Genomic DNA, 288358 nt, shown 5'->3' on the forward strand with positions numbered 1-288358 from the left:
CCAAAATTTTACTCAGACTTTTACTTTACTCAAAATTTTACTCACGAGCCACAAGTAGCTCTTTAATGTGTCTCCTGTGACTCTTTGCAGCACATGATATTAAAACACTGTGTGATTTAATTATTAACCAATCAGAATGCTTTAGCTATGTTATTAATCACTTGTAGTTGATAAAATAATAATACTTGGTAAGTCATTTTGCTGTGAGAATTTTTATTTCCCCTGCCATACTGTTTAAACATGAATATATAGTACTATAATAAATGAAACGGTGAATTCACACTACCGTGGCTCTTTTGGATAATGTTGATTGTAGCCTTGTTAATAGTTAGTAGACTATGATGGCCTTGCAATTCTGTCTTGAAGCCACCAGGTGTCCGTTGTGCTGCTGTAACTAAAGATTTCCTAATGGTCAGACTTCAAGGGAGTTGAAGAGTTCAAACAATAAACAAAATTACAATTGATTTTTGTGTTTTTAGCTGAACCGTGCGTATCTAAAAATCTGTGTTGCTATTTTTTACCAACTCAACGTTTTGTACTTTTTTTTCCAAAACAAATATCTTAATTTGATGTATTAAGGTTTGGTTTTGTTTAAAAAAACAAACAAACACAGCTGTTGCATTTATGTAAAGGAGTACAACTCAGTATTCTTAATCTATTTCTCCCTATAGCTGGAATATACTAAATATGGGCCAATATAGACAAAGAGAGGTCAGGAATGAGATTTTGGTTAACACACAGGAATAGGACACCCAAAAATGATTGATTCCTGGCTCTGGAACAGACTTTTTGCAAGACACTTGCCCTGTCCAGTCATTTTTTTTTTTTTGAGTGTGTGCCTGATAGGAAAAGTAGATACCCTGAGTCTCAGGAGTACACAGAGACTAAATTAGTGTTTTTGAAGCATATTGAAATCCTTAAAGGTCTAAAATAATTGTACCACCCTCACTCCCCACCCCTTCTCTGCACTGGACACAGGTGCCGGTAGATGTCGTAAGGTACCTGCACCTATTTCTCTTCCAGTCAGGCATAGAACCCTTTTGTTTATGTGTGTGATAAATGAAGTGTGGGGGGAGAGAGGGTAGCTCCCTTTGATGGACACCCAACCAGCCAGTTAGCTGTAAAATCCCTCTTGGTAGCTGTTCTCTGCTTGCTTTACCAGTAAAGAGTTAAAAGTCTCCCAGGTAAAGAAAAGGAAGTGGGCACCTGAACAAAAGAGCCAATGGGAAGGTAGAACTTTTTAAAATTGGGAAAGAACTTTTCCCTTTGTCTGTTGTTCTCTGGAGAAGGAGACACAGAGCAGCAATGTTATAAGTAGGAATGCTGTGTAAAGTTTGAACCAGATATGAAAACCATCAGATCATATCTAGAACTACTTTTAACAACCCAAATATATAAGTAAATTAGGAATGTTTAGGAAGATGCGATTAGGTTTATTTCTGTTTAATTTTTAAGGCTTGTGGACTCCTCTATGCTAACCCCAGATGCTTTTGTTTGCTTGTAACCTTTAAGCTAACCCCGAAGAAAGCTATGTTGCGTGCTTAATTTTTGGAATTGCTCTTTTAAAATCTAGCAAAAGCCTAAATTCCAGATGTATTTTTTTCCTTTTTGTTTTTAATAAAATTTACCTTTTTTAAGAACAGGATTGGATTTTTGGTGTCCTAAGCGGTGTGTGAATATGCTGTTTGATTAGCTGGTGGAACAGCTAATTTCCTTTGTTTTCTCTCTCAGCTCTTCCCCGGAGGGTGGGGTAAAAGGGCTTGAGGGTACCTCACAGGGAGGAATTCCCAAGTGCTCCTTCCTGGGTCCAAGGTTGGTTTGTTTTTTTTTGCGTTTTGGTGGTGTCAGCATTTACCAAGCCAAGGTCAGAGAAAAGCTGTAACTTTGGGAGTTTAATACAAGCCTGGAGTGGCAAGTATTAATTTTTAGAATCCTTGTGGGCCCCCATCTTCTGCACTCGGAGTGACAGACTGGAGATTCAGCCTTGACAATGTGGATCCCAAAGTCCCAGACAAAAAACCCCAGTTGCATACAGAGGAGTTCAGAGGCCATTCATAAAGGAATATTAGGCAAGAGAAGGGGTACAGACCAATCATAGAATCATAGAATATCAGGGTTGGAAGGGACCCCAGAAGGTCATCTAGTCCAACCCCCTGCTCGAAGCAGGACCAATTCCCAGTTAAATCATCCCAGCCAGGGCTTTGTCAAGCCTGACCTTAAAAACCTCTAAGGAAGGAGATTCTACCACCTCCCTAGGTAACGCATTCCAGTGTTTCACCACCCTCCTAGTGAAAAAGTTTTTCCTAATATCCAATCTAAACCTCCCCCACTGCAGCTTGAGACCATTACTCCTCGTTCTGTCATCTGATACCATTGAGAACAGTCTAGAGCCATCCTCTTTGGAACCCCCTTTCAGGTAGTTGAAAGCAGCTATCAAATCCCCCCTCATTCTTCTCTTCTGCAGGCTAAACAATCCCAGCTCCCTCAGCCTCTCCTCATAACTCATGTGTTCCAGACCCCTAATCATTTTTGTTGCCCTTCGCTGGACTCTCTCCAATTTATCCACATCCTTCTTGAAGTGTGGGGCCCAAAACTGGACACAGTACTCCAGATGAGGCCTCACCAATGTCGAATAGAGGGGAATGATCACGTCCCTCGATCTGCTCGCTATGCCCCTACTTATACATCCCAAAATGCCATTGGCCTTCTTGGCAACAAGGGCACACTGCTGACTCATATCCAGCTTCTCGTCCACTGTCACCCCTAGGTCCTTTTCCGCAGAACTGCTGCCTAGCCATTCGGTCCCTAGTCTGTAGCTGTGCATTGGGTTCTTCCGTCCTAAGTGCAGGACCCTGCACTTATCCTTATTGAACCTCATCAGATTTCTTTTGTCCCAATCCTCCAATTTGTCTAGGTCCTTCTGTATCCTATCCCTCCCCTCCAGCGTATCTACCACTCCTCCCAGTTTAGTATCATCCGCAAATTTGCTGAGAGTGCAATCCACACCATCCTCCAGATCATTTATGAAGATATTGAACAAAACCGGCCCCAGGACCGACCCTTGGGGCACTCCACTTGATACCGGCTGCCAACTAGACATGGAGCCATTGATAACTACCCATTGAGCCCGACAATCTAGCCAGCTTTCTACCCACCTTGTAGTGCATTCATCCAGCCCATACTTCCTTAACTTGCTGACAAGAATACTGTGGGAGACCGTGTCAAAAGCTTTGCTAAAGTCAAGAAACAATACATCCACTGCTTTCCCTTCATCCACAGAACCAGTAATCTCATCATAGAAGGCGGTCTCATCTTTGAGGACCTGCTCCATGATTTTTCCAGGGACTGAAGTGAGGCTGACTGGCCTGTAGTTCCCAGGATCCTCCTTCTTCCCTTTTTTAAAGATTGGCACTACATTAGCCTTTTTCCAGTCATCCGGGACTTCCCTGGTTCGCCACGAGTTTTCAAAGATAATGGCCAATGGCTCTGCAATCACAGCCGCCAGTTCCTTCAGCACTCTCGGATGCAACTCGTCCGGCCCCATGGACTTGTGCACGTCCAGCTTTATAGTAAATAGACTAAATAGTCCCTAACCACCTCTATCTCCACAGAGGGCTGTCCATCTCTTCCCCATTTTGTGATGCCCAGCGTAGCAGTCTGGGAGCTGACCTTGTTAGTGAAAACAGAGGCAAAAAAAGCATTGAGTACATTAGCTTTTTCCACATCCTCTGTCACTAGTTTGCCTCCCTCATTCAGTAAGGGGCCCACACATTCCTTGGCTTTCTTCTTGTTGCCAACATACCTGAAGAAACCCTTCTTGTTACTCTTGACATCTCTGGCTAACTGCAGCTCCAGGTGCGATTTGGCCCTCCTGATAACATTCCTACGTGCCTGAGCAATATTTTTATACTCTTCCCTGGTCATATGTCCAACCTTCCACTTCTTGTAAGCTTCTTTTTTATGTTTAAGATCCGCTAAGATTTCACCATTAAGCCAAGCTGGTCGCCTGCCATATTTACTATTCTTTCGACTCATCGGGATGGTTTGTCCCTGTAACCTCAAGAGGGATTCCTTGAAATACAGCCAGCTCTCCTGGACTCCTTTCCCCTTCAAGTTAGTCCCCCAGGGGATCCTGGCCATCCGTTCCCTGAGGGAGTCGAAGTCTGCTTTCCTGAAGTCCAGGGTCCGTATCGTGCTGCTTACCTTTCTTCCCTAAAGGGCTGAGGGACTTAAGGGAATTCAACTGCAAAACTGTTAAAAACAAAAAAATCCCTTCCCCTCAACCTTCAGAGGTGTCCAAAACCTTTCCCCTTTCCCCACCATCACCACCCAAGGCCTCTAATCCCACTAGTGGTACACATAAAGATGAGATGCACTAGCCTGGTGGGGTGCGCAGATAGTGGCTGCTCAGTCTGCACTCCCAGCCTGGTGGAATATGCTGCTTCTCAGCCTTCACCTTCCCTCAGGCCTCAATACTCCCATACTCAAGCCTAAATCTAAAGAGTTCATTACCAGTGGGTGCGGAAGGAGTGGGGTCTCAGGCAGAAGAGTTGGGGCCAGGTGCTAGTCACGTATTGCCCATTGTGGGCAGGGAACTCTGGGTTAGGCAGTCTACAGCTGTTCCCTTCCCTGAAGACTCTTAAGAAGTATGCTGATACTCGGTGAGTTCCCCAAATTCCAAATGTTTGAGTCAGGTTCTAAAATAATCCAGGGAAGAATTCCAAAAACTTCACAGCTAGACATTAGAGTTCCCTGACTGATTGTTCTGGAAGTGAGCCACAATGAGGAATGGCGATACAGGAGTGTTGTAGGCATATTTCCACTAAACTGGAATGTCCAGTGGGGCCTCCTCCCATCCAATTTCTGATTTCCTTGAGTGGGAGGAAACAGTATTTGAAGGGAGAAAAGGGTCCCCACTGGACAATCCCATTTTGTGGGATTATGCCAAACAGAACAGAACCATGACATCACCCTTAGGTTATTATCTCTGTTTTACAGAATGGGAAACTGAAACTGAGAGGTGAAGTGATTTACCTAAGGTTACACAGGTTCATTACAGAGCCAGATTTAGAATTCAAGAATTCCTGACTAGGCCCTGTGAGAGGAACGAGCGAATGGACATGGAGACTGAAGAACCCTCTCACCCCTAATACCTCCAAGTCCAGGCTGAAGCAAAATGGTAGGATTTATACCATGGCTGGCTAGACTGTGCCTTTTCCGTGGATTAATAGTGGAGTGCAGTGTCTAGAACAATCAATCCGGCACCTTTGCAGATAGTTGATTCACTAAAAAAATATAAAATATGTAAAGAGTGAAATATGGACAGGGCAATTTGAGAAAAAATAATAGTACTTGGTCAAAAGGAAAACTGTATGTACAAAGAATTTCAAATTGCTTTACCAATATTAATGCTTTAAGCTTCACAACATTCCTCTGAGGTAAATAAGTTAATGATCTGATCTAATTAAGACCAATTACAGGATGCTGGAGATAGCCATAACAACTTAGCTGGCACAGTTGGAATTCAGTTGTGAAGCCTATAAGCCTGATAGTTCTGAACAGAACCCTACTTGGTGCAAAGCTCCTGATAGTTTTTCGTTGAGTCAGCTCATGTGTAATAAAACCACACACAAAAAGAGACTGCAATAGCATGAAGGATTGCTATGTGGATATCTGAATTAACATTTTTATTACATTTTGACTGAAAGTCACAGTGCATCTGTAGCCTAATTAGCAAAGAGTCCTAGTTACCATCTTTTATTTTAATCTTATAACATCTGTCCAATTGGACCCAGCCATAAAAGGCTTTCAGTGTGAGAATAAAACAGTTAAAGCTATCTTTATATTCTAATAGCCTCATTTTTTTTCTGTCAGACTGAGAAGCAAGTTTAAGCATGATCTTTTCCCTCATGTAAACCTTTTAACAGCAGGCTGTTCTGTTGAATGGAACAAGTCTGTAGTACATTGCCTAAATACATGTTCTGTTTATGCTGTTACAGGATGACTGGTTCTTTTAAAAGGGAGTGGGATCCAATGCACCTGGACTGATTACTGTCTGCCCAATAGGGCTTAAAGGAAGACACCTGGGCCTTATAAAAGGGGGAGACAACTGCAGCTAATTGTTGGCAGGTGCTTGTAGACAGTAAAAAGGCTTCTGCTGGGTCCTGAGTTAACAGAGGGAAGGCCAATGAAGTAGGTTAAACTCTAGGTAAGACATGCTGGGAGAGTAGGATGATACCTTCTCAGGGAGGTGAGGTTGTATGCAGCTTGGGTCTGGGGTAAAATAACAAATCCAGACCAACTTCCTGCTGGGGAGGGGCTGGGCCTAGGCCTAGCTAAAAGGGGGATGGAAACTTTGTAAGTTTGAAAACTTTCTGTGGGATTTAAACTGGACTGTAGATGGGGGGGATGTTTTGAATACCTGGCCTGTGTAGACTTCTTAAGGGGCTTTGAGTGAAAGGGAAACTGAGGTAGGGCTCAGCAGAGCTATGCTTAACCAGAGGGGAGTGCTACAGGACAGGTATGCTGTTTTGATGTTTGCACATTTTGAAAAGCATGTTCAGGAATGGTATTCACAGAGAATCAACTGCCTTAGTGTGTACTTTTTACTTTGATCTCAATAATATTTATTCTTTTTGTTTTGTATTATAAAAATGAACCTCCCAATAGCTCTAGGACCCCAATCTAGAGAAGCACTTAAACACATGCTTAATTTTACTCAGATACTTGAAGATAAGCATGTGCTTATATGCTTTGCTAACTTGCGACAAGTACTCAGTATATTGCAGAATTGAGCTTCTAATGTACACACCATGGGTTCAATGCTGCTGTATCTGTGCATGTGGGCTCAGTGGGATTATGAGTAAAGTTACATATGTAAATGTTTGGTAGCGGCAACATACTAATTGCCTCCTTTTTTTCTGATGCAATTTTATTAAAATTAATCTCTCCATTAGTTTTTAAAGATATCAAATTAACTCAGATAAGCAACAAAAAGGATTTTTAAATAAGCATATGGGTGGCATGAGCTTCCCTAGTACGTAAGTAAGCATTTTGAGCCAGTAAATTCATTGGCTGAAGAAAGGATTTGATGGGGAAACAAATAATTTTATTCTATAAACAGTATAAAATGCATTTAATCCTAATCACTCTATCGGGGCTAAAAGACATCCAGACCTTCATCTCACATTGAAGGTTTATGAAAAACTGGCCAACTCATTTAAGATTCAGTCATGCTTGCATTGAACTTAAGGGGGTTTTGCCAATTTACTTCATTGAGAACAAGACCAAACCTTAACTCCTTATAACTTTGTGCATTCAGTGGATTCTTTATGGTACAGCCTACATATTAAGAGGAAAATTTTGGCAGGGTAAAGCTTTCAATTACCTCAGTGAGGGAGCTAAACATGGACATTCTGTGATGGCAGCTGGATTCTTGTGAGTTTAGAGGATCTCTTCTATCTTTTGCTATTGATTCAGCAACATAAAATTCAGAAAATATAACAAGTCAAACAATTAAATCAACAAAATGGCAGGAAACAACTCCAGGGAAAATTAAAAGATTAATTAATTGTGATTTGACAGCCTGTCTCCAGTAAAAATTGATCAGACAATCTGAGCTTCCCACTATGGAGTCCACCAAAATAACACCTTCCCTTAGTACTAAAATAAAATGGAAAATACCAAAGCAGCATCTGTGGCACAAATAAAAGCTATAAATATGATAATTCTAAAATGGAAGAGATGCACACAAAGAAATGAAGCTGAAGTTGGAGACAATAGTTTACATGAGCAGCAAAAAAAAGAAAAAAAATGCAAGCAAACTCCTTGTAAGAAAAATTTACCAATGTTATAGTATGTTGTTCGTTCTTAGTAATCCTGAAGTGAAGGAGACTTGACTTTTTTTAAGTGCATTATAGCAGACTTTCAGGTTGGGTATAGTTAAGGTTAAAATTTATGCAAAAGCTAAGGGTTCAGTGCTGCTTCCATTAATCACTGGCAAAATTGCTATTATTTTAATGGAAGCAGGACTGAGTCCATAGCATCAATACATGTTTGATATAATTGAAAATAGGATATTGTTTAATTTTTTCTAGGCTGAAATTCCTCCTTGCCATATTAGGCAATGTAAAGGAATGTAGGACAGAAGTAGTATTGACTCCTCCATGATTAGGAACAAGAAGAGTAAGATGGTTCTGCACTGCTTGTCCGCTAAAGCCTCATACATCAGGCATGTGGTTTTAATACAGTTAAATGTAAAAGTATACATCTCAGAATAAAGAATGTAGGCCATACTTACAGGATGGAGGAGTATCCTGGGAAAGGAATAACTCTGAGAAAGATTTGAGGGTTGTGGTGGATAATCAGCTGAACATGAGCTCGCAGTGTGATGCTGTGACCAAAACAGCTGATGAAATTCTAAGATGCATAAACAGGAGACTCATGAGTAGGAATAAAATAACCTATCTCTGTTGGGCACTGGTGTGACCACAGCTGGAATACTGTGTCCAGTTCTGGTGCCCCAACTCAAGAAGGATGGTGATAAATTGGAGAGGTTCAGAGAAGAGCCCCCAAAATGACAGGGCTTAGAAAACATAGCTTATAGGGTATGCATAAGCTACAACAGTGGATCTCAAACTTTTTTTTTTGCGGACCACTTGAAAATTGCTGAGGGTTTCAGCAGACGATTTAATGATCTTCCCAAATGTAAAGCATTTGGATAAAAGCACCATATTAAAAAACCAATGTTTTTTGTTAAAATATGAGCTGTGTGCTCTTAGTCTTAGCTTAGAAAGTATGTGATTTCTAATGTGTGAGCTGTGTGCTTAGAAAGTCTTTGCTTTCTAATGTGATGGATGTGCTTTCTCTTCCCTGCCACAGCAGTCCGAAGGGTCTGGGAAGGAGGACCGTCTCTCCCTGGCAGCCGCAGCCCTGGAGCTGGGGAAAGTCACCTCTTTCTCTGGCCGCTGCAACCCTGGACGTCACAAATTCCCACTGCTCCCTTCCACCTACCCCCTAATCACCACCAAGGCCACCACCTCACCTTATATGTGCGTCTTCTCCAGAGTCCAGGCACCTACGCAGCTCCACTAATTAGGTGGGTGGCCCTTCATTCTCTTGTGTGTGGCTGGTCAGGTGTGCACCATAGAGAGATCACAAACCACCTGAAGGGAGCTCGTGGACCACAGTTTGAGAACATCTGAGCTACAACATAAATTCAAGCTTCAGCCCAAACCCCACTTCTGTTTACGCACATCTCTCAGACTCTGGCTCAGACCTAGGGTTCTAGGATTCCACAGTGTAGCTCATAGAGTAAGCTTTAGCATTTAGACTCCGATCAGGCCATAGTGGAATGGAGGGTTCGATCCCAAGTCAAGCAGTGACCCCAGGGTTTGAGCCCTATTGCTTTGCAGTGTAGATGCAGCTCCACTTGACTGGGTTCTGGGAGTCGGCCAAAAGTTTCTCAAGGCCAACTTCCTTTGTCCTCTCTATCCCCAGAATCTCCAGTCAACTCCAGTGAAAAGGGAAGTAACCCTTCCCTTAGCATACAGCAGCAGCTCAGTGAGTCAGCATTAACCCTTCCATTGTCCTCTGACCACTGAACTGCAAACACACTGCCAGAGAGCCTGTGATGGTTGACAGTTGTTGGAAAGGTCACCAAGTGATTAGGGGGTCTTAATATGGAGGGGAAAGGGAGCTTGTGTCCTCCCACTCTACTGGGCTCTGGCCTAAGGCCACCAAAAGTTACTAACTGCACCTTCAGTCTGTCTGGGCCCAGCAAGTAGACTTTCCTTTTTCCACAGGGGCTGCTGCAGCAGCCTTTCTTAGGAGTTCCCAGGGCAGGTCCTTCTCCCTGCCCTATCAGCCCTTATGGAGGTGGATTAATTAATGGTCTATGAAGGTACATTGAGCCAAGTTTACACTGCATAGTGGGCGAGCTGTGAAGGTACTGCCGCCAGTAGGGGTGGAAGGGCCTGCAACAAGACACACAGGGCTCAGTGCAGGAGCACAGAATTCATTCTTGTAGAATTTTGAGGATATAAAATGTTACTTTCAAAACTGAACTTCAATATATTGTGAAAGGGATGCTTCTGTCCACAGAAGCTCCCTGCAGGCAGCCTAGTTAATTGCAGTAAAAAGTGCTGAGACAATGGTAAATTAAAAATTCAAAGCTGTGTTTTCTAAGTGGCAGAATTACTTGGATTGTGGGGTGGCAGGGCGGGATGGGACATAGTCAGTGGTTTTGCTAAAAAGAACTTCTATTGCTTCAGGCCTTTCCTATTTTGTTCTGGTGGTGCCCTATTGACAAAGGGAGATGAGATTCCAAGCTGCTGGTGGGAAACCTTCAGTTGGCACATTGAAATGCCCAGATGTTTTTGTCTTTCAATTCCATTTCTTTTAAGACTTCCAGGAAAACAAAATAGTTTTAATCATCTATTTCTCTGATGATTCTTCCGGATCATTTATCAGTGGATGTTATATCTTCAGGCGTGATGTAATCATCAAACGTTTGTTGATTTAAGCCTTGGGTTTTTTACAGGATTAGAAAATATTACTTCTGATTTAAATAGGGTTTAGAGGACAGAAATCAAATGCCAAGCAGTAGTTACACAGTCACAACTTAAGACTAGCCTTTTGTGCGAAGCTGAGGCCATGCCCCTCCCCCACAGGAGCTCAGGCCACCCCCAGGGCTTGGGTGGCCTGCACTGGGCAGGCAGCACAGTGCAGCCCAGCACCAGCTATCCTGGCAGCCCTGAGTCCCTTCAGGAGGTACACTGTCCTGGGGGCAGGGCAACGATAGGCTGTTTGGGGAGGCACAGCCTCCCCTTGCCTACGATATCCACGGCCCATGGAATAGCCCAATGGAATGGCTGGAAAACAAGAGCCATTCCTGGATTTTCTGGAGTAAAACTTCTTCCCAAGAGAAGCCAATAAAGGACCTCTCAGTATCTATCCAGACATTGGTTTCTAGCTGTTCACTGAAGCAACTGTTCTGTATAGTGAGCATAATTAACTGTTGGAACAATTTACCAAGAGCTGTGGTAAATTCTCCATCACTGACACTTAGAAAAAATCCAATCTTGATTTTAAAAAAGAAAAATGCACTAGGAATTATTTTATGACCTGTGTTACTAGTGTGAAATATGCCCAAAATAGTTAGTTTGAAGGGTTTCTGTTCAAGAATACCACTTCTGCTGTCCATTGCCTATCTTTGTATCCAACTCCCCAGGGGTGTGTAGCTCAAGAAGTTATTGAAAGTAAAAAGAAACTATCCTCTGCTGAAGAAAGGACTTTACAGCTGCACACAAAAACACAGATAACCATTTCCAGTATCACCAGTGTGCAGAGCAGATTGGAGCCGCTTCATGCTAAATATATAGGACAGCTATTTACTAGAAAACTTTTTTCCTTGATAGCAAATATTTTCTTTCTTAAATAAGATATGCAAGCTACAGAGGTGATGTATGGATCACAATTCAACAACCTAACAATTAATTTCATATAGTATCTATCTCTATGCATATTTCATTTCTGAAGACTCTGGCTACTGGGCTATTGCCCAGTTACTCTGGGATCTTTTCTTTGGAGATTGCCTAATAAGGAAGGGTTTGTTGTAATAGTAAAAGATTGAAATATATCCCCAGCTAGTCAGTAATGGATATGGCTCATAGCACCCATGAAGTAAACGTGTGCAGATGGAGGAGAAGGGGAAAAAGCTTTGTAGGGAGGGAATGTGGTCAGATAGGCACCGTGGTCTGTCTCTTGTCTTCTGTGTGGAAATGCAATCAAAAGGACAGCTGATTTAATATTTTTAAAATGTTGAAAAACAAGTGCATTTTTTTACTAATTCAACATAAAATGTTTGCAAATTTTCCTGTGAATTTGCATTTTTCAACCTGCTCTTGTGACCACTCATTCTAGTGAGAATATTTTTGTAAATATGGCATTGCACTTCCCAAATGTATCCAGAAAATTGGGTCCAACCTATTTGGTCTAAAAATAAATTTAATAGACCCACAAGAACTCTAAAGTATCCTGTTAAAAATAATATAACAATGTAGGTAGCTGGAAGAGAAGAAGAAAAATCTCTCCCTCCCCTGGAAAAATCCAGTAAGTAGGGGAAATCCTGAAGACCTAACAGTGGGAAATTTGTGGTGTGATTTGGCAGCAGTTACAGAATTTGAGCTCAGTCTAACAGATGCAAATGGAAGATTACTTCACTTGGCAAATACGGTATGTATTAATTTTATTCTCTTGCTACTGTAAAAGATTACTTAGGTTTTTCAACTAAATTGTACAGGCACACCTGAGCCCCCTCCTAAGATATCAACACTGTTTCTTTCATTTAACTCCTTCACCTACAAAGATATACTTAGCAAGGCCAACAAATATATTCTGGTGAAATAATATAGTGTGGTGAAATAAGACTATAGCAACAGATAAATTTATACACGTAAAATTGTCCAATCATAGTAAGGAGTAGAATGCTACTTAATCTAGTATTCTTTCATCACCAGATTCAGTGGAGATTTGCTATATGTTTATCTTCAGGACTGGGCTTAACCTTCAGGATAAATCATGCTTTTCTGTGTTTAAAAAAAGGCTGCAAGATGGTTCAAGATGAACAAAAACTGCAGAGTTTCTGTTGAATGATGCGGATGGAAGGGCTGGGTTTGACTACCTATCTAATGTCATGGACTTTCAGGCCTGCAGATATTGAAGTATCTGCAGAGGCCACAGCTACTGTGCTTTGTGGCAGCCACTCACTTCACAGACTCTCCAGTCGTGTCTGGACCAGGCTTCCAATGCCCCACATAGAATTTGACATGCCCCACAAAGTATAGGATATCTGACCAAGGCAGATGGTAAAATAGAAACCCGTCCGTATGACCTCTACATGTTTGAGGCGCTTTGCTTTTGAAGGACCTGTCAGTATTACCCAGCCACTCCCCTTCGGTAGTGTTTCCTGGGGAGGATTTGGTCACGGGTATTTGTGCTGGGGTAACAGAGATATTAGACTTCTGTATCAATACTCAGCCCTTCACACATGCTGTGAGATTAGTAGACATTCCCTCTGGACCTTGGGGCATCTTTGGGTTTAGAAGTCAGTATTCCCCACTCACAAAGCAAGAAAGCAAATCTCTTCTCCAACAGGGGTTAAAGCAGTGGCTTTCTGCCTAACTTTGCCCTCCTGTGGCATTTTTCTCAGTAAGATATGATTTAACCACCTTTGTATGGCAAGAGAGATGATTAGCAACATTTTCTTAACAAATTTTGCATTACTAATCATACCAGGAGACAGAAAAATGGATGTCTGGTATCCTTTTGACAACATTTGTGGTGTTAATCGCTAACCCATAACAGGAGCACTCCATGGAAGTTGTTGTCTTGCCCCCAGTTTAAACAATAAGCTACATCTATATCTGACTTTCTCAAAGTGGGGGCCCAAAAGGGGATTGCAAGGCTATTGTGGCGTGGGGTGTGTGGCGATCACCTTTTTTTTTTTCCCTTGCATTCAGAGCAAGGGAGCATATGCAGTTTTTTAATCTTAGTAATATCAACCACTACCATAAAGAATTCAAAACCACTGCAAATAATGTCATAGGATGGATTTGGCAGAATAGGTGCAATACAAAGGAATTGGCTCCCTGGTGTATATTACCACTTTTCAAGTGGCTATTTTGTCCCACATTCCTCATTTTCCCAGCAGGATAGATTTATAGCCAATCTAGAGTGGAAGGGAGGGAACTCCTAGAACAAAACAAAAATATTTGTAATGCCAAAGAACCTCAGGCAGTATAGCACTCCCCAATTTGGAACCATATTATCAGACAGCATTACAATGAGTCATCTTTTGTCAGCCAAATCTGAGTACCTGACAGTGGCTGCATATAAAATGGGGAGAAGCTTTAAACTAGCTCATAATTACTTGACAAAGTCTAACAAATAAAACAGACTTATTTCTGTCCTTTTTTTACATTGTTAGGTCAGAGCATGCCCTTGTGTGAAGTCAGTGGAGATGAATGATTGTAAATGAGGCCAAAATTTGGTCCCTAGAGGCTTACCAAATATATATTAATTGCATTTTTTTCTTTGTTTTCACGTTAATGTTTCCATTGATTCATTTTGCATTTAATGTAACTTTGATAAATATAACATTAGTTTTTTAAAAGTACAAAGTATTGGTCAGATTGGTGTGCATGGAAAACCCATGAAAGGAGAACAGGTTACTCTTATAATGACCTAGTTCCCCTCAATTAGGAAGAAATTCTGACAGTGTTGAAGTCAATGGCAAAACTCACATTGAAATCCTAGTCCAAAAATCACTCTCCCCCAGATTGTTTTATTGGGAGCTGAGGGCTTTTCCACAGAAAGTGTGAAAAGATTTGGTTGCTAGAATCTGTGGACACCCTGAGATCCATATTAATCCTTACAAATTATTTCCCCAACTGTTCTCTGGACAATGTCAGACCACATTCTGGTCTTTTCTTGTGAGAAGAGATATAAAAGTGGATTGTAGATAACCTTAATATCCCTCCTTTAATATGCTTTCTGGGTTTTGAGAAGATGCAGCAGTGGATGATCAAATAAAAGCCATAGTTCTACTATTATATGCTGCTAAATACACCATTGTGATCAGGACAGGTAGGTGAATAGGGACAGACACAGGGACAGATTTAAGAGGTAAATTGCAACTTAAGGCAGGGGTGGGGGACGTATTTGTCCCATCTTCCCTAAGTCTTATGTACCAGGCATTTAAATGGATCCAGTGTGGGTGTTACAGGGCTCCCACCATGTAACCTATAAGTCAGGGTAGGCTCTCCTCAGCTGATCCCTAGGATTCAGCTCACCAGACCTGTGCCAGCTTAGCCCTAATGGGAAAATTTCTTACCTGACCCCCAAAACAGACAATTGCTCAGAGCTGCAGCAACCTAAAGCTATAGTTCCTATACTACAAAAGACAAGAAGGAAGGGTGGGACAGCTAAAATGGAGTAAGAGGCTCCAAAAGACTTGGGCAAAGGTTTAAATTAAAGTGGCTCCTCATCCTCCCCCTCCCCCGCCCATCAGCTCCCATCTCTCTCTGATTGCCCAATGGGAGGCAGAGAAGTCTTTTTAGGAGGAAGGGCCATCCCTGCTTTTCTCCCTGGTGGGATCCTGGAGCTGTCCCCACCATGTCTAGTCCTATGAAATTTCCCGCTTGCTGGGCTGGGTGGTAGCATTCTGCTCACAAGCATTATAATGGAAAAAACAAAAGTATTTTCAGTAATTACATGGAAATATTGATCCCACTAGTAGCCAGATAACTATATCTTTATCTAGACAGCTATGACACATGGCATTTTTTCAGCTGTAATTTCAATTTATGCTTACCTTGTTTCTGTACTTAAGGAAGGATTGTTCATACCAGGATAACTTTGCCCTGTCACATAATTACTTATGCTTTTGTAATCTATTGATACTAATATAATTTTGTATAACAGATATGTGTAAATTTAGAGATCCGTTAAGCTATTTTAAACTTGTTCTTGTCTAAATATCTGAAGTACGCTCAAAGCCCATGTGGCTTAACTTAATAGTTAACTCTCCTTTACTTATTTTTATTCTAATTTAAAATATATTTCATGAATTATTTCATTTTAAATAGGGATATAAAAATTATCACAATTTCTCTTCCTCCCCCTCCTCCCACCCTTCTATTATATTTCAAATTATAAGAGTAATCCTTTTGGTGCTAAAACAGGCTTCTGGGCATCAGAAGCTGTTGGTTTCTTTTTCTGGCTCCTGTCACTCATTGTGGGACCTTGAGTAAGATGCAACTCAAAAATGTCTGTGTCCACTAATGTTTGGGTGCCCAACTTCACACAGTTAAGGCTTAATGTTTGGAGGACACTGAATTCTAAAATATGTCTGCAGGGATCTTATTGACTTGCATATCAGAGAGTAAAAATATTTCTCATTTAATGTACTATTTATTATGATTTGTATAGTACCCAGAACTGGATTTACAGTGGTTTTCAGGGATGCAGCCAGTGGCCTTGCATTTGAGGATATCACATTCTGCAGTGCAATCTAGACTAGTAAGGGACTGTGTCACTGTCTGCCCTGTAATGCTGGGGGGCCTCACAATGCTTTGCTTCAGCTTCCAACATGGGCCCCTCACAAAGAGCCCAACAGCATGCAGATCACACCCTGAGTATTTGTGTATGACTGCAGCCTGCCAGCAACACTCCAGTCAACGCTCTGACTTCCAACAGCCCCAATTACCATTTGCAGGTTGACTCCAACACACTCCCAATCACAGATTTTCCCCACAACTCTGTGTGTTCTGCACTGTCCAGTCCTCTCATGGACAATTCAGATATTGGAGGGCTGTTAATCCTCTGAGGTCGATGTACAACAGTTTGCTACTTTAATTGGACAATTCAGTTTAAACATGTCCCAGGATTAGTTTTGATTACAAAATAGTTTATTTAATACAAAAATAGATTTGAAGTGAGTACAAATATAAGGCATTAAAGTCAGAATAGTGTCTAGGATGTGAATACAGGGGTGCATTCAGTCACAGAGGGCCTCCCTAAAATATACATTTTCTACATTATTCTTCAACTGGTGGCCTGTAGATCAGATTTGGCTCACAGGGGCCCTCTGTTTGGCCCACCACCTGGTGTCAGCTGCTCCTCAATGCTTTCTGGAAATCAGCAGCCCATCAGAGCTGCTCAGGAAGCAGCAGACCTCTCTCCCCCTTCCCTCCCTAGCCTAGCCTATTCACACACGGTGGGAGGGGGACAGAAGGAGTAGAAAGAGCCCTGCAACTCAGGTTGGCTCCACTCCATTAAAATGTATTTGTATAATTGTTTGCAAGATTTCATTGGAATATTGTCTACCAGCACACTTAACCTTTTATATTAAGATTAATAAATGCAATCCAGCACACAACTCTGGAAAGGTTAATCTCTGGCTGATGGCAGACTTACTAGAGAGCAAACAACTGAAAAAACCTTTTGTCCTGCCAAGATTGGGACAGTGGCTTATCTAGCCTACCAGAAAATGGAATTGAATACCACTGATATAAGTAACTGAAGTCATAGCATCCCTATGTGTATTACTACAGTTATGTGCCGAAATTAACATGGTCTTGTTCATTTTAATTTTCATTCAGCTTTACAATTGGTATATCACATTGTAAAACTCTACCTGAAATAATCAAGGTAACTTCACAATAAAGTGTTCGGTCTCAGAGCTGGGTGGTGGTAAAGCAGTAAAGAGAAGGAATGGAGTATGCAAACAGGGGACCCCAAAATTATAAACTGCCCCAAGTCCCCATCAAACATAATCCAACCCTGATAGTACCAACAGTCTGCTATTAAATTTAGGCCAAATTTTTCCACTGTTCCTCATGCTATCTTACGCTGAGAAGTAGCCCCTTTTATCTCAGTAGAGCTACTTGCAAAATAAGATACTACTCAGTGTGAGTAAGGGTGGCAGAGTCTGGCCCTTTTATATAGGCAAGATGATGCTTTAATAATCTAGCTATTCTACCAGAGGCACTAATCGCTGATTAAAAAACAGGACAAAATCACTTAGAATTCGTTATTTATAAACAAATTACATCTATTAGGCTCAACTATTATGAAAACTACAAAACTTTTGGGAGGTAGACCATCTCCTACAGCAGAACAAGATCTAGGGTCAAGTTAAGAGTAGCCTCCACTAGCTAATCCTCAATTCTGTTTGTTCACAAGCCAATATGGACACTTATAAAAATTAACCATGCTGAAAATCTGGGTTGTGATGTGTAATTGTTACATACAAGGGCACAGAGCAAACTTATAAAGATAAGCTTTTTAAATGTTCATCTATATGCTTCTTGTGAGCACCTTAACAACATCCACAGTGGAAATTGTTAGTCAGGAATGGAAGAACTTCTCTCACATGTGGTTCATTAGATTAATTCCATTCTTATGATTTGTAATTTGAGATGCTGTACATCATCCAAAATAATAGGATGGACTCCTCCCTAACTACCTGGAACCCTGTGAACAACTTTCTTAATTAGAATGAATAAGGAAGAGCTTAATTTAAAGGTATTATCCAATACCACTAATATTGTACGAGGGAGTTGAGACTTGCTGGAAGTGAAGTTCCCCAAAGTTCTAGTGTGTTGAAGCAGATAATAAATACAGACTTTAAATATTATGTGGAAGTTTTAATAAACTAGAGGGAGCACTTTAGGGCTTTCAAGGGCCCATTGTTAAATTTTACCACCAAACTGAAGGGAAGGTGGGGCTGATTTCATTGTCTCTGATACAGTTCATCCCCTCTCTGGAAACTAGCCAGTCATCCCTGCCAGAGGAAACTTTTCCCTTATGCCAGAAATATAAAAATACTTTAAAAGACCTTATTTGTTTTTGTTTTGGTTTAGGACTGGGCCAGGTTGCATCAGATAGTGAAATTTCCTGAAAATACTGGCTATGGTCTAAGACCATGGCCTCATCCTTCTTTTGGAATTACATGTTGGATACCGTAATATACTATGAATGTACTACACTGTGGCGTGTTCTGGAACCAAGTATAAATATTTCCAGCAACTGCACGTATTGTTTTAAGTGTAGCTATTTTAATAATCTTAATATGTTTCTTTACCAAGCACCAGTCTCTTATCTCTCTTGTTGGCAAGCCAACATACCCTTGGCACTACACACATGGGTTTATCAAATGATAAAGGTGACATTTTTGTGGCAACTTCTTTTAAAATATTGGCAGCGCATCACTGAGATAAAAATTAAATCACTGGTTTAATATAACATTATTTGGGAATAATGTAATAATTATTAAAATACTTTCAATTAGACACTAACTAGACAAAAGTCTAAGATCAGCAGTTCTCAAACTGTAGTAAATTTATGTAGAATGCAGGCTGTGAACTGGTGGTATGTAGTTTTTCTTTAAAAATAAAAAATTGCATGCTCTCAAATAAAAATCCATTATAGCTATATTGATTACAATTACAAAGTTGGTAGTATAAATACTTTTGTACAGTAGAGCTTAATGTTTCAGAACTGTTCATTTAGACAGTGTAGCAAAAAGCAGCTGAATGCATTCTCTGTCTTGAAACAAACTGAAAGAGACATGATGCAGCCATCAAGGCCCCACTCCTGAAACAAGCTCCATGCAGATGCAAGGGTCTGACTGCATGGAGTAGTTTTGCATGATTTGGATTGATACTGTATGGTTTGAAGTACTGATTTAAGGTGACCAGTTGCCTAGATAGATAGATCAGAATTTTCCTGTCTTTGAGGGGCAGTTCCTATGTCCTGGCACTAGGATTTTGACCTGGTTTACATAAATCCTTGCATGTCTTATCATCCCATGAACATCTTGCTTGTGTTCTCCATTCTCTGTATGAATATGCCTAGAATGTATGAAAAATGATTTTATGAATTTAAAGGAAAATAAATAAAATATTTAATACTTAGTACTGATATCGCACTGTAAAGAATTGTAGATATTAATTGTGGGTGTGTAAATATTATCCCTATTTTATAGATGAAGAAAACTAAAGAAGTCATGAAAAAGAGTCTTTGTTAAATCACTCCGGGGCGGGGGGGAAGACATTAAAAACATACAGACATAATCTACTCACAGATAATTCAGTTCATATATTTTATATGAAACGTATGCACATCTGACTTAAGGTTATCACATTAATATATCTGGAAATAATAGTATCGGGGTAGCCGTGTTAGTCTGTATCTACAAAAACAGGGAGCCCCTGAGCAACAAGGAGTCCCTGTTTTTTCTGGAAATAATAATACTTCGATTTTTACTGGTACATATTTCTTTAAATTTTGTAAAATACTCATTAGAAAAACCTCAAAATAATTTTGAGATAGGTAAGTAAGCATTATTATCGCCATTTTTCAGATGGAAAAACTGAGGCAGAGAGGTTAAGTGACATTCCCAATACCATATAACATTAAAACTCATTTAGGTTCTGATCCCAATCCTGTGTTTTGTCCGTAAGTCCTGGCTATGTCTTTCTATTATTTGTAGTTCCAATATCAGCATTGTCACAGTGCTGAGTCTGAAAATACCAAGGAAAAAAAATCAAACATAATGGAATAATACACATTAATCTTATTTTAAGAAGTAGCTGAATAAGTTTTCAGTTTTTAGTGCTTTTGATCTTTTTGGAAACCTCATACTGATGTCAGTGGAACATCAGCATGTAAAACAAAGGTAATATTTAGCCATAGGTGCAGTATAACATTGAGCTTCTTTCACTTCATCTAGTAACTTAAAGTTCCCAGCACTGAAACAAAGAATTAACTTCTATCTACAAGTAGTTATTCTATACTACAGTTAAACGATTACTTACTGTGTATCGGTTTAAAGCCTTTTGATAAAACTTTAATTCCTTTTCTTTGTTGTATTGCATAACTCTAAGCATCTACATTTTGACCTGTCATCCCAGTGATTCATCACAGCCTCCTCTGTTGGCTAATTTACTGTAGCTGTACTGGGGTTTGACATGGCATTGGAATAAAGTGCAAAGATAATAAAGTGATGGGCATAGCATAAGAACCTTGGTAGATAGAAATATCTTGTGCAAATCATGATGGCTCCATTTAAGTCAACAGAGCTATGCCATTTTACATCAATGGAGATTCCTTCCCATTATTTATGTATTTATCACATCTGATAGTAACTGCTTGGAGCAGACAGTTCTCAGCTTTTTGTTAAAAAGAATGCACTGAACTGAAAAACATCTGATTCATAGTTGACTATCATTACAGATCAAATTCATCTGAGGTATGACTCTACTAGCATTAATGGATTTAACAAGGGATGAATTTGTCTCACTGACTAGTCATTTCTTTTGCTTTATAGTCTTATAGCCTCAATAATGCAGTTCAGAATTAAAAAGACTGTTGCACTGCTTAGTCTAATTATACTTTTGAGTAGAAGTCTCCTTATTAAGGAGGACTGTAAGACTATTTATCTGAAAAATCTACATGAAATTCAAATCCTCAGGTTGTTATATTTCTTCTTTGTTATACTTACACAACTCATTTTATGAGTTACAGCAAAATCGTTAAAACTTCAATTGTATTTGTGAGTAAAAAGATGAGTGTACAGTGCACGTAAAATAGGAGGGTGAAGGATTACTGAATATAATCTTTCTGCTGTTTTTTCCCCATAATCCTTTTGAGCTGCCAAAAGGAGAGTAAGCGTGCATGAAAAGTGTGTATGTGTGTGTTAGGGGAGGAGTGTGTGTGGATTATAGTATGTTTAAAATAACAAAACAGACTGCAGTTTGTACATGAGGGCACTGGCAGCTATATTAGGGGGCAGATATTTATTTTTAGATTTAATAAACTGAATGCACCACTATGATCTCCAGATTTTCTGTTATTCCATTGATTTCAGTTGTATAACACTGATGTAAAACTGGAGTAATACAAAGTGAATCAGGCCCAATGTTTTTAAACTCTGTCCTGAACCTGATAACCAACATACCTGGTAAAATAATACAAAAGTCAAAAGAAGTGGAAATACGGCATCACTCTGACCTCGTAAACAGTGCAGCAGAGAAACTGGGCACAAGGACTCCACAGCCCTATTTCTGCCACAAATGTAGCACATAGCAAAATCCACATGGATAAGCAGAAGGGAAAGAGTGAGTCCGTCAGGCAGCAACGGAGATACTGCTAGTGGGGACATACATAGCATTAATTTGAGTGCAGCAAAGCCCTCACCGGAGCAGAGCAATGAACAGGTCATATTTACTATTCATCCCCACATTCAACAATAACCAGCCAGCTGTTTGTTGCATGATCACCCTGGCCTAGAATATCACACTGGGGCTAAGGAGTCCTCAAATATTTTCTTACAGTCACAAATTTTTAATTCAGGCTTTGTATTTTGGCCCTCCACATAAAAATTTGTAATCAGTTTATTTGCTCTATATACCATATAATAAAGAATGGTGCTGCTTTTACAACAAAATATCTTTACCTTAAAGTTGATCCTCACTAAGAAAAATGTCATGTCCAAGACCATGTAGTAACAAACAAACTAAAAAAATCTTAAATATACAAATATTTGACAATTGTCATTTAAGGCTGGAATTTACAATTAATAACTCAGTTATTTTGGTGGTATTAGATTTATAAATTAACACTTAAAATGGAACCTTAGCTGTACCCATTTATTGCAGCTCTATGAACAGTATGGTCTTCTGTAGTTTCATGCTATGATCTTTCTTTTTCCAGAGTAGTTACATTAATTTAGATGCCATAGTGTATACAAATAGCTCAAATTATTTCTTGCAATGCGTATCTCTTAGTATTTGTCAACAATGAATTTCATCTGACATTGTAAGACATTCAACATGACATTCATCTGACATTGTAAGAATATAAAAATGGCCATACGGAGTCAGACCAAAGGTCCATCTAGCCCAGTATCCTGTCTTCCGACAGTAGCCAATGCCAAGTGCCCCAGAGGGAATGAACAGAATAGGTAATCATCAAGTGATCCAGCCTCTGTCGCTCATTCCCAGCTTCTGGCAAACAGAGCCTGGGACACCATCCCTGCCCATCCTGGCTCATAGCCATTCATGGACCTATCCATGAATTTTTTGAACCTTGTTATAGTCTTGGCCTTCACAACATCCTCTGGCAAGGAGTTCCATAGGTTGACTGTGTGTTGTGTGGAAAAAATACTTCCTTTAGTTTGTTTTAAATCTGCCTATTAATTTCATCTGGTGCCCCCTAGTTCTTGTGTTATGAGAAGTAGTAAACAACACTTCCTTATCTACTTTCTCTACACCAGCCATGATTTTATAGACTTTAATCATATCTCCTTGGGCTCTTACACCCCCTCTCCTTCTGCACTCCCTGGTGCAAGCAGGGAGGACAATGAAAACACCAGAGGGAACCTCCCTAATCTTAGTCCCTGTGCCTAGTGCCACAGCAGCACCTGGCAGCCAGGAAGAGCAATTGTAAAGAAAGTCCTGCTCAGTCCCTATAACTCTGGCTAGAGCAAGCTCAGTGCTGATGGAATCTCCAGGGAAATTAGCTGCCAAACTCTAAGAAGTGCCTTTACTGAGCATGTGTCAGCTGTGATTTTTTTGTTCAGTGGCTCATCAGGTGCGTAGACAACGTTTTTTTATGTGGAGGGCTGAAGTAAATAAAATAACATAATAGCTGTTGAATATCACTTCATTGAGCAGTTCTGTACCATGATTAAATTTGTCCACTTTTATTAAAGTGAGAGAAACTTCATTATTTCCTTTATTTATTAATGTAATCCCTAAGTTTTTGGGGGGCCTAATGCTCTCCTGAAGCCCTCAGTTGTCTATACTCATGCTCATAATTTAAGTAAATTTGAACAAATATTCACAAGGATGGTAAAATTCTTTCACCCCTACCATCACCCCATTCCAATTGCAAGTCCCTGTTTGCAAAGCCTGGGGGCTCTAGAAATTGTTAAAGAAACAGCAGCAATAATTTTTTCAACATGGGCAAACCAGCATATTTTCCCCTAACATTCTTGAAAATGGTTATACCGTTACTCTTAAATATCAGCCTGATGCAGACATCTGGCATGGAAATGTTCAGACTAAATGGTTACATTTTGGCAAAATTATAAGAAACTTAAGGGGATAAGTCTAATAACGGAAAGAGTCTTGCAACCTTATATGGGCTGTGTTACCAGCTCTACCTAATGTGTCTGACTGTTCAGAACTTTAGCTGTCATGAGGCTGGAGCATATATTACATGTTTTACATTTGAGATAAGTTGTCTTTTACAAGGAAAAAAACAAGCCGAAAACAGTTTGTCAGTAGGCATAACATCAGAGCCCAGAAACATTTTATGCTTATTCTGTTCTTACCGAGCAACCGTTAACATGCTCTTTTAATCCAAATGTTCTTCAGCTAAGATAGACTGTTACCTGAATAAGCAGGCTCCTTTTCTGTTTCATGTTTGAGAACTATGGCTCTGTACAAGAATATATTGAATGTTCTTACAGTTTTTCTTGCAATCTATGGTTTTGGCAAACGTGTGTGTGTGTGTGAACTTTCTGATTTTAAAATAATAATTTGTTGCTTCTTTTTTATGCAATGTTCCAAATAGGCTATTTGGTAAGTAGGATGAAAATACTTTGCTCTGAATTGGTGACTTGGATTAGAGTCCAACTCCCTTCATCTGCACATATTACTTGATGATAAAGGAGAAAGCACACAAGTTATACTAATGTTACACAGAGGAAACTACATTGAAAGAACATTAAGTGTTGCAAAGTCTAGCACCTCAGAAGGTAGGAAATACCAGATTTAAGGTTCCTGGGCAACCTTAATGTGGCCCCCTGGTAAATTGTAATTAAAGACTGTATCCTAGTATTTAATTACAATTCACCCAACCAAGTGTGGGGGTCTCAGCAGGGAGGTCTGGGTGCTGGAGGAATGGGGCTTGATGGGGTCTGGGTGCAGCTAGTTGGGGGTCAGTGGCGTGGTCTGGATGTGGGGGCTCAAGTTGATGCAGGGAGTTCGAAGCTCATCAGGGTGGGGGTTTGAGTGCAAGGAGCTCAGTGGGGGTGGTCTGGTGCAGAGTGGGGGTCTGAAGGCAGGGGTCTGGGTGCAGGGGGGCTCTAGATGCAGGGGTTGAGGTTCAGTGGGGTGGGGTGGGGTTCAGGTATGGAGGTCTTGGGGGGGTTCTGGGTTTACAGTGTGAGGCTTGGCAGGGGTGCCTGGGTGCCTCTCCAGCCCAGCCAGGACTAGCAGCTGATCCCAGCTCAGGGTAGGAATCATAGAATATCAGGGTTGGAAGAGACCTCAGGAGGTCATCTAGTCCAACCCCCTGCTCAAAGCAGGACCAATCCCCAACTAAATCATCCCAGCCAGGGCTTTGTCAAGCCTGACCTTAAAAATATCTAAGGAAGGAGATTCCACCACCTCCCTAGGTAACGCATTCCAGTGTTTCACCACCCTCCTAGTGAAAAAGTTTTTCCTAATAGCCAACCTAAACCTCCTGCACTGCAACTTGAGACCATTCCTCCTTGTTCTGTCAACAGCTACCACTGAACAGTCTAGAGCCATCCTCTTTGGAACCCTCTTTCAGGTAGTTGAAAGCAGCTATCAAATCCCCCCTCATTCTTCTCTTCCGCAGACTAAACAATCCCAGTTCCCTCAGCCTCTCCTCATAAGTCATGTGTTCCAGTCCCCTAATCATTTTTGTTGCCCTTCGCTGGACTCTCTCCAATTTCTCCACATCCTCCTTGTAGTGTGTGGCCCAAAACTGGACACTGTACTCCAGATAAGGCCTCACCAATGTCGAATAGAGGGGAACGATCACGTCTCTCCATCTGCTGGCAATGCCCCTCCGTATACATCCCAAAATGCCATTGGCCTTCTTGGCAACAAGGGCACACTGTTGACTCATATCCAGCTTCTTGTCCACTGTAACCCCTAGGTCCTTTTCTGCAGAACTGCTGCCGAGCCATTCGGTCCCTAGTCTGTAGCGGTGCATGGGATTCTTCCGTCCTAAGTGCAGGACTCTGCACTTGTCCTTGTTGAACCTCATCAGATTTCTTTTGGCCCAATCCTCTAATTTGTCTAGACCCCTCTGTATCTTATCCCTACCCTCCAGGGTATCTACCTCTCCTCCCAGTTTAGCGTCGTCTGCAAACTTGCTGAGGGTGCAATCCACACCATCTTCCAGATCATTTATGAAGATATTGAACAAAACTGGCCCACTGGAGCCACTGTCTGGGGTGTCTCCAGCCCTGCTGTGATTTACCTCTCCATCAGCTGCTCCAGGTGCTTGAAACGATGTACCTGCACAGCTAGGGAGTAGTGTGTGACTGCTCTTGCAGCTTCCCTTTGATTCCCTGTCAAAGTCATTTTTCTGCAGGGAAAAATAACACTATCATTTCTGAGGGGAGTTGGTTGTGGGGGGGGGACTCCGGGCTGAGGCAGGGGGTCGGGGTGCAGGAGGGGGTGAGTTATTTGGTTGAGGGCCCGGGCTCTGGGCTGGGGTTTGGGCTCTGGGTGTGTGGCTGGGGATGAGGGGTTTGGGGTGTAGGAGGGGGCTCCAGGCTGGGGGGGGTTGGGGTGTGGGCTCCAGGAGGGGGGTTGGGTGTGGGAAGGGGCTCTGGGCTGAGGCAGGAAGTTGGGGTGTGAGGGGGTACAGGCTCAGGTGCCAGTTCTGTGGTGGGGCCAGGAATGAGGGATTCAGGGTGTAGGAGGGGGCTCTGGGCTGGGGCAGGAGGTTGGGGTGCTTGGGATGTGGGCTCTGGGAGGGAGTTTGGGTATGGGAGGGGGCTCCAGGCTGGGGCAGGGGGTTGGGTACAGGAGGGGGTGTGGGCTCCAGGCGGCACTTACTTCGGGGGGCTCCCCAGCAGCAGTGACGTCCTCAGCTCTGAGGCGGAGGCGTGGCCAGGTGGCTCTGTGCAGTGTGCGCTGCATCCACCCACAGGTGCCAGCCCCACAGCTCCTATTGGCTGTGGTTCCCAGCCAATGGGAGCTGAAGAGCGTGAAGCCCCCCTGGCTACCCATATGACTTGGAGTCAGAGGAACATGTCGCTGCTTCTGGGAGCCTCGTGGAGCCAGGTAGGGAATCTGCCAGCCCCACCAACTGGACTTTTAACAGCCTGGTCAGCTGTGCTGATCGGAGCCGCCAGGGTCCCTTTTCAACTGGATGTTCTGGTCGAAAACTGGTCACCTGGCAACCCTAACTATGTAGTTAGAGGCATAAGGTTCAAAGAGGCATAAGGTTCAAAACTTCTTGAAGGAATTGTGAGTTTTAAAATGCACAATTTATCCTGATGCAGAGGGCCAGCATAAGGGTTATGTACCACTTAAGTCCTTAAAATAGGGCTGAAGTGGGACTTGGCTAGCACAAGGCTCATGCAATAGTCCTCTGCACTGGGGTGAATTTCACTGAGAGGTAGGAGAAGAGTGACTTGGCTAATGACAAAGTGAAAAAAGAACTGAATATGCAACATGGGAGGAGGCTGCACAGGATTTTTCTTGGTGGGACTCTCTTGCTATGAACTGATTGGGTGAAGAGAGAAGAAGTAAAATCAGATTTGCGTGCTTTGCAAACTAGCAAAAAATCATATACAGACTAATATAGTATCCCTGGAACTCCGAAACATTGCCTGACTGAAATCTGTTTTTACACTCTGCCTGGACTCTGAGAGCTGAACCTAATTTGCATGAAATTGAGCAAATTACTCCCACTGCAAGGATCAAGATGGAGCATGGCCTGTTGGTAACTGTAGTCTGTGTGGGTTGCATTTCTATTAAGAAGAAGGGTGGCTGTGAGCTACGCTGTAGAACTCCATGGTATATATATGGCCTGCAAGCCACACTTTGGCCTCTCCCAAAGGAGGGAACTGCTTTTTGTAAGCACTATAGTTCTGCAGTTCCAACTCAAAGCATATTTTCTCGTGAGGTGGTGGGGATACCAGTGCAAGAACTTCCTGTACACACCATGGTTTATATCAGATTTGAGGGGCTCCAGCCTATGTGGCTATCTGTGGAGTATTTATCTCCTATAAATACTTTACAATTATTTCACAACACCAGAAGGGAATAAGAAACCATTTTTATAAGCTCGGTTTTGTTTTACAAATTCTATTTAGTCCTCTCCACAATCAGCCACATCATTTAAAGGACTAGTGCTAGCTAAATTCCTTACTCAGACAAAATTCCCAGTGGCTTCTAAGGACTGCAGGATCAGGCCCTATGTCAAAAATTTTCACAAGAGTTATTAGTATATAAATGGATGAAATCCTGGCCCCACTGAAGTCAATGGGAGTTGTTGCTTACTTCAGTGGCATGAGATTTCACACAATGATTTTTGAGAGTTTCTTGGTGGACTCTGAATGTGCGTAACTAGAATTTAAAAAGTAAATGGTAGTCTTCATATGCAGATTCTTGGAAAAGGTTTTTCATATCACCATAATGTTGGAAGAAAAGCTAAAACAGGAAACTCACTGGTAATGTGTGAGTATTAATAATTATTTACACAGTGCCATAGCTGTATACAGTATTTTACAGACAAATAAACCTATGTTTTTTTCCATAAAGGGTTTATAATTTTTTTCAGTGGAATTTCGTAAGTTATTGCATAAAATTAGTTTCTGGAAGACAGAACAGTGTTGTTGATCTGGAATAATAGTATGGAAGGTGCAATAATTTAATGAGTAATTTATTCTTTCTCACATCTAAATTATTTAATTCCTGCCACAGTTCTGGAGCATTTTAATGTTTGTCTGATGATGCCCACTTTAATCCCAAAATATTTATTTGTGTAAATCTTATGTTTTAGTGTAGACAAGCTAACAATGCTTTCCAGCCATTCAGAATTGCTGAGTATATGATATTATTAGGGCCAGTTCTAGTCTGAAAACTTGGGGAGGAAAGAGGGATATCTACTTGATCTTTTTCACCATGTTAAATGTGAAAGGTGAGAGATAGAAAACTGTTAGCCAAGGAATCCTGATCTACTGATCTCTGATCCAGCAGTTCTCAAACTGTGGGGCCTGACCCCATTTTAATGGGGTTACCAGGGCTGGCATTAAACTTGCTGGGGCCTGATCACTATCACCCAGGGCCGGGGCCCAAAGGCTCCAGCCCTGGGTGGCAGGGTTCAGGTTACAAGCCACCTGCCCAGGGCTGAAGCCCTTGGGTTTTGGCTTCCTCTTCACCCCACCCACCCGGGGTAGTGGGGCTTGGTGCAATGAGGTTTGAGAATGGGATCTATTTGTTGCATGCTCTTTCTTTGAAATTAATTAAATATAAATATTCCAAAACTAAATTGGTTTAGATAAAATCTAGACTGACTTTGTTCATGAATATAAATGTCAAGACTGTCAATATGCGACCTGAACATAATTTTAATGTTAATAAATAACTAACATCTGTGCTTTCCCTAGTCAGCATGGTATCTAATGATATTAATTTTTTTCTAAAAGAGAATGACCAAAATTTTCCAACTAAAATTAGGGCCCTAACTCCATATTTAGGCACCAGAATATAAGTAGTTTCATTTTCAAAAGTGCTGAGTACCCACAAATCAGAACTTGAAAATCAGGCCACTTAACATTTGGGTGCAGACAGTTATATTTAGGCCTGGTGACTTCAAAAATTTTGGCCAATGTTAAAAAATAGCTATGCTATTAGACAGTATAGTTCCCCATCAGGCTGAAGCATTGTCTAATGTATTAGATCATAAATGAATCTCAAAGGAGACAAATGATGTGGAAGTCTTATTTGCTATCTTCAATACTTTCCTCCTACTGTAGAGCCAAATCTCTTTTTCTTGGGTGGAAGAAATGCACCGCGTGCCTGCAATGGAGGAGCACGTTGACTGAGCAAGCATTGCATAAGCGAGTGACACAGGGCCCTGGGCAAACGGGCTCAGCAGAAAACAACATGATGATGTATAATTTGCACCCTGGACATGGGTAATGCAAACCTCTCCCTTCCTGTGCAATAGACGGTGGCCCTACTCCTGTGCTGCTTTCTCGGTGGGGAGGGGTTGTCGGTGATGGTTTGAGATGAGGGAAGAGGGAACAAACAATTAAAAAAACAACTCGGGAAATCGTTGCAGCTCGCTCCGCGGGAAAGTTGGGAACCCCCGTGACTGGGAGAAGAGGGAGGGGTTTGCAGCATCAGCTGCTGCTAGGTGAAGGTAGGAGGTCCTGGGGCAGCCCACGGCTGGTCCCCAGGAGGTGCTGCGGCTCCCGCTGTCTACGTTAAGGCACCGGGCTCTGGCTACAGCCCCCTCATTCGCTGGCGAGTTCTCTGCTCGCCCACCCGCCGCTCCGGCTCCGGCAGCGCTCGGCATGGAGAAGGGGGGGCGCAAGCGGTTCGGGAAGCTCTTCCACTGCAGCGAGTCTGAGGACTCGGAGCCGGAGATGGGCGCGGAGACGCCGTCCACGAGGCGGGACCGGCGGCAGGTCGGGAGCAGCAGCAGCCGCAGCCCCCCGGAGCGGGAACCCAAGAAGTGCTCGGCGTTCAGCCACTGGCGCCCGAAGAAGAGGCAGCACCTGGGAGAAGGGGGCGGCATGGCCTCGTCTCCCCCTTCAGCCCTCTGCGCCACCCCGGATCCCGGGACCTCCACAACCAGGTAATAACCCCGCTCACCTCGCGTCCCGCTCTGCCTCCCTCACCTGCCGCCCCCTCCCGGCAGCGGCTCCCCTCTCCGAAACCTGCCGGGCTCCTCCCTGGGCAGCCGCCCCCTTCCCCGGAGCGCAGCCAGTCCCCCTGTCCACCAGCGACCCCAAATCAGATACGGTGCCTCCTCCAGCCCAGAGACTGGCACGGGGAGAGAGGCTGGCGTTGGAGCCCCCCCTTACCTCTCCATCCGTCCGGTCCCACGGATGGAAGTGATTCGCCGCATACAGGCTTCATATCCTTGAACCTTTGAGGGAATTAGAGATGAGCGAAAACAGGACCCATTTACCATTCTCAGCCAGGACCAGGTATGAACGACTGCTAGTTTGGTCAAGCAAAACTCTACCGTTGTGAAGTTCAGTCCAGTTTTGGTCCCCCTCCTGATTGATTGGAGTGTGTGCATGTGTACCTGAAACGCACATGTCTGAGATGTTCATGTGCTTACTTTGACCTGGGAATCGATGTAGTTCCCACAGCAAATGGACTAGACACATTTCAGCCAAATTATTGGGGAATTACTTAAGTGGGTGTTGTAGTCTCAAAAGGCTGTTTACAGGTGAGGGTAGAGCATTTAGTTGCACAGTATTCACATTTACAAATACAGCTGGCTTTCCTTGGAGCTGATTCGTGTTGTTGAAACCCAGAACACAATTCATCAAGTCACATACAATTTTAAGCTTTTTGTTTCTAGAAGAGAATGTTTAGCTGAAATATAGTTGCTTACTTTCAATAATCCTTTGAATAGAAGCAAGGACTGATAGTGTCAACATGTTTTGTGTGTAAATCAATAAATGTATTAATGCGCAGAAGTAGCAGTCACCCTATGCCTGAGGCAGGAAGAAACTTCCTGGGTAAAAAGGAGTTCATAAAATGCACATGATGTATTTTCAGGAGCTGCCCTAATCTTCATTGACTTGGTCCATGTTCTTTCTCCACTCCTAGGCTCAGCACAGAAATGGGGAAGGAAGAAAACAGGGCTTTAAAACTTTTTTCCATGGCATTTCCCCATATTTTCAGCCCCCAGTATAAGTTGGAGCAAACCTCAGGGCTCCAAAAGCTCTCAGAGGGCTGCCCTCCTAGTCAGAGTGCAGTATATTCCAACCATGCTCTCCCTTCGTTTCCTGGCACACCTCTTTTATAATGGAGATCTTCCTTGGCATCACTTGCAGCCCCTTTATGCTGCTGGAGCTGTAGGGTAATTGAAAAACAGGCCCTTTATATATTTAATGAATTCATGGTTGGTTACAGCAAATTTGCGTGAGTGTTCCAGACAATACATTTCAGACCAGGACTCATATGAACAGCAAAGTCTAGGCAGTTGGGAATCAGTAGTGTTAGTGTTATGTGGATTCAAAAGTGTCCAAAGTAAAATATACATTTCTCAATTATCTATATTTAACACCTGAGAAATGTTCATATATGGGAGGAATATGTCTTTGGGTGTATATAATATTTTTACAAAATTAAGGGTAGTCAAGTGTACCCATTAAAAATGTTGACTACTGCTGTTTGCATTTGAATGTGTATATGGAACAACTTTAAATATTTTTCATATATTTTTGTACAAATAGTAAAAAGCCTCTTGTAGAATGATTGATTGAAATAGAAAATGTGTTTCATAATACTGTTTGACAGCCAAATTCAACTTGAAGTTCATTGATGAGGACACTTACAACAACACATAATCTACTTCCTTCCTGCCCCCAAAAGGCAGAATCCCAAATACAGCTTTTTATAACCTTGGTAAGAAGAGTCAAAGACTCAGTGAAGTACTGAAGGTCCCTTGCTATGGAGGTGTTCAGGTAACAGGTTCATGGGTACTAATACAAAGCCCAAAGAAAATAAATAGATGAGATTAAAAAGTAGAAACATTGTAACAGGTCCCAATTTCATACACCTGACAATGTCAGTGGGAGTTTTGCGTGCATAATGTGTATGATACTTGGTAATGACAAAGTATGAACAAACCCCACTAATTACTAGACCTTGAAAATGACAGGTTTATAAACATCACACAAAAGCACAGCTTTTTGTTTTCTGTTCCTAGGGCAAGTCATTTTTCTATTGACTGCATTGTGGGACAGATTAAGCCCCTAGTTATAGCAAAGCTACTAGGAAGAATATTTGAAAACATCTTTTAAGACAAATGTACATGTTTATGTCTGCATCACTTCCTGAATAAAACTGGCCTTCTTAGAAGAATCTAAATATTTGTCCCATTAACCTGTAGTTTTGTATCATCACCAAAAAAAAAGTGTGTGTGTGTGTGGGGGGGGTGTGTGTGTGTGTGGAAATGGAGCTAGGAAATTGTTGTAAATTTTAGGCTATGCCACTCAAAATTATGTTTTCTCAAAGGAGTTTTGTATTGTACAATCTGTTTCAGTTTGAACATTGCTTTTCAATATATTTTGTGCAAGCACCTGATTCTTATTAAATTCATTGGCTAGCCATGAAAAGTGTATCCACAGTAGGCCAAAAGAAGACTTTATAACCTAAATTAATGTATATGTTAAATAGAGCTCATTTTTAAAATTTGAAGTGCATAACAAACAGTCACATTTTGTTATGGGACAGATGTTCACTCAATTAATTACAAATGTGAAGGCTTGATGTTCAAAGGTACCTATTCAAAATGAGCATGGGAAGTTTGCATTTAAATTTAGTTTTAAAAAATAAGTAGTTGAGTGGCAGTTGTGGGGCATGTTATAGTTGCGCACAGTCAGGATATGGAAAAATAGTTTTGTTTTTTGATTATTTTTGGTTAGTTGTCATTTTTTCTTACTAAGAGATTGTCTATCCTGTGTAGCAGCTGCCAAACTGGACTAAAAGATTTTTAAAAATCTGGATTTCTTTAAAATTGAGGCTGCTACAGCAGAATATTGTGCCTCAGCATTGTCTTGGCCTCGTACTTCCTTTACTATTGGACTTTTAAGATTAACTTAGAAAAGCCTGATCAGTTCTTCCCTGGACTATCTTCACAACAGTGACTCTTGTTATCTCTGGTAAGGAGACGACAGCTATAGAAGTGGATACGTAACACAGCTGGGTCAGAGAGTACCAGTTCAGAAGAAACTGGAATGGAAAAAATGCTAGAGAACAATAAATTCTTATGTGTATGAAGAAGAATGGAAATGTTAGCAAACCAGGCTATACTAAGATCTACTAGTTGGGATTACCGCAAGTGTGAAGGATACGTACCCAAGGAAGGATGATAGGGTTGCCAACTCTTGAACATTGGATGGCAAAAATAAGCATATTTTTAGAGAGGTGATTATAGAATTCCATCTCTGAAACTGATTGGTGCAGAGGATAACAGAAATATCTATACTGTGACAGACAGTTATATCTAGAAATAATGACAAAAATGAATTTTCCTTAATCTATATTAACTATAATTGAAAACGCAACTAATCAATCTCGACTGATAATACAGGCTAGTATAACAATTGGTCTAATGATTCACAGTTCATGAGGCAGATGCTAATTCGAAAATACATTCTCAATGTGCATTACTTCTGTCATGCTTCAAGCTTCCGCAATTTAAAAGAAACTTTATTTGGAATAATTAACACTTATGTATTTTGTGTTTATCTTTGCTGAACGATGATATGGGGAGGCAGATAGAATTGTCTGCAAAAGTTTGCATTTGCATATCTGAAGGATATGATCATAAAAAAAGCTTTGCGCGGGTAGCTGCAAGGCATCCATCTTTTTAGCATCCAGGTGCTGGAATATAGAAATTTATAGTAGCATAACACTGAATTCCTAAGGTACCCTCCATTTCTCTCTTTGAGTTTGGCTGCCTGAACCCTCTTTCTCTTCTCTGATGTTCTTTAGTTTCTGTTACTGAAGAAGTGACAGCGCAAAAAGGTGAGTTTTGCAATCAAATCTGAAGATGGTTGGGCGTGGGCTAAATCAGCTCTCACTGTGTAGGGAGTTCCACAGAGAGGGCCCCTTTACTGAGAACATCTGCTCTCCACCTCTCAAAAAATGCTACGCATTTCCCACTCTGTTTAGCAGTCCCTCTGGGTCTCAATTGAAGGAGTGGTTTCTAGGGAAGACTGATCCCAACACACTGAAGACTTTAATAATCAGGACCAGGACCTTAATATGGACTCAAAAGTAGACAGGGAGCCAATGGAAATCCTGTAGCCTTGGTGTTGTGATTGTTTGATAACGCTGATAAATGGGCCTATAGACACTGTACTTTCTGAAGTTTTTTGTCTGGTCCTGATTGTCAGCAGTAGATAAGAACATAAGAATGGCCCTACTGGGTCAGACCAAAGGTCCATCAATGGGATGTTAGATGGGGTGAGATCTGAGTTACTACAGAGAATTCTTTCCTGGGTATCCGGCTGGTGAATCTTGCCCATATACTCAGGGTTCAGCTGATTGCCATATTTAGGGTCGGAAAGGAATTTTCCTCCAGGGCAGATTGGAAGAGGCCCTGGAGGTTTTTCGCCTTCCTCTGTAGCATGGGGTATGGGTCGCTTGCTGGAGGATTTTCTGCTCCTTGAAGTCTTAAACCATGATTTGAGGACTTCAATAGCTCAGAGATAGGTGAGAGGTTTATCGCAGGAGTGGGTGGGTGAGATTCTGTGGCCTGCATTGTGCAGGAGGTCAGACTAGATGATCATAATGGTCCCTTCTGACCTGAATATCTATGAATCTATAAGCCCAGTATCCTGTCTTCTGACAGTGGCCAGTACCAGGTGCCCCAGAGGGAATGAACAGAACAGGTAATCATCAAGTGATCCATCCCCTGTCACTCATTCCCAGCTTCTGGCAAACAGAGGCTAGGGACACCATGCTTGTCCATCCTAGCTAATAGCCATTGATGGACCTATCCTCCATGAATTTATCTAGTTCTTTTTTAAACTCTGTTATAGTCTTGGCCTTCACAACATCCTCTGGCAAGGAGTTCCATAGGTTGACTGTGTGTTGTGTGAAAAAATACTTCCTTTTAGTTTGTTTTAAACCTGCTGCCTATTAATAGCGTTTGGTGCCCCCTAGTTCTTGTGTTATGAGAAGTAGTAAACAACACTTCCTTATCTACTTTCTCTACACCAGTCATGTTTTATAGACCTTAATCATATCTCCCCTTAGCCGTCTCTTTTCCAAGCTGAAAAATCCCAGTTTTATTAATCTCTCCTCATGCAGAAGCCGTTCCGTACCCCTAATAATTTTTGTTGTCCTTTTCTGAACCTTTTGCAGTTCCAATATATCTTTTTTGAGATGTGGCGACCACATCTGCACACAGTATTCAAGATGTGGGAGTACCAGAGATTTATATAGAGGCAACATGATATTTTCTGTCTTATTATCTATCCCTTTCTTAATTATTCCCAGCATTCTGGTCACTTTTTTGACTGCCGCAGCACATTGAGTGGATGTTTTCAGAGAACTATCCACAATGACTCCAAGATCTCTTTCTTGAATGGTAACAACTAATTTAGTCCCCATCATTTTATCTGTATAGTTGGGATTATGCTTTCCAATGTGCATTACTTTGCATTTATCAACATTAAATTTCATCTGAAGAGTTATAATAGTACAGTTATGAGCCAGCAAATGCCCAGATTATAGCAGCAAGGGTCTTGGCCAAATGGAATGGATGTAATCATCTGCCAAATTGGAGTTGTTACTACTGTTACATCCCTAGTTTCAAGGAACAATAACTTATAATAATAATCAGAGATTTAAGTGTCATGACAATTTCAGGGCAGATATCTGAGCAGCCTCTGATTGTTTGCCCTTCTGGTCAACTACTTCCATTTTTATCTAAATTAAGCTTGATCCAGCTGGTCTTCATCTAGATGGTGAATTCTTGCAGGCAGAGTGGCATCTGTCCATAGCTATGAAGAGGTCATCCCACAGTGGCTTGACAGAGAGAAAAGCAGTTAATTAAGGTATATAGTGGCATGAAATTTAGTAAAGGAAAACTTAGGTCAAATATCAGGAAACTTTTAGATTATGGAATATACTTTACCCCAGACAGGAACAACTCAGCAATATATTGTATGGAGATATAATAGTTCTTCTCCATATCTAATTTCTTTGACTTCTTTTTTTCTATTCTTTGCTTTAACTTCTGTGTGAGGAGAACTGTGGGAACCATACTTCAAGGTCTGTATATTATATAGCATTTTGTTGATAGATTAATTGAGGCTTGTTACTAGCTGACTTTTACCCTTATCTTAAACAAGAATTTTTAATAATATGAGACTTTGGCAATTTTACTAAGAACAATTTTACTGAACTGTAATGCTCTTAACTGCATTAAGCTAACTATAGCAAAATATGACCCCAATTCTGCAAACACTTAACTGTGTGTGCAACTTTACATTGTGAGTTATCCAGTTGCAGTCAATGGAACTACTCACATGCACAAAGTTATGCATGTGCTTTGTTTGCAAGATCAGGCTGAAACGTCTAAAGGTGTTACTAGTTACATTCACTTTGCAAAATTATACTTGGGAATAAAAAATACATAATAAACTATCCTGAATCATGCCATAAATAAGCAAAGTGCTTTAGGAATAAAAATATACTACTAGTATTGCTCTATAAAGAAAAACAAATTCTGATAAAATGTCAAGTTATACTCAAGAATCAAATACTGTACTTAGGGTTTTTTCTCAAGTATAGTGTGACATGGTCACTTTGTGAATGAAGCATGAATGCTTTTTAAACGTATGTCTCCGTAGAAAGATACGAAGGTAAGTGGCAAGCAGGAACAAGTCCTCAGTGCTGTTCATAGAGTAATAATTGCACTGAATTCATAGAGGGTGAAATGTACCCTCTTATGAAAGACTTATGTAAGAATGTCTGTGCCCTGAAAGCCTGTAGTAACCTTTCACAGGTTGAGGGTGACATGGGCAGAGTTGCCTTGTATAGAGGCTTCTATGCCTCATTTGTACTAGGGTTAGGTTATGCAGTGGCTCCAACTAGACCAGTGTGAAGTAGAGCATGATACTTTTCACTTATATTATTTAACTAAAATTGGCATTTATATTTGGTATTTATTTTTGAACTTTACCAAATAGTACTTCTAATAATTAATGATCTGCTGCCTTTAAAATCAATGGAAGTTTTGCCTTTTGTTTTAGTAAAGTGGGAACAGGATCTCACTCCCAAATTCTGTATCTTCAGAATTCTTTAGTTCAAAAATATCAAATTATGGTATATACACTGTTTTTTCTAAAATACATGTAAATTATCACTTAAAACCGTGCTCTTGATGTCAAAAAATGAAACCTAGTGAATGGACTTTGCCATTCACATACATAGGAATTGTCCATATCTCTTTGAATATGACTTAGAGAGAATCTGTAGAATTAAGATTGCCCGTACAACCTTAATTTGGCCCCCTTGTGCATGTGCATTATGATACAGCCTTGAATTACATGATCCCATACTATTTTTTTTCCACTGGATCCATGCTTCATTCAGTGCAGAGGATGGGACTGTGCTCCAGGAATGAATCATGGTTGTGTATTGAAAGAGGCTGTTGTCTATTGGACCTCTGCTTCATTTGTTGGAGAAGCTGGAAGCTGTGTGATGAATGAGGAAAAGAACTGCAGGCAGAGAAATGATGGTCTTGTAATTGACTGCAATCCTGGAGAATTGGACTCTACCCTGGTCTCTGCCACAGAGTTCCTGTATGATGCTGGACATATCATATAAACCATAGTTTTTATTGGTGGCCCCTGTGTGTTCCTCATTTTCTTGGCACCCAAACTGAGGCACACATGGTCTGATTTGCCAAATACTAAGAACTCACGAATATAACTCAGGTTAATGGGAGCTCAGTTCTCAGCATATAAAGTGCTATAAAATACTGAGTACTCTGTAAAATCTGGTCCTTGGATTCTCAGATTGGGCACCCAAAATTAGTGGACAATTAACAATTTTGGCTTTAAACTCTGTGATTTGGTTCCCCATCTGTAAAATGGGGATAGTAATATCGCCTCAACTCACCAGCGTGTGGTGAAGATTAATTAATTAATGTCTGTAAAGAACTAAAATACTGTGGTGAAAGCACCATAAAAAAAGCCCACAAAGAAATTAATAAGTCTATATTCAGTGCAGGGTGTGGATGGTTTATTTTAGAGCCACACATTGAACGCTAAAGTTAAAAATAAATATTGAATATCTACCCATTCCGTGATCACTGTCCAGCCAATGCCCTCCCTTCCCTTCTGCTCCTCTGTCTCTTATCTTCCTCTCCCCTTTTCTGCTCCTATCTCCCTCCCCACTGCTCCCATTCTTGGGTTCTTACACCCCCTCTCCCTCTGCACTCCTTGGTGCAAGCAGGGAGGACAATGAAAACACCAGAGAGAACCTCCCTGATCTTAATCCCTGTGCCTAGTGCCACAGCAGCACCTGGCAGCCAGGAAGAGCAATTGTAAAGAAAGTCCTGCTCAGTCCTTATAACTCTGGCTAGAGCAAGCTTAGTGCTGATGGAATCTCCAGGGAAATTAGCTGCCAAACTCTAAGAAGTGCCTTTACTGAGCATGTGTCAGCTGTGATTTTTTTTCAGTGGCTCATCAGGTGTGTAGATAACTTTTTTTTATGTGGAGGGCTGAAGTAAATAAAATAACATAATAGCTGTTGAATATCACTTCACTGAGTAGTTTTGTACCGTGATTAAATTTGTCTACTTTTAATAAAGTGCGATAAACTTCTGTTCCAAACTCATTATTTCCTTTATTTATTAATGTAATCCCTAAGTTTTTGGGGGCCTAATGCTCTCCTGAAGCCCTCAGTTGTCTATACTCATGCTCATAATTTAAGTAAATTTGAACAAATATTCACAAGGATGATAAAATCCTTTCACCCCTACCATCACCCCATTCCAATTGCAAGTCCCTGTTTGCAAAGCCTGGGGGCTCTAGAAATTGTTAAAGAAACAGGAGCAATAATTTTTTCAACATGGGCAAACCAGCATATTTTCCCCTAACATTCTTGAAAATGGTTATACCGTTACTCTTAAATATCAGCCTGATGCAGACATCTGGCATGGAAATGTTCAGACTAAATGGTTACATTTTGGCAAAATTATAAGAAATTTAAGAGGATAAGTTTAATAACGGAAAGAGTCTTGCAACCTTATATGGGCTTTGTTACCAGCTCTACCTAATGTGTCTGACTGTTCAGAACTTTAGCTGTCATGAGGCTGGAGCATATATTACATGTTTTACATTTGAGATAAGTTGTCTTTTACAAGGAAAAAAACAAGCAGAAAACAGTTTGTCAGTAGGCATAACATCAGAGCCCAGAAACATTTTATGCTTATTCTGTTCTTACCGAGCAACAGTTAACATTCTCTTTTAATCCAAATGTTCTTCAGCTAAGATAGACTGTTACCTGAATAAGCAGGCTCCTTTTCTGTTTCATGTTTGAGAACTATGGCTCTGTACAAGAATATATTGAATATTCTTACAGGTTTTCTTGCAATCTATGGTTTTGGCAAACGTGTGTGTGTGTGTGAACTTTCTGATTTTAAAGTAATAATTTGTTGCTTCTTTTTTATGCACTGTTCCAAAGGGCCCATTTGGTAAGTAGGATGAAAATACTTTGCTCTGAATTGGTGACTTGGATTAGAGTCCAACTCCCTTCCTCTGCACATATTACTTGATAAAGGAGAAAGCACACAAGTTATACTAATGTTACACAGAGGAAACTACATTAGCAACATTAATAATGTTCTTTTAAAGTCAAGCACTCAGAAGGTAAGGATTACCAGATTTAAGGTTGCCTGGGCAACCTTAATTTGGCCCCCTGGTAAATTGTAATTAAAGACTGTATCGTAGCATTTAATTACAATTCACACAACCAAGTGCCACCTTCACACACATAGCCTTTAGTCACTCCCACACTCACATTTCCTTCCTTCCTGCCAGACTCCAGAACCAGTCTCCCTCTACCCTTCTCAAAGACTGGATTTAGGGGCAAGTGACCCGGGCAACTGCCTGGGTTCCTGGACTTGGAGAGTGCTGGGCTCAGGATGCTGTTTTTGTTAGCGACAAAAGGGAAAATAGAATGTTTGAAGTAAAATGTTTTAGGTATTCTGTATGTAGATTCATTTTTCACTAAGCTCCTAGAGTGTTCTGGACCTTTGTAGAATCTCATGGAACCTTCCAGACTTTCTGAGAACTACATTTTCTTGAACCTCCTGGAATGTTGTCAGTCATGTCCTCGTGGGTAAATAAGGGGCGGGGCATCACCAGTCAGTCAGTGAGATATAAGAATGAAGTGAAGTGAGAGCCCAGCTGTGATACTGTGAACCTTATTTTATTGTGTAATTATGAAAGTGGACTTATATTTTAAGACTTGAAGATTGTAAGTAATGAATAATAGAGGACATATTGGAAAACATAATCCTAACTATACATATACAATGATGGGGTCTAAATTACCTGTTACCACTCAAGAAAGAGATCTTGGAGTCATTGTGGATAGTTCTCTGAAATCATCCACTCAATGTGCAGCGGCTGTCAGAAAAGTGAACAGAATGTTGGGAATCATCAAGATGTGGTCTCCCCATCTCAAAAAAGATATATTGGAATTGGAAAAAGTTCAGAAAAGGGCAACAAATTATTAGGGGTATAGAATGGCTTCCATATGAGGAAAGATTAATAAGACTGGGACTTTTCAGTTTGGCAAAGAGGCGACTAAGAGGGGGATATGACAGAGGTCTAAAAAATCCATGAGTGGTATAGAAAAAGTAAATAAGGAAGTGTTTACTCCTTCTCATAATACAAGAACAAGGGGCCAACAAATGAAATTAATAGGTGGCAGGTTTAAAACAAACACAAGAAAGTATTTTTTCATGCAATGCACTGTCAACCTCTGAAACTTCTTGCCAGAGGGTGTTGTGAAGCCAATACTATAACAGGGTTCAAAAGGGAGCTAGATAGATTCATGGAAGATAGCTCCATCGATGGCTATTAGCCAGGATGGGCAGGAATAGTATCCCTAGCCTCTGTTTGCCAGAAGCTGGGATTGGGTGACAGGGCATGGATCACTTGATGATAACCTGTCTGTTCATTCCCTTTATGGCACCTGCCACTGGCCACTGTCAGAGGACAGAAAACTGGGCCTGATGGACCTTTGGTCTGACCCAGTATGGCCATTCTTATGTTCTTATACATAATGAGATGCCAGAGATATCTATCAAACCCCTGTCAATACAACAATATAAAAGAAATACTGTTACTTTTGCCATGCTTAAGACATTATGATTGATGACTTTCTCAGACTGCAGAACATAGTATTATGGAGAGCAAAAGTCTGTCTGTTTTCCCCTATAGAAAATAAAAGATGCCCCTGAAGAAACCTTCAGGAGCTCAGTATAGGAAGTGAGAAGCTCAGTTGCAATCTAGTTTGCAGCCACGGGCAAATTTGATGGAAAAATATCTGAAACAGAACAACATAGACCAGGTTTTAGGCAGTAGTGATCATCCCTGTGCAGAAGAAATTAAGGAGTGAAGTGTAAATGGTGGAAGTTCTATTACTAAGGAATTAGCAGATTTACCTGAAGATAAGGAATGGAAATGTGAGGAAAGTGATGGAGAATAGTCCAGTTTTCCTGGTGGCATAAAGGAGAGTGATGATAAACAAGAATGTGGCTCACATGAAAAGGAGAGAAACAATAAAGAAGATTCAGCCTCGCATAATGACGGAACCAGCAATGAGAAAAATTGCACACCACAAATCGATATGTCAGAGCCTGCTTTATGGCTGGCAATCCTAAACTCTACTGATATCAATTGTACAATTTTGAACTGTCTGGGCAAAACTGAGGATATAACGTTTCCAGTAAATGAACAGAAGTGACACTTCTCAAAGTCATACTGCAAAAGAGTGCTCAAGAATGGTGAGAAACTGAATCAGCATTGGCTAGTTTACTCAAAATCAACAGACAAAGTGCTCTGTTTTTGTTGCAAAATATTTGACAAGTATGCCATATCGTTGCTTGCGCTTTCCATGTACAATTACTGGCATAACTTAGCTAATGCTCTAAAGCAACATGAAAAGTCACCCGGCCATTTTACAGTCAACTCCAAATGGATGGAGGTCGAGTCTAGACTCCAGCTGACTAAATGCATAGACTCAGAAAAAACAAAACATTATTAATGTAGAAACCCAGCATTGGAGGAATGTGCTTGAGCATCTGTTCTCAATTACCCTGTTCCTTGCAAAGAATAATTGGGCTTTCTTGGGCTCATTGGATAAATTGTTGCCTGAACATAACGATAATTTCCTCAGTTTGGTGGAGCTCCTTGGGAAATACGACGATGTCATGTGTGAGCACCTACATTGAGTGCTTCATAAAGAAGCTATGGACCATCACTGTAGCAAAACAATTCAAAATGAATTGATTGACCTTTCTGGTAAATGTCATAACCATACAGCTAAGAGTAGCCTAGAATTCCTCCTTACCTGTAAGGGGTTAAGAAGCTCAAATAACCTGGTTGGCACCTGACCAAAAGGACCAATGGGGAAAGAAGATACTTTCGAATCTTGGGGGGAAGGCTTTGTTGCGTGTGTTCTTGGGAGCAGATAAGCATCAGGTCAGAAAACTCCTTCTCCTATAAACCATCCTAAAAGTCTCTCATATTACAAAAATTGTAAGTAAAAGCCAGGCAAGGCATGTTAGATTATCTTTTGTTCTGCTTGTGAATTTTTCCTTTGCTGGAGGGAGCTTTCTTCTTGTGTTGTGGCTGCCATTCCCTCAACCTGGTTGTGTCAGATGCAGCATCATTATCTTTAGACTCAGTATCTCTCTTTGGAGTACTGCAAAGTCTTGTTTTCAGCATCAACTGAGGTGGAAAACCTGCCAGGGCTGGGGGACAGGCACCCCTGGACCTGCCGGACCACAGGCACCCCTCCCCAACCTTCCCCAGCCCCAAATCTGCCACGGCGGGAGAACAGGCACCTTCCCCTGGCCCCAGCCCAGCCTTGCCACTGCCAGGGGAGAGGCGCCTCTTCCCCCACCAACCCCAGGTGCTTCTGTGGGGAGAGTGACCTGGGGGGGGGAGTCCTCTCTCCCCACCATAGCCCTGGGGAGCCCCACTGCACCCCAAAACCCTCATCTCTGACCCCACCCCAGAGCCCTCACTCCCTTGCACCCCAACCCTCTGCCCCAGCCCTGAGACCTCTCCAACACGCTGAACCTCTCAGCCCTGGGGCTTCAGTCACACATCACCTCCATATTGGTGCACATAACAAAATTCATTCCGCACATGGGTGGGAAGAATTAGAGTGAACACTGGTGGACTCATCATCACTTGGAGTCTGAGACAAAATTAGATATCTTTCCGAAAGGTATGCTTTAATTCAGTTTCTGGGAAAAACTTTATGGCCTTTGTATACAAGAGGTTATACATGATCTTAGTGGCTTCTTCTAGCCTTGGGGGTCTATGAATTTGTAGTCAGAATCAAGAAGGACAATATGAGTTCTGTAATGCTTGTCATCGAGCCATTTTTGCCCATCATCTGAAGCGTTTGGTGTCTCTAAGGATGGTCTAACTTTCTCTATTCTAGCTTCCCTGCAGGGTGTATTTTCCTATGGAGCAGCCTTTGGTGGCATAGTATTGGTTTTCCACTGTTTTAATGTCCTTGCTGCTGCTATTTGGGATTTCATAGTGGGCATCCCACTGATGCTAAAGAGAAACACAGTAATCACCAGTGCTGAGGGGTTATTTTACACCTTCCCTGAGTCATTTAATGAATAACCTGTAATACACGAAACAGCACATATGCATGGAATGTTGGAACAGTATAGTATGTATTTCATGAGCCCAAATAGAATGATCTTTAGTACACAGGAAGTATAATTAAAATATTATCAGTGCATACGTTATATGGCCACCTCTATTTTAGAAGTGGAGGCCTTGTTTTTATGGTCCACCCTAAATCACTGGTTGTGTTCCAGCAAATTGTTAAGGATTTTTTTTTTATGACATAATTATTTGTTTTAGGCTGCCTTTGACAAAATGGCTACTATGTATCTTGTTTGTGACCCTTCCATAGTTAAGTGCAGAAGCTCAAACAAAAAAATTGGAAGGCAAATGGAAATTCTCTGCTTGAAAGTCAATATCCACTCAAAGAATATTTGTGAGCTCTACTCGAGACCAAGAGCTTGTTTATATTTATTACATAGCAGAGGTGAGAATTGTACAGTGAAACTGTTAAAACTAGACAGCCTTATTGTTACTTTCCATGGAAGTTCAACATGCCCAGCTATCCAGTTACTGTCATGGGATCCCCAAGATTTGGGCATGGATCCAGTAGCTTATTCTATGGAAAACAATTTTCTCTGTCCTCTGTTAATTGTGGGTAATAATACTTCCTTCCTGCAACCTTTTGTCTGTCTGGTCTATTTAACCTGTAAGCTCCTCAGGCCGGGGACTGTCTTTTACTCTGTGTATGCAGAATGTGTACCACAATGGAGCCCCAGTTTTGACTGAGGCCTCTACATACTATTGTAATACAAGTAATATTTAATAACAATGATTTTGGTCTTCAGGGCTGTTAATCTAGCATCTTTCACAAGCCAAGCTCTAAGTAAGCACAACATTTTAGTTAAAACGGTGGCTAATTAAAAACAAAACATTTATCAGGTTTTGTCATCTTTGTATAATTTAAAAAGATATGTATGATACTAGGTGGGGGGGGGGAGAGTCAGGAGGAAGGCAAGAGGTTCAAAGCTATATTAAACTCCCAAAAGCAGAAATACTTTTATAGACAATGCAGTTGATAAGCCAGTTACTTACTGATGACAAATCTGTTCATGTGAAATAAGCCATGTAGTTCCTGCTTATTGGCCTAATACTCTAACGTGGTGAATGTTACAGTTCCTGTTTCATGCATGGGGGATTGGGAATGCTCAGCACCTTCAATGAGACACTCAACATATCCCATATTTGGGCCCATGTCTAGTAATGTTTTAAGAAAATGAAAGCTACCACCAAAAATCTGATTAAAAAACACAACAACAAAATCCCTATAGATTATCAGGTGGATTTAATTATTATTTATAGTGTGGATCAGAGGTATATAGAAAATAATCCTATTGTATGCCTCATGTTTTGGTTTTTATGGATTTTTACTTTCCTAGGAAAAATAATAGGGCATTGTAATATTCAAATTACTCCCTCAGTGTGTCAGTCTCATTGTTTGGCCTGTCTTGTGCCTTGTGTTTATGACTTTGAGAAAAGTGGAATGCAAACTGACCTGCTTGAAAGTCAACATTGCACTCTGTCCACTTGAGAAATATGTATGCTTTGCTGGAAACCAGGAGAGAAGGTTAATGTGTATATGATTTCACAGCAGGGGTGAGAACTGTGCAGAGGAACTGTTAAAAATTGGTCAGCCTTATTGTTATTTCCAATTGATGTTCAATGTGCTGACTCAGCAATTAAGCAAACAAGTTATAAATAAGAAATGTATGGTATCTTCCTTTTGGAACAACCAGAAAGCAGCACTATGGATCCTGAGCAGGAGTGGTTTTCTTCAATGAGAGTGCGAGAAGGGCAGCTTTTCATGCAGGCTCTTGTGGATTTTAAATTAGCTAAACTTCCTATTGTACCAAACTCTGTGGGACAGAGGTGCTGTTTTTACTTCAGTCCATTAGGAATGGAATAGACGAAAGGGGGTAGGGAGATTCCTAGCTGCCTCTGTACGATTAATGTAATTTAAAATAGAAATTTAATTTGGAACCTAGATGTCAGTTTTTTGTTTAGTCATTTGGCTGCTCCTTGTTAAAACCTTGTTACCTTAAATAAGTATTTGTTAGTGCCAGAGACTCCAGTTTGTTCATTATTTAGTATAGGAAGTGTTTAGTATGAGTCAAAACAAATAAGAGTTCTCACCCTGAATGTGTGTGTGTGTATACACGCGCGCGCTAAGGCTGCATGACAAATGTATAGCCCTTAAGAATTATTCCACTGCTAGTAACAAGAAACTTCCTCTCCTATGAAAAATAGGAAGGGTGCTGTATTTACTTTACAGTACAGCTATCCTTGTTGGGATAAAGTCTACTCAGATACCACATCTTTATCCTATAAAAATAGAGCATTCTCCTATATATCACTTAAGGAATAGTAAACATCGTGACATAACTAGGCTTTATCTTTATAAACAAAACAATAAAGTAACTCCAACTGTAGTATACTGCCTTTATCAATGTGAAATGAAATTATTAATACAGTATGACAAGGGCGCAACATCAGGCTTGAATACATTATAAGTGAATTTTGTCATAATCACATTTTTAAAGTGAATTTATATTTTTGAGTATGCTTTTGTGCTCAGATACTATGTTACACTGTATCAGAACCTAGATGGGTTATTGGAGTTTCAAAGTTGTCTGCACTAGAGAAATATACCATTAGTAATTGAACCAATGGGATTATACTGGCGATAACAGCACTGGCACAGTGCTCAAACTGTAGTATTTTACTGATGACTAAAGCAGGTTTTGTGATTATTTTAGTTAAAGGAAACATAGTGCTGCTGCTGCTGTGATGTAGTCTGGCTGTATTCTCTGCCTTAGTTTCTGCAGTTGGTGCCTGACTCTGTGTGAGAGAGTCTGAATGAACAGGAAGCACCCTACAGGATGTGTGGCAACTTTAAATTCCCTGACAATGCTTAACCTTTTGTGGCACACCTCGCTTTAATTCCCCCCCCCCCCCCCCAAATTCTAGCAAGTTCTAGCAAATACAGTGATTGAACATAGCAGCATTTTTATAATAATATAAGCTATAAGAAAGTGTTCTTTTATAATATCAATAGGGTTGGTTTTTTTTGCTTTTTGTTTTTACTAGTTCAGGAGTTATCTATTGTAAGGTCTTTAATAGTCTGTTTAGTCTCTTTCATGTAGTCTGAAACAAGATCAGTACATAAAATTTGTTTTTTTTCCCCTGGTGCATCAGTTCTAAAATCAGTCTTCTTGGCTAGCTGCTCATTTTCTTCCACAGTTGTGTTCTTGGGTACCTCTACCAGATGTTTGTTTCCTACTTTGGTGTTCACTAAATATGAATGAGATGACATTTCTTCAATCTAATTGAATTGTGAATTGTGGCCCCTACCTAATTTTTGTGGCCAGTGACTATCTTGTGAAAGTCTAACATTCTTTGTTTTTTTTTAACGGCGGTAAAAGTGGTGTCTCTCGACTTGTCTAATCTGTCTTCCATGGGGAGCGCGTGTGCCCCCATTTGGGGACACTAGCCATGTGGCCCCACCCCTTGGACTCAAGGCCCTGCCCCTGCCCCTGGACACTGGAGGGAGCCCTGACCACCCGCCCCTCCCATCCACCAGAGCCCCAAGTGCCTGCCTTCCCTGCCCCCCCCACCCCCATAGCCAGAAGAGCCCTAACCAAACCGCCCCTGGCTGGCACCAGCACTGCACTGTCGGGCCGCCCCCAGCGCCGGGCCACCGCCAGTGCCAGGTTGCTGGCTGGCCTCAGTGTCAGCCCCAGCACCGGGCCACCAGCTTTCAGCGGAACTGGGTTCCCGCTGGCTTGGGCACCAGCATGGGGGAGAGGTTGCAGAATGGGTGGGGCCAGGACTTGGCTTAGGAAAGGCTTAGTCTCCCCAGGCCTATTACACCTGCTGCCCATCAGAGTTATTTGTCAACCTTTGGTATATCTCATATCTGTAACTAAGTAAGAATAGGTATGTTATACAGAAGTTCTACAATGATTTTCACTGAACTGTGGTCTAATGTTCATTACTATGGTACTTTAGAATTCCATGACTTACAGACATGTAGTTAACGTGCCTGACCACAGTTGAAGCTGTGGTACGTTTAACTGTCATTACCTCTGGAAAGTTGCTCAAATAGTTGATTATAATTAAGGCTACATTTTAATCATGGGTATTTTTAGTAAAAGTCATGGACAGGTCATGGGCCATAAACAAAAATTCACGGGCCCGTGACCTGTCCATGATTTTTACTAAAAATACCTACCGTGACTAAAAGTTGGGCGGGGGCACTCTAGGCGGGTGGTCCGGGGGCAATGCAGGTGCTGGGGGTGGGGGTCGAGGTGACTCGGAACCTCCACTGGTACTGGGGGAGGGAGGGTTGGCAGGGCTCCCTACCTGACTCCACATCCCCGCAGTTCCTAGGCGGCGGAGGCAGGGGCCAGGGCTGGGGCTCCTCTGCTGCTCCCACCACAACTGCTGGCGGCCGCAGCTCCCATTAGCCGGGAACCACAGCCAGTGGGAGCTGTGGGGGTGGGGCCTCCAGGCACCAGCAATGCACGGCGTGGAGGCCCCCACCACCTCTCCGCCACCTAGGAGCTGCAGGAGGATCCTCCACCCCAGGTAGGCACCCCCCCAACCCCTGCCCCTAGCCCTGATCCCCCTCCCACACACCCCAACTGCTGCTGCTGGCCCAGGGGCTGCCCAGTGCTGGCAACTCCTGGGCCAGCACCAGCCGCTGCAGAAGTCACGGAATCCGTAACTTCCGTGACTGACTCGCAGCCTTAATTATAATCAGATGCTCATTACTTTCTGAGGATAAAAATCAATTCTGACTTTTCCCATGGAACTGTAGGTTGTTTAAGGTATCATATGTTCTTTCTGCTGTGAAACTCTAAATGTAAGGCAGATTCCACACATGCTCACTCTTCCACCAATATCCATCTGTGACCAACACTTCTTTTTGAATTAGTCATTCCAAGTTGTGCCGTTCATATATTCTTTCTACCATTTTATTTCTCATCACTCAGAAAACTATTTTTGTACATTCATACACTCTGTGTGTGTGTGTGTGTGTATGTGTGTATACACACAAGTGATTTTGGGAATACTAACAGTGTATGAATGTACAAAAAATAGTTTTGAGTGAGAAATAAAATGGTAGAAAGAATATATGAACGGCACAACTTGGAATGACTAATTCAAAAAAGTGTGGTCACAGATGGATATTGGTGGAAGAGTGAGCGTGTGTGTGTGTGTATGTATGTATATACACACATGCGTGCACACACGTAAATAATATGGAACATATAGGTTGGAGAGGATTACTTACTTACAGCTTACATTATTTGTATTTTGATCTTAGATGTTTCTCTTTTTACCGTTTTTACTTAGTGATGCGGTACATGACATTTTTATCATGTTTACATGTACTGTTACTGCTGCTTCTACATCATATGTTTAGATGACATGTGATGAAGCGTCTGCTCCAAACAGCTTGTTTGCAATTACTAGGTAATGACTTGACTGGAACTCTAGGATCTTTCTGTGTATTTCCTTTTGCACTTTCAAAGTTATCACCGTGATGGTGGTTCTCCGTTTTTTTGTACATAGCAATTAGTGGTTGTCACTTTAAGCTTTGTACCCCAACATACAGGGCCTAGCATAGTTTTCAATGTGCAGATATGTTTTTGTTGCCATTGTCATAGCTTTTGTAACATACTTTGCAGTCAGCCATTTTTTCCATGTCTCTGTAGCTATATAGCTTACAACCCTGCTTTTGAAGCCTCTGTAGAATCTTGCTCTCTTTCATTGACTCAAATAATTACAGTATTACTACTGATGTCAATATCTGCTTCAAATCCTTGACCTTTATTTCATGTTCTGGACACCCAGCTATAAATTAAAATTTCCCCTTTGGATTTTAAAAAAGCTTCTGATAAACTCACTGATAAGACTATTAAGAAAATAACCTTGAAATAAGAAGCAAAGTCTTGTTGTGCACTAAAAGCTAGTTCAGCAGATGTTGAGGTATAAACAGTGTTGTCTGACTCTGTAACTCTCACCTGTCATCACTGGCCTGAATTGTTCCAAATTCCTTGGTTACCTCTACTTCCCATGAAATTTTTAGACTGTGAGCTCTGAGGCTCTTGAAGAGTTTCTCGTTTGCTTTATTCTGTTTACTGACACTTGGGAGTGAAGTCTTAGGGGGTGTCAAAATCTGGCTAACTAATGGTGAATGTTGGCACTAGGAGGCTACTACCCCTGAATGGATCTTTAATGGCTTTGTCAAAGAGTCCATTTGTTTAGCCAGTGCCTGTTTTTCAGTTTCAGTCAGAGGACAATTTACTGCCTCTCATATTTGCTATGAAGGCTGAGGCATTTTTGCTATCACTACTGGCTGGGCTACCCTGGAAGGGGCTCCTCTTCATCTTCCACCTGTGTAGTTAGTCTTTTCGGACATGTTTGGGTTAAAGCTGTTATCTGCTGAGCCTTGGTTACATTTTGTGCTACAGCGTTTGCAAGTCATGTTTCAGGCTTTCATTCTGCAATTTTAGCTTTTCCAATTCCTGTTCCGAACCTTCTTGCACAACATCTAATTCCTTTACAAGCTTATCTACAGCACAATACATAGCACAGATGACATGTGCTTCTATTTGGGCTTTCTCAGGAGTGTAACCCTTTTGGTAGCTCAACGCAAGTTGTCCAAAACTTTCTCATGCAGTGTGGGGACTGCATCAGTCAGAGATGGATCAGACCCCACGCTTTTAAATACCTGTCTTAACAAACACTCATCAACCACACCCAGAGGATTTGGGGCGTCCCCCTCGTCCACCGGTTCGACCTGCAAAACATCATCGACTACAGGAATGACCAATATAACTCTGCTCACCGGTATATTTCCCTGTCTGCGTACTGTAACTAAATTTGGCCTCCGAGCTAAAATTAATATAAGTCAAAACTGATTCAGAACATTATTTAATTTAGTTGGTTAACACCATTGATTCAGGATATCAAGCTCTTCAAAGTCCACCAGTTCATAAAACAGTTTGATGCAGTTTAAAGACCGTCTTTTTTTCTGGGACACAACAGTAACCGTCCTCTGCTACCAAATGTTGGCACTAGGGGGCTACTACCCCTGAATTGATCTTTGATGGCTCCCAGTGGAGCAGATTATTGTCATACCAACGAAAAAGGTCCACAGTAATTAACTTGCATACGCTGCGGTTTGTTTGAGAAGGAATTACACAAGCGGTAAAGGGTTACATTAAGCACATAACTCCTATGTTACACGTTAGAGCTATACATTCCTCTTAGTGAGCCTCTCTTTCACAAATATACAGAAACAGGCCCTGTGCTAGCCTCACACAGTTTCTGCTTGGCAAACAGACGGTGGTTACCAATTCTATGGATGACAACTTCTCTGCAGGTCTGGTCTCCTCAGCCCTCTGGTCTGTCTTGGATTCCCTCGAGGCAAGGTCTTGGCTGCCTGGAGACCTCTCTGGTCACAGTCCTACTCGAGCCCACGGAATGGGGTTTTGGCTACTCTGTCTAGCAGCGTCTTCAAGTGTCAATTAACGAATTCCCAACAGTAATTTAATTTGCTTGACTTTTATACTTTTTTTTTTTCTTCAAAGGAGTCACATGTCTTCAAAGCATGCCCAGTCAGCATGTGGCTACTAATTTTTACCTAATTAATACTTTAGGAGGAGACTGCAGAGCTGTGCCAACTGAACATTACCCCGCATTCACTCCCTCATCAATCATTCACTTCAGCGCCTTGGGTGATGTCCTTCAACAGGGTCGAGATGCCCCGGTCAGCCCATGCTCCACTCAGGATGTTCTACACATGTTTGTTTTCAAGTGGACCTATTTGCTGACCCAAAGATCAGTATTGATCATACACGCAGTATGGAGCCAGTCAGCTTCACCTCTGCCTGATGCTAAGAGAAGGATTTTGCTCCCAGAATCCTCTTTTGCAGTTCAGTCATGTCAAGCCATGTTCTCACCATTCATTCAGTATGGCCACGCCAATTTGGCACCATCCCAATTGTGAATATAGCTGTCTTTCAGACTGCAAAAAGATGAATATTGGGTTCTTGCTAAGGCCCGGTATTGGGACCAGTGTTCTATATTTTATTAATGATTTTGCAGGAGGAAGTGGACTCTAAATTCATTGTATGCTGATGAGAATAAGTTGATTTCACTATGTGAAAGCCATGTAGGATTGTGATAAAGTCTAGATGGATTTAAATACAGTGAAAGAATATGGGGCAGCATGATGGCACAAGAAATTAACTGCATTTCTTCACATTTAATGTACCTTTAGTTGAAAAAGTCTATACTACTTTAATACACAATAGGCCTCTGAACTTAAGGAATCGTCTGTGAACAAAATACTTGTGGTGAAATCCTGGCCCCACCTAAGTCAATGACACAGCTCCCAGTGACTTGAATGCTATTTTGATTTCGGTTTGGAATTCTAGTAGACAGTCCATGAGCTCGCATCATCTGGAGTGCTATACTCACTTTTGATTGTCTCACTTAAGGTGTAGATAAAATTGAAAGCCCTGAAGATGAACCCTGGTGGGTAGAGTCTGATGATACTTTCATAGGAGGTGGAGAAAACCAAGACATCTTTAACTCTGAAAGGAGAAAAGTGTTAGATCTCATGAAATAGTCAGAATTATCACCATAGGCCCTGATAGAGGTCAGCTGGTCTCTATAAAGAGGTAGAGGGGAACAGGAAATGGAGTAGGAAGCTGTAGCAGAGACTGCAGAAAAGTCCTAGTGAGCAGGAAAGGGTGAAGGGTTTAGGCCTGAGAGAATGCTCTAGCTAGGCAGGGTTGGAAGTGCCAGGCAGGACAGTAGCCTGGGAGGAGCTGCCAAGAGCAGATTTCAAGGGAGAAGAAAAGAATACTACAGTTAGGAAAGGCTGGGAGTGGCCTGCTAAAAGCAGGGAATTGAATTGAATTTTGTAAATTTTATTTTGAGATTTTCAGTTTTGTTTTGAACTGTGGTGTTAATAAACCAAGTGCTTTCCTCTCTAAAAGAGCATTTTTGTGTCTTAAAGTGATTTCAGAAAGTCTCTAACTGTTCCTGGAAAGTTCTGTTTGGTGCTATTATTATGAGTCATGTCTGAACACAGAGAAGCCTGTGTGTGAAGTTTGAGGAGCCCTAAAGAAGGGAAACAGAGAGTGCACTGCAGAGCTTTGGGGGGGTCACTTGGGAGGCAGACGACACTGTTACAGGTATGATGGAAATTGATCAGACCCTCCTCTTTAACCTTGTCCAATAATATTGTTTGAATATATTTACAATCTAAACAGAATCCTTAATGTGAAATCCAGATCACTCAATTAAACTGAACACCAATGAATTTAGAACAAAAAAAAAAAAATACATCACTCTGTATGTAGTGTGACAGGGTCGGGCCAGATGGCTATAAGAGAGTAATTTTTTTTTTTGAAGCAAAAAAGAATTTTATTTGTGTTAACACTTACCAAGAATCACCAAAAAGGATAAAGCAAAACTATGCAACAAAACAAAAGCAAACACAAGGTATAACAGAGCAGCCTTCAGGAGGGAGAAGTGTTCAGGCTAGCCTGGGCCCAGAGTGGGGGGGCTTCCTGGACACTCGTGGTCTTCCACCCTCCTGAGTTACCTGGTGGCCTAGAGCGGGGGGGCTTCCTGGACACTCATGGTCTTCCACCCCCTCGAGTTACCTAGTGCCACGCCCAGTGTCACCGATTAGTCCTCTCCTGAGAGTGCCCAACAAGATGGGCGCGGCTGTGGGGTGGCGGTTTAGGGGTGGGGGGGGACGTACACCCACGTGTGATAGGACCCCTCGTAGGTGACAGTGATGATGGTATCCACAGCGGCAACGGCGGGGGCTGGGGTCTCTCGCTCTTCCCCTCAATCAAAAGGTCAGATGGAGGGAACCGGACGGGGTCACCGAGCAGAGAACCTCGGACGGCACCCACCGCTCCTCGAAGGTGTCAAGGGACTCGGTGGATGCCGCCCAGAGGAACTCCGCCCGGATACGTGAATGTACTGAGGATCGGAAAACGGCCCTACAATCGCAGGACACTTCATTAGCCAACCTCCCCTCTCTGGTTTTGTAAATGGCTGTTTTAGCTAGGGCTAGGAGGAGGTTAACCAGGAGATCTCGCGATTTTGTGGGGCCACGGATGGGGAGTGTGTAGATAAAAAGGTGAGGGGAAAAGTGTAGCCAAAAGCGTAATAAAATATTCGTGAGGAGCCGAAAAAGGGGCTGCAGCCTGGCACACTCTAAATATACATGCGCCAGGGTTTCCCTCACGTTGCAAAAAGGGCAAGTATCTGGGATGGGGGTGAACCGTGTCAAAAACACGCCCGTGCTCACAGCTCCGGGAAGGAGCCGCCAACTAATGTCCCCAACGGGCCTCGGGACCAAGGTGGAATACCGGCTGGCCCACCAGGGTTGCTCACCCTCCAAAGGTGGCAGGAGGTCCCGCCACTTTGTATCGGGGCGGGACACCAGGGTGGGGGCGTAAAGGATGTGAAGTGTGAGTGTGTATAGATATTTCTGTGGCGCGATTTGGAAGCTGACCGGCTGCAGTTCATGCAGGCAGCTCGCAGTGAAAGGGTGCAGGGTTTGTTGAGATCTACGGGGTAGGGGCCCAATTGAAAGGTCCGGCGGGCCTGGGGTGAGGGTGGGCAGGGGGCGCCCTCGCGCAAGGCTCGGTTGAGATAAGCCCGAGCAGTGGGCATCAAGGCGGCCTTCACCTCCTGAAGTATGCGCCGGGGGGTATGAGGTCTGGAGAACCCCATGCGCCGAGCGAGCGTCAGGGGATCCAGCCAGTCTCCCCGGTCGTAGTCCAGGAGGTCTCCGACTCTCGTGACTTCTGCCAGGACCAAACTCTCTGGCGCATCGAGCGGGACTCCGCCGCCTGCACATGGAGCTGGGGGTTGTGTAGCAGGGGCTTCGCGAGGAGATCTGCTCCCACGGTGACTGCCACGGACCTGGTTGTTGAAAACAGTTTCCAGGTCCGGAGGAGGTCCTGGTAGAAGACCAGCAGTCTGGAGAGGTCTCGTGGAAAACCTCTCGGACAGAGATAAAAGAGCTGCTGGTCGTATCGGAGCCCTTGGAAGCGGCGCAGGAAGGCGTGCACCAGTATGCTCCACGTCGAACTACCTGCACTATAAAGGAGCCTCTGCAGGGCCTGGAGGTGGAAGACACGGACCTGAGTGTGCAGACACTTCAGGCCCTGCCCTTCTTTCTTCAGGGGTAGATGAAGAATGCCAACAGGGGCCCAGTGCATTCCTGACCAAAAGAACTCTAGAATCGATGTCCGGAGGTTGGTCAGGAAACCCGGGGCCGGGACCAAGGTGTTGAGCCGGTACCAGAGCGTGGACAGGACTAGTTGGTTAAGCACCAGTGCTTTCCCTCGGAGGGAGAGACATCAGAGTAGCCTCGTCCATTTCTGGAGCCACTCTATCACCCCGCCTTCTAAATTTTGCCAGTTCTCCAGCAGAGAAGGGTGCGTGGCAGAAAGGTAAACGCCTAGGTAGAGCAGTGGACCCGCACTCCACCGGATGGAGCTCACCTGCCGCCAGTCCCCCACCGCCAAGCCAGAGCTCTTGACCCAGTTGACTCAGGCATAGGAGGCTGCTGAATAGATGGCCTGGCAAGCCTCCACCCATGCCAAGGCCCCCGGGTCCTGGACCACGAGGAGCACGTCATCGGCGTATGCCGACAGAACCAGCCGCAGCTCCGGCTCCCGCAGCTCCGGCTCCCGCAGCACCAACCCTGTCAACCTCCTGCAGAGGAGACAGAGGAAGGGCTCGATTGCCAGAGCGTACAGCTGGCCCGAGAGGGAGTACCCCTGCCGTACTCCTCGCCCGAAGCTGACCGGTTCGGTCAGGGTCCAGTTGAGCCTAACTAGACACTCCGCGGAAGCGTACAGCACCTGGAGAAAACTCACAAACTGAGGTCTGAATCCAAATGCCTGCAGAGTGCCCAGGAGGTACCGATGGTCCACTCTATCGAACACCTTCTCCTGATCAAGAGACAGGAGGGCAAACGACAGACCGTCTCTACGCCCGAGTTCCAAAAGATCTTGGACTAGAAATAGGTTGTCAAAAATGCTGCGACCCGGGACAGTATAGGTCTGGTCTGGGTGGATCACATCCGCCATCACGGACCCTAGCCACAGCGAGATTGCTTTCACTACGATTTTGTAGTCCGTGCTAAGGAGCGAGACGGGACGCCAATTTCGTAAATCGTGGAGGTCCCCCTTCTTCGGCAACAAGGCGAGCACCGCTCAACTGCACGAAAGAGGGAGGACCCCGCCCTGCAAAGACTCAGCCCAGACAGTGGCTAGGTCTGGGCCACGGATGTCCCAGAATGCGCGGTAGAACTCCACGGTCAGCCCGTCCATGCCCGGAGATATATTGGTGGGCATGCGACAGAGGGCCTCCGAGAACTCAGCCAGGGTGAGAGGCAGCTCTAGTCGGTCTTGGTCGCCCACACTGACCGTGAGGAGTTCCTCCCAGAGCACCTTGCAAGCACCAGGATCTGTCGGATCTGGGGAGAAAAGGCTTGCGTAGAAGTCACGGGCCCTCCCACACATCTCCACCAGATCCATGAGGGGGGGCGCCGTCTTCTGCTAGAAGGCAGGTGACGTGTTTCTTGGCCCCCCTCGTTTTCTCCAGGGCGTAGAAGAAACGGGAGCTGTGATCCATCTCCCGAAGGAAGTGGATGCGGGATTGAACAAAGGCACCTCGGTCCCGATGGTCCTCGAGGGCCCGGAGCTCCTCCCGCTTCTCCCGGCACGCTCTGCAGAGGAACAGGTCCTCGGGGCTGGCGGCCAGACACCTCTCCATCTCTATGACCTCCCGTTCCAACTGCTCTATCGCTGCATTTTTCCATCGGCTGGTGCCCCGAGTGTAGTCACGGCAGAAGAGCTTGGCGCGCACCTTCCCTAGATCCCACCATCGTCGCGCTGAGGGAAAGGCACGCCACTGTTCTCGCCAGGCCAGCCAAAACTCCCGGAAGGACGTCATGAAGCCCTCATCCTCCAACAGGCTGTTGTTAAAATGCCAATAGGCCGGCCCCGGCCTCTCTGCGCAGAGGGAGGCTGTTATGGTGGCTAGATGATGGTCGGAAAATGGGGCCAGCTGAATGTTGGAGGAGTGGGCTTGTGAGAGATGGAAACGGGATAAAGAAATACGGTCCAACCGAGAGTGGTGTGACCGATGGGCCTCCACCTGGACAAAGATGAACATGGAAGTGTCATCTGGGTCATGGTCACGCCAGACATCCACTAGGGAGTGATGTTCGACTATTCCTCGGAGAATGTTCGCAGCGGCCGGGCTCAGCTCGGCCCCTGAGCGGTCCTGTTCCTCGAGGGTGGTGTTAAAGTCCCCACCCAGGACTAGACACTCGGTAGGGTAACGGTGAGGTAGCATGGGGGGGGGGGGTTCTCCTTGGGGCGGGCCCTCTCCTATGCCTGGTAATATCTTTGCTGCATCCTCCTCCATAGGCTCTGCTGGATTGTTAACAGCAAGGGCAGGGCTCCCTCGTTCGTCTGGGCGTTGTAGGGGAGGTGTCTCTTGGGCCCGAGCAGGAGGAGAGGTGGTTTCAGGTACCGGGCAGCCAGGGGTGTCGGCAACGATGGAGCCGATGTCCTGCCGGGCCAAGGGGCAGTCTCTTCGGACGTGCCCGCTGATCGGCAGAGGTAGCACCGGGCCTCTCCCGGGGAGTAAAAGACCCGATAGCGGGCTCCCTGGTAGAGGACTAGGAAGGACCCCTCGAGCGCCTCTCCGTCACACGCCGGCGGCAGCGGTAGAAGCTGCACTTGCCGGTGGATCGAAAGGACGTGACGGAGGGTGGGGTACTTGCAGCCCAACGGGAGAGGGCTGATGACAGAAACGGGTTTCCCCAGGGTGGAGAGAGCAGGTAACAGGGCGGCATTGGGTAGAAAGGGAGGGACGGAGGTCAGGACTGGGCGGACGCCCAGGTCCTCTAGCGGTTTCAGGGGATCGAACATCCCCCCCCACCGCCAGGCCCTTCTCCACCGCCTCCTGGGCGGTAGCCTCTGATGCTAAGAAAAAGACGACCTTCCCGTACATTTTGGAGGCCGCCACAATAGCCGTGGGTCCTACCACCCTCGCCAACGCCTGCACGTATGTCTCCACGTGGGGTGAGGCAGGCACCAGGAGGCAACGGACGCTGTGCTTCCTGGTCATGGCAGCCGCTAGTGATGGTAGCGGAGGCGGTGGGCGGGCGAGATGATGAGGCGGCAGGCGGTGGGGGGGCTGCTACCACCCGGGCACACGCCCTGGGGGCCGGGGGAGGGACGCTCACAGAGCTGGTGGAGGCAACAGCGGGGAGAGACGCCGTTGTCGATGACGAGGCCACAGCGGTGGGGGCAGCCCCTGCCATGGAGGGCCTGGTGGTTGTAGCAGGGCCCTTTCCCTTCTTCACACCCTGGCCTTTCCAGCCAACTGGGGGGGGGCTCTCCTAGAATCTGGGGGGGCGGTGGGCGTAGCAGCGGCAGTAGTCACCCCGGTGCCTCCTGCTGCTGATGCCCCAGCGGGGGCGGTGGCAGGTGTTTTGACAGCAGTGGTTGGAGGGAGGCTTGGGGGTTGGGCAGGGGGGTAGGTGGGGGAGGGGCAACTGAGGTTGTTAGAGGGGCCTCACCCCTCTCATTCCCTGCCATCGTGAGCAGGAAGAGGCAGGGAGACACCAGAAGGAGGAGTGGGGAGGGGGAAGCAGATTAACCACTTCTCCTCCTGGGCTGCGGGGGGGGGGGGCAAATGGGTCGGACTGGACAGGGGGAGGAAACAGGAGTTGGGGTCAGGTAGTAGGGGCAAACTGTGGGGGGGGGCAGGGCGGGGGCGGGGAACGTGGACCCACGCGCGTTTGTCCAAAGAGTCTCGTTTGGTCGGCTGTTGTGTCTGGTCCGGATGATGAAATTCAGAATAAGCAGCTGAATCCAGAGACAGATGGCAAGTTGCCAGCAGGGACAGACGGCGGGGGGGGCTGTGACGGTTGTAGTGTTGGGGGGGGGCACCGATGGATCGGGGGACAGCTCCGTGCCACACCCCCTGTGCCCGTACAAACGCAATTAAGACACAGTCAAACTCCCCACACACGGAAGTACAGTTTGAAAGTTACTCAGTCTTACGGCCCTCTCCATGATGATTTGTAGCTTCCCTGGGCGATTTCTCTGTCAGCTGTCTTCTCTCCCGGTCTTTGTGGAGCATTCCAAAAATGCCAAGTAGATAAGAAGAAAAAAAAATAACTTGTCGGTTAATTACAGGTCCACAAACAAACAGCAAAATGGTTGGTTCTGGGGGCTTCCACTCCCCTCCTCCGGGGAGCGGATCGGCAGTCCCCCCGCTCCTCCAGGGGTTTCAGCTGAAGCAATAGCAGCGTGCGAGGGCAGGCGTGGGGGGCCTGGCAGGCAAGCTGGCAGCCGACCAGCACTCGAACGGCAGCAAAGAAAAATAGCAAAAACAAAACAAAACGAAGAAAAAGCGTCTGGCTTGGTTGGGGGTGGGGGAGGGGGAAACGAAGCAGGGTCAAAAAGTAAGAAAAGCCCAGGCCAGGGGGCTTTAGGAGAACATAGAAAGCAGATAGCTGAGTAAGGGAGCAGGGAAGGTTCCAGAACAATCAGGAATCTTCTGGAGACAATTAAGACAGGCTGATTAGAACACGTGCAGCCAATCAAGAAGCTGCTAGAATCAATTAAGGAAGGCTAATCAGGGCACCTGGGTTTTAAAAAGGAGCTCACTTCAGTTTATGGTGTGCATGTGAGGAGCTGGGAGCAAGAAGCACTAAGAGCGAAAACGCAGACTGTTGGAGGACTGAGCATTATCAGACACCAGGAGGAAGGTCCTATGGTGAGGATAAAGAAGGTGTTGGGAGGAGGCCATGGGGAAGTAGCCCAGGGAGTTGTAGCTGTCACACAACTGTTCCAGGAGGCACTCTAGACAGCTGCATTCCACAGGGCCCTGGGCTGGAACCCGGAGTAGAGGGCAGGCCCAGGTTCCCCCCAAATCCTCCCAACTCCTGGTCAGACACAGGAGGAGTCGACCTAGACTGTGGGTTCAGAAAAACGGCCAAGCTGAAGATCCAAGGCGAGCAAATCTGCCAATAAGCGCAAGACCCACCAAGGTAGAGCAGGAAGTTTGTCACAGTAGATAGCTTGTGGAATTCACTGCCACACGTGTCCATGAAGTCAAATACGCCATCTGGGTTTAGAAAATGTCTGGATTATTTGTTACTAATTACAGCATTTGTAGCAAGCAAACTATGATAAGAAAAATCAAATTCTATACTTCAGGGAATAAGAGGATTGTCTGGAGAAATTCAGGAAACAATTTTTTCTTGCAAGTGAAATACTGCACAATTGTCTAAATGCACTGCTATGTATTTTTTACCTTTCTCAACAAAAGGAATTGAATATGTTTTGAAACATATTTTAAAAAATAACCTGGATATTGATAGGTTTCAGAGTGGTAGCCGTGTTAGTCTGTATCAGCAAAAACAGCAAGGAATCCTTGTGGCTCCTCGGTGTTTTTGCTGGATATTGATAGTTTTTTGTTGATCAAAATTTAACTTTGCTCTTTATGATTTTATTTTTGTTTTGTTCCTTGGCATCTGCAAACTGCTCTTTCCCCCTTCTTAGAAGATGAGATCATCATTCATTTTGTTAATCCATGCAAATTGGTTCAAGTAAGGAATTTCACATGCATTCAATTCTATTGTGGTATTCTCTTTAACCCTCGATCAGTTATTTTGAGCTCCAGGGTTGCTCATGAATTTTCCAAGACTGCCAGTGGCCACTACTAGTAATGGAATGAGATCACCAGTACATTCAATGTACCATAGGCCAGTGCTACTCAAAGTGGTGGTCCGCGGACCGGCCATTGGCTACCGGTCTGCATGCACACTGGGGAAAAAAAAATTGCCGGTCCCCCACATCAGATTGCCATCTCTAGTAGCTTGAGAAGCACTGCCGTAGGCTATGTGTTTTTGACCATTATTGATCTAAACCAGTTTGGATCCTGTGAACTTGATGTGAAAGATTATGACAATGCATTTCCTATTACAGGTTCCCTGAAGCAACCAACCTGCTCATCTACTACTGGCTTTGATGTTCATTCATACTATGCTGAAACTTCTCATTAGAAATCTCTCTCATTTGCCATATGCTGCCTCCCAGTGCTGGCAAGGTCTTTGCTCTAGTTAGGCAGCTGGTGTGCTGAGACTGCTGCTGCTTTTACTATCATCTTATCTTTTTTTTTCCCTGACCATCCGCCCTCCATTGGATTTATTCACTTCTGGAACAGGGATTGTCTTTGTTTTTAAGCTGTGTCTACGCTACAGCTTATATCGGCAGAATTCATGTCATTCAGGGGTGTGAATAAACCACCTCCCTGAGCAATATAAGTTATACTGACATAAGTGCCAGCATGGACAGCGCTATGTCAGCGGAAGAGCTTCTCCCACTGATGAAGCTTCTGCCGCTTGCAGAGTTTTATTATGCCAGCGGGAGAGCGCTCTCCTATCAGCATAGAGCATCTTCATCAGACATGCCCTTAAAGAGTTTTGTACAGCACTTAGCACAATGTGGCCCTGATCCCTTACTGGAGTTTCTAAGTGCTACTGAAATGCAAATATTAAAAAATAAATATTAATACTTTTCAACCATTACTTCCTCTTAACATCTTTATTCATCACCATTTACCTGCCTGCTACATTCTAATTGCCTGACTTGTTGGACTCACTGCTCATATTAAATCCTTATTTCTGGTTAACCTTATAGGGACAGAAATGCACAAGCACAGACATCAAAAGACCATCTTGACCCACAGAGTTTGCAAAAACACTTTAATTTAAAAAATTTAAAAACTTTGGGATCTATTGTTAGGACAAACTACAGAGTGCCTCTTCTTTTGTGTTTTTTTTTTTTTTTTTAAAGAATACCCCTGCTGATCTGTTACCCCTCAGAAACATCAGTCTTCTCTCACTATCCTCTCTTTAACTCTTTCAAGACACTTCCCAATGCCTGGAACGGTTTCCCTTCTCCAACATGCCAAGCAACCTTGCTGTTCTCCAAAGTCCTTTGTAAAAACCTGCTTCTTTCAGCTAGCTGCTAATTGTCCAGCCTTTCTCTCATGCCTCTCCATCGTCCTTTAACTCAGATCTAATTAGAATGTAATATTTATTGGGAAAAATCCTCCCACCTTTGGAAGTAACAAGATGCATGTCAAAAAAACATTCATGCCAATAACTTTACATCTTTCTCTATTGTTGGCTATAGTTTTGTCTGTTTAGAAAGCAGGCATTCAAGATCTGACTTCGCACTGTACATAGATGTAAGAAGATAATCCACAGCAATGTCCTTATATAATAATCAATCTTTTGTGTCTCTGTCTGAGATCTGAGAAGTAAGGTGGACTGGAGCCCTGCTTTAATTTAAAAGTTCCAGTTCTTTGACTGGGAACTGGCAAAGTCTTTTGTAACAAAGGTAGTTTCCTGAATGTCTGGCAAGGCTTCTGTAGAAAATCTACTTTTAAAGCCAACTCTTGATTGTTTACTTAGTATAACTGTAAAAAGAATGACTGAACAAATAGAATTAGGTTAAAAAACAGAGGAGTTAAACATAAAGAATTTTCATCTCATTTCTGTTTCATCATCTTTAGTACTGCAACGCTGTAAGAAACCATTTACTGATCTGCGTATTAATGTAATACTCGTGGCTATGTTGCTTTTATGCTTTTTATTTTAAGAAAACACTCATACTTCATTTTAACAGACAGAGGATTTTGCTTTTCATTGTTTTATTTTCAAATAAATGATACTTATGAAAATGTAAAGGACTTGGGATAATATAATGGAAAAAATAAGTTTTCTGTGGAGGGCTACATTTAGGACATTTTGAAAGAGCAGGTATGATGTGAAATGAAAGTTGCTAATTCCAGATTTCTGTATTAAAAGCACTGTCGCCTGTTTCATGGGGGCCTTTATTACATAAATAAATTAACTCAGTTTTCATTAGCTCTGGCAGCTCATCTTTAATGGAGGAGGAGGGAAGGTTTATTCACATAAATAAGGGCTGTAAGACCCATGCTTTCATTCTTGGAAGCATATGATCCCATCTATGGTCATTAATCTTTTTCTAAGTTTCTATAAACGGGAGCTAGGACATTAGACTAGCTAATAAGCAAAGCCAAGATATAAATCAGCGCCTGTGCCTTTATTGTACCATATTTTCTCATCAACAAATATAAGTGGATTCTGTTACTTTTTCCTTCTGAAAGAGATTTGTAATAGCTCAGGGTGACATTTGAGATTGGAGTGTTATCTTCTAATGGAACTTTTTTCCGATAAAGGGTTTCAATAGAGTCTCTTCCTTGTGTATGTTCTGCAGAACAGTGTTTTAAATTTCAGATCTGCATTTTATTAATCTAGAACACCAAAATTTATTAAAGGAAGCTTTAATTCCTGAAAGACAACCTATATACGTTTAATACTTAGACTATTTTGTTTGCTCTGCTCTGCTTCTGGTTTTGTGCCTCCTGTGTAGTGAGTGCTATTCCAAAAAAGGATAGTTGGACACTGGAAAAAATACAATTCTGTGTTGCATATGATCAAATATCTCTCTCAACAGAGATTTCAGAGTCTGTTTTGTAGCTGACCTCTCCAATGGTAGTTCTGTGTGGAGAAATTTGCAGCCTTAAAGGGAGATATGTCAAAATCTATACTATGTTACTCATAACCGCTTTGAGTCATAGATTTAAGTCCAGAAGGGACTGTTACATCATCTTCTCTGATAATACTGAAAATTTTTAAATTCTGATTTACACTTCACAATTTTTATCATTCATTTTCTGCAATTTTCTCAGTTTGGTCAATGAAAATAGATTTTCTGCCTAATCTATTCTATTGATAGAATGCCAATCACTTTAGTATTTTGGTTCTGGTTAGTAGAGACTTGACCAATAATGTCCTTTGCTGTCATCTCTCTGGAGATTGATCAGTTGTACTTTTTATTTTTTAAAGTAATCATGGTTCCTGTTGTGATTGTGCTTTGGAAGGTGGTCAGAGTGAAGTGCATTCTGACTTCGTACTGTTCAAAAATCTAGGACCCAACTCTGAAAAGGTCTTGCCTCTGGATCCTGAGTGGCTACCTCTAGGTTGCTCCAACTATGCAGTTGCATATCATTGTCTCAGAGGGATTACAAATAACAGGGCAATATCAATGATGATCTGGTTCTAGACCATTGCCCTCAAAAATCTTTTCAGAAGGTTAAAAGTGGGTTAAAGTAGAGTTAGAATGGAACAAGGCATGCAGTGGATAGCTACAGAGTTGCTGGCAGGTGACTCCATAACAAGCCATTCTAAGTAAGACATTTCAGAAGACTGTAAGGGTGGTCAGTCTTGAGACTGGCTCCATCATTACCCCTATAGTTTTTATTCTATTGACATTTCAATGATAAAACTCATGCTTCATAATTCATCTGTTTTGAAACTGTATCAGGCTAAAGGTTGGTATGTGAACTTAAAAAATTTAAACATGATTAAATGTTTAGTGATCATACTTTGGTGTTTTTGAGATGTTTACTTTATTACTCATCTTATTTAAATGCTAACAACCTGCTCATCACTGTGCAATAGATGTAGGGTGATCAGATAGCAAGGGTGAAAAATTGGGATGGGGTGGGGGCAATTGGCACCTATATAAGACAAAGCCCCAAATATTGGGACTGTCCCTGTAAAATCGGGACATCTGGTCACCCTAAATAGATAGAAGTCTCAGTCCCTGATCCAAATTGAGCTAGACCAGGGGTCGGCAACCTTTCAGAAGTGATGTGCCGAGTCTTCATTTATTCACTCTAATTTAAGGTTTCGCGTGCCAGTAATACATTTTAACCTTTTTAGAAAGTCTCTTTCTATAAGTCTATAATATATAACTAAACTTTTGTTGTATGTAAAGTAAATAAGGTTTTTTAGAATGTTTAAGAAGCTTCAATTAAAATTAAATTAAAATGCAGACTGGTGGCCAGGACCCAGGCAGTGTGAGTGCCATTGAAAATCAGCTCGTGTGCCGCCTTTGGCACGCGTGCCATAGGTTGCCTACCCCTGAGCTAGACAATCCGGTGAGATGGTAAACTATTAAAAGTTCAGTGAAAATGTATATAGCTTCCTGTCTCAAACTCCTGAAGAGAGACACCCTTTTGGTCACTCCATTCCTATTTTAAAACTTTCAGAGACATTTACATGACATGTTCATTTATGAACATACTTTAAATTTGGGAAGAAAATCCACAAGTAGCCTAATATATCTGTCCCTTTTGGATTGCTCATAATTTCACCTTGCTTTTTTTCACCATATTCCTTAATCCCTTCTTTCAGAAATCAGTCTAGTTTTCTCTTCAATTTTACTTTACTAACCCTTATTGGTAACTTAGTCCACATTGTTTATTTTACTTAATATGATGTAGATCTGCCTCTATAATTTACTCCTTGTTTTCAAAATTATAGACTAGTGTTCAAAAGAGTAGCCCTTCACTTTGCATGTGTATTTTTTATTTTTTTAATATTGAGGTAATTAAATCGAAGTTTTAGAAAGCGTGAAAGCTAGTGATCAAATTCAAGGGCTCCTCTTTCAGAGACAAAAAATTATATTTCATCATGATGTATCCCAAATAATTTTACAGGCAGATATATGTCAAGGGAAGATACAGAACACGTTAACCATATTACCTCAGATTCCCTACAAAGTAGTAGAGAGGAAGTGAAGCATGACTTATCCATTTAAAACTGGAGGAATTTTTTCAGTGTAAAAGGACTGAAATTACTCAAACTGGTATTTGGCCAGGATACCAGGATTAAAACCCTTTTTTGTGAATTAATGTCATGAGATCTTTTAATGACTGCAAGTATGGCGGATCTTAGTTTTACATACTGTCTGAATGATGGTACCTTCAGCAGCACAATGCCATCTAGCACCATGCCTGAGTATTGATTCAGTGATGACACAGAACTGAAGTTGACACTTCCTTCACCAGTTGGGTTTTCCTTCAAGGTTTTCTGGCTAAGTGCTGAGCGGGTCAAACAGTGCTTATTAGATTAGTTTATAGCCCAAGGTGATATGGCTGCAGGCCAGTGAGAACAAGTTAACTCCCTTAGATATTCTTCATAATTTAAATACTTTGTATCATTTTCATAGCCCTCTTCAGCCTCTGCTAAACAGCAATATCCTTCCTATAGCGTTGCAACAGGTATAACCAGTATGTTCATCTCTGTATGTGTGTGATTCTTAATTTTTGTAATTTGTTAAATCAGAATTGTGGATCTGTAAGTCTTAAGCCAAAAAACATACCTACACTACACAACAGACAATACTTTGCATAGGAGTTCACAAAGTGAACGGTTCATTTAGGAAAGATGTTACTTAGCCCTCAAGCAACAGAAAAGATGAATTAATTCTGGAGTATTCATTTGTTTGTCCAAGTGAACAAGGACAATGAAAGAACCCTCTGAAAATTGACAGAGATAGATGTAGTTGGGGAAATTAATTATTAAAGAAGGAAAGAAATTACTTATTACTATATTCCATAAGTTCACATGGGAAGCAGTCCTGATACAAAACATGCACTTTTTGACACAATGTAGAGAATTTATTATTTTATAACTGACACCTTTACATCAACGGCAAGAAGGGCTATGCCTGAATTTGGTCTCCATAGATAGAGGGCTTTCCTTCTTACAGGTGGTCAGTTTCAGGGGTAATTCTGATAGGCTCAGATTGAAAGAATGGGTGAGTCTGAAGGAACCTATTTAACTCTTATAGAGGGCATAGGTAATTTTGTTCTTTCTGGCTTTGTCTTCATCCCCAAAAGAGGTGTGTTTTTACATCAAGATAACTATCTCACTGTAAGATCCTAGTGGAAATGAGACATAGGTAGCTTTTATTTCAGTGTAGCTAGTTGAGATAAACAAGAGGTGGGGCTGTAAGGTTGACCTCAACTAGCTATATTGAGAGAGTTTGTATCTACTAGTACTTTACACCAATACCGTCATCTCGCTGTAAAGCTCCCTCTTTTTTTTGCCATGAAGGCAAAGTCTCTGTTTACTTTCCTGTGTAACTGAAGCACAGCCTCCATCCCATATACTTAATATAATTAACTTGATGGTATTTCCTGTTCAAAGCTAATTACTGTGTCCTAGTATGAAAAAACTCTGAGGATGAAGGATGAGATGTTTATAACAAATAGTCCCTGAGATTAAATGCTTCTGAATGCCTTAGAGTTTATTAATCCAGGATATTGCTGCTATTTAATTAACAGGAAGCATCCTTAAATTGTACTGATCTTATTAATGAAACATTCAGATTTTTAAATTAGAAAAAATTGGACCATGAACCTGCTGAAAAACAAAGTTAATTCTTTTTCGTTTCCTCTTCCCCAGCCATCATCTCTCATTCTCACCCTCATTTTTTCCCCTTTACGCTCTTATCTTTTCCAAACCATCCCCTACTTTCTGCCTTATATGTCAGTAAGGTTTTTCTTCCCAAAATAACTGCGGTATATTTTTATTTACATCTTTCAAAACTGAACTGGGGAGGAGGGGACTAGCGCTGGTCTGGGATTTTCACAGTATGTATGCAACAATGAATGTGAACACACAAATTATACATTCAGGGAACAGGAGCCCTGCTGACCTGCAGGGAAGCAAAGTGGTAGGAGTTGACAGAAGAGAACTCAAGTAAAATGAGTTTTAATCCTTTTTACAAAATGCTCACCAGTCTGACAGACCCATTTTCTTTTATAAACTTTGGAGAATTTTCTACTTTGTTATATGGGCATGAGAGGCCCAAGTAGCCATCTTCTGACTCTTCTTAGCTGATGCGTTTATAAGCAGGGGTCCAACTGAGCCAATTTGCAGCAACCGAGTACTTTTTCCTGGTGACTGCCATCTTGTGCTCCATAATCTAAGCTTTCAATTTTTAAAAAAATAAAAAGCCACAAGCCTTTCTGGATAGAAGGATAACCTTCAAAACAGATGACTGCTTGTATATGCAAACAGCCTGAAACAATAGCTCTGAGAAGTGTGAACAGAGCTATCCACATCAATGGGTTGCTTCTGAAGTGTAATCATGACAGTTTAAATGTCAAATTAAACATGGAGCTTTGGAGACTACAACTCCTTATTTCTTCTCTAGCCTCTGCTCTTAAAGGCCATTGCTGAACAGATATGATATAATCAAACTTTGCTTTCTTTTTTGTTTATTTCCTGAGTTTTCTCTCCCATCATGCACATCCAATAATTTCCCATATTTTTCTCAACTCACTGTTCTATCATACTCTAGTTTAGGAACTCTCATTGTGTCTAGCTTTAAATAACCAATAGACTATGGGAAATATGAAAATACATTTTAAAAACGGGAAAATTTCAATAATTTGTCTTCAATATCCAGGCTTGGTAAATAGAAACTGTATTGAAATAATTGCTATAAACATAACAGCAAATATGCAGAACAACATAGTGTTTATGTCCCTATAGACATGAGGCTTGCTTCTGCGCTTGGCCTGCCCAAATTGTTCAGAAGTTTTGTGTTCTTAGAGTATAGTCATCTGTTTGAATTGTACCTTACCATTAACAAATCTTCACACAAAAATGCTCAGTATAGAAATATGAGTAACTAGTGGTTTCTCAAGCCAAAGTTCTTATAAAGTTATCATTTTTTACAAATTCTTACTAAAAAATCTACAGTTAGCGGTACATATGTAACTCCAATATCGTGTCCATACACGTGAAAGTCAGGAAAATGCAAAAAATGCAAACTATTTTGGTTGCAAAAGACATGTATAGTTATTTGAAACCTGAAATCAAACAATCCATTATAAAATCTGAGAACAAGAAAAGAGAAGCAGTATAGCTCATAAAAAGGAAAGGAGTACTTGTGGCACCTTAGAGACTAACCAATTTATTTGAGCATAAGCTTTCGTGAGCTACAGCTCACTTCATCGGATGCATATTGTGGAAAGTACAGAAGATCTTTTTATACACACAAACCATGGGAAAAAAAATGGGTGTGCACTGAAATAAAAGGGCTTTGCTTATCAGGCTTTTGGTGCATTGACAAAGTGGTGTGACAGGCTTGCTCAGCACCTGTCCACACTCTGGCTCCCTTGTAGTGTGTATCTTCTCACTTTCTCATGAGCACTAACCTTATTTTAAGAAATAAAGAGTGTTTTCTGATTGCTCTTAGTACCATATCAAATTTAATAATACCCAGTTGAATATGATTTTTGAAACTGGGACTCACTCTAAGCAAAAATAATTAGTCACAGGAGATTTTAGAGAATAAAGTAATTCAGATTATACTAGTTTTTCAGATACCCATTTGAATAAAAAATCTAATGCTCAACTAACACTGCAGAGGGAAAGAATTTCATAAATGTGTCCATGTAGGTAAAAAATTAAATGAGCATTACTTCTGACCTTAAATGAGGTCAGATACACAAATGTCACAGATACACAAATATCTCTTCAGATATATCCATGAATATGGGGATAACTTGATCCATGGATAGAAAAGAGTACAGGAAGCAGTACTACTATGTGGTATTGTGGTAGTAAAGATGGGTCAGTAATAACAAACGTGGAGAAGCAGCATGGGTTACAGGAATGAGTGAGAGATTTAAATCGGAACTCCTGACTCCTCTCTCCTTGGCCAAATTACTTCACCTCCCTGCTTTAATTTCTCCATATGTTATGTTGAGATATTCACCTACCTGGTGGGGGGTTGTGAAGATTATTGTTCATACAATGCTTTGAACACACAGAGCACCATAAACATTTCAAGATTATTATTACTATGATATCCAAGGGTAGTTGAGTGTGGATTTAGGCACAGTACAGCCAGAGCATGATGATCTAGTTCAGCAAGTGTGAAGAGTAGGTACAAGTGAGCTCTTTTGGTGAAGGATCATATCTATGTATGTATTTGTACTGTGCCTAATACTACAGGGCTCTGACCCTGATTGGGGCCTTTGGATGCTACCATAATAGGTAGTAATGCCAAAAAGGGCTCCAATTTGTTTCACTCCTACATTGGGTATTAATTAACTGTAATATCTTCTGTGTCAAGTCATTTGATTATAGTAAATCTAGAAAACTTTCTAGATAGCTGCAGAGATTAAACTTTTGAATAATTAATTTTTCATTACAAGAGACTATTTATACAATTAAAATGTTTTGTTCTCCCCAATATTGCGAGTCGGAAAATTACAACAGAAAACTCCAGATGTACTTGTAAGAGCAGATGAGTAACTAAATCTGACTGTAGACACCTACCCACTATCTCTGCCTCACCTAAACTCAATTGTATACTTAAGGGGAGATAATGGAATCACATGGTTGTGGTACAGTGGAATGATGGTCAGAGGATTTATTTAGTATTTGGATAAATCTTGCACCCCAGTGAATGTGCCACCCAGTGGCAAACTTTATAACAAGTCTATATGACTGTAATTCAAAAATCATAACTGAGGATATAGAGAAGAGAATTTTGGGTACATAGAACATTGGAATTACTTGTGGGATGAGAATTTTTTTTGATTTGATGGTTGCTACTTCCACAGAAGGGGTACTGGCCTCCTGAAAATAGTAACTGGGAGGGTTTGTTAGGTGAACTTTAAACTAGGGGATAAAGGGAAGGCTTGACTAATTCAAATAATCTGGCAGATATTAGAAGATGCAGCTCTTCTGAAACAAAGATTAAAGAAGTGTATGAATATTCTAAAGTATTTGTACACCAAAGCAAAGCATGTGGGAAACAAACAAAAAGAACTAGAAATGCTACTAAAAGATAGTGATTATGATTGGGCATAAACAGAAATCTGGTGGGATTTCTAATGAAAAAGTCAGTATAGATTTGCACAAATCTACATAGTAGAAATAGAAAGGGAAGAAAAGATGGAGTGATGGTGTTATGTCATATGTATTTACAGCACACTGGATGAATTTGCAATTTTTTATTGCAACAGAAAGTTTTAAATGGCATACACAAAGCCATCATATAACAGAGCAACAAGGTAATAGTCCTCTATGTAGGTCTGATGTGACCGGACTTCAGGGGTGAAAGTGGGCTGATACGGCATACCAATAAGAAGCCGGTACTGGCCTGTGCGGTGTGGGCCATGCAGTGCGGATGGGCTGGCTGAGGGAGGCTAAACCCTGCCCCGCCTCTTCTGCCTGAGGCCCCGCCCCTTGCCGGGGTCTGGAGCTGGGCCTCTGTACTTGAGATTAACATTAATTTTACCCCTGCTGCACCTGGAAATTTGTGTTCAACTCTGGGCATCTCATTATCGAAAAGATATTGGAAAATTGGAGATAATTCAGAGAAAAGTAAGAAAAATGGGAGATAAGGCTTTAGCAATTGAAGTTAAAGAGTTTGCTAAGAGGGGACTACATGAGAAACATGGTTAAATCCTACAAATATTGAAAAAGTGAGAATTCAGAAAGCAGGGGGAAGAATTATTTAGAGTTGCACAGTGGAGTATTACTAAGAAGAATAATATAAAATTAAGAACATTTAGGCTATCAGAAAAATCTTTGCCCGTAAGATCCATGGGCAAAAGACTGTCAAGTGACCAACAGGAAATTATCCTGCCACAGCAGGGAGATGAGACCATAGGCCCTTTACATCTCTAGGTTCTTTGAAAATGCAAGTTATATATTTATGAATCTACAATTTGGCCATTAGGTGGCAGAGTTCTGGTATAGAGTGTTCAGACTTTACTGTGATTGCTTGTTGTTGTTATACTTTGGAGTTATGGTAAAATCAGGAATCATACAAACTAGAATTCAGTCTCTCTTACTTAGTTTTCCTGAAACAAATAAGAATAGCAAGCATCTGTCACTTGCGCTACAAAACTAGTATGCCTATCACCCAATTACTTATTTCAGAATAGCTTCACTTACATCTTCCAAATTATAACTACATTCAACCCTGAGGCAGTAGGGGTAGGAACTGTGTGTGTGTGTGTTTCCTTTCGTGTTTCATAAGAATCAATCCAGATTAGGAGTTAGACATATGTAAAAAAGGTCTAATGGGCAGAGCCTGAAGACTGTGCTCTTAAGTGACAGACAGTAGGTGGCCAAGTTGTGTAAACTGCTAATCTACCACTATAAAAATTATGAAGGTTGCCAGCCTATTAAACGTTATTAATTTATGAGTAAAACAGCAATCCAGGTTTTTATACTGAGCAGTTTGCCATGTATTTTTGTTTTCAATATTCATTTAACTAAAGGTATAATATCAGTCTTTTCAAAACATGAATTAAAATGTTTTAAGTGTTTGTTTCTATTATCTTAAATACTTGTATTCATTTTTAAACATTTACAAAACAAAAAAGTGATTATGGGAAGGTTGGAACTGCTAGGCTAAAGGATATTGTCTCTAACATACACCTCATTTCAATTTATATATATAATGGCTTGTGATCACTGTATTTGTTGTCAGCTCTTCTGTTGTTCGATAGTAATTTATTGGCAAACAGACTCTTCTGCCTCTGTAAAGCTTCTCCCATCTCCTCTCAAAGCCAGAGTGCTTCTTCATGCTTTGCACCAAAGCCATGCCACAGCATAGCAAAGGGAAGATAGCGAGCTCTTCTTTTGAGGTGTTGCTGTCAGGGGTTGTAAGCCTACTGGGGTTTTAACTGCCAAGCCCTTTCTTGCTGTTCTGCCTCTGCTCCAGCTCTACTGCTGTAAGATTGATTGGATTATTATTTTATTATAATTTTTATTTATTATGCAACAAGATGTCTCCCTCTCAGTATCCTGGCTCAGATAAGCACCCATCCCAGGCTCTGGGCACCTTTAGTATAATTAAATTTACAATCTTATATTCAGACATGTAATAGCAAGTAATAAACTGCTCACCCTCCTATAAACACCTTGCCCCTCATTTCTCCTAATTAAAAAACCTCCACCCTGGGTGTCTGAGACAATAGATGGGCCTTGCAAACATCTGCTAGGATTTGGTAATCTTCATGACATGTTGCAAATCCTTTTTTTTTTTTTTTTTTCTTTTTCTTTCTCTCAGCCATTTGGGATTTTGACAGACCAAGACAGGAAGTGTATTCATGAATTGAGAGGATTTCTGGGAGAATGTCCTACTAGCTGCTTCCTCCTGTTTATAAGAAAGGAAGGTAGCTTGACTATTTCTGAGGAGCTAAACCATGGCTGTGTGGCATGGAGAGAGAGACCATCTCTCACGTAACCTGGTCTTTAAATCACTTCCGGGATTTAACAGTTTAAACCATCACCTTGTATTCCACTCAGAAACTCAAAGTATAGCTCTTGAATATCTGACATTGTGTACTCTTGGTGTGAAGCGCCATTCAATAAGCATGCTGCCATATTTTCCACTAGCTCCAGTTTTTGAGTGGCTTAAAGATGCATCCCCAGGTATTTGTTTGAGGTGAAAACAGCACAATTAAATAAACACAATTGCCTCATCAATAGGTGATAAAACAGCTTCTTGGCTACAGCTGCTTAGGCTCTAATAGTAGCCTCAGGCCTCATCAAGGCCTTAAACTTCAAACCTGAATCATAAATGGTGACCTCCCTCTTTCTGTCAGAGGTGCATATACTACTCTTGGGGGAATTCTGCGCCACTGCATGTGTGCAGAATTCATGTCCCCAGCAGATTTCTTTGCTTTCCCTCAGAAAAATTACTTCTGACAGGGAAGCTGCAAGAGTGGTCACACGCCCCTCCCTGTCAGCACAGGCAGGTTGGTTTAGGCACCCGGAGCAGCTGGTAGACTAGAGACATAAATCACCATGGGGGGAGGGGGTCTGGGTAGTCGTACATGTGAGAGAGAGAGCTATTGCAGTATGCTTGGCATGGAGAGGCAGGGCTTCAGGGTGTTTGAGGTGGTAGGCGTAGGGCAGGCTCTGTCCCCTCAGGCAGAGCAGAATGTAACAGCCTGCCTGCTAAGTCAATTGTTCCCATTGTTCTTAGTGAATTCCCCTAGGAGTATAAAACAGGTGTAAAAGTTTTAAAGCTCCTTTACATTGCCAGACTGCTGTGAAAGACAGTATGGCCTTATAAATGCTTATGGTGCTTTAGTGATTAGAACTGGTCTAAATTTTTGGACTGAAAAAATGTGCTCTACGAACTGTTTGCTACTGATCTTTCTGGTGATGGTCAGTTACCAATATAAATTGTGAGTTTGATTCCCCAGCCCTCACTTGCTCTTCAGTTGCCTATGATGTAACACTGAGCATATGGCCGCATATATTGGTTGACTAAAAACGCAAAATAAAAGGGTCAAACCTAGCTACATTACTATTAGGCAAGGGGGGTTGGGGATTTCCTCCAATACTTCTCACTCCCATTCTCTACCCATTGTATTGTAGTTTAAATAAATTACCTAAATAATTGAAACCAGCATGATTATATCACATTATTTTGACAAATAAAATATGCAGAATTTTGCAGAATTGTAAAATTGTATGCAGAATTTTTAACTTTTTGGTGCAGAATTCTCCCAGGAGTAATATATAGTACTTGCCAATTCTTCAGGCTGCTTCCCTCTGCCTACCAACATTAACTCCTCCTTAGCTGGACTGAGTCTTAGCCAGTTAGCCTTCATCTAGACCCTGATCTCCTGCAGACACTGGGTCATTTCTTCCACTGCATTAGTAAGATCAGTTTGACATGAAGCAGAGTGGCACCAGTATACTGCAGACATCTTGCACCATATATCTGGACTAGCCCTACCAGAGGCCTCATATACACAATAAACAAAAGTGGGACATAACAGAACCTTCCAACACCTGACATGAGAAGACATTCACCCAGATGAGCAGTTGCCCATTATCAACTTCTGGATTCTCTCATATAGTAGTGGAGCTAATCTAAAGCAATTAAATGCTGTTGACTGTAGGCATGTTAGAATCATAGGGCTAGACGGGACTGCAAGGCTCATCTAGTCTAACCCCCTGCCAAGATACAGGATTTGTTGTGTCTAAACCATCCCAGTCAGATGGCGATCCAGCTTCCTTTTGAAAACCTCCAGTGAAGGCGCTTCCACGACCTCCTGAGGCATCTGTTCCATGGTCCTGCTATTCTTACCGTTAGGAAGTTTTTTCCTGAGATTTAATCTAAATCTGCTATGCTGTAGTTTGAACGCATTGCCTCTTGTCCTGCCCTCTGTGGCAAGAGAGAGCAACTTTTCTCCATCTTTTTTATGGCAACCTTTCAAGTGTATGAAGACACTATCCATGTCCCCCCTCAATTTCTTCTTTTCCAAACCAAACATACCCAGTTCCTTCAGCCTTTGTTCATATGGCTTGCATTCCATCCCTTTAATCATCTTTGTTGCTTGCCTCCGAATCCTTTCCAGTTTCTTTACATCCTTTTGTGATGTTCCCCTCTGGTGTTATCCGGACCTATAACAACAATGCTCAGTTCATTATGAGCCTTCCGAAGACACCCGACATGACAAACTTTGCATTAGATACCACACAGTCATTTTACAAGGATGAATATGTGGGTGCTGGGTGTTCCGCCAAGGTACAGAGTGTCACACCTTTCTATACATTGGTGACCAAAATTGGACACTGTACTCCAGGTGAGGCCTAATCAACATCGAGTAGAGTGGCACTATCACCTCCCATGACTTGCATGCTATGCCTCTGTTAACACAACCTAAAATTGCATTTGCTTTTTTTGCAACAGCATCACATTGCTGACAGTGACTCATGCTGAGATAGTGATCCACCACAACTCCCAGATCTTCTCAGCAGCGCTGCTGTCAAGCTAGTTATCCTCCATTCTATATTTGTGCATTTGGTTTTTCTTCCCTGAGTGCAAAACCTTACATTTGTCTTTGTTGAATTTAATTTTGTTGTCTGTAGCCAAGCTCTCCAATTTATCAAGATCCCTTTTGAATTTTAGCTCTATCCTCCAAAGTGTTAGCAACCCCTCCTAGCTTTGTGTCATCTGCAAACTTGATCAGGATGCTCTCTGTATCCAGGTCATTAATAAAGATGTTTAAACAACACCAGACCCAGAACAGATCCCTGTGGAACCCCACTTGAGACTTCCCTCTAATCTGACATAATTACATTATTACATTAACATAATTATTGTCTGCAGTTGTTTAACCATTTATGTATCCACTTAATGGTAGTTCTGCCAAGCCCACATTTCTCCAGGTTACTTACCAAAATGTCATGTGGGACTGTGTCAAAAGCCTTGCTGAAGTCCAGGTATATTATGTCCACTGCATTTCCCCATCTACCAAATCAGTTACCCTGTCAAAGAAGGAAATCCAAGCTGGTTTGGCATGTTAACAGTACCTCTGTTGGCAATGGTGTCAAACTCAGTCAGAATTTATAAAAATCAACATGGACACCTTAAAATTATCCATTGCTAGGAGGAGATCATCAACCAGTGATATCAGTGCAGTTTGTTCTATACCTAGGCTTGGAAGGATTAGATTTTTATTGGTGAATGTCAATTTCAACATCCACCCACCAATGAAAAAATTTCCATCTATAATTGAAATTTACAGATAGGCCAAATAAGAAATGCTGCTTGAGAACTTAGAGTTTGATTTAAGGATATTTACTTTATGTATTTTGACATATGTTGACAACTTGTGTTTTAATGGCTGTAAACCTTTAACTTTTTGAATCTCAATGTCTACTGTCAAATAACTGTCTGACCCCCACCATAATTTCCCACAACTGAAAATTTAATAGATAAAAATAGAAAAAAGCTTAGAAATAAACATTAATATTATCAGTCATAATTATTTTTTTTAAATCTAATTCTGCCAAGCCTACCTATACCCAGGTCTAAAACTGAAAGGGCCCAGTGATGATGGGGAATTACCCTATTGTATGTGTTGGGTTTTTTGGTTGGTTGGTTTGTTTGAGTGTGGGTTTAGGAGTACTTGCATGTTTATCCAAGTGCGTTTTTCAAAATTCTGCCCCAAATCCAACAAAAACAAAACACAGCCTGGGGCCCTTCTACCCTCTTGGCACTTTGGAAAGCATTGTGACAGGGAGTTGTGGGGAGGAAATATTGGCAAGACAGCCAGGGATTTAGCCCTTGTAGTGCTGCTGACCTTCCAGCCTGCATCAACAACATACATGGTTGCATTATGGATATCTGAAAGACTCAAGCCAGGAGGGAAATAAAGGCTTGGAGTTTTTAGCCTCTTGACTTCCGCATCACTTACAGAAAATGAGTTAGTTAAAAAAAATCCAAGACAGAATAAATATTAGATGAAAGCTTTCAGAAACAACCCTATCTTCTCTCTCTTACACCTGTCACTCTAGGGAAGGGAAGCTTTTATTATGTTGATAAAGCACCATAATTGCAGGATTTGCTGTTCTCCAAGGGCTAAGGTGTGACTTTGCTGTGAGCGCAAAGTAACAGGCATTGTTCCACTGCTCCAGGAGCAACCTGGGCAGAAGACTGTGACTCAGGAGTATCACAGTCTCCTTCTCAGTTCCTCTATTGCTCTGGGGGAGGAGGAGGAGGAGGAAGTAAACTCTGTATGTTACCTAATGCAACTGTGCTGGCTCCACCTCTTCTTGCCCTGCCCAGGGAGGGGACATAACCACTCTGCGAAACTCTTTCCCTTCTGCCTGCACAGGGGGATAAGAGGGTGCCTTGCACTGCCTCACTAGCCAGGTTCCAAGGATGCACAAAAGCATCTCATGTTACAGGAATCATCTATTTTTATAATGTAGCTAACCAAGGATTTCAATTTTTTAAAATGTCTCCTATTTCTCCATTAGTGGGGCACTGTGAAATGAAATTTTTGTAAGTCCTCTTGGTTCAGAATTTTGAAATCAAGACAGTGGTATGGGTGTAAGTGTGGGCAAAATTGGGCCTGTTGTGTTTTATATTCTGTCATATTCAAAACTGAGTCACTTTACTTTGTTGAATGCTTAGTTTTACTTTGTGCTCATGTGCACAAATGACATACCATCATGCTCATCTAGGGCCAAACTCTCTTCCTGTTAACAGTCCCACTTTTTGATGAGACTACTTGTAGTTAGTTAGGTGAGCAGAATGTGCAGTACATGATGGACCCAAACAGCCCTGTGCAGTGTTGGGCTGTGTACACAGAGATTGCATCACAGAACAAGGGGATAATATTTCTTCTCAGGTATGACTGCCCCCCACTGAATATTGCATACAGTTGTAGGCATCTCATTACCAGAAAGACATGGATGAATTGGAAGAAGCTCAAAGAAGAGCAACCCTGAAAAATAAATACATTTAAAAAAAGGGGATTGCTTTTGATAAAACATTAGAAGACTTAAATAAAAATCGCTGGCTTGGCTAAAAAACAGCATGACATCTACAAATATCTGAGCAATGTAAACACTAACAGGGACAAAAATTACTTTAGGGGGCTGTATAAGGAGGTATATATACATGTATGTCTACGCTACAAGCACTACAGTGACAGAGCTGCAGCTACGTTGCTGTAGTGTAGACACTTGCTATAACCACAAAAGGGGTTTTTCTGTCTTAAATCTACCCTCTCAAGAGGTGGAAGCTAAGTTGACAGAATTATTCCATCAACCTAGCAGTGTCTACACGGGGGCTTAGTGGATTTCAATTCACACCCAAGACATGTAGTTTTCACATCCTGGGGTGACCTAGATAGGTCAACCTAAGTTTTAGATGTAGACCAGGCCTAAGAATTTAGCAGAGGAAGCATATCCTGGACTTTTATTTTATTAGCATTTATTAAATACCCAGTGTTTTCTCTCCTTTCAGATACTCTGACATACCAGATAGACACTATGTTGCTCAAGAAAACCAGTTGTCTTCAATATCATGTCCAGATCGCCAGTTTTCTCAAACTCCCTCAGCAATTTCAATATCTATCACTTCATTAACAACAATGTCAAGAAAGGTAAGGGGGAATCAAAAACATTAGAGGAGATGATAATTTTGGAAAAGAAGGAATATAACATTTAATGTATTCTTAACTTTATTGTAAAAAACCCTTGTTTGTGAACTCTTGCAAGTTAGCAAATGAGTATTCTACATTGGAATAAATTCTGCTGGGGTTGTGTGTGAAATGGCTTGAGGAGATCTTCCACAGAGACTATATGACTTTTTTCCCTTTTTGATTGTATTTTCATGAAATATGTATAAGCCAACAAATGACATAGTACAGTAAAGTGACACACTCACCTACACTAATGCATTAACTAACTGGCATGCACTGTTTCCTGCAAAAAGGTAAAGTTTTTCCAGGGAAGGAAAGTAGGGAGCGTATTTGCTTTTTCATGTTCATTTTCTCCAGTAGCGTTACTCATCTATTTGTCATAAGTATTGTTGCATGTCAGTAAAGTGGTGGAAAGAGAGATACTAATTATTTCAGTCTAGTGTGAGAACTGTTTCAACTACTATATTACAAGTCAAGGTTGTGTAATGCCTTTCTTGTCATAACTTATTTTAAAACTATCTGGCTCAGCAGAGAAACTAACTTTCCCATAAACAGAAGTAAACAGCGGACTATTAGTTGAAGAAAACTGAATTTTCCTAGTTGTAGTACTAATATATATCTAAGATTCATAGTGTGTTTTTAAAGGCCAGAAACCGCTATTTTGATCATCTAGTCTGACCACTGGTGTAACAATAGGCCATAAGAATTCACCCAGTAATTTCTGCATGAGGCCCATAACTTGTGTTTGAGCTGTAGCATATTATTTACATCCAGTTATGACTTACACTGCAAATGATGGAAAACCCAACATATCCTATGTTGTCTTCAGTAGGCTATTTCTGTATATGTTTCTGTGGAAACATACAGATAAAATACAGAATTCTGCTCAGCACCATTTTGAAACAGCAAAACCATGCATTATCATCAGGGGATAAAATCAGTATTGCTCTAGAAGCCAGCTTGAGACTTAATTTTGGAGTAGAATGAAATGTCTCTAAAAATCTCTCAAAGATAGTGACGCCACAAGTAGTGTACCAACTTCATAGAAAACAGCTACTGTGAAATTAAATGTCAGATTGCTTTCTTGCAGCATGAGAGTGATAAAGTTTTACTATTTAATAAGCATTGATTAACGTATTTACAAGTTTTGATATTTTTTTCCCTTTTTGGAACACTGCTGTACCTAGATATGAAAACTGCCAAGTCAGTTGTTAATGCCTGGCTGATATCAGTTAAAACGTTGGGGTTTCATTCTTCACATGGAACCCAGTCCTGTATTTAACAAAAACCAAAAAAGACCTTGCAACTGAAACACCCTACAAAGTTACAAAGCAGGTCCAATCATCTTGTCTTTTAATTGTTATATAATAAAATGGAGACATGATAGAGCAAAGTTATGATTAAATTATAAAAGTCAAGAAATTGAATTTTATTTTTTTGGCAGGAATCAGTCAACTCCCATGCGTGTATGTATGTGACCGTTTTGTATTATTGAGGTTGGTTTTCAAATGTCATTAATATACGGGGGAGGGAAAGGGGGTGTTTGATTCAGATTTAAGTTACAATAGTACAATTATTCAGGAATAATGCTATTGAAATTAATGGAGTGACACGAGGAAAATTTAGTGAGAGATTAGAATCATACTAATATAAGATACGGTTATGGAAACCATAACCAGAATGTTTCTATTCTACACTGAGTTGTTAACTACAATGCTGGTGTAACAGTATGTCAATGATTTTCCTTTAAAAAAATCTCAAAACAATCAAGCAAGTGATTGATTGCATATAAAATAACTACACCAGCCTCCTTGATTCCTAAAACAAAGATCTCACTTGTCCTGGTACATGGAAAAGGAGCCAAGCAAGCAAGTGGCAAAGAACAAGTTCATCAGTCAATATCATACTATTGTTTTTGGGCTCCAGCTGAATCCTCAGAACAGAGTGATAGAGATATCTTTACCCATTAAGCTCACCTCCCACCTTAGGTTTTTGCCATGGTTGTTGGCAAAGCCAAAGACTTTATCAAAACCAACAAACAGTAATACACAATAAATTGGAATTCAAAACAGCAACTTAATAGGGCTTAGAATAAATTTTAATACACAAAGCACTCCAGGAAATACTTCTCTGGTTTTTAGGGAAATTATTTCCTTAATTCAAAGGGAAGGTTATTGAATAATTTGTCGGCTAGTTCATAAATAAAAAGAATAATTCATCAGAAAATCTAATTTGTTCTTTTCATGTTGCCAACTTGTACTGATGAAAGTGTCAGTTGTGTAATTCCATACAAGCAAAAGGCAAGCGTTAAGTGTCTGAAAATCCATTATATATAATACAGAGTAGATCCCTACTAATTCATTTGGGTAACTAGGAGATCTATTGAAAATTAATGTGCAAACTAGCAATAATCTCTCCAAGAATAATGCATCATAGAATGTCTTCTTTTCATTGTTTGTTGGTTCTACTTTAGTTTTATTATATTATATATTATGACAGGGTCGGGCTGGATGGCTACAGGAGAGTAAAAGAAGGCAGATATGTTAGCCCCAGGTTAAGTAGGTCCCTTTTCCCTGGGTAAGGTAACAGGGAAGGTTCCAGAACAATCAGGAGCCTTCTGGAGACCATTAAGACAGGCTGATTAGAACACCTGCAGCCAATCAAGAAGCTGCTAGAATCAATTAAGGAAGGCTAATCAGGGCACCTGGGTTTTAAAAAGGAGCTCACTTCAGTTTGTGGCGTGCATGTGAGGAGCTGGGAGCAAGAGGCACTAGGAGCTGAGAGTGAGAACACTGACTGTTGGAGGACTGGGCATTATCAGACACCAGGAGGAAGGTCCTATGGTGAGGATAAAGAAGGTGTTGGGAGGAGGCCATGGGAAAGTAGCCCAGGGAGTTGTAGCTGTCACACAGCTGTTCTAGAAGGCACTCTAGACAGCTGCATTCCACAGGGCCCTGGGCTGGAACCCGGAATAGAGGGCAGGCCCAGGTTCCCCCCAAATCCTCCTAACTCCTGGTCAGACACAGGAGGAGTCGACCTAGACTGTGGGTTCAGAAAAACGGCCAAGCTGAAGGCTGCCGTGAAGCTCCAAGGCGAGCAAATCTGCCAATAAGCGCAAGACCCACCAAGGTAGAGCAGGAACTTTGTCACAGTATTAATAAGTGTTTAATAAAATTAATGAAGTTTTAGAGACTTCAGAATGACACTTCAGAATAATACTAATCTTTGCTCAGATATAGGGTGGTTGGCCTTTTGTCATTTTTGTGCAAATAGTAAAGTGTGTGGATGAGGAAAATCCTACCGAATAACAAATTTTGGTTAGTAGTAACGTTCATTTCTAGCTGTCAGTCCTACAAACTACTACAGGAGTCTGAAAGTGAAGCTGGGCTTTTTCCTTTCCATGCATCATCAGTAGTAAAGATTTTTCAGAACAAATTCTGCCCTTTGGTACCTCTGTGAAACCCTGTTTTGCTCAGTGGACTTGTACAGGAGTAGCTATTTGATTTCAGTGAGATTGCCCAGATATAGTGAGGGCAAAATTTGTCCCAGCTCACAAGCATTTGAAGTAGAATCTGAGTTTTTTTAGAGCTTAGACCATACACACTGGAAAAAGCTGTTCTACATTTGAGTTAAGCTAACTCAGTTGAACTAGCCTGATTGGAGACCCAGTGCTCATTTAGACAAACCTTTAAGATTGCCTGAGCTGATCATCTTATAGCCTATGCTACATGAAAATTACCGTTTTGCTATCTTTTTTTCCTACGTTAACAGGAACTGTGTACTTCATTGTGAATGAACTAGACTAGGAAAGGACTCCCTGTTTCTTTCACTCTTCTCACTCCTGATGAATAAATCCCTTCTACAGCCATGTCATGGGGAAAAAAAGTATTTTTCAGTCAAATTAACTCAGTAGTGACAAAATGGTGGCCAAGTATAATTAGGGAACTGCATCCTAGCGTAGCAGGAAACCCAGGTTATATAATGGCCAGGTCACATCATGTTAAAAATGTTAAACTGTGTGTACATTGATATTAAGAGAGGAGTTTCAATTGAGTTAGCTTAACTTGATTGAAAAGATTTGGGGGGAGGTCCATGTAGACGTGGTCCTAGACTGGATTTTTACTTCATTGAGAATTAAATTAATAAACTGAACATTCAGGGAGTTCTTTCTTAGTTTTTCACAATATGCACACAGTTCCTGCTGTTCACTTTGAACAAAGGTTGCAAAAACCATAAACTGAGGCAATTGCACATTAACAACTCCAGCTAAAACACCTAGTTCTAAGCTTTTTTTTTTTTTAGGAGTAGCCACTTTCTTCCTGCCTCCATGTATCTTAATTTACAAGCACCTGGTAGGTTTCTCAACTTTCTACTCTCACAAAACCGACCACCCATGCCCTGCCCCTTTGCCGAGGCCCTGCCCCCGCTCACTCCATTCCCCCCACACCCCACTCCCATCACTTGCTCTCCCCACCCTCACTCACTCGCTCATTTTCACTGGGTTTGCTCAGGGGGCTGGGGGTGGGGACAGAAATGAGGAGCTCAGAGTGCAGGAGGGGGCTCCAGGCTGAGGCAGTGGGTTGGGATGTGAGAGGAGGTGAGGGCTCCTGCTGGGGGTGCGAGTTCTGATGTGAGGCCAGGGATGAGGGATTTGGGGTACAGGAGGGTATTCCATGCTGGGACTGAGGGGTTCAGAGTGTGAGAGGGGGCTGTGGCAGGGGCTTGGGGGATGTGAGGGCTCTGGATGGGGGTGCAGACTGGGGTGGGTCTGAGGGGTTTGGGGTGCAGGAGGGTGCTCTGGGCTGGGATTGAGGGGTTTGAAGGGCAGGAGGGGGATCAGGGCCGGGGCGGGGGGGGGAGTGAAGGCTCCGGATGCCATGTTAAATTCCCTCCTACTTCCTCAGCTTGATTTCTGCCTCACTCAGAGCAATATACAGGAAGACAACTGACCTAACCACACCTGGGCACTTGTTTGTCTCCTCAGACTTTTGTCAAGAAATAACATCAAAAGCCAAAGTGTGGAGGAACCCAAACCACCTCAGCAGTATGTCTTGCAGCAATGCTTTAAGCTTTGGGGAAACTTTCAGTACCACAACTAAATGAGACAGGTTCTGAAACTGTGCTAGACAAAACCAGATTCACAGGGTGGGGCAGAAGCTCTTTTGAAGCAGCCTCTGACCAGAAGTATAGTGAAGAGGAAACAGAGTCAACTATAGTGAACACTGGACAATCCAGGTACCTAAAGGAGCACTCAAAGATAAGGCAGTTGCCAAGAAGTTAAACAAATTCTTTGCATTGCTCTTCACTGCGGAAGATGTGAGGGAGATTCCCAACCTGAGCCATTCTGTTTAGATGACAGATTTGAGGAACTATCCCAAACTGAGGTGTTAGTGTAACACTGACAGACGCCGGTTGCCAGCGGGCACAGGGCCGTCCCTACCCATATGCAAAGTACGCAGCTGCATATAGGGCACCAGGAAATTTAGGGCACCAAATTTCCTGGTGCTCTATGCAGCTGCGTGCTGCTCCAGCCCCTGCTCCGCCTCTTTCCCATAACCCCTGCCCCTGCTCCACCCCAGCCCTGTCTCTTCCTGCCCTAGCTCTGCCCCCACACCCCTGAGGGCTGCAGCAGGGGTCGAGCCTGCACTCACCAGGCGGCTGTAAGTGCAGCAACGCAGCCCCAGCCCCCTCTGTGCCACTGGTGAGTGCTGGGGGGCAATTCCCTTCTGCCCCCCAGTCCCAAGGCTGGGAGCCAGGTGAGCAGAGTGGAGCAGGCTGGTGCTAGGTCGCTCCACTTCCCGCCGCCCTGTGAATGCAAGAAGTGGAGCAGGAAGTGCAGTGATCCGGACCCAATCTGCTCTGCTCCGCCGGCTCGTACTGGGGGGCAGTTTTCCCCCGCCCCCAAAGCCTGCTCCTGTCCCCCCACACAGGCCGGGGGAGCCAGCTCTGCCCCCCATGGAGGCCTGGGGCCAGCCCCCTCCTGCCCCCCCCCCCCCCCGCAGAGGCCTGGGAGGCTGCAAAGGGCACCAAAATGGCTAGGGACGGCCCTTGGCGGGCAGGATTAAACCTGAAGCTTAATGCGTGAGCCTCTACTATATGAGCTAAAAGCCACATGGCCCTTAGCTAAGGCTGTAGAGCAGACTCATTAATCTCTACGTAGTCTCGGTGCCACTAGAGGGAACAGAGCACCACACCTAAGGGGTGTGTGGGTTACATCAGTACAGGAGGTTTTGGAACAAATTGATACATTAAACATTATTATTATGTTATTATTAAACAGTAATAAGTCACCAGGACCAGATGATATTCACCCAAGAGTTCTGAAGGAGTTCAAATATGAAATTGCACAACTACTAACTGTGGTATGTAACCTATCATTTCAGTCAGCCTCTATTCCATATGATTGGCAGGTAGCTAATATAATGCCAAGTTTTAAAAAGTTCCAGAGGTGATCCTTGCAAATATAGGCTGCTAGTCTACTCCTGGGGGAAAATTCTGCACACATTTTAAATTTCTGCAAAATTCTGCATATTTTATTTGTCAAAAACATAATATAATCATGCCATTTTCAATTTTGATAATTTCAAAATATCTGTCAGCAAGTGTGTCTGTAACAGAAAAGATTCAGGAAACATTATTTGACAAATAGTTTCCTTACTAGTCATATGAGTACATCTATATGGCGTCACATAGGAGATGACAATACTAATATTTCCATGTATGTCAAGCACAGAAGACTTTAAGGGTCTACACAGCAAAGAAAAAAACAGCAGCTGACTTGTGCAATTTGACTGCATGGTACATTTGGTCCTGCTTCAGCACATTGGACTGCACTGATGACCTCTTGATGTCCCTTCCAACCCTACATTTCTATGATTCCATTATTCTATGTTGTTGCAATTGACTAAAGTGGTGAACAACATGTAAACACTGTAGTACAATGATTTAGCAAATACTCAGACCAATTTACAACTAATAGTTATTTTACACCCCCCCACACCCCCCCGCCGCCAAAATGTTAAACTCCTCACTAAATAGAGAATTCAGATCTTAGGAGCGAAACTGTCAAGGTTCCTCCCCACTCTGAACTCAAAGGTAGAGATGTGGGTATCTGCATGAAAGACCCCCTAAGCTTATTCTTACCAGCTTAGGTTAAAATTTCCCCTAAGGTACAAACTTTCCCTTGTCCTTGAACAGTATGTTGCCACCACTAAGCGTTTTAAACACAGAACAGGGAAAAGAGGCTACTTGGAGACCTCTTCCCCCAAAATATCCCCTCCCCCAAGCCCTGCACCACCTTTCCTGGGGAAGGCTTGCTAATAATCCTCACCAGTCGGTACAGGTGAACACAGACCCAAACCCTTGGATCTTCAGAACAATGAAAAAGAATCAAATCAGGTTCTTAAAAGAAGAATTTTATTTAAAGAAAAGTAAAAGAATCACCTGTGTAAAATCAGGATGGTAAATACCTTAGAGTAATCAGATTCAAAACACAGAGAATCCCTCTAGGCAAAACCTTAAATTACAAAAAGACACAAAAACAGGAATATACATTCCCTCCAGGACAGCTTATTTTACAAGCCATTAAACAAAAGAAAATCGAATGCATTTTCTAGCTAGATTACTTACTAATTTCACAGGAGTTGTAAGGCTTGCATTCCTGATCTGTTCCCAGCAAAAGCACCACACAGACAGACCAAACCCTTTGTTCTCCCCCCCACCCCCCTCCAGATTTGAAAGCATCTTGTCCCCTCATTGGTCATTTTGGGTCAGGTGCCAGCAGGGTTACCTTAGCTTCTTAACCCTTTACAGACTGAAAGGATTTTGCGTCTGGCCAGGAGGGATTTTATAGCACTGCATACAGACAGATGATTACCCTTCCCTTTATATTTATGACCAAAACGATCTCAGCAGAGCAGATAGAGGCAATTTAGAACACTGCGACTGCTCTCTGGAATTCCTCTGCCCACAGAGCCCAATGAATGGCTCAAGTCCATGGCATATTAAATAACCCACATTGTTCATAGAACTGGCATTACTGTAGCACAACAAGCAGCGCTAACTTGAGATAATCTGTGTTCAATCCCAGCCCCATTGAAATCATGGAAGTGTTGATGTCAATGGGATCAGGATTTCATCTGCTGGCTTTGAGAAAGACAGATCACATGGCCCACCTCATTATGGTCAATAGCGTGGGGAAAAGGCTGCATGTCTATGCACAGTTATAAGGGGGTGCAGTCTCCTCTCCTGAGCGCTCCCTGGTCGAGTATGTATACCTGCAGTTTTTCCCTCAATTTCCTCAGCTCACGGTGCCCCGTCAGCCGCTGCTCTTGGTCAAGCAGGTCTTTGGTGACTCAGCCCGTGTGCAAAACAAACAAACCCCTTCTGTGGTACACAATCCAAGTATTCTCAATGTCCTTCAGCTCTTCCTTGGCTCTTCTAAAATAGTCCAACAGGGCCAATCATGGTACCCTTAGCTGGTATATCCTTCTCTGCAGCCCTCCCTGGGCTTAGTTTTTAATGAGGGCCCATTGCAGTACCCTCGCTTGGTCCAGTCAGGTTGCAAGGTTCCTACTCTGGAATTGAGCAGTGCCCCAAGGGCTTATTCCCAGGGGACTCCTTGACTCTACTTGAGTCCTCAGTGACACCAGTCTTCCTGCTGAGCCACCACTCTTGGAGTCAGTTCACCGACCACAGCTCCTCACCAAGTCAGTCCCAGTGCAGACCTCTTCCTTAGGGTGCCACAGTTCTTATTCCCTTCTTTAGGGCATAGCCACTTCCTACCAGTGGTTGGGGGTGGGGGGAGGACCCAGTCCCACCCACTGCTCCAGGTCCCAACCAGGGAACATTTAAGTATAGCAGCCTCATGATGCATCCCTTACTAATTGCTGCTCTTTGTTTCCCTGAGCCACTTCCCCATAGCCTCTTAGTTGAGTCCCAGCAGCCAGCCAGAAGTTCCTTCCTCACTCCCCCAGTCCCCGTCAGTAACTACCTGCTTTGGCCCTTGTAATCAGCCAGGAGCACCTCTTGGTTCCCCAGCCCCTGCAGCCAGCCAGAAGCACCTCTTACTCCCTCAGTCACTGCTAACAGATTGAACTCATGCTAGCCCTGCAGCTCCTTTTATATGGGCCTGCTGGGCCCTGACTGGCTGCTTCCTGCAGTCCCTCTCATTGCCTGGTTCCCCTGCATCCATTCTAGCTCACTTGGAGGACCCTCTCCTCTGCCCTTTTCTGGGGCGGGATGAGGTAGGGTCATGAGGCCTCCAGCAGGGGACCTCAGGGCATAGTCCACCCCATCACAACAGTATAGTCAATCCTCTGAGAGTAACCATTGCAGTATATGTTCTCTGGGCACTGTATCCCTTACTGAAGTACTTTTCTGCCCACGTTTTCCAGGCTGCAGTGATACAAATATAGTCAGACAGCATGGAAGTTGTGGATACACAAATATGATTGTACTGTGGAAAAAAGCTGCTGCATGCACACAATGCAACAGTATTTGTTTAAACCAAGTCTGATAAGTCTTGCAGACTGATTACAAAAACACTGTTGTGCTTATTGTGTAGACAGAGGCCTGCATTGTATTCAGTACGCAGCCAACATGTTAAGAAGTTTGGCCACCAGTGCTGTATAAAATATCTGGCTATTATGATCAAAGCTATGGTGTTGTAATACAGTTCACTGTAGACTTGCTCATCCCTTTATCCTGAAAAAACCTTGAAATGTATATGTAATTAGAACACAAGAGTTGTTTCTCAGACAATCATAACACAAAGCCACTTATTGCTCAACAAAATTACGAGTCTACTTAATAAAAGAACTGTTCTGCTGACTAGACTGATGACATCACTGCAACTTTCCTGTACTTCCTCCTTTTTCCACACTCCCAGATTACTGCCAATCCTATCTCCATTTGTATGACAAATGTATTTCTGCATTAATAAAAATGTCCCTGTCTCCCCTTCCCATTGTTGCCGGCACTCAGTGCCGAGAAGAAAAACAACAGCAGGGGTTGGTTCGCTACCCGGTATGCTTTACCCAATAATTACAACGGGGTGGAGAAGCAGAAAAGTTTATTTGCAGTTGCAAAAAGGTACAGGGAGAATAGAATCTCAAATTTTGCACCCAGAGCAGGAAGTTACACAGGCTTTTATACATTTTTTAGCATATTTATTTAATAGCAAACTGCCCTAAGTATTCATATAGCCAGCCAATTTAGTTACCAGCTAGTTTTTTTGTTTTTTGTATTATTTGTTAAATTATACATAAAGCTGCTTTATTTAGCATTTTTTTTTATATTTGCTTTGTTTGGCCTTGTTTAGTTTCAGGCAGTTTGACTTTGCAACATATTGTTGCAGATTCTCAGCATAACTGCTGCGAGTGCCTCCAGGCGGGAGGGCCAAGGACGCTTGGGCCTAGTGCGAGGGGGCTTCATCAACACTTGTGGTTTTCCATCCCCTCGAGTTACCTAGTGGCCATGCCCCAGTGTCCTTAACAACTCCCTCCTTTGAGAACACTCAACAGCCTTGGCTTTGAGTTTTCTCACTTGGGCTACTTATTTTTTTATAATAGGATTTTGCATAAGCATTTTGTGATAGCCCTGAAGAGAATGATTTATTAACTTTTGCAAAAGGGCCTTGATACATAATACTGCACAGCATAATACTATTAATACAAGCAATACAGGAAAGAGAAGTTTTAATAACAGGCTAAATAAACCACCAAGCCAAGATGACAAACCCCAGCCTGAAAACAAGGTTTGCAATCAATTGCTTTTTGGGGCAGTATAGGCAACCTGTGCTTTGGCTTGGGCATGGGCTTTAGCCTGTACCATTTTTTTATAGATTTTATAATTGCTATTATTTATTATATAAAATTGGGGCTCGACCAGGGCACAAATTTTTTTGGGGGATGCTAAGAGATAGTCCAAAGCCAGCCTGTTTTGGAGGGAAAACGTTTTGAGCTGCTGTACCTTTTTATTTAATTTTTTATTGCTGATTTTAAATTATTAACTGAGTTTTTTAATTTTAAGGCAATTTTTTTAAGTACTATTTGCAGCTTTATAGTATAGCAGCCTATGCATGCCATGGCTGGCCCGGAAAACAGTGGCGCTATTTTTAGTACAGAGCACCCTACAAGCTTTTTGGTTGTGAGGGAATTTTTTATATTGCTTTTTAATGCTGTAGTTAGTTGCTGCAGGGTTTTTTTTTTGGTGACTTAATAGGGGTGTTTGGGACATTTTTAATTTTTTTTTTTTTTTTTTTGGGCAGTGTGGCAGTTATGGAAAGATGAGGAACTCCATGAGCTATATAACAGCTACCTGTTTAGTTGGCTGGCAGCACCTTGTAAGCCTTTTGACCACATACAAAATAGTGACCCTGTAGGGCCCAGTAAGGACTGTTTTTTAAGGGGATTTTTGGGATATTTAAGGCTGCTTTTTTAAACAGTTTATATGCCCCTAAGGGGGCATTTTATTTTTTTGACTGGGTACAAGAGGGGCGTTTTTAATTGTGCTGTTTAAATTACATTTGCTATAGGGACCATTACAAATTTACTATTGGCTTGCTATATTGGAGATATTAACTCAATGGCAAGTTATATTTTTAATTTTTTTTTTGTGGGAAGATTTGTAAGTTTTTTTAAAAGGGGAGGAACCATTACATTTATACTACTGGTTTTTTGTTTTTGTTTTTATTTAATATTTATTAGCTTACTGTGTAATAACACAGGAGCTTTTTTTTATAGGACGCCTATAGTAATTAGATTGGATTTAGGTAAAACATAATATTTTTTTAGTGAGTACTGCAGCTGAATACTCTTGGTCCTGATAGGTGGCTTGCTGTAAAGAGGTTTTATTTTAGAACGGCGAGTCTGGTTTTTTTTTGCTTTTTGGTGGTGGCTAATTTTGCTAGGGTTAGGGGCAGTATGTCAAGGGGCATTTCCGTTTTGGGGTACAGTGGAGTTGGAGCACATACCCAGCAATTAGTTTGGTTTATTAAAGTAGCAACATGGTCCGCAAGCAAAACAAAGGAGTTATGCTTTTGATATGCACAATTTGGAAATACCAATACAATGAATAACAATGTTACTTAATTAATTATTATTAGAGTTTTTTTAATTTAGGGTTTTTAGTACCTGGGTGGGCCCATTTTAGCGTTAAGATGCTTATTATTTGTGTTTTTAAATAGTAGCTTTAGCCCGAGACTGTTACTAGATGAGGAGTCAGCAGGTTGGATGGTCCACTGTTTTGCTGACGAGGGGGCGGGTACTGCCTTTAGACGAGAGTGATGGATTTAGTTTTTGTGTTTTTTGATTTTTGCCACTGTATGAGAGACCAGCAGGACGGTATAGGGTCCTTTTTATTTTTTTTTTTGGAGAGGCTTGTTTTTTAGGTACGAAAAAGCATAGAGTCACCGGGCTGTAAGGAGTGGATGGGAGAGTCTAAGGGGAGAGCCTGGGAATTCTTGGTATACCTGTGAAAAGACAAGAGAACAGCAGACAGGAAACACACATACTGTGACAAAAAACCATTACCTAGCTTTTATGTTTTTGATAGAACCAGGGTGCTATTTATAGCCCATGCTTTTTTAAACATAATTTTAAAGGGACTAAGCCCTAATTTACCCTTAGGGAGAACGCGGATACGAGGTAGGACGAGGGGCAAAGCATTAGGCCATTGCAGTGAGGCTTTTTGGCACACTTTTGCGAGATGTTGTTTAAGGGTCTGATTGGTACACTTTACTGCACCACTGGCTTGCGGTCTCCAGGGTGTATGGAGTTTCCAGGGGATCTGTAAGGCATGTGAGATGCTTTGAATGATTTTTGATGTGAAATGTGTTTTGTTGTTAGATTTTATTTACAGGGGGAGTTTAAAGCGAGGAATGATTAATAAACTTGAGGGTCACTGTTCTGGCAGTGCAATTACGGCATGGGAAGGCTTCTGGCCATCCGCTGAACCGATTTATTATGACAAGGAGATATTTGAACTCTTGGGTCCGGGGAAACTTAGTAAAGTCTATTTGCCACACTTGTTCGGGGCCCGGAGTGGGTTCTAGGGCAGCTGGTGGCACAGGATGTTCCGGTCGGGGGTTATTTTTTGGCAGACTAAGCAGTTCGCTTGTACTTGGGAGCCAGGGGTCGGAGTCCGGAAGTGATAAAGTATTTTTTTATTAGCTGGATAAGTGCTTCCCTGCCAGCATGAGTGGTTTGATGTAGTTTTTGCAGCACTGGCCAGATTAGGCCCTTTGGTAGGAGGACCTTTTTTTCTGGGGAATGGAGCCTTTTACTTATTTATTTTTTGGAGACCAAGTTTGTTAGTTAGCTGTTTGTTTGGTTTTTTTTTAGAGTACTGAGGGGTTGGAAGCTTCCCTACTGATGGGATAAGGGCATGCATATGGGCATTTTTAGTCTGAGGGGATGGCAGGGTGGCAGCATGCTTAGCCTCTCTATCTGCCCAGGCGTTACCTTTGGCCACATTTTGATTTTTTTTTTTTTGATGGGCTTTACAGTGTACTACTGCCATTTCCGAGGGAAGTTGTACGGCTTCTAGGAGCCGGAGGATTTGGGGCCCATACTTGACTGGGGAGCCTTGGGCTGTCAGCATTTCCCTTTGCTTTTATAGGCCAGCATGAGCATGGAGCACACCAAAAGCCTATTTTGAATTAGTAAAAATGTTGATCTGCTTTTTTTTGATAGTTTAAGTGCACGGGTTATGGCTATTAGTTTGGCAAGCTGGGCAGAAGTCCCAGCAGGCAAACCTTTAGCTTTTACAGTGTTATGGAGGGTCACAACAGCATAACCTGCTTTTTTTTTTGCCTATTTATTACAGTATTGCTATTATTAGTGTACCATTTATAATTTGCGTTTGGGAGGGGTACATTTTTTAAATTTGGACGGCTGGAGTACTGGGCATTAGATTTTTAAACAGTTATGTTTTTGGCAAGAGATTGGCTGGGTTAAGGGAGGGGCAAGGCTGTAAGGTGACTTCAGAGTTCTTTAACAGCTTAGCATGGTACCAAGCAATCTGAGCCTGGGTGAGCCAAAGCCCTTTTTTTGCATTTAATAAGGCTTGGACCATATGGGGAGTATAGATTTGCATAACCCCTCCTAATGTTAGCTTCTTGGCTTTTTTAAGCACTAGGGCAGTAGCTGCGACCGCCCGTAAACATGCTGGCCAACCTTTTGCAACCTGATTCAGTTGCTTAGAAGAATAAGCCACGGGACGTCTCTATGCTCCTAACAGCTGTGTGAGCATTCTTAGGGCCATTCCTTTTTTGTTTATGTACATACAGCTGAAACGGCTTAGAGAGATCCAGCAGGCCCAGAGCTGGGGCTTTTATTTGTTTTTTTTTAGGATTTTAAATGCCCTGTTAGCTTTTGGGGTCCAAAAGAAGGGGTTATGATTTGCTTTTTTTATATAGTTGTACAGGGGTTTAGCCCACAACCAAACTTTGGGATTCATATTTTGCAAAAGCCTGCCATACCCAGAAATGCCCTGAGCCGCTTATGATTACTTGGGGTAGGAATTTGATAGATTTTTTTTTTTTTGCTTGAAAGCTGACGCTTTTTTTGCTGTACGTGAAACCCGAGGTACCATACCTTTGGGAGAAGGATTTGAGCCTTACTTTGTGCTATCCGATATTCCTGGAGTCCAATAAAATTCAGGAGGCTCACGGTGGCTTTAAGGCAGGGGGTTTGGCCCACAGTGGCAATTAACAAATTATTTACATACTGCAGAAGGAGGGCCTTTTTATTATTTTATTTTTTTAGGTTTTTGGCCAGAGCCTGGCCAAAGAGGGTGGGGGAGTTTTTAAATCCCTGGGCCAACACTGTCCAGCAAAGTTGCTTTTTAACTTTTTTTTGTTTTTTTTACTTGAAGGAGAAGATTTTTTGTGACGGGGTGGCAACTGGGATGGTAAAGAAAGCATTTTTTAGATCGAGGACTGAAAAATGGGTATACTGTTCCCCTATAGAAGCCAATAAGGTATACGGGTTAGGGACAAGAGGGTGCAAAGTCTTAAGCCGTTTATTGACTGCCCTTAGGTTCTGTACCAGCCGATACATGCCATCAGACTTCTGTACGGGTAGAATGGGAGTGTTCCAGGCTGACTGACATTCCCGGAGAATACCATACATTAGGAGTCGATCTATAGTTGCCTGTAAACCTTTTCTGGCTTCCCTCTTGATTCGATACTGTTTTACTTGCACTGGGCCTTTTCCTGGTATGAGCTGAATAGTAATGGGGGTCTGGTGGGTGGCCTTTCCTGGAATCCCTGATGCCCACACGAGGGGGTACACCTGGTCTTCCCACGGGCTCCATTCTGGGGCTTGCATGGCTGAGGGCTCAACTGCAAGGGTCACGATCCATGCATTCTCAGGGGGTAAGGTAAGGGTTATTACCCCTCAGTAAAATGCAGGGTGGCACCGAGGCAACAAAGCAGATCCCGTCCCAGCAGAGGTGTTGGACACTCAAGGAGGTATACCAGCTTGTGGGATATAGTCCTGTTTCCCAAAGCGCATTCCGCTGGGGCATACACTGGGCACTTGGTGTCCCCGCCTGTAGCTCCCACCACAGTAAGGGAATCTGCTACTGGCAACTGAAGGGGTCGATTTACAGCAGTTCGTGCCGCTCCAGAGTCCACTAAAAAATCTATTTCTGAGCTTCCCACCCGCATCTTTACTCGGGGTTCCGGGGGTAGGGTGGTCCGTCTCCCCGACGCCCCTATTCCTGCTCTGCCATCGCCATCAGAGGCACCCCCCTTTTCTTTCCTCTTTGGGCACTCATTTTTCCAGTATCCCTCTTGTTGACTCAAGACACACTGGTTGCGACCCAGTAGTCTCTCCTGCGAGCCCGGACGTTTGCGTCCGCGGCCCCTTCCTCCCCGGTCACTTCCCTTAAAAGTGCCGGCCTGTACCGCTGTTACCATTGGTCTTACTTGCTTTTCCTTCTTTTCTGTCTCTCTCAGACTATAAGCTCGGTTTGCAGTCTCTAAGATTTGTGCCATGGTTATGCCCCTTAAATCCTCCTTTTTTTTGTAACTTTCTCTTAATATCAGGGGCTGCTTTGCTCATAAACATTCCCTTAATTGACTCAGTTGCCTGATCATCGGGGTCTGCATTAGTGTTCTGTCAAATTGTGTCCCGCATACGCTGTAGAAAGGCCCCTGGGCTTTCTTTTAAATCCTGCATTACTTCATATGGCTTCGCCCAATTATTATGTCAGATAGCCGAGTGACGGAGTCCATGCGAAAGCAACTCCTTATAGGAGGTAAGGCGGATCATATCCCCATGATCATTTGGATCCCACCTGGGGTCTGCTCGAGGGATTTGTGCATCCGGGTCAGGACATTAATACGATCCTGGTCGTACCGTTTCTGCGCCTTCTCCCTTGCTTTGGACACAACCTGTTGTCTTTCAACCTCAGACAATAAGGTTCGCAGGAGGATGTTACAATCATCCCAGTCTGGCTTGTAACTACTGAGGCACCCCTCAAAAACTGATATAAACCTGCTTGGGTTGGTGGAAAACTCTTCTGCCTGTGCTTTGAAAGCAGCCAAATCCACAGGATTAAAGGGCACATGAGTATAAACCTGCATAGTCGTGGCCGGACGCCTGTCCGATCCAGACCAGGCGACTTTAGTTTCGGTGATTAAGGGGTATAGACCAACCATTGGGGACTTACAAGGTGTGGGTGTAGGGGCCGAAGGGGACACCGGCTCTGCCATTACAGTGGGGGTGGGGGTCTGGGGACTAACATTAGCCTACCGAACCAGTCGGAGTCAGATTACAGTGCTGTAAAATATCTGGTTGAGTACATAGTCAGAAACAAATGTGCATACATATGTTCATTCCATTTCCTTGTTCTCTGACAGAACAGGAGTAACTGAAGAATCGTATTGTAATTAAATGACCCTCCTGGTGGCCACCACTCCTGGTCCTCTAGTTGATACTGAGGCCAGTCAACTGTACAGAATCATTTTAATTGGCTCTTAGTCATTGGATCCACACCAAATACTTTCCAGTTTGCTAGAATGCATTCTAGGGGCATACACCGTGCCCTAACCCCCAAGCTCTGTCCCTGTCCCATACCTACAGGGTAACTCTGGGCGTCCCCAGGTTCCAACAGAGCATACAATCTGGATTTCAAAAGGTTCCTACCTTATCCAAGGGACGGGTTCCTCACCGTCGTCTGCAGCTGCTTCTCCCCTATGTCCAAGGGACCGGTTCCTCACAGTCGAGGAACTTTATACATAAAGCTGCTTCTCCACTATATGAGTGCGTTGCACTGTTGTGCCCTCTGGGGTTCATCAAATCGCGTCTCCTCCAAGGCTCCCGATGAACTCACTGGTGCGCGCTGGGCGTCTGTTCTCGCTGCAATCCTCGACCTCCAGGAGGGGTCCGGGCAAGGCTAAATAGCAGCCTCGTCGCCCACCCAGGGACGCCAAAAGCTGTTGCCGGCACCCAGTGCCGAGAGGCAAAACAACAGCAGGGGTTGGTTCGCTACCCGATGTGTTTCACCCAATAATTACAACGGGGTGGAGAAGCAGAAAAGTTTATTTGCAGCTGCAAAAAGGTACAGGGAGAATAGAATCTCAAATTTTGCACCCAGAGCAGGAAGTTACACAGGCTTATACATTTTTTTTTTTAGCATACTTATTTAATAGCAAGCTGCCCTAAATATTCATATAGCCAGCCAATGCAGGTACCAGCTAATTTTTTTGTTTATTGTATTATTTGTTAAATTATACATAAAGCTGCTTTATTTAGCATTTTTTTTTTATATTTGCTTTGTTTGGCCTTGTTTAGTTTCAGGCAGCTTGACTTTGCAACATATTGTTGCAGATTCTCAGCATAACTGCTGCGAGTGCCTCCAGGCGGGGGGGCCAAGGACACTTAGGCCTAGTGCGAGGGGGCTTCATCGACACTCATGGTTTTCCATCCCCTCGAGTTACCTAGTGGCCATGCCCCAGTGTCCTTAACACCATCTTTTCTACCTCCCAAGCCATCTAAAACCTCATCTCTTCTACTTCATCAAAATACCATTTCTTTACTCCATGTTTGATTATTATGGCTGATTCATAGAAGCATTAAATACTTCTGTGACTCTCCATTTTTCTGCTGTTCTCTAGTGGCAGCTCAGCTTTGAGTTGGTGAGCTCTAGTTGGTCAGAGATGCTAGTACTACTGTTGATAGCTAACATAGGTCCTAGGGAACAATAAGAACAATGCAAAAAATGGGGAGGTGATGCATTTTTATAATGCTACCATGCATTTCTTCCATATCTGTGTAAGGGGAAGGTGTCCTAAGTTCTAGCATTAAAGATGGAGATATGGAACAAGTATAGGGAAGCTTCATTTTTATTAGGAAAAAAAAAAGACTGAGAAGACTGAGAAAAGCTTAAAATATGTCCAGTGAGACCTGCGCTACAGATCCACTTCAAGAAATCAACCCCTATTCTGAATGACCTCTTTGAAGTATTCCCAGGCTTCCAGTAGCGTTTTTTAACTTTTGACTAAAACCCAACCCATATTTACTGATCCATGGCTAGCTGCTTAAGGCAGGTTTCACTCTGGACCCTGTCCTTCCAAGTAGCTCAAAAAAATTGTATACTGAGGTAAAGTTCACTCCTGGTACAGGGGAACCATCACAAGGCCCATACTGTCAAATTGTGGCTTAAGTACTGCATAGCCTTTGTGCTGGCCCAATGCACAAGGTTGAATTTCATCCTCAGTGAATAAGAGCACCAGAAATTAACTGGCACTAGGGTTTGCAAATGTGCAGTTATATGTAATGCTATGAACAAACTGTAGAAAAAAGTCCAGTAGAGGAAAGCGTTCCCATATGTGGAAATGCAACTCTTTACCAGATGGCTCAGGCAGGCAACTGAGTAATACATGTGACAGTGTGTATTGTTATCAGCCTTGGATTAATAGACAACTGACATTCCGTGCCCCAAGCAAAGTCCAGATAGTGTTAGAGACTTGCTGCCTATGAGCCAGTATGGACGCTCTGCAAGGAGTTATGGGAATACTCAAAGGATGGCGACATATGCTAGGTTATCTGGTGTGAACCATGGCCATCCTTTTATCCTGCTGTATTGCCTCTATATGTCAATCAATTACACCAGCACGTCAACATTTCCACAGTGCCATTGCTCATGCTACTGCACACTCTTCCTCATAATGATATCAAACATCTTTTCCCCTTCTTCTTGGAGGGCATATTCATGCCCTTTCTTTTTCGGGCTGAGTGGAATCCTGTGAATTTGCCATTTGCATCAATTGCTTTTTCACAGCCCCTGTTGCTATGATTGTGCAGTGACCTATGCAGAGAGTCAGAGACTGCTTTACATTATGCATTTCTTGTACCAGTTGCACTTGCATAATTTATTTGAATGAGTTTTAGGATTTTGGCAACAGGCTTTGCTCTCTTTGGGTGTGATCATAGCTGCATTTTGCCTTGCTACAGAACCATGTAGGTCAGCATGTGGACAATGTCGCTCTGCACCCTTAGAACTGATAGGATAACAGCACAAAGCTTTTGATGTACTTTGCTCATCAGTCCTTCATAGCAGTGCATATTGCCTGATCCTTCCCCCTTTGCACACTGTACAATGTACAACACAATTGGAACACGTGTAATTTATCACTTTGTATCTTTAGTTGCAAGGGTGGGGGGAGAGAAAACCTTTTGAAGTGATAAACACCCATTTTTTCATAGTCTGTGTGTATAAAAACATCCTCACTGCATTTTCCACTTTTATGCATCCGATGAAGTGAGCTGTAGCTCACGAAAGCTTATGCTCAAATAAATTGGTTAGTTTCTAAGGTGCCACAAGTACTCCTTTTCTAGTTGCAATATAATAATCACAATGAAAGGATTGCTTTGGATTTCCAATGTCCAGTCTCTTGTTATGAAAAAATAATTGATCTTTACTTTCTTATTCTATTCACTTGGTAACTGAATTATTGCTTTATAAACTGGAGTGCTCTTTCAATTATCTCTTTAAAACAAATGTACTATGCGTCACGGTCCAAGAATCATAGAATATCAGGGTTGGAAGGGACCTCAGGAGGTCATCTAGTCCAACCCCCTGCTCAAAGCAGGACCAATCCCCAATTAAATCATCCCAGCCAGAGCTTTGTCAAGCCTGACCTTAAAAACTTCTAAGGAAGGAGATTCTACCACCTCCCTAGGTAACGCATTCCAGTGTTTCACCACCCTCCTAGTGAAAAAGTTTTTCCTAATATCCAACTTAAACCTCCCCCACTGCAACTTGAGACCATTACTCCTTGTCCTGTCCTCTTCTACCACTGAGAATAGTCTAGAACCATCCTCTCTGGAACCACCTCTCAGGTAGTTGAAAGCAGCTATCAAATCCCCCCTCATTCTTCTCTTCTGCAGACTAAATAATCCCAGTTCCCTCAGCCTCTCCTCATAAGTCATGTGTTCCAGACCCCTAATCATTTTTGTTGCCCTTCGCTGGACTCTCCAATTTATCCACATCCTTCTTGTAGTGTGGGGCCCAAAACTGGACACAGTACTCCAGATGAGGCCTCACCAATGTCGAATAGAGGGGGACGATCACGTCCCTCGATCTGCTCGCTATGCCCCTACTTATACATCCCAAAATGCCATTGGCCTTCTTGGCAACAAGGGCACGCTGCTGACTCATATCCAGCTTCTCGTCCACTGTCACCCCTAGGTCCTTTTCCGCAGAACTGCTGCCTAGCCATTCGGTCCCTAGTCTGTAGCTGTGCATTGGGTTCTTCCGTCCTAAGTGCAGGACCCTGCACTTATCCTTATTGAACCTCATCAGCTTTCTTTTGGCCCAATCCTCCAATTTGTCTAAGTCCCTCTGTATCCTATCCCTGCCCTCCAGCGTATCTACCACTCCTCCCAGTTTAGTATCATCCGCAAATTTGCTGAGAGTGCAATCCACACCATCCTCCAGATCATTTATGAAGATACTGAACAAAACCGGCCCCAGGACCGACCCCTGGGGCACTCCACTTGACACCGGCTGCCAACTAGACATGGAGCCATTGATCACTACCCGTTGAGCCCGACAATCTAGCCAACTTTCTACCCACCTTATAGTGCATTCATCCAGCCCATACTTCAACTTGCTGACAAGAATACTGTGGGACATACCCCAAGACATTCATTCTGGTCCTCATTTGCCAAAGCATTTCCTAAATTACTCTTTGAGTAAGAGGTCAAAATGGGGATAGATTTGAACAAAAGAAAGTTCTTGGATGCAGGAAAAACTTTCCTCCCATGTTTTGTTCATTAAGATAATTTTCAAAATCTTGACAGGCAACATTTAGACAGATAAATAGAGGCACCTAAAATCAGTTTAAGTACAACAGTCAGTCCTTAGACAAGGATTTGACTTTAACATAATACATTTTGCTGTGTAAACCTAGTTTTTTATCAGAATAATTGCATCACACTTTCTTGTAAACTGCATCTTTAAAATGCATAAATAAGAATCAAATACACAGGGACAATGGGAAATAATTAAGATTAATGATGGCATTTAGGCCTCAAAAGTTATGTGAAAATCAAACGTGTATGTATGTATATGTATTTTAAAAGGCCACATCTTTAGAAAAAACAGTTTTGCTGATTCCTCTGGAGTGAGAGGGCAAGGGGTAGGACCAGTGGAAACCTACCAGGACTCAAACAAAAGAGAGCAGATGACTTGTCAGAGTTTAAATAAAGAAACACACAAGAATATGGGAGGTAGACAGGAAGTAGTAGGGTAGAACTGGAGACAGCAAGGTCACAGAAGCTGGGTGAGGGGCTCCAGAAGGAAGAGGTCACCCAGCAAGTAGCAGCCTCATGGGGAAAGGAGGGCCCTGTGCACTTTCCTGATCCCGGGCAGCCTAAGGGATCAAGACAAGACAAGGGACTTGGACCCCAGCTCAAAGAATGCCCTGGAGTGGTGAGGAAACTGAGTCAGGGACATGCATTTAATGTTATTGTTTTGTATGGGTCTGTATCTTCTGTACTTTACATGATTAAGTATGAAAGTGCATAAAGGTGTTAAACTGTGCAGATTATGTTGGTGTTTACTGCTTCTACTGAGTGATGCTGAGTGTGTTAGACTGCAAACCAGTAGCTTCACATCTTTGGGGTGGAGGTTTGGGAGAGAGGTGTTATTTAATAAGTGGAGTATCTTGGGGAGTCGGCACTGCTCCTAGAGCAGGTGGGCTGAGGAGCCCCATTGCCAAGAAGTGTAACAGACAGAGTCAGTGCCCAGGAAACGTGCCAGAGAGCCCCAGGGGAGGAACCAGTGCTGCAGCCTGCTTAGGCTCTAGGAGCTTGAAGAAGCTCTGTGATCCAGAGCAGAGAGGATTGGATTCTCCTCATAGCTGTGCTAGTGAGCCAAAAAGCGATGCTTGCTAAGATCTGTGACACACGTGTTTCCCACCTAAGCTCCAGTGTGAACCACAAACTGGGGGAAGATAAACATTGTTTCGTCTACCTCATCAGCTGGGCCTGATGTAGGCTCAGAGTCCACCTACCAGATCAGGTCCTATTCAAAATTGTCATGGTGGTGGTGGTGCCACTACCCACTTTTAACCACATGGTTAGAGCACGCACCTGGGATGCGGGCGTCCCCCATTCGGTTTCCCCCTCTGTCTGCTAGGGAGAATAGATTTGAAAAGGGGCCCCCCATACCTCTCAGGAGAGTTCCCCAAGCATGGTCTATATGGACTATTCAGATGTGAGGCTCCCTGTTCCACTTTCGAGAAATAATTAGTGTGTCTTTGGAGCAGGGGCACTGAACCCTGGGTCTCATTTCCTGGATGTGTGCCCTAACCACCGGGTTACAGAGTCATTCTCATATGCACTCTCTGGCCTAATGACTAAATATTTATCCAAAATAGAACAACTTAAATGAGAGAGAGAGACCCCCACATCAGAATAGCCTGTTGCTCAGTGGTTAAGAGCCCCCGCCCTGAGAGGAGTGGGAGACACCTGTTCAAATATTCTCAAAATAGACAGCAGGGGAGGGAGGGGAAGTTGAACCTGGGTTCCTTGCATCCTAGGTCAGTGCTGTAACCCCTGGCCTGGGACTTACGAGGTAGGCACTACTACCACCTCCTCCTCCGCCAGCCATTTGGTGTGGAGTGAAGAAGTACTTAATTCATTCTCATTGAAATGGCTTAAGCATCTGAGCCATATGACTTCAGGAGAGCTGTTTCCAGCTGCGGATTGGTAGCAGAGATAGGCATCTAAGCCTGGCTGTAGGGAGATGCCTATCTCCATGAGAGGGGCGGGGCTTATGACATCCTTCTCCTCAGCATTTCCCATTGGCTGGCTTAGGCAGCACCCTGCTTAGGACTCTGGCTTTTGTGGATCTGATTCTAAGGTGCCTCTCTCTCCCTGTGCATTATGTAAGGAGCCTAGGCACTTAACAGGCAGTGTGTGGCTCTGTGTTGTTTCAGTGATTTGTTCCTAGAAAATTCTAGGCAACTAAAAGTTAGGTGTTGAAATGTTGATCATCAGAATGCCTAAGTCTCTTTGTGGTGAGAGGTGTCCTATGGACCCAGTTATGTCAACCGGCAGAGGGCATAAGGGGAGCACAAGGGTTTTTAGGGATCCTCTGGGACTATATAATAGTGCATCAAAGGGTGAAATGTGAGGTCTCTACCAACAGCCACTGACACACTGGTCATCCTAATCATTACATCAGAACATAAAAATGGGTCAAACCAAAGGTCCATCCAGCCCAGTATCCTGTCTTCCAACAGTGGCCAATGCCAGGTGCTTCAGAGGGAATGAACAGAACAGGTAATCATCAAGTGATCCATCCTCTGTCGCCCATTCCCAGCTTCTGGTAAACTGAGGCTAGGGACACCATCCCTGCCATCCTGGCTAATAATCCTTGATGGACCATTGATAGATAAGTTCATCCTTGATTAACTTATCTAGTTCCTTTTGTAACTCTGTTATAGTCTTGGCCTCTGGCAAGGAGTTCCACAGGTTGACTGTGCATTGTATGAAGAAATTTCCTTTTGTTTGTTTTAAACCTGCTGCCCATTAATTTCATTTGGTGACCCCTTGTTCTTGTGTTATGAGGAGTAAATAACACTTTCTTTACTTTCTCCACACCAGTCATGATTTTATAGACCTCTATCATATCTTCCTTTAGTCATCTCTTTTCCAACCTGAAAAGTCCCCAGTTTACTAATCTCTCCTCACATGGAAGCTGTTCTATACGCCTAATAATTTGTTTCCTTTTTCTGAACCTTTTCCAATTCCAATCTAACTTTTTTGAGATGGGGCAACTAGATCTACATGCAGTATTCAAGATGTGGGTGTACCATGGATTTATATAGAGGCAATGTAATATCACTGCAAGATGTATGGATGGATGATATTTAAGGAGTTACATATCTATACTGAGAACTGTTCTGAAAGTATGTAAGTGAAGACAGGTCAGCAGAAGATGATAGGTTCTGGTCAGGCAGAGGTTTCAGGATCCTAACAAGGGCAGTCGTGACCAAGGGTCAGCACAGGGTCAAACCTGAAGCTGGGAGTAGCAGAGGAGTTCATAGTCCAGGTTCCAGGCCAGGATCAACACCAAGGGTCAGAGTTAGGTTTCAGGGTCCAGCTCAGGAGGTGAAGTCCAGATCAAGCGGAGGTCACAGCCATGAGTTCAAGAGCAGGAATGGTCACAGTAGCTCCAGGAGATCCACATTATTGCTGGACACTTCCTGGAATGCCCCTTGGATTTATATAGGGCAGGAAAGCAATCAGGAGCAATGAGGCTGCTGCCTGTCAGACCCCTTGAAGCAGACTTCCTGTGGTCTAAGTCTACAGTGGATTGTGGGTAGTGAAGTGCAAGCTGGTTACAGCTGCTGCTGGGTTGCAGCTCTATAGGCCCAGATTCTAGAGCCAGTGAGTCTTACATGGGGTAGGAGATGCTTATCTCTCTATCTAGTCAAGTGTGTATTGCGTGCACCACACAAATAGCGGAGACCTATTTGTATTCCTGAACCAGATGTCACACAAGGGGAAAGCTGCAGGAAAAAAACAAACAGCAGGAGGACATCCTGTTTGAGTAAAAAGGATAGGTTTTTGGGGTATAACTGGGGATACTCAGGTAATCCCTGGATCCTTCACTGAGAAGACAAGCTGAGTGTGTTTTGTTTCATGAGAAAGGGATCACAGCCTACATGGCTGAAAAACGCCAGTGAACAAAACTGTAAGACTTGATAGTAACTAGTTAAGTAAGTTTAGGTTCTGTTATTTTATTTTACATGAAACTGTTTGTTTGTAATATTTCTACTTGCTATCACTTAAATCTCTACTATTTCTTAAATAAACTTTTACTTGTTTTCACTATATACATGCATAAGTGCCGTGTGTTAAATGGAGCGGTGAGCTGAAGGGAAACCCATAAGCTGGTATTTACAGTGTCTTCGGGAGTAGTGAAGCTAGGAATTCTGTGAGTGTCCAGTGGACCAGGGACTGATCACTCCAAGGAGACACTCAAAAGGCGTGAGGGCTGGAGTGTGTCTATCACTAACCTGTAGTGTAAGAGCATAGCCTGGGTAGGCCTGGAGGGGAGTGCTTGTGGTGTCCAGGGGTGGTGGGGTTGGGGAGCTGACCCCCAGCAGGCACAGACAAGACTTGCTCCTGCTAAGGGCAGGTGGTAGCGAGGTGCCTCACAACCCTAGGTATCCGGGGAAGTGATACACTAGGTGATTCTCATCTTCTGTTCCTGTGAGTGTTGGTTTCAGAAATATAATTGTGACACTTACCCTAACTAATAAGCGTTTCTATCCAATAATTTTTGGAACAATTAGTTTCTGTGCTCTGGGAATTACAGGAGAACACTGACATTTGGCATAGTGCTACTCACAATTGGGAGAAATGCTTAATAATATTGTAATTAACAAAAATGACTGGAGAGCCCATTTTATATTTGAAAGTCCGGATAACACTCACTGTAAAAATAACAATAGTTCTTTGGACTTAACACTTTTCATCTGTAGCTGTCAAAGAATTTACCTAGGTGGATAAGTATTTATTAAACCCATTTTACAAATGGGCTTTTAGAGGCCCAGAGAGGTTAAGGCCCAAATTTTCAGAAGTGGCCACTAATGTGGATACTTTAATTTTTGAGTGCCAAACTGGAGAGACACTTCAATTAAAAGATTTTATACAATCAAATGTTCTAGGTAAATTATGTACATATTTGATATCCTCCACAGGAGTTCTAATTAAGGTTAAGAACATCTTAATTTCATTTTTAAATACTCATAGTTTGACAGAATATTTTCATTCTTCACCCTAGTGAATGTTTAACACCCATTAAAAAGAATATATTTAGTTCTATCTCAAATGTTGCAAAGCTGGTCTCCAAACCAAATGTCACATATGCCGCTGTCTGTTGTAAGCTCTTGTGAAATTTCTTCTCAATCCGATCCACTGTTCTCTTTTCGGTTTATATATTGGCTTTATGCTCTTACAAGACCAAGAGACACAGAGAGCTATGAGGGCTTTAACCTAGCCACTAATCCCAGGGGGCTTGTTACCACTGTCTTCCACAGACCCTATTCCAGGGGAATCCTCTTGTGGCCAGAACCAAAGCTTTTAAGGCCACTTTGTCCCATTCTGGCCCTGACTCACGTAAAGGTGCTGGACTAGGTGATGAGGCACTGACTCACAGTATTCATTTTTGGGGGCTCGTCCCGCAAGCTGCTCTGCTCCGCAAGCCACTCTGCTCGCAAAATTTAACCCTTCTGCCTGTCAGAGTCGGCAGCAACAAGGGCCGGGTTCAGTATCTAGGGGTTCCATTCCAATAACACAATGCAAAACCGGCTCGAGCCCCCTACCCAGTGACCTGGGACAAATATATACCACCCCCGCTGGGCGCCTCCAAGAGGCAATACTTCCCCTCTCGCAAGCACATAGTCTGAGTGTAGCAAAAAGCCTTTTAATAACAGAGAGAAACAATGTGGCATTATGTTGGGGAAACACCACCAACAGGATTCATAACACAACCCATGAGCAAAAAACCCACCCCAAGCAAAGTGGGGGTATGTCCTTTCCCTTTGGTTCTTGAGTCCAGCAACCCCAAATCACCCAAAGTCCCACGACCCAAAAGTCTCTGTCCCTGGTCAGGGCAGCCCCAGAGTTAAAAAGTTTATCTGTAGAGTTTTACCTCCCAACCTGGGTGGAGATGGGGGGGGGGGGGGTTTAAGGGGCACCTTACGTGGTCCAAAGCTGATGGCCAGCCGCCCCATGAGCTGCTCTAGGCATCCGACAAACTGCTCTGCTCCACCAGCCGCTCTGCTCTACAAGCTGCTCTGCTCACCATCCCACCAACTGTAATGCTCTGCTCCGCCAGCCGTCCCACAAACTGCTCTGCTCTACAAGCTGCTCTGCTCGCTGTCTCGCAGACTGCTCCACCATATATCTTCAGGCTCCCCCACTACTTAACACAATGCTCAGTGATTTCAGCTCTTAGTCAGTTTAGCTCTTTTGTGATTTCAGTTTGTAGTAGGGGAGCCCCAGTGCTAGTGCACTATCAGCCCAAAGTGAATTCAGCTCAGCAGCCTGTAACTGGACTCCTAATGGAATCAAAATTAGCTCTGATATGCCACAGCGGACAGAGGAGGAAGTGCAATTAGCATGTAAGGCCCTCACCAGGGGGCCTATACCACCAGGTATTAATACCTATCCCTAGCCTCTCTCAATTCACAGAGTTTTGGAACCCATGTCCCTTGCCTAGCGAGTGCTACTTAGTTGATGGCGAGTCCCTCCATCATAACAAAAGGCCAAGTATAGTTCCACTGTCCTTGATTCCCATAATCAGGGTAATAATTTATTCTTCCTACCCCAATAACAGAGACACTGGGGATCTCACAGCAGCCAAAGTGACCATTTGGGCAGCTATGGCCTCATTCTAGGCGGGGTGGGTGTGCCTATGCAAATGAGATTGGCCCCAGATGTTCTTTTCCACAACTTGCCACACCTCACCACCAGATGTCAGGGTGGAGCTCATCCTGACTCTGCTTACATCAGGAAATGCCATTTTTTTAAAAAAGGGACTAAATTAGACTTCCTGCTGTAATTCTAGATATTGCTATTTAATTAGCTATAAAAACTTGAGATAAGATAATGTAATCTCACAAAATACAGAGGAATGAGAGACCTGCAGACTGTAATATAGAACACATACATGCTGCTTCCTGTATTCTTTTTAAATTCAAATACTTTGTGGTGATTTCCATTAGACCATGGAAAAATATGTTTCTATGATGTATTTATTCAGGAGCTAAATAAATATGGATGTCAGTTTGGACCAATCTCTTGCTGAACAAAGGGATACGTACCTTAAATGGAGATCAGTAAACTTGAATCAAGTTTATGGGAACAAAGATGTGTGGGTTTTTTCCCTTGCATTGCATGTCTGCATTCTTGTGTCGTGTAGGCTAATTAATGCATTTAGGCATCTGCCAAACTCTGCCTCCTTAATTTTTACAGCAGGTTCTTCCCTTTTTGATGTTACATCTACTAAAGGACTCACCTCCTTAATTAACCCTTAGAAACCCAAGTGTCACAACTGTAATTGAACTCCTCATGTAGATGTCATTTTCTGCCTGCCAGATGACTTGACTTATCAATCAGAAGAGCTTGGATCAGATATTACTTTCTTTTTTAAATTGGATACTCTGCGGAGAAAGGGGGAAAAACTGGGGAGGGGGACTAAGTTCTGAGAGGATCATAGAGGAGTAGTTTTTTTTTGTTAACGCACACGCAACTGCATCTCATAACTCATAGTCTGCTTGTTCTTTTGTAAAAAAACAAAAAGGATTATCACCATCATGGTAAGGCAAACAATACTTTCTTTTCTCTCTTTTTTTAAACTTTCTTTGGGTTAAGATATGGTTAATTTATGTATTTTTTTCAAATTCATTCAATCAGTTTGAAGCTTAACGCTCCATTTGATTCAGGAAGTCTGCCTTAAAAAATCAAAAGCTGTTGTTGGCAAGATGGGGGATAAGGATTTCAGTGTGGGGAAATGCTTTACTTTGGGGATGAGAACAGACATGTTTTTTCTGCTGTGCTTGCTGTTTTGTGTCCAACAGCCTTTCCTAAACACTTATATCGAACAGGAGGGAATCTGTTTAATTTTTGTCCATACTTCTTCACGTGTACTAAACTTTTTGCTTTGTAGAAATACTTAATCTTTCTCAGCTCAGTGAAGTTTAAAAATTCCCCAAGTCCTGTTTCTTTGACTGTGCATGATCCTTCTTCCTTGCTACTTTTTTGGGGTGTTCCAAGCTGTAGAACTTTATGCCTGGCGCTTAGGACAGAGTGTAGAAATTTGACCCATGTTTGGATTTCTTGAGATTTGCTGTTTCCCTCCAAAAATCAATCAAACATGTATGCTGCGGGATTTGCATCTAATTTCAGCGGTACATAGGCCCTATATTCTTCTGTGTGGTGTTGCAACATAGATCATTTTACAATGCACATTTTATAACTCCTTTCCATAGGCTAAAAAATCCTTTTTCTGGTAAAATATTTTATGGGGAAATAGAGATATTTTGGTGTGTTGGAGATATCAGTTTCTAGCCTAAAACATCCCGAAGTACTGGAAACAGAGAAACTGAAAAACTTACAAGTCAGTGAGCATCAAAAACATGAAAATTGGAAAAACATTTCTAGTTTGTCCACTTCACTGTCTCTGAAAAAAATGTTGTCAGAATGTATTTTTAAAAGTGTAGGTCAGAAAAATAACAATTTTGTTTACAAGTTCCCCAAGTACTATAACTGCATTGCCTGTCTCCAGGGTTCAAAGAAATTACTATTTCAATAATTAGTGCACTAAATAGTGGTGCCTAGACCTTACGGTGATTGGTGTAATCTCAAAATGGAGGGTGGCAGGGAAGGAGAAGAGGACCTACAAGGGAGTCTAGTAATGGAATTGTTGGAGTTAGAGCTTTTTTCTTCTACATATCTTAGAGAGACACTGTCAACCTGAAATCTAGTCTATTTAAAATAATTTGTTAAAAATATCGTATACAACCCCTGTCCCTAAATTCCCCTGCTATTTTTGTTCGGGGGGGGGGATTTATAATTAATCCTTCTAATTCTCCAGCATAATATTCCTCCTTGGTTGGTTTATTCTGTGCATTTGGTACCTTAATTTCACAGATTCATTATGGACAGTTTTCCTGGTGGTTTGTGCAGTGGTTTGCCTTTCACAAAGCAAACCTGGAAAAAATTACTCTAATTTTAATTTATAAATGTTGCTTATGCAGTAGTTGGTTTAAAAAAATTGTTCAGTACAGGTTTCTAGTTCTTGTTGTCTTTTATATTTCCCACTTTTCTGTTTTTTTATTTAGTTTTAAATCAGCTTTTCCATGTTTCCTCCACACCCCACAAACATTGTCATTCTCCAGTGCCTCTCTCTGCATTGTACTTTGTCCACGTTTCTTCCTTTTAGTATTCTTTCCTCATTATACTGCCTATTTGATTTCTTATTTTATTTATGTTGCACTCTCTTAGATCTTTTTTCTTTTTGCATCCCTCCCACGTCATTTTTTCCACTCTCTGGTAGAGTCTCCACACTGCTTCAGTAATTGCTTAGTCCTAACAAACCCCAGCACTACTGTTGCTGAACAGCTGAATCTCAATCACTATAACAAATGGAGCAGAGAACAGCAGTTACAACTCATTCCACTATAATTTATCTAATGCCACTTCTGTGACTCCATCAGTGGCTGCTGAACTCCATTCTGATGTTTTCTATTTCCCACATGCTGTTAGCACTGTGACTTGTAATTTAAAGGTATCCAAAAACCCCCAAACATCCTATCCTGAACTAAAAATGCTTCCTGCTAAATAATGCGAATTGTTTAAGATAAAGTTAAATGGACATCATAAACCTAAATTTTCCTGTTGTTGATAAAGCCATAAATAAATGAATTTTAAAGAACTGCAAAAGTCAAATTTAGTGTTCGCAATTTATTCCATTTGTTTACTTTTAGGGTAGAGCCTCGGGTTTACATCAACCAGCTAATGTGTTAAAACGATAACTGTCTTGTCCACACTTGGATTTTACCATGTTAGCTACCACGTTAGCTAATACCTGGTAAAAACACACCTTTTTTCCCAAGCGTGGACATGCTATAAGAGGGTTTGTCAGTCATATTAAGTTAACTCAGTTGAACATCCCTTTGATCCCTTAGTCCTGGATTCAGCAAAGCACTTTAGCATGTGCTTAAGTCCCACTGAAATCAAGATAAGCACATTTAAGTACTCTGAAGACTTGGGGTCTTGGCTGTATTGGCTCTGCATTGCTAACAGGAGTATTTTTGTCATTAATGTAAACATATATCACTGAATATGCACAAAGTGTAGATCTGTTGCTTAAGAAGGTGGCAATTTTATATAGTCTTCATAGTAGAACATCACCTTAAAGATGCTTGCAATACACTTGGAACAGCCTCCAACTCCTTATGCAGTGTGATCTTCAACCCATCCTCAAATCCATCCTAAAAACACATAAGATTTCCTGTGGTTTTCTTGTCACTAATGCTGTCTTTGACCCAGGTTTTAAAAAATGACTATTGATTTTGGGTCCTTAGATTTTTGGATGCAGTGAGACACCTTAATGGGGCCTGATTTTCAGAAGATGGTTACTCAGAGTTTCTGTAAATTAGTCCCCTCTATGGTGTCTCAAGTTGTGCACCCAAAATCACTAGCCACTTCTGAAAATCTTGGCCTTTTATGTCTTCTTGCATTTACGCTGTTGTCCTGCATATTATATTTATGTGAGTTAAAATATGAGCTCTTCAGAGCAAGAACCTTTATGCGTTTTGTAAGCGGTGTGTGTAATTGTGGTGCTCTCTTATTTCAGTACAATTTACACAAGGCTTGTGTAATTTCAGAATCAAGCAACAGTTTTCTTGTGTATGTGCATCTATTTATCTAGACATAAAACAAATTCAAACTTCAGTAAGAAATTAAAGCTAGATTTTCAAATACTGCATGTTATAATTAAGAACTTATGCAAGATAATCGCACATAGCAATTTTTTTTCACAGGTGCAATTGATTTGCCTACTAAGTTTTTATGCATGTAGTCTTGCAAATCAAACTCAACTATGGGCTTAACACGCACTATTTGAAAATGTAACTCAGAGTTAAGATTGCCAGGTGTCCGGTTTTTGACCGGAATGCCTGGTCCAAAAGGGACCAGGTGGCTCCGGTCGGTGCTGCTGACTGGGCCATTAAAAGTCCAGTTGGTGGCGCAGTGGGGCTAAGGCAGGCTCCCTGGGGCAAGGGAGAGGAAGAGGGTAAGGGGTGCAGACTCCGGGTGGCACTTACCTCAGGCAGACTCTCGGAAGCAGTGGCATACCCCCCTCCAGCTCCTGGGTATAGGGGCAGCCAGGGGGCTCTGGGCACTGCCCCTGCCCCAGACACCAGCTCCGCAGCTCCCATTGGCCGGGAACCGTGGCCAATGGGGCTTCATCTGTGGACCAGGCAGTGCACAGAGCCACCTGACTGCACCTCCGTATTGGAGCAGGAGGGGGGGACATGCCGCTGCCTCTGGGAGCTGCCTGAGGTAAGCGCTGCCCGGAGCCCGCACCCGTCACCCCCACCTGTGCCCCAACCTTCTGCCCCAGTCCTGAACCCCTCCTTCCCTCCAAACCCCTCAATCCCAGCCCAGAACACCCTCCTGCACCCTAAACCCCTCATCCCCAGCCCCACTCCAGAGCCTGCACCCCCAGCCAGAGCCCTCACTCCCTTCCGCACCCCAACCCCCTGAGTGAGTGAGGGTGAGGAGATCGAGCAACAGAGGGAGGAGGGATGCAGTGAGAGGGGGTGGGGCCTCGGAGAAGGGGTGGGACAGGGGGCGGTGCAAGGGTGTTCGGTTTTGTGCAAATAGAAAGTTGGCAACCCTACCCAGTGTGCTTTTCAATAACTCAGAACTCTTTATTCATGCAAATATGTTACGGAAATGCAATCATGACTCAATAGTTATGGTTGAATTTAGCTCTTTTTAATGTATGAATAATATAGCATATAAGAATGGCATACTGGATCAGACCAAAGGTCCATCTAGCCCAGTATCCTGTCTTCCAACAGTGGCCAATGCCAGGTGCTTCAGAGGGAATAAACAGAACAGGCAATCATCAAGTGATCCATTCCCTGTCACCCATGCCACCACCAGGCAAACTGAGGCTAGGGACACCATCCCTGCCCATCCTGGCTAATAGCCATTGACGGATCTATCATCTATGAACTTATCTTATGAACTAGTTATTTTTTTTTAATCCTGGTATAGTCTTGGCCTTCACAACATCCTCTGACAAAGAGTTCCACAGGTTGACTGTGTGTTGTGTGAAGAAATACTTCCTTTTGTTTGTTTTAAACCGGCTGCCTATTAATTTCATTTGGTGACCCCCTCGTTCTTGTGTTATGAGGAGTAAATAACACTTCCCTATTTTCTTTCTCCACACCGGTCATTTTATAGACCTCTATCATATTCCCCCTTAGTCATCTCTTCCAACCTGAAAAGTCCCAGTTTTACTAATCTCTCCTCACATGGAAGCTGTTCCATACCCCTAATCATTTTTGTTGCCCTTTTCTGTCCCTTTTCCAATTCCAGTAGATATTTTTTGAGACTGGGGGACCAGATCTGCAAGCAGTATTCAAGATGTGGCCGTGCCGTGGATTTATAAAGCAGCAATATGTTATTTTCTCTCTTATTATCTGTCCCTTTCCTAATGATTCCCAACATTCTGTTTGCTTTTTTGTCTGCGGCTGAGAACTATCCACAGTGGACTATCCAGGATTTCTATCTTGAGTGGTAACAGCAGAGACAAAGTTTCTTGACACCTTAAATAACTGCTTCTTGGAGCACCTAGTCCTAGAACCCACAAGAGGAGAGGCAATTCTTGATTTAGTTCTAAATGGAGCACAGGATCTGGTCCAAGAGGTAAATATAGCTGAACCACTTGGTAATAGTGACCATAACATAATAAAACTTTATATTTGAGTTGTCTTGATGAGGGGTTATTTTTTTTATTTATTTAATCTCATCAAGACTTCTCCATTTTCCTCTTGTTTTCTGCTTTATTCAGATTATCCAAAGCCTCTCAAACTTTGGTTTCAAATTTACTGATTTATCCTCTATTAAGTGCTGACTCCCTCTCCATCCCTCAATGCCACATTCTCTACAAGGAAAATGTGTACAGATATATTTTTTGTGTAGAACTGCATTCACTTCTGCACATTCATTTCTCCTCTTTTGGCTTAAAATTCTTGCTAGGTAGCCTTGTGGTTTCTTCATTGCCCAAGTTTCTATGCCTGAAATTAAGTAATATGCTTTGTAACAGGATTTTAACTAAAGCATGTTTTAGTACAGAGGCTAGTAAATATTTTTTGAGAAGCTACAATTGTTGAAGGCCAAGTAGCTTATTCAGGCCACCTCTTCACCGGTCCAGAATCGTTCCATAGTATACACTCATTAAAAAAACTACTGGACAGACCACTGATCTCCTACTTATTCCGCCCCCTAACCAGTTGGAATCTGTACACGATCTTTCCAACTAGTGTGCCTGCAGCACGTCAAGTAAAATAGCTGATCGGCAAACAACAATTATGATAATTAACCAAACACGATGCTGCTTAGTGCATCCACTCCCGCCCCCATCCTGGGCATTTGCTTTGTACAAAACCACTTTGCCGTCTTTAAGCCCTGTTTTATAACGCGAGCAGCTCCCTACAGGTAGATGGCGCGACTGGATACTTTAGATTCTACGCTTTTCTTCCCTCAGCATCAAAGTTTGTCGGTTTTGCTCGGGGCGGCTTTTTGCCCTGGATAGCTGGGAATAGGCTCTGCTATAGCAGCCGCTCAAGTTGTTCAGACACGCGCTGGTAGCGCCAACTCCCCGTCTTTATGCATTGCCGATTGTTGGCTCCTTGCATTCCTCTTCTCCTTGATGAGCTCCCGTCCTGCTCCCCCCTCTCTCCCTTCTGAGCCGCTGTCTCCTCTCTACCGTCCTGTTCTTCAACCCCCCTTGCCCTTTTCCCTGGTGCCCTGGGCTGCGCTGCCGCGTCTCACCCGCTGGGCGCTGAGCGTCCCTTGCATCCCGGCCTGCGCGCTCAGGTTCTGCGCCCGTTGTCACCCGCCCACGCCTTTGCAGCCGCTCCTCTGCGCGCTGAATGCCCCCGCTTCACGGGCACGCCCAGCCCGCATTGCCCTGGGGCCCTGCCGCAGCTCCGGGAGCCCCGGCCCGCGCAGCGCGTGGAGGGAGTGGCGCGAGGAGGCGGAGCTGCTGCTGCTGCTGCTGCTGCTGCGGGCGGGCCGGAGCGCTCACACGGCTGGCGCCTCTGCCGCGGGAACTGGCGGAGCGCCGCTTTCCCGGCGGGTGAGACGGGAGCGGCTGCGCCGATTGCGCTCCCTCGCGGGGCACCGGGCTCGGGGCTGCCGGAGGAAGGAGGCGCTGGGGGCCACCTAGGTCTCGCTGTGAGTAGCCTGCCTGCCCCTGGGCTGGGACGCCGGGCTGGTGGGGGTGCGAACTGCTGTGGCTCGGGGCGGGGTAAGGGGCTGACAGGCAAATCTGTGCAGGCGAAGCGGCTGGCTTTCCCGTCTCCTGGCTTTCCCTGACCTTATCAGCGGCAGGAAGGAGCTGGGCATAGTTGAGGGATGAGTGTGCGCTGCGCCCACACCTGACTGCGAGCGCGGATGCCAGAAGACGGCCCCTGTGCAGTGTAAACTCCGCAATCACAGCTAAAGTCCGCGTGGGGCGCAGAGCTAGGCACGCCGGGCGTTTTGTGCATTGAAAACCTCCTGCTGCCCCTTCTCTCCAGTGGTTGCGTGTCGGTAAGGAAGGGGAGCATTGTGCAGCTTGCTTAGCCTTTTGGGAACACGTGGGCTGAGCTTCCAGCCCTGCTTCGTTCTACAGCTTTGCTAATCGTCCCTCCGTTGTGTACCGCTCCCATGGCTTCAACATTATGGCTTCATGCATCCGAGGAAGTGAGCTGTAGATCACGAAAGCTTATGCTCAAATAAATTTGTTAGTCTCTAAGGTGCCACAAGTCCTCCTTTTCTTTGTGCGAATACAGACTAACACCGCTGCTACTCTGAAACCTAACATTATGTTATTAGCACCAGTAATCTCTGATGCTGCTCTTTTCACCGGAGGGAGGGGAGGGAGACATAACATGAGCTGTATGCTTCAGGAGGTGTTTCCTGTAGGGACAGTGATTCACAGTGCTTGTCATTTCACTTTATATGGCCACAGAGCAACCTCATTTTTCACTGAGTGTTTGGATACTTAACTATGAATAGGCCCTTGTCAGAATTATATTTTTGTATAATTTAGACAGATGCTATTATTTATTTGTAAGATTTTTTGTGAATTTTTATTGATTTAAATGTTCACAGTTGCACAGAATCGTGTTAAGAATTGTTTTTATTTTAATATGTATTTTTCATTTATGGGAAATTATAGGAGGTGGGGGTCAGACAATTATTTACTGGCAGTGGATGCTGAGATTCAAAAAGTTCAAACTTTATAACAATTAAAACATAAATTTTAAAATATATAAGGTAAATAGCCTTAAATCAAACTCTAAGTTCTCAAGCAGCATTTTTCTTTCTTTGCCTATCTGTAAACTTTGATTATGGATGGAAATATATTTGTCAGCTTATGTATGTATGGTGAAATAAATGTTTATCAACATTTACTGATAAAAATCTAATCCTTCCAATGCTAGCTATAAAGAAAATATTAGTCTATTTAAAAATAAAACTGTACACAATTTATTATGAAAAGACTTAGACTATGTTAATATTGTGAAAGGGTCTTTGTTTATTTTGCTCTAATTTTTCAGTAAACAAAATTGATTTGTATAGCACTAATTCCTTTAGACAGGAAGTATTATTAAAAATGTTTCTGTTATATTTTGATTGCTGAAGATTTTCCATTGCATTATGCCTGCTTTTTAAAGTGTTTATAAATTCTTTGTAACTTACTGACACATATTGTAAATATACTGAAATTCTCTAGATAACCTGTCAAACAGGAAATAAGTTTATTTGAAGTTATAGGGTAAAATTTCACTCATAGGGTTAAATTCTGCCCTTAGTCACTTATACTAATATGCATCGAACTCAGTGGTGTGGCACTATTTTAGTAGAGGGCAAATTTTGGTCCACAGTGTAACATTGCTCATATTATTTTTCCTGTGTAGTAATTTAACCTACCTTTGCAAATTTGCTATGGAAATTTATCACTTCAGACATAAAAATCTATGGACCTCTCTTCATATTGATGAACAAACTAAAAGTGTGTGCACAAGTGTTTGAAGATTTGAGACTTATATTACCAATAATATTAAAGCAAGATGTGTGTAATTAGAAAAGCATTATATAACAATATATAAAATAAAAGTAAAGCATATCTTTTCTAAGATGACCTACTGTTTAATAAACAGTTTAGTTCCCCTTGGCTACCTCTTGGAACATATAAATGTTCATTAATAATGTGTTTCTTGAAGAAATACCTTTCACATTATCAAACTTTTTTTTTCTAATTTTGTTTAGTCTAAAACACAGTCTCCAGAATCTTCCAAAGAAGAGAACAGAAAGAAACCAGTTTTGGGAAAGCTTGGAAATTTGTTTAGTACAGGGAGGAGAAAAAATGCCAAAAATTCACTAGAACCCTCTAAAAGTCCAAATATTGAAAGTGGGAAATCAGTTTCACTTTATAAGGATACAGCTTCACTCAAATCAACAGATAGTGAAGACCTAAAGAAAGAAGAATGTACAATTCCCCAAGTGCAGGAGGCAAGAAGATGGAATGCTCTTGCAGAGACACAAGAATATTGTGAGAAAATAACACCTTTGAGTCACAGTATTATTACAGCATGGAGCAGCAAGGAAGACTTTTCTGATATCGAGTGGTCACCTGATTGGAACAGTAGCACTGGAACAATAAAAAACACATTCTCTGAAAGTGACCTTACAGTGGAGACATTGGAACTAAAAGAAGAGCCTGTTGTAGACATTACTAATTCTACAACACCGGATTTCATCAGAAGTTTGAATAATTTATCTAGTGAAGACTTAGAAAATAACATATTAAATAATAAACAACTAGTGAATGTGCAAAGGTCTTCACAACCTGAGTGTGCAGCGTCAAAGGAATTGCCACACAGTTTGAAATCCAAAACAGCTGAGCACATACATCCTGCTAGAGTTCTAACATTAGATATCTATCTTAGTAAAACAGAAGAAACACCTTTTAATGAATCTGTGACTTTTCTATCAGGAGAAGTTTGGGGTGAAACAGACACAATGGATAAAAAATCTGTTACTAGGAGATCTGGAAAGAGGAGGAAATCTCAGTCATCGAGTGAGACTCTAAATGGAGAGAGAAATCAGACTGAGAATACTGCAAAAAAAGATTCTGCTTTTGGTGATGTTCCTTCTGATGTGGTTTCAGAAAAGATAACCAATTCAGAAAGAAAAATTAAATCTCCTCAACAGACTCCTGAACGGAACTCTTCTACCTTGAGTAACCAGGACTTAAAAGTCGGATCTAACCACAAAGGGCTGCCTAAAACTGAATCTGAGAAAAGCAAACAGCAGCTCCCAACTTCATCCCCTTTCAGGAGAAGATCATTTAAAAAGAATCCGTCTGATGCAGTCCCTCTTTCTCCCACTGGTTTGAAGAGTCCACTAAAAGATTCTTTACCAAAAAAGCAGTTTATACAGCCTATGGCAGCAACAGAAGGTAACCCAACAACAAAAAGTACTTCAGTGGAAAAGGGAGCAGTATCTGCACCTTCTAGTGAAAGCAAAGCAGAGACCTCCAAAGTTTCCTCTCTCAATGACACAGAGAACACCACTTCTTTACTTTCTGAAAGTAAAACTGAATCCAAGACGGCAAAACGTGTAAATAGCTCTGATGGAAAAGCTGTCTTGCTTACTGAAGGGATTCAGAATGGAGAACTAGGCAAATCCACCGAAAAACCAGCAAGTTCCGATTTAAACAGCACAAAGCTGAGAAATTTATGTTTGGATGTTTCCAGATCTACAGTTACAACAAAAATTAGCCTGTAAGTAATTTATACTTTAATTTGACTGCTCATTGTAGCTTTTACCTTGACAAAATCAATACATTTTCATATAGCACTTTTTAATATCTATCTAAATTTTTCTCAGTAAAAATGACACTGAGAATTTGAAAATCATGCATTTCTGTCAAATTTTGTGTGGACCACAGAATAAGTAACACTTAAGGATTCCTTTAATTGAAAAAAATTACTAAAAATGGTATTTTTTCAGTTTTTCTTTGTGCTTTTGACAACTTTGTGTGTAGTCCATTTCACTGTGTGCTACTGTATAGTCATTTAGTTTTTCCTTTGCGGGAAAGACCCTTATAAACATCAGCTGGAGAGGTTAAAAACCAATACTGTTTAAAAATTATACTGTCAAAAAGTGGACTTTTACTTTTAATATTGACACTTCTAAAAATTCAAGTTGACAGTGTCCCATATTATATTATGAAGTGACAGTCACTCTTGTATCAGAGCAATAGAAAAGCAAAATCCACAGTTAGATGGATGCTTAATTTGAATTCAAGGTGTTGAAAGGTAAAATATCTCCTACAATGCTTACTGTCAAAGTTTGACCCTGACATTAAAAAGCAGGGTAACAAAACACCTTGTCTTGGTTATTGTTGATTGAAACTTGGTGATGGGGATGAATGCTCTTTCTAATCGATAAATGTTCAGGTCCGTGTTGCTGCTCTATGCTGACAGGAGAGAGCTCTCCTGTCGACATAATTAAATCACCCCCAACGAGCGATGGTAACTGTGCTGGCAGGAGAAACTCTCCTACCGCCATAGGATTGTGTACACTACCACTGGCATATGTCGCTCAGGAGGGTGTGTTTTTTCACACCCCTGAGCGACATAAGTTTTGCCAACATAAGTGGTAGTATAGACATGGCCTTATAGTGAGATTGTTGACTCCTGCTGTTAGTCATACACTTCTGTAGCAGCATCAGTCAAGTGAATGTCACACTTTATATAGGCAGCTGACTTCAGCTGAGATAGTTAAAATACCAGATGAGATTCATCAGATCATAATTTGAAAATGTTCCAATCAGAACATGCGAATTGTAAAACTAGGCGTGTATCAAATTGCTGTGTAATGGAAAAAAAGATTGGCAATCTCATAACAAAGAGACTTTTTTTCCCCCACACACTTCATTAGGCAGAAGCAGAAACTTACCTTGCATAGCTCAGAGGGCCGTGTTTTTAGTTTTAAAAGTTTAAGAAGACATGAAGCATTTTTCTAAAAAAGTTTACTTTTATCCTTTTCTATTTGACTAACTCCAGTTACTTTCACACATTCCCCTGGCCTATCGAATGAAACTAAACCTTAGCAATATCGTTGTATTTTATAATGCCAAAACATGCTTGCTTTTACACCATTATGCTCAAAGTCCGCAAAGATCTGGGAATAGTTAAATGCTGCTATAGAAGCATTACAGATGATGAACACATTTGTGGGTTGTTTTTTTTTATTTGACAGTTCCATACAAGTAGTGATAGTATTTTTTGTCCTTTAAATTGTTTTGGCAAACAAGGGTATTTAAAATCCAGGATACTTTCCTTATTATGTTATAACACCTTTTAAAAGGGACAAATTTGAGGCCCAAGAGACCTGAGTCTACCTTTAATGAGGTTATAGCCAAATTTAGGATGATAGTACATCATAATCAGAGCATAAGACCTGAGGCTTGCAACTATTTTGGTATTCTTAATGCAAATCTTGGCCTCGGTTCTCATTGGTAATGTTCAAACATTTGTTTTTGTAGCTGCCCGCATTTGTGCCCATTTGTTAAATTAGCCAGGTCTGTGATCACACAATTTTGTTTTGCTTGTGTCAGCCATTGATGTACTGGCATTGGTGTATTTTGTGAAGCTTGTCATTTTTGCTGTATAGTGCCTGTGTGAGTCACCTTCCCTATATGGCTAAACTGGGGGAGGTCTAACTGCTTTCTTCTTAAGGCTGACTGCTATGTTGTAAACAGTATGTCATCTTTAAAGGGGAATCCACCAGTATTTATCTTAGGGCTTGTCTACACTTAAAACTCAGTAGTGGCGCTGCTGTAGCAGTTCAAAGAAGACGCTGCCTACGCCGATGGGAGGGCTTCTCCTGTCAGCACAGGTAGTCCACTTTCCCAAGAGGCGGTTGCTAGGTTGACAGGAGAATTCTCTCGTCACCCTAGTGCTGTCTACACTGGGGGTTAGGTCAGTTTAACTGCGTCGCTCAGGAGTGTGGATTTTTCACACGCTTGAGCAAAGTAATTATACCAACTTAATTTCCTAGTGTAGACCAGGCCTTATACCTGCTCACACTTGGCGAGCAGACAGTTTCAGGTTTAGTGAATTGGAGGCTGAGTTGCACTGCTTAGTGAATTGTATGAATTAGCCAGACTTGAATGAGTGTAGAAGGCAAGTTTACATGATAGTGGATAATCTATCTTCCACTCTTCCCCGCATAAGGATATATTTCAAGCATACCAACAGTGAGCCAAGTGTTTTGGTTTTTTTACCTTTGCATTGTTTATCCCATTTTAATACAAAGTAGACCTTACCTGGTGCCTCATGCTTTAAGGCAGCATTTCCGAAAGTGCAGAACATTCCTCTTTGGGGAAATGGGTTCTCAAAAGTTCAGATGTGGGGTGCACAGACAGACCTCTTAATTATTTGGCAGAGTCTGTTTTCATTTTTTGAAAGAGAGGTTTCTACCTGTCGCTGTGAAGAAACACATGCTTCGCATTTTGAAAGTTAACTGTGGCACAGGTATTTGCCTGAATTGCCGTGAGCCTGCAGTTATACCTGTGAGACATTAACTGCCTTGTTTTTTCAATGGGTGCTAACTCAGATGTGCTCAATAATACTGCAAAAGGCCAAAATTGAGTGCTCATCAGAGAATGTAAGAAAGGAAAGGAAGGATCATATTATGAAAATCAGAAGTCCTCAAAATGTGGGGTGGTGAGAGTGAAGGACTGGCCAGGGGAGGGGGACATGGAAGATGTATACATTAAAATTAGTCTTCCAACAATTGCAGGAGAAGGCACAATTGGTTTCCCTTTTCCTGAAGGGGAACTCAGCTTTCAAAAGTTCAGGAAACACTAGCTTTAGGCAAGCAAAAAACCGTGTCTAATGGTATGTCTATATTGCAATGAGACACCCATGGCTGGCCCGTGCCAGCTGACTTGGGCGCTTTTTAATTGCAGTGTCCAAGCCCAGGCTCTAGGATCCAGCGAGATAGGAGGGTCCTAGAGCTCGGGCTGCATCCTGAGCCCAGAAGTTTACACCGCAATTAAAGAGCCCCACAAACTGAGCCAGCTGGCACCAGCCAGTGGTAGGTTTTTAATTGCAGTGTAGACAAGCCCTAAGTATCTTTAGAATCTTGCTTATGAAGCTGTTTTCTACCTGGTTCCATTGCCTTCCTCGAAATATACAGGGAGTTCTTTTCTGTTCCCTTTTTTTAGCTTTGCAAAGCTTGGTCTACACTAGGAACTTATGTCGGTAGAACTACGTCCGCACCCCTGAGCAACATAATTACACTGACCTAATCCCTAGTGTAGACAGCACTATGGGCTTCTCCCATTGACACAGCTATCACCTCTCGGAGGTGGACTCCCTACGCTGGCGGGAGAAGCTCTTCTGTCAGCATCTTCACTAAACGCTACAGCAGCGCCACCACTGTAGTGCTGTAACAAAGACAAGCCCCAAGTGGTTTTCATGGTTTCAGTTTGTTCTTGCTGAAATACGGCCTGCCTACGGGGCAGTTAGAATTGTCCCTAAGTTTTAACAGTTTCTTTTCTCTGCTTGCCAAATGTTCTACTAGGGCTACTAGGATGATATGAAAAATGGAAAATCTTATGAAAGGAGACTCAAAGAGCTTGGCGTGTTTAGCCTAACCAAACTGAGGAGAGAGATGATTGCTCTCTATAAATACATCAAAGGGATAAATAGCGAGGGAGAGAAGTTACTTAAGTTAAGTGCCAGTGTGGACACAAGAATAAATAGATATAAACTGGCCATCAACAAGTTTAGGCTTGAAATTAGATGAAGGTTTCTAACCATCAGAGGAGTGAAGTTCTGGAACAGCCTCCCAAGGGGAGCAGTGGGGGCAAAACACCTAACTGGCTTCAAGACTGAGCTTGATAAGTTTATGGAGGGGATGGTATGATGAGTCTGCCTACAATGGCTTGTAGGCAGCCTTCAACTGCTATAGCAAATATCTCCACCAGCAGGTTATGGGGCACTAGATGGGGAGGGCTCTGAGTTACAACAGATAATTCTATCCCAGGTGTCTGGCTGGTGGGTCTTGCCCACATGTACAGGGTCTAACTGATTTGCCGTATTTCAGGTCAGGAGGGAATTTTCCCCTGGGTCAGATTGGCAGGGACCTTAAGGGATTTTTGCCTTCCTCTGCAGCATGGGGCATTGGTGACTTTCAGGTTTAAGACAAGTGTAAATGGCAGATTCTCTGTAACCTTAAAGAGAAAAGGAGTACTTGTGGCACCTTAGAGACTAACAAATTTATTTGAGGATAAGCTTTGATGCATCCGATGGAGTGAGCTGTAGCTCACGAAAGCTTATGCTCAAATAAATTTGTTAGTCTCTAAGGTGCCACAAGTACTCCTTTTCTTTTTGCGGATACAGACTAACATGGCTGCTACTCTGAAATCTGTAACTGTAAGTCTTTAAATCATGATTTGAGGACTCAGTAACTCAGACAGAGGTTGGGGTCTATTATAGGAGTGAGGTTCTGTGGCCTGCAATGTGCAGGAGGTCAGATTAGATGATCATGATGGTCCCTTCTGGCCTGAAGGTCTATGAGTCTACATTGATGAAACTTATGTACCTTCTAGTTGTGATCATATCTGAACAAGTTTCTGTTATCAGTATGTCTGTGTTGGTAGAGGGACTTCTTACAAAACAGATGACATTTGCTGTGCTATATAGGCTATCCACATAAACTCATTTGTACTCACCACCTCTGTCAATTCCTATTCAATTTAGTGAATAGTATTCTATCCAAACAGATAAGCATGAGTGTATGCCAAAAGATCATGTATAGACCTCACCTGTCTCTTTTTTTTTTTCTTAAGAGCCTGCTGGGAGCTGATCGGTGATCTCCCACAATCGCCAGATTTCATGTAGTGCATTTACACACACTGTGTGTGTGCTCTCATCACTGCATGCGTGTAACTCCCTGTAATGTTTAGGGAACCGATCACTGAGGGGAGAATGGGTCAGTTAACACTTCAACTCTAACAAGTTTTGAAGATTTATGCCCTAATTCTTTACTGTGTTCTGACCTCTTTACATTGCTCCTGTACCATAAAAGGGCCTGAAAACAGACTTTCCCCCTGTCCTGCCAGGAATTTCTTCTCTCCCCATCCTCCTCCGTTTTGCAAAGAGGTTCCTTGCCAGCATAACAGTCTTACGCTATCTCCTTCGCAGTCCCTTATGTAGAGTGCATTGGATGGAGTGTGACCAGAGCACTCTGCTCTGGCTGTTCTTGGCTGCAGGATGGCCCATAGACAGCTGAGTGAAGCTTCGGTGTGTTAGACTAGCCCCAGAGAAAGTTCAACATAATCAACCAAGATTTTGGGAGCCAGAAAGGTGATGTAAAGCCTTTGCTCCCGACTGCCCAGGCTGAACCTCCTAAGAAGCACAGCTCAGAATCTGACCTTGAAAATTTGTCATCTTGTGTTTAGAAACCAAAGTTAACAAAACTTTTCAGACTTCACTGTAAATTACCAAACAAAATTCATAATTGGAGAAAATGTTTTTACCACCCAATTTAACAGGTATATTTCAGGGGGAAATAAATCAGAGAATGTGATGTTGGGTATCAAGTAGTAGTTTTGGTTGATTTCATATTTTAAAAAAGGTTGGGTGAAATGAAACTCTTTCAATGTATTCCAAGTTTAAACAGGAAAATAATGAAATAAATTAATTCTTATTAAAGCCCACCTCGATTTACACTAAAAATGTATCTGGCTTATAAAAAAGAATTCAATTAGTTGTCTCCACTGTTAAACTTTGACTTTTGAGATATGTAAATAGTGGAAATTCTCCGGAGTGTTTGGCTATCTGATACACTGTTGTGTTTATCTACCAAATATTGTTAGGAACTTTGCGTGTGTGTGTGTTTAAGTTTGGTAAGCTAGTCAAATAATGTCAGTTGACTGTATTACTTGATCATGGTAAAATATTGTCAGATATTCCAGCAAGAATGCCCTGATGTAGGTGTCGGCCTACCTTTTTCATTGCATCATAGTGCCATTCTTACATTTTTTCAGAACTTCATTTCATTGCGTTTCTCACTTTTCTGAATTAAATTAACTCTGTTAAATAACTTGTTTTTTTGTAATTATGCATAAGTACCTATCTAAGGCTAAGCCTATTAAAGATCATAAAGTTTTGCTCTTTTTTCTTAGTATTCTAATAAATCAGTGCTTTAAAATATTTGACCATATTTGATGATGATTGACAATGTTTGACTAATATTTGACTAGTCAGCTATTTTTGACTAGTCAGATATTTTTCGACCAGCCAGATGCGCAATCCTTTGTTTGACATTATGAAATACTGGTACGTTGTTCCTGACTTTGGGTTACTGTTGGTAGCACAGTTATTATTCCTTTCTTTTTATGAAATCCTTTTGGAATATTGTAACTTAAACTGAATATTGATACTGGAAAAATATATTGTTATGAAACTGTGTTTTATTTCTTATTTTTAAATTAATACAATGATTCTACTTAAGCATACATTGCAAAATAACTTTCACTGTGCTTCTTGCAGTCCTGCCAAACCCAAGAATGTAGAACTGAATTTTAAAGCTCCTAAAAGTCTTGAAGACCTAGAAAGTGATCACGATTCTCTTGAAAAGCCAGTTAATAAAATTAACAGCAGCATTGCCAACAAAATTTCCTTGTTTGAAAATAAACGTGCTAATCAGTGCCAGCGACCCTCTGATGTCCCTGCTTTGAAAAATAACACTGTATCAAATACATTTGTTGGTAGAGCAAAGCTGAAATTTGGAAAACAACCCCAGGAATATGAACAAACTGATAAAATAATTAATAAGCAAAACAATCACCTGAAGTTACCTGAAAATGTGCCACGGGTGAAAGAAGGCTCAGCAGAAATAAAGACCAAACCTGAAGAAGGCTCTCAAGTAGGAACGTCCGTTAATGAGGAGGTTGAAAAGGCAGCAGAACTGAAGAAAGGAAAAGTTGCAGGATCGCTGTTTAACCAAACAAGCAAAGCAGATGCTAATGCTTGCTCTTTAAGACAAGCTGATGTAGAAGCTACCGCTATTAATAAAGACAGTTTGTTACCTATAACATCTTTACAAGATGCCAACAAAAATGAAACCTTAAAAGAAAATGCTAATAGAGCAATTAATGCAAGCTCAAAATTCCACCACAGAGAAGAAAAAATACTGTTATCAAACAGAGAGATCTCATCTCCTTGTAAAGATGATAAATGTCCCCTAAAATCTGATGTAGTTTCCAAAGAATCCGAATTAGAGGAGAATGTGCTTTTTCAGATACAAAATGAAGGCAAAAAGACAGAAACAGGAGAGCCAATTTCTACAAACATGCAGTGTAACAAAGGCAATTTAGAAAACATACGGACATTAGAGCAAAATATTATCAATATACAGCAAAGCCCAAGTAACACTGGTAATATTTCTCCTGGTAAAGATGAGAGTATTTCTGATTCCCCTTCTGACATGAAAAAGTTCACAGAAACTATCAAAAATCTAGACAGCTCAGTTTGCATACCCCAGAAGAAGAAAAGGCCAAAGCTTCCAAATTTCCCTGCACCCCATTTTGCAATGCCTCCAATTCATGAAGACAACTTAGAGAAAGTATTTGATCCCAGTGTATTTACATTGGGTTTGGGAATAAAGAGAGGAAAAACACAAGATCTAGCACCAGCCCTACAACTTAAAATGCAGAACCGGGATAGTACAGATGGTGAAATTAAGAGGTCCCGTCTGGAAAAAAGCGCTGTCTTCTCAAGCTTGCTGTCATCTACAGCTAAAGGAAAGGTGTTTACTCCCTCTGTAACCTCAGTAAATACTATTACAACAACTTTCTCAACTGACTCCTCAGAGATGCCTGCTTTACCACTTGATGCAGTCAGACCATTTGACATGCCTCAAAACTCTGAGGTAATAAAACTAAATAATTCAGAAAATTAAACCTTATGAAACCCTGCCTGGCTGTTAAAAAACAAAACAAAAAACAAACAAAAAAACCAACAACAAAAAACCCTTTAATTTTGATTTTGCAATTCAGTCTCTTTCAGGTTTAAAAGTTCCAAATTACATGGAAAAATATTTGCAAACAGATGATGCAAAAGAAGCACTAAATTCACAAATGCCAAACTATGGAAGCACTGGCAAAAATTTCTCAAGCTGGTTAAAGTCTAGCTCATGTGAACCAAATATCCCTTCTGGCTTTCTAGACGGAGAGGTGAGCATGTTGCAATTCTTCTAAGTGGTTTGAAAAGTTATTCAGTTTTCATGTTATCTTCAGTACACACAATTTGACTTGTTTTTCCTTCCAAGTAGCGAAGTACATAAATTGTGAGTTTAGAAGAGTGGCTAAATGTGGCAATGATAGCGTGCGTGTGTGTGTGTGTGTGTGTGTCTCCCTTATTGATGATTCTACAATGTGTCCTTATCCTAGGAATCTTAATAAATAATAATCAAACACTAGACGTTCTGTTCTGAATCCTCACTTTCCCTTTTTTTAAATAAAGCTTGTTCTGATTTACTTCTGTAAATCAGTAGAATACTTTCCGTTTTCTTTCCCAATTCTGTAGACTTTTGAAGACATCCACTCCTTTTTGATATGCACTGCTTCCCTCCCCAACAAGACACAGGGCCATTCCACTGCTGCAGAGATAATGGGTCAGGCTTCCTTACTCCTCATATTTAGGGCAGTAGTCATAATTTTTAAGGAGACTTTAAAAATGGCATTGTAGTGATGGTGAAAGGTGCTGGATTAATAGCCCTGGATATTGAAGTCCTTTTATCTATTCACAGAATGGGTATTCATGGGAAGCATCCACACATATTAACTTGATTTTTAAAGTTAATTTAAGGGAAGGGCAGACCTGCTTGTTCCCTTAGTAACATTCTGTTGCACTACATGTTAGGATCAACTCACATTACTGCTGTCTGAACTATGAATAAATGTACAACTATTTCTACTGCTACAGACCTCTAACATTCAAAAATATTTCCCACCGATACCAAAAAGGCAAAGTACATTCAGTAGGTGGTGGGAAAGAAGGAGAGTAGCGGAGCTGTGAGCTCCCAAATTTAATAGTCTCCTCAAAATGGTGTATAGAATTGAGGGAGAATACAGAAAACCAGGAAGTACTTCTCAAAACTGAATAATTTTTCTGCTCTCTTTGGTGTATCCACCACAGTGCTTAATCTTTTTTTAAAAAAATAGTAGTGTGGGGCACTTGGAAGGCTGTTCCATTAGCTGTTTCTCTTCTCCCCCTCCCTCCCCCCCCCCACCTCCCCAAGGAAGCAGAAAGCACTGTCCTGCACTATTAAGGTTGGGTGTTCTTTCCATCAGAGTTGAGACTTTTGTCAAATGTTTCAAGGTTACAGATTAGTTTGAGTATTGTAGTAGTTTCGATTTACATTGCGAGGAGAAGAAAGATCTTGCTCTGATCTTTTCTAATGTGATGATTTCTAAAATAGATTGTGAAGCTCAATGATTAAAGATATTTCAGTGGTTACTTACCCATCCATGTTTATTCTGCTGCCAGTGGGTTAAATGGAATGTTTTTAACAAGCATACAGTCCTGATCCCACAAAAAGATCAATGTAGGCACATAAAACTTACTCCCATGGATTTCATAGGACTCCATGAATCTCCCTTTGTAGGACTGGGGCCTTTTTTTACTTTATCTTCCTTAGGAGAGGAAGAGAAAATTGTTTTATTTGTATGAAGTGGACCTGTTGTACATGTTCTCTTGACTAAGCTTGATAATAAAGTTAATAAGCAGCGTAAAGGAAAGGAATATAAGGACAGCAACAAAAAATAACCTTAAACTGGGCAAATACTGACTAGAATTTAATCAGAAGCTAGAAAACCAGGCCTGCAGTAGTATTCTCAACTCATTATGATGATGCCTATAAAAAATGAGCAGTCGTTAGGCAGCTGGTGTTCTGAGACCAATGCCTGTCATGCTCACCAGCATTGTCTCAGTGTTTCCTTGCACTTTGCAGTCTGTCTGTCTATCCATCTGTGGTGTGTTGTCTTTTACTTAGATTGTAAACTCTTTGGGGCAGGGGATGTCTTTTTGTTCTTCTTCCACTGCTGAAGATGATAGGGTCTTGGTCCATGGGTATTAGTGCAATATAAATATATTAAAATGTTAACATTTTCTTCCGTTCTTTAGAAACACAATATATAATTACAGCTTTATTGCATATTCTCTATCACTTAGTTCAACATTGGTTTAAAATGTTGGCTTTTAAAATTGTATGTTTTCTGACTCAAAGTGTAGTTTGACTGTTTTGTCTGGCATATTTTTGTTTAGTCTCCTGGTGTTCTCACGTATTCTTTTAAATTTATAAATCCACATTTTATAACTAAAAGATGTCCATAAGAAAATGATTGTGCTGATTATTTTAAATGTATATTTTTATATGCCAGCATATCTAATCTTTACAATATTTGTATATGCTTTTTAAAAAATAATTTTTGTAGCATTTTTTCCATAGTATCTCTATACAAAAAACATTTTACTTTTTAATTGTAGAGCATATGCTTCTGTAATTCCAGCACAACCCCAATTTAAGTGGTCTGTGGGAACACCTTTGGAAAATCTGGAAAGCTGGCCAGCAAGATTTTCAAGGCTACCTGGTCCACAGGCAACACTTCGACTAGTATAACATTTGTGCACGTGTGACGAAGTGGTCTTCAGTAGGAGAAATTGGAAACAAAATTAAAATCAATTTATATAATACCAAATGAGAACATACTTAATTATTTTATTGTTTTGTAATGGAAAAATTACACTCTCTATTAAATATCTATTCCTGTTTTTTTTTCTCCCCTATCAGGCATTTTCAGGAAACAGCCAAAATAAAATCAATCCCAGACCTGGCAAGGTAAGGTTTATATTTTCTATTTTTTGTTACAGACTACTGTTCCCTGTTAGATTTAAAAATGGTGATATATAATGCTCATGTGTTTTTTTTGTTTGTTTGTTTTTTGATACAGATGGTGATATATAGTGAATCAAACTCTCACAAGAATGGTATAGAAGTTTTTAATGATGTTTTGGATTGCAGCTCTTGGGTGCTGTCATCAGTGATTTTAGTTAAAGTCATCCGAGGATGGTAAGATGGGAATTTTTCTCCACATGATTTTGCCCCATATCCATGAGGCTAGGAACAAAGGGAACAGAACCAATTTGTAACTCCACTGCAGTACTGTTTCAGCTTAGTCAATTTAACCATATTTTGATTGTCCGTTACATTTTGGCCAAACCAAATCAAGAAACAGTGTTCTAATATTAGACCCTTTCTAACCTAGTACATGGCTTCCAAACTGTGCCCATTGTCCAGCCAACTGGGATATCCTGAGCTGGTTTTATACCATATATGCAACTGTTTTAGCAAACATGATTGCTGATCCAGTGTAGACAGGATCTTTACATGTCCCTGAAGGCAAACCTCTGCACCCACCAGAGCCCTGTTGAGGCCAATGATATGTAGCATGGAATTAACTGTAGGCAGCTGGGGTTCCAAGAGGGTGCAAGGATCTGCCTGGCTGGAGTGAATTGCATTATTGAGAGTTGCGGGGAGGGTGTTAGCATAGTAAAGCATGATCATGGTGACATCATGTCAGCTAGAAATCTGTGTGCATTTCTCTTAAATCTTTGTTTCCTCGAAGGGGCATACAGTAGGTAAGAGGTTAAAACTCAGTCTATTTAAAGTTTCCCAGACGGACTTCGCACACTAACAGCCAAGATGCAATATTTTTTCATTAACAAATTTTTCTTTAATAGATTTAGCTGTTTTTGATGTCACATATGTGTAATTTGCAAGTTACAGATTTTTTTGCCAACTTCTACATCACTAATCTGTGTTTAAAAGCAATCTAATTTGCATACTTTAGTTTACATATTGGACTAATTACCAAATATAAAAGCCTTTGGGCAGTTTAACGCTGCCATAAAATTCATGTAGTCCTCCTTTTTTCATTTTAATATCCCTTTCTACATAGCATATGCAAAAGTAGTTATCTCATTGTTCACAAAAAACCCCTACACCACAGTGATATAATGTGGCCATGATGTGGAGTCCTGGAAACCAACAGAAAGCACTTTGAATTTCCTCTACAAAATAATTTTCTCTCAACCAAATCCTTTTGCAATAACTTCAGTAAATGATCACTCTGTCTATATCCCCACACACGATGACAGAAGACACTCAGCCTTTGTCCTCATGCCTCACAATATACTTTATGGTAAGTGTGGCATTATTAGACAGACGTTTCATATCCCATCAGATCCTGTTGCTTCATTATATTTTACTACCAAATTGGTGATGTGAGGAGTTTAGACAATAAAATGCATCTTTTCATATAGTTAGAGATTTACACAAATTCTGGCATTAGATGTGAACGTAGAAAGTGTTGTTTTAAAGCAAGTATTCTTACCATCCCAGATTGCACCAATATAAAAGTGTCAAGCACTTTCTAATGAAATTGCAATGCCATCAATAGGTATTTGTATTTTTAAAAGAACATTAAAAATGAACACTGGACAGTAACTTGCGTGTCAGCAACTTTTGGTGTAGTTATTGTCTCCAGTTGATCAGTTGTATTGGAAAAGAATTTCAGAGTTAATGCTTCTGTCCTTTCTTAACTATTACACCTGTTGTGTCTTGGTATTTAGTATGTTTATTTAAAATCACCATTGTTTTTGTGCCTCAACTTTGCCTAGGCATAATAGTATGATGCACATTTCTTTGCATTTGATTATTTAAGACAGACTGAAGATTGCATTAACATTTTATTAAACAGCTAATTATGGAAAGCATTATGTTTTTTAACTGTAAATGTAAGGATAGCTCATCATATAGCTTGGTAAAGCAAGACCGCAATGGGTAGCTGATGCTTAAGGGTATGATATAGTAGAGTTAGGGAAGTATAAACAGTTTCTACTCCAGATTTCTGTCTCTTAGATAAGATGCTTTATTAGAAGCTTTTATTAAGTGGAGAATTGGTAAATGCAGCCCAGCATGATAGAAAACTCATGTGTTTCATGCAGGGTGGATTTGATTTAAATCATTAGTCAGGAAGACTTGATTTAATCATGGATTTCTACATAAAAGTGCATTCTTGTTGGTTGTTATAACCTTAATACATATTTTTTACAACTCAGAGATACATGAGATAGATGACACCCAAAGTAGGTCTCTTTTACAGCCTGCTACCATTATAGGTTTCCCTTCTAGTGAGAGAATGGTATGGTAGATCTCAAATCAATGAAGGCTACAGTCAGAAAGACCTCAACACTTCTGGAATATGCTGCTCAAACAGTTTCACCTTTGTTTCTACTGCCTGTCCCTCCCTTCTCACATTTATCTCCAGACTTCTCCTCCTTGTCCAGATCTATTCCGCCCACAACTATCTTCTATTCAGTGAACTTTTTGAAACTTTGCACTTTTAGAGAGAGGTATGGGATTGACTGTGTGTACACAAATTTGCAGAGGGACAATAGGATTGAGGTCTGTTATTTCTCACCTTTATATATTATTTATTTATATATTTTAAAACATTTTTGCTGTTAACAAGCATGTTATCTCTGGAGACCCAAATCCACAGTTTGAGAACTGCAAAACTAAGCATCTCTGATGGTATCTTCTAGACTGAGCACTGAGTCCCATTGGGTAAATAGAAAGTTTAACCTAAATAATCTGTGCAGAAGCCCCTGGAACCCCATAAGGTTGGGTCCCTAATTCATGAACTATTGAAACTCATTTACAAAACTTTTCTTAAACATGACATGAATATATTGTCTCATACTATAGAATTAGAATTTATAATCCCTATTCCATGATGAGATATCTTTGAGCAATAATGTATCTTAATTAAAACTATATTTGGATAGGTTTTTTTCCTCAAAAATGCAATTTTTAAATAAAAAAATCCATTTTTTTTTTTTAAATCATTGATTTTTTTCCACCCTGGTTTCATGGCTGCTTTATGTTTACTAAACGACTTTTTCATGGGCAATGTTTTGTATTTTGCGGGAAAGCTTTTTGTAATAAACATAAACAACATTTGGACTTATATACAATGCTGTCCACATTTTTTAAATCTCTATACTAATGAGAATATATCATAGGTTATCAGGCCAGAAGGAATAATCTAGTCTGATCTCCTGCATAACCCAGAACATATGACTTCTCTGAATTAATTCTTCCTTCAAGTAGAATAGTTGTGGTTGAACTAGAGCATATCTTTTAGAAAATCATGATTAGTTAAAATGTCATCATGAAAAGTATGAAGGGGAAAATTTTCTGTTCTTTAGCTGGATTCTATATGAGAAACCAAATTTTGAAGGACCCTCTATTCCTCTGGAGGAAGGAGAACTGGAACTCGATAATATTTGGGGTGAAAATACTTCTGAAGAGAAAGATGAATATAACTCTAAGTCTGCAGTGATTGGTTCAATTAAACATGTAGTAAAGGCAAGTAATATAATCTATTCTTGTTCAATTCTTAAATATTTTTCAGAGTTTGTTTCCTCTATTGGCATAAATAATTCTGATGTCAAGAAACTGATTTATTAATACACGAAGCATATCATTACTTAAAGTATGGGTGTTTGAGACACATTTGAGTTTTATGCAATGATTCTGTGGGTTAATTACAAAATAATTGGTGGTGTATTGCAGTAGCAACTCTGATAGTATGTACTAGTAGGGTGGGGGAGAAAGGAGACCTACTCCTTGATACTTATCATTACTTAATTCCTCAAAACATAGTAGAAATTTAAAATGCAGTATAAGCTTTGCAAATTGATTAAAAATAAAAACTCCAAAGTTCAATAAGTACATCGAATGTAACATACATTTTTTTATGTGCACCCAATTTACATACATTCTAGTGCACACCCACAAACCCAGATTTGCATTAACAAATATCTATAGCCACCACAAATTGTGGGTTTTTATGTACACGGTATTAGCATATGCAACTTATTATGTGTGTTCTAAGGTATCATTCAGAAGTCTTGCCATTTGAAGGTTGCCAAAATAGGCTATAAGCCAGAGGTGGGCAAACTATGGCCCGCAGGCCACATCTGGCTCACGGGACCGTCCTGCCCAGCCCTTGAGCTCCCGACTGGGGAGGCTATCCCCAGCCCCTCCCCCGCTATCCTTCCCTCCCCCGCAGCCTCAGCTCACCGTGCCGCCAGCACTCTGGGTGGTGGGGCTGCGAGCTCCTGCCGGGCAGCGCACCAGCATGGCTGGCTCTGGCTGGGTGGCGCAGCTGCCAGTCCTGCTGCTCTGAGCGGCATGGTAAGGGGGCAGGGAGCAGAGGGGTTGGATAAGGAGCAGGGAGTCCCAGGGAGCAGTCAGGGGACAGGGATTGGGGAGGGGCGGATGGATGGGGCAGAGGCTCTGGGGAGGGGCGGTCAGGGGACGGGGAATGGGGTGGTTGGATAGGCATGGGAGTCCCGGGGGGCCTGTTGGGGCAGGGGTGTGGATAGGGGTCGGTGCAGTCAGGGGACAGAGAGCGGGGGTGGGGGGGCTTAGATAGGGGGTGGGATCCCAGGGGGGCGGTTAGGGGTGTGGGGTCCTGGGAGGGGGTGGTCAGGGTACAAGGAGCGGGGGCGCTGGATAGGTGGAGGGTTCTGAGGGGGGCAGTCAGGGGGCAGGAAGTGGGAGGGGGCGGATAAGGGGTGGAGGCCAGGCTGTTTGGGGAGGTACAGCCTTCCCTACCCAGCCTTCCATACAGTTTTGGAACCCCAGTGTGGCCCTCAGGCCAAAAAGTTTGCCAACCTCTACTATAAGCTGTAACAATGTTTGGAAGGGAAAAGGAGGCATGCTTGATTTGTAAATAGGCTTTTTAAAAAATTAGGATTCTGTTAAAGAATTTTCTCTTTAGTGTTATCCTCATATTTAATTAGACAAACAACATATAGAAGAGACCAAGGGGAGATGCATGCCTGCACAGGTGACAGAAAAGTCAGGGATGAAAAGTTAGATTTGAGAATCATTGAGAGAGATTTCAACACGTGGAGAGAGGAAAAATCACCAGCCTCACCACATTTCACCTACAGGCATCCATACACCTGTAACTGAGATAGAATAGGGTAAATGGCTTATGAACAGCAGAAGTGTTTTAAAAATTGATTTAGTTACAATAAATTATATCAGAGCAATAAAAAATGGTGCTACAATACAGAATTACCATTTTTCCAGGATTACAGGGTTTGCCAAATTGACCTGTTTACAGGACCAGAAGGGCTGGGAACTGTAACTTCATTTTTTGATGACACTGAGGAAACCGGTATATTTGGCACAACACAGAAGACTTGTTCTATAAAAGTACATTGGGGCATGTAAGTATATAGTTTCACGTGTATATATGTTGATATAAAAGGAATTTGTTTTAAAATTGTTGGTTATAGCCGTCAGACATGCAAACATACAGTTTTACTTCTGCAAAAAGAAAAGGAGGACTTGTGGCACCTTAGAGACTAACAAATTTATTTGAGCATAAGCTTTCGTGAACTACAGCTCACTTCATCGGATGCATTCAGTGGAAAAATTTTACTTCTGGTCACTTAGTGTGGTCACTCACTAAAACAGTTGTTTTCAACCTGTGATTTGCGAACCCCTGTGGGTCTGCAGATTATGCTTAAGGTTTCCAAAAGGGTCCGTTCCTCCATTTGACATTTTCTTAGGAGTCCACAAATGAAAAAGGGTTGAAAACCACTGCACTAAAAGGTTATCTGTTTGAAAGGCTATCCTACATGTAAATACTAAGTCAGCTGTTCTCAAACTGTTGGTCGGGATCCCAAAGTGGGTCGCAACCCTGTTTTAATAGGGTCGCCAGTGCTGGTGTTAGACTTGCTGGGGCCCGGGGCCAAAGCCCAAGCCCCAAAGCTTCAACCCCAGGTGGTGGGTCTCAGGCTACAGGCTCTCTGCCCGGGTCTGAAGCCCTTGGGCTTCGGCTTTGCCTTCCCTCCCCCAGCCCAGGGCAGTGGGGCTCGGGCAGGCTCAGGCTTCATTCCCCGTTTCTGGGGTCATGTAGTAATTTTTGTTGTCAGATGGGGGTCCCGGTGCAATGAAGTTTGAGAACCCGTGTACAAAGCAATCAAACGTGTGTGTATCTCTGTATATACACACTATATTAATTATTGTAGTGTTGGGATTAACTAACTGCTTTATTGAAGTCAGTACATCTCTGTAACATACCATTAATTAATACCTGAAGAACATGAATAAAGCTACATCTATTAGTCTTAGATTATTGAACACAATACAGTTGTCCTTGATAGGAATGTGTGACTATGTTGGTTTGGTGCTATATGACTATTGCTGACTACTGTAGTACTTTGAAGGAAACTTCAGTACAAGCCAGGTACTGCATACCGGTCAGCTCCTGGACAGGATCCTTATGATCTCAGTCCTGAAAAGTACAGGGAGGTGGTGGAATCTCCTTCCTTAGAAGTTTTTAAGGTCAGACTTGACAAAGCCCTGGCTGGGATGATTTAATTGGGGATTGGTCCTGCTTTTGAGCAGGGGGTTGGACTAGATGACCTCCTGAGGTCCCTTCCAACCCTGATATTCTATGATTCTATGAAGGCATCAGTCCAGTGTGGCTCAATGACAAACTGCAAAGCTAATTCCCAAGAGTGAGCCTTCTGGCTAAGTAGGAAAGGGAATCAAGACCAAAAAAAAAAAAAAATCGTGTGAGACGAGCAATAGTTGCTGTAGCGGGGTGTCGGTGATAAGGGGGACCTATTTCACGCCACTTCAGGTATTTAAAGCGTTTACTAAAGAATGCTATTCATTAGATTTAATTTATTAAGAAAACTATTGACGATTCTCTCCAACTTGAACCAAATGGGGCTGTGCATAGGTGCAATCTGAGGGTAGAATTTGGCCCAATAAATATATGTAGGATATTGTTTTGATCCTACAGTGGAGTAACCTTTTGGGTAAAGATCTTTCAATAGTGGTAAAATATAGTATTCTGAACATGACTTCAGCTTTACTGCACGATCAAGCAAAAGGAGCAAATGGACAGTGCTAACTCTTATTAAAATACGTACAAGCCAAGGAAAACAGAAGAATATTGGCCAAGAACATTCTGTCAGTATAATCTCCTTTAAGCTTGCTCCAGTGCACAAATTCCCATTTAATACACATTCAGGCTACATGCATTGGAGAAGCTCAGTGACTAAAGATATTTCAAGGGTTAGGAATATTAGGAAGCATCACAAAGCTTAAAGCTGTGTATTGCATTTTCCTTTTATATTTTCCTACATTTTTAAATTTATGAGCTGGCATTCCTTATTAAATTGAGCTTAGGTCATATTTTTCCTCATTCTGTGCCCAGTCTTCATTGTCATTTCTTGTGTGTCATGGAAGAGTCCCAATTTCCTGCTGTGGTCCCCATGTTAATTAGTATCAACTTCACATAAGAAAGACAGGCCTATATGGAGAGATCTCTGCCAATAAGTTCAGTTTCTTCTGTAAACCCAGTGAGAAGGCAAGGATTGAGTTTCTTAACTCTGACTTTAGAACTGAAACACATTGGTAGGGAAGTGTGGTCACACATTTATACTACGGCTGCCAGTGTTATACCTTTTGTGGACAAATGAAGTACTGGAATTTCTAAAACCAAGTTGATCCTAAACTAAAGATATTTATTCATTATCTTTCACACTTACGGGTCATGACTTTATGGGTTAAACTCGGACTGATCAAACATTTCCCCTCAAAACTGTTTTGGGTGGAAAACCCAGTTTTTGACTAAATGAGATTTTCTCAGAAAATTAATTTTCTGTGCAAATTTTGACTTTTCATCAACCCCTCTCCCCCCCCCCCCAAAAAAAAACCCAACCAAACAAAAAACCCCTAAACGAATAGTTTTTATTTGGAAATGCCATTGTTGTGCCTCATGCCTGAATTCTGCTGTAAAGTCTGGCTTCTCCAACTGGACTACAGTTCCCATAATGATTTTTAGCCAAAAGTTGTTTGTGTTCACAAAAATAAAATCCTGTAAACCTTGAACAGTTGACATTTTCCTGGGGGGAGGGATCATTTTCGAACCGGCTGTGCCCTAAACATGCCACTAAATAGTGACATATAATAGTTTTGATCTTTCAACAACATATCAAGACCAGAGTTTTAATCATATTTCAGCAACTGTATTAAAATATCAAAGTTAGTATGCTCCACCTAATTTGGGAAAGCAGACTTGTAAGCCTTGCATTTAGACTGTCTGAGAGTGATGATTAATGGTTTTATAAAAATGCAAATAATGGACAAGAAGAGGGTCAATCTGTACTATATTCTTTCTATACATATTTGAATGACAAATCTGGGGACTCTTCCTTGAGCCGCTTGGAGTGAAAGTGGAATTAAATATTTGTGTATATATCTTACCACAGAAAATAGGAATTTGAGTAACTATTTTGCACAATGCACAGAGTAGCTTGTTGACAATCAGAAGAAGGAAATGGTGTATAGACTCTTACAGAACATTTAGTCACCCTAGTTTTTATTTACAAACAAAAACAATCCCCCTTACTGTTTCCCCCCTCCCCTTTTAAGAAATGCAAAGTGTTGAAGAGGATGCAACAAAGCAGAGACAAGTCTAACAGTATAGAGACTCTACTTTGGGAAAGATCTAAAGAGCCAATTCTGGGAAACTACTTTGTGCCTGGAACCAAGAAACTGCTGATTGTGAAAATACTTGGGTTTCAGAGTAACAGCCGTGTTAGTCTGTGTTCGCAAAAAGAAAAGGAATGCTTGTGGCACCTTAGAGACTAACCAATTTATTTGAGCATAAGCTTTCGTGAGCTACAGCTCACTTCATGGGATGCATACTGTGGAAAGTTTAGAAGATCTTATTATATACACACAAAGCATGAAAAAAATACCTCCTCCCACCCCACTCTCCTGCTGGCAATAGCTTATCTAAAGTGACCAGTCTCCTTACAATGTGTATGATAATCAAGGTGGGCCATTTCCAGCACAAATCCAGGTTTTCTCACCCCCCCCCCCACACACACACACAAACTCAGTGTGGGGGGGGGGTGAGAAAACCTGGATTTGTGCTGGAAATGGCCCACCTTGATTATCATACACATTGTAAGGAGAGTGGTCACTTTAGATAAGCTATTGCCAGCAGGAGAGTGGGGTGGGAGGAGGTATTTTTTTCATGCTTTGTGTGTATATAATAAGATCTTCTAAACTTTCCACAGTATGCATCCGATGAAGTGAGCTGTAGCTCACGAAAGCTTATGCTCAAATAAATTGGTTAGTCTCTAAGGTGCCACAAGTACTCCTTTTCTTTTTGTGAAAATACTTGGATCTCGTTTCTGAGCTATTTGAACTTTTTAATGAATAGTGGGGAAAATAAAACCAACCAAAACAAAACAAAAAAAAACAACAAAAAACAAAAATCTGCAGTTGTTTGATACGTCATGAAAGCTGGATAGCATTTGCACTGAATCTGGCTCTAGGTTGTTGAGGATCTTCTTTAACTCACTTAAAAAATTAATTCTGTACCCATAAAATCCATTTTTAAATACAAAAATATGTCTCCAGTAAATAGACAATAATACAGGCTTGACTCTCCAAAGTTCAGTCATTATCTGAAACTCCTGTTACCCAACAGGGTGAAATCCCCAAACATATGTTAACTATTGTGAAAATTCCTTGGGCCCTAATCCAGCAAACAAGCGCAGAACCATTGGTAGGGCAGGTCTACACTTAAAACACTGCATCGGTACAGCTGCACTGATACAGCTGTGCCCCTGTAGCATTTACATGAAGATGCTTCTACACTGATGGGGGAGAGCTCACCTGTTAGCATAGTTAATCCACTTCCCCGAGAGGTGGTAGCTATGTCAACAAGAGCAGACCTGAGCAAACCAGACTGGACTCTGCACAGGCATAGAAGTATATGCTAACATATCTATTCTCAGGCTGGTGGCATCCTGACAAATGTGGTCCTGTATTTACTTTCTTTTAATGGATAATGGCCTCTGTTGTAAGATCCTGTATGAGCATTACATTGATGTTTATTGTAATTCAGAAACACTGAACTATTTAACTTTATTTTGTCTTAATCTAGATGGCTGATTTTTGAAGAACCTGGTTTCCAGGGAATTCCTTTAATGTTGGAGCCTGGTGAATATCCTAACTTAGCATTTTGGGAGAAGAAGGAAGCATACATTAGGTCCCTGAGACCCTTGAAAATGGTAAAATAATTAGAGCTAGTATGTTAACAATAACATTAGTGTCACAAAACTCTGCAAGATTCACAAAAATAAACTATAAAACATAGTGACTTTCAAAGTAGTATATAGTGCTGTTTAAAGGTCCTTGGACTCTTACCCTTAATTGCACCCGTAAGTGTTTAATCTTCTTGAGTTTGATATTGTGGACTTCGAAAAAAATTTCATCTTAAAGAAGACTGTTTTCTGTAAAATAGTTATGCATATGTAAATTTATTACAAACAAGTTTATTTTTATTTTTGTAACTTTTTTTAGGGTGGCCGCAAAGTTGAATCCATTGAAGAGCCAAAGGTAAAAAACAATGTCTATATTATATTTAATTTAATCACCATGAGACCAGCTCTTTTAAACATGGCAACCGAACACACACACACTCCTTTACCATGGCGATATCATGAATACTGATGTGGTGGCTGGGCTGTGTATGCATGGTGCTGAAACACTATGATACTGCAACTTTTGTCATACCTAATTACCAGTCCTTAATCACATGTATGATGGCACAGCACTCGCTTATACAGTGACTGGATAATAAATCTTAGGGCAGACTCCTGAGCCAGTATAGAGAGCCACCGATTAGTTTCAAAGTCTGATCCTTCGTTCATTTTGTGCTGTGCACCTAAAGTCAATCTGCTGTCAAAACTTGTAACTAATGCACCTTTTCAGTAACTGCCACTTTATCTCACCTCTGCTACAGGTAATCATTTACGAAAAACCTTTCTTTGAAGGGAAACACATGAAACTGGAATCAGAAATACTCACTCTTATTGAGGAAGAAAAGCAAAAAGAAGAATCTGGAGAAAATAAGACACTGCCACTTAGATCAGTGGGGTCCATAAAAGTGTTGGAAGGAATGTAAGTAGAGAAAAATCCCACAAACAGCTCTAATTGCAGAATGAAGAAAAGTCTGGTACACATAATAACATGATAGTGTTGGAAATTGCACCAGATAAGATGTAATGTACAGTTGCTGTCTTTGTCCTCATAGCTATTTCATTGTGTTAGATCAATGCAAATAACCAGATTCTGGGGTGCATTCTGAACCTCTAGTGGCACGCTAGCCTCACAAAGCAGCCAGATCTGGCTAGCTGAGATTTCCCCTGGTGTGAGGAGCTCTTGGCTAATGCAGGGCTGGTGCCTCCAGCACCTGTGCCTCCACCTTACCCCATTTCCACCATAAGTAAAAAGGAGGCAATTGCTAGAGCATGCACTGCTCCAGCCGGTGTAGGTTAGAGCAGCACCACAGGCTTCTCTAACCTACCCTAGGTACTGCACATGTACATCCTGAGAACAAGGAAGCCTCCCTCTCTGGTGTGCCAAGCAAATAGTCACCCTATGGTGACTTTGAACCTAGGTCTCCTCATTTCATCTACCCTAGTAAAAGGTTTTATTTTATTCAGATTTTTATCTCACTTATCCCTTTTCTGTCTGGGTTGATTAAAAAGACAGCTTCCTTTTAACAGGGTCAAAGTTCAGGAGTTCCTTATTTTTAAAAAGAATTCACCTGTCTTATCTCAGTGTGTTTTGAAGGATTATAAGATAAATTCAGCTCTGTGTTTAGTCGCAAGGCTCCATTCTCATATGCTTTTTCCCTCCACCCAATATTTAGTTGGGTTGCTTACGAGAAACCAGGATTTGCAGGTCATCAGTATTTGCTGGAAGAAGGCGCGTACCAGGAATGGAAAGACTGGGGTGGTTACAGTGAAGAGCTTCAGTCGCTGAGACCTATTCTAGGTGTAAGTTCCAAGAAGAGCTAATATTTGCTACTTGAGTGCAGTGAAATATTTTATTACATTTTCCTTTATTTTTGTTTGCTTCAACAGGATTTCACAAACCCCCACATGATAATGTACAGTGAAAAAGACTTCGGGACTAAAGGTTCCAATATTAATGTGTTAGGAATTATTTCCAATTTGAGAGACACTGGATATGGACTGAGGACACAATCCATACATGTTTTAAGTGGAGTGTAAGTGATATTTTTAATTACATTTTTCTTTTAGTGATTCTTTTTAGAATAAATTAGCAAATTTAATGTTTTACTGCTCTCTGCTTTTAATATCTGTGAAGAAATCTTTTTGGGAATATAATTCCCTATCTGTGATTGCACAGGACAAAGAAGAATGTGGCTGTTTGTAAATAAATGTACTATGAAATTTTATTTTCTTCCTATAACGAGACTGTATGTTCTTGGGAAACACTGGCCTATTATTTGTAAATGATGAATGCATGTAAATTATCTGTTCATCAGAGGATAAATAATAGGATGCTATCATGGAATTTTTTAAGCTGTTATACAGCTGAATTGCTCTGGGGCTAATTTGCTATTCTGACCAAAACTTCATGTGTTTTACCTGAGGCAAATCATGTAATCACGTTGTCCCTCGGTTCCCTGTATGTAAAACGGGGAATAATAATATTTACCACGTTCACAGGTGTGTTGTGGGGATAAATACTTGGAAGGCATTTGTGTGGTGATGTAATGTGGGCCATAATAGATCTGTGGGTTTTTTAGCACATCTTTGGAACAGGATACTTTTTCATAGTGAATATTTTATTTTTGTTGGGAAATATCCTGTTTAGTTTCGGTCGTTGTTCCTCTTTATGGTATGCGTAAGATAAATTTACCTACTTGCAATTCAGATTATTATGAATCCGTATCAAACATATTCAGATAGTCCTTAGAGGACTCAGCTTAATTTTGTGGTGCTACATAATGAGTTAATATTATATTGTCACTGAAATGAGACTACAGTAGTAGCTAAATCATCTGTTAGTGAATGCATGCTAGAATATTTAGAAAGCCTGTGGTACTTCCAGTGGCATGTGTAAAAGCCCGACTCTAGCTTGCTTCACTGGGTTGCTACTTTTCCTCACCTTTTCCAGATATTTTTCATTGGGGCTCGCTACAGGGAGGATTTTACTCATGAGGCTTCTGAGCTCAGCAAGTAGCATGACAAATTCTAAACAGCCTCCTACTCAGTCTGATCACATGTAACTGTAGGGAGGGTTAGATCCATTTTGATATCTTAAGTAAAATATTTTGATTTTAGTTGCTAAGTGAGAATAAAATAAAAATTGCATTAGGATTTATTTTCGCTCCAATGTGCTTTTTCTTTTTTGCTAGCACAGAATGATACTTTGAACCAAAGTTTCCTCTGAAGATATAATTGCTCTGTGACGAGATCTTCAGGCTAACCCCTTGCTAGGACTAGTATTTTCTACAGTAGTTTGTTTTGGAAAGACAGACAAGTGTTAGGCAGCATGTTCCAAGATACACAGAATTAATGTGAGTGATAGCACTGAAGGCATTTCAGACACATTGGTGCTTGATTTTCCCTCCACAACATTTAGCTAACTCTCATTGAAGGACCCCACCGTAAACCTCATCCTGCACTGTCTTTATGAAGGCAGAACTCCTACTGATATTTCAGTGTGAGTTTTGCAAGAGTAAGGGCTGCAGGATCAAGCTCACTGACTTAGTTGCAAACATTGTTCCTAAGGCAGCCCTTTTTACATGGGAGTCTTCGCATCCACTGAGCCCCTTTTTTCTCCTCCTACCCTAACCTGGAGACAGGGTGAAGACCTCCTATCACAGCCTCTGCACAACCACTAGGGCAGCAAGTCTGATATCTGTTACAGTAGAGAAGGGACTCCTGATTTTTAGCTTCTGACCATTTTTTATTCCTCATATTTTCTTGGGGAAAAATAATAATGTTGACCTCAGATGTGAAGACTTTAAGTGAAGGATTATGGGTTGGCAGGGGTAGCTATAAGTTAATTTTTTTTATCGTGTCTGGTTGCTGCCACCTCCTCCTGCAGTTTCTCCCCTGCATGTTCCGTTCTTTTAAATAAATGCTTCCTACTAATGAACAGTTAATTCAGGTAGCAGGGGCTCTTACCAAAGGACTATCAGACTATTTTTGTAGTGTCTCATATTTTTTTTATATGGGATACATGGTGTCAACAGGATTTTTTTAAACTGCTAAAGTATTATTAATATTTCGGAAGGACATTGCAGAAATATTTATAAAAAATAACATTCAGTAAACCAAGCCGTATTTGTAATGAATATTTGTTCTGTAAAGTGTTAGGTATGTATTTGGGAGCACAAACTGTAATTCTTCCCTTGCCAGAAAAATCAGTTGTTTTATGATGGTGGTGTGTCAGGTACTGAAATACGGGGTGGATGAAAGCTGCTGAATTCACCTGCTTTGGAAAGTCAACTTGTCCTACCCTGCAGAACTGTTACAGCTGGACAGCAGCAGTACAAGCTTCCACACACTTTTACTCATTTGCCTGAGATCTGACAACCTGGAAGAACCACACCATTTAACTGCAGAATGTGGTGTTCAGTCTCCAGGCCCATTGAATCCTTAATATATTTGTTGAGACAGAAGACTAAAGTGTCTATTGCAAAGATAGGGACATTTGTCCACTAAGAATGCAAAGCTACCATTTCATTTCACATAAGCCACTGAACAGACAGTAAATGGTAACAGCTTTTGGTCAAGAACCCCTTCCAAATTTGAATCTATAACCAAAGACCCTATTGTTCAGCTATACCAAGAGAATGTCAGGAAACACTTGATATGATTTTAATCAGGCCGCAACTCTATTATTAGATGTCTGGGACTCCCTGGCAGATAAAAGGGTATAGTGCAGGTAGCTCCATGTTCATTCACTATCTACCTGGGGAGTTTCTGGCAGCCCCCATCTTTTTCCAACCTTGTCCTTCCGCCAACCCATTGCTGGGACCTTACCATTTCTCCCCCAAATGAGGGCTAAGGTGGACTATAAGAGAGGCGGTTGGCTCCCTGCCATACCAGACATGGGAGCCCCTAACTCCCCTTTCCCATTCCACTCCTTTAACAAACACCTCCTTTTTAAGTCCTTTACCAAGTCCTTTATCCCTTCCCTGTGGAGCACCTGCACTAGACATCTGCCCGACACTTGCATAATGAGTTGCGACATTACAGCCTAACTCCCTTCCCTACTCACCCTGACAAAGCCCCACTGGAACCAGCTGTGCGGATGGTGGAAACCCCCCCTACTCCACCTAGGCCAATCTGGTGGTGAGGGAAAAATTCCTTCCCAGCTCCCTTAGAAAGGAGCAGCTAGCTCGATGCCCACAGCAGATTCTGACCAAATCTGGTATTTTGCCCCCTCAAGGGGAGGCAGGGTGGGTGCTGCTCCATCTGGTGTGGGGAAAGGGGGCTTCTCCTGCCAGACTTGCCCCTTTTGAACTTCCCAGCCCTTCCGGTCCCTGGGGATGAGTCAGTGTCGCCACGCTGACCCACTCCCCCTTTTGCAGCAGCTTCTGATCTTTGCTCCCACCCTTGGCCGTAAAGAGCTATTCCCTCTTCCCCAGCAAGCCAGACAACATGCCCCACCCCCATTTAAAGGTGCAGTGATTATCAACTAGAAATTCTCTGAGCTATTTAGACTGCAAAATACCATTAAATAGGCTAGTATGCCATAGATGCAGTAATTTGTTGTTAAATTTTTAAGTAGCTCATCTGATATCTTTTTAGATTAAAAATGTAAATTTTTAACAAAGATGTGAACAATTCAGTGACGTTTTTCAAGAATTACATATGTGTGTTTTTAGCTATACTATTTTCAAACACTACATGCTTGTTTCTAAGGATTACTTTCACTTTTGTATATATTGTATTGTAAACAAATTGGAATAAAACATCACCGTTTATTGCATACTTTTACAACAAATCATTACTAGTTTCATTCTTCAGAAATTTTCCAGAAACCATCCCAGCATAGTTTGTTAGAAAATCCAGGAAATAATTTTTCTGTCATTTGAAAAAAGGAAAACCTTTATAAAGTAAGAGCCACTTTGCTGTCTTAAGTCAGCATTGATATCTACTTACATATTGGGATCTTTCCAATTGGCAGAAAATGGAAGAATTTAGTGGCAAAAGGTAACACCCATAAAAACAAGTTTAAACAGATACTAAATTAAGCTTCTTGTGAGTGTTCGGTGTTTCTGATTTCCTGCTTAGTTTTTACTTGTCAAGCTCAATCACTATTTGTTTTAAGAAATAATAAAATTAACTTATTTTGCAAAATACAAATGTTAATTGGATTATACTTGACCTTGGGTCTTTGACCAAGAGTAAATTTGGTTCTGGTCCTGTGTTTAATTTAGACAAAAACTCCCCCAGCCCCAGTTCCCATAAACTTTTGTTAACTATTCTGTGCTCCTTTAATTTAACTACTTTTTTTCCCCCTAATTTTCAAGTAATTAGTGTACTGTATGGACCTGACCTTGTTTACTGAATAAAGTGAACTTGCAAGAAGGCTTAAGAAGTGGTTAATTCTACTGAGAAGCGGTTTTTATTACAGACTATTGTACGGATAAAGGAACTAATCCTGAGCAGTCCCAAGTATCCTCAATTCTCATTTAGTTATCCATTATGGTTCTTTTAGATCATCTGTTGGCCACAAAAGTATTGTTGACATGACTGTAGACACTAGCAGGAGTAGATGGAGTTGCATTTCAGTGACTCATCTGTCCCAAGTGGTCTCTTTTGAGGTTCCATAGGATTTTGTTTTGTCACACTTCCTATTCAGTGTGTGTAAGAGGCTGTTAGGGGTATGAGATAGTAGTGTCTGCTGCAATAGCATTAGTGTATGCAGATGACACCCCTCCCTGGGTCTCTGTTTCATCTGATTGGGATGGTGCAGTTAGACATATCCAGTGTCTAGCTAAGATTGGGGCTGGAATGAAAGCTACCTGGCAGAGCCTCAGCCTAAATAAAGACAGCTTATGGGATGGAGAAAGCAACCAGAACTGGTAGAGATTTTTAGCTCCTCCAGTTAAGAGAGTATGGTACCTTAATTTTTTCATTCAGGTTTGCAACCTGAGGTTCATGTTGTATCCTCAGTTACTTATGGCTATCCAAATACAGTAGCTGCAGTGTACTTTCTTTCATGCTGTGCTTGGAAACGAGGTTGTGACACTTTCTTTTGCACACAGACCTTGTCCCACTTATGCAGGTCTTTGTTATTTTGAGACTGGATTACTGTGATGCACCTTACAGAATGATGTACCTGAAGACCACTCAAGCTTCAGCTGGTGCAGAATATGGTTGTAGAAATACTTCCAATGATTATCATGTTACTCCCGTGCAGTTGTTTGCACTGGCTTCCAGCTGGTTTCTGAATGATCTTAAAGGTACTGGTTTGATCTGTAAACCCACAAATGGGCCCTGATTCAGAAAACCACTTAATCACATCCATAAGTCCTCTCCTGTTAAGGATAACACCTAACTATTTGCTCAAGTCCCATTGACTTCAATGGGACTTTATCATATGCATTAAGTTAAGCACATACTTAAGTGTTGCCTTTAATGGGATGCTTTCTTGAATCAGAACTATGGTTCTTGGATACTTCATGTGATACCATGGTAGTGCTACCAGCTGATGTGCTGAAGCGTACAGCCCTCTTTAAGCTGGTGGAGGATGGAGATAGAGTGGTGTTTGCATAGTGTGGAGAGAGACGCTCATGGGCGATCTGGCATGTATTAACACTCCCACTTAGATTTAATATCATAAATATTTATTTTCATGGTAGTAAATATAGTTTGAAATAACTGAAACAGAATTTGAGGTCATATTTTAAAAAAATTATTAGGATTATTCATGAAGTTTAGTGATACACAGATGTCTGTGTAATTTGAGAGGCTGGTAAACATCTGTTTGAGAAATTGGCCAAGGCAGTTTCATTTTCAAAGCTTCTGGCATATGTGACCTACAGGTATAGTATGCACACTTCAAACATTTTTAACTTTGTGGTTAGTTTACCATACATACCTGTGTCACTTTGATTAAGTAGGTTTAAAATGACGTGGGTGTGTGTCCTGGAATATGCCTTAAATTATTAGAGAATAACACGTTAAAAGACTCAGTTATACATGACTCAGAAGGAGAGGTAATATGAAGGATTATAAGAATATGTTCACTGTGGACAAATCATACAAAACTTGAGTACCAATTTTATGTATTTTAATGAATTTTGTACTCCTCATGTCAGATCCTCAGCTGGCATAAATCAACTTAGTTTCATGAAGTCAGTGGAGCTGTCCCACTTTACAGCTGCTGAGAATCAGGCTCCTTGTGCTTTGAATAATAGTTTTGTCAATAGAATCTCTTCTTTAGTACAGGGATGTCCTCTTATGGTGAATTCTTGTATATAGTGAAAGTTGGTTTACAGTGAAGTAAAATGAAAATTCCATATTTTAATGCACTATGGTATGAAAATTGCTGTTCTGGACATTGTGAAATGGTGAAATTCTTGGGGGAGATGGGGAGTGTCTTACTTATAAGTAGGTTTCAGTGCATGAACTCAGTGTGATGAGATGGTTAAGAGAGCAAATGCAATTCTGGGATGTATAAGCAAGGGAGAATATTGATCGAAGTAGGGCAATGTTATTATACCTGCATACAATTTTAGTGAGACTGTTACTCAAATACTGTGTCCAGTTCTAGTATCTGCACTTTAGAAACAATACTGACAAATGGGAAAAGGTTCAGGAAAAAGTTAAATTATTTGAAGTCTTCAAAACCTGCCTTACAGAGAAAGATGGAATTTCTTTAGTCTATCTAGCTTCTAACAAAGAGAAGGTTAAGTACTTACATCACTAAACTGACACTAAACTGGGAGGAGTGGTAGATACGCTGGAGGGTAGGGACAGGATACAGAGGGACCTAGACAAATTGGAGGATTGGGCCAAAAGAAATCTGATGAGGTTCAACAAGGACAAGTGCAAAGTCCTGCACTTAGGACGGAAGAATCCCATGCACCGCTACAGACTAGGGACCGAATGGCTAGGCAGCAGTTCTGCAGAGAAGGACCTGGGGTGACCGTGGACGAGAAGCTGAATATGAGTCAACAGTGTGCCCTTGTTGCCAAGAAGGGCAGTGGCATTTTGGGATATATAAGTAGGGGCATTGCCAGCAGATCGAGGGACGTGATCGTTCCCCTCTATTCGACATTGGTGAGGCCTCATCTGGAGTACTGTGTCCAGTTTTGGGCCCCACACTACAAGAAGGATTTGGAGAAATTGGAGAGAGTCCAGCAAAGGGCAACAAAAATGATTAGGGGTCTGGAACACATGACTTATGAGGAGAGGCTGAGGGAACTGGGATTGTTTAGTCTATGGAAGAGAAGAATGAGGGGGGATTTGATAGCTGCTTTCAACTACCTGAAAGGTGGATCCAAAGAGGATGGATCTAGACTATTCTCAGTGATAGTAGATGACAGGACAAGGAATAATGGTCTCAAGCTGCAGTGAGGGAGGTTTAGATTGGATATTAGGAAAAACTTTTTCACTAGGAGGGTGGTGAAACACTGGAATGCGTTACCTGGGGAGGTGGTGGAATCCCCTTCCTTGGAAGTTTTTAAGGTCAGTCTTGACAAAGCCCTGGCTGGGATGATTTAGTTGGGATTGGTCCTGCTCTGGGCAGGGGGTTGGACTAGATGGCCTCCAGAGGTCCCTTCCAACTCTATTATTCTATGATTCTATGATCCAGGGGAGACATCTAATAGTAGAGTCTCCTTAATGTTGCAGACAAATGTATGACAAGATTCAGTGAAGCTAAATATATTGAGATAACAAATAAGTTGCACATTTTTTATCAGTGAGAGTAATTAACCATCGGAACAACTTACTTGGGGATTTGGTAGATTCCCCATCACTTGAATTCTTTAAATCAAGTTTGGATGTCTTTCTAGAACACATGTTCTAGCTGAACTAGAAGTTAGGGGCTTGATGTAGAAATTCTATGGTCTTTTCTGTGCATATGGTTGGACTCATCATGATCCCATGCAGCCTTAAAACCTTTGAATCTGTTAAGATATTTCACTTTGTTTTAGCATTTAATTTTGTGGGGAAAACGTCCTTCCCTTTGATGGCATATTTTCTAGCAGGAAGGACACTTTACCTTAGCAGACTTTTGCAAACGAGTCAAATGTTTTTGTTTAGGTGTGATGTCATGTAAAAAAAATCCTCTTCAGTCAGGTTCATTTTTTTATGAAATGCATAATATGTTATTGTAGCAGAGTATCCTTAATGCTTCTGTTCATCATGCAAAAATTTGTTTCCAAACATCCTCACGTTTTACAAGAGAGAGCTTATTTATTTCTTAGCTCAAGCTAATAAATAAAAATTATAGAATTAGTAACATAATAAAAGCTTTAGATTTGAAACACCTCAAAATATTCTCTCTGATCAAGGACAAAACAAATGAGCATCTTGCCAGATAAAATACATACAGCCTCATGTGGCTTGTGGTAGCTAAGTTGAAGAGCGTTGAAATTTCTTCTCTTTTTGTTTTCCCCAGAATCTTAATACGCATACAGTAGATCCATGGTGCGAAAGCATGACTTATTACAATAGATTTTTGAAGTGCAAACCATATATGGCTCTTTTGAGCTGCCTGTTGCAAAATCAGGCCCCCATATTGTAAGTTTCCAAGTGCTGCCTGCAAAGTGCTGAACACCCACTGCTCTCAGTAAAACCTGTGGTAGCAGGAGGGGCTCAGCACCTCATGGTACTGGGAGGGTTAAAATTGTTGATGCAATGTACTATTTCTTTAATTTTGATTTTTAACAGTGTGCTAGTTTGCCCTTTGGAAATATCAGTAACATTAACTGTTTCTTGGATCACTTGAACCTGTTCTGTTCATTCCTCTGAAGCAGTTGACCTTGGCCACTGTCAGAAGACAGGATACTGGGCCAGATGGACCTTTGGTCTGACCCACTGTGGCCATTCTTATGTTCTTAAAACTTACATTAAGACAATAATGAATATTCACCATGTTTATGTTTTGAAAAAGTTTTTGGTATCTGTTTTTTCAGGTGGGTAGTCTATGAGAATCCTGACTTTACAGGAGAGCAGTACATCCTTGATAAAGGACTGTATCCCAGCATTGAGGCCTGGGGAGGCAAGAATAGTAAGATCTCTTCAGTTCAGCCCATAGTTGCGGTAAGGAAACTTTTTTTTTTTGGTATTATTACACTTTATACATTTTTGACAAATGATTGTAGCTATTTCTCCTGTTTTCTAATGAAATTTAGATTTGCTTAGGTTCTTAAAGCTGTAAGGTTTTGAATGCTTTTTGCATTATTTCATCACTCTTAATATTTGGGTTTTTTTCCCTCCAAACTTTTTAGGATACCATCAATAGCCAAATGGGGAAATTCAAGGTAAGGTCCTTCTCTAAATTTGTAAAACAAATATATTCTAGTGTGTTTAATATATATAAATTTTTAAAAAGCAGTCATTCTGTCAAAATTGTAATTTGATCAAATGACTAAAATATCTAGGCAGTTGAGCAAATGCCTAAGATGCCAAAATAATTGAATGGAGTGGTGTTTACTACATCCTGTCAAATTCAAGAAAACCTGTAATGTTCAGAAACTACCAATACTAATAGTTTTGTGTCATTGTGTTCCTTTTTATGGGAGTAGCTGATGTTCTCTGACTCCATTATCTTCAGCTCCCCATCTCTGCTTTAGCTTTCCCTATCCGTTCGTTTACCCTGCTGCTGTTTACCCAATTTCCTGACCCTCAAGCATTTAAAAACTTCAGGAGCAAAGGGGTTATTGGTGCAATATCAGATATTTAAAAATTAAGCACAGAAATCAGGAAATGCAGAGTTAATACAGCATTTCCTGATTTCTATGGACTTAATTTCTGAATATTAACGCTGCATTAACACAGTTTCTTCTCATGGATTCAGCGCCCACCAAGTTAAAACTTCAAAAGAAAAATGTTAGAAGTGAATGAAAAAGTGGGGGTTAAATAGAAACTCCTTCTATCCATAAATAAAGTTTAGTGTTAGCTAACATTACCTGTTGAACATAGAAGAAACTTACCTTTGACAGTAGGTAATGTGCCTGTACAGTCTTAACTCTTCCTTTGCTGCTTGTGTGTTTCAACTTTTTTCAGCATCCTGACAATATGCATTGAAAATAGCTTGATGGATTAGTACCCTCATTCACAATTTTGCAACCTCTATACTCTCAAATTATGTCCTCAGTGGGGTTACACAGATGTAGCCGACCATAATCTGAGGGTAATGAGGTTGCAGAAATAGCCCTGCAATTAGAATTTCATGGAATCATAGAATACTAGGGTTGGAAGGGACCTCAGGAGATCTAGTCCAAACCCCTGCTCAAAGCAGGACCAATCCCCAATTTTTGCCCCAGATCCTTAAATGGCCCCCTCAGGGATTGAACTCACAACCCTGGGTTTAGCAGGCTAATGCTCAAACCACTGAGCTATCCCTTCCCTGCTTTAGTTAACAATTCTGTTGATGGAATGCAAGCTACCAGAGAATCTAGGTGTGTCTTTCTCTCCTAGATCTATAGGGCTTTAATGGTTTCAAGAGTAGTAAAATCTTAACTTTTTGTCACTCATGCAAGGAGATATGACTCTGAATATGGAGAGGATACTTACCTGTTCAGTGAGATTACAGATTTTACACTTTTCCCATTGTAAAAAAAAAAAAAAAAAATCTGTTTTCATCCTTCCTTTAATAAAAAAAAAAAAAATCATGGCACAGATGAAACTTGAAAAAGTTCAGCCTAAATGGTGAATACAGTACAAAGTTATGACCCTATTGGGGGGAGAAGGATGCAAATCATATTAAACAAGGCTTAACTGATATTGTGCCTTACCAAAGCCTTGCTGTTCACAGCTGTCTATAGCTTTTGGGGAAAGAAATACCTCAAGGTTGTTTATTGCCCAGCCCCATGCACATTTTTTTTTAAATTGTCTATACCTGCATATTGTATACTTCTAAACAGATTCTTAAGTGAGGTAAGAAACACTGGACCTATGTTTTATTTGGGGGCACATTCTGTTGTACATGATATTCCTCTTGTGGAAATCTCTACATGCCTGGACGTGTATCTTTTTTAAGTGTGAATAAATTTGGCATAATTATTATGATAGGGATGATTCCTGTGTGATCAGATTTAATTATGCGATCAACTATCCTCATATAGTAATTAATATGAATTATTAATTCATTGTGTGTGTGTGTGTGTGTGTTTGGCTTTCAGCCTAGGGTGAAATTTTAAACAAGGTAAAGGGGTTTGTAATATAAGTGTTGACACAACTATAGTTCTAGCAGTACAAATACTATCTGTCTCATCTGGGAATTTATACCACACCCATCATTGTGGTATCTGAGTGGCTTACAAAGTTCATACAAAACTTTTATATTCTGAGAAATCAGGTAGTTTGATATGGATGGGGAAGGGAAAATGTATTTCTAAGAATATGATTAAAGAACCAGGACAGATGAGTTTGATAGACCATTTACCATCTTGCCTTACAAGGAAGTTTTAAAAATCTAATCTGGGATATATTTAAACAATCTATGTCTGTTTACTAGTAGTTGTTGAACTGTTTTGTATGTTGCTAAATGATTTACTGCAGAAAGTAATTTTCAATCTGGTTACCTGGCAATCTTTCAGAAAAGTAACTCGTGGATAATAAAATATGTTAATGTTGCAAAACTGAAGGATTCCGGGTTTTTAAATGCATTTGAATATAACCATGAATGGAAGTAATGTTTGATTTACCTAGTTAAAGGGTGCTGAATGCATTATTATACAATATCCTTTTAATATGTACACTATAATTTTAAAGGTCCAGCTATTTTCAGAGCCAGAATTCAAAGGTAACAGCCAAATATTTGAGAAAAATACCAATTATATTGACGATTCATTTGCTACAAAGTCTTCAAAAGTTTTGGGCGGCAGGTAAGCATGGAATTATGATTATTGCAAAATCATTGAAATGGTAAAAAACTTAAAAATATTCCAACTTTCTGAAATTGGAAATGGGTGAAGGATCCAGTTTCACATACCAACTGTGGAGTTAAATGGAAGGAAAAAAGTTTTGCAGTTCATCATGTGAATTTTTAACTCTCCAATACCTCTGAAGTTTGTCATGTTTCTCTCAGTAGCTTATTTCCGCTAAAATATTTGAGTGATTAAAAATGATTGTTTACATGCTAAGGAATATTGGGAAGCATTGACGGAACTTTGGTTATGAGTGGAATACTTTAGTTATTAGATTTTTCCTTCTCTTCCTGCAGTTGGATTGCATATGATAAAGAAGATTTCTCTGGTAATCAGTATGTGTTAGAAGAAGGAACCTATTCTAATCTGACTGCAATGGGATGTCCACCCCAAACAAGACTTAAATCTCTACATGTTATAAACATTGTAAGGATAACTGAATAAATACACACGCAGTAGGAGTATTTAACTTCTCATTTTTGCAACTACATAAAGGACAGTGAAGTACAAGTGGTACAGGGACAAGTAGTTACTGTTCAGTAGCTATGCATAATGAGTTTGTTGGTCTCAGTGCATGAACCAAAAGCTGCCATCATTATTGATAGCAGTCGTAATAAAGGAGTCAACGATGCCATAGGCAGAGCAACTGAATTGCTGCTTTCTGCTGCTGTTCATCTCCAAGTTAGGGTTCAAGCATGTTGGTGGGGCAATGTGGAAAAGCTTCCCTGCTGCTGTCCATGCTGTATGTGCATAAAAAGTGGAATTCAACCATGCAACTTCAGAAGAACTAAATTAATTACAATGTGCAGTTGTCATAATCACGAAAATTCCATTTTTGTTCACTCACTCAATGGTTCATTCTTCCAAAGAAGGTTCAGCACTTCATGTATTCAAAAATCAGAATTCTATATTTCTATGGCAATATGGAATTTATAAGCTTTTTTAATTATTCCTATTTGCTGGTACCAGAATAATAATTAATATTTTAATAGCAAATGAGAAATCAAATGTCATTTTAATTTGCACTCATTACCCTTTAATAGGTCTGTTAAGAGTTTACTCAACCTCATGATAGATCATTACAATAGATCATTTGCAGAATCATGCAAATACATTTTAAAACTAACATAAATTTAAACAAAATGTTGTCAAGAATCCAGTGAGAAGCTAGAATTACTACTACCAGCTGTTTGTACTAATTTTAGAAGAGAAATAGTAAACTGTTGCTCCTTTTCGTTGGGTTTGGCTATTATAATACGTAACTCTTTGACAGTATTGTTATTGCTCTAATGTAGTTGTCATTACTAGCCCCTATGGCGCCTTTTGAGGTACAATATAAACTCAGGAAAAGAGCCCCCCTAGGTGTATGTCATACTTTCTCCACTCCATTGCCATGCTGCTGATGCAGATACTGTTAAAAATAAATAGAATGGTCCTGGACAAGCATAATGGTTGTTATCAACCATTAATTAAAATAGTCTAGTCTGTAGAGAGCTTTTATACATTGCAGTGTAAACTATCATTGTATTTTATATGCCTGTTTCGACCGTAGAAGGATAAACTCACTCTTGGAAAATTTTTACTTTGTGAAGGAGAATAATGGTGTTCTGTTGACAAAACAAACAAATGGCAGCTGTTGATTGTTAAAGTTCATAAACACCACTAAGGTTTGTGCTACCACAGGTCATGTGAGGCTTAGCAGATAAGTATAGTATAAAGCAATTCCATGCCATTTATTTGCTTCAATGCACTGCTGCTTGCTTCTCCATAGAGGTCATTGATGGGATGATGAACTAGGCAAGGCAATCAGTTTTCTACCTGATAATATCTGTGTTATGGCAAACCAATATACAAAGTAAAAAACAACAGACAAAAATGTGTGTTTGTGTAAAGCTCATTTTCATAATTCTGCAAAGCTGTAAGATTTCTATTTCAGGTATTTATTTTTCTGGTCATATTTTTTGCCATGCTTCCAATGATCCCAGTTCGTCTCAATACCCCTTTTGCCTGCTTCTCCCATAACAGTCTCTACATTTTTTTCACTTGCATCTTCTACCCATGTAGCACCTAATGCATCAGGCTTTCCCGAACTCAAATATGGCAGTCAGCTGAACCCTGAGCATATGGACAAGATTCACCAGCCAGATACTACAGAAAATTCTTTCCTGGGTAACTCAGATCCCACCCCATCTAACATCCCATCACAAGCCATTGGGCCTATTTACCATGAGTATTTAAAGATCAATTAATTGCCAAAATCATGTTATCCCATCATACCATCTCCTCCATAAACTTATCGAGTTTAATCTTAAAGCCAGATAGGTCTTTTGCCCCCACTGCTTCCTTTGGAAGGCTATTCCAAAACTTCACTCCTCTGATGGTTAGAAACCTTCGTCTAATTTCAAGTCTAAACTTCCCGATGACCAGTTTATATCCATTTGTTCTTGTGTCCACATTGGTACTGAGCTTAAATAATTCCTCTCCCTCTCTGGTATTTATCCCTCTGATATATTTATAGAGAGCAATCATATCTCCCCTCAACCTTCTTTTGGTTAGGCTAAACGAGCCAGGCTCCTTGAGTCTCCTTTCATAAGACAGGTTTTCCATTCCTCGGATCATCCTAATAGCCCTTCTCTTTGAATTCATCCTTCTTAAACATGGGAGACCAGAACTGCACACAGTATTCCAGGTGAGGTCTCACCAGTGCCTTGTATAACGGTACTAAAATCTCCTTATCCCTACTGGAAATACCTCGCCTAATGCATCCCAAGACCGCATTAGCTTTTTTCACGGTCATATTACATTGGCGGCTCATAGTCATCCTGTGATCAATCAATACTCCAAGGTCCTTCTCCTCCTCCGTTACTTTTAATTGATGCTTATAACTAAAATTCTTGTTATTAATCCCTAAATGCATGACCTTACACTTCTCACTATTAAATTTCTTCCTATTACTATTACTCCAGTTTACGAGGTCATCCAGATCTTCCTGTATGATATCCCGGTCTCTCTCTAAATTGGCAATACTTCCCAGCTTTGTATCATCCGCAAACTTTATTAGCACACTCCCACTTTTTGTGACGAGGTCAGTAATAAAAAGATTAAATAAGATTGGTCCCAAAACTGATCCCTGAGGAACTCCACTGGTAACCTCCCTCCAGCCTGACAGTTCACCTTTCAGTATGACCCGCTGTAGTCTCCCTATTAACCAATTCCTTATCCACCTTTCAATTTTCATATTGATTCCCATCTTTTCCAATTTAACTAATAATTCCCCATATGGCACGGTATCAAACACCTTACTGAAATCTAGGTAAATTAGATCCACTGCGTTTCATTTGTCTAAAAAATCTGTTACTTTCTCAAAGAAGGAGATCAGGTTGGTTTGGCACAATCTACCTTTTGTAAAACCATGTTGTATTTTGTCCCATTTACCATTGACCTCAATGTCCTTAACTATTTTCTCCTTCAGAATTTTTTCCAAGACCTTGCATGCTACAGATGTCAAACTAATGGGCCTGTAGTTACCCAGATCACTTTTTTTTTCCTTTCTTAAAAATAGGAACTATGTTAGCAATTCTCCAATCATACGGTACAACCCCTGAGTTTACAGATTCATTAAAAATTCTTGCTAATGGGCTTGCAATTTCATGTGCCAATTCCTTTAATATTCTTGGATGAAGATTATCTGGGCCCCCTGATTTAGTCCCATTTAGCTGTTCAAGTTCACAGGGCACTGTTTTTGAAATGAATGGGGCAATGCACAGCTCTCAAAACTATTGTTTCAGCTCTCTGCAGACACGGGCAGTTCTCACTGTTGTGGTTTACACTCTATTTGTATTTTGAAGTTTTCCCTGCAATCAAACGGGCTAGATATATAATAATTAAAACAACCCCCCTCCCCAGAGTTTAGTTTCTGGAGCACAACTCTGTGGGAAGGGGTGAATGTCATGTATTTGATCTCAGAAACATTAATCTTGAGGATTTAGTCCAGTGAATGATTAAAAGCATCATGTCCTATGAGAGGAATTAAGAACAAGACAGGGATGTGTGTGTGTGTGTGAGTGACTACTGCTTCACTCAAGTGACAGTTCATCATGGGGAGAGCTGGGGATTCTATCAACATTTTAGGCCTTCAAGATCATTTTAAAGCTGCTTTTTCTTGTGGGTTTGAAAATCCGAATTCCCCAGTGATTTTCAACTGATCGGTCCAATGAGTTTAATTAAAATTTGTTTGAAAGCATCATTGTGATGTGTGCGTAGAAACATACAAATTTGTGCATATGCATTGTCACAAGGACTTGTGTATTGCATGCAAAAAGTGTGTGCGTGGGTTGTGGGGGGTTTGTGGTTTTTTAGTAAGCTGCTGCCAGTGAGCAAGGATGGTTGGGGAATTTCTGATCTTCAAATCTTCAAGCAAAAGAGTGCAAAGAGTCTTTGTGGCTTAATGTTCTGGAGTGATGTACATGTATTAAATAGGACCCTTTTTTTTAATATAGGAGCTTTCTGAGCCAAGCATAGCCCTCTTTGAAAAGGAAGGTTTCAAGGGGAAGAAAATGGAGTTTACTACAGAAGTCTTAAATCTCCAGTTCCTAGGATACAGTCCTCGAATAGCTTCTGTCCAAGTTTTTGGTGGCATGTAAGTTACATTTACTTTTTGCTTCTCTGGAAATTACTTAAACATGAAATAATGCAAAAAATACTTAGAAGATAAGTGATATCCCATTGGAGTATTACTCTGCAATACATTGATAATCTCATTTCTATTTACTGAGTCAAGAGAGTCTCAGGGCCTACTTACTACAAGATGACTATGTTGGACTAGAAGGTGCTTTGCCCCTTGTAGGAAGCAGGCCGTAAATTCATATAAAATATTTATATAAGAACACATGGATCAGACCAGTGGTCCATCTAGTCCAGTAACCTGTCTTCTGACAGTGACCAGTGTCAGATGCTTCAAAGGGAATGAACAGAACAGGGTAATTTGTCAAGTGATCCATCCCCATTTCTCCAGTCCCGGCTTCTAGCAGTCAGAGGTTTAGGGTCACCCAGAGTATAGGGTTGCGTCCCTGACCATCTTGGTTAATAGCTATTGATGGATCTACTCTCCATGAATGTATCTAATTCTATTTTGAACCCAGTTATACTTTTGGCCTTTACAACATTCCCTGGCATCGAATTCCACCGGTTGACTGTGTGTTGGATGAAGTAGTATTTCCTTATGTTTGTTTAAACCTACTACCTATTGCTTTCATTGGGTGACCCCTGGTTCGTGTGTTATGTTCAGGGGTAGATAACACTGCCTTAAGCATTTTGTCCACACCATTCATGATTTTATAGACGTCTATAATATCTCCCCCTTACTCGTCTCTTTTCGAAGATGACCAGTCCCAGTCTTTATTAATCTCTCTTTGTATGGAAGCTGTTCCATCCCTATAATAACTTTTGTTGCCCTTCTCTATACTTTTTCCAATTCTAATATCTCTTTTGAGATGGGGCAACCAGAACTGTGTGCAGTATTCAAGGTATGGGTGTATCATGGATTTATATGGTGGCATTATGATATTTTTTTATTATCTGTCCCTTCTTTTTTGAGTGATGGTTCCTATGTGTATTTCACATGTGGGGTGCGCACGCGCTCCATGAGCCTGAGTCCGGAAGTTTTCTCCCAAGGTAGTGTCTTTTGACCCACACATGTGCGGCATGTACTCTTGTGCCCCAAAGAGAGGGCATAAGGGGCAGTGTGGGTCGATGTCACTCCAGTTCCCTCTTACTGCCACATGGCCTGAATAGGAACACCAATTCCTCCTTCGCTCTTATCTCAGAGAGTTGTTGAATGCTTGTGTAAATAGTGTTTTCATAGTTTTATAGATTAGTTAAGATAGTTTAGTGTAGTGTAGTCTAGCTAGTACAGAACCTCCCCGGTTGGGGGACACAACCCCTCTCTACCCTGGGACTATGCCCAGATGCCCAGGCTTCAAGAACTGTGTCTCCTGCCTTCATTCCTTTTCCATCAGTGTCGATCATCAACGGTGCCTCTGCTGTCTGGGCGAGGTGCGGCATCTGTAAGTCCTTCTCACCAGAACTATAGAGGCCCAGGAGCTCTGACTCTGCAAGTTCCTGATGGAAGAGACTGAGGCCCCAGATTCAGTCTGATCCTGGCCAGGAAGACCCCTGCATACAGCGGCCTCCTCTGACTCGGATTGCCTCCCAAACACGAGACATGGTGCAGAGCCGCCAGCACCGAACCCCAAGGACAAGCCCTACCAGGACAGTAAGAAACACTCTAGAGGGCATAAGAGCACATCCCTACAGAGAACTGCTCATAAGAGATGCATTGTGTCCCCAAGGCATACCAGGTCGGGATGTTGCATCTGGATCCCCTGGAACCTGTGCCGAAAGGGACCCCCCCTTTGCCTGGAGGGTAAGGCAAAGAAGTAGGATCCATTTGTTCCACTGGTGATCTCAATGTCCGGATGCATGGAGCAGCTATCTATGGGTGTGGCTCTGCATATCCCATTCGCCAGCTCTGATGACTAAACCTTGTCCCTCCAGAGTCTCCATGGGCATTATGTGGACTATAGGACATACAGAGACATTCCTGATGCCGGAGAAAGTGATCTTGCCTTACTCGCAGTCTCCTCTCCTCTCCTCTCCTCTCCGGCCCATCCATTCTTCAGGACATTGCTACACCTGAGGATGAACTGCTATTACAGGAGAGGCCCCCGCTCCATCCATCGGAATGGGGTCCTCCATTACCGACAGTTCTGCCGTTTCTGACAGAGCCGTTATCTGACTCAGCGGTGTCCCAGGACATAGTCCTACCAACATCTCCACTGCCATGCAGAAGCCCAGACAGAGAGCCGAGGCACCCTTACCTGCCAGCTATGACCCCCTCAGGGAGGCCTGGTACTGCTTTCCTTGGGGTCCATTGGTCTAGGTTTTGGCCCTATTGAAGACCCTGGGATCTGTACCACAGACATCCGGCACTGTTGCCAGTCTTATCATTCCTCCCCCATGCGCCAGCTAGCCTCTGTCAGTGTACGTGGAGGAAGACATGGAATCTGTACCACCGGTTCCAACAGGAGCCTCCTTGTCACTGAATGAGGCGGTTATGATTTGCCGCTCTCTCTGCCGGATGATCACCAGCAGTACCAAGACCATCTAGAGAGGGTGGCTACCAACCTGCAAATTCTGTTGAAGGAAGTCCAGGATCCCCAACATCATTTCCTGGAGATCCTTGAGCCACAGGGTGGCCCTTCCTATAAACAAGGCCATACTGGTGTTAGACTGCCCAGGCTGGTTCGGCACACGCATCATGTGCCCACATCCCGAAAAGAGCTGAGAGATGCTATTTTGTGCCGGCCAAAGGGACCGATTTTCTGTTTACGCATCCAGCCCCTAATTCACTGGCGGTTCCAGCAGCTGCAGAGCAGGCTCATCAACAGCTGCAGAAATCCAGCCTACCAAACAAGGGGTCAAAAGGTTGGACCTTCTGGACAGGAAGGTCTTTTCTTTGTAGGGATGACAGTTCCACATAGCTAACTCCCAGGCACTGCTGGCTAAGTTCGATTTCAACATGTACAGCAGGCTGGTAGAGTTTAAGTACAAGCTCCCTGGGGACACCAGGCCAAGATCCAGGCCTTGGTAGATGAAGGGGAATTGGTGGCTAAGGTGGCTCTCCAGGTTGCGGAGGATGCAGCTGAGACTGCATCCTGTTCCATGACCACGGGATTCATTCTGTGCAGAGACTTTTGGCTTCAGTCTTCCGGTTTCCTGAGGGAGGCCTAAAACACCATCAGGGACCTCCCTTTTGATGAAGCCTATCTTTTTAATGGCCAGACCAATTAGTCTCTGCATTCCTTGAAAAATTGCCAGTCCATTCTGCGGTCCCTGGGAATCTACACCCCAGCTCCCAGGAGCAAGCACCAAAGGCAGCCCTTTGGACAACAGCCACCTACCCACCCTACTATCAACAGCCACCAGAACCCCCCTCTCTCCCCTGTAAACAATGGAGGTCCCAGAGGGCCCACTTCTCAGCTCCAGCCACTGACACCTACACAATCCTCTCCCAGCTGTAGGCCAACGGTCACTTTAGACATGTGGGTCAACACCCATGAACCACTTTCAATGCCACCTATTTTGCTGCCCTTCATCTTTGCCATCTGCCTTGCCCTCTTTGCCCACAGTTGGGGCAAGACCACCACAGACAGTTGGGTACTGAAGATCATCCATCATGGATACTCCATAATTTTTTTCCTTCCTCCTCATCACCCTCCCACCCAACCCACTTCAGGGGATCCCTCCCACCAATTGATTCTTCAGCAGGAAACAGACTCCTTGCTCCTCAAGGGTGCGATAGAGGGCATCCAGCCTCACCTTATTTCCTCATCCCTGTGGAGGGTGGAGGCCCATCCTGGATCTTGGTCAGCTAAATATATTAATCAGAAAGCTGAAATTCTGGATGATTATTTTGGCATCAATAATTCCTTCCCTCCAGGAGGAGCATGATTTGTGGCTGTAGACATGAAAGATGCATACTTCCATGAGGACATCTATCCGTCTCACAGGAAGTTCCTCCGCTTCAAGGTCGGGGACCAACACTACCAGTTTCGCATTCTTCCCTTCGACATAGCGACAGCACCAGGGATTTTTACGAAGGTGTTCGTGGTCATAGCAGCCCAGATGAGACACGAAGGGACATACAGTATTCCCTTACCTGCACCACTGGCTACTAGTGGGGCAATTGTGGCAAGAAGTTGTCTTTGTGATCCAGTCTCTTTGATGCCGCCTTGCCTCTTTAGGGGTCTGTGTAAACAAATGTAACCCTTCTGCCCGTCAGAGTTGGCAGCAACAAGGGCCGGGTTCAATATCTAGGGGATCCATTCCAATAACACAATGCAAACCGGCTCGAGCCCCCACCCAGTGACCTGGGGCAAATATATACCACCCCCGCTGGGCGCCTCCAAGAGGCAATACTTCCCCTCTCGCAAGCACATAGTCTGAGTGTAGCAAAAAGCCTTTTAATAACAGAGAGAAACAATGTGGCATTATGTTGGGGAAACACCACCAACAGGATTCATAACACAACCCATGAGCAAAAAAACCCACCCCAAGCAAATTGGGGCATGCCCCTTTCCCTTTGGTTCTTGAGTCCAGCAACCCCAAATCACCCAAAGTCCCAAAAGTCTCTGTCCCTGGTCAGGGAAGCCCCAGAGTTCGAAAGTTTATCTGCTGAGCTTTACCTCCCAACCTGGGTGGAGATGGGACGGGGGTAAGAGGCACCTTACATGATCTGAAGCTGACCGCCCCACAGCTCCATAGGCCTTCGCTTTGCTCCGCTCTGCTCCGCCAGCTGCCCCACGAACTCCTTCGCTCAGCTCCGCATCCCACAAGCAGCTCCCACCGTCCCACAAACTGCTCCACCAGCTGGTCCACAAACTGCTCCGCGTCCCACCAGCAGCTCCCGCCGTCCTACGAACTGCTCCACCAGCCTGTCCACAAGGCACTCCAGCCGTCCCGCAAACTGCTCCACAATATATCTTCAGGCTCCCCCACTACTTAACACAATGCTTGGTGATTTCAGCTCTTAGTCAGTTCAGCTCTTTGGTGAATTCAGCTTGTAGTAGGGGAGCCTCAGTGCTGGTGCACCATTAGCCCAAAGTGAGCTCAGCAACCTGTAACTAGGCTCCTAATGGAATCAAAATTAGCTCTGATATTCCACAGTGGAGAGAGGAGGTAGTGCAATTAGCATGTAAGGCCCTCACCAAGGGGCCCATGCCACCAAGTATTAATACTTGTCCCCAGCCTCTCTCAATTCAGAGTTTTAAAACCCATGACCCTTGCCTAGCGAGTGCTACTTAGTTGATGGTGAGTCCCTCCATCGTAACAAAAGGCCAAGTACAGTTCCAAGCACAGTTCCCATAATCAGGGTAATAACAATTTATTCTTCCTGCCCCAATAACAGAGACAGTGGGGATCCCACAGCAGCCAAAGTGACCATTTGGGCAGCTATGGCCTCATTCTAGGCGGGGTGGGTGTGCCTATGCAAATGAGATCGGCCCCTGAAGTTCTTTTCCACAACTTGCCACACCTCACCACCAGATGTCAGGGTGGAGCTCATCCTGACACTGCTTACACAAAGACAAGTCAGTTTTGTCACCCACAGAAACGGTAAAATTTATGGGGCAAGACTAGACTCTGTCTCTTCACGAGCTTTCTGTCAGCAGACTGGTTCTCCATAACGAGCACCTTGATCATCCGCATTCACTGCAAACCCTGCACCACAGTTTGCCTGGTACAGAAGTTAGCCGTACCGACCTGTCATTACCAGGATCACCTCGGGAACATATTTTTAAAACTGGCATTGCATTAACTGCTCTCCAGTCATCTGGTACAGAAGATGGTTTAAGCGGTAGGTTATATACCAGTTAGCGAAGACTAATGCAAAGAATTAATTTAGATTCTCTGCAACTCGACCTTGTCCTTCTTAAGTGCTTCTTTAGCACCTCAATCTTCCAGTGTCCTCACTGATTGTTTAGCAGACTTCCTGCTTCTGATGTACTTTAAAATAAAATCTTGCTTTTAGTTTTCATGTCTTTTGCTAGTTGTTCTTCAAATTCTTTTTTGGCCTGACTAATTATACCTGTACACTTTACTTGCTGGAGTTTGTTCCTTTCTATTTTCTTCAGTAGGATTTGACTTCTAAATTTTAAAAGATGTCTTTTTGTCTCTTAAGTACCTCTTTGACTCTGTTTAGCCCTGGTGGCATGTTTTTGGTCCTCTTTCTATTTTGTATTTTTTATTTGGGGTATACAGATAGTTTGAGCACGTATTATGGTGTTTTTAAAGTTTCCATGGAGCTTGCAGACATATCACTCCTGTGACTGCTCCTTTTCATTTCTGTTTAACTAGCGGCCTCATTTTTGTGCAGTTCCTCTTTTTGAAGATAAATGCTACTGTGATGGGTTTGTTTGGTATTTTTCCCCCTACAAGGATGTTAAATTTAATTACATTTTGATTGCTATTACTGAGTGGTTCAGCAATATTTATCTCTTGGACGAGATTCTTTGCGCCACTTAGGACTAAGTCATGAATTGACTGCCCCCTTTTGGGTTCCAGGACTAGCTGCTCTAAGAAATAGTCATTAATGATGTCCAGAAATTTTATCTCTGAGGAGACCTATTCTCAGTCAGTATGGGGATAATTGAAATTCCCCTTTATTGCTGGTTTTTCTGTTTTTGTAGCCTCTCTGATCTCCCCAAGTAGTTCACAATCACCGTCACCATCCTGGTCAGGTGGTCAATAGTATATTCCTACTTCTATGCTGTTACGATTGAAGCATGGGGTTTCTATCCATAGAGATTTTATGGTACAGTTTGAGTCATTTAAGATTTTTACTATATTTGACTTTGTGCTTTCTTTCGCATATAGTGCCACTCCAGCAGCATGACCTACTCTCATTCCTGTATATTTTGTATCTTTGTATTACCATGTCCCATTGATTGTCATCATTTCACCAAGTTTTGCCTATTATATCAATATCCTCATTTAATAAAGGCATTCAAATTCCTGCATCTTAGTATTGAGACTTTTATCATTTGTATATAAGCACTTGTAAAATTTGTCAGTATTCAGTTGTCTACCTTCATGTGATATAATTGAATGGGACTTTTTTTCATTTGACTGTTCCTCTTCCGTTCCTACTTGTAGTTTTTCAACATCTATTCTCTCCTCTTTACTAGGATATAGAGTATTCCCTTTAATAAATCTTCCCCTAAGGGATGTGTCTGTCTGAACTACATGCTCCTCCATACCTGTCGACTTCCCCCCAGCCCTTAGCTTAAAAATTAACTCCTCTATGACTTTTTTAAATTTTACATGCCAGCAATCTGGTTCTGTTTTGGTTTAGGGGGAGCCCATCCTTCCTGTATAGACTCCTCTTTTTCCCAAAAAGTTCCCCAATTCCTAATTAACCTCCATCCCTCCTCCAAATGCCACCGTCTCATCCATGCATTGGGACCCTACAGTTCTGCCTGTCTAACTGGCCCTGTATGTGGAACTGGAAACATTTCAGAGAATGCTGCCATGGAGGTCCTGGACTTAAATCTCTTCACCAGCTGCTTAAATTTGTCCTCCAGGGTCTCTCTCCTACCAGTTCCTAGGTCAGTGGTCCCCAACCTTGTGGGAATAGCAAATTGCTATTCCCAGAAGACTGTGGTGGGCGCCCACACCCACCGCCAAAATGCAGCAGCGGGAAGAAGTGTCACCGCTGAAATGCCGCTGAGAAACGTCAACGTTTCTCGGCAGCATTTCGGTGGCGGGGTGTCCTACGGGCACACAAAAATGCCCCGGTGGGCGCCATGGCACCCGCGGGCACTGCGTTGGGGACGCCTGTCCCAGCTTATTGGTACCTATGTATACAACAACCACTGGCTCCTCCCCAGCACTGCACATAAGCCTGTCTAGATGTCTCGAGAGGTCTGCAACCTTTGCGCCCAGCAGGCAATTCGGCATGCAGTTCTCCCAGTCATCACAAACCCAACTATCTATATTCCTAATAATTGAATCCGCCATTACTATTATCTGTCTCTTTCTAATAACAGGGGTCCCCTCACCTGGAGAGGTATCCTCAGTGCAAGAGGATACCATGATGTCATTTGGAAGGAGGGTCCCAAACTACTATAATCTGGTTTTAAAATAATATACAACCTTAGTCCCTGATGATCCTGGAAGCTGATATGTGAAGCCCCATCAAAGTCAGCTTGCAGGAAGAGGGCCTTACATAGCAGTCTAACAAATCCATGAGATCAAACCAAATCTGAGTTAAGGCTTCCACGGTGCAGTATTGTTCATAGCTTTTATGAATGGGATGTACTATTCTTATCTCAATGCACAGGGAATGGTTTCAGTAAGTCTCCTGTATTTACTGTGTTATCTAGGCACTATGGATAAGGTAAGAATAAATGACAACTTTTATTATTAGCCTGCTTCTACTGAAGTTGGTGGCAAAACACGCATTGACTTTAGCAGTAGTAGGATCAGCTCCTTAGTTATGAATTTCATTTCTTTAGTCAATTTAAGGTAAAAGGCTTAGGCCACTTTAAAAAAAATTGAGTTCTCTAATTTAACACACACACAGATCAATTGTATGTGCAAAATTTGCACTCACACAAAATTAGGAGGTGACTTGAGGTGGTTTGAAGTGTCATCCTTTGATGTGTGAAAGTGAGCACAATTAGACTACTTCTCTAGTGCCTGCCTAATGTAAATGCCACCTCCAAATTACTTGCCTAAAACATATTACTAGCTTTTAATTTAGAAGACCTAGTCTGAGGCCAAAGGCCAATTTGTTTCTTGGCGAAGGATGTGGTGGTTGTTCAGTTAGTGGAAGTATACCCTCAATTATACATGTGCTCCCTACTCTGTTACTTAAATCCCTTTGTTCTGCATGTTCACAGCCCTCAGCATTTCCTATCCATGTGCCATACATTGTATAAATGGCTGTGTCAGCTGCTGAACCCCCTTCCACCAACGCCAGGTTTCTCAATATCTCAGTCCCCCGCTCCTCCTTGCCCCTTGAACAGAGGCTTAGCCTTCCTTTTCTCCATAAAAGGGTATGACTACACTTTAAATATTACAGCTGCAGCTGCTATAGTGCTTCCATGCAGACACTACCTATGCCGATGTCAGGGTTCTCCCCCGGCATAGGTAATCCATCTCCCTGAGAGACGGCAGCTAGGTGGACAGCAGAATTCTTCCATTGACTTAGCGCTGTCTACACCAGGAGTTAGGTCGGCATAGCTACCTCTCTCAGGGCTCTGGATTTTTCACACCCTGAGAGATGTAGCTATACCGATGTAAACTCCTAGTGTAGACTAGACATCAGAGTGGTTCATTTTAAAATTAAATTATCTGGGGTAGATGGGTGATGGGCTGGGGAGGAGCTTAGAAATTAAGGCAGCGACCATATTTATTGTAGGCATGTTCTGGGGGACTACTGAGGAGCCAGTCACAGGGGAGAGATTTTAGGGCAGATGGTACAGAGAAATTTGCATAATCACTGTAAGGGTATTGAAAATGTATGTCTATCTCATGCTCCCAGCTAATCAGAGTGCAGGGACTTGCGTACATGAAAGGGAACTAGACAACTGCCCTGCACTGTGGCCCATTTCAGAGTAATAAAAAACAATGAACACATTCATCCCTCCTATTTTGTCTGATACAGTATTTTTGCAGCCACAGGGGCAAATTCTGGCAGGATCCTGCAAATATAAGGCTGCCAGAAAATCTGTGCACATTCTGTAGAGTGCCAGGCAGAACTCTTCCATACCAATCCTCGCACACTCCTACTTTCCACCTTTCCCCTGCCCCAAAAAAAAAAAAATCCTGGAGAGGGACATCCTAGGATAGGACATAGGTGACAGACGTGTGTTCGTGCTTACAACTCTCCCATAGTGCAGTTGTCCCTATTTAACCCAAAGCCCTCTGCTAGCAGTTCTCACCTGCGTGTGTTATGGATAGGGAGTTTCTGCAAGCCAGTAAAAAGGTACACAACACGACTGATTTTGCAGCATATTTACATGCCCATTTTGGTTGACCACACTGTTTTTTTCCTGAAATGGTGTCATTATACATAAAAATATTATACTTCATGCTCTCTCTAACCTATGAAAATGCTTTATTTCTTTTTGGTGTGATTTATTAATGGAAATATTTTAAAATTTGAGCACAAATCTACTAATGCCCGAAATCAGGAGATAATTTTATTATTTTGGAGACCACTTAAAAAGAAAGATAGTCCTGGTTATTAGCACTACTAACTTAAGCACTACTTTTTCGTGACACAAATTTCTATCTAAAATATCACTTCTTACAATTTCAGAAGCAGTATTTAATGGACATTTTAAGACCGATGATGCTTGACAGTTGTTAAACATGAAAGTATATTTTGTTTTTTCAGGTGGATAATCTATGAATACAGTAATTACAGAGGGCGTCAGATGTTATTGTCACCAAATGAAATCCCAGACTGGTGTAAATTAAGTGGCTGTCATAAGATAGGTTCTCTACGACCTTTATTACAGGTGAGAGAGGCTGTGGTCTACTTTGGGGCCTGAGAGTTTGCATGAGATCCTCTTTATAGACTTCCTGTATTTTTTATTGCCAAGTTTATCTCATAGTCAGTAATTGTTTCTGGTACTACACAGTCAAAGGTAACATTAAACAGCAAAAATAGTGAACACGGAAAGAGGTTCTCTCCAAAATATTGTCTTCAATAATGCTGATGCTGGTTGTGCCATTTGGCTTCACAATACTATCTCCCAAAATCTGAATTGTCTACTATGCACACATTAAACTAAATATGTTATTTTTGAGCAATTTACTTTGACTGAATTACAACCACCAGTCAGGATTCTTAACTTCCTTCTGGTCACAAGCATTCTGATATCTGTATTGTCATGTGCTAGTCTCAGAAATTTGGGAAATGAAGCTGTTAGTTTTTTGGATACTAGCCAGAGGCACTTTCATCTGTGTAGACATTAAAAAAAAATCCATTCTCTATTTATATAATAATCTCTTAAATGCACAAATTGATTTGTGAATATAATGTATAGAGTACTGTCATGTTGTTTTTTGTTTTTGATTTTTTTTAGAAGTATTGGCTAATTTGAGGGCAAGTGCCGTAACTGCTTAGATTCTCGTGCTCAGACTATTCTGTCATGTGCTAACATCCGTGTTGCATACTGAACCAGTTTTTATTGAGAAATAACTTTCTGCAGTTCATGAATCACTTATGTTTTTAATTATTAGAACTGGGCTAGAAATTAAAGAAGTGCCCGGTACCTATAATTAATGTATTGGGTCCCTCTCCTAGAACTGTCCTTGTTCAGGCCTGCTTCTGAACTGCTTAGCATTATGCAGAATGAGGATAAGTGCATTTTGATTGCCCTATCTAAGGTACTGGTGCAGATAGAGAACTTTCAGAATCTGGTTTTCCTTAGAAATGTTTTTTTTTTTTTTTTTAAATGCCCTCAGAGGAAATCCAAAGCCTAAGGGACAAAGATTCCCAAGTGCACCACTGAGTAGCACTATGTGTTCCTGCATTCGAGAATTTAGCTAAAGAGCTGTGTTGTTTTCATAGAAACGTGTGTACTTCAGACTTCGAAACAAGGAAACTGGAAAGTTCATGTCAGCTGATGGAAATGTGGATGATTTGAGTCTTCTCAGAATACAGGTTACAGAAGATAGTAGATCAGATGACCAGATCTGGGTTTATCAAGACGGATTCATCAAATGCAGGGTGAGGTTTAAATTTAGTTGATTGATATTGTTTTTAAGCACCAGACTGATGTTTCTTGAAGAAAATAATTACATCTGGTAAGATTTTGTGATTCAGAATCCTTTTCAGGCTTGACAGAAGCATTGAACATTTGTTTCATTTAAAAATATTTTGCTTACTTCAATAGTAAAAAGTTCCCATTGAACGTTAGTTTAGTTTAGTTAGTTAAACAAACACACCATGTACTCTTGACTTTCTAAAATTAATTTCTGCTGTGTCTTCCTTTCTTCTTTGTTTGCCATGTCTCACTCTTCTCCAGTTCACCTGAAACATAATTTTTATTTGTTTTCCTCAAACTCATCCTTTTTTTGATTATATAACATCTTATAACGAAAAGTGTATTTTCCATTTTTCTTTAACTGAGTTAAAACACACTAGATATTTGAGTCCAACATGTTTGATTTGAGTGTTTCTGCTTGTTGAAGAACATTAGGGTCATACATACAATTGAGTCCATAACATCATGTCCTTATGCATTGTTTTCCCTCTGTCCGTGTCCTCCTTCTCCCTCCATAAAAATGTCAATTAAAATATCAAAACAGGAAAAGCTTTTAAAATATGGACCTTCCTGATAACTTCCCTTTTCAACTACACCTTTATTAAAATTGTTTGCAGAATTCAGTATTTGAACAGTATTGTGTTGAAGGTTACACTCAGGGGTTAAGGTATTTGGCATTCCAGCAAGATGAAATGGAAAAGCCGTAAAAATCTTCTTGCTGATGCAAAGTATTACTATAGACTTGGCTTCTGACTAAGGCCTTGATCCCTCCACGGACTTAAGCATGTGCTTAACTTTGTGCGCTATAAGTAGTGCCATGGAGGTCAGTGGCATTACTCATAGTGCATGAAGTAAAATATGTGCGTTAGTCTTGCAGGAATTGGGGTCTAAAGTGAATAAAATTAATACGGTGAATCTGCTTGAGTGCAAAGAATCATGTGACCTATTTCATAACGTTGTATAAATTCAATAGAGCCATTTTGTAAAGGGAGCGTTTTCTCTCCATAACTGTGTCAATTATGCTTGAGGGACAAATCTTCCTCTTTTCAATTTACTGAGGTACTGTTTGGACATGCACAGAATAGACGCTCTCGTAAAAAGGAATTAAATAGACTGTAAAAATGAGGCCAAGTGAGCAAACAGCTTTAACAACATCACGTGCAAAATACTTTCCTCATGACGTTAGTTCTGTCTCAAACTGAACATATTACTACTTGGGCAGTGTTGTAATATGGCTATGGATGGGTGTTATCTCAGTCCTCTCATTTCAACATAATCAACCCATTTGCTTTATTCTAAATAAAACTTATGGTGCACAGAGAATTCATGGGGATGCAGCTTGTGCTGTACTATAGTCGTGTAGGTTAACTAGCAGAAGCTTAGGATGGCTACATTACTTGCAATAATGACTGGACCATGACTGAGTTATGCCATTGCTCTTTAGAAGTGCAAACGAAAGCTTTATACCACACTGCCAGTGTGCTCTGACACGTGTATATTGAAAAACAAAGGAGGATAAAAAAAGACTTTATTACAACTGTTTCTGAGTTCCAGTAAAGCCAGGTTGCCTTATGCCCTGAGTCAAAATAACGAGCCATGCCCTAGGCATCCAGGAAGCAGCTGAGAACTTTCCTAGCTAGCTAAGTGACAACTGGTGAGTTGCCATAAGACTCGTTCCACAGTAACTGGAGGGAGCAGGGGAGTATTTTACAGACCCACTCCCTGGCTGGCAGAGTAGAGAGAAAGAAATGGTGGTTTAGTACAACTTCTGTGTGAGCGTTGAATCTTTGCTAGCCTATCAGGAAGAAATTAGTAGATTAGAGTACAGGTGAGAAGTTTAGAGATACAGAATGAAGTAAATATATTCCAAGACTTGCAATTTGTTCTTAGCTTCTGAAAGTAAAGTATCTTGTAATCCATGTTGTCAGGACCACTTGTTAAGTAATTTGCTATCTACAGGAGTCTTATGGTAATCTTCAATTTTGGAAAAAGAAAAGGAGTACTTGTGGCACCTTAGAGACTAACCAATTTATTTGAGCATGAGCTTTCGTGAGCTACAGCTCACTGAGCTGTAGCTCACGAAAGCTCATGCTCAAATAAATTGGTTAGTCTCTAAGGTGCCACAAGTACTCCTTTTCTTTTTGCGAATACAGACTAACACGGCTGTTACTCTGAAACCTTCAATTTTGGAAATCATTGTTTATACAAAATAACATCATGTATTGTATTTGGCATTGTTATTGCGTAGTATTGTCTTGTGGCCAGTAATGCAAATGCTGGTGATATAGTGGGTGGGGAAGGAATATTGTAAAAGTGCTGCTGTACCCAGAGGCTGGTAAAAATGGAGAACTTTAGAGGTCACACCCCAAAAAGAATTGTGGTAGCCCTTTTTCAAAAATCCCTTTGCTTAGTCTAAAACAGCTTCAATGTTTCTCTCAAATGAATCTGTTTTGCTAGCCCTCTATAGTAAAAAGAAAAGGATCACAATGGAGGTTGCCATCAGAAAGAGGATCGTGGGGAAAATAAGTAGTCTAGAGTCGAATGTGGGTGAAACCCTTTCCATTACCAACAGAGGGGGAGTGATGACAAGAACCACAATCTCCTACCTATGCCCTCCATCCGTGACCAGAAAACCTGGGGTACAGATATTGTTTCTACAGCTACACTAAAGACTGACTGCTGTTGTCTTTTCAATTATATAGATGACTGAGGATTGCTGCTTGACAATTGTAGGAAACCTTATAACTCCTGGCTCTAAGCTAGGCCTATCACTCGAGGAGAATGAAGACAAGCAATATTGGTGTGTTAATCCTGATGGCAGGATCCATAGCAAAATGAAGCCAACATTAGTTTTAGATATCAAAGGTAAGAACCTGTTGCCTTTCGATGTGATTTTAATTACACAACGTTTACGGTGGACTATGTGTTGAAAGTGTTCCTGTAGATTAAGGATGGCTTTATAGTTCCCAGATTTTAATCTGGGATCTGTAGGGACTGTTCTGATCATCTAGTCTGAACTCATGCATTACAAAGGATATAGGATGTCACCCAGTTATTCCGATAACTAGCTCAATAGCCCATGGGATTAATCTGGCTTGTGTTTCTTCATGGCCCTTATGTGCATGTGTAAGTATGCAGAAATACCCCATTGTTCTTAACTTGGTGATATACATAAAACACTTCTTAAATATAAAATTGATTTCTTTTCTTCAGCATGTTTTTCTTTAGTTTTCATTTGTATTGAGTGAATTGTCTAACACATGAAGAAAAGGAGTACTTGTGGCACCTTAGAGACTAACCAATTTATTTGAGCATAAGCTTTCGTGAGCTACAGCTCACTTCATCGGATGCATACTATGGAAAGTGTAGAAGATACTTTTATACACACAAAGCATGAAAAAATACCTCCCCCCACCCCACTCTCCTGCTGGTAATAGCTTATCTAAAGTGATCACTCTCCTTACAATGTGTATGATAATCAAGTTGGGCCATTTCCAGCACAAATCCAGGTCTCCCCCCCCCCCCCACACACACACACACAGCCAAGCTCTGCGATACAACCGCATTTGCTCCAACCCCTCAGACAGAGACAAACACCTACAAGATCTCTATCAAGCATTCTTACAACTACAATACCCACCTGCGGAAGTGAAGAGACAGATTGATAGAGCCAGAAGAGTTCCCAGAAGTCACCTACTACAGGACAGGCCTAACAAAGAAAATAACAGAACGCCACTAGCCGTCACCTTCAGCCCCCAACTAAAACCCCTCCAATGCATTATTAAGGATCTATAACCTATCCTGAAAGACGACCCAACACTCTCACAAATCTTGGGAGACAGGCCAGTCCTTGCCTACAGACAGCCCGCCAACCTGAAGCAAATACTCACCAGCAACCACATACCACACAACAGAACCACTAACCCAGGAACCTATCCTTGCAACAAAGCCCATTGCCAACTGTGCCCACATATCTATTCAGGGGACACCATCACAGGGCCTAATAACATCAGCCACACTATCAGAGGCTCGTTCACCTGCACATCCACCAATGTGATATATACCATCATGGGCCAGCAATGCCCCTCTGCCATGTACATTGGTCAAACTGGACAGTCTCTACGTAAAAGAATAATTGGACACAAATCAGATGTCAAGAATTATAACATTCATAAACCAGTCAGAGAACGCTTCAATCTCTCTGGTCACGCGATTACAGACATGAAAGTTGCGATATTACAACAAAAAAACTTCAAATCCAGACTCCAGTGAGAGACTGCTGAATTGGAATTCATTTGCAAATTAGATACAATTAACTTAGGTTACCCTGCATAATGACTTAGCCCCTCCAGTCTCTATTCAAGCCTATTTCCCCTTGTTTTTTCCTACCCCCTCCCTCCCCCCCCCCCCCCCCCCGACGTTCTTGTTAAACCCTGGATTTGTGCTGGAAATGTCCCACCTTGATTATCATACACATTGTAAGGAGAGTGGTCACTTTAGATAAGCTATTACCAGCAGGAGAGTGTGGTGGGGGGAGGTATTTTTTCATGCTTTGTGTGTATAAAAAGATCTTCTACACTTTCCACAGTATGCATCCGATGAAGTGAGCTGTAGCTCACGAAAGCTTATGCTCAAGTAAATTGGTTAGTCTCTAAGGTGCCACAAGTACTCCTTTTCTTTTTGCGAATACAGACTAACACGGCTGTTACTCTGAAACCTAACACATGCAGACTTGCAATACAAAAGGACAAATAATTTTAAAATAGCTATTCCTTTAATGCTAAAACATGATTAATGTTAGACCAACCTAAGATCTGTATCCCTTACTACATATTTTACAACTGCTTTTGTTATACCATTTTAAGATTGTTTCATTTAGATGTTATCCTTGCTCTGTCCTTGTGATTTCATAGGCTGCATAGTAAACCCACTGGTATGATAAGCAGCAGATCTAACAGCTCACCATTGTTGTTTTCTCATCCGGTATAACTCGTTTTCTCCAGTTTGCTCATGTTACTTCTCTTTTAAAGCAAATAATATCTCCCCAAAACACCACTCGTTAACTTTACTCATTTAAAACCAATTTTGAAATAATGCTGTGATATTAATCAGAGTAGCTGTTACAAATACAAAATGACCTGAGACAAACATGGAAAGTGTTTATTAATGCTTTATTGAGACAAACATGGAAAGTGTTGGCAGAAATGTGAGGACAGGGTTACGCAATGTTTATAGTTCCTATAGGCCTATATAGTTCCTGTCACAGACGAGCACTATCCGTTCTTTTTCCTCCATGAGTACTAAAATTAATCACAATGTTAACGGTGTAATCCCTAATCCTTTTACAGTAGTGGTTCTCAAACTTTTGTACTGGTGACCCCTTTCACATAGGAAGCCTCTAAGTGCCACCCCCCCTTTATACATTAAAAACACTTTTTAATATATTTAACACCATTATAAATGCTGGAGGTGAAGCAGGGTTTGAGGTGGAGGCTGACAGCTCACGACCCCCCATGTAATAACCTCGCAACCCCCCTGAAGGGTCCCGACCCCCCCAGTTTGAGAACCCCTGTGCTACAGCCAGATGGAGGAATTTTTGTTCCCCACAAGGAAAAGTGTGATTATTAATTACAAGTTTATCAACGTGTCTAGTTCAGGAAGTGCCTTTATTTAATAACTACACTGTGCAGAATATTTTCAATCTTAATTGAGCCACTAGACAAAGACAAAAGAGATTAGTATACTGGCTCATCTTCAATTAAACATTTTAAAAAGCATGTAATGTACTTTGAGTGAATACTTGAAAACTGCCTAATTGCAGAATACAATAGCTCAGAAAGGGAAAATATAGATCTAGAGAGACAGAGATCTAACTGGCTAGCTCGCATTAGAAAATACAATATCTAGCTGTTTGTTCTCTTTCTGATTTGAACTGCCAAGCTCAAAAGTAGAAGGGCAGAGATCCTAAACATTTATTTTTAAAAAGTTCTAAGATGAAATGTGAGGAGGTATACTCAGCTTTTTAGTTTAACTGCAAGACATAACTGCAACTCTGACAATTGTAAATATTAATAAAATGTAACCTGAGTAAAGTAGCCTCCCATGCTGGTTTAAATCAGGAGAAACTGCAGTGGAATTACACTGAATGAGAATTGGTCCCAAGACCACCAACAAAAGACGACAAAAAAATGTATCGTGATGTTCTGCTGGAACTCAAGTGAAGTTGGTTGAGGTGCTTGAGCTCACGGTCTCCAGTGGCAGGGAGTTCTGGGGTGGGGATCATCTACTCTGGGAATTGCTTCCATGCGGGGTCTGGACAGAGCCAGATTATACCGGCCTGCAAGGCACCGTGCAAAGCCTGTCTCTTTTCTCAGACATTTGACCAAGGAGGTGGTATGTTGACTCTGGAATGTTGTTTATAAGGGGATCATCTTTCCCTTTCTACCTATGAAAGGTGAAGTTACAAGTAATTGTTATAGGCAGTGGTGTTGTAGCTGTGTCAGTCCCAGATGTTCGAGAGACAAGGGGGATGAGGTGTAATATGTTTTCTTGGACCAACTTCTGTTGGTGAGCGAGACAAGCTCACCCACCTTGTCTCTTCCCCAAGTATTTGTTGTTACACGATGTACATGTGCTTTGTGGAAGGACTTATTTTATATATAGTGTATCTGAAAAATGAATAGGTTTAGTGTAGCTGGTCCAGGCAATTAAATAAGAACTGTTTCAAGTCCTTCCACATCGCTGGACCAATGTTAAAGCCAAATAATCAACCATCTATTTTTCAGCCCGAACACGTCCTTTAGCAAATAAACTTACTTGTTCAAAATGTGTGATAATGTTGCCATCTTGTGGGTGTACTGAAATAATGCAGGGCAGTGATATTTGCCCCTAATAACCATACACTTTTATACTTTTAAATATCTGGCTTTCCTTCTATTTCAGGTAGTGTCTCATACACAGTTACATTCCAGCATGCATAAATTTAAGAATATTTTACCATGATGATTACTTATGAACTGTCCTTTAGAAGCATTGCTTAGTTAATTCTTCTTTGTTATCTCTTAGTTATTTCCAATGGCCAAGATTTTTTTTTTTTTTTTGTAGATCATCCTATGTCTCAACAAAATAACATCACACTAACAGAGCCCTTTCACTGATCTCAACCTTACCACACTTCCCCTCTGCTCGGGTCTCCCTTTGCACTGGCAGTACAAGTCTGATATCTGCTGTACTACCTTTTGGCTGGTCCCAGACCATCCATCCTAGCTGGGGTGGGGGGAAATTGCTGCTGCTCCATAAGAAGCTTGTTCTTCTGCTGTCGTAAGTTCTGCTTCTCTAAGAAGGCAACATGCCACCGTGAGCAATGGATGACAGCCCTGTCACACAGAACTGAGCTACCACAAAGTGATTGCAGAGGGGAGAGGCAGTTCCAGGGCAGAGAGGATACTTTTAGATACCTGCTCTTTGCTCCACCTCTTTCCACTTGCTTGGGCTTCTCTCCACATTGCGCTGCTGTGGAAAGCATAGGGCCAGGAATATGTGGAGCTTGCTAGGGAGATGGAAATTGACCTGCAACTGCCTGAAGGCATTTGTTTCACTATAAGAATACATCTTTGTGAATAGGAAGAATAGACTTTTCTTGAGTGAATGAACATTTTCTTCATTGGCTATCAGTCCACTCAAACACCAACTAGTGACAGGTCTGTGGCATGATCTGAATACAGCATGAAGAAATACAGGTTTGGGTGCTGTGTTAGTCACTGACTGATTTCATGTTTTGGATGAGAAATGTCCTTGCTCTAGAGGCTGAGGCTTCCCAGCAGTGGGAGCTCTAGACTGATCATCTGTGTTCGTGACCATCGATGTAATAGACAACTACATCTGTCCATTTACTGACTTCAGGAGAGAGAAAATAATGTCAGGTGTCATTGAAATAGTGCAAATGTAAGGGCATGGTTTGTGTTGCAATTTGCAGTTAGAGTGGGAGAGGTGGAGGTGGGGACATACAATATATGCACCCATATGAATAGTGTTGAATCACTTGAGGATTACCTGTTCCCTCTGGGGCACCTGGGATTGACCACTGGCGGAAGACAGGATACTGGGCTAGATGGACCCTTTCGTCTGACCCAGGATGGCCATTCTTTAATGCATTATAGTATGAGTGCACCACCTGAAAGCAAATAGCTGTGGTTATTTATGAATACTGACAACATAAAGGCTATTGTGGCCCATGCTGAAACTGCTATATGTTCTGCTGGCCAGCATCATTTCTTTTATACTGAGTTACTCCTTAGCTAGCCTTTGGAGGCCAGTTAATCACTGGATGGCTAGAACATGGGGATTGTGAGGCAGCATTTGATTATTGGAAGGTCAGAGTCCTGATCCAGTCAGCCTCACCTGACATCCTTGTCCTACTTTCTCTCCTTCACACAACAGCGGGAGCAGGAGGTGCACGACTCAGGCACCAAGTGGGGAGGCAGATAGGTTCACTCTTCTGCAGTTCCTTAGGGAGTGAGGAGGCAGTGTAGGAATGAGGGAAGTACAGAAGATGAGAATATACTCCTCTTCTGTACCTCTATTTAAAAAGGTGCATGTGATTTACGTGTCTTTGCCATGTATCCTTAGAATGGCTCTGAAACATTTACAACACTGATGCAGTCTCAATCCAACAGTTCGTGATCTTTCACATTTTATTTTCTTTTTAAATTTCTTTTAGGGGGCACGCAATACGATCAAAATCATGTTGTTGTTAATGCGGTCAATGAACAGAAGCCAACCCAGTGTTGGGAAGCATTAGTTCTGTAAATCCAGACAGTTCCGTCCATCTGAGAGAAATTATAACAACACTCTGGACAATCCAACTAATGTGGCCGTCTTTGAAGAAGAGAGAGAATCTCCATCCTGCCTTCACAATAATTGTAAGAACAAGCGACAGGGTAGATTCAGCTCTAAGCATTAATTCCATAAGTTTGTGTGTTTTATTGGATGTTAGCCCACAACGATGTTGACCAATTTTTGTAACTGCTCCCGACTGTTTGTTTGTTACTAATTTTTTAAATGTTAAGGTCCTCCTTCCAAGCAGCAATTTCATGTCAGTGATGAATTGCTAATCCGGACTATATTAAGTGAGTGTAATTTTAAATTATTTCTACAGACGTTTTTATCAGGAAAAAAGTTTTAACTATTATACTGAGAGATAATTAGATAAAACATCACAAAAGATTGAAGTGCAACATATATGGGGGGGGGTATGCAAAATAGATTGATCTTTGTAGTAGTATATTGGAGTATTCATCTCCTGAAAATTAACATGTAAATAAGCATTAGTACAAAAAAGAACTTCAGTCTACTGAAATTTGTTTAGAAGAATTTTTACCAAAAAATGACTACAAGGTATGTGCAGATGTATTTTAGTAAGTTGTTATTTTAAAGCCTGTATTTTAATAAGCAATCTATTTTTCTAGTTTTTCTATTAGAAAGACAGAGAATACAAATCTATAGATGTTTGTTAGCAAAAGTGTTGGGCAGCAAGAAGGGTGTGTCAGCTATGAAGAATTTGCCCATTTTCTGTCTGCTTCTACTTTAAAAGGCTGCCTTACTCTTTACAAATTAAAAGTATTATCTACTTCTCTGCTTGGGGCAAATACTTCAAACCTAGAAGTAGCTCCATTAAGTGCAGTCATTACTACTCTCAGAATGTAATTTAAAATACTTCTCTCTCCTTTATTTTAAAAAAGCATCACTAGTCAGTGGTTCCAAAACTCTCCAGACGTTGTCCCAGCTACTGTCTGCCACTTGCCATAGTTAATTACGTTTGAACCCACTATGATCTTCGTATGCTCCAAACATCTTGGGTGAAGTTGAGGAGGGCAAGGTCAATGGTCTTTTATCCTCTTTAATGTCCCACAATGGTCTGTCTGGTGTCAATGCGCCTTCCCTGTTGGGCAGGACGTAACACCTTCTGCTGGAGATCAGCACTTCACACTAGTTACCGTCTCTCTCCAGTCTGATGATTTACACGGTCACAGAGGCTCACAATACAACTGCTCAAATAGTACCTTACAATGTGGAATACAGATGTTATGTCAGACTAATGCAGAGAGCAACTCACAAGTATTCAGTAAAGTCTAAGCACTAAACACATTCTTATAACCCTATGTGACAGGGTCGGACCAGATGGCTACAGGAAACTAATCCTATTGGGATCCGGGAAGTGGGCGGGCGAAGCCAGGCTGTCACAGCAACCCTAGTGCAGCAATGCACTGGAGTCTAGGACAAAAGCTCATTGTTGAGGTAGGAAAGAAAACTTGGAGACACTCATACCACAATAAGTGCCATACAAGAACTTACATACATTACCAGTCAAGCAAGTTTGAAGTTCCATGCATACTTTAGGATAGGAACCACACCTTAGCAAAGAGCGGCATGTGAAATAACTTGTAGCAGGTTGTTCTTGTGCATTAATGGTTTACTGTCTCCCTTGGCCCAATGTTAAAATTGTGGTTTTATTTTATGTCACTGGCAGAACAGTGAATGTAAACTCTTGTACCATGCTGCTGTATTTCATTCTTGCCTAGACCAGTGTTATTACAAACCACTCCTAGCAGCCTCAGGGGGCACTCATTGGATGTTGGCTTCCATAGTAAGTCTATTAGAATGTAACTTTCTTCTTTACTGTTTGTTGCCTTGCAGGATACTGATGCTTTACTTTTTATCTTTACCTGTGGGAAAGTCAGTGCCTTCAATCTAATTTTAAGTGTGTGTGGTTGTTTTTTTCACTTCCTGTACAGACAACTGCAATAATCAACATTCAAATACATCTTACTCTTTTAAAATTGTACAGTTGTAACATGCTTTTATTCTGTAGCTCACGAAAGCTTATGCTCAAATAAATTTGTTAGTCGCTAAGGTGCCACAAGTACTCCTTTTCTTTTTGCGGATACAGACTAACGCGGCTGCTACTCTGAAACCTTTTTAAAGAGTGCTACTTCTGGCTCCAAGGTGGTAATTCTGGCAAATTTTTCTGTGCTTTTTTTATTGTATACACAGTATGTTATATGTACTTCACAAATTTTATTCAGGTAAATCTGATTTAGTGAAACTGTCTGCAAAGTTCCCTGTTTACATGTCTATAGTGAAGCTCGTCTGTACAGGTGCAGTGCTGCCTGCTTCTCATGCATTGTGCTTCAAATCGGTTGTGAAGAGATCACCCAGGCTGTTGTCATCTTCGGTCCTTAATTTTTCTACCATGGATTGCCTACAAGGAATGTAAAAGGGGTGGAGATAGTTGCTGCTTCTGTGACACAAGAACTACACTAAGATCACTTCTACACAGGGTATTAAGTTCTTGTTTTATCTCTCAAGTACTGTTTGATTTGTTTCAGGTTAAACCAATAATCTCTGCATTGAGCCCTGGATCTACAAAAGGACTTAAGCACTTTAGAACATCAAAGTAACAACACTGAGATCCTTAGACTGAGTGTATAGGGAGCCTAGCTGATTTAAAGATGGGGGAGAAATGAGCCTTAGGCTGCAATCCACAAAGTCAGCCCAGGAGGCAGGATCAGAGGAGATGCTCATGAGAAGTGTGTGTCCTAAGCCTTTCCTCTCATGCAGGTAGGCACCTAAGTCCAGGCTGCAGGGAACACCTCTCCCTGTTTAGCAATCCACAAATGGGAACTACTTGCCTGGAGTCAGATGGCTTCGACTCTTAAATACTTTCCCGCAGGAATTAAGTTAGGTGCTTGCCTCGCAAAATTACAGAGCGGGACTTGGTGGTGCCTGCTTTCACACACTCTGGCCCAATACCTATAAGTGAGAGGGAACTATAGTTATAAAGTAGCAGCCACCCTCCCGCCCCGTGATCACTCCTTCAGTGTTCATCCACAGTGGGACAACTTAAACAGCAGAGACTGGGAGAGCCGTACTTCAGAATATCCATTAGCCCAGAGGTTAAAGCACTCTCCTGCAGGGGCATGGGTGGAGGGTATAGTGGGCCAGGGAAGGCCCCTGCTCCTGCCATGTCTCCTTCACTCCTGGGGGATGTGGGAGTGAGAAGGGATGCAGAGAGCCAGAGACAGGCAGGGGAGTGAGGAGACTTGGCTGGGTGCTTGAGGGTGTGGGGGGCTGGCATTGGTGGTGGGGGTCAGTGACTTAGCCTGGGGAAGGCCTTCAGGGGTGGGGGGGCTGGTGGCTTGGCCCAGCATTGGGGCTGCTGGGGCCAGCCCGGTGCTGGCTGTGGGGGCAGTAACTCGGCTGGGGGGTTGGCATCTTGGCCTGATGTGGCTGGGGCAGGTGGGTCGGAGCTCCTCTGTTGCAGCGGGGCCCCTCAGGGCTTCTCCTGTTGGGGCAGGGGTTGTGGCTCTGGGGGTGGGGGGGTCAGGGCCTTAAGTAGAAGGGGGGGGCAGCAGACTAGCCTCCCCAAAGCAGGGGTTCATCTGCTGCCCATGTGCAGGGGTGTGGGAGACCCAATTTCAAATCCTTTCTCCCCCTCAGGTGGGGGGGAAGAAATAGAACCTGGGTCTCCCCCATCCCAGGTGAGTGGCCACTGGGCTAAAGTTATGAGGTAGGTGTTTCCATCATCCCCTTCCTTTTCCAGGTTGAAGGGACCCCCTCTTCAGTGACCCTATTTTGAATGGGACCTGAGCCTGTGAGCACAACTACCTGATCAGACTCTGTGCACACAATACACAGGCAAATACCTATCTTCCCCTGAGGTCAGGGCTCACTTGTGGGCTCAGGTTGGAGACAGGCATCCGAACACCTAGGTGAGGCAGAAGTTTAGGTGCTGCTAAAGGCTCCTCTGAGTACACTGATTTTTAAAAAAAAAAAAACAACACACACAAAACTACCGTACCAAGTCTCAGAGCCTGGGACAGCTGACGGGGGCTGAGGGCTAAACTATTGCCATGGGGATGTGCAGGCCTGAGCTCTGAGAGCTATGGCTGAGCTGCAGGTCTTTTATCACAGTGCAGACCTACCCTTATGGTTCACTGGGAGTTTTGTGGACCACGGTGGAGCCTAAAAGTGGGACTTAAATGCCTAAACCCAAGACTTCATGTTAAGGGGCAATTAAAGGTGAATTACCATAAGATGGTGAATATGCATATAATGATAAGCCTGCACTATCAATTAAGAGAAACCTACTGGAATGAAAATTTTATGGGCAAGATAATTTTTAACAATCCCAGGGAGTGGAAACTAATTAAATATTTGTGTTTCTTTGATTATAACTTCTGGTTAATTAAACTGTGTCTGGCAAATGAGAGGAATAAGGGCTACTGTGCAGGTTATAAATTGATACAGCAGCATCATAAGCAAAGGTTTCAAATAATGTGCAGAACTTGATGCAGGTTCTGAATTAAGTTGAATACCCCCATTTTCCTCAACACACTACCCCGGTTTCTCTGGTTTCTAGACCGTTATATGCCCCATTCGTTATTACAAACATAACTAGATGGTATGTCTTAACTAGAGCTGTCAAAGGATTAAAAAAAAAAAAAAGCCAGTTAATCCTGACATTAAAAAAGTCACAGCTTTAATCACTGTTAAATAATAGAATACCATTTATTTAAATATTTTTGGATGTTTTCTACATTTCCAAATATATTGATTTCAATTACAACATAGAATATAAAGTGTACACTGCTCACTTTATATTTTGATAAATAGCATTATCTCCCATAAATGTAAACAAACTTGTTTGTCTGTGCGATTGGCTGAAGAAGAAGTAGGTCTAAAGTTTTACATTGTTTTGTTTTTGAAAGCAGTTATGTAAAAAAGTTACATTCGTAAGTTGCATTTTCACAATAAAAAGAGTGCACTACAGTACTTGTATGAAGTGAAATACTGAAAAATACTATTTCTTTGGGGGGTTTTTAGGGTTGGTGATTGATCGCAGTTAACTTATGCAATTAACTCAAAATTAATCACAGTTTTAATCACACTGTTAAACAGAATATCAGTTGAAGTGTATTAAATATTTTTGGATGTTTTTCTACATTTTCAAATATTGATCTCAATTACAACACAACACAAAGTATTCAGTGATCACTTGTTTTAGATTAAATATTTGCACTATAAAAAAATAGTATTTCAATTCACCTCACACTATTGTGAAAGTGCAACTTATAAATGTAGATTTTTTTTGTTACATAACTGCACTCAAACAAAACAATGTAACACTTTAGAGCTTACAAATCTACTCAGTCCTACTTCTTGTTCAGCCACTCATTCAGCCAAACACGTTTGTTTACATTTATGGGAGATAATGCTGCCCTCTTATTTACAATGTCACCAGAAAGTGAGAACAGATGTTCACATGGCATTTTCGTAGCTGGCATAGGAAGATATTTACATGCCATTCATGCACTTAGGACGGAAGAATCCAATGCACCGCTACAGACTAGGGACCGAATGGCTCGGCAGCAGGTCTGCGGAAAAGGACCTAGGGGTGACAGTCGACGAGAAGCTGGATGAGTCAACAGTGTGCCCTTGTTGCCAAGAAGGCCAATGGCATTTTGGGATGTAGAAGTAGGGGCATAGCCAGCAGATCGAGGGACGTGATCATTCCCCTCTATTCGACACTGGTGAGGCCTCATCTGGAGTACTGTGTCCAGTTTTGGGCCCCACACTACAAGAAGGATGTGGAAAAATTGGAGAGAGTCCAGCGAAGGGCAACAAAAATGATTAGGGGTCTGGAACACGACTTATGAGGAAAGGCTGAGGGAACTGGCATTGTTTAGTCTGCAGAAGAGAAGAATGAGGGGGGATTTGATAGCTGCTTTCAACTACCTGAGAGGTAGTTCCAAAGAGGATGGTTCTAGACTATTCTCAGTGGTAGAAGATGACAGGACAAGGAGGAATGGTCTCAAGTTGCAGTGGGGGAGGTTTAGGTTGGCTATTAGGAAAAACTTTTTCACTAGGAGGGTGGTGAAACACTTTGGAATGCGTTACTTAGGTAGGTGGTAGAATCTCCTTCCTTAGAAGTTTTTAAGGTCAGGCTTGACAAAGCCCTGGCTGGGATGATTTAATTGGGGATTGGTCCTACTTTGAGCAGGGGGTTGGACTAGATGACCTCCTGAGGTCCCTTCCAACCCTGATATTCTAAGATTCTGATTCTATGTCCCTTCATGTTTCAGCCTCCATCCCAAAGGACATGCTTCCATGCTGATGACGCTTGTTAAAAAAATGCATTAATTAAATTTGTGACTGAACTCCTTGGGGGAAAATTGTATGTCTCTGGCTCCATGGTTTTACCCACATTCTGCCATATATTGCATGTTATAGCAGTCTTGGATGATGACCCAGCACATGTTCATTTTAAGAACACTTTTACTACAGATTTGACAAAATGCAAAAATGGTACCAATGTGAGATTTCTAAAAACAGCTACAGCACTCCACCCAAAGTTTAAGAATCTGAAGCACCTTCCAAAATCTGAGAGGGACAAGGTCTGGAGCATGCTTTCAAAAGTCTTAAAAAGAGCAACACTTTGATGCAGAAACTACAGAACCTGAACCCAAATCACCAAAGAAGAAAAATCAACCTTCTGCTGGTGGCATCTGACTCAGATGATGGAAATGAACATGTGTCGGTCTGCACTACTTTGTATCATTATTGAGCAGAACCCATCATCAGCATAGACACACCTGGAATGGTGGCTGAAGCATGAAGGAGCGCATCTGGCATATAAATATCTTGCACTGCCAACTACAACAATGCCATGCGAATGCCTGTTCTCACTTTCAGGTGCCACTGTAAACAAGAAGCGGGCAGCATTATCTCCTGCAAATGTAAACACACTGGTTTGTCTGTGCGATTGGCTGAACAAGAAGTAGGACTGAGTGGATTTGTAGGCTTTAAAGTTTTACATTGTTTTATTTCTGAATTTTTTTGTACATAGTTGAACTTACAAAGTAGAATTTTCATGATAAGAGATTACACTACGGTACTTAGGCAATTGAAACTTTTTTTTTTACAGTGCAAATATTTGTAATCAAAATATACTGATCACTGTACACGGATTTCAGTTACAATGTATCTGAAAATATAGAAAACATGCAAAAATATTTAAATAAATGGTATTCTATTTAACAGCATGATTAATTTTTTTAATTGCTTGATAACCCTAATTATTATTTTATATTGCAGTAGCATTACGTGGTTTTGTGCTAGTTGCTGTGTAAACACGTACAAAGACAAGGTCCCTGAAGAGTTTAGTCTGTAGTAATGACTTCTGTTGCTGTTACTCTACAGATCAAGAAACTGTAGATTGAAGTTCAGCACTTGTTTACAACTCAACACAGCCAATGCTTCCTTTGGGGCAAAGTCATCATTCACAAGACATTTTGGAACTTACTTGAAACATGCCTATAGCACAAACTGCTCCATGGAACTAAAAATTAATGAGGCTGTCAACTTAGCTACTGCCATCAGAATGATGGATATGAGTGTCCATATGAAGAATTACAAATCCTCTTCACACATGGCTATAATCTAGCCAACCTAGAAAAGGCATTAGCCTTTCCTCTGTTTCATAAATTTAACAAACCACAAAACTGGTGTAGGAAGGACCCTACCAATTTTTTATATTAGGAATTTTACATTCAATAACTTGTTTTTAAAAACTAACTTTTAGTACTTACTACACTTAAAGATTCATGGCCTATAAAACTTTTAGGAGTGTTTTAACCTTAGGACACCATTTTTGAGAGACTTGCAAGGAAATAGTAAACTACACCTTCAAATCTACCACGTCCAAATGCCATTTATCAGCAAGAACAGACTGCAAGCAAAACAGAATGGCTGTAGATGTTATTTTTTATTAATTACATTGATCACTGTTTTCCCTCGTGCATGTCCTCCTTCTAGCCTCAGAAAGGCCTTTGGAACTTCAGAAAAAGAGAAGACTTGCTCAACAACTGGATGAATCTACAAAACAAAAACAGATAGGATCATGCTCAATCATTTGATCCCTGCCAAGTGATATCTAACAGCTTCTCCCCTCCCACACTTCCAAGTTATATGTAATAACTAACTAAAACACAGTGACCACTAACCTTGGACACTAATATAGTCATCTATGGTCCAAGGCTCTGAGAAAGCAGATGGATACACTGATTCTACCTTATGTTCCACACATTAATATTTGGAGGAAGAGAAGTGTTTTACACATTTTTCTTCATTGTTGACAATTATTTATTTCATGTTCAACTCAATACACACACACACCCCCACACACACACCCACCAGGTTCAAAGGCCAGATTTTTAAAAAGGTATTTAGGCACCTTTGTGGATATTTGAAAGCATCTATGGTCCTAACTCCCATTGGAGTCAGTGGGACTTAGGCCCCTAGGTGCTTTTGAAATTCTCACTAGGCCCCCACCTTTAAAAATGCCTTAGGAGTACAAAGCCCATACTTGTTCTCATAACTCACTTCAGGCCAGTTTTTAAAAGGTATTTATGTACCTAATTCCCATTTAAACCAGTGGAGTTAGGCATCTAGATACCTTTCAAAATCCCATCCTTTAAATCCGTACCTTTAAAAATCTATGTATAATATACATAGCCCAAGAAACAACTTGTACCAACAGCTATTTTGACATCTTAATTTTGCAAAATGACAGGTTTCAGAGTAGCAGCTGTGTTAGTCTGTATCCGCAGAAAGAACAGGAGTACTTTGACACCTTAGAGACTGTCAGGGTTCCCTCCCCACTCTGAACTCTAGGGTACAGATGTGGGGACCTGCATGAAAGACCCCCTAAACTTATTCTTACCAGCTTAGGTTAAAAACTTCCCCAAGGTACAAACTTTGCCTTGTCCTTGAACCCTATGCTGCCACCACCAAGCGTTTTAAACAAAGAACAGGGAAAGAGGCCACTTGGAGACGTCTTCCCCCCCAAAATATCCTCCCAAGCCCTACACACCCTCTTTCCTGGGGAGGCTTGAGAATAATATCCTAACCAATTGGTTACAAAATCATCAAAGACCCAAACCCCTGGATCTTGAAACAATGGACAAATCAGTCAGGTTCTTAAAAGACGGGTTTTATTAAAAAAAAAAGAAAGGTAAAAATCATCTCTGTAAAATCAGGATGGAAAAATACTTTACAGGGTATTCAGATTCAAAACACAGAGGATCTCTTTCTGGGCAAAACCTTAAAGTTACAGAAAACAGGAATAAGCCTCCCTCTTAACACAGGGAAAATTCACATAAAACAAAAGATAAACTAATCTGCCTTGCCTGGCTTACCTATACTGGTTGCAATATTGGAGACTTGGATTAGGATGGGTTAGAGAAGATGGATTTCTGTCTGGCCTCTCTAAGTCTCAAGAGAGAACAACCAGGTAAACAAAAGCCTCTCCCTCTCCCCCAAGATTTGAAAGTATCTTGTCCCCTTATTGGTCCTTTGGGTCAGCTGCCACCCAAGTTAGCGGAGCTTCTTAACCCTTTACAGGTAACAGGATGTTGCCTCTGGCCAGGAGTGATTTTATAGCACTATATACAGAAAGGTGATTACCCTTCCCTTTATATTTATGACAGAGACTAACAAATTTATTAGAGCATAAGCTTTCGTGGGCTACAGCCCACTTCATCGGATGCATAGAATGGAACATATAGTAAGAATATATATATATATATATAGACACACACACACACACACCCTTTCTGTGTGTGTCTATATACATATTCTTACTATATGTTCCATTCTATGCATCCGATGAAGTGGGCTGTAGCCCACGAAAGCTTATGCTCTAATAAATTTGTTAGTCTCTAAGGTGCCACAAATACTCCTGTTAATTTTGCAAAGTAATCCTATATACAGTTTTCATATCTCCTCCAAATAAGGTGAAGCAACCACATTCGCTGTCCCCATCACGGTGTGGAAATCAACACTGCTTCGCTCTTCTTATTTATACATATTCCTCCCATCTCTTGCTAATGATCACATTCCAGCTGTACCCATGGAGGGAGAACATTAGCTTCTTCTGAAAACACATCTCATTGACAGCCAAAAAGGGTGCTAGAAAAGGCATCACATATTGAGCCCTCTTCCCAGAGGCCAAGATAACAAGCTCTACAAGAACACTACCCAGAGGGTGATCTCACACCTTGATGCAATATTCCTTCATCAATGGGCTGGCCATGATTATCTTAATGGAAAGAAAGATTAATATTAGCTGGTTCTGCATCTAGCTGATGCAGTGATCAGAATTTAAACAACAAAGCCTTAAACACCCTGTTTATTATACTAGAAAGATGTGCGTCATTTATAACACCCTGTTGATAAAGACAATTCTCCTTTGGGAGAAGCAGCTATTCATTTTCCCCCCCAATCTATGTAGCTGAATACTTTAAAAATTCATAATTACTCTCTCAAATTCCCATATTATTCAAAGTGGTCGCCATGTTAGTGTATATCAGCAAAAACAATGAGGCGTACTTGTGACACCTTAGAGACTTCATGAAGTGGGCTTTAGCCCACAAAAGCTTATGCCCAAATAAATCTGTTAGTCTCTAAGGTGCCACAAGTACTCCTCATTGTTTTTGCATATTATTCAAATATCTCTAAATGCCAAAGGTATAATGCAACAACCACCAACACAAGCAGCTTGCAAATTTCAGAAGCAGTAGCTCTTTTTCAAGCTTCTAAGCGAACAGCCCCCCTCCCTCACCCCCAATTTTACCAAACTGCAAAGGTTCATTTTCAGAAACGCAGCCCGGGAAATGAGTGCATAGCACATCTACCAGTGAAGGGGTCCATATATGCACTTCCCAAGCAAGGTTTTGAAAACTGGCCACATTCTCCACCCCCCACAGCTGCACAACCCTCATATAGTAGCTGAAAGTCCTGATGTAGGGTCCTTCACTCATTCCTCGGCATATTTTCAGTTCATATGATTGATATTAAATGCCCTACAGCAGGGGCGGGCAAACTTTTTGGCCTGAGGGCCACATCGGGTTTCGGAAATTGTATGGAGGGCTGGTTAGGGGAGGTTGTGCCAGGCTGTGCCCGTGCCTCTGCCCCCATCCGCCCCCCCCCCGCTTCTCACCCCGACAGCCCCCCTGCCCCATCCACCCACCCATCCCCGCTTCCTGTCCCCTGACCACCCCCGGAACCCCTGCCCCTGATTGCCCCCCAATGCCCCATTCCCTGCCCTCTGACCACCCCGACCCCTATCCACACCCCCGTCCCCGACCACCACCCCAAACTCCCCTGCCCTCTATCCAACCCCCCCGCTCCCTGCCCCCTTACCGCGGCGCACCGGTGGCTGGCGGCACTGCAGCTGCACGGCCCAGAGCGTTGCGCGGGTGTAGTGTAGTAAATTGCTCTCCATAACTGCTACCAGTAGCACATTCCTACGCGGAGCAGCTTAATACACTATGCTGGCAGCATGGCCCGCTGAAGCTGCGGGGGGGAAGGAGGGGGACAGGGAGACGACACACGGACCACAGTGTGGGAGGGACCGGGGACAGGGGCTAGCCTCCCAGGCCAGGAGCTCAGGGGCCGGGCAGGAAGGTCATGCGGGCCGGATGTGGCCTGCAGGCCGTAGTTTGCCCACCTCTGTCCTACAGCAAAGCACAAATCTGCAATAAAGAATTGATCTGTGTGACTGCAAAAAGCCAGGACATTAGTAATCAAAACAACCTATTATGCCACAGTAGTCACCTGATTTCTTACTCAGAGAAGTCAAATCAGCAGTGCCAAGTGGAAAAGCATACACGACTGGGATGTAAGCTCCCACCCACACACAAACAACTTGGAAGAAAGGATCAGAATTAGTATATTTGATTCTCCCCTAAAGCCATTGTGCTAATATATATTCACCAGCTGCATCAAGTGTGCACACTCTGGTGTGACAAGGTGGGTGAGGTAATATCTTCTGTTGGTGAGAGACAAGCTTTCGAGCTACTTCAGGTCTGGGCTCTGTGTAGCTCGAAAGCTTCTCTCTCTCATCACCAGAAGTTGGTCCAATAGAAGATGTTACCTCATCCACCTTGTCTCTCTAATATCCTGGGACTGACACAGCTACAACACCACTGCATACCACACTCTGGAGTGTAAGTTTTACCTGGCTGGACAAGGGGAGCGACACAACTGGTTTTCTTTGCAGTGGGATGGAGAACTGGCAGAGGGGGCAGTCAGATGCTGCATAACACTCACTACTACCCAATATTGGAGCAACTCTGACTGAGTTCAAGACTAATTTAGTTTTGTTATGCTGGTCAGAATCAGTGCTGCCCGAGTGATCAACAACCTCAGGGACAGGTAGGGTGACCAGATGTCCCGATTTTACAGGGACAGTTCCAATTTTGGGTCTTTTTCTTATATAGCCTCCTCCTACCCCCGCCCAATTTTTCACATTTGCCGTCTGGTCACCCTAGGGACAGGGAGGTAAAGCAATAGTGTCTTTGGCCATGCTGATGGGGTGGATCAAGCAGCTGCTGTGACTTTGCAAGGGAAATGTAGCATCAACAGCAGTGGCTGTCCTCCATTGCTTTAGCAGCAGCAGGGTGGGGAAAGAGCAGGGAAAATTCGCTAACTTGTTTGTACCGAGCATGGTTTGAGGAATCTGAACTACCTATAAAAGTTATTAAAATAAGATCTATTTGCCGAGCTTCACTTCAGTTTAAAACAAAGAGAGGTAGACTCCTCAGAAACACACAGCACAAAACCACTGATTAGCCCAGGGGGAGTGTGGCCTGTGGCAGGGTGAGGCTATCAGAATAGTAATCAGGAAAGGTTGGAGCTCAGATATGATCCCCAGATGGAAGCACAGAAGAGCCATTTATAAGGAAAGGTACAATAAGGATAATTCCAGACACCAACACTGGTTATATAAAGATTTCAGAACAAAAACAAGACTATTACCCTCCGTAGACCCAACATTCGTTTTGAACTATGAGTGATTACTTGTATCAGATTATAACACTATGTCTTAGGTTCTCAATATATCACAAAGTTCACAGCACATTTTAAAAATGGTGCTCTAGGGGATTCAGAGGAATCCCTAGCCCAACCTGATCGAATGCAAAACACTGCGTGTATCACTGCCACCAAATGCTCACCGCTCATATGCTCCATTGTTAGAAACCTCTGGTCTGATTTAAACACTGACCCCTAGGCAATGCTCTAGAGACATGAATACTAAATTGATGATCCTGGCAATCTAAAGCATTAAAAAATTTCTCTGGCCTGCTGATTAGCCCACTGTTTGGATAACCCTGAAAGAGCTGACCATATCACAGCACAATGAGTCATTTGGCCTTTACCATAATCAACTGACACAGATAAAATCTCTTCCTGTGAACAAGTAGGCAGGCAGGAGGGAGCATCCCTGTTTGCTGAATACATGATAATAAGTGGAGATTAACTGGATAATGCAAACACTGCCTATTTACAGCCACACATCAGTCCCCTGCCAATGGACACTTACTTGTTCAGAGAAACAGGATTAAATAATAAAGGCTGGGGAGAGAACGGATTACACCCACAACTACAGAATTGTTTATCTGATAAAACAGATTGAGTTTGAATATTCTCTTGCTCTCCGTTCTTAATAATGCGCAGAACATTATAGATACAGATCCCTGGCCTCTTCAATGAGCTCCTTACATGTTTTAAAAGGAGGAGGAGGGGAGAGAGAGAGGGGAAACCTCTTTGCTAATGTTAGTTAAGAGTCTGAAATGTATCAAACCCAGCTCTGAACTCAACAGGCTATGACTGAAATGCTGCATTAGGAGTCCACTCAGTAGTAGTAATTTTCAAACCGTTGGCCAATCTGAATCTTTCCTTGGAGGTCCATATTTCTCTGATAAGAGATGCACTGGCCCTTTCAGTTCTGAAGTGAACAGACGAGCCTAAATCCTGCAGTCCTTACTCATATAAAACTCCCTAGGAGCTTTGAGCAAGAACTGAAGAATCAAACTCCATAACTCAAAAGCAATGATATTGCACTGGTTCTTTTCTGTGTTTCTACAGCACCCAGCACAATGATCCAGAGTAGGGCCTTTGGACACGAATATAAATGTTTGCTAACAATGCACTGCATACAAATATGCATATTTTGGGTTGAAATGAAGAACACACTGTAATTTTGAGACATGAAAGCATGACAGTACCTAGATCAGGGGCACTCATTCTGTGGAAAGGGCCAAATTCCATTTGTAATTATGGTTCATGAGCCAAGATATAAATGTAGGACTCACTACTCCCCTCCCTGCATCCACAGTGAATCTCCCCCGATGTCAATGAGAAGTTTGCACAAAGATCATTAGTTGAATTGGCTTTGATGTTGCAATTAAAAATTTCATTTTTGTTTGGTACTTTATAGTCACTAAGTGGAAAATACGCTCACCTTTAGGAACACCGCTATTTCTGCCTTTTGTTTCTCTTTCTTCCCCATCCTCCTTTCTGTTTCTCTCCTTTCTTATGTCTGCATTTCCTTCCCTGCTGCATCTCTCAAGTCCCACCTTCCACAGCCTTCACTCCCACCCCCTTCTGTATTTCACCACTGAAATGATATGCAATGAAATAGTTAATGCAGATATGAGAAGTGTCATCAATAGGCTCTAGACTTAACATCATAGTGAAATTAAGGGGTGGGAGGAAAGTTCACACCTCTTGGAGGCACTGTTTGAAGTTGCTGTCAGACCCAAATATGGCACTTGCAGTGATTACTCGTGTCACATATTCAAGGGTAGCTTTGGAACCCGAAGGCTAGAAGCAGGATTTTTCTTCTTAATGAAATCTTAGAATCTCCAAAAAATATGAATATTATGTGCACAAAAATACATTGAATAGCTTGACCTCTCTGCCTTGATCTTAAAATAACTAGAGCTTCAGAAATGCCTAATGAAAAATGATCAAATATGAACACACATGCTCTGGTGGTAAAGACCCAGGAATGGGAGGGAGAAGTTCTGGATTCTATTTATTCCAAGCTTTACCAAGGACTTCTTAGGAGACCCTAGATAAGTCACAAACCTCTCTTTCTGCCTCAATTTCTCCATCTGTCAAATGGTAACAATACCTAATTCACAGGGTGTCTTTGCATAACATTTGTGTCATACACACTAGCTGCTCTTCTGGTAACTTTTAAAGAATTAAAACAGCCATATTATGTTTCTTAAAACAACATATTGCTCCTAACTGCAGTTATGATAGAGTAACACGTGATCAATAAAATTCTGATAGCAAAGTCCAAGTGAATCCAGTTATGTTTGGGGGTTTAAGTGACGCACAGGCTGTATTTGATCATAACAGGAGCAGCTGGAGCAGCTTCCAGCACAATGAGGAGGAACAAGAGCCTGGAGCCAGCCCAAGAGCATTGTGTTTGCCAGGCCAGGCTCACCTCAATACATAGAATCATAGAATCATAGAATATAAGGGTTGGAAGGGACCCCAGAAGGTCATCTAGTCCAACCCCCTGCTCAAAGCAGGACCAATTCCCAGTTAAATCATCCCAGCCAGGGCTTTGTCAAGCCTGACCTTAAAAACCTCTAAGGAAGGAGATTCTACCACCTCCCTAGGTAACGCATTCCAGTGTTTCACTACCCTCTTAGTGAAAAAGTTTTTCCTAATATCCAATCTAAACCTCCCCCACTGTAACTTGAGACCATTACTCCTCGTTCTGTCATCTGATACCATTGAGAACAGTCTAGAGCCATCCTCTTTGGAACCCCCTTTCAGGTAGTTGAAAACAGCTATCAAATCCCCCCTCATTCTTCTCTTCTGCAGGCTAAACAATCCCAGCTCCCTCAGCCTCTCCTCATAACTCATATGTTCCAGACCCCTAATCATTTTTGTTGCCCTTCGCTGGACTCTCTCCAATTTATCCACATCCTTCTTGAAGTGTGGGGCCCAAAACTGGACACAGTACTCCAGATGAGGCCTCACCAATGTCGAATAGAGGGGAACGATCACGTCCCTCGATCTGCTCGCTATGCCCCTACTTATACATCCCAAAATGCCATTGGCCTTCTTGGCAACAAGGGCACACTGCTGACTCATATCCAGCTTCTCGTCCACTGTCACCCCTAGGTCCTTTTCCGCAGAACTGCTGCCTAGACATTCGGTCCCTAGTCTGTAGCTGTGCATTGGGTTCTTCCGTCCTAAGTGCAGGACCCTGCACTTATCCTTATTGAACCTCATCAGATTTCTTTTGGCCCAATCCTCCAATTTGTCTAGGTCCTTCTGTATCCTATCCCTCCCCTCCAGCGTATCTACCACTCCTCCCAGTTTAGTATCAAGTTAGAGTGGCTGGATGCGGCTAATTTACCCCATGTTAAACACACTGGACTATGCAGAGGAAAGCTCTAATTGGTGTAAGGAAAAATGGACAGCTTCTCTTGTAGAACTCTCTAGTCTAGTAGCAGGCAGTGGAAGCTGTTCTATATTGCATCACACACTCTTCAGTGTTACTCACTTGTGCTGTTAGTTTAATCTGACTGGTGTTATAAATCCCACACAAACAAGAAGTGAGAGCTGTTTGTGCAGCTGCATCTCCTATTTATACTTCCCCTCTACCTGAGTTTGCTTTTTTTCCAACAGAGGAAAATGTCTCCCCTTACTGGAGAGCCCTCCTCTCCCCATGGTTTGCACACTCCCAGGGGCAAGGGCTGAGAAAATGAAACACCACACCATATTCAGAAGCTGTTTTGTTCACCACCTTTACCCATTCTACTGTAACTATTTTTAGTAAATCTAGATGTATTCCCCCCCGGAAGACAAGATCCCTGAAAGTCAGTGCTGATTAACCACAGAATACACAACTGCATCAGGCTAACCAAGTGAGAGAGCAACACATTTGAGTAAGTGTCTGGTATCTGCTTACACTGTTCCAGGTCTAATCATGATTTATGTGAATCTGAATATTCAAATAAAGCCCAACACCTGTGTAAAGAGGGTACATTTTGAGTTAGCTTTGCTTATGGAAACTGTATTAATGTAAGCACTGAAGAATTTTCATGATCACCATGAGTAAGCTATACTATCTGAGAAGAGAGGAACAGATGAGTTTAATAAAAAACAGAATTCACAGCATTTTATACAGCCTTAGCTACATGCAGCTCTAGAGTTCTCTCTCTCTCAGAACAAAACAAAAAACCCTACAAAGATGGGTTATTTAACAGAAAGTCTTTGCAACATCTCCCAAAAATCAATACCTCAGGCTCCAGCCAACCATCACGAAAAACTAATTAAAGTCAAGGCATCTCCACCGAGAACACCTAAACATACAAAGCTAGACAGGGTGGGGTCAAGCTTTCCAACTGATCTTACCCTGGAGAGGGATGGACTCTGCAGAGTCAATGTGGGCTCTTATCCAAGTATTGTCTCAAATCCCTCTTCCTTCCACATGCAAAAACCTCTGACCTTAGTTCAGTTAGCTTTGGATGAAGCAACCACTAATCTGGGGATGTAAGCTAAAGTCCAAATCTGGCTGGTAACCCATCCACTTTGCATTGAGGACACAAGTTAAACCACTCAAGTGCCGATAGTCCTCCAACGCCGTGCCACAATTCCCCATGTGTCAAGAAGGACAGACAAGTACACCCACAATTCACTAGGAAAGAATCATAGTGGCTCAGCATACTGCAGCACTGAGAACCATAAGATATGTCCCCAGAAGCCCTAGAACATACACAGATGAGCGCAGCAGTGTGGACATAGCAACTCAAATGTCACTTTGCAGGGCGGCTGCTCAGAGCCAGCCTAGGCTAACCAGCGTGTTCAGATCTGGGTGACATTCACCTCAGTTAACTCTAAAGTGAAGACAAATCCTGGGAGGCATGGGAACAAAATCATAAGAATTTTGTAAGTTAAAACCTTGGACTGCACGCAGAAACTATCAACATCAGTGCAGACTATGGAGCACGGTTATCTGTTCCAAGCAAGGATCCCATTAAATACATGAGCAGAACACCTTTGTTACTAGCTGAAGTTTCTAGATAGTGTTAAGTGTAGACCCTGCAGAGCACATTGCACCAATCTGGCCATGATGGGACAAAGGCCTAAATCGCTGGTGCGGTCCACATCCAAAAAGATACTGAATTTGTAGAGTCGTTTGGGATCCAAGATGCTATAGCAGAGAAGACATCTACAGCAATATGTGGCAGGAATGAAGGGGATGTTACCTGCAGATCCCTAATAAGAGGGGTGGGGAGCAAATAAATAAATAGCATGCACAGTGAACACATTCAGTCAAAAGGTTGCGGTTACCTCCACAAATGGTGCAGCAAGGAAACTGGCAGAAGGACAGATTGGATATCTGAACAGGCAGACAATCTGAGGGGTGTCAGGTTTGATTACAATATTGATCTGTAATTTGCCTCTTCAATTCTAAAGGCTGGCAATAATAATAGGAAATTATATTACATTTTTCCATCAGGAGATCTCAAAGCATTTTACCAAGGTGGATAAGTAGCACTATCCCTATTTTTCAGATGGAGAAACTGAGGCACAAATTGGTTAAGTGATTTGTATAATGTCCCACAGCCAGGAATAGCGACGATGTATCCTGACACCCTCTCTGGGTCCTGGTCCATGACTAGAGATCCTAGACATTACAGTAATACCAGTAAATAGGTTAGTAATTGTTATAATAAATCCTTTGAGAGATAGATTCAGTCATATGAAAATTCATCGGTCCCCGACAGAATAGTTGAGAACTGCAGCTTTAAGATGCAAATCTCCTTCCTTTTCCAAGGATTTTGCCTGAGGGAGCAAGGTGCTGTTTATTTTGGGAATGCCTTTTGAAACAGATGTTTTATTTATTAAACAACACACTATAGATGCAAACTGAGATATGCTTCTGAAGCTTATTCTCAGCACAGAGAGGAATTATTTGAAAAGTTTGGGAAAACTCTGATCATTTTTAAGTAATTTAAGGAAATTAAATCACTTTTGTGACACTGATGGCTCAAACTTACTTAGAAATAGCATTCAAACTTGGCACATGTATAGCCCATCAACATCAGGACAAGTGACAAACATGTTAGAATTGTGTAGTATATAAATAATAAAGGCATTTGAAAATAACATGCTCCGTGTGCGGTATGCTATTTTCTACTAACTTCAAACTATGCATAGAGGGCCAATACACCAGACACAGACACACAGTTAGAAACAGATGTACATCTGGCTATCTAGAGGCTGAAATATGTAACATCTGTTCAAATCAGCATAGTTATTTGAATGAGTGATCTCCATTATGAATTTAACAACATTCACATAAAAACACTGCATGGCTTCCCGGGGAGAAGGGCATGTGGGGAGAGTGAAGTGTTTTGTTTTAAGATAAACACACCTTACTATTTTCACACTGGGACTAATTTCATACTGGTAATTCACACACATTTTCTTCTTCTATGTTAAATATAACAACACTGAAACAATCAAAGGTACTTGGAATGTAACCCCTCATATTGAAATAACAGCAATTACCTTAAACAGTGCTACATTTTCAGCATAGATACCTCTTGCACAAACAAGGGGATATTTAAGTGTCTAAATATCCAGCTGTATGCACAAGTTGTAGTAACCAGGCAGGCAGATCATAGTGGTCCCTTTTGTCTATCATTATGGGATCATTAAGATCATTATATAAGACTGTTATTTCCCAATATTCTGCACAGTTTTAATATGGGGTTTGTGATCACATGAATTCCTCAATGCTAACTGACAAGAGAGTTGCAGGAATATCTTGATTCTGGTATGTACTTTGTGATTCACCAAAAAATATCATGTGTGTTCTTAAATAAAAGGCAGACTCACACTGCTCATTAATGTCATCGTGAAATATATGTACAAATACTATGTCAATAATTATCTTTATATACTGAAAATATGGTTTTAAAATCTGCATCAAGGCAGGGGTGAAATAAAGGTTTTCCTCCAAACAGGAGGTAAGAAATGTCTCTCTCTCGGCTCATAAATTAAGCATTGAACGCTAACACAATGGAAGCTCATTTCCATAAAATGTCAGAATTTAACAGAGAGCTGTGAAGCCAACAAGGAAGGAACACAAAGGAAAAATAGATCAGAGGTGGTTATCCAAAGACAATAAGCTCTGGCAGTGAATCTAGGAAGCAAAAAAGACACCCCATAATCCTCCATCTAGGAAGCAGGTATGAAAACGAGATCACAACCAGCCTTAGCTGAAATGCTGCATAGGACTTTCAGGGCGAGAAACTTCTTTAGATGGGACATTAGCCATTTAAGTTAAGTGTAGTCTCCAGAAAGCGTGTTATGATTTTGTTTTGTATGTAAACCATTTGTTTTGAATTTTCTTACTGTCACATGACTCTTGAATCTCTGATGATAAACTTATTCTTGGTTTCACTACAGATATATCTATCAGTGCTGTGGTATTAAGCAAAGAGCTGATCCGGAGTTGCATCGTACACGGTAGTGTGTGCACAGTTCCCTTGGGGACAGCAGACCTGGTATTTCTGTGAGTGTTCAGTGGATATGGGGCTGATCACTACAGGGGAACACTTCAAAGGGACTCAGGGACTTGGGTGCACCTACTGCTAACCTGCAAGGCAAAGTAAGGGTAGGCATTGTCCAGAGGAAAGTGCTTGGGTGGCTAACAGGCTCATGGTGTCCTGGACCCGATTCCCAGTCCAAGCAGGACTCCCTCATGCCAAAGACAGGGGGAAACATGGTGAGTCACAATCCTGGGTACCCTGACAACAAAATAAAATTCTACATAGATAAATGTAAGTTGCTACACTTAGGGAAGAAAAACCCAATGCACAAATACAGAATGGGAGATAACTGGCTTGGCAGCAGCACTGCTGAGAAAGATCTGGGAGTTGCAGTGCATCACAAGCTCAATATGAGCCAGCAACATGATGCTGTTGCAAAAAAAGCTAACACAATTTTGGGTTGCATTAACAGAGACATGGTATGCAAGACACGGGAGGTGATAGTACCATCTATTCGGTTCTGGTTAGGCCTCAGCTGGAGTTCTGGGTCCAATTTTGGCACCAATGTATAGAAAGGACGTAGAGAAACTGGAAAGGATCAAGAGGCAAGCAACAAAGATGATCAAAGGGATGGAAAGCAAACCATATGAGCAAAGGCTGAAGGAACTGGGTATGTTTAGTTTAGAAAAGAGATTAAGGAGGGGACATGATAGTGGTCTTCATATACTTGAAAGGTTGCCATAAAAAAAGATGGAGAAAAGTTGTCCTCTGTGGCAAGAGAGAACAAGAGGCAATGGGTTCAAACTATAACATAGCAGATTTAGATTAAATCTCAGGAGAAAACTTCCTAACTGTAAGAACAGTAGGACCATGGAACAGACTGCCTAGGGAGGTTGTGGAAGCTCCTTCACCGGAAGCTTTCAAAAGGAGGCTGGATAGCTATCGGTCTTGGATGGTTTAAACCAGGGGTCGGCAACCTTTCAGAAGTGGTGTGCCGAGTCTTCATTTATTCACTCTAATTTAAGGTTTTGCGAGCCAGTAATACATTTTAACGTTTTTAGAAGGTCTCTTACTATAAGTCTATAATATATAACTAAACTATTGTTGTATGTAAAGTAAATAAGGTTTTTAAAATGTTTAAGAAGCTTCATTTAAAATTAAATTAAAATGCAGAGCCCCCCGGACCGGTGGCCAGGATCCGGGAGTGTGAGTGTCACTGAAAATCAGCTCGTGTGCTGCCTTTGGCAAGTGTACCATGGGTTGTCCACCCCTGGTTTAGACACAACAAATCCTGCATCTTGGCGGCGGGGGAGGGGGGGGGGGTGTTAAATTAGGACAGGGTTACACAGAAGTGCATTCACCCCTATGAAGGATAGGTCCATGAATGGCTATTAACAAGATGCAACCTCATTCTCTGGGTGTCTGAGTGCCAGAAGATGGGAGTGGATGACAGGGGATGGATCACTCAATGACTGCCTGTTCTGTTCATTCCCTCTGATACACCAGGCACTGGCCACTGTCAGAAGACAGGATACTTGGCTAGATGGACCATTGGTCTGACCCAGTATTGCTGTTCCTATATTCTTATGCTGATTGAGAACCTGATCCAAATTCCCCATTGACTTCAATGGACAATGGCATCTGCATGTCTAGCCTCCATATGGCTCATTTATTATAAACTAGTTTCATAAACAAATATTATTCATAATTTAGTTGTGGGATGTTTTGTGACATATATATCCCCTTCCCCCACCCCCCCGCATTTCACATTTCCTCCCCCAATGAATCGATGATCACTCAATTTGAGGGAACCAATGTGTACAGACAACAGAATTACATGATATTAAAGTAGATCCAAATGGAACAGATATGGGTTTTATACAATACTTTTCATATACTGCATTTTACAAAGCAATGAGTTAAATACTGTTAGCATAATGACTATGTAGATAAAACATTATTTGACACTACAGCCGGTTTTTGTAGAGACACAGAATAAAAGACTAAACAAACACCTTTATCCTCCTACCATCTAACAATAAAAAGGTACATCAGGACATCCTTAAATGTATGACATACATTTTAAATAGCATTAGCATCCCCTGTCCAGATTATTAGGCAGATGAATAATTAAGCCTTTTCTCTATTGCATAAACAGATATTTCCCAAGACACCTTTGTCATAAATATAAAGGGAAGGGTAAACCCCTTTGAAATCCCTCCTGGCCAGGGGAAAGCTCCTCTCACCTGTAAAGGGTTAAGAAGCTAAAGGTAACCTCGCTGGCACCTGACCAAAATGACCAATGAGGAGACAAGATACTTTCAAAAGCTAGGAGGAGGGAGAGGAACAAAGGGTCTGTGTCTGTCTGTGTGCTGCTTCTTGCCAGGGACAGAACAGGAATGGAGTCTTAGAACTTTTAGTAAGTAATCTAGCTAGGTATGTGTTAGATTATGATTTCTTTAAATGGCTGAGAAAAGAATTGTGCTGAATAGAATAACTATTTCTGTCTGTGTATCTTTTGTGTAACTTAAGGTTTTGCCTAGAGGGGTTCTCTATGTTTTTGAATCTAATTACCCTGTAAGATATCTACCATCCTGATTTTACAGGGGGGATTTCTTCATTTCTATTTACTTCTATTTTTATTAAAAGTCTTCTTGTAAGAAACTGAATGCTTTTTCCTTGTTCTCAGATCCAAGGGTTTGGGTCTGCGGTCACCTATGCAAATTGGTGAGGCTTTTTATCCAACATTTCCCAGGAAAGGGGGGGTGCAAGTGTTGGGAGGATTGTTCATTGTTCTTAAGATCCAAGGGTCTGGGTCTGTAGTCACCTAGGCAAATTGGTGAGGCTTTTTACCAAACCTTGTCCAGGAAGTGGGGTGCAAGGTTTTGGGAAGTATTTTGGGGGGAAGGACGCATCCAAACAGCTCTTCCCCAGTAACCAGTATTAGTTTGGTGGTGGTAGCGGCCATTCCAAGGATAACGGGTGTAATATTTTGTACCTTGGGGAAGTTTTGACCTAAGCTGGTAAAGATAAGCTTAGGAGGTTTTTCATGCAGGTCCCCACATCTGTACCCTAGAGTTCAGAGTGGGGGAGGAACCTTGACAACCTTCATGGGCATATTCTGCATTTTTGTTTTAAACATAAAGTAGGAACAGAACACAAATGTGCTGTGACTGGCCAAGGGTCAGGACAAGCAGTAACTAGGAAGACAAGGTATTTCTGCTCCTTATTAAACTTTGATTTGTTGAGTGTGGTCATGCAAGATCATAGGAAACGAAGCATCTGCTGTGGGTTCTTTCTAGGCTGCAGATTGTGCTTGAAACGTTGGATGCAATGCCAAGTGAAGTGGTGTGAAGCTGCAGCCAGGAGCGCTGTCATAAAACACTACAACCCATTTACTAATACAGCCCCTGTGTAGCAGTAGTCTGAGGTAATATTCTTTGAAGTGCTGACATACTGGCGTATTGAGTATATGAGCAGAACAGGAAGTGCACCTTATCCTGTGTGCCTGGTCAACAGCACTAAAAAGGTGAATAGCAGCAATGAAGTGGCGCAAAGATCATTCAGGAATTGGGAAAAAAGAAGGACAAAACTAAAAATACCAGTTTCTGGAAGGGGAGGGGGAAATATATAGTGGAGAGAAAGGAAATCCAAATGGGGACATAATTTGATAACCTACACACTTCTAGAAGAGGACCAATCTTTTAGACCCAGGAGTGTGAAATGGCCTGGAGAGTCATGTTCTAGAATCAACAGTGCATAGGGGCAGGTTCTCTTCCTTGTGCTGCTTCGGCAGCACAAAGGCACTAGGAAACTGTCCACAGCATCTCTGCTGGAGATTTCCCCACTGGGGGTGGGGGGGGGAAGTCCCCAAAAGATGCAGATACAGCAAGGCCAGTTCTTACAGCACCTCATCTCTCAGCGTGGGGGGATGGAGGGGAGACAAGTTACACTGTCAGGAGGAGCCTCCCCATCCTCTCTTGCAGACAACTTGTAACAAGCTCTTAAACCTGGGAAAATTAGGAAAGTAATAGTACACTTTCCTCATCATGCCCCTTTTCTGATTCCACTGTGGAAAGCTTCATGACAATTGACAATTTAAAAGACAATGGAGCTTGATGAAATTATGTTAAAGTATCACTGAATTTTATACTCCTAAAAAGAGAAAAAAAATACATACAAGATTCTCCAGACCACTCTGCCAATGCCTGTCAGCCGTGACCTGTAATACACTAAATATTCTAGCACTGTACATGTTGGGGTAGTTGGGTACATGGATAGAAGAAGCAGTCAAGTTCATTTTGACTGAAGAACCAACCAGGTGTCCCTACTACCCCAACACCCTTTTTTCATTTTCATTGTCAGAGTTCAGGCTAAACAATCACTTCCAGTGCCAAAAGTAGCCCATTTTGCCTGTAGCCCAGTAAATGTAATGTCTGAAAAGAGTGGAAAATCCTATTATTAACACAGTAGGAAACACCAATGTCTACATTCTGTACACTGGGGCAAGAACTAAGTGAGAAAGAAAAGTTGAAGAGCAACAATTAACCCTCTCACTGAGCAGCTTGTAATGTTTTATTCCTTAACTGTGAATTATACACTTTTTAAGGCAAAGAAGCATTTATTTCAGCAATAATACAGTGGGTTAAATTACTGATTCTAACATACCTTTCCTGAATCAACCAGTTTTGCTATTTCATCCAAAGATTGGCCACTCGGTGTGAAAAATGCCCATCTATAATGGATTCCTTTACAGAGGTGCTGAAATGGACAGATCACACAAAGAGTTACAAAGAAACTCAAAATATGAACCGCATATTTAAACAAGAGAGTCAGAGCCTAACAAGGGATCTTAAGAAAAATGTGGGAAATATTTTCTGGTGTCTAAATGTCACAGAAGTACATGGACTAGATGTACGCACATGGATGCTGCGTCGTCACAAAAAGATCAGAGTGAAATCCAGTGTCCAACTGCATGAGTTGGCTGGTTGTGATAAAAGCCTTATCTTCACAGCCAGAAAAGCAAGACTGCACAGTTTACATCTTGTATAAGAAACAGTCACATGTTTACACACACACACTGAATCCTGAATTTTGCTGGGGAGTCAGAGCCTTTCACCTCTATATAATCAGTTCAAATCCAGCCCAGGGTGGTGATGGCAGAAAATCATTACTGCCTGATAACTGGATAGTGGCCCATTTGAAGTGGGTTGGTTGTCTCAGTCCAGCTCTCAGCTGACAGGCATACTCGGTGGCAGTATCAGTGGCTAAGAACCGAGCAGACCTAGAAAGAATGAGCTATTTGTACCCTCTCTCACTCATAGAGGCAGGGTTGAGGCACACTAGGGGAGCAATGTGAAAAAAGCTAACGTTGCTGCTATGCATCACACTCCTTGAAGAGCCAGCCACCTTCCATCTTTGAAGCTGTCAATCCGTCATTCACTACTGTTAAATTATTTTTATTATTATATATTATAGTAAATTATACATTAAAATACATAAATTATGTTAAATATACATAAATAGTCAACTATATTATATACACACACACAAATATAGGCAGCCCTACAAGGTCAACCTGGGCTCTGACAGGAAAGTCAGCTTTTTCTAGCTCAACTTCACTGCCAGTAATATAGATTCTACAGGCCAGCTTTTACTCTTGGATACATCATGCAGAGACAGAACTAAAGAATCTGCTGAAAAAGAAGGTGTCATTTTTACAAGGTAGCTTTTCAGAAGATAGCTGCGTTTTAAAGCGGACACTGACAAACAGATAGGGGCCTACCCCTACCAATTTTGCTAGGAGAAAGAGGTGAATCAAAAAGGGGATTTTGATTAAAATTTCAGGAAGATCTCACATTCAACCATACAAGTCAGGAGTAACTCCAATGACTGAAATCTGGTTTGAGAACAGAATCAGGGCCTTGATTTTTCAAATACAATTGAAACGTGATACATGACACAAAATGCCTCTCATGTAAACGTGCAGAAAGCTGCATTGAGCAATATGGGTACAGCCTTCTTTCCAGGCTCGTACTTCACTTCATCATGAACAGGAGGCCTCCCTTTTAAAGGGTCAGTATTAGACTTGGGGTCTCATTCAAATATGCAACCACAACAACTGTAGAAAAAGCACTCCTTTGGAGAGCAAGAATTGCACGTTCAGGGAAAAAACAAGCCTTTAAAAAAATAAAAAGTTCACCTGTTTCCGACAGAAAGAAATTTAAAAAGTGAAGACAGAAAAATTAGGGTAACAATATCACCACTCAGAAACACAAGTCGGAAGAGAGAAGAAAGGAAAAAGGAAAATAAAAAGTGTTTCCTAGCTGTCCTGTGGGAATTCTCTCCATTAGGGATGAAGACAGCGCATCACTGGAGCAAACAAACAATGTGTTGGGTGAAATCCTGACCCCAATGAAGTCAAAAGCAAAACTCCCATTGACTTCAATGGGGCCAGGATTTCATCTGTTGCATTTACTGTGGACATATCAACAGGACTTACTATGAAAAAAGTAGAATGAAAAACCTTAACTCAGAGGCACCCAAAACACTCCCACATCAGCCAGACAGATATCGGTTCTCACTCAACTATCACCAACCCCATATGTGGAGGTGTGGCAAAGTACCTTGTTCTCCTCAGCAGACTCAGTCCTTTTTAGCCTTGGAGACACCGGCTTGGGCAAGGCAAATCCTTACAGGTAGCACAGGGTCCGGTTATTCCTTTCCCTGATCAGTCCCTTGTGTTTGCTTTCCTTCCCTTCTGGGGAAGGAGTGCAGCCTCCCTTCCTGGAAGGGTTCGGTGTCTTGCTGCCATTAGCCTACTGGCAGCTTCCCTGCTTCTCTCACCCCCCGCCCCCGCACTTCCACGCCAGGGAGGGTTTAAAAAGGTCTGAACCTAATTAGCTCCCTGGCAACCCCTTTTCCATCTGAAATTTATTTCCCCTTGGTTCTCCTCAGTGGACAGGGAGAGGCCTTTTAATCCCTGGGACTAATTACTACCCCTCCCTTGTTTGTACTTGTTTGTCCTGGGTTTACCACAGAAGGAAAGGGAAAAAAATAGTTGGAAGAGTATAAGCATGCCTAACTAAGCACACAGGAATGAAGCAAAAAAAACCCAAAACATATGTACCAGGAAACTGACTGCATCCAAACTCCTTATTACATGGAGTTAAAGCATCTATTTTGTTACTGTACCTTTACAGCTTTGGTTCCAATCGTGACTCCTGTTTGTAGCATGCCATCAGCTACTCCAAGCCTGTCCACATTCAGTAGAAAGGGTGTTACCAAAGTAACATATGTGGCTCCTGACCATTTCTTGAGGAAATCTGGAGACCATTTTTCAGTGGGTCCACCAACATTATCTAGGATGAAATCAAACCTGGAACAGGGGGAAAGTGTGTTTGAAAAGCACGGTGTTGCACTGAAAAAATACAGAAACAGGGCAACAGTCTTGTAATTAACTTGTTTATTTCAGGGAAAAGGTGATTCTAAGCAGAGATTGACTATAGCTGAAATGTCCATTTGCAGATGCAAGGCATTGAAACAATCTGTGCACAGGAACGTAGCATGGAAGACCCAGACTTTCAACTAAATCCTAGTTCACTATAACTCAGCCCCACTGTACACAGAGATTGTACCTATATATTACTGGTCATTCACTACAGACAGGACACAACCATCACACGCTGATCTCAGGGCCAACTAACAATCTCACTGTAGCTAAACTGAATACCACCCTAATTGTTTAGAGTCGCTATTACTGTTACATTGGCCTACACATGCAGCAGCATCTAGGGTATCTGAAAGGCAAGTTGTGTCCACACTCACTATGGTGTGCAGCTACATGTAGCCCTGAAAGGCTCTGACAGCAGGGAAAGGATCCAGCAGCTCCCCTCTGCTGGGGCCTTTCACTGCAGTGAGGAAAAGGCTCTGTTAGGGGAGAGGCAGAGGAGCTGCTGGAGTGCTTCACTGCGGCGGGAAAAGCCTCCCACGATGGGGAGACAGCAGGACACTACAGTGCAAAAAATAGAAGCGTAGACAGGAGAAGCAATGCTTGTGCATGTAGGGTTCAGACATGTAGGACACTCTACTCACCTAAGCAGTGTCTCACCATCTACACTGCTATTTATACCCGTGCTAGCTGGGCATACTGTGTCTGTACTTTACATACTGCTGCAACTGTAGACCCACCCATATTCTAGAGCTTTGCATTCTTCTCCCAAGTAATATTTGCTTGAAAGTTTGAAGTTCAAACTATTTAGATTCAAATATAATTATCACAATTTATATTTGAATAAGTCTTTAAGAAAAAACAAGCAAAAAATCCTTAAGGTGAGAATTCCTATCAAACTACTAATTCCAAGGAAAACTCTGAATGAAACATTTTAAACATAAATGTATTTGTCTTGAAACATTTGTTATTTATCTGAGACAGCTGGACTAGACTTCCAGAGAAACTCAGTCTATTCCCAGCTCTGCCGCACACTTGCTATCAGACTTTAGTCATGTAACTGCTCCATGCCTCAGTTTCCCTTTTTGTAAAATGAGCTATTAGTGCTTACTTACCGCACACAAACTTGTAAAGCTTAATTCATTGTTTCCAATGTTGTTCCAGCTGTGCTGGTCTCAAGATATTACAGACACAAAGTGGATGAGGTAATATCTTTTATTGGAGCAACTTTGGTTGGTGAGAGAGACAAGCTTTCAAGCTTAGAGCTCTTCTTCAGGCCTGCTACAGCAACACTGCAAACATTACCGAATTAAGCTTTGCAAATCCTGTTTGAGATATGCCAACACCAAAGGTTCATTTTACAGAAAGGGAAATTGAGGCATGAAGCAGTTAAGTCTGAAGCAGAGCTCTGTATAGCTTGAAAGCTTGTCTCTTTCACCAACAGATGTTGGTCCAGTGAAAGATATTACCTCATCCACCTTGTCTTTCATTAATGTTTGTAAGCGTTTTGAGATCCTTGGAGGGAAGCTGATATAGTTGCGGAAATCATTATCATCATTCAAATGTGTTTAAATGAGTGAGCTCTTCCCCATTGACTTAATCTTATTTTTTCTGACTTAATACTGCAGAGCAGTCTGTATTTATGATATTCACTTCACAGGCCACATCCAAAGGGGGAAGGGCAGGGAGCTTGCTTTAGAAAGTAAGGCTTTGCAAACAGGAAGGCTCAAAACCCCAGAGGCAGGGAGTCTGCCAGACTAATTTAGGATTCCAGCAACACAAAAGGTATATGCAAGGGAGTTTGCTTGCTGCCTATGTCCCTTCAGCACTATATACATATTTAACTGCATTAGTACATACAGTGGTAACATTTTCAGTTGCTCTGCTACATCTCCAGATTTGTAATCAATCACATCATCTGCTCCGAGCTTTTTCACCAGGCTACTGGCATCCTGAGAACAAACTGCTGTCACATGACCACCCCAAGCTTTCATTAACTATAAAAAAAACAACATAAAAAATTCTAAGGTTTAAAAATTATTTAAACAGTGAAAATACCTGAGAAGACCAACATCTCATTATCAACAGAATCCAAATAAACATCTGCAATACAGAGGGGGTACAGCAGGTGCATTGTGTTACTGTGTAGGGCAACTCACTAACACACAACTCCATAAATGGTGTTTAGGATATGCAGTTATAATAATTTTCTACTCTGATGCCTCTTACAGATCTTAGATACCAGGCTACCTTAAGTAAAAGGCTTTGTGCCTTTCAAAGTTGGCCATTTGGACAGTTAATTCTTCAGATGCTGCTGACTACCTAAGCATGCACATGGCTGCTAATATACAAAGTGCAAACCTTCCATCAAGGTAGATAAAAATAAATGATTTTTTTTTAATTTTGAGTCAGATTTTTTATTTCTTATTTAAATTATAATACATTTTTATTTTTAAAAATAAACTTATTTAAAATAAAATCTTAATTTAATACAAAATATGTTAAGTTGTAAAATTATGATCTCTTAAAACATTTAAATAAAAAACAAATATGCCGAATCCCTAAGCCTCTATCAAAAACTTTGAGTTAAAGGCTCTTTTTCTAAATAAAGAAAGCATCAGGGGAAAAAACATCTAAATTTTGAGCTCAAGCTTTGTAAATATATCAGAAAAGGTCATGAACACTATTCAAGACTTGTTTCATTAATAAAAATAAGATTTATATGCTATTTTGTGTGTTTAATTAAATTCCAATGACCATCCTAATGCAGCTTGTCACAAGTCACGAGCAAAAAGATAATTATCTAGTAAATAAGCAAGATATCATTCATCATTTTCTAACATACTAAGAATGTACCATTAATAAGAATCTGAAAGTATTAAGCTATATAATCAATATATATAAATATGCATAAATAGATATATATATAGTTATAGTGTACCCTCCTAGGTATAAAAAAAGATGTACCAAATCTAGTGTAAAGACTATTTGGTTGTAAATCAGCTCACTAGAAACAATAATCTGGCTATGTGGAAATTTCAAAGAGCAAAAATTTATAGGGGAAGATGGCGGGTTAGTTTATAGTCTGCAGAGCTGCTCAGACAGAAAGGAATTTTGCTAATAATTTAATCTACCCTCTGTTGTATACCTTATTCTCACTCTTCACTACAATATCTTCTTTGATATTTGCCAATCATAAACTTAATGCAGGAATGAATTATTCTACATGATGACAGGTAGACATCATAACTACTCAGTGGCAGGCTCAACCTTTCTTACTGAACTCATTTAGCAACTTGCTTTATCAAGGTTTAGGCAGATAGCGTACCACTGAAAACTCTCCCATGCTCTTCTAAAGGCTATTACATTTACAACTTTGAAATCTGAAAAAAACACTTTGTGGTGCAATCATCTAAAATGTGTTTGTTTATACTCTGAAGACAAAGATACTTGAGTATAATGGGACACTGCTTTCAATCAAAAGCCCCAAATTTAATGCAAATGTACTCAGAACAAGTTTCAAGATGAATAGCTCATTAAAAAACATCTCCTCTCCCCAAAGTTTAGAACTGTTGAGATTAAAAACGGGAGGAAGGGGAATTGCATTCTAAGCCACTACACTATATTTGATGCACATAAAAATATTAACACATTAAGAAGAATTTATATCAGAAAACAAAAAACAGTTTGCTGAAGTCATTATCAATTTATACCAGTTTATTCCATTTGGGGGTGAGAGAGGCAGAAAATCTAATCAAAACATATAACAGATTTCAAGTCACATGGAAATTGGAGTCTCCTTCCCAGTAACTAAAGCCTTGAAGTGTAATCGTTCACTTCCTACACCCATAACCTCTCTGCCCCTAAAACCGACTCCTTTCTAACTTAGACTAAGATAATAAAGTAGATGGAAATGATAAATCTCAAACTATTTTCATATTCTCTTACCTTTGGGCTTGCACTGAGATCATTCAGTAGCTTGCTGATTCATAGAATATCAGGGTTGGAAGGGACTTCAAGAGGTCATCTAGTCCAACCCCCTGCTCAAAGCAGGACCAATCCCCCATAGTTGCCCCAGATCCCTAAATGGCCCCCTCAAGGATTGAACTCCCAACCCTCGATTTAGCAGGCCAATGCTCAAACCACTGAGCTATCCCTCCCACCCGATTCACCACCATCAGCCCCCACCTCATTTCCCTAAACCTTGATCATACAGTATTTTTATAAAGGCCTCATACTGGGCTTATTGTAATACATCACCTGGATAGCAAAGGTACCAACTCCACCTGAAGCGCCGAAAATTAATATTCTGTAAAACAAGAGCAATTCCAATTGATACAACCTAACTGCATAGCAAGACAATTCCACTATGTAAGAATCCACGTGAATTAAACTAATGAAATACTCAACATACACAAAGATTCCTTGGTGATCCTATTTACATGAGGGGGAGGATTACAACAGGGAGATGAACATGAATGTAGAAGAGAAGCGGCAGCTAGGACAAAAGTCTGATGAATACAGCATTGCAGCAATCATAACAAATACCTAGGGTTATATTTTAGAGAAGGTGCCAACATGTCAGCTTTTAAAAAAGTGCAAAATTTTAATAACACCCTACTTGAATGTCTCTTACAGATTTCAGATACCAGGCTATGTGAAACTAACAGCTCTGTTTCTCTTTCAAAATTGGTCCTTTGGACAGTTAACCTTTCAGATGACTAAAAATGTGAGGCAACACTGTCGACTTACACTTCTGTGCCAATAACACTATCTTCCAGTACAGCAAGGCAGCTCTTTGCCTCGTTCATATGAGTTTTCCACTAATCCAGCAGTGGAACCATAGGCCAATAATATTTTCATCAAGAGACAACTTAAAGGAAGCACTATTTCCACACTTTCTCCCCAAAAGAACTGAATAAGGTTAGCACTTCCTAAGTTTGGACCCATACTTTATGATCAAATTTTCATTGGTTTTGTGTTGTGACATTTCCTTTACAGAAAAATCAATTGTCAATGTAAACCTAAGAGAAAATATTTGTTTAAAGTGGTGGTATTTACAGTATTGGGACATTTTAGAACTCATGGAATGTAGATCACATTATTAAACTTTATAGCTGATTAACAGAGAAAAAAAAACGTGTAACGAAGTAGACTAGGCAAAAATAATTTTGAGGCTGTACTAAACCAAAATACATTTCTTTTCTAGAAATGCTACCGTTAAGGTGAGCAGAACTCCGCTAGTTTTCATTTATAATTGGAAGAGATTACAGAATAGCAAACACTGAGAATGAGCAAATACGATAAAGATCAGAGCTACTGCATCATAAAACTTGTTTTTCATTTATTTTGACAAGTGTACGTTCATTACACCTGTGTGTAATAAATACCTCATAGTATATTATTAAAGACATTGTAGAATATTTTGTTAAAATATCTAGTTTTAATGATATGAGTCCTCAGTACAGCACTCAGCACTCTAATTGTGGTGTTTTATAAACTTCATCTAGATACTTTCTATTAAATCTTTAATACACAGACTTATAAGAAAGTGTTACCTGAAGCCTATAATTGGAATTGTAAATTTTGAACCATCTGCTGACTTCAGTGCAGGAATATTGAAGTCAGAATTTCAGTGACTATTTTGTTCAAAAGACTGAAGTTCAGATATCACCACGGGGGTTTCATTGAAGTTTCAGTACCTTCAAGCAAAGGATGTTTCTGATTTAAACCTTCTCACTATGCTGGGGATGAAGGAAATTGCTTTTGCAATTCAAGATCGTAGTATGCTGTCCGGATGTTGGATTCAACATTTTGGTTTAAAAAACAGGCACATACTTTTGCCATCAAACACCTTGCCAATTTTCTTTCTAACTTAAAATTTGCTATTTTCTCACTGATTTTTTGAAGAAAGCTACAGCTAAAGAGTTGAAAATTCATCTTTTGAAGAGTGACTGAAGTAAAATATTTCAGTGGAAGTTTGGAACAGCTTTGGTGAGGGTTATCTTTTTATTCTAAAAGCCTCCAGGACACATGGGTCGTCTTTGTACATGGTACAAGAGTTCCATAGCTGAAGCAAAGAGCACTAAGTACATTTCCAGAGACAAAACAAGTGGTCAAAAAACTTTTTCATTTCCCCCAACCCAGGGGCTGACCACAGCCTGTTGTTTGCAACCAAGATGTTATACACTAGAAACTATTTACAAAGCAATCTATAAGTGCATATGAGTCATTAGTAGCAGTAACAGAACATTTAAATAGTGACTGAGAATGTGAAAGTAAAACTCACTAGTTGTTTTTTCATTGTTTAAGCTGCAGCAAATGCAAAAAGTAAAGAAACAGTATAAATAAAGGAGTTTTTTTTTTAAAGAGCTTTCACTTTTAGGTAATGTTTGTAACCTAGGTAGGGCATTTTTAATTTTTTTTAACCAAAGGCACCTCATTAAATGATATTTATCCCATTTACATGCAACAAATTAACCAAAATGAAAAATTACCTAAAATATTTAAAAAATAAAGAGGGGGATAAGTGTAAAGTTCTACTGTTTACTACAGGGTAATACCAATAGTTTCAAGAGCAGAAGCAATTTCAAAGAATAATTTATTTTCTCAAAATATAGTAAACATTTGCCTGATATTTTCATAATGAAATTTACCATGGCACACAATAGCCAGTTACTTCAGTATCTTCCAAAGATAGAAGAAAGCTTTTTATTAAATCCAATGTCCTTTGCAATATATTTTATTAAAACATAATACACCACGATAACAGGAGGTCAGAAAGTACAAGGTCAAGATCTTGCAAACATTTATGCACATTCTTAATTCTATTCATGTGAGTAGTCCCATTGATTTTAATGAACTACTCACATAAGCAGAGTTAAGAACATGTGTAAGTGTTTATAAGATCAACTGGATTTTCCTTCTGTTCAGAAGGAAGTGAGATGAGAAGTCCTCTGACCCCACCAAAACAACTGAGGGTCTCATTCTACAAGCTTTACTTAAGCAAATAGCCACACTGAAATTAATAGGACTATTTGTCAGAATAAAGGTTAGCAGTTCAGGCCCTGAATTAAAAAAGTAAACTTTCAGCCATATAGGTCACCTCTGTATCTTTACCATACTAATGCAAATTCAAAGGCTTTACCATTTTGTGTATATAGGAATGACTCTGCACGATCATTTTTTATTTTACCTATCTTAATAATTTAAATTCAGTAAGCTCTCTATACAAAAATTAAACACACAAAACGTAATGAAAACATATTAGCAGGAGGACCAGTTACCTACCGTTTCCCACTGCAATTATCTTGGTTCAGTCCCCCAATTTGGTTTATTGCAGACCATGCTGTTAGACCCACATATGGTAAGGAGGCAGCTTCCATGTGACTGAGACACTTGGGCTTGTGAGAGATCTAAATAGAAGATCAGCCATGTCTAAATCACAATGAATAGTATATTTGTGGACTACCAGGGTTGATAAAAATAAAGTTTTTAATATGGATTTCAATAAAAAAAATTCAAATTTGATTTACATTAAATACATTTTTCATTTAAAAATTAAACTTTTTCTATAATCTATTAAAATTACTTACATTAAATAAAAAAAAATTAAGCAGTAAATTTTTACTGCAAAACTTTTAAAAAGTCATACTTCTGAACTAGAGGAAGTCACTAGCTCAGAACCTGGAACTAGAGCAGGGGTTCTCAAACTTTATTGCACCATGACCCCCTTCCGACAAAAAAAAAAATTACTACACGACCCCAGAAGGGGGGACCAAAGCCTAAGCCCCACCACCCCATGTGTGGGGGCCAAAACCAAAGCCCAAGGGCTTCAGCACCAAGTTGGGGCCTGTAACCTGAGCCCCACCACCCAGGTCTGACACTCTCAGGCTTCAGCTTTGTCCCCGGGCAGTGGGGCTTGGGTTTTGGCTTTGGCCCCGGCCCTGGACCCCAGCAAGTCTAACTCCAGCCCTGGTAACCCCATTAAAACGGAGTCACAACCCACTTTGGGGTCCCAACCCACAGTTTGAGAACCGCTGAACTAGAGTTTGCTGAGCTGCTAACCCAGCTTTTGACAGCAAGAGTATTGACGGAAGGTGCTGAGAGAATATTTTCTTAATTTCAGTTTACTGAACTAGTTCAGTACAATGGCTAGTTCATTCAAAGTTAAGAAAACAGCTGTGAGCTGAAAAAAGTGGGAAAGCTTGTTTTCCTCTTCCAATCTATGAAGAAAAGCTAAGTATGAGAGGATGAGATCTTCTAGTTCTAGAATCTTGAAGGACACGGTGACCAGAAACAATCCATTCAATTCACTAATGACTTTAATAAATCAGTTTATTAAAACATGTTCTGCATTTGAAATTAACTTTTTTCTTAGGTATTCAGCATATATAAGGTAGTTTTAATTAACTACTAAAAAAATTAATGCTGATTTTGTGCATTTTTAACTAGATTCTAGTTTCCATGCAAATAGATCTTGACACAAATCATAAGTAAAAGGTTAATCATGTACTAAATAAGAAATGTATCATTCACATTTGCTAAAATAAATAAAATGTAACAAATTTAGAATCTGAATAAAATTTAAACAAATATATAGCTTAACATACATTTGTATAGGTTATTCTTCTAATGCATAACAAAAAATTGTACCACTGTGACACTGCACCTCATATTTTCCACAGAGATATTCTGATATGATTATGGCATAATTATGATGTATTTTATGCAAGAAAAGCCATGTGAGATATCACTGGAAAGGTTATGATTTAATGACTAAAACTATCCTATTTGTTTGCATGGATCACTTTTGCATCTGAACTTAGGAATATTGACTATGTATCTGTATTACAAATGTGTTTACACCTGGGGAACGCCCACTAGACAAGATGCTTTCATTCTGAAAGCTGGGTGAGGAAGGGCCATTAGAGAAAACAACAGGCCTTAGAAGAAGCTTATCTCCCACCTGGGGGCCTTCCTGAGGACATTGCAGACAGCCTTCGAGTCAAGACTGCTGTGACACTACTGGGACATGTGACCAGGTCACCTGGTGCTGTATTCCATCTTGGGATATGAGTATTTTTCCACTGATGGGCATGGGAATCAAGCTTTAAAACAAAGGGTTCCTGCCATATGCAAAAGTTATATAAGGCAGGGGAGTGACATCATCTTGGTTTTTCACTGACTTCCCACATAAAGACTCCTGGAAACACCTGAGGAACAAAGACTGAACTGGGGGAAGTGCTAGACCCAGGGATTTTTAGCTTGTGACTGGAACACTTGGAGATTCCAAGCTGTAAAAAAGTGAAGATTGCCCCTTAAGAATCTGCAGCCTGCTTGTATCATCACTTAGGGTGAGGATCGGCTATTCACATCCAATCTCTTTGGCATATTAAGCTTAGTTTGCATTTTTGTTTATTTGCTAGGTAACCTGCTTTGATCTGTTTGCTATCACTTAAAATCTATCTTTTGTAGTTAATAAACTTGTTTTTGCTTTATCTAAAACCAGCGTGTGGGAGTCATAACTCGGGACAGAAAGCTTTTGTATATTCCTCTCCACATGTGGGGGGGAGGGCGAATTTAATGAGCTTACACTGTACAATTTTCTGTGCAGTGCAAGACAGTATAATTTTGGGTTTACATTCCACAGAGGGTGCGTGCCTGAGTAGCTGGGAAGTTCCCTAGCTGCAGCCTTCCCAGGCAAGGCTGATCACAGCATCTGCATGTACCTGCAGCTGGGTGTGTTCCTACCTGTACATGTGCTGGTGAAAGTACAGGCTGGAGCCTGGAGAGAGCTTCTCACAGCAATTCTGTGTAAAAGGAGCCCAGGCTAGTGGATTAGGGGGACTCAGTGGTACCCCAGCTCCAGGTGGCACCCCGGAAAGAACCCGTCACAACCACATTTCGTGTAAAGGCTATGTTTAGTTGTAAATCCACAAATTTTAATGGTTACCAATCAGTGAGAATCAACCTTCCTTTAGGAAAATTACTAAAAAATACAAATATAAAACAAGATTAAAATCAATTATTTAAATCAAGGTTTCCTGCCTGCTCATTTAAATTACAATTAAAATTGGGGATTTAAATCACTGATTTAACTCAACCCACCAAGTGGACTACAAGGCTGCAAATTAAACAAGCAATACTAAACCTCAGCTGTTGAATTTTCCATGTTTCAAAATATGTTGACTACATAAAGTAGAAAAATATTTTTTTTTAAAAAAAGCTATAAAATTTAAAAACTGTGAAAAAGCAATTTACATAGATTTTGGAAGAAACAAAGTCTGCTGAAATTTTTGTTTTTAATATCGAAATTTTGGTATGGTTACCTCATTTCCACTAGCTACAACAAACTCTGAAATAGTGCCTTGCTTCCAGGGAGGAATTGCTGCCCATACCTAAAACGAAAGGGAAAAACACATTTCAACATTTATTATTTTCTTAAAATTGTATCTATATCATAGAAAAGTCATTTTCCAACCTCCAGAACAACTTCAGTGCAGCATAAGTAGGCACGTGGGCACCAACGATACTGCCAAGAATGACCTTGAGCAGATCACTGCGGACTACGTGTCTCTGGGAAGAAGGATAAAGGAGTTTGAGGCGCAAGCGGTGTTCTCGTCCATCCTCCCCGTGGAAGGAAAAGGCCTGGGTAGAGACCGTCGAATCGTGGAAGTCAACAAATGGCTATGCAGGTGGTGTCGGAGAGAAGGCTCTGGATTCTTTGACCATAGGACGGTGTTCCAAGAAGGAGGAGTGCTAGGCAGAGACGGGCTCCACCTAACGAAGAGAGGGAAGAGCATCTTCGCAAGCAGGCTGGCTAACCTAGTGAGGAGGGCTTTAAACTAGGTTCACCAGGGGAAGGAGACCAAAGCCCTGAGGTAAGTGGGGACGTGGGATACCAGGAGGAAGCACGAGCAGGAGAGCGCGAAAGGGGAGGGCTCCTGCCTCATACTAAGAAAGCAGGACAAACAGCAAGTTATCTCAAGTGCCTATACACAAATGCAAGAAGACTGGGAAACAAGTAGGGAGAACTGGAAGTCTTGGCACAGTCAAGGAATTATGATGTGATTGGAATAACAGAGACCTGGTGGGATAACTCACATGACTGGAGTACTGTCATGGATGGATATAAACTGTTCCAGGAGGACAGGTATGACAGAAAAGGTGGGGGAGTTGCATTGTATGTAAGAGAGCAGTATCACTGCTCAGAGCTCCGGTATGAAACTGCAGAAAAACATGAGTGTCTCTGGATTAAGTTTAGAAGCGTGAGCAACAAGGGTGATGTCGTGGTGGGATTCTGCTATAGACCATCGGATCAGGGGGATGAGGTGGATGAGGCTTTCTTCCGGGAACTAATGGAAATTACTAGATCGCAGGCCCTGGTTCTTATGGGAGACTTCACTCACCCTGATATCTGCTGGGAGAGAAATACAGCGGTGCATAGACAATCCAGGAAGTTTTTGGAAAGTGTAGGGGACAATTTCCTGGTGCAAGTGCTGGAGGAACCAATTAGGGGCAGAGCTCCTCTTGATCTACTGCTCACAAACCGGGAAGAATTAGTAGGGGAAGCAAAAGTGGATGGGAACCTGGGAGGCTGTGACCATGAGATGGTCGAGTTCAGGATCCTGACACAGGGAAGAAAGGAGAGCAGCAGAATACGGACACTGGACTTCAGAAAAGCGGACTTTGACAACCTCAGGGAACTGATGGGCAGGATCCCTTGGGAGAATAACATGAGGGGGAAAGGAGTCCAGGAGAGCTGGCTGTATTTTAAAGAATCCTTATTGGGTTACAGGGACAAACCATTCCGAAGTGTAGAAAGAATAGTGAGTATGGCAGGTGACCAGCTTGGCTAACAGTGAAATCCTTACTGATCTTAGACACAGAAAAGAAGCTTACAAAAAGTGGAAGATTGGACAAATGACCAGGGAAGAGTATAAAAATATTGCTCGGGCATGCAGGAGTGAAATCAGGAAGACCAAATCACACCTGGAGTTGCAGCTAGCAAGAGATGTTAAGAGTAACAAGAAGGGTTTCTTCAGGTATGTTAGCAACAAGAAGAAAGTCAAGGAAAGTGTGGGCCCCTTACTGAATAAGGGAGGCAACCTAGTGACAGAGGATGTGGAAAAAGCTAATGTACTCAATTCTTTTTTTGCCTCTGTCTTCACGAACACGGTGAGCTCCCAGACTGCTGCACTAGGCAGCACAGCATGGGGAGGAGGTGACCAGCCCACTGTGAAGAAAGAAGTGGTTCAGGACTATTTAGAAAAGCTGGGACGATCACAAGTCCATGGGGCCGGATGCGCTGCATCCGAGAGTGCTAAAGGAGTAGGCGGATGTGATTGCAGAGCCATTGGCCATTATCTTTGAAAACTCATGGCGATCGGGGGAGGTCCCGGACGACTGGAAAAAGGCTAATGTAGTGCCCATCTTTTAAAAAGGGAAGGAGGAGGATCCTGGAAACTACAGGCCAGTCAGCCTCACCTCAGTCCCTGGAAAAATCATGGAGCAGGTCCTCAAAGAATCAATTCTGAAGCACTTAGAGGAGAGAAAAGTGATCAGGAACAGTCAGCATGGATTCACCAAGGGCAAGTCATGCCTGACTAATCTAATTGCCTTCTGTGATGAGATAACTGGCTCTGTGGTTGAGGGGAAAGCAGTGGACGTGTTGTTCCTTGACTTTAGCAAAGCTTTTTGCTAAAGTCTCCCACAGTATTCTTGCCAGCAAGTTAAAGAAGTATGGGCTGGATGAATGGACGATAAGGTGGATAGAAAGCTGGCTAGATTGTCGGGCTCAACGGGTAGTGATCAATGGCTCCATGTCTAGTTGGCAGCCGGTATCAAGTGGAGTGCCCCAAGGGTCAGTCCTTGGGCTGGTTTTGTTCAATATCTTCATTAATGATCTGGAGGATGGTGTGGATTGCACCCTCAGCAAGTTTGCAGATGACACTAAACTGGGAGAAGAGGTAGATACGCTGGAGGGTAGGGATAGGCTACAGAGGGCCCTTGACAAATTAGAGGATTGGGCCAAAGGAAATCTGATGAAGTTCAACAAGGACAAGTGAAGAGTCCTGCACTTAGGACGGAAGAATCCCATACACCGCTACAGACTAGGGACCAAATAGCTAGGCAGCAGTTCTGCAGAAAAGGACCTAGGGGTTACAGTGGGACGAGAAGCTGGATATGAGTCAACAGTGTGCCCTTGTTGCCAAGAAGGCCAATGGCATTTTGGGATGTATAAGTAGGGGCATTGCTAGCAGATCGAGGGACGTTATCGTTACCCTCTATTCGACATTGTACTCCAGATGAGGCCTCACCAATGTCCAGTTTTGGGCCCCACACTACAAGAAGGATGTGGATAAATTGGAAAGAGTCCAGCGAAGGGCAACCAAAATGATTAGGGGTCTGGAACACATAACTTATGAGGAGAGGCTGAGGGAACTGGGATTGTTTAGTCTGCAGAAGAGAAGAATGAGGGGGGATTTGATAGCTGCTTTCAACTACCTGAAAGGGGGTTCCAAAGAGGATCGATCTAGACTGTTCTCAGTGGTAGCAGATGACAGAACGCGGAGGAATGGTCCAAGTTGCAGTGGGGGAGATTTAGGTTGGATATCAGGAAAAACTTTTTCACTAGGAGGGTGGTGAAACACTGGAATGGGTTACCTAGGGAGGTGGTGGAATCTCCTTCCTTAGAAGTTTTTAAGGTCAGGCTTGACAAAGCCCTGGCTTGGATGATTTAGTTGAGGATTGGTCCTGCTTTGAGCAGGGGGTTGGACTAGATGACCTCCTGAGGTCCCTTCGAACCCTGATATTCTATGATTCTATGATTAATTATACGGAATATCAGTTTCACTATATCTAAGTTCACTATAAAAAGGTTTCATTTGCTCTCTTAAAACAAACTATAGAAGAATGATTAATAGAAGCATGGATGGGCCATATAACTAAGACGTACTGTACTGTGTATAATATAAACTTTTGGAGAAAGCAGATTACATTAAACAGTTCATATCTTACAGGAAGGCCATGAGCTGGTACAATACCTGAAAGAAAAAAACATTCCTCCAGTAGAACTGAAAAAAGTTAAAAGCAAGTCTTACAAGGATTTATATGAGGCTCAGAAATTTGCTGGCTCCTAAACTATGTCAGAGTTTTTGGTATTATAAGATAATAAAGGTTTACCCAAGAGAAATTTCCTGTGAAAATGCTAGATTCAATCAAGATGAAGCAGCTTTGGGTGTTTCATTTTTTAATATAAGAAACCCCCACCTCAGGATTTTAACATATGCTAATTCAATGGACTCTAAATATAAAGGAATGGGGTAACTAGCCCATATGAATATTTTGCAGGAAAAAAACAAATAGAAGTTCAAACAAAAGTTACTGCAACCTAGTTTTCATGTAGGCTGCACGGAGGCAAGAAAAAAAAGGTATTTGCAAAGAAAAAGAAAAAAATTGACTTCATATTACATTTTCAACATACATAAAGTTAGAAAAATGAGAGAAGTTACATCACCTCATCTCCAGGTTTGAAATAGGACACATTTAGCCCACATTCCATAATTACACCAGATACATCTCGACCAAGTGTTAGAGGAAATTCACTCCCGGTGCTTTTCAATTTCAGTGGATCACGTTTCACATTTAAAGCGGCTGCTCCATAACCATCTATAAAACATGGTTTAACAAAGTAGGAAATATCAATGATTATTTTTATAGAACTGCACAAATCAGACAAGTAAGGTGTATAACCTGTGCATAATGTAATTTTACACCCCTAAAATTTGATTTTTACAGTTCTGAAAATGTTCTCAACTCTAAAGAACTAGAAGCAAGCAGAACAGTATTATTTTATGTTTTTAAAAAGTTTATACAACTAAGTATCAACTTTTAACTCTTGCAATATTTCTTCTTTTGTCCCGTTTGGTGCACAATACATATAAAATATTAAGTATCACAAAACCAGTTAGCTACTTATAACACGATATTAGACATCACACTGACAGACATTTGTTATTTCATAATAAGAACAATCAATCATTTCATGTGTGACAACAACACACAGCACTTTATTCTATTCTCTTGAGAACTTCAACTGATAACACATTTCATCTTACAATAATACTTTATAGCTAATGATGCAAAAGAATTGCAAAATGTGTCTCATTTCCCCAAGGAGGGAAGTATTACATCGGTATTCATCTAAACATGATCTTGGAAATCACTAATGGCCTTATGCTGATACGTACTGAGCAACTCTAACTCCTATTAAATAAATGTGAATGCTCTGCACCACCCATGGTCACGGTCCAACAACAGTCATATCCTGTCTGGACTAACCATTTTCTATTCATTAGACAGTTGTTCAGATGTACAAGGCCTACCAAATATATAATAGTCTGCAGAGATATCCTATTATTTTTAAAATTATCAGTCATAGAAAAATGAGCAATCACGATCTTAATTATGCACTATTATAATAAAGAAGCTTAAAGGAACACTCAAACACAAAATATTTTCTGAGGATGAAAATATGGTGCTTTGCAAGCCATATGTACCAAAGAGCTCCTTAAAATCTTTGACTATCTCAAGGATGTCTAATTTATTTTTCATAGGTAGATGAGCATTGACAGGGCCAATTCTGCAATCATTAACCACACAAATGACCCCACTGGCTTCAGTAGGGCCCCTCAGATGAGTATGGGTTGCATGATTGGACAAACAATCCTATAACAAACAACCTGCCTTGTTTTGAGTAGTTTTGGCCCCAGAATACAAACAGAATACAAGTCCCACAAGGAGCTTCATGCAGGCAGATCCCTGATCCATCCAGATCTCTGTGTAGGCTCAGGAGTCTGCTAAGATGGAGCTCATTGCAGGATCAGGGCTTTTGAAGAGCGTTAAATTGCAAGTAATTGCTGTATCACTGACATTTTAAGCTCGATTGTTTAAAAAAATAGAAAGTTCCTTCAATTTTCCTCAAAGACCAATATCAAAATTTGAAATGCAAAGCCGCATCTTGCTGTGAATAAACAGTGAAATGTATGATTTTCTGTTATTTTAAGTTTTTGTTAAGATTTCTGAGCCTGCTACTGAGAACAATTGTTGGACTAGAAAAATGTCAAATGTCAATGATCAATCAGTTAAATGTACTGATTGGCCAAAGCCTTGAATTCAGCGGACCTGAAGAAGAGCTCTGTGTAAGGTCAAAAGCTTGTCTCTCTCACGAATAGAAGTTGGTCCAATAAAAGTAGGCACTGAGGCACCTATGCAACAGGAAGTTAGGACAAAGATGAGAAATAAACATTTTGGGGAATTAATTGTATGAGCCAACTGTCATGGGAGCTGAGGAAGCTAAGTGTTTTGCAGGCCTGGACCCTTGCACAATAGAAACCAAACTAACAGAAGAAGAAAAACACTTTAAAATTGAGTTGCAAGTTGATTCTCATTCTGATCATGAGTTTTAAGTCTGTGAAGAGCAGCAACCAGCTGCTTGTATTACTTGGGCTAAAACCCAGCTTAGTTTTGCTTTGGTAGATGCAGAACAATAGTCTAAAAATTCATCACTCCCCCTAACAATTTAACAGAAAAAAAGTTCTGCAAGAGGATCTTCCCACAATAATCATGGAATATTTTCCCAGACAGCCCTGTTTAAAAACTATTGGAGCCACAGGCATATTTTGGACTATGATTTACACCAACAATTTAATAAAAATAATACAGGTATAATAAAATTATATTTACAGTATGAACATGTTATGTTAAGAACTTAATCAACACTAAAATACACAAAAATATAATAATTCCTACTCAAAAAAAATCACTTACTTCTCATATTAACATCTATAGGGTTTAAACTTGCAGCATGGACTTTAATAATAACTTCATTTGGAAAATGTATTATAGGGAACATCATGTTATTTGTAAATCGTAGCACATCATTTCGCCCATATCTATCTATTATCCACGATGCCATAACTGTACATCTCTGACAAGAGAGGCTGATATTTCTATATAGACGGGGCTTGATTAAACTTTTGCTGCTTCTAAGGCAAGTTGCCATGGAACCTTGACTGAAAAGCAAGCCACTGTATGCTCTCCTACTAAACAGATGCATCTTTAAATACATTATTGACAACGCATAAGGTGGGATTGTTAATGACTCTAGCTACTATACTTGATGTGTAAAAATAATTACATGCTGGCTACACTGATGCTTCCCATCTCCACAGAGATAATTTTTAAGCCAATCAAATCCATGTATGTTTGCCAACTTCAATTTTTTTTAAAAAAATCTTTTACTATTTCTCTAATTCTTCTTTTACAACCATACGGGATAGGGGGAGGCCTGTCTAGATTCAATTTTTAACTACAAAGCTCACAGGTTTTGAGGTGTGAACGAGGCGGCCTGAACAAACTGGCTTTTCCCCACGAGCATCACAGCCCCCAGAGGCTCCCTAGTTTGAAAGGTGGGGGAAGAAGAGAGGGGCTCCCCCAAACCCGTTACAAATCACCAAATCTCAGTGCCTCAAGGACCCCTCCCCAGGCAGCTCAGCCTCCACCCACAAGACCCCGGCCCCCAGAAGTGAGGCAGCCCCCGCCTCGCTCTCCCGCTTCCTTGCCCTTGCCCTTGCCCTTGCCCCAGGTGCCAGCGCGTTCCCCCCTCTCCTCTCAGCGCGTCCCTGCCTGGCCTGAATCTCCTCCGCGCAGCGCGCACAGGCTGAGGGTCACCGCCGGGCCGCGCCCACTCCGCTCACCTCAGCCAATAGCGAGCCGACATCATGCCCGCCGGCGAAGACTCGAGCCAATGGAGCTGCTGCATGTTGAGGGGTGCATACCAAGATGGCAGCGCCCAGGCCCGGCCGGCCGAGCAGGGGCCTGACGCCCTAGCGGTGGCCGTGCGGGGTCCCCGGCCGGGGGGAGTGGCGGCGCGGAGAGGATGTTGCGCGTCTCCCTCAGAGAAGTGAGTGGGCTTCGGGCGCGTGGCGCCGACACTCTCCCCCCCCCCCCCCCCCCGTGCGGCTCGGGGGCTCCCACCTATGGGGACGGGACGGAAGCGGAACCCCGAGCTTTGCCTACAGCAACTGCCCGGAGCCCGGCCCGCGCCCATCGCCGTGGTATCGGGGTACCCGGCGTGCACGGTGTAACTTTCCCCGCAGCGCCCGACCCGGCTGTGCCCACGCGAGGCGCCCGCCCTTCTCCCCCACCCTCTCGCTGGCGGCGGCGGCGCCGCAAAGGCCAAGAGGGCGGCGGAGCGTGTTAACCCCGCAAGGGCAAGAAGTGGCGCAGCCGGCAGCGAGGAGGAGACGCGCTGTGGCACTGGCGCAGCCCCGTGCACACCCAGTCGCGCATCGGACGCTGCGGCCCAGCTGGGGCTAGGGAGGGAGGCGTTGGCAGGACACAGAGCAAGCAGCGCTCTTAATAGAAGCCGTCTCCTCTCCAAGGGGTGTCTAGGCTGCGGCGCATTGCCCATGAGCTAGTGACCAGACAGCAAGTGTGAAAAATCGGGACAGGTGGAGGATGGGTTATAGGGTCCCATATAAGACAGAGCTCCTAATATCCGGACGTCTGGCCAGCTTAGCTGAATACAGCCTGGTTAAAATCTTGTTTTCATTTTCTTTGGATGATTGTGTGTGTTTTAACTTATGAAGAGGGAGATAGTGGTGCTATTTGGAACAAGGCTTTGGCTGGTGAGTTTCCTCACCAGCCAAAAGCAAGTTAACAAAGGCTCTATGCAGAGTAGGGATTTGTAGCTGTGTTTAAAACCATCTTTAATCATAATTATGCTGCAAAACTTGTATTTGCATCCACAATAACCAGTTACAAATGATGGGCCTGATCCTGTAAACACTTGTGCACATGATGGATGTGATCGAGACTCCTCACATGCATAAAAGTTTGAAGGACTGGGTTTCATGTTACCAGTGTATTTAGAAATTGCTCAGGACATGACCAGAATAGCAGTGGCATTGCTGGTTGAGGCTGAAATGTTTTGAAAGAGTTGTGAAAGTTAGCAGAGTGCATTCTTAACTAATGCTTTTATTCCATCATAAAAGTACTACATGTATCAAATTTATCCCCAAAATTAAGGGTTGTCAAGGTTCCTCCCCCACTCTGAACGCTAGGGTACAGATGTGGGGACCTGCATGAAAAACCTCCTAAGCTTATCTTTACCAGCTTAGGTCAAAACTTCCCCAAGGTACAAAATATTTCACCCGTTGTCCTTGGACTGGCCGCTACCACCACCAAACTAATACTGGTTACTGGGGAAGAGCTGTTTGGACGCGTCCTTCCCCCCAAAATACTTCCCAAAACCTTGCACCCCACTTCCTGGACAAGGTTTGGTAAAAAGCCTCACCAATTTGCCTAGGTGACTACAGACCCAGACCCTTGGATCTTAAGAACAATGAATAATCCTCCTAACACTTGCACCCCCCCTTTCCTGGGAAATGTTGGATAAAAAGCCTCACCAATTTGCATAGGTGACCGCAGACCCAAACCCTTGGATCTGAGAACAAGGAAAAAGCATTCAGTTTCTTACAAGAAGACTTTTAATAAAAATAGAAGTAAATAGAAATGAAGAAATCCCCCCTGTAAAATCAGGATGGTAGATATCTTACAGGGTAATTAGATTCAAAAACATAGAGAACCCCTCTAGGCAAAACCTTAAGTTACAAAAAAGATACACAGACAGAAATAGTTATTCTATTCAGCACAATTCTTTTCTCAGCCATTTAAAGAAATCATCATCTAACACATACCTAGCTAGATTACTTACTAAAAGTTCTAAGACTCCATTCCTGGTCTATCCCCAAATAAGAAGACGACAGACAGACAGAGACCCTTTGTTTCTCTCCCTCCTCCCAGCTTTTGAAAGTATCTTGTCTCCTCATTGGTCGTTTTGGTCAGGTGCCAGCGAGGTTACCTTTAGCTTCTTAACCCTTTACAGGTGAGAGGAGCTTTCCCCTGGCCAGGAGGGATTTCAAAGGGGTTTACCCTTCCCTTTATATTTATGACAAGGGTGGAGGGAGGGAATTAGTTTTAGAAACTTGACTGAAATAATTCTTGCAAGTCATACCAATATTTCTAACTAGGGTCTTGCAATTTAAAAATGGAAACTGTCCTTTCAGATCTCTGCAGCACTGAAAGAAGGCCGAGTGACTCCAACAGAGCTTTGTCAAAGATGTCTCTCCTTTATCAAAGCCACAAAATTTCTTAATGCTTACATTACTATAGCAGAAGAGACAGCATTAAAACAGGCTGAAGAATCAGAGGAGCGATATAGGAGAGGTAAGTTACCCTAGATTTGTATTTAATTGCTGTTCTTCCATAAATTTTTTTGACTGTAGTGGATGGAACCTTTTGTTAGACTCAGTAACTTTAAAAAAAGAAAGTGAGGTCTACTGTTCATTTGATTTGCTTGTAGTGAACAACAATGGGGCCTATTGAGACTAAGGGCTCTGTGGACATATACTGATTGCACTTGAGGTCATCACCATTTACAAAAGATGAACAGGGGCAGGGGGATGAACAGGGGCAGGAGGAGAAGAATTTCAACCTGGTAGATCTGCTCTTCTGTCTAACTAACAGTTCCTACCATCCCATTGCTTCAGCAAAATGCCATTTAAGATACTTCAGCTTCAAGGCATTTATCCCCTTTGAGATTCTTCTCTGGATAATTAATAGTCAGCTGTGAAAGACTCTTTGTCCAACTACTAATTCCGAGCACAATTGCTGTGCATCAGAAGGCAGAATCTAGGACTCCTGGCTTGGAAATGGAGTAGATTTAAGTAGCTGTCTAAGGATGAAATAAGAATTGTATGGCTGCAGCTGAGGTGGTAAGCATCTTTTGGAATAATTTACCTAGTTTGGAAGCCACTTTCTGAGTTGCAGAGAATATGCAGTATGGAACTAAATCTGGCCTGAGCAAAGTCCTTAATGTTAGAGTTGAAAACAAAAGACCTTGTGTGAAAATATAACTTAAAAGCATTTGAGTACAACTCCTACTTCCACGTGAAAGTGAAGCTGAAGAGTAAAATAAAATGTCATTGCTGAGCAACATAGACAGTGTGTTTTACTACTTAGATTTTACTCTGTTGTCCTTGTACCAATTCGTAACGCAGGTCAGATACTGGGGGATTTAGATGGAATTCCTGTTGCAGTAAAAGACAACTTCAACACAGCTGGTATTGAAACAACATGTGCATCAAACATGCTGAAAGGTAAAGTAATGCGTTGTAGGCAAAGCAAACACCATTTTGAAGCTCTAGTCCTTTTCTCTAAAGCAGCGCAACCTACTTAAAACCTAGTCATTTTCAAAAAATGAATTCAAGTACTTTCAGGCACTAAACTTCCCTTATCTCCATCTGCCAAACTTTTGTGGCTTTTGCAGTCATATATTTAAAAACTATTAATATTGTAACAATGTAAATAAATGAAACAATGCAATATTAACTATAATCAATACATTAAAATGTAACTATTCTATCAACAGGTTACATTTTACTCTGTTACTGGAGAGTAGTCAGTGGGTTTTTTTTTTTCAAAAAAAGAAAAGGAGTACTTGTGGCACCTTAGAGACTAACCAATTTATTTGAGCATAAGCTTTCGTGAGCTACAGCTCACTTCATTGGATGCATACTGTTTTTTTTGTTTCTGTTTGTTAAATTGTCTTTCTACATACAAAAATGCAAACACAATTTTTGTTGTGTTCTTAGAGACTTGGTCCTAGTTCTTGAGCTCAACAGTTGTCTTTCATATTGATGTGAGTCATCAGTTCATAATTCTTTTATAATTTTTTGTTTTATAAAAAGCTGCTCTTTTTTTTTGCATACCCATAGCTCATTGTTTCACTTAGCAGTCCCATTAAGATGTTCATAGCATTGTAATATGTTTTATTAATAAAAGCACTATTATTTTCCTATTTGGAAAAAAATTCTTTCTCATGTAGCTGTGTAATAGACCACCACAAACAGGGAACATTAACTAATGAGGGTAAAGAGCGAAACTGATGATACAAAAAAGTGCTGACAAATACACAAGGTAAACAAACTGAAAAAATTGGGGGGGGGAAATCCTACTAATTTATTTCGATTTGTGTTATTGTGTTGTAACAATGAAAGGGGAAAAATTGACTATATCCATTGAACAGCAAGGGTCAAATTATCTAAAATTACCATTTCCTCTGCATGCCACCAAAGCAGTTGTGATTGATAGGGATAGTGTGGGTGAGAGTCTTGAGGGTGAAACTCTGATATAGGCTCTAACACAATGGTGGGCAACCTGTGGGCCTCATGCGGCCCGTCAGGGCAAGCTGCTGGCAGGCTGCCAGACCATTTGTTTACATTTGCGTGGCTATGGTTCGCCATTCCCGGCCACTGGGAGCTGCAGGCGGCTGTGCAAATGTAAACAAACGGTCTGGTGGCCTGCCAGCGGATTACCCTGACAGGCCGCAGGTTGCCCACCACTGCTCTAACATACTTCTCAGAAAAAGATAGCTGCATCAGTATTGGTCAGAGAAAATGTTAGAACTCTGGCTGCAATCACCCTGTTTATGTGCTCTTGTAACTGGCCTGGTTCTCCTCTCCATGTGAACAAGGTCTGAATTAACTGTACGATTCCTTCAGTCTCAGGAGAAGAAGACTCTAGGAAATAATAAAAGTGCTAGTTAATACTTATTCCTTGTTTGTTATCAATGAATTTTGATTATCACTGCTACTGTCACAAAGAAACTTGGTAGCACAGCACAATGACAGTTGCCATGCAGAGATGATTACTTTGAAACATTTGGAGGAGTAGTTATTGAAAGTCCTCCAGATGGTATCAGACAATTTTTTAACCAATCTGATTTTTTTTTAAGGTTATATTCCACCTTACAATGCTACGGTAGTTCAGAAGTTATTGGATCAGGGGGCTGTGCTTCTAGGAAAAACAAACCTAGATGAATTTGCAATGGGGTAAGTTATATTAAATATTTAATATCATTGCATAGTAATATAACTACAGTGTCTACTATGATTCATCACTAATCCTAAACTGCTGCGTTTATGCATGTTTGTTATATGGTGGTAAATATTTACTCCCCAGGGGTGACTAATGGAATATGATGACTGTCTGTGAACTTCTCACTGAATATTTATCCTATTAGGAAAAAGAAAAGGAGTACTTGTGGCACCTTAGAGACTAACCAATTTATTTGAGCATAAGCTTTCGTGAGCTACAGCTCACTTCATCGGATGCGTACTGTGGAAAATACAGTATGCATCCGATGAAGTGAGCTGTAGCTCACGAAAACTTATGCTGCATCCGATGAAGTGAGCTGTACTCATTTTCTTTTTGCGAATACAGACTAACATGGCTGTTACTCTGAAACCTATCCTATTAGGGTGTGTGTTCATTGTGGTATGATTTAAAGAAAAGAGGGCCAGACACTGTAGCAGCTGTGCATGGTAGGATGGGTTTGAGGGCATTAATTGAGTAGTATTTTCTTTCAAGGTGGCTTCTTTTTTTCTTAGTAACTGAATTAAGCATGAGAATTATCACATTGCCTCTGCACACAGTGTGCCTTGTCTTGGAAACCTTCTTTTGGTCCAAGAAGAGCTATGCTTTCTACAGAACAGTCTACACTGCCATCATGGTGTGGCACTTTCTTCTGACATACTACTTCAAGAGGTCATCTTGTGTGGTTTTCTCATACCCAATTTTGGTAGTTTACTGTATCTCAGGCTTGAAGACCTTTGTTTCAAAGCAGACTTATAACTTGGTTTGCCTGATGCTTACATGGTGTGAGTCCCCTGACTTCAGTGGAGTTATACTTAATTTACACTAGGGAGAATTTAGCCCTCAGTCTGCTCTGCAGAAGGAAGGAGTGAAGTTATAACTATAGGTTTTTATGATTTCCTGCAACTCTTTTAAAACAGTATTGGGGTCAGCTTCACAAGTAAATCTATATCAGCCTTTCCATGTCACAATCCGATTTGCCTGAAGGGCCAGGAGTAAAAGGTGGAATTGGAAGAAAAACATTGTATTAATAATGTGAAGTCTATAACAGGATAAATACAGACAACTATATTTCAATCTGAATTTCTCACACCAGATCTGGAAGCACAGATGGAATATTTGGACCAGTTAGAAACCCCTGGAGTTATTCAAGGCAGTACAGAGACAAATGTGTGCAGAACTCCCATCCTGAGAAGGAAGACTCCAATTGGTTGATAACAGGAGGAAGCTCAGGAGGTAGCGCTGCTGCAGTGTCTTCTTTCACATGCTTTGCGTAAGAGCCTTTTTAGAACCGTTAATTAAATGCTTCATAATGACTTGTGCACTTTTCCTCAAAATTTAATTTGATTTTTTGAATCTTTCAGTAACCTATTTATAGTGTAGTGCCTGGGGAAGGGAAGGTAATGTTTTTGTTTGAAACTGTAGGATTATTTGCATTGGTGTTGAAGAATTAGTTGTACCATGAAGAACACAGAGATACTGAAATGCATAACACAAATTAAAAGTGATTACATATAGGTACGTTTAAATCATTTCATTCCGAGCCCAGACATTCACTCCTCAGAGGCTCAATCAAAATTGCAACCAGCTTTACTAAAAATGTTGAGTGTAGCACAGGGATAGGCAAACTTTTTGGCCCGAGGGCCACATCTGGGTGGGGAAATTGTGTGTTGGAGGGGATGTGGTGTACAGGAAGGGGCTCAGGGCAAGGGGTTGGGGTGCAGGAACGGGCTCAGGGCAAGGGGTTGGGGTGCAGGATGCAGGAAGGGTTCAAAGTGTGGGCTCCAGCCTGGTGCCGCTTATCTCGAGCAGCTCCAGGGTGGCAGCAGTGCACAGCGGGGCTAAGGCAGGCTCCCTGCCTGCCCTGGCCTCACACCGCTCCCAGAAGTCACCAGCACGTCCGGCAGTAGCTCCTGGTGGTGGAGTGGGGCAGGCAGCTCCGCCACACCCTGTCCTCACCTGTGGGTACCACCCCCGAAGCTTCCATTGGCCGTGGTTCCCCATTCCCAGCCAATGGGAGCTGCAGGGGCTGGTGCCTGCAGGCAAGGGCAGCGCACGGAACCCTCTGCCCGCCCTCTTTCCCCCCAGGGGCTGCTGGGACGTGGTGCCGGCCGCTTCTGGGAGCAGGGCCAGGGCAGGCAGTGAGCCTGTCTTAGCCCCGCTGCGCCACGTGGCTGGCAATCCCACGGGCCGGATTGAAAACCTTGACGGGCCGGATCCAGCCCATGGCCCATAGTCTGCCTTCCCCTGGTATAGCAGGTGCAGTTTTGGTATAGAAGGGAAATCACAATGCACAGCCTCAATCTTAGAAAACACGAAAAAAGTAATATTCCTTGATGAACCAGCCTTGTTGTTAGATGTGAAGGGCGTATTTTATCAGCATGTCTTTGTAAACTGAAAACTGCTGCTGCTTCATACTAAATAGTAAAGAAAGGACTAGAATAAATGGGAGCACTTTAAATTATTCTCATATTTGTATATAAAAAAAATTCCATTTAAAAGCGTCAAAGAATCCTGTGGCACATTATAAGCTAACAGACGTATTGAAGCATAAGCTTTCGTGCATCTGACGAAGTGGGTATTCACCCACGAAAGTTTATGCTTCAATATGTCTGTTAGTGCTGTGGCAACTTATAGACTCTTTGCCGTTTTTACTGATCCAGACTAACACGGCTACCCCTCTGATAAATTTAAAACTGTACCTCTTTAAGAACAGATAAAATTTGGATGTGTTTTTGAAGTATTCAATTCTATTAATGATGGTTCTATTTAAACTGTAGGGCTTTAGGATCAGATACAGGAGGGTCCACCAGAAACCCAGCGGCTCACTGTGGAGTAGTAGGTTTAAAGCCAACCTATGGACTGATTTCTCGTCATGGTCTCATTCCACTAGTGAACTCCATGGATGTACCAGGAATTTTAACCAGATGTGTGGACGATGCAGCAATTGTATTGGGTATTTACTAGTGCATATGTCTTTGTATACAGTTTGTCTCAAAACCTTTTGAATTCAAGAATCCACTGTATTACTTTTTCTGTATGTCATGAGCTCTTTTTCATCTTTCAGGTGTGCTTGCAGGGCATGATCCTAAAGACTCTACTACTGTGCAGGACCCCTTTAAGTCATTTGAACTAACCTGTTTTACAGATGCCAGCAAGCTCTGTATAGGAATACCAAAGGTAGCATTTTCAACTTTATCACTGGAAAAAAAATTCATACCAGAGTAAAAACCTATATATCCTGCTCCCTGAGTCTGCAATGATTTGGATCTGCGGAGACAGCATGGGAGTGAAAGTGTGTGTATCTCATTGCTCGGTGTCAACCTCTTCAGGCCTTTATAGGGCATTGACTCTCTGTAGAGTTCTGTCCAGTCTTTGGAGGGAATGTTGTCTAGAAGTTTTATAAGAGGAGACTGGGAGCCTGAGTTCCTGGGCTTTATTACTGGCTCTTTCACCAGCTGCCTGTTTGACCTCAAACAAATCACTCTTTTTCTTAGTGCCTGAGGCTATGTCTACACTACAAGCTAGGGGTGTGCATCCTCAGCTTGTGTACACATATCATAGCTCGCCCGAGTATAAAGATCAGTGTAGTCATGGTAGCACATGCAGTGGAGGCATTGCAGAGTCGTGCCGCTTGAAACCAGGGGGCACATACTCGGCATAGCTCAGCTATGGCTTTTCTGCTGCTGCCGGTGCTACTGTGGCTACACTGCTGTTTATACTCGTGCTAAGCTCTCATCGAGCTACCGGGAGTACATGTACGCGAGTAGGAGAATCACATCCCTAGCTCATAGTGTAGACATAGCCTGAGTGTAAAATGGGCATAATACTCACCTCACAGGGATGTTAAGACTTAATAAATGTTTGTGGAGTGCTTTTGAGATCCTGGGTTGAAAGGCACTGTATTAATACAAAATACTGTTTAAAAAGATTTATTGTGCTGGGCAAAGAAGGGAATAGCAGGGAAAGGGTTCTAATTAGGGATCAGGTGTTCGAGGGAAAAAATTTAGGTTTTTATCTTTCTATTAATAGGCCAAAAAAAACCTTTTATGAATGTGTTTCCTTCTGTGAGATAAGGGGATAACAGTTGGATTTAAACATCCCTTCACTAATTGCAATCCAAGCGTTGTGCTAATACAGGTGAACCAGAACATTTAATCAAACAAAAATATCACTGAACAGTCTATTTTCATTGTCCAATTTGATTGAAATGCAAAAAGAGCATGTACAGTAATTTGTAAATTATATGGTAAATATTTCAATTTTAGTAATCCAAAATGGTGGTGGTAACAAGTAAGGACTTTTTTAATAAGTGATCTCCTGACAGTAGTGCCCCTTTTACAGTAGTGTGGATTTTTTTTATATAAGCAACTCTGTTAGTACTATGGTCAAGTCTGCAGGATTGGTCCCAGATTTTGACACTGAACTGACACTGTCTACAAAAGTGGATATTCAACTAAACTTAGGCTAATCAGGCTGGCTGTCCTTGTCTCCTTGGTATGGGCTTGTCTTCATGGGAAAGTTAATGGAGAATAAACTAGGATATAAATGTAAAGTGCAATAGCTATTCCACAGTAGCTCACTGCATAGACAGTCTTATTCCTCACTAATAGTGCCTTTTGCTGTTTAGGTTAATATGGTTAGGAAGCGTATGCTATTCAATAAACAGCAAAAAGGCACTTTTAATGTGGAATAAGAGTGTCTATGCAGTGAACTACTGTGGAATAGCTATTCTGGGCTATTTCCATGTAGACAAACCCTAAGAGTATACACAAAGTGAGGCTTGTCACCAACTCTCATATTATGAGACTTTTTTTTTTTTAGTGCTGAGTTTTGACCTAGGTACGACACTTGCCACTGGTGTGCTTTGGCCATTGTTTCTGCTCATTTAACATTCATAATGGGCCTGGTATCGTGGCTTAAAATTTAAGATGTGCTGTCCATGAACTGCACAGTCCCAGTTAATAGACTGACAAGTGGGCAGCTTTCTATCCAGAAATTATAAAATTGAAGCAAGAAGTGCATAGTGAAATGTTATGACCTGCATTATGCATGTGTTCAGACTAGATAATCGTGATGGTCCCTTCTGGTATTAAAAATCTCTGAAACTTATGAACTTAATATGATTTAATATCCTAACAGTCAGCAAAAACATAAGTCTAATAAATACTTAAACTAGTGCTCATCGCTGCATTTTTTTTTTTAAACAGTATTTACATCTAATAGCATATTACATAGTTTGGCTTGCTTACTGTCAACCGATAATTTTACGCGAGTTTACTTTCAATGGTTCTTAATTATTTGTGAAGATGCTTATGCATAGAATTCATTTCCTAACTTTTGTTCTCCACTAAGGAATATCATGCACCAGGATTATCTAGTGAAACTCTGGCACTTTGGTCTAAAGCTGCTGACCTCTTTGAGAATGCAGGTGCCAAGGTGATTGAAGTGAGTCTACCCCACACACGTTATTCAATTGTATGCTATCATGTGCTGTGCACATCAGAAGTAGCATCAAATATGGCCAGGTTTGATGGACTAGAATATGGTAAGTTTAAGTTTTCAAAGGAAAAAGGGCTATATTACATATAATATAAAGTAACATTCACTTTGTTGATCACTAAGTGGCATAAAGATGCCTGTCATAGGTGTGTGCACTGTGGTGATTTAACATACATGGTTACCTGCATTTCATGGTTGAATGTTAGGAGATATCCCAAGCGATCATGAAACTTGCACTGGCTTTCTGCTTGTGGCGAAAAGATGAAAATAATTTGTTTTCAGAAACTGTGAATTATTAAAAGCATAAAGTGGTCAATATATACATTAATGTTTTGCCATCTTATTGGGTGAGATACTGTGCATTAAAATATTTAGAATTTAGAAGCACTTGAGTAAAAAATCCCATCACTGGATACATCCAAAGACAGGCCTGGCCAAAAAAAAAAAAAAAAAAAAGGCAGCCTAATTAATGTAAACAAGGGAATAGTCCTGAATTATCTGGGAAATGAACCAGATAGACTTAAAAGATCTTTTTCATGATTGTATTTTGTGGCTTGACCAAGATGGGTTGTTGTCTTAATGGTTTGCCATTTTAGCATGTCTAATGAGTGTATCACTTGATTATGGTATGTGTGGTACTGGTGAGTGAAAAATAAAAATGCAGCTAATTTCTGAAGTCAGTCACTCTCCATGCATTAAAATAAGCCAGGACTATCAAAAGATTAGTATTATATCTAAGTTTTTACCAGATAGTAATTTGAATTAGGTGTAATAACTTCCTTAAACATCCCCATTGCACCTGGCTATTGAAGGACGCATGGTGCTTTTCTCCCCCTTTTAACTATGCTTTTCCTGTGATTTTTTTTACCCCCTCTTCTTTCTTTTTGTCACAAACCCACCATTATAATGTTGTTTATAGTATGTGACCTTTTTGGATTCTTTTTTCTATTTAACTAATGCTCACATTCTGGGGTTTTGAGATATTGTAGCTATCCCCAAAAACCCAATACATAAAAAGACCTTGATTTAGACTCAATCCTCTCTGTGTACCTGTCCCTGCCTCACAGAATTAAGTGATTGGCCAAACTCTTAAGCAAGTGCAGCTTAATTGAAATCAGCGGAATTTCACTGCTTACGCCAGTGCTGATTGTCTGAAGTTTGGGTGTTCTTTAAGTTATGGGAAGATTAGGGCCTGATCCAAAGTTTATTGAATTCATTCCACTGAATCTCATTGAATACAGAGAGCTTAGGATCCGACCCCTTGTAAATAAGTGGTTGCTTTTCATTTCGGCAAGCAAGTTTTTAGTCTGAGAGAAATGTTCTCAGCTGTGTTCTTTGAGGAGTGTACTGTGCAGCACAAAGGATGTATGCATTGTTCAGATCAGTTTTTAGTCTCTACTCAAAATAAACTGAAGGGTGAGCTATCAGTGTTACTGAAATACTTCTACACCTTCATGTCGTGAAGGATAAGAGTTCTCTCTACCTTCCATGTCAGACTGAAGATCAGAGGCAGGAGTGTTCATATTGTAGCACACTCCATTGTAGTTCTCAGTACAGATAAATAGAAATATTTCACTTCTAGAGACCCCAAATGTATAGTTGCAGTATGAGTCCAGAATTCATTTAATATTTAGCTTAAGTTTTTAGTTTTTGTGTGCAAAAATAGCATGTTAACATCTAGTGCACTTGACATAGTATGTCATTGTGAAGGTCAATAATTTATATTGTTTAATAGTTTTCATGGGCCTTCAGGATTTGTTTCCAGATCACTGGTGGTTTATTTTTAGGACACCGTTCCAGTATGGACAAGTCCACAGAAGTCATGTATGCTGCAACTCGACGGGAAGGGTTTAATGATGTTGTAAGAGGAAGAATTCTGTCCGGAAACTACTTTTTGTTAAAACAGTAAGTTCATCATATTTTAAAGCTCAAATGTACCATATTAATGACTTATTTATTAAGCAGCTATGATGAAATTACTTATGTTGAACAAATTCTTTGTTGCTAAGGCAATATCTATTTATATTGGTTTAAGTGTATAATATGTAGCAAACCATTATTAATGGCTAAAAAGAATGCTTTCCTTTACTCTTAACTGGAAGCCTTTTGAATTTAGGAAGGTAGAACAACACGTTGTGTGATTTGCATCTTGAGTAGCCTATTGGCACACTTGGATTAAGCTATGCAAAAACATAGTCTGTGATGTTTGTCAGTGAAATCAGAATAGAGCCCTAACTATTCTATATTTAAATGTTCTGTGGCCATCAGCATCAAGCTGATTTAATCTTGCTATAGTTCTCCAGGTATAGAAACATTTATTATGTTCTACTGATGCCTCTCATGGAAAGCCAGATGATGTGGCACTTAGTTTATATATCTCTCTCACCTTCCCCACCTCTTTGCTTGAGTCTACAGAGAAAATAAAATTGTACTGGTGTGATCAAGTAAACACATTTATTTTTGTGAGGAACCTTATGTTTATGCAGTTCAGCTGAATGAACATACTTTTAATTTCCACTCAATCTCAATCTGTCTTCATTTATGACTATAATTGGAGAATGCCACTTTCTCTGCCTCCACCCTGTTAAGATTCCAAACAATGAGGATTTCCACATTGCCACAAAACAACTGACACGGGGTGTCATAATTATTTTAAGAAAACTGAGTGTTGCAGACTAACAATCTCCTGCCATATCCTGACTGAACCGTATCAATTAAAATAAACTTTATTGAATTAAATTTAACATCTTTTGGAATTCATTGTATTAAAAGTGTTTATGTACTATTGTGAGATAGTGAGGAACTGCTTAAGCAGGAACACAAGATTAATACAATCTCTGGAAGGTATTAGTAACTTCACACATATAGTTCCAAAAAGACTTGAAGTGGATTTTTGAGGAAATACCTTGGGGGTCAGGGGAATGCAAATTCTTCCCTCTGAGCTTTTTGAAGGTAGCCCCCAGGAATGGGACCCATTGTATGCTAATTACCTGTATCTGGAAACTTCAAATCAAAGACCCGTGAACTGAACCTGTTATAAGTATGTTTGTTCTGAGCTGAAGAAGTCATGAACTGGGAATCCTCAAAGCTGTCATGAACTGGGAATCACAAGGACTCCCCTAGGGTCCTCTGAAGGACTTACCGTGTCAGAATCTATGTTGGGGTGGGAGTTCCTGGTAAGCTTATTAACAAGAGTGTATGTTTTCTCTATAGTGCTTTTTACCTTAAGAATACAATAGGCTTGCACAGAAAGAACTGTTTGGTACCTTATATCTGTAGCAATCCCTCTGTTATCAGTCTCTGAAGAGAAAGCAAGCAAGTCTGCTTAGGCAGATTGTCTTTGCTGGGAAATATACAGTGAAGGCAAAAAACTGTGCAGCCTGGAAATAGGGAGAGAAACATGGGTCTCCACCCAGAAAGGCGACCATTGGGGAGCTGGAATCTGAGAATGGGTACCTTTGCTGAACCACTGAGGGGAGATGCAGGTGCAATTGCCCTAAACTGTGACACTGAGCACACACAAGAATATTCCTGCTACTTTAAGCTCTTAGAGCTAATAAAAGCTGGGTGTCTTCACGACAGGGATGTCAGCATATGAGCAGCCAGCCCCTCTGAACTGTCAATATTATTGCTAAGCATCCTCAATTTAGTGTTCTCTGATGACATCTGCCTAAGCCATCTATCATAAATGTAGGGTGAATGCTTGATAACTTGTGTGGGTCAGTTTTGGTGAAGGAAAACAGGAGTGATTTCTACAAGAGCTAAGCAGGGGGGTGTCTCAGCACTTTGCAACAATCCACAGTAAATGAATCATCAAGAACAGAATTTAGGGTTAAAATAACATTATCATAATTGCAGGAGAGCCATGTTTGTTCTCTGCTATATTCAAATTACAAAATATTTTCTTTAAGATGTAAAATCCATAAAATAACTAGATTGATGCTTGAAGTTATGCATGCTTGCATATATCGTCAGTGAAGTCTAAAATGTATCTACTCGGTCTCTTCTCCTATAAATTCTTTAAAAGTAGTTAGGGTAAAAAAATGTAAACCAGGAAAACTGGTTAAAGACTCTTTAGTCTTACATGAGTCTTGAACATTTTTATTCTGCAACTAACCTTTTCCTTAGTCTGGTAGGTGGGGTTTCATAAATAACCCCAGAAAGAGCCATTTTCCATAATACAATGGATTTGCTGTCGGAGATCCATGATATCTTGATCTTTACAATCACTTTGGAAGAATAAGTACCAGGTTCTCTTGAAAAGTTAAGACACATTCAACTTTGTTTTCAGTACAACTCTTCAGCAAATCAGATCTTCAGAGTGATCAGCTGACAGTTATGTACTGGATAATTTGGATTGTTTTATCAGCAGACACTGGCATTTAGTTATTTACCCTTGACTTACAATACATTTGCTAATTACCCATAAAATGTTTACAGTACCAGTTATTTTTGACTAATAAATTCTTTTGAAACTGAACCTCTAAACTTGACATTAAATCCTTAAACTCAGGGTAATGCTGCATGTGATGTAGGAATGAAATATAAAATTGTCAGTTTTTCTGCTTCAGATATGCGGAAAAACAGATTAATTCATAGCCTCCTTCAGTCTAAACTGCTGCTTACATAAAGTAAATGACTGTGGGAATTTTAGACAAAGACCTGGTGTGCTTCTCTATAATAACAATAAGAAGGACCAGTAGCAAAGCACACACCTGAAACATATAACTTTAAGCATGTGGGTAGTCCCTGTGAAGTCAAGTGGGACTGTTCATGTGCTTAAGTGCCTTGCTAGATAGTCCCTAAATGATTGATAAATCACAACTATAAGACAACAGTCATTTTTTTCCAGACATCACTTCCATCATGCAATGAAGTTCAGTAGATAAGTAAACAATAAGGTTGCAGAAAAAGACTGGGTCATAAAATACTATCTTGATTTGAGCCTACCCTCCACTTGGCTTGTGTTTTCCTTCATTTATATTCCCTCTCCACTCTCTTCAGTGGTGTTTGCCCCAGGTCTCTCCCCAGATCTGTTTCGTGGCTCATCTTTAAGAATATGCTTTAGTGCCATTAGTTCATCTGCAACCATGCTGCTTTGATGACTGATCTTGTTCTCTGTTGAAACCCTAAGTACTTGTGGTGCAGCCCTTCAACCCAAAGGGAACACTGGGCTTGTTTTTTTTCCCCCCAGTAGCCACTTAGCAATTTAAATTCTTGATGGTCTTAAACTTAACTTCTAACACCAGTGACTATTTGTTCCTAGGAATTATGAGAATTATTTTATCAAGGCCCAAAAAGTGAGACGACTCATTGCCAAAGACTTTGTGAATGTTTTCCATAGTGGTATTGATGTTTTGCTCACTCCCACCACTCTAAGTGATACAATACCATATGTGGAGTTTATCAAAGAAGACAACAGAACCCGCAGTGCACAGGATGATATTTTTACACAGGCTGCAAACATGGCAGGTAAGTAGAGAGAGAAGTGCATCTCCTTAGCTTATTTCCCAGCCAGTCTTCAATTTAGTATCCATTCTCTCCAGCCAGCTGCCCTCTTTCTATAGGACCTCTGTATAGAAAGCAACTGTCTGAACCAAGTTGTCAGCTTGTTTCTCTGAGTAGCAAAGCTTATATTGACCATAAGATGGTAGCAGTGTGAAGTGAGTTCATTCATTAAATGTGCAAGAATTTAAGTATATAATTACTTCTGGAGGATTCTGCACCAAAACATAAATTTTGCACCAAAACATTAAAAATTTGGCACACAATTTTAAAATTCTGCATATTTTATTTGTTAAAATAACACAATATAATCATGCCCAATTATTTTGGTAATTTATTTCAAAATACCTGTCGGCAAGTATATCTGTAACAACACAGACAGAGATTCAGGAAACTTTTTTGATAAATAGATTCCTTACTAGGCATATTAATACAGAACTTTGAGTAGTAATTCATTTAAACTGCAGTACAGAAACCTATTTCCCACACCCCTCAAGCAGTGCAAAGGTTTGGGGGAATCAGAGGTAATGGAGGAGCTGAGGGAGAGGGAAGTAATTTCTGGAAAGAAGCCTGGGAGTGAACCTAGAGGATTGTTGAGTGTGGTGGGAGAAGTATGGAACAGGTGGTATTTCGGGGGGGGGGGGGAGGGGAGGAATTGTTTGGGAATTGAGTAGCCTCCCCCTACAGGGAGCCTGGCTGACCCCCCCCCCCCCCCAGCCTCTCTTCAGTCCAACACATCTGCCCTTGTCCCCATGTGGCCCTGCACCCCCCCTTCAACCCTGGTGCAGTGCTGTCACCCTGGTAGTTCCTGTGCCACCATCTCAGTCTGTGATCCCCCAGCAGCCCCGCTGTGTCCACCCCCACCCCCCCCATATCCCATGCCTTCTCACCTGGGTCCCACAGGCATGTTGTGAGGACCGCAACCTCTGCCCCATTCCTGTCTGACTGGCTGCTCCAGCTGGTGAGCCGGCTGCCCACTCTCTGGCACCACAAGCACCTGGTGGGTGAAAGGTGCAACTGCAGTGCCTCTCTGGCAGAATGTATTTTCTGTGGGGGTGGAGAATCTGTGGGGAACATGAATTCTGCACATGTGCAATGGTGCAGAATTCCCCCAGGAGTAATATAATCTTGGTTGTACTGCTAAAATGCAAAGAGACAAGCCTTAAAAGCTTACATGCATTTGTTTTGGTTATTTTTCCTAAGAGTCTCGTTTGTAATAATTCTAGCAATATGTGTAATAGCAAATCCTGCACATGTGATGTTTTAATAATTTTGCTTTTTCCCCCCCAGGGCTGCCAGCCATAACTGTTCCTACAGCACTTTCAGAGAAAGGTTTGCCAGTTGGGCTTCAGTTTATTGGACGTGCATTCCAGGAGCAGCAGCTTCTTACTGTAGCCAAATGGTTTGAAAAACAAGTAAAATTCCCCATGATACAATTACAGGGAATAATGGATCATGGTCACACTGTCAGTCACCATCAGAAATCAGCCTTTTTTTCATAACAGAGGACTTGGTGGTTTTCGTAGCAGAAGTAAGGAGGATTTTAGAATATTTCTCAATCACTTTGTACTGTTTCAGATTGAAAAGAAATGTAATCCTTCCATTTATCTGTGCAAATGACAGGCTGTAGAGTCTAAAAACATCTGTATTCAAGCAGAATGCAAGAGCGAAGCAGGGAAGCTTTGTTACTGTGTGATTAAACTGAAGTGAGGCCCCTGGTATGTTCCCTACAACTGCATGTATAGTTTGAATATATATTTTTTTCATGGTAGGTATAAAGTGTATGTCTTGTAATTATAGAGGTGCTTTCCCTACCCTTCATACAAAGAAACCTGCGGAATTCATTCCTTGGTGGAACAAACATGGGCTTCTTCCTTAAGCATGTATAGTTTCCAGGAGCTCTGGTCTCCTGCTGCCTCCCAGGTTACATGGCTCCAGTGAAACCAAGCCATGAAGGAGTCCTCAACCACAGGAGGCCTTAGTGAAGCTCTGCACTCAACTAGATTGGAAAGAGAGGGAAAGATGAGAGTGTAGGAATGTGTGAATGGAAATGCACAAGAGCAAGAAGGTAGCTAAACCATGTACGGTGCGGAAGAGTCATCTTTGTATGGATCCTGGAGGCTGCTGTGGTACTTAGAAAGCCTTTCCACAATAAGGGCTAATTGCAGATGTTTCCTTTGAGAAACAACCCTCTAATTTTCAGAAATTGCTCTTCCTCCTGCCCCTTCTATTTTGCTATAATCACAGCTCAGGAACCAAAATCAGAGGCAGTTTCATAAATTAATACATTCTTTTCTCCAATGCCTACAATGAGGAAATGTATCATCTGACTGTTGAACGTTTCCAACCCAGATGTTAGAATGGAAGATTTAAGAAACAGCCACTAACATCTGCAAAATTTACCCTCAGGAATATTGTTTTCCACTTTACCACCATGAGTGCTTATTTCTTTGTAACTGTTGCTCATTTTTAGATGCTCCATTTTCTTCTCACAAGCTAAGATGGTGAAAAGAAATGAGATAATTATGGTGAGGGACTAGAGGATTGGAGTTTTTTTAAGAACAGGTTTGACAAACACCTGTCAAGGATGGTTTAGAGTTACTTGGTTCTGCCTCAGGAGTTGGGGGGGCTGGACTGGATAACTTCAAGGTCCCTTCAAGCCCTACATTTCTGATTGTATGAGACCTCTCTTGTTTAGGATCCAGTTTGTCAGTTTAGACTTAGTGTTGATTGATATGGAAACATACATTAGAAGTATTTCACTTTTCAGTTACATTTATTATATACGTTTCATTTAAACTCTTGCTTTTCATCTCCCTGAATACTAGTTGTATGTCTTACACAGCAGCTACTAGGAAACAGCTACTGGTCCTACATATTTATCACTTATCGGTCAGTCTAGTCCTGGGACTCGCTGTATGTCTGAGGACCCATAGATTCCATTCCATCATCCTGGCCCCTGCAGCATGGTGTGTAGATTACACCCCTGGAATCCCACTGTGATGGGTTGGATCACAGAAACCCCCTGGGGGCTGCCAACTGATGTGCCAAAACTACTTCTGTCCCTCCTTTCTTCCCCTGGCAGCTTGGGACTTCAGTGTTCTGGCTGGTTTGAGCCAGACCTGCTAGCCTGCTGTAAACCTAGCCCCAGGTCTGAACCATGTCCCCTAACAGCTGTAGGCTTAAACTGAAAGCAGCTTAAGCAGTGTTCCTGTCTTTAACACTCAGATGCCCAACTCCCAATGAGGTCCAAACCCCAGATAGATCAGTTTTACCCTGTATAAAGGTTATACAGGGTAAACTCATAAATTGTTCACCCTCTAGAACACTGATAGAGAGGTATGCACAGCTGTTTGCCCCTCCCTTCCCCCCCCCCCCGGTATTAATACATACTCTGGGTTAAATAATAAGTAAAAAGTGATTTTATTAAATACAGAAAGTACAATTTAAGTGGTTCCAAGTGGAAACAGACAGAACAAAGTGAATTACCAAGTAAAATTAAATTAAATATATGCAAGTCTAAGCCTAATACAATAATAAAACTGAATACAGATAAAATCTCACCCTCAGAGATGTTTCAATAAGTTTCTTTCACAGACTGGACACCTTCCTTGTCTGGGCACAATCCTTTCCCATAGTGCAGCCCTTGTTCTAGCTTAGCTGGTAGCTAGGGGATTTCTCATGATTGCAGCTCCCTTTGTTCTTTTCCACCCCCTTATATGATTTTGGCACAAGGTGGGAATCTTTTGTCTCTCTAGATTTCCCCCCCCCCCCCCCCCCGCCAATGGAAAAGCACCAGGTTAAAGATGAATTTCAGTACCAGGTGACATGGTCATATTTCCTGTGAGACCCTAAGCCTTCATTCTTCCCAGCCTGACTCACAGGAAGGCCTGCCTGCAAACAGAGCCATCCACAGTCAATTGTCCTGGCTGATGGGAGCCATCAAGATTCCAAACCACCATTAATAGCCCACACTTTGCATAATTACAATAGGCCCTCAGAGTTCTATTTCATATTTCTAGTTTCAGATACAAGAGTGCTACATTCATACAAATAGGATGAACACACTCAGTAGATTATAAGCTTTGCAGTGATACCTTACAAGAGACCTTTTGCATGAAGCATATTTTAGTTACATTATATTCACACTTCTCAGCATATTTTCATAAAATCATGTAGCATGCAACATCACATCCACATTGTTCCCTTAAACATAGGCAAAAGAGGAGGAGCTGGTGTTCCTCAGCTAGCCCAGAGTGAGCTGGGAAGGACAGGAATAGAGCCTTTAAATACAGGACTTGCTTTCTCTGGTAAGGTCAGAAGTGGAATGGTTCCAAGGACAACGAGGAAACCCATTATATAATGGATAAAAGCACTTAATTTTTTGTCAAAATAAGAGATACATTGATGCCTCTTTTCTATAGGTAACAAGGCCAGCCTTTGGGGTAGGCGGTCCAGGTGGAAGCCCAGGGCGGCCTACCAAAGAGGGTACCATGTGCAGAGTTTGCCTGATTTCCGCCTGGTGTGCCAAGAGCCAGTTGGGCTGGGGGAGGCAGCAGGCAGGCAAGCAGCAGCGTCTGGAGAGGGTGGAGGGACCCAAGTTGCAGAGAGGTAGTTGTTGGATGACCAGCAAGGTTGCTCCTCTGGAGCAGGGGTGCCCCCCCCCCATTCCACTGCCCTGTGCAGCTGCTGCTGCTCCTGTTTCACTCCCCTCCAATCCTCCCTGGAGTCACCCCTGGCCATGCTGCTCCAGACTGGGAGCGTCCTCCTGTCTGTTGTGCAGGGAGGGTGGGGGAGGCTGATGGGGTGTCCCCTTCCCCCTGCCTATGTACCTGGTCTCCCCTGAGCCCCCACTGATGGGACGGGGGAATGTGTCTGTGCTGCTGCTTCTCTGGGTCCCGAAGCTGCCAGCAACTGCTTGTGTCTGAACACACCTGCAGGCTCCTGAGTGTGAGTGCTTTCGTAAAGAGACAGTGCACTCACACTCAAGCACACACACACTCCCTTCAGCACACACACACAGTCTCTCTCTCTCTCTCACACACACACACACGTCCTCCTGAAATTAAAATGAGACGATAAACTCACAAGAAATATAATTCCCCTTTCTTATTGCCTGAAATTTTAATGCTTGCAATTTCCTGCCCCCCAAAAAGTACTACACAGCATGCAATCAAGTTAACTAACTAAAGCACTTGAATTACCAATCTTTGCAAAAGTAGCTGATTAAGTGCCTGATTGATTAAAAAGGAGTACCACTGTAAGTCAAAATGTTATCAACATAATCTAGCACCAATATGTGTAAATGAAACAATTTTACATTAAATACATGGCATGATGATAACGAGAAGGGAAAGCGATTTGCACATACCTAGCCCTATGAGTGTAGTTTGGAGGGTTGGGGGAGCATTGCTCCACTAACTGAAAGCCTTAGGCAGGTGCAGAATTTATCCCCCACCCCACACGCAGTCCCGTTGGCCTGACGGGAGCTGCCTCCTCAACTATAGAAGCCAAACTATGCCTATGCCCCCACACCTGACCTCCCCCAACTGTTCTGCCCTCTAGCCCCCCAATCTGCCCAACCCACTCCTCAGCTGTGCTCCCCACACCCCAGCCTCACCTCTGCTCCTATTGAACATAAGAACGGCCATACTGGGTCAGACCAAAGGTCCATCCAGCCCAGTATCCTGTCTACTGACAGTGGCCAGTGCCAAGTGCCCCAGAGGGAGTGAACCTAACAGGTAATTATCAAGTGATCTCTCTCCTGCCATCCATCTCCACCCTCTGACAAACAGGCTAGGGACACCATTCCTTACCCGTCCTGGCGAATAGCCATTAATGGACTTAACGTCCAGGAATGTATTCAGTTCACTTTTAAACCTTGTTATAGTCCTAGCCTTCACAACCTCATCAGGCAAGGAGTTCCACAGGTTGACTGCTGTATGAAGAAGAACTTCCTTTTATTTGTTTTAAACCTGCCGCCCATTAATTTCATTTGGTGGCCCCTAGTTCTTATATTGTAGGAACAAGTAAATAACTTTTCCTTATTCACCTTCTCCACACCACTCATGATTTTATATACCTCTATCATATCGCCCCTTAGTCTCCTCTTTTCCAAACTGAAAAGTTCTAGCCTCTTTAATCTCTCCTCATATGGGACCCGTTCCAAACCCCTAATCGTTTTAGTTGCCCTTCTCTGAACCTTTTCTAATGCCAGTATATCTTTTTTGAGATGAGGAGACTACATCTGTACGCAGTATTCAAGATGTGGGCGTACCATGGATTTATGTAAGGGCAATAAGATATTTTCTGTCTTATTCTCTGTCCCTTTTTTAATTATTCCTAACATCCTGTTTGCTTTTTTGACTGCCACTGCTAACTGCGTGGACATCTTCAGAGAACTAGCCACAGTGACTCCAATATCTCTTTCCTGATTAGTTGTAGCTAAATAGCCCCCATCATATTGTATGTATAGTTGGGGTTATTTTTTCTAATATGCATTACTTTACATTTATCCACATTAAATTTCATTTGCCATTTTGTTGCCCAATCACTTAGTTTTGTGAGATCCTTTTGAAGTTCTTCACAGTCTGCTTTGGTCTTCACTATCTTGAGCAGTTTCGTATCATCTGCAAACTTTGCCACCTCACTGTTTACCCCTTTCTCAAGATCATTTATGAATAAGTTGAATAGGATTGGTCCTAGGACTGACCCTTGGGGAAAACCACTAGTACCCCTCTCCATTCTGAAAATGTACCATTTATTCCTACCCTTTGTTCCCTGTCTTTTAACCAGTTCTCAATCCAAGAAAGGATCTTCCCTCTTATCCAATGACAACTTAATTTACATAAGAGCCTTTGGTGAGGGACCTTGTCCAAGGTTTTCTGGAAATCTAAGTACACTATGTTCACTGGATCCTCCTTGTCCACATGTTTGTTGACCCCTTCAAAGAACTCTAATAGATTAGTAAGACATGATCTCCCTTTACAGAAACCATGTTGACTTTTGCCCAACAATTTATGTTCTTCTATGTGTCTGACAATTTTATTTTTTACTATTGTTTCAACGAATTTGCCCAGTACTGACGTTAGACTTACCAGTCTGTAATTGCTGGGATCACCTCTAGAGCCCTTTTTAAATGTTGGCGTTACATTAGCTATCTTCCCGTTATTGGGTACAGAAGCTGATTTAAAGGACAGGTTACAAACCATAGTTAATAGTTCTGCAATTTCACATTTGAGTTCTTTCAGAACTCTTGGGTGAATGCCATCTGGTCCCGGTGACTTGTTACCGTTTAGTTTATCAATTAATTCTAAAACGTCCTCTAGTGACACTTCAATCTGAGACAAATCCTCAGATTTGTCACCTACAAAAGACGGCTCAGGTTTGGTAATCTCCCTAACCTCTTCAGCCATGAAGACTGAAACAAAGAATCCATTTAGTTTCTCCATGATGACTTTACCGTCTTTAAGTGCTCCTTCTGTATCTTGATCGTCCAGGGGCCCCTGGGGTTCTTCACCAACCTCTCCCAGGCCAGGAGAGGCTGCAGTGTGGTTCCCCTCTCTCTTTCAGGTTGGGGTGGAAACAGCTCCAGTGGTTCTTCACCCCACTCCCTCTTCCCAGGCAAGTTATTACAACGAGGGAGGAGGAGAAGCAGAGGAGACAGCCATGCTTCCAGGAGGTGAGGGGTAGGAGGGGCCACTCTGAGCTGCAGGGCTCTTTCTGATCCCTCCTCCGATCAGGGATGACTTCTCCACTCTCCCTCCCTGTGAGAGCAGGGTAGGCTCCAGAAGGAAGGGGGAGAGCTCTGCTGCTTCCTGCGCAGCTCTGAGTGGCTGCTGCTTCCCGGGAGGCAGGAAGGAACAGCTGGTGACTGGCAGAGGGCCAAATGGGAATGCTCTCCTGGGCCAGATCTAACCCATGTGCTGACAGTTGAGGAACAATGGTCTAAATGATAGTAGGGTAATAAGTAATAGCCAAGATGGATTTGTCAAGAACAAATCATGCCAAACTCACCTAGTTTCCTTCTTTGACAGGGCAACGTAGGGGATAGTGGGATGCTACAGAAGTGCTTGTCTTGATATTAGTAAGGCTTTTGATAGTCCCACCTGATAGTCTCATACACAAATTAGGGAAATGTGATCTAGATGTGACTACTCGAAAGTGCGTGTACAAGTGGTTGAAAGACTGTACTCAAGGGAGTAGTTAACAATAGGATGACAAACCTAGTGGGGTCCCACAGGACTCTGTCCTGGGCCTGGAACTAGTCACTATTTTCATTAATGACTTGGGTAATGGAGTGGAAGAGAGGTTTATAAAACATGCAGATGACATTGAGCTGGGGTTGTAGCACTTTAGAGGATAGGACAGGATTAGAATTAAAATAACCTTGATAAATTGGAGAATTGGTCTGAAATCATCCAGATGAAATTCAGTAATTACAAATATGAATTACTGCACTTAGGAAAGAAAAATTAAAAGGACATCTACAAAATGGGGGATAATTGGCTAGGCAGTAGTACTGTTGAAAAATATTTGGGGATTATAGTTAAGGCAGCGAGTTTGTCATGGAAGTCACAGATTCCGTGACTTCTGCAGTGGCTGGTGTGCCTGGCCCAGGAGCAGCTCAGGCAGCCCCTGCACCAGTCGCACCAGCCACTGTAGGGGCAGTCTTGGGCCGCCACACCCCTTTCCCCCAACAGCAGAGTTTGGGCATGGGAGGGGGCAGGGGCACGGGACGGGGTGAGGTGGGCTCTGGGCAGCGCTCACCTGGGGGGCTCCCTGGAAGCAGCAACATCCACCTCACTCAGTTCCTAGGCAGAGGAAGCCTCCTGGCCGGGCAACGCTGCACACTGCTTCTGCCTGTAGGCACTGCCCCGCAGCTCCCATTGGCCATGGTTCCCAGCCAACGGGAGCTGCAAACCCAGCTTCCTGGGCAGAGGCAGTGCACAGAGCTGCCTGGCCACACCTCTGTCTAGGAGCTGAGCTAGGGGGATGGTGCCACTTCTGGGGAGGTGCAGAGCCAGGTAGGGAGCCTGGCGACCCTGCCAACCCCCTCCCCCACCAGCACTAGCGGGGTCCTGGGCCACATGCTGCTGCCTGCACCCCCCACGCCCAGCACCTGCGGTGCTCTAGGGCCACCCCCCCAGCCTGAGCACCCATTACATCCCTGAGCCGGCCATCCCCCGCCTTCCCCGCAAGATTTAGTCAGGGGTATAGTTTTGGGCCGTGAATTTATGTTTACTGCCCGTGACCTGTCCATGACTTTTACTAAAAATACCCTTTACTAAAATGTAGCCTTAGTTATAGTGGATCACAAACTGAATACAAGTCAATGTGATGCAGTTGCTAAAAAGGCTACTATCATTCTGGGGTGTATTAACAGGAGTGTCACATGAAAGACATGGAAGGTAATTGTTCTACTGTACACAGTACTGGTGAGGCCTCAGCTAGAGTACTGTGTCCAGATTTGCACAGCACACTTTAGGATAGATGTGGCCAAATTGGAGAGAGTTCAACAAATACGATGAAAGATTTGGAAAATGTAACCTATGAGGAAAGAAGCATGAGGGGGAACCTGGTAGTCTTCAAATATGTTAAAGGCTGTTACAAAGAGGACTGTGCTCAATTGTTCTCCATGTCCTCTGAAGATAGGACAAGAAATAATAGGCTTAATCTACAGCAAGGGACATTTAGATTGGCTGTCGGAAAAACTAACAGTAAGGTTAGTTAACTGCTGGACTAGGTTACCAACGGAGGTTGTGGAGTAGCCATCTTTGGAAGTTAAGAACAGGTAAGACAATTTTTTTTCAGGGATGGTCTAGGTATACTTGGTCTTGCCTCAGTGCAAGCAGCTAGGCTAGATGAGTTTTTGCGGTCCCTTCCAGCCCTACATTCCTAACAACTGCTTGACAAAAATGGGAATGAAATCAAGTGATCAACTAATAGTTAAAATGGTACATGGAAAGCCTTCAAAACAAAGAATTTGTACTTCAAAACACCTGTTACTTAGCACTCACAGCACACAGTCTCAAAGCACTGTACAGAATTAAAATCTTGTCATGGTCACACCAACATTCACATTTTTGAGGTCCAGTCAACTTTTTCCTTAACTGCTTTCTCTTACTTACCTCTTGTGCACAGGAAAAGCTTCTTGAAAGAGTCCATTAAGCCACACTGCCTTATCTGCCTCCTTAACCCTGGTTTAAGATTTGCCTTGGCCTTGACACATGCATACCAAACACTGCTTGCTAACAACTAAGTAGGGGTCAGCTGTGACTCTTGTTTACAACACTTGCTCATCTCTTACTTTGTCCCCACTCCCTTGGTGGTGTGTTGGGTTTTTTTAAACTTATATTGTGAGAGCACGTAAAGGCCATGAGAACAAGGCCCCACTGTGGTAAGACCAGTACAAAAATATAATAAATGACAGTCCCTACCCCCAAGAGTTTACAATTTGTTGCGTCTTGTCAAACACAGTTTGCACACTTTTGGGGAAGGGACTGCCTTTTTACTTTGTGCAGCACTTAGCATACAATGACCCTGGTCAGGACCTCTCGATGAGCTAGTGCAATACAAAGAGTGAACTGTTAATAGAAACACACTGAAGTCTGCCTTAATCAAACATAAAAACCAAACCCTTGGTTGTAATGGGCCAGATTCAGCCCTGCTGTAAATTAATCCAACTCCCAATGGCTATACTGGGAGTTGAACCAGTTTATGCCAAGGCTTTAGTCTGGTCTCAACGAAAGTTCATCCCAAGTTGGACAGGAAAATCTTGAGGGGGTTACTTTAGATGGGTTCACTGCTGGAAATGGGGCCTTTAGTGTAGTTTTCTCTCTTTAAACAGAAAACAAGCTTTGAGCTGAATAATAAAATTGAGAGTTTACCAGTGATGTACTGCTAAATGTTATAGAGCCGGATCTCCACAGAAATGCACTTAACTCTTTCTCCCTCTCCATTCTCTTCACCCATATCTACCACACGTGTCCTTCCATCCTGTAGGGCAGAGCTGAGGCTGTTCATTCATTCTATCCAGTTGGAGTGTGACGAGTCACAATGTGCCATCCTTCCAATTGGAAGCACCAGTCCAGGGCAGGAGGGTGGGATGAGGCCAACCAGCTGTTGTTACTGGAAGTGCCTCTTACAAATTCCTCCTTGAATTGAAGGAGTCGTCTGGCTTTCCTGTCACCTTGGTGTCCTAGAGGTGCAGTCTGGGAGCTGTGGGATCCACTGGGCTCCTCTAACGACTCAATTGGGTTGGCCCTGCTTACACTGCTTGGGGACACAGCCAGCCTAATCCAGGCCCTGTTATCATCCAACACGACAGCAGGTGGCGCCACACACCCAAACTGAGCTACCTGAGAGAACAGATTCACCCAAGCCACTCAAAAACATGCAGCAGACAGCAGCCAATTTCCAGACTCACACCCCCACTGGAGTATAAACCCAAAATTATACCATCTTATGCTGCACAGTGAACTGTACAGCGTAAACTCATAAAATTCACCTCCTCCCTCAATGTGGAGAGAAATATGCAACAGCCTTTGCCCCTGGGTTTTGATTCCCACACACTTCACTCCAACTCCAAAAACAAGTTTATTAACTACAGAAGATGATTTTATGTGATTATAAGGGATAGCAAACAGATCAAAGCAGATTACCTAGCAAATAAACAAAAAACACAAACGAAGCTTAATGTACTAAATAGATTGGATATGAATAGCAGATTTTCACCCTACGAAATGATACAAGCAGGCTGCAGATTCTTAAGGGGCAAGCTGCACTTGCTTTACAGTTTGGAATCATCAGGTCTTTCATTCATAGGCTAGAAACCCCCTTAGCCTGGGTCCAGCACTTCCCCCCGTTCGGTCTTTGTTCCTCAGGTGTTTCCAGAAGTCTCCTTGTGGGGGGAGTGAAGAACACCAGATGATGTCACTCCCTGCCTTATATAGCTTTTGAATATGGTGGCAACCTTTGTTTCAAAGCTTGGTTCCCAGACCAGTCTGTGGAAAAATACTGACATCCCAAAATGGCATCCAGTATCATATGGTCTGATCACATGTCTTTGTAGAGTCATAGCAGCCATTACTGGAGGCTGTCTGTAGCGTTCTCAGGAAGGCTCCCCAGGTGGGAGATAAACTTCTCCTAAGGCCTATTGTTTTTCCTAAGGGCCCATTGCCCTGAATAGGCCCTTTCCCTCCCACTGTGTAGCCTGAAAGCATCTTGTCTAGTGGGTATTACCCAGGTATAACTACATTTGAAACACAGACACATAGTCAATATTCATAACTTCAGATACAAAAATGATATATTCATACAAAAAGGATAATCATATTCAGCAAATCATAACTTTTCCAATGACACCTCACATGACTTATCTTGCATAAAATACATTATAATTATGTCATAATCGTATCATAATAATATCACTGTAAAGAATATGGGGTGCAGTGTCACAGTGACATTTAACTTTTGACCTAGTTATTCCATTTAAAAAAAATTAAGACCAATTATCGTTTATTTAATAAAAAAAGTAAAACCACAACATTTCCCCAAAAGTCTGAGTTCTATTTTCCATGTCCTATTTTTGAATGTGAAACTATGTTCCTCCTCCTCCTAAACAGAAGTAAATGTTTAGTTTACTAACAAATAAATTAAATATGTAAATAAATGGTTTTAATAAAACATCTATCAGAGGTGTGACATAGGGGAATATGTCTGTATCAAGTTGTAAACTCCATTTTGTTTTGTGAACTCCATGTTTGTGTGCCCACTGCCTGTTTGTGTTGTGGTCAGTCTATTGCAGAGATGGCCCTGCTCAGAAGGGGTGTTGGTCACCTTGAAGAAATCTTTCAATGTGAGTCATTAAAGGCCATCAACTCTGTCCCTCAGCTACTGACCCATCTACAAGAACAACGAACTCTCTAGACAGAAGCTTCCCTGGGAGGGAAAGGGGCTGGAGTTCTTGGGCACATGGTCAAACTATATTAAAACATGAGTGTGCACTGTGAAGGGGGAGTGTCCACTGCCACACGCCAGAAGCCCAGGCTGGTCAGAGATGGCTTGAGGGAGGAGGGTCTGTCTTGCCTGAAACAGTGACCTGACCTCAGACCCATAGGAGGGAAGAACTGAGGACTGTTTGGTTTTCAAAATCTGTAACTCTAGTGCTTTCAAGAGTAATAGTGGCTGTGATTAAGCAGTTCCTTTGCTAAGCCTGTATTCCTTGCTTGCCAGCCATATTGTCCTTGAAGGGGTTAATAAGAATCTCAGAATGTCCATAACAAGATAGAATTCTGAGAGTGCTTCTATAAGCCACCGGCTCTGTGGTCAAGGCAACCAGGCTCTGGAGCTCCACATCCCAAGGAAGGGGTGCAGATGTGAGGTCTACACTTTGCAGTGAGTGGATCCACTCACACACTGGTGCCTGTCTAGAGAGACTAGGCCAGGTTGTGACAAGAGAAACAGTCCAAAATTGGGGTTGTGGAATTCTGTAATTTAAGATTAACATGGAACCATTGGTAGGTGAGGCAGAGAGAAAGAGCTCTACAGTTGCTAACTTGCCCCTCAAACATGTGTCATTTGCCATTTCTCCTTCCAGGAAAGGGCTAAGAAACAGTGACGTCCTGTTGTAGCCATTTGTGCCATGTACATGTACACAACAGTACTTCCCTGTAGAGTGCTGGCAGCAGATTAGCACATAGATGTTATGGCAAGACAGTGTATTCCCTGACATAAAGTACCACGATGGTACTGAGCCAAGGTAGGGGAGCTGAAACTCTGACACCTGGCATATTTCTATCACAAACCCAAGTTAAAACACCATCCCTTTGTGCTCTTCCACCCCAGCATATTGTCTAAAAGGCCTCAAAAATCTGAATCCATATTTCAAATATGTATCACAGAATAAATCCCAGCAGCAAAGAACATGATAAACATTTATGGCTGACTAAATGGGAGACTGAAGTGGAATAACAGTTATCAATAGAAAAATGAACCAGCAACACATTTAGGGAATTTACTCTTCAAATGCTAACATACTTTCCAAACAGACTATTAAAAGGGTATCATGGTGTTCACATTTTATTGTGTCTCAGTAATCCAGATCAAATTTGTTCAGCGGAGAGGTAAAAGACTTGAAGTCAGTGGAAAGGCTCCTGTTGAGTTCGGCAGGCACTGAATCAGAGCCTGTATAAAAAAATACATGACAATCAAGTGATCTTTGGTCCCCTGTGAAGGTGATACCCTCAAAAAGGCTATCATATATGGGGGCATCATGGGGAAGGCTGCTGTAGGCTGTGCACTTCCTGTTCTTTGTAAATACAGGACTTCAGTCTCTAATGCTGCCAACCCGCCACCTTTCACTGGCACTAAGTTCACTTTATTTTAAAAATAAATTTTCTTGCCTTAATTGAGCAAATGTGATTTCAAAATGTAGACTTCATAGGCAGCCCAAAGCAGAAAGAAAAATAACTCTAACTGCTGTACACAGATGTGCTGTTGTCAGGGCCTGGAAGTTTCAAAGTCAGTAACCATGGTAATCTAGGTTTCAGAGTGGCAGCCGTGTTAGTCTGTATTCACAAAAAGAGAAGGAGGACTTGTAGCACCTTAGAGACTAACCAATTTATTTGATGCATCCGATGAAGTGAGCTGTAGCTCACAAAAGCTTATGCTCAAATAAATTGGTTAGTCTCTAAGGTGCCACAAATCCTCCTTTTCTTTTTATGGTAATCTACATGATTATCTCACAGAGGTGTGCAAAATTCTCCTTCTCTCACTGAAAGCACAGACAGTTCCTTAAGCCATCACCTATGGGTTTCATGAGCAAACTCATTAAAACAAATGTCACATTTCCATGCTGTCCAGTGCTAGTAGAGTATGTATGCTGATGAAATAACTTCCCGCTGGAGCTATTTCAGGATATATTTTAATCTTATTTAAGAGATGGAAACTTAGTCAAGCTCCGATTCTCAGCCTCAGAGGGGACTGTCAGAATTGCTTTTTTTAAAGAAATCAAAGTTAATTAGCATAGTTTTTTTTTTTTTTTAAATCAAAGTTAATTGTATCATCTAGCTCGTCTCTGCTAAGTGCTTTTCTAGCTTTTAACACTAATATTTCTTCAGGTCTTTGCTGATTTTTTTTTTTTTTTTTTTACAATACAGAATGATATTTGTGCAATTTTGAACTGTCAAGATATGTGGATGAAATTTTAACAAATTAAATTATTCCTGAATATTTTATGAAGATTATAAATACCGTGTTTATCACTGTGTTGGGTATCTATAGGGCCCCAGGGATTGCAGTATGGGACCACCTAAGAACCTTTAAATATCCTCACAACACACCTGTGAGGCAGTGAAGTACCGTTATCACTGTTGGCTGCCGAGCCCGCTCCCAGCAAGTGCATATTGGCTTCGTTGTGTGTGTAATTGCCTATTCATTTCTTAAGTAGTGTGTTGCTTGTTTTGGGGCTTTTCAGGGGTGTGTGGCTTCTTTTTTTTTGTTTGTTTTTGTTTTGTTCGGTTTTTAATTTCCCAGCAGACAGCATGATTGGCCCCCCGGTTGCGCAATCTGCTAAAAAAAAAGCTTTAAAACTGCTGCTTGCTGCTCATTTTTTCCTTTTGCTTTTGGGCTCTGCATGTGCTTGCTCGGCTGCTGGCTGGGTGCCAGGGGGAACTGAGGCAGAGAGACGAATGGTAAAATATTCAAAAGCACCTCAATCCTATTTTCAGATAACACTTAGGTACCGCTTAGGGTAATTCTAAAAATGCCTGAGTGACTTGCCCAAGTCTACACAGGAATGCTGTAACAGAGCAGGGAATTGAACCTGGTCTCTTGAGTCCCAGGCTAGTGCTATAACCATTGGACCAGAGAAGAAAAAGTGGAGATCACAGGAGTACCTGATGATCCTGTTCTATCCTGTTATTGGGGACGACTGTCTTGTTGTACATTTATAATGTATGCATATAATTTGAAATAAAGTAATATTTAATTGTGGCTACTGGATACATCCCTTGGTCACAAATCCGTTTGGCTCATTTTTGGTTTTTGAAGACATTTGATGGGTGTTCCCTCTGCTTCCCAAATTGATTATATTTTAGATCCCTTCTTTATTGCTTCTCTGCTTGTTTGAGTGGCTTCTGCAAGTAGTTTAGTTTATATTTGACAACACAGTAAAACATTTTAAACAGCATATATTTTAAATATCATGAAAATTAAGCAAATAGTATCTTAGCTATTGAGGTACCTTGGACCAATAGTGGACCTTTGAAGCTGAAATAGTCTTTTTTTTCCCCTTGCTATTAGTTTTGTAGCTTGATGGAAAATTTCTAACAACAAAAGCCAGAACAAGCCAATTAATGTCAAATATGGATATTTAATGGTGTATATTCCATGTGTTAAAAACTGCCTCAAATGTTATCTTTTAGATTTTCCCTGGTAATACACAATTGCCTGTGGCTGAAACAGACCACTATAAGGTCTATACATCACTTACACCTACTTCAACCCATCATTGGAATACATTAAACGTTGAACCAAAATCCTCTCTGCCATCCGTTGTCAACATTTTGCAAAAACTATGCTCTTAATAAAGGATACATTTTAAATCATGGGAGACCACTTACCTTTAAAGACTGTAATACAGATTATATTGTCAAATACTTTTGCAGCTACTGAATAGGTGAAAAAAATGCAATTTATTGGAAGTAATTGTGCCTCCAGATATTTACTTGATATAAGTGTCCGTCTCTTTTAAAGCTTATTTTCTTGCCAATACACTAGTGCAAAGCTACAGTTGCCTACCTCAAATTTTATGGGAATACTCAAATTACTATAGCCCTTTTTAGCATACAGATCTCAACTGGGTATTCCCCTACTCTCAGAAGAGGAATTATTCCCTTCTAACCTCGATCTTTTAATGGCTAGGCCTTTTGTTTTGAGAGATCTTACATTGTCCCACTAGAATCAGATACTCATCTTTTTAACCACACAGACATAATGGATAGATATTTATACCGCCATTAACAAGTATGGAATTGTTCCATACAGAACAATTTACTGCTAAAAATAGTAGCTTTGGTGCTGAAGATGTTTATTGCATTCTCTATAGCCACTTAACTTTATTCAGGCCAGCATGTAGTTTGAACTCATTGTAAAGTCCATTTACAAAGCCAGCGTGATGTAAAGAGGCCTTAATGTAAATGAAAATAAGACCCAGAGACTCTAGAGCAGGGGTCGGCAACCTTTCAGAAGTGGTGTGTCCAGTCTTCATTTATTCACTCTATTTAAGGCTTTGCGTGCCAGTAACACACTTTAACATTTTTAGAAAGTCTCTTTCTATAAGTCTTTAATATATAACTAAACTATTGTTGTATGTAAAGTAAATAAGGTTTTTAAAATGTTTAAGACGCTTTCTTTAAAATTAAATTAAAAAGCAGAGCTCCTCCCCTCCCCCCCACCCCCACCCGACTGGTGGCCAGGACCCGGGCAGTGTGAGTGCCACTGAAAATCAGCTCGCCTGCTGCCTTTGGCATGCGTGCCGCAGGTTGCCTACCCCTGCTCTAGATTGAATTTAAGATCAACAACACAGGTCGGTTGCTAGTATGATTCTCTGAAGTGTTTGCTTTGATAATGCTGATGAAGAAATTTTAGAAGAAAGGCACAGGTATGCTAAATAAATGGCACGTGTGTCCTCCTTATATTTATCAGTTTGGGCTCTGTGATCAATACCTCATGTATCCAATGATTCTGTGGAGTTTTAAATGGCATCCACCCCTTGCTGCAGAATTGTGTTCCAGTGTTTAAGGTATCATTCTTAAACCAAAGAAGCTTGTCCCTAGACTTTATGGCTATGAAAGCCATCTTGAAAATATAAATATAAACCAAGTGCAAAGTGATGCAGTTTTCTTCTCAATCTGTAGCCAGCATAAATCAATGGTGCTGGAAATTGTGACCTACCCCGCACATCTCAATGTGTGGGGCAGCATAAAAAATGGAATATATAAGATAAACACCAAGAGAGCAACTGTATTTAATGTATTGTTCTTGTTTATATAGTGAAGCTGCCCCAGAATTTCAAGTCTGCCATGACAGAGCACCACAGAACCCAGGAATCTTGCATTAGATTTCACATTCAGCTCAGAGTGCCTGGGTGTATTTGTTTATTATTTAAACATTCAACTGACTTGTCAACAAAATAAATAGCTGGTGTTCCATTTAAACAGAAAAGTTTTGGCTCTAGAGTGTTGTGCAGGAATTGAGAAAATTGAATGTTTGTATCTCTTGATATGTGCAGTTAACTCTCTTTAAATGATAATGGCAGTTTTTATACATAGTATGGGGGTGGAAAAACTGCAAGAGATTCTCAGGCCTTGTCTACACAGAGGTTTTATGCCGGTACAACTATTTTGGTTAACAAATTTCTTATACCAGTACAACCACTAGTGTGGATGCAATTATACCAGTATAAAGGTGCCTTATGCTAGGTCAATTATTCCCCTTCCCATATGGAAATAGCTATAGTGGTATAACGCACCTTTATACCAGTATAACTGTGTCCACACTAGGGAGCTTGTACCACTTCAACTATATCGGCAGGTTAAAGCAGTACAGCTTGGGTGCATAGAGGAGTCCTGAAGGAGGGACAGGGGGAGAATGGGAAGAAATTATAGCAGCTTTTTTAGAAACTCAGTGCTGCATTTTAACAAAAATTCCTTCCCTAACATCTTAGGAAACACTGGCTTTATTTTCTTTTTTCTTTTCTTTTTTGCCAGCATGATTAACATAAATACCACTAATATAAAAGTTTTAAAGAACTGTTCTATTCAAAACTGCTTTCATCAATCTCTTTGTTGATGGTGCTGTGATGCCACTTAGGCCTCCTCTATGTGGGGAAACTGACCGGCATAGCTACTGTGAAATAAACTATTCCAAAATAGCTTTCCATGTGGGTAGGGATAACTCAGTGGTTTGTGCATTGGCCTGCTAAACCCAGGGTTGTGAGCTCAATCCTTGAGGGGCCCATTTAGGGATCGGGGCAAAAATTGGGGATTCATCCTGCTTTGAGCAGGGGGTTGGACTAGATGACCTCCTGAGGTTCCTTCCAACCCTGATATTCTATAATTCTACCTCCAATCCAGAATAAAAGTAGTTTTGTGAGCAGACAGCCTCTGGTTGAGATTTCTAACAAACTGTTCTCACTAGTTTGCTGAAACTACAGTGCTAAGACAGCCATTTACCATTTCTTCTTTTGGAATCTTATTGTCTAGGCTTTAGCAAAATCTCTGTGGTTTACTTTTTAGTGACATTTGTAATATAGTAAATAACCAAAGTTCACAAGCGTTCACCTCAGTCATCTGCATTTTCACAAGATTTGTGCTGGAAATGGCCCAACTTGATGATCACTTTAGATAAGCTATTACCAGCAGGACAGTGGGGTGGGAGGAGGTATTGTTTTATGATCTCTGTATGTATATAAAGTCTGCTGCAGTTTCCACGGTATGCATCCGATGAAGTGAGCTGTAGCTCACAAAAGCTCATGCTCAAATAAATTGGTTAGTCTCTAAGGTGTCACAAGTACTCCTTTTCTTTTTGCGAACAATACACTGGAGCTCGCTATTATATAAATGCACTTTGAAAGGAGAAAAGTGGGTAACTAGTCTATTTACTATCGAAGTCTTAAAATATAAAAAGTACTGGTGTGACCTGACTGAGGAAACAAAGGGAGACACTAATTGAAAATACAGTGTAAATATCTTCCACTTACCTTTAGATTAAAGTTCCAAAACCACAGTGCATTGCAAAATATCACATCCAGTTGCTGAAGAGAAAAGCGTCCATGAACACCCATAGCATACCGCAAACTAAGAAGTTGTTAGTTGCTGACTTTGCTAACATACACTTGGTGTGATGCAATTATCCTATCTTTCACTAGCGCATCAAGTAATCATGGAGGAAGAATGCTCTTTGCTGGAGTATAACATAAAAGCAACGAAATTAAGTTATCTTTCTTTAAAGAACACACTTACTCTGAATAATTGAAAGTGACAATCAGTAAGTGGATTAAAATTTTAAAAAATTTTATAGCACTTACTGATTGCATAGCAATCTCTCATAGCAAAATAACCACCCCACCTCAAAATACTCATTAAGGATAAATAAAAAACTCCTTGGTCCCCTGGCATCTTTGCCCAATTGGGAACTGAAATTAAACAGGACTATTTTTGAGACTCTAAAGCAGTGTTTCCCAAACTCGTTCCGCCGCTTGTGCAGGGAAAGCCCCTGGCAGGCTGGGATGGTTTGTTTACCTGCCCTATCCGCAGATTTGGCCGATCGCAGCTCCCAGTGGCCGATTTGCTGGTCCAGGCCAATGGGAGCTGCTGGAAGCGGCGCGGGCCGAGGGACGTACTGGCCACTGTTTCCAGCAGCTCCCATTGGCCTGGAGCAGTGAACCGCGGCCACTGGGAACCACGATTGGCTGAACCTGCGGACGCGGCAGGTAAACAAACCGGCCTGGCCCACCAGGGGCTTTCCCTGCACAAGCGGCGGAACAAGTTTGGGAACCACTGCTCTAAAGTGTTCAGATATGTTTTCCCTCCACTTCTGGTTCTGTTTCCAGCTGGAAACCAGAAGAACCAAGACATCATGATGGTGATTGATTGTTCACATAGCATTTTTAGCCAGGACAGGAGAAAAAGTTGGTGGTAGTCTGTCCACTAATCCATGTGCCCTGCTATATTGATCATATTCTAAATTCCTGAGCAGCCTCAGACTGCTGCCTTTTTTTATTTTATTTTTGTAACTACGGTGACTTGCCAGAGAAAGGTTTTTTTTGTTTTAAATCTCATTACGATAGATAAATGGTGGCAGTTCATGTTCTTTTCCAAAAGCAGACGAAGATTTTTTTCAGATGTAACATTTCACTTGGAAAGTTCTCCGAAAGACCCATAAGACACTTGAGAATTAGTCATTAGGTTGCTTCTCCGAGTTCCACAGACAGCAGAATGACATTTTAGGACTGAACAAAACATAAAACAAATGTCATTTGTTGCTTTAAATTGGTGCTCCAATTCACAGATAATGTTGTCCAACGTTGCACAGATCACATTCATTCTGAATGAAGACTGTCTCATCTTCAGAGGTGATAGAACATGATTCCTCAGGGGTCTCATGAAATCTTTTCCATTTCCTATTTCTTCTACAGTAACTGTGGCAAAATTTCCATACCTTCTACAACAAGGCGTGCTCCCAATAGAATTTTGGGTCACTAATGTCAAAGTTGCTTTAATTCTTCAATAACATCAGCAAAAGGAGATCCCTCAGGCTTGTAAAATCTTGTTTCCTTTCATCAATACTTTAAAAAACTTTAAAGCTAGCCAACAAAAGGCATGAAAATGAGCAGAAGTGCTGTTTCAGTGTTTCCACTTCTGATTGAGCTTCATGTGTCTAATTTAATTCAAGAACACATGTCATAACCATACAGCTAAGGGTAGCCTAGAATTCCTCCTTACCTGTAAGGGGTTAAGAAGCTCAAATAACCTGATTGGCACCTGACCAAAAGAACCAATGGGGAAAGAAGATACTTTCAAATCTGAGGGGGCGGGGGTAGGCTTTGTTTGTGCTCTGTGTTGGTGTGTTCAGAGAAGCACCAGGTCAGAAAACTCCTTCTACTAAAATCATCCTAAAATGAGTCTCAATATTGCCAAAAGAGTAAGTAAATAAGGCAAGTCGCGTTAGATAATCTTTTATTTTTAGCTTGTGAATTTTCCCTGTCCTAAGAGGGAGGTTTATCCCTGTTTTTTGTAACTTTAAAGTTTTGCCTAGAGGGGAATCCTCTGTGTTTTGAATCTGATTACCCTGTAAAGTTACCTTCCATCCTGATTTTACAGAGATGCTTCTTTTACTTTTTTTTCTTTATAATAAAGTTCTGTTTTTTAAGAATCTGGTTTACCTATTTGGTTGGCATGTTATTCTCAAGCCTTCCCAGGAAGGGGGTGTAGGGCTTGGGGGATATTTTAGGGGAATAGGAATTCCAAGTGGTCCTTTCCCTGATTCTTGTCTAAATCACTTGGTGGTGGCAGCGTACTGTCCAAGGACAAAGGATTTGTGCCTTGGGGAAGTTTTTAACCTAAGCTGGTAGAAATAAGCTTAGGGGGTCTTTCATGCGGGTCCCCACATCGGTACCCTAGAGTTCAGAATGGGGAGGGAACCCTGACAGCACATTCCAATGCCTCCAGAATTCCTGGGACATACTTCATCACTGGACAGAAAGCATTAGCACACACACTGTTCGCTCCATTCTTAGCTGGACACATGCTGGAATGAAGCTTATTTGTTAAATTCTTCCACCTCACAGGCCTGGCAGTAAAACACGACAAATTTCTGTACACAATCAAAAAAAAGTGTTACTGTTTCACTACATGCAGCTGCAGTATTAACTCCTATGAGATTAAGTGCATGAGAAGTGCAAGGTGAATACTCATCAAGTTTATTTTTGGACATAATGCAGGCCTGAACGCTTTTTAATTTTCATGACTTATTAGATCCATTATCAAATCCTTACCTTGACCTCGACAGTCAAGTGGAACGTATGGCCCTTCACGCTGGCAATTAGCATTTTAGCTATCTGTTCCCTGAAGCTGATGAATTCAAATACTTCTTGAATGTCAAATGCACCACTATTTTGGTCCTGAACTGCAAACCCAAAGGCGAACACATTTTTTTCATGGTAAGAGGCATTAGGAATAGCATCACATGATAGAACAGATAGTTTTTTCTCTCTACAAGAATGACAGTTTGCGTGCTTTTCCCCATGTAATTCATTCATTCTGACTCCTTGCATTGTTCTACCCTCCATCGGCTTCTGTTTGACTTTAGCCAATTAGTCATTCATTACAACAGAGTAACTTGTAAGTAACTCAAGGTTACAAGAAAGTTGCCATGAGTGGATCACCAATCAGGTCATCTCCTCCTTGGAATGTTAAGCATCTTGAAACAAGATAGAAGGTAACATCCAACATTGGTTCCACTATTGCTCTCCATCTTGCAGCTTTTATTAATATTTGTTTTGAACCTCATTGTCTATTCCCCATCCACCTGACTGTGACCGCTCTAATTCCTTCCATTTGCAGTAGCTGGTTTTATGTTCTATGCTCTTTTCATGTTCAGGAAATGTTTATTATATGGTTTGCACCATTTTTTCCACAGCTGGCAAAAACCCTTCATTTTTTGCCAGTATACTGCCCTGTTTATGTTTGTCTTCCCCTTCAGAAAACAGCACTCACGGAAAGCATTACAGTGCTTGATTGGTTTGTTTGAAGTGTTGTCAACCAGTTACTTGGAATCTCTTCTCTATTGTTGGAAGTCTTACATTTGAGAAGAAGTTCAGGAACAGTATGGCCATCAATGTCTTTTGGCATTGACTTCACTAGGTGCTGCATTTTCTGAAATTTGCTACACCAGAGAGTAAAAAAAAATGTCTAAGAGAATCTGTTATTGGGTTCAGGCTGCAATCCTGGATCTTTTAAAAAAACCCATAACTCAGTAAGAAATGCAACACTACCCTCTCCTGCTTCTTACAAACCTTCCAGTGAGGCTGGGGGTGCTATTTATTGACAATCTTCAGAAGTCATTAGACTGGAAGCACATGATACATTGGGCTGCTTTTAATTAAATATAGCATCCCAGGGTGGGGAGGGGTGGGGAATACCAAAGGAACCCACTGTATTAGCATTTAACTTCAAAAAGGGAGCTATACAAAAATGAGGAAGCTAGTTAATGGAAATAAAAAAGGAAAAATCACATGAGTGAAATGCCTGCAATCTGCATAGAAACTATTTAAAAACACCATAATAGAGACTCAAACTAGATATATACTCCAAATAATAAAATACAAAACAAAACAGTAAGACCACCAAAAATGCCAAACATTATCAAAGGGGCAGTTAAAGGCTAAAAGGCATCCTTTAAAAATTGGAAGTCAAATCCTAGGGAGGAAAATAGAAAGAAGCATAAGCTCTGTCAAGTGTAAAAATATAATTAGGCAGGCCAAAAAAGAATTTGAAGAACAACTGCAAAAGACACAAACTCACAGCAAAAAACCTGCCAAACAGTCAGTGGGACCACTCGATAACTGAAGTGCTAAAGGAGCACTCAAAGAAAAGGCTGTTGTGGAGAAACTAAATGAACTTTGCATTGGCCTTTACCAATTGCAGAATTTACAGAATTGTGAGTGAGGCGATTCCAACACTTGAGCCATTCTGTAGGTGACAAACCTGAGGAACAGTCCCAGATTGAGGTGCCAACAGAGGAGGTTTTGGAACAAATTGATAAATTAAACTATAATAAGTCACCATGACCAGAAGGTATTTTCCAAGAGTTCTGAAGGAACTCACATATGAAATTGCGGAACTACTAACTGTAGTGTGTAACCTATCATTCAAATCAGCCTCTGTACCAGGGAAATGGAGGATAGCTAATGTAACACCCATTTTTTAAAAAGCCTCCAGAGGTGATCCTGGAAATTACAGGCCAGTAAACCTAATTTCAGTACCAGGCAAATTAGCTGAAACTATAGTAAAGAATAGAACTATTAGAGCCACAGATGAACCCGATACGTTGGGAAAGAGTCAACACTGCTGTTGAAAAGGAAAATCATGCCTCACCAATCTATCAGAATTATTCAAGGACGTCAACAAGCACGTGGACAAGGATGATCCAGTGGATTTGGTATACTTGGACTTTCAGAAAGCCTTTGAAAGGGTCCCTCACCTTAAGCAAAGTAAGCAGTCATGGGATAAGAGGGAAGGTCCTCTCATGGCTCAGTAACTGGCTAAAAGATAGGAAACAAAGGGTAGGAATAAATGGCTTGTTTTCAAAATGGAGAGAGGTAAGTAGCAAGTCCCCCAAGAATCTGTACTGGGACCAGCGCTGTGAACATATTCATAAGTGATCTGGAAAAAGGGGTAAACAGTGAAGTAGTAAAATTTACAGATGATACAAAGTTACTCAAGATACTTAAGTCCAAAGCTGACTGCAAAGTATTACAAAGGGATCTCACAACATTGCGGTGACTGGGCAAGAAAATAGCAGTTGAAATTCAATTTGATAAATGCAAAGTAAGGCACAATGGAAAACATAATACCAACCAAATATGCAAAATGATGGGTCTAAATTAACTGTTACCACTCAAGACATATCTCAGAGTCAACATGGATAGTTCTCTGCAAATATCTGCTCAATATTCAGTGGCAGTCAAAAAAAAAAAAAAGGTAGCTGAATGTCAGGAAACATTAAGAAAGGGATAGATCATAAAACATAAAATACAATGCCACTTTATAAATCCATGGGATGCCCACACCTGGAATACTAAATACAGTTCTGGTCACTCCATCTTAAAGGTATATTAGAAATGGAAAAGGTAGAGGTGGTCAACAAAAATGATTAAAGGTATGGAATAGTTTCCATATGAAGTGAGATTAAAAAGACTGGAACTTTTCAGCTTGAAAAAGAGACCACTTGGGGTGATATGACTGAGTTCTATAAAATCATGAATGGTGTGGAGAACAAGAATAAGTGAGTGTTATTTACTCCATCACATAACACAAGAACCAGGGGCACCGGTTGTGGAAGCTTCCCAAAAAAGGGGGAGCCAGACCTCCCCTTCGCCTCCGTGGCCCCACCCCACCCCTTCTGCCTGAGGCCCCGCCCTTTCTGCCCATTGCTTTGCCCCTGGCAAAGCCGGAAGCCATAGCAGGCTGGGAGCTGTGGACCCTCCACCTGCCTGGGACGAGGGGGCCAAAAGCAGCCCCCAGCCTGTGTCTTCACCCCGCAGGCCACCACCCAGGGAAGGTGTAGGGTCCATGGCGTGGCACCCCACGCTTCCTGGGCTCCCCAGTCATGTTCCACCTGCCAGGTTGGCTGGGGGTAAGGGGCACGGAGGCCCATGGCAAAAAGTGGATAGGCCAGGCCAGGCCTGTCCACTTTCAAAAAGTGGGAGAGCCACGGCCTCCTGCCCGCCCTCCCACCCCCGAGTTCCAGTGCCCTTACAGGTTTCAGAGTAGCAGCCGTGTTAGTCTGTATTCGCAAAAAGAAAAGGAGGACTTGTGGCACCTTAGAGACTAACCAATTTATCTGAGCATGAGCTTTCATGAGCTACAGCTCACTTCATCGGATGCAAGTCCACTGAATGCATCCGATGAAGTGAGCTGTAGCTCACGAAAGCTTATGCTCAAATAAATTGGTTAGTCTCTAAGGTGCCACAAGTGCCCTTACAGGGGTTACCCAATGAAATTAATAGGCTGCAGGTTTAAAACAAAACGTAAGGAAGTACTTCTTCACACAACACACAGTCAGCCCATGGAACTCGTTGCTAGGGGATGTTGTGAAGGCCAGAAGTATAACAGGGTTCAAAAAAGAACTAGATAAGTTCATGGAGGATAGGTCCATCAGTGGCTATTAGCCAAGATGCCCAAGGATGCAACTCCATGCTCTGGGTGTCCCTAAATCTCTAACTGCCAGAAGCTGGTCTGGATGACAGAGGATGGACCAGTCAATAATGGCCCTGTTCTGTTCATTCCCTCTGAAGCATCTGGCATTGGCCACTGTCAGAAGACAGGATACTGGGCTAGATGGACCATTGGTCTGACCCATTGTGGCAGTTCTATATTGAAGTAACCTTCATCTTGTGTTTTTGTTCATCCAGTTGCCCAATTTGTGCATTGCTTGAGCCATGCTGCTATAGAATCATAGGACTGGAAAGGACCTCAAGAGGTCATCTAGTCTATTCCCCTGCACTCGTGGCAGGTCTAAGTATTATGTCGAGGGGCCTTATCTACCTGGAAAAATTAGAGGATTGACTGGCATCTTGTAGTTTCTTTTCTTTCTTTAAACTCCTGACATTTCTGACTGCTTGATTAGTATTTACAGCCAGACATAGCAGTATGGCACATGTACTAATGATGTACCCCTAGGTAAGCTGGAGGTACTGTTCCCTGTCCCCGAGATCTGATCTCAGCCTTTATAGGCAGCCTGGAGGACAAGCTTACTGTTCAAAATGTTGCTTCTGTTTTAATACTGCTTCTAATTGGCTCAGGTAAATCTCACAAGCCTGAGAGATCTGGATTCCACATAGATACATAGGTGCAAACATCCTCTCCAAGATTATATAAATAACATTTAGTCAAACTCAGATGTCCACAATTTAGCCTGTTTTGTTTTTTTCTTATAGTGATAGGTTTATGGCCCTCCATTTCCCCCCGCTTCACTTACAGCATTATCACTTTTTAGAAAAGCACCAAGCCCCTTGTATTTATAATTTGCCTTCATCTCTTTATTACATGAAAGAGAATCAATGTCTTTTAAACTCATAACCAAACAGTTGTTTCAGGCAAAGACATCCACTAAAAATACTATTTAAAAAGATAAAAGAGTTTGGGTTTTGTAAAGAACCTCTTTCTTTTTCAAACCCTATTAATTATTTTCTGAAATAAAAATCAGTTAAAATACAAATATTCCCTCTGCAGCATCTGAAAGTTGAGCACAACATTGTTGAATTACAGCTTGGTGACCCAGAATGGAACGATGCTACACACAGAAAACTATTAATTTTTCAGGACAGATAATGAAAAGAAAATGAGATTTAGAATTCTTTCAGTCATCATAATCAGATGTTAGTATATAATGCAGATAAGGGATTTTCTTTAGTTTATGACTTCTCTATAGTGCCCTTTTAGAGAGATTGTCAAATAGTGAAGGCATAATAGGACCTAGTTTTGGGGTGGGAATACATCTAGATTCTAAAATATGTATAGGACACTATTTTATTTATTTATTTATTTGTAATGCAGCACTTTGTTACTGAGAAATCTTTAGAGGCAAAAGTCAGACAATTTTTTTTTAAACAAATAAGATGTGGTTATTTTATTATATATATATGCCGTGTTGTTGAAGCTCTAATAGTCATTCCCAGACTACTAGAGAGAGACAAGGTGAGTGAGGTAATCTCTTTTACTGGACCAACTTCTGTTGGTGAGAGAGACAGGCTTTCAAGCTTACACGGAGCTCTTCTTCAGGTCTGGGAAACTTACTCAGCGTCTCACAGCTAAATACAAGGTGGAACAGATTGTTTAGCATAAGTATGTACATTAACACATTTCAAGGGACTTCAAGGTGAAGTGTTTCTATAATAAGAACATAAGAACGGCCATACTGGGTCAGACCATAGGTCCATCTAGCCCAGTATCCTGTCTACCGACAGTGACCAATGCCAGGTGCCCCAGAGGGAGTGAACCTAACAGGTAATTATCAAGTGGTCTCTCTCCTGCCATGGCTAATGGCTAATAGCCATTAATGGACTTAACCTCCATGAACATATTCAGTTCTCTTTTAAACCTTGTTATAGTCTTGGTCTTCACAACATCTTCTGGCAAAGAGTTCCACAGGTTGACTATGCATTGTGTGAAGAAATATTTCCTTTTGTTTGTTTTAAACCCTGCTGCCTATTAATTTCATTTGGTGACCCCTAGTTCTTGTGTTATGAGGAGTAAATAACACTTCCTTATTTACTTTCTCCATACCAGTCATGATTTTATAGACCTCAAACATATCCCCCCTTAGTCATCTCTTTTCCAATCTGAAAAGTCCCAGTCTTATTAATCTTTCCTCATATGGAAGCCATTCCATACCCCTAATCATTTTTGTTGCCCTTTCCCAACCTTTTCCAAGTCCAATATATCTTTTTTCAGATAAGGCGATCGCATCTGCATGCAGTATCCAAGAGGTGGGCACACCATGGATTTATATAGAGGCAATATGATATTTTCTGTCTTATTATCTATCCCTTTCTTAATGATTCCCAATATTCTGTTTGCTATTTGACTGCTGCTGGACATTGAGTCTTTTCAGAGAACTATCCTCAATGACTCCAAGATCTCGTTCTTGAGTGGTAACAGCAAATTTAGACCCCATCATTTTATACGTATAGTTGGGATTATGTTTTCCAGTGTGCATTACTTTGCATTTATCAACATTGAATTTCATCTGCAATTTTGTTGCCCAGTCACCCAGTTTTGAGAGATCCCTTTGTAGCTCATCGTAGTCTGCCTGGGACTTAACTGTCTTGAGTAGTTTTGTAACATCTGCAAATTTTGCCACCTCGCTGTTTACCCCTTTCTCCAGATCATTTATGAATATGTTGAATAGGTCTGTAATTGCCTAGATCAACTCTGGAGCCCTTTGAAAAAATTGGCGTCACATTAGCTATCCTCCAGTCATTTGGTATAGAAGCTAATTTAAATTATATTTATATTTATAATAAGCTTATGATTCTATAATATTTCTGATCTGCTACTGCAGCTATAGAAAGTGACCAGAGACCAGGTAAGTACATTAAACTACACTTCCAGATTCTGATAGGTAGTTCAGGATCACACTCAGTTGGGTACTGACTAATTCAGGGCCCTATTCTGACTTCAGAGCTATATATTCAACTTCCATTGAAAGCAATTAAGGATGATGCAAGTGTATCCAAAGCCAAAATATGGCCTTTAAACAGACTGAGTCCCTACTCCATCCTCAACAGAATATAGAGACTTGAGTTACCAAGGAGTATCCAAATTGATCTCCTTCCTTAGCTGTCATTATTGGTATCAAAACCATTATCACCAGCTTCAGCCTAAGCTTCGTCCCTGAAGTTCGCAGCCCCTAGCATTTCCCTCCAGGAACACCAGTGTTAGCTCCCTAGTTCCTTTTCCCCAGAGAACTACTCCCACATCCCTCAGAACCAGGATGATGTTACCAAGCCACACCTACCAGAATAAGGAGTTGAATTTAAGTAGGATTATACAGTGTTCCAACATAATAAATTGGATCAGTGTAAACCAAACAAAAACCTGACTGGTTTGTGCTCCATAAGGAACCAGCTAAAACTGAATCTTCAAATGATTGTTAGATAACAAACAAGTCAAGTAAGATCCATAATTTTATTTTAAGAGGGTATCGAAGCAACACAGTAGGGACCATTTTTGCTGTATTTATACAGTGCCTAGCGCAATGGGGCTGAGGCCTCTAGGCACTGCTAGAAGTTATTAATAGTAAATGAGAATGAGAATTTAAGAAAAACTAGCAAAGAAAAGAGCAGTTGATGTCATCTCTAATAGCAGTGAGCTCAGTGTTTTGGTTTCCTAGGAAAACATAACAGTTCTAATGAAGGGGCTGCATTATGTCAATAATACTGTGTATGGATTTGTGTGACAAGCAGCTGTGATCTGTAGCCATAATAGCAAGCAAAGCTTGCATTACCATCCTTTATTACTTTCTCCCCACCTGTATTCACACAATAGGAAAACAAAAAATTATTGAATACAGGGCTCACAATCCCACAGCATATTAGGGAAAAAAGAACATTTTATATGAAGATGGTTTGGACACCAACTATTTTTAAGGGGGAGAAGATATGTAGTCACAGCATTCTAGTAAGTATCTTCCCAATACAGCCTACATATAGAAAGAAAACAAAATTAGTCCATTAGCAGGCCATTGCCTTCCTTCTCCTTGAAAGACTTCTTTGCAGAGAGAGACTTGGCACTGAGCACTTTGTGTTAGAATTATGGTGAGGAGCAGGTATAACATAGCTAGATAGAAGTTTTGTGATGTGTGGAGAGGCCTCTATGTACAAATGACTGTTCCCAACGCTCGAAACTGTAGAGCCACCAACATGCTTAGGAGGAACCTACATTACCACATTCCAGGGTTGACAGTTGTAGGCCAGATTATTTATTTACTGCAAGTCACCATCCACCTGGCTTTTTCACAGGTTTTAAGGCTATAGGGACCATTATGATCATTGAGTCTGACCTCCTCCGTAACACGAATTGCACACAGTGATCCTGGCATCAAACCCATTACTTCTAGAACATCCCTTTTTATAAAGATATCCAGTGAGAGAAGCCACCACATTCTTAGGTAAATTGGTCCAGTGGTTGATTACCTCACTGTTAAAAATTAGCTTATTTCTAGTCTGAATTTGTCTAGCTTCAGTTTCCAACCATTGGCTCTTGTTATGCCTCTGTCTGCTAGATTAAAGAGCCACCTATTATCCGAACTCTTCTCCTCACTTAGGCATCTGTGAGACAGATCAAATCACGTAAGCGTCTCTTGGATAAACTAAACAGACTGAACCTCTTTAGCCACATTGTAATGCAAGTTGTTCTATGATGAACTGTTCTTGTAGCTCTTGTCTGAACCCTTTCCAATGTGTCAACCTCCTTTTTTAAAGTGTGGACCCCAGAACTGATCACAATATTCCAATAATGGTCTCACTGATGCCTTGGTAACAAGACCTCCCTGCTTCTAATCAATATTCCTCTGCGTATATGGTTAAGGATAGTGTTTGCTAAGAGAGCAAATGAATCATAGTTTTGTTCCTCTGTTAGCCCAGGTTACTCCTCTAGAAAATGTCTTCACAATCTGGCTGGGGGAGGGAACTCCGGGGCTTCCCATTCTCCTGTTCATGGCCAGGAGAGTGGGGCTCCTCTCTTTCCAATGGCTGCGAGGAACAGTGGGCAGAGAAATAGAGCCAGAGATCTCTCAATACCTAGCGAGGAAGTGAAGCCCCAAAGCTCCTTTCTCCTACCTCAAGTAAAGCATGGCTCTGCACATGCAGCTTAGGGAAAACATTGCAGTCAACCCTGCAGGTTCACAGATGCACCCACACATGATTTTACATGGAGTTGCACAGGTATAGCTGAGGGAAGAATTTGGCTCAGCTCAGAAGGTGGAACTTGGTTAACAGTTCGATTTGTTCTAGCTCGTGCATAATTGAACCCAGCTTATTCGCCCACAGCTCTGCTGCTCTACAGGGTGAGATGCAATTAAGACTTATTTTTAATCAGTAAAAATATATATATATATATATTTGAGGGCCTGGATTTCCAGAATGCAGTGCAGCCTCCTCTTCCTTGAGTTTAACAGAATTTGGGTGGCTGCAATTTTCAGAAAAATCAGGCCCTGCATACACACAAGATTACCTGAGTGAGAAGGTCCCATTCTTAAATGTTGACCTTTTTGTTTTTTTATTTATAGTGGGAACTACAGCATACCTACTCCTTTAGGAAAAGCAGATAAGGTTAAAGTTACAGTGTACTAATATATCTTCAAAATAGAGAAAAAGTATAACCTTATATAGGAGTCCTCCAGGTACTACGGGGGGAGATGAATAAGTAATACCAAATCTATCTTTCTGCAGGCTTACAATGAAGTTGATAACTACCAGAAAATCATCATCCTGACATTTGGCATACAAAATGTCTTCTATTTTTAGGATAGTTTATCATAAACAAAGATAAAAATAAAGACACAATCAACCATACCCAACCACAGTAAAATTCTCTAGCACTTGTTCTTTTCTCCCCATTCACAATAGTTGTGTTTAATAAAATTCTCTAGCATGATCAAAATCAAAGGGGAAATTCTGGGTCATTTTTGACAAATGTAAGCTTTGACAGGAAACCAGGTAGATGCATAGAAATGTTGCCACTGAAACGGACCATAAAGAAAGGGGTTTTTTCCTCCCTCCTTGATTGGGGAATTCTGCTCATTTTAGGAAATATATAAGCCTTCTTGGTATTTAAGAAGTATCTCTTGGATTTCCCTGTTTGGTTCATTATTCTGTCATGGTCAGTAGACAATCCCAAAGTAACAATAATTGTCTAGTAAGAGCATAGAACTATAAAAAAAAAAAGCACTTTGAATATTTAATAGAAACAGAACAAATCAAGAACTGGCAAGAGAATTCAATTAAAATTAAAGCTTATTCAATAAGATCCATTAATTTTATCAAAACAATATGCAGACAAATATTACTTGACTTTGCAATATTTTCCCCAAGACATCAGGATTTAATGTGATTTGTTTCATTAAAGATTTTATACTTTCAGGCTGTGCTTGTGATTCAATATCTCATTACAATCATTCTGAATATTTAAGAGATTCAAATCATTCCATCCTAATAGGTTGTGCATGCACCCACCAGGGTGATATTGAGCATGAGTATAGCTTAGCTGCTACTCTGGTTAGAAGGTCTGACTATTCTGTCAGGCATGCTTTGAAGCTATGTGATCAGTAAAGGATTTTGAAACAAAACTCCCTTTCTGCTAACAACAGGTAAAGGTGTATACAACCAGGGCTGTGAGGAGAGACCCTCCCCCTCACAGAGTCCCAGAACTCAAGCTCCTGCTGGATCCCAAATGTCTACACCACAATTTTACAGCCCTGCAGCTGGAGCCCAAGTCAACTGACCCAGGCCAGTCACAGGTGTTCAATTGCAGCATAGAGATACCCTGAGAGTTCTCACCACCTTTCTATGGGAACTTTTTTACTGTGTTTCTTGGACTGCATGCTGCATCACAACATGAGAGGACTCCATGCTTCTAAAACTAAATTGGCTCTTTATTAAAGAAAACTATTTACAGAGATTCTGCAACTGATATTCAAGCCATGTGCCAGACAGACAGACTTCTCTGTCCCCTCCAAATGTTTCCCTCCGGCAGTCTCTGTTTCTCCCTCCAAGTTCCATGCAAGCTGTGACATACTGAGCTTGTATCCTTACCCTGTTGCCTCTACTTGAGAGACATAACATGGGGGAAAAGGAAAGAGGTGACAGACGCCACGTTAAAAACCTGAAGGCACTTTGAAAAGCCTGCTAAAGTTATTTCTCAAAGGACAGCTTTCCCAGATTTGTCTCTAACCATCTAGATCTATCACTATCCAATGACTAATTGAACATTTCATATTCATAGAGCCCTAAGTCAACTATTACAGTTGCTTTTTTATATGCCACCTCTTCTTTAATATTTCTGAACCCCGTCTTTTCATCAAGTTAATTTAAAATCATAAATGTTAATTGTGACAGTTGCCAAGAAACTGATTCACTGTTAGACATTGGAGTGACTAAGAAATGAACAACAATCTAAGTGGCACCACAGACATCTGCAAGCCTCGTCACAGCAATTCATAGGTTGAACTGACATTTGCAGGTATAAATGCAACAGCTGTGGTAGCCTTTGTTCATTTCTTTCCACTTCTCTGTTCTATTATGGCAGCTAAATAAGCCAATCTTACCTTTATGTGGAGTTTCTCGTGGTTTAATACTGGATAACATGTTTGTTTTCCAAATAAATCATGCAAAAACTCAGAATCTGCCTGCAGCGTTTGCATATGAGCCTCTGATAATTGTACTCGAGGAGTTTGACTCTGTTCACACAGGTCTCTGCTAGCTAATTGTTACCTTGCATTCAATTACTATTCATCCCACTTCAAATCAAGTTGCATATCCCTGTGCCAATGACCATTGCCACTTTCCCATCATCTTCTGAATTGTTTCCTCCATTGAGAAAGAGAGCATATGGAATAGGAAATCCAGGGCAACTGGTACTAAAAATTCATGTTCTCTCTTATCTCTATTCCAACCAAGGATTGAGCAATTATTTAAATGACAAAAAAAAAAGTTGAAATTTTTCAGCATGAGTCCAAATGACTACCTTGAGCCAAACAGTTGTTCATTTGCATCTTGTACCAAAAAAAAAAAAAAAAAGCATATTGACATGGTGAAGAAGGAGCATCCCTGGGCATAGGTGATGAATATTTCATATTCATTTAAAATATATTCACACTAGTAGTTAGTCTACCCTGTATAGAATTGGGTAGCCTTTATAACAGAGAAAGGAAAAAACTGTACTTTTAATACCTTAGCTGAGAAAGGTGGTCTCTATCACAGACATCTGATGACTCCCTTGGGTCTGCTTAACTTGTTTTAAACAAAGCTGTCTTCTCTCCATTTTTGCTTTTCCAGTTTTCATAATTATGATCAAACCTCTGTTTACAGCAAAACATGGATCTAGTTTCTCCACATCTGCCTCTATTATTTTTATTTGCAGTGTTGTAGCCATGTTGATCCCAGGGGATACTAGAAAGACAGGGTGGGAGAGGTAATGTCTTTTATTGGACCAATTTCTTGTCTCTTTCACCAACAAAAGTTGGTCCAATAAAAGATATTACCTCCTCTACCTTGTTTGAATTCAAACAGTTGAAATGGTTCTGATACAAGGAATGAGGTATAGGGAAACAACCAGCTTTGTTTTCCTTTCAGCATGAGCAGTAATTAGATTACAAAGCAGCCACACCAGCATTAGTTTATTCTTGGCAAATAAATTAAATACTTTTTTTCAGGCACTGGAGGAATGACTCACATTATTAACAGGCAACCTTATTAACTACAGTCTTCCCCACTCTTGGCATAAAACAGCCTATAAGGCCAGCTAATGTATGCCTTTAAGGATAGAACATATCTTCTATTTACAGCTCTAGAGCTCAGACTTCTCAGTATTTAGGACCTGCTTCTGCTCCTACTGCAGCCAGTAGCAAAACTCCCATAAACTTCAATGGGAACTGGTTCTTAATCAGGTTCTTAATCAGCTAGTCATTTTCAGCTTTCATAGCAGGCAGCTGTATTCGCAGTGTTAAATTTCACACCACAATGCCTGATTTTCTGGGAATTCAATTAAGGCCTGATTTTCAGGTGTTTTTATATAAACAGCTAAAAAACGTTTGTTATGGGCTGACGTCAGAGGACTCAGTCCTCCAAATAGTTATTCACACAAGTGGGCCTAACCCATAGAGGAAGCCAGTGGAACTACTCATGTGAATAAAGGTTTATTTGCAGTATTTGGTTCTTTGTACATCTGCTCCCGAAGCCCATGCTTTACCCTCCTGCCCTTCATCACCCAACAAACATTGTTTTACATTCCTCTGTAAAGTGTCAAGTAGAAGTTGCTTTTAAGTACTGTCTCAGCATAAGTCAAAATCAAAACTGTACTTGGGGGGGTATACAAGGATTTCAATTTTAGACCATCAGCTTGAATTCAACCTGGGTTCACAAAGACTCAAGCTACACCTGCTACCAGGATGGCTGCACTTCATAAATCACTTTTCTGAGGTTTTACAGAATAGACAGTCAGGCTTTTTGGAAGTATGAAAAATTCCTCCTCAAGAGCTCATTAATAGGGCATATCAGCTGCTGTAAGTCAGGCATACTTTAAAATGAAATTCATGTTGAACATTTCAGTTAGATGTCTAAAATCTTGTGGTTTGATCTCCTCTTCAGCTGCTTAAAAAGAAAGATTCTAAAATGAGGGCTCATCTTTTCACAGGCTTGAATAGTTAAATTCTTCAGGGTACTGTGAGGAAAAAGGCCAAAAGTCTGATTAAAGACTATGGCATTATGTTAAAGAGAATGCTTTCTAGATATAAGCTAGGCCATCTTTAGCATTGATATAATGGTGTACAGTAGGTGCCCTGTGATACTTACCATTAATTGCTGACTTAATGAGATATAGCATTAAAAAAATGTGGCTTCTCTGGGAAGAAAAAAGTGACATTAGGCTAAACTTAAAAAGACAAAGAACCAGTTTCTTCCTTATATGTTAATTACCTTCCACTGCGCCCCCCTCACCACACCCAGTACACCCTTTTCAGTTTTAGCTTACCCCACTATCATCAAAAAACAAAAATCTCTACAAACTGTCTTGCATTTGGAGTGAAAAGTGGTGAGGTTTGTGATGGCCCTTAGCTCCTGGGGGAGTTAATTCCAGTATCTCGGCATAATCCCAGAGAAGGTAGTCTCTCCCACATAGATGAGCTGTACTTTTATTCATAAACCCCATTGTGCCAGAGGAGTGTAGCCACAGGCGCCAACTTTCCTTAGCATGGGTGGGTGCTCGCGCCCCCTCCCCAGACCTTGCCCCAACACCACCCCATCCCTGCCCCTATTGGACCCCTCCCCAAATCCCTAGCCCAGCCCCACATCTTCCCCGAGTGCACCGCATTCCTCCTCCTCCCCCGTCCCTCCCAGAGCTTGCCGCATGAAACAGCAGTTTCGCAGCACAAACACTGGGAGGGAGGGGGGAGAAGCAGGACTCGGCAGCACGCTCAGGGGAGGAGATGGAGATGGAGGCGAATCAGAGACGGAGGTGAGCTGGGGTGGGTGGGGGAGCTGCCAGTGGGTGCAGAGTACCCACCAATTTTTCCCTGTGGGTGCTCCAGCCCCGGAGCACCCATGGAGTCGCCGCCGATGAGCGTAGTTGTTGATCACCGTCTTCACCTCAGATCTTTAGATCGTCTTTGTAGATGGCCTGGGCCCAGGCCATGGAGCAGTTGGAAGAGAAGGACTAAGACCTTGAACTCAATTCACAAATCTATGGGAAGCCAGTGCAGCGCATAGAGGAAAGATTTGCAGTAGCCTGTGTTGCTGTAGACATGCTGCACAGTTCTGAGTTGTTGGGAGTTTCTTAAGTACCGAAGGCTTCATGCTCAGATATATTACTTTGCTGTAATCCAGCTGAGTTGTTCATGCCTTCATCACCTCTGAGGTCAGTTCTTCATCTACCAGTACAAAACAGAGTTTCCTAGCCAAGTGGAGATGGTAGAAATTGTTATTCATGGATGTTGTTATGTGAGAGCTCAACGTCAGCAAGCAATCCAAGAGTACTCCTAGTCTATGGACTGAATCAAACAAACAGACACTGCACTGTGGTTGTAAGCTCTTCCAAATGTTTCCCTCTGGCTACCAACATCACCTCTGTCTTGCTTGGGTTCAGCTTCAGCCAGCTGTTCTTTATCCAAAAGCTGATCTCATCCAACCACTGGGCCACCTTGGTGGTAGTGGTGCGGTCATATGTGGTGAAAGTGGCAGGAGTGAAGGCCTGCAGCTGAACCTGGGACTAGCTAGGCCCAGAAAACTTATGAACATGGGTGAGCTACAGCAGAACCACCTGATTAGCCAAGGGGAACCAACAGGCATGCTCTTAAGCCCAGCAGCAGCAGGTCACTAGCAGCTCAACACTTACACCTGCACCTGCAGTCACTCCTGCTTGCCTTGTTACCAGCTTTTGTCTCATCCTGCTCCTGACTCCAGCTCTGACTCCTGCTTCCAACCACTAGGCCTGACCGTCACTGCTCCAACCAGTAGGTATGACTGCCTACATCCTAGTCCATGACAATAGGATACATAGAACAGTTGTCTGCATATTGCTGGCACTTGAGTCCTTGTCTGAGCAGTTCACCTAGTGGTTGAACGTAGATGTTGAACCAGGAGGGAGACTTGGGGAATTCTATAAGTAAGGGATTTAGAGGGGGAGGTGCAGTTTCCCATCACTACTCATTAGGTACATCCCTCTAGGAAGGGCTCAAACCATTTTAACATATTACCCTGACCTAGGGTTGCCAATTTTGGTTGGACATATTCCTGGAGGTTTCATCACATGACAATCTTTAATTAAAAATTAATCTTTAATTCCTGGGGACTCCAGAACAATCTTTGAGGGTTGGCAATCCTTGACCACCTCTCAGGTGAGACAGCAGAATCTTGTGATCAAATGGTGTGCAGAGATCCAGAAATATGAGAATGGATGTCTATCCTCTATCCATTGACAGCAGGAGATCATCCATTAGTGCCACTAGGGCAGTTCTGATTCCAATTCCATGTCCTGCCTGAATCTAGATTGTGCTGGTTGTAGGATATTGGCTTCAATTAGATAAGCTTGTAGTTGGTCTTTTATACCAGTTTCTCTATGAGCTTTACTCAGGAATGGGAGGTTTGATTCTGTGTGATAATTGGTTAGGACTGAAGTATCCAGGACGGGTTTCTTCAGTATTGACCAGACTAATGTGTGTTTGACAAAGGAAGGGAAGATTCCTTCTCTGAATGAGCAGTTGGTTGTTTTGCTCTGGAGTTCCCCCAGTTCATGACTCTGTCACAAGCCAAGAAGAGCATAGGCCAGACTCATGGGTTTTGTGGGGGAGGTCCTGAATTTGATGAGTGAATGTATTGAATTCTGGGAATGCAGGTGGGCTGTTGGTTGGTGGGTTCAGGTGGAGCAGATCCATGCTGTTTGTGAAGCCTTCCCAAACGTGTATGATCTCTTCAGTGAAGCAGGATGATAGTTCTTGCAATGCTTGGTGCTCAGCTTTGATGCAAGTTGCAGGCATTCAGGATTAGTGACGCATCTTGCCACTCTGGATAACTCTTTGGGGAGGGATTGTGCAGCCTCAGTGGAAACTGATAGGAAGATTCTTGGAGGCTGTATTACAGCCTCAGCATAGGAACTCATTATGTTTGAGAAACTCATTTGAGGAACTCATTATGTTTTATCCTCTCTGAATCAGCCTTTGTTTTCTGCCATTGCCGCTCAAGTTTCTGTCCCTCTCTTCATCCGTCGCAGGGTGTCAAAAAACCAAAGAGATCTATGTGGGCAATGAGGAGGAAGGGACCATTTGGGGACCAGCATGTCAATGGCAGAAGTCAGAGTAGAATGGTAATGATTCACCAAGTCTTTGACTTCTTGTCCTGAGGATGGGGTGCTCTTGTCAGTTAGAAAATTTTGGAATTTTTTGAGTCCTTGAGTCCTTGTGGTTGAATCAGAATCACTGGTCGGTCTTGTGGCTTTCGTGATTGAAGGTCTCTGACCACTACCCCAATGAGGTGATGGGCTGTCTTGGACAGGTCATCTTAAGGGTTTTAGATGGTTTAACAAAAGTGGTGAAAGTGTTTCCGAATTTCCATTGCATAAAGCCACCCATCCCCTTGTGAAATATTAACTAACTTTTTTAGCTCTGACAAGCAGGATTTATGTGGTGATCTTCTAGAGGGTCTAGTAGTATATTTAAAACTATTTCCAAACTTGTTCTAAAGCAAGTTTTTAGAGTCAATGGGATGGATCTTCAGCTAATATAAAGCTGTGTAGCTCCACTGTTCTGCACTAGCTGAAGGTCTGGCCCATCAGCTCTAAACATCAATGGAGTTAGATTTATTTACACCTGCTGAGGATACTGCACACTGTGTATGTTTCCCTGCAATTTTATCCTCAGTAGGTACAAAGAGCAAAATTTACAATAGACAACACCACCTCCACCCCTGCACTGAAATAAGCTATTTCCATCATTAAGTGAGCATACCTTCCACTACTATGCCAAATAAATCTGGAATAATTACACCTCCAGGACAGAATTGGAAGAGAGATCCTAAAGACTAAGCATCTGTCAGATTTAGATGCCACCTACAGAGTTCAGGAAAGTGCAGACATTTTCACCAGCTGGTTTACAAATGCAACCAGTGGATGACTAATAGCAAAAATAGTGTCAAACAAGATCAAGAGATGACAAAAGCTTTAGGACTACCATTTTGGGATAGTTTGGACCCTCTAATGCAACTAACTGGAAAAAATGCCAACAAAATACTGAACATACACAACATATTATTTGGGAACAACACATTAGCCAACGCTACTTTCTTCTACAGAGAGATTTTAAGTCCTTGCCACAACCAACAAAGGATAGCTTCTTTTGTGGGGGAAGCTGCTTTACACATTGATGTTTGTCTGAGATTTATAATCCACAGATAAGACAAAGGAAAGAAGCCGCTCTTTCTTGAAAGCATTAAGCAGACCTCTTCATGAAGTCAGCAAACTTCCATCTCTGGATCACAAACAGCTGTAGCCAAAGTTTTGAGTCTGATTCTCTATTTTGTACAACCAAATGATTAGAATAATTGACTAAACTTTCCTTGCCAACTTTCCTCGTCCACTTCTATATGAGGATCTTCTTTGGATGACAGTAGGGAACCCACTTGGGAAGGCAAGAGTATTGTTGCCCTAAGAAACTGACAAATTGTAATTGAAAGTGTTTTCACTTTGTAAAACCAGATTTTTATAGTAGTAGAAGTTAAACTCCCAAATGCTTGAAGTTACTAATAACTTAACTGCCTTCACATACTGCTTATGACTTTTGCTCTAACCTGGTGTTTCTCAACCTGGGGTATACTTACCCCTGGGAGTACTTCCAGGGAGTACTCAACTCATCTAGATCATTTCTCAACCTGGTGGTTGCAATTCCCATGGGGGTTGCAGGATGGTTTTAGGGGTGTTGCAAGTGCAGGGCCAGAGTTAGGAGGTGGGAAACAGGGCACCTGCCTGGGGTCCCACAGCACAAGAAGCCCTGCAAAGCTAAATTAAGTTACATGTGTCAGCCCTGGGCGGTGGTGCTTGGGCTTCAGACAAAGCACACGAGTGAAACACTTGTTCCATCTGTCATGGGCAACTATTTTCTACTCTGCCCTGCTCTAGCTGTGGCATATCATTGCATAATAATCATACTTTTGTTTTTACAGCCTGTTGAGAGCCTTTTTATCTGGTAATCAGTGCAGGACTAGGCCCCTATACACCATCAACAAGCTTTATAGCCAAGTATATGATAAATGTGTATATTCACCGAAGTTTGGATGAGAACACTGTCAGACTACTCATTAATGAGCACTACACCATATGGTATACATTTGCAGGCTCAGACTCCAAGTTATACTTTGCTGTAATATAGATAACCAGGTTATAGCAAGCTTCCTTTTCCAGTTTCTCCAACTTTCTTACATTCTTATTGTAATGCAGTCAGGGCTGTCTTACCAATCTCTATTTGCTAAAATTTTGTTATAAAGAGGAGTCATTTTCCAAATAGTACCAATTTAAAAAAAAAAGTGCTATCAACTTTGTGAATTCAGTGCATGAAGCCAGGAGCAATTTATGATTAGAAAGCGGAGATCTGGTTGCAGAAGCATTTTGCTCCATTGCTTTGTTCTCATAAAAGATTTTCAGAGTGTTAGTAGACTAATTGTTTTACTCAAAGGAGAAATGGCAAAATGCCACTAGAAGCCAGAAGACATGTTCACTTTCAAAAGAATCTTGACATTTTAAAACTTTAGATTCTACTTTGCCATCATTTAATAAATGAAATTCATTGTGATACAGACCTCTCTCTTTTTATTAGCTCCATACTATAACATTTTGCTTGAGCTGTATAGGAACAATGTGAAGTCACCCAACTTTATGGAGGAAATTTGACACCATTGAGGAAATAAGTTTCCTTATACTTCTGCATATACTATTATTTTTACATGTAAGTGAAAAACACTGGAAATAAAATATCCATAGTTACCCACCCTTGAAATCCATACAGCAGACCAGAATTAAAGGTTATTGAAAGAGGAAACTGACCCTCCAGATACTGAAAGAAAGTATTCGACCTATGTTTGGCATGTGAAGTAGTTATCAGAGAGGTGGCCAGCCAGGTTGTACCCAAGTATATCAGTGCCATTCAACACTCAAAGCATGGCAAAAAAGCCACATTTCTTTAATCAGGTGCTATAAGAAGAAAGATTACAATAACAGACCTGCAGTTCTTTGTTACTAATTTTTCCAGTGACCTCTGTCTGCACTGGATGGTCCCACAGTGCCACTCATGGCATATTTCCAATATTCCACGTAGAATGCAGAAAGGGATGGAAGAGCAAGTTGAGATGCTGCTGCCAAAGATCTTTTAGGTCCTGTGATGTACAGATGGTTAGTGTGAATATACTGATTTTTAAAGAGGTTGGGATTTGCATACTGCTTATATTTTACAGAGCAATGCCTTTTATTATCCTGGGAGAGTCCGGATTGAGATATGTATAATAGCATTTTTAATGAACAGGGAAGGGCTGAATAACCACTTGGTGTTACTTTGCCCAATTTGTGACCCTTATTGATTGCTAGCACAGAAAAAAGACTTCAGAAAATTCTTATTCATAAGCCTACCACTCAGAGTCTAACTGGCTGAGACAAGTCACAGCTTGGTAAGAAAGGTCACATTGAGCTGACTAGCTGAAACAAAAAGAGTACTTTACGTATACAGCACTTTGTCAGGGACTTATAAAATACTTGATATATCTACAAACAGTGCTAATTTGGGCATTAGCAGTGGTGTATTAATATGGGAGGCAGTAAGGTTCAGTAGATAGGGCATGAGACTAAGAGTCAGAAGACCTAGGTTCTATTCCCAGTTCTCCCTGTGGGCAAGTCACTCAGTCTCTTTGCCTCAGTTTTTCCATCTGTAAAATGGGAAAAATAAATGCTTACCCTCCTTTGCAAAGTGATAGATCTGTGAATGAAGAGGGTTATTACCAGGCTTCTCAGGAGAAAGCTGTGTGACTTCAGGCATTATTCTTGCATGCAAAACTGGCGAAGTGCAGAAAAGTCAGTTATGTATCACAGAATGTTATCAGTGACATGACCTGCTGTTCCTGGTATTTGTGACTATTGGCTCTAGTTGACAGCTCCTCTTAAGGACTAAAAACCCATGTTCTTTAATTTTAGATGAGTGTGATGGGGTGCCACTTGGAACTGGGGCACCATTGAGTCCCCTGACCCACCATCCTGGGTTCCCTCTCACGCTATATTGCTGTGACAAGCTGGAAAGCCCTCCAGCCTGCACTTTCACCAGCGTTCATACAGGTAGGACCATACCCAACTGTATTATATGCAGGCTTTCTGACCAGCCCCGGCATTGGAAGGCTACAGTTAAGGCAACTCCCAGCTCCTCAGGCACACACCCACTCTGAAGTATAAACCCAAAATTATACTGTCTTGCACTGCACAGGGAACTATACAGCATAAGCTCATAAAATTCGCCCCCTCCCTCAATGTGAAGAGGAATATGCAACAGCTTTTGCCCCTGAGTTATGATTCCCACACACTTCACTCCAACTCATTTGTTTAGACAAAGCAAAAATAAGTTTATTAACTACAAAAGATTTTAAGTGATTATAAGTGATAGCAAACAAATCAAAGCAGATTACCTAGAGAACAAACAAAAAATGCAAAATAAACTTAATATACTAAATAGATTGGATAGGAATAGCAGATTCTCACCCTACGAAATGATACAAGCAGGCTGCAGATTCTTAAGGGGCAAGCTGCACTTGCTTTACAGCTTGGGTGGATGTTTCATTCAAAGGCTAAAAATCCCTTTAGCCTGGGTCCAACACTTCCCCCAGTTCAGTCTTTGTTCCTCAGGTGTTTCCAGGAGTCTTCTGGTGTGGAGAGCGAAGAACACCAGATGATGTCACTCCCTGCCTTATATAGCTTTTGAATATGGTGGCAACCCTTTGTTTCAAAGCTTGGTTCCCAGACCAGTCTGTGGAAAAATACTGACATCCCAAGATGGAATCTAGAGACGCGTGGTCTGATCACATGTCCTTGTAGAGTCATAGCAGCCATTACTTGGAGGCTGTCTGTAGCATTCTCAGGAAGGCTTCCCAGGTGGGAGATAAGCTTCTCCTAAGCCCTGTTGTTTTTTCCTAATGGCCCATTGCCCTGAATAGGCCCTTCCCCACCGACTATCTAGACTGAAATCATCTTGTCTAGTGGGCGTTAGCCACGTGTAACTACATTTGAAATGCAGATACATAATCAATATTCATAACTTCAGATACAAAAATGATATATGCATATAAATAGGATAATCATATTCAGCAAATCATAACTTTTCCAATGACACCTCACATGACTTATTTTGCATAAAATACATTATAATTATGTCATAATCATATCATAATAATATCACTGTGAAGAATATGGGGTCCAGTGTCACAATGAGTTTCAGTAAACTTAGAGAATATAGAATTTGAAGTTATACAAAGTACATGGTGCAAGTGCTTTTGTTTATATTACGATTAATATACCAAAAGTCAGGCCAGCACTATTTAGCTTTGCAACTCTGATAATGGGAGGAGGTCCTCTGAATATCAAGCCGTGAGTGTTTATATGCTTTGCTAGCAGGATGCTCTGTACTATCAATCAAGAGCAATAGTTTAGGTAATGTATTTCATCTGTACATCACAAAGGGTAAAGACCTGGCCCCATGAAGTCAATGAGAGTTTTGCCATTGAAACAAACAGATGCAGTGTTTCAGCCAAAATGCTTTACAAAAGTGGGTAAGCTTGATTACAGATGGGGACACTGAGGCAGAGAGGCTGCAATTTTTCCAGAGTCATAGCTTTCATTCCCAGATCTATTGTTGATTCACTGACTTCTTGTCCATGGCTCTCACCACTGAACCATGCTGTCTTCTTTTAAAGTATTCATATGTTTCATAATTGTATCAAGTAAATGATAGATCAAGTCAGAAATAGAACACTGAAAATGGAATGGAAGGAAAACAGAAGAGAAAGTCTTCCTATAGACAGTCTTCTATTTGCTATCCAAACAGTATATTATTAGGGAATGAGAAATACTTCCACTTGTACCTTATTTAATGGAGATATGCCACTTAATACTGAAAAATTACAAAAAAGTGTTATCACAGTCACAGCAGGCTGCTCCACGTGACATTCTCAGATACCTGACGGCAACCATTAAACCCAAAGGCTGTAGAGCAAACACTTACTGTTGTAACTCAACATGATTTTTCTAAGGTAAAAAGAGATGTCCCAGATTATCTTGATATAGCAATACTGTCTCCTTTGTTCTCTCCTCTCCAGAAAGAAATGCAGACTAACCACTGATTTACAAAAGGCAAAACAAAAGCCAATGCTGAGTTTCCTCAGTCTGTTTCACATCTAAATTTGCCTTTTCTACCTTTCACAATGGTTCCTCCAGAAACTATTTAATAGCATCATCTGTGCTTCAGTAAGCAAGCCATTTTTTGGCTCAGCATTACAAAGCTAGTGGAAGTTTCAGTCCAAGAGGACTGTAGTACCCAAGCTATCATGACACTAAGACCTATCATAGAGTCTTATTGCAAGTCCAGAGGAAATTATCTTTCCAACAGATACGGTACAGATCATTGGAGGCTATAGGTCTAAATAAGAGATTAACTGAAACTCATTTTCTACATTTCCTTTCCAATAATGCAACCTAAAAGTCAGTTAATCTAGAAGTCCACAGTGGACTGTAAAAATTCTCAACATTGACATTATAAGATCCTACCCTGTGGATCATCAATTTGTGACTGAAGTTTATTTATCCATGCAATATAGGGACCCTTCCCTCAACCAAGTCTGAGATAACTCCCCCCCAAAGAAACCCAATGAAATATTCAAGAGTCCAACAAGGTGTCTCTATGGAGCTACCAAATCCCTGATGCCATTCTGGCAATTATAAGTTTCAGAAGAATTTGAAATGATCTCTCTACACCTTTTATAAAGAAGAGTCAATTTTATTTAATTGAGTTTCCATCAGTTAAGAGACATTTCATTAGGGAGTTCTTCGCCTTTGCTACTTTAATATTGAGTGCCAAGGGTGAATTTATTTTAAATTATTATTGCAATTTCCTGTTGTAACAGAGTAGTGTATGAAACTTCCATCCTCTATGAGTGGCTTGGGCATTGCTACTTACTTCTGTCTTACGTTTATAGCTTTTCTGCTTTTGTAATTTCTTGACAAAGCCAATTAAAAGAACATTAAGTACATTTAGTGCTGGCTAAAGCTGCCAGATTAAGAACACTCACAATATTTATCCACAAACAAAGTAGAACATGGACTCAGCAGTGGAACATCAACTTTGGCCTGAAGGGAACTGCATGCAGAGAGAAGTTCATAAATAGATTTTAAGGCCAGCAGGGACCATTGTGATTATCTAGTTAGACCTCCTGCATAACAGAGTCCAGATAATGTCCTCAGTAAATCCCGGCACCACTCCATTCAGTCTGTGACTTGTGCACTCATTGCCAATAGGTATGATGATTTTTATGACACAGAAACCTTTCCATTAGAAGCTAAATGGATAATATATTTACATAAGCCACAGGCCAGCCACCAACCAGGGCAGCCTAATCTTTGTCTTCTCATTAGAGTCTCAAACTTTCAACACATTCCTCCAGCCACCTGGCTCTCCTGCTGAGTCCCCATCCTTGGGATCAGGTACTTAGAATTTTACAGTAGCACTGCTACAGTATATTGTCATCAGCAGAGCAACCATTCTGAAATTTAAATAAGCAGCCTTCAGAACAGTTGGTTCTTCTGAGGCCAGTGATCAGTTTGCAGTGTGGAAAGTTAACAATGTATGTAAATAGGCCATCTGAAAATGGAGTTCATGCTCTATCTAGTCATGAATATTATAAGCTTTTGAAGTGTGTGCCGTCTAAGCCATCTTCTGAATTTCAGTGCTCAATGTCTATTTAAAAAGAAAAAAGTTCATGAAGACTGAAGTATAAAAAAGTCCAGCTCAAACCAGCACTTGACTGACTAGTCACATGAGCAGTGCATAGTTACTGTATGCTTTCAGGGTCTAGGGCTAGTGAGAAAAGAACACAACCTGCCCCAAGTCACACTCAGCCAACAGGAACACAGAGTTGAAACAAAGTACAAGGAGAATACTAAATTACCCATTAGAAAAGACTTAGCCACACACTAGCTGAACTACAATGCTAAGCACATAAATGATTAATTGCTACATTCAATGGAAACCCCCCATTTCCTTTCAGAATTGCCGAATTAAGGCAATTCAGGGCCCTAGGCAGCCCCCATTCAGGTTTGATGGTGAAGCCTTTCAGCAATCACCAATGCCAAAAGAACTCTGTCCCTGAATAGAAATGCCTATAGTATATTATTCTTTTCTTCTAGACAGCTCCCCTTTTCGCCTATTTCGATTAACTCTAACGAGCAAAATATAGGGACCTTGTCCTTGTCTTATTTTTCAACCCCTCCCTTCCCCTGCATAAGAGCTGGTGTAGCATCTGAGTTACTGCAACCTCAGGGGTGCCGTAGGTCATGCTACACTAGCAAGAGAAGTGGGACTGGGAGAGAGCAGCACAAGGGGATAGGGAGCTAATTTACACAAGTTATCTGCGTTCTTACCACCTCAGGCATTTCTATGG

At 41.5% G+C, this 288358-nt stretch overlaps 3 protein-coding genes across 10 annotated transcripts; 2 read left to right on the forward strand and 1 right to left on the reverse strand.

Annotated features, from left to right (window-relative positions):
- The first annotated feature begins 29848 nt into the window (after nucleotides 1–29848).
- Nucleotides 29849–180643, forward strand: CRYBG1 (crystallin beta-gamma domain containing 1). Of its 2 annotated transcripts, XM_075126614.1 has the most exons (23): nucleotides 29849–30147; nucleotides 78733–78871; nucleotides 116506–118022; nucleotides 124812–126192; nucleotides 126320–126496; nucleotides 129115–129162; nucleotides 129275–129393; nucleotides 132597–132756; nucleotides 134494–134633; nucleotides 139388–139514; nucleotides 139807–139842; nucleotides 140249–140406; nucleotides 141161–141287; nucleotides 141375–141520; nucleotides 150431–150557; nucleotides 150746–150778; nucleotides 153234–153346; nucleotides 153685–153814; nucleotides 157888–158027; nucleotides 168351–168474; nucleotides 169533–169691; nucleotides 172431–172593; nucleotides 178448–180643. In XM_075126614.1, the coding sequence occupies exons 1-23, from the start codon at nucleotides 29864–29866 to the stop codon at nucleotides 178534–178536; spliced, it is 5637 nt and encodes a 1878-aa protein (XP_074982715.1). In that variant the 5' UTR covers nucleotides 29849–29863; the 3' UTR covers nucleotides 178537–180643. The 2 variants fall into 2 exon arrangements, with proteins under 2 accessions (XP_074982715.1, XP_048700850.2); XM_048844893.2 differs by lacking the exons at nucleotides 29849–30147; nucleotides 78733–78871 and adding an exon at nucleotides 114279–114423.
- On the reverse strand, nucleotides 169918–224342 carry RTN4IP1 (reticulon 4 interacting protein 1). 6 transcript variants are annotated; one of them, XM_048844887.2, is made up of 11 exons: nucleotides 223450–224342; nucleotides 221138–221289; nucleotides 216948–217016; nucleotides 213907–214031; nucleotides 210877–210925; nucleotides 208477–208613; nucleotides 206361–206544; nucleotides 203835–203927; nucleotides 186565–186663; nucleotides 177781–177901; nucleotides 169918–169994 (listed from the first exon to the last, which is right to left on the reverse strand). In XM_048844887.2, the coding sequence occupies exons 1-11, from the start codon at nucleotides 223748–223750 to the stop codon at nucleotides 169933–169935; spliced, it is 1392 nt and encodes a 463-aa protein (XP_048700844.1). In that variant the 5' UTR covers nucleotides 223751–224342; the 3' UTR covers nucleotides 169918–169932. The 6 variants fall into 6 exon arrangements, with proteins under 6 accessions (XP_048700844.1, XP_048700846.1, XP_074982716.1 ...); XM_075126615.1 differs by lacking the exon at nucleotides 169918–169994 and adding an exon at nucleotides 175293–176173; XM_075126616.1 differs by lacking the exon at nucleotides 169918–169994 and adding an exon at nucleotides 175293–176169 and having other exon boundaries at nucleotides 223450–224341.
- Nucleotides 224343–224432: 90 nt separating this feature from the next.
- On the forward strand, nucleotides 224433–242398 carry QRSL1 (glutaminyl-tRNA amidotransferase subunit QRSL1). 2 transcript variants are annotated; one of them, XM_048844883.2, is made up of 11 exons: nucleotides 224433–224584; nucleotides 226752–226911; nucleotides 227745–227843; nucleotides 229481–229577; nucleotides 230717–230893; nucleotides 232401–232576; nucleotides 232688–232800; nucleotides 234976–235168; nucleotides 236910–237027; nucleotides 240389–240594; nucleotides 241918–242398. In XM_048844883.2, exons 1-11 carry the CDS (start codon nucleotides 224561–224563, stop codon nucleotides 242127–242129), a joined length of 1575 nt encoding a protein of 524 aa, XP_048700840.2. In that variant the 5' UTR covers nucleotides 224433–224560; the 3' UTR covers nucleotides 242130–242398. The 2 variants fall into 2 exon arrangements, with proteins under 2 accessions (XP_048700840.2, XP_048700839.2); XM_048844882.2 differs by lacking the exon at nucleotides 224433–224584 and adding an exon at nucleotides 224703–225216.
- Nucleotides 242399–288358: the final 45960 nt, after the last annotated feature.

This window comes from Caretta caretta, chromosome 3 (assembly GCF_965140235.1).
Source record: "Caretta caretta isolate rCarCar2 chromosome 3, rCarCar1.hap1, whole genome shotgun sequence".
NCBI lineage: Eukaryota > Metazoa > Chordata > Testudines > Cheloniidae > Caretta > Caretta caretta.

Excerpts from the sequence above, each read along its gene's own strand:
- RTN4IP1 (XM_048844887.2), bottom strand. The coding sequence starts at position 223,750 with ATGTATTTAAAGATGCATCTGTTTAGTAGGAGAGCATACAGTGGCTTG. Across the intron at positions 186,664-203,834 it reads AACTGGTTGATTCAGGAAAG|ATTCATCCAGTTGTTGAGCA; the intron begins GTATGTTAGAAT and ends TTTGTTTTGTAG. Across the intron at positions 169,995-177,780 it reads AGGTGCCCCAGAGGGAACAG|GTGAACTGGAGAAGAGTGAG; the intron begins GTAATCCTCAAG and ends ATTATGTTTCAG.
- QRSL1 (XM_048844882.2), top strand. The coding sequence starts at position 225,142 with ATGGGTTATAGGGTCCCATATAAGACAGAGCTCCTAATATCCGGACGT. Across the intron at positions 230,894-232,400 it reads TCTTCTTTCACATGCTTTGC|GGCTTTAGGATCAGATACAG; the intron begins GTAAGAGCCTTT and ends TTTAAACTGTAG. Across the intron at positions 232,801-234,975 it reads TCTGTATAGGAATACCAAAG|GAATATCATGCACCAGGATT; the intron begins GTAGCATTTTCA and ends TTCTCCACTAAG.
- CRYBG1 (XM_075126614.1), top strand. The coding sequence starts at position 29,864 with ATGGAGAAGGGGGGGCGCAAGCGGTTCGGGAAGCTCTTCCACTGCAGC. Across the intron at positions 129,394-132,596 it reads GTTAAAGTCATCCGAGGATG|CTGGATTCTATATGAGAAAC; the intron begins GTAAGATGGGAA and ends TCTGTTCTTTAG. Across the intron at positions 134,634-139,387 it reads ATAAAAGTACATTGGGGCAT|ATGGCTGATTTTTGAAGAAC; the intron begins GTAAGTATATAG and ends GTCTTAATCTAG.